This window comes from Somniosus microcephalus, chromosome 27, assembly GCF_052327205.1.
Source record: "Somniosus microcephalus isolate GS21.2 chromosome 27, FLI_Smic_1.0, whole genome shotgun sequence".
Lineage (NCBI taxonomy): Eukaryota > Metazoa > Chordata > Chondrichthyes > Squaliformes > Somniosidae > Somniosus > Somniosus microcephalus.
In genome coordinates, this window is record NC_141013.1 from 4807237 (window position 1) to 5084019 (window position 276783).

The following is a 276783-nucleotide window of genomic DNA, read 5'->3' on the forward strand; positions in this document are numbered from 1 at the left end:
CTTTACCAGGTTCAGTCTCTCACAGGCTTTTAAACCTAGTATGGCTTGCACATCCTTTGGCACCACGATCCATGCTAGCGTGTGCTCTCTGTCCTTGTGTGTTACTTTGACAATGCATCTTTCTTTCACTGGTATATCAGTACCTGAGTATCCTGTCACTTTCACTTTTATTCCATGTATCTTTGGTCTGGGTCTAATTTTCTTAAAATCAGTCTCTGATATCACATTAACTTGTGCTCCAGTATCCAATTTAAATGGAATGTGTATGTCATTCACTTTTAGTGTCAACATCCAGTCTCTTTCTTCTTTTTTGTTTTCAGACACAACATCTACATTGAACTTCTCTATCTCGCTTTCATCTACTGCATGGACCTGGCTTTGTTGCGCTTGGTTCTTGCAGCAACGGGCATAATGGTTGTTTTTGTTGCAACTATTGAATGTTTTACCATATGCTGGACACTTTTTTGGTGTATGCTGTGTACCGCATCGACTACATGACTTTCGATTGTCCCTTTCATTTTCGTTCGCTGGCCACGCCTCTTTTTTCACATTGGCGCTCTTTTTGTTAAACGGTTTGTGTCCGTTCTTACTCACTGCATCCACGTTGCAGCTACTGTCACTGAACAGCTCCTTTGCCTGCAACTTCACAGTCTCTGTAGCCCTACACAGTGCTATGGCTTTTCCCAGGTCTAGATCTTGCTCTCTTAGCAGTCTTTCCCTTAGACCATTATCTGGAATACCACACACCGGTCTGTCTTTTATCAGCGAGTCTGTCAGGCCCCCAAATTCACACGATTTGCTTCTGTTTCTCAGTTCAGTCACATACTGATCAATAGTCTCACCCGTTTTCTGTACACATGTGAAAAATCTGTGCCTCTCAAACGTCACGTTACGTTTAGGTATGCAGTAGGCCTCAAACTGTTCCATTATTTTATCTAGCTTCATTTTGTCTCCATTAGCAGCGAATGTGAAGTTATTATACACCTCCAGCGCTTCATCACCCATGACATGTAAGAACAGTGACGCTTTTATTTTATCACCTTTCTCGTCAGCTCCGATTGCTGATAAATACAACTCTAAACGTTGTTTGAATCTCCTCCAATTTTCAGCCACATTACCTGTCATCTGAAGCATCGCCGGTGGGTGTAAACCTTCCATTTTTTCACTTCGTTAGCTATTCTCCAATGGTAAGCAACGATGTTCTCTTTTGGCTTGCTAATTTGTGGAGAGCTGATTTAACTTCAGATATTTTCTCTTCATCTCTTTCAATCACTTCTGACACCATGTATTGATTTCTTTGTGGGTTCAATGACGAGACATTTATGAAAGAGAATGTCTTTTAATCTAAAGTCTGTTCAACTCTTTATACAGCATTCAGGAGACACCATTATGCTTGTGATGCATCTAGAACGAAACTGAAACCAAACTCAACTGCCTTGCTTGTCTCGGTCACATGACCTCTGCTGGTCAGGCACAAGCAATCAATACCTGCAATCATGCTGCTAAGGCATCATAATCAAACAGGCAAATACCATCTCTATTTGCTGATATCATTACAACGTCTACCCTATCGAACCCGCTCATAAACTTAAAGATCTCTCTCAGGTCACCCCTCAGTCTTCTCTTTTCAAGAAGAATACCAGCAGGCTATTCTCCTGTAAAGGGGCATCACAATAGAGTCATAGAGTTATACAGCACAGAAAGAGGCCCTTCGGCCCATCGTGTCCACGCTGGCCATCAAGCCCTGTCTATTCTAATCCCATTTTCCAGCACTTGGTCCGTAGCCTTGTATGCTATGGCGTTTCAAGTGCTCATCTAAATGCTTCTTGAATGTTGTGAGGGTTCCTGCCTCTACCACCCTTTCAGGCAGTGAGTTCCAGATTCCAACCACCCTCTGGGTGAAAAAGTTTTTCCTCAAATCCCCTCTAAACTTCATGCACCTTACCTTGAAGCTATGCCCCCTGGTTATTGACCCCTCTACTAAGGGGAAAAGTTCCTTTCTATCTACCCTATCTATGCCCCATATAATTTTGTACACCTCAATCAGATCCCCCCTCAGCCTTCTCTGCTCTAAGGAAAACAACCCCAGCCTGTCCAGTCGCTCTTCATAGCTGAAACGCTCCAGCCCAGGTAACATCCTGGTGAATCTCATCTGCACCCTCTCAAATGCAATCACATCCTTCCTATAGTGTGTCCTTCCAACTGAGCATTCTCTCATCCTCATGCAATATCCATGCACACAAACACTGTCAGTTGATGTGATCAGGAACCGGAGCCCTGGTTGTTTTTTTTTACTTCGCTCAGGGGCTCCGATGTTCACAGTATTGGTCCCAGCACCACCTGGACTGAGATCAGCTAACACCGCACAGGCACGGGATCAAACCTGGATCTTCCAGCTCTGTATGGCTTAGTGTCACTACAGGCCGTGCCTTCCCCCACTGTGAAGGAAATAAAGACTTACATTTCTATAGCGCCTGTCACGACCTCAGGACATCCCAAAGCGCTTTACAGCCAATGAAGTACTTTTATTTTGAAGTGTAATCGCTGTTGTAATGTGAGAAACGCGGCAGCCAATTTACGCACAGCAAGCTCCCACAAACAGCAATGTGATAATGACCAGATCATCTGTTTTAGTGATGTTGATTGAGGGATAAATATTGGCCCCAGGACACCGGGGAGAATTCCCCTGCTCTTCTTCGAAATAGTGCCATGGGATCTTTTACATCCACCTGAGAGAGCAGATGGGGCCTCGGTTTAATGTCTCTTCTGAAAGACGGCACCTCCAACAGTGCAGCGCTCCCTCAGCACTGCCCTGGAGTCTCGGCCTGGATTATGTGCTCAACTTTCTGGAGTGGGATTGTGAACTCACAGCCTTCTGACTCAGAGGCAAGAGTGTTACCCACTGAGCCACGGCTGACACACTGAACCAGCGGAGAGAATAAGTTCTGTGTCCTCGTGTTGGAAATTAGCAAAAGAAAAAGAAAAAGTAAATTTTGTCAGACTTTTTTATAAGAACGCAAAAGTTATAAAACTGCTAACAAAAATAAAATCTGTCAGGCTTGGGTGTTGCTGACTCCTGCAATGTGTTAAACAGAAGACTGGATAATACTAAATGATGAAATATTATTCCAAATGAAAGACTGAGATTGATAGATTTTTGTTGGGTAAAGGTATCGAGGGACGTGGGGCAAAGGCAGGTAGATGGAGTTGGGGTACAGATCGGCCAATATCTAACTGAATACAGAACAGGCTCGAGGGGCTGAATGGCCTCCTGCTGTTCCCATGTTCCTATACAGGAGGAATTGGAAGGACTCTGCGAACAGGCCATAAATCCGTCCTTTCGGCAACTGAGAGATCAAATGAACAGAAGGACACTCCCTCCCACCCACTGATAATTGTGGGAGGCATAAGACCAGAGTCAACTGTGGATCAATTTCAGGAAAGAAAACTCTGTAAAAATATCTGGCTGACTCCGTAAAACAATCAGCCAAACTCCAGGAGGGTCATGATTCAACGCGATGCATCGGCGGGCAAATTTCACTACCCACCAGACCCTGTTAAAGCAGGAGATTGGACCTCAAGAGATTTATACCACTTGAACCTGGAGATGGGATCATTCCTCACTTACTGACGGCTGCCTGGTATTATTCACAGGTGGAGCCTGTGATCTGCTGTTGCTCAAGTGCTCTCAGTGCTTTGGGGTATTCACTGCACCGAAGGAATTTTTTTGATGTAAAAGCATATTATCCAGGCAGCAGACCTCTCCACACCTGGCCAGAGTGGAAACTGTCGGGAACTGTCTGGCAATGCGGCCCTGAGTCAGATCCCGTGCCCTAGTTACATTCACTGCCCTTGTGTGGCCTGATAGAAGCCTTTACAATTATGAAGGGGTTTGATAGGGTAGACGGTGGGAAGATGTTTCCACTTGTGGGGAGTCGAAAACTAGGGGCGATAAATATAAGATCGTCACTAATAAATCGAATCAGGAATTCAGGAGAAACTTCTTTACCCGGAGAGTGGTGAGAATGTGGAACTCGCTACCACAGGGAGTGGTTGAGGCGAATAGTATCGATACATTTAAGGGGAAGCTGGATAAACACAGGAGGGAGAAAGGAATAGAAGGATATGCTGATAGGATGAGATGAAGAGGGGTGGGAGGAGGCTCGTGTGGAGCATGAACACCGGCACGGACCAGTTGAGCCGAATGGCCTGTTTCTCTGCTGTAGACTCGATGTAATTAATTATTTTTAGTGTAAAATTGTGAGCAGTTTTATTTTCTATCTCCTCCGTTTCTTTTGCTGATTTTTGATCTTAGGAAGACAACAGCAGTCACCGCTCTCTCCCTGTCCTCACCACTCTCTCCCTGTCCTCACCGCTCTCTCCCTGCCCTCACTGCTCTCTCCCTGTCCTCACCGCTCTCTACCTGTCCTCACCGCTCTCTCCCTGCCCTCACCGCTCTCTCCCTGTCCTCACCGCTCTCTCCCTGTCCTCACCGCTCTCTCCCTGTCCTCACCGCTCTCTCCCTGTCCTCACCGCTCTCTCCCTGTCCTCACCGCTCTCTCCCTGTCCTCACCGCACTCTCCCTGTCCTCACCGCTCTCTCACCGCTCTCACCGCTCTCTCCCTGTCCTCGCCGCTCTCTCCCTGTCCTCGCCGCTCTCTCCCTGTCCTCGCCGCTCTCTCCCTGTCCTCGCCGCTCTCTCCCTGTCCTCGCCGCTCTCTCCCTGTCCTCGCCGCTCTCTCCCTGACCTCGCCGCTCTCTCCCTGCCCTCGCCGCTCTCTCCCTGTCCTCGCCGCTCTCTCCCTGTCCTCCCCCCTCTCTCCGTCCTCGCCGCTCTCTCCCTGTCCTCGCCGCTCTCTCCCTGCCCTCGCCGCTCTCTCCCTGTCCTCGCCGCTCTCTCCCTGCCCTCGCCGCTCTCTCCCTGTCCTCCCCGTTCTCTCCCTGTCCTCCCCCCTCTCTCCCTGTCCTCACCGCTCTCTCCCTGTCCTCACCGCACTCTCCCTGTCCTCACCGCTCTCTCCCTGTCCTCACCGCTCTCTCCCTGTCCTCGCCGCTCTCTCCCTGTCCTCCCCCCTCTCTCCCTGTCCTCGCCGCTCTCTCCCTGTCCTCGCCGCTCTCTCCCTGCCCTCGCCGCTCTCTCCCTGTCCTCGCCGCTCTCTCCCTGCCCTCGCTGCTCTCTCCCTGTCCTCCCCGTTCTCTCCCTGTCCTCCCCCCTCTCTCCCTGTCCTCACCGCTCTCTCCCTGTCCTCACCGCACTCTCCCTGTCCTCGCCGCTCTCTCCCTGTCCTCGCCGCTCTCTCCCTGTCCTCGCCGCTCTCTCCCTGTCCTCGCCGCTCTCTCCCTGTCCTCGCCGCTCTCTCCCTGTCCTCACCGCTCTCTCCCTATCCTCGCCGCTCTCTCCCTGTCCTCACCGCTCTCTCCCTGTCCTCGCCGCTCTCTCCCTGTCCTCGCCGCTCTCTCCCTGTCCTCGCCGCTCTCTCCCTGTCCTCGCCGCTCTCTCCCTGTCCTCGCCGCTCTCTCCCTGTCCTCGCCGCTCTCTCCCTGTCCTCGCCGCTCTCTCCCTGTCCTCGCTGCTCTCTCCCTGTCCTCGCCGCTCTCTCCCTGTCCTCGCCGCTCTCTCCCTGTCCTCGCCGCTCTCTCCCTGCCCTCTCCGCTCTCTCCCTGTCCTCGCCGCTCTCTCCCTGCCCTCGCCGCTCTCTCCCTGCCCTCGCCGCTCTCTCCCTGTCCTCGCCGCTCTCTCCCTGCCCTCGTCGCTCTCTCCGTCCTCCCGCTCTCTCCCTGTCCTCACCGCTCTCTCCCTGTCCTCACCGCACTCTCCCTGTCCTCACCGCTCTCTCCCTGTCCTCACCGCTCTCTCCCTGTCCTCACCGCTCTCTCCCTGTCCTCACCGCTCTCTCCCTGTCCTCACCGCTCTCTCCCTGTCCTCACCGCTCTCTCCCTGTCCTCACCGCTCTCTCCCTGTCCTCACCGCTCTCTCCCTGTCCTCACCGCTCTCTCCCTGTCCTCACCGCTCTCTCCCTGTCCTCACCGCTCTCTCCCTGCCCTCGTCGCTCTCACCGCTCTCACCGCTCTCTCCCTGCCCTCGTCGCTCTCTCCCTGTCCCTGTCGCTCTCACCGCTCTCTCACCGCTCTCTCCCTGCCCTCACCGCTCTCTCACCGCTCTCTCCCTGCCCTCACCACTCTCTCCCTGTCCTCACCGCTCTCTCCCTGTCCTCACCGCTCTCTCCCTGTCCTCACCGCTCTCTCCCTGTCCTCACCGCTCTCTCCCTGCCCTCACCGCTCTCTCACCGCTCTCTCCCTGTCCTCACCGCTCTCTCCCTGTCCTCACCGCTCTCTCCCTGCCCTCACCGCTCTCTCCCTGCCCTCACCACTCTCTCCTTGTCCTCACCGCTCTCTCCCTGCCCTGACCGCTCTCTCCCTGCCCTCGTCGCTCTCACCGCTCTCACCGCTCTCTCCCTGCCCTCGTCGCTCTCTCCCTGTCCCTGTCGCTCTCACCGCTCTCACCGCTCTCTCCCTGTCCTCACCGCTCTCTCCCTGCCCTCACCGCTCTCTCCCTGCCCTCGTCGCTCTCACCGCTCTCACCGCTCTCTCCCTGCCCTCGTCGCTCTCTCCCTGTCCCTGTCGCTCTCACCGCTCTCACCGCTCTCTCCCTGTCCTCACCGCTCTCTCCCTGTCCTCACCGCTCTCTCCCTGTCCTCACCGCTCTCTCCCTGTGATGAAATATTCCATTCATCACTGCCTGTGACTGTGGTCGGTTTCAGTGTCATTTCCCTTCCCCCAGTCCTCATTGTATTGTTTATTGGAATGTGCTGGAATGTGCTGTGTGTGTAGGGCTCCGCCCCTACCTGGCCCCTTTAGTAAGCTAGCTCAGTCTGGCCTCAGTCTCCAGAAGGAAGATACCTCTCTCTCTTACGTGTTACTTTCTAAGTTAATAAAAGCCTTGTTTTGTTTCGCTAACATCGAGTCTCGGAATTATTGAGGCACATCAATTTTATTAACTTATTTTTCAACACTATGGATCAACTCCTGAAACCCGAACGTTTGGATTTGGATCAACATGCTCCGGACGCATCAGCACGCTTCGGACACTGGTTTGAGTGTATGGAATTCTTCCTGGACAATTCCGCAGCCGTCAAAGACGCTACGGACGCTGCGAGGATGAGACTCGGAATTCTGCGGAATTGGGTAAGCCACCGGGTTTACCCCCTCATCCAAGACGCCAATACGTACCTGGCCGCCTGCGACATCTTAAAGGCGCATTACCAGCAGCCTACGAATGAGGTGTATGCTAGGCATCTGCTCGCTACTCGCGCACAGCGACCTGGGGAATCGGTGGAGGAGTTCCTAAGCACCCTGAAAATGCTTGGCAAAGACTGCAAGTGCCGAGATGTAAAAGCCGCAGTGTACACTGACGAGCTTGTTCGCGATGCCTTTATCACAGGCCTCAGCTCCACTTACATCCGGCAAAGACTGCTGGAAAAAACGGGGTTGGACCTGAAACAGGCTGCGGACACCGCGCGATCCCTGGATGTGGCCCAGAGAAACTCGGACGCCTACTCTTCAGCCCGCGCCGTCCACGCCGCCACGTGTGCACCAAGGGCGCCGCCATCTTGGAAGGCATCTTCCCCGCCCGGCAGCCCGACACCGTCGGGGCCCCGCTCTCCCCCCAGAAGCCCTACGACAGCCGCGACACGTCGGGGACCCAACTGCTACTTCTGCGGGCAGCCAAAGCACACCAGAAACCTGTGCCCGGCGAAAGGCACCACCTGCTTTAAGTGCGGTAAGAAGGGGCACTTCGGGAAGGTGTGCAGAGGGAACCCCGCCGGAAAACCAACCGCCGGAAAACCCGCCACCGCCGCGTGTGCGCCGTGGGAGCGGCCATCTTGGACACCATCTTGCCCGACCTCGTGGGGTCCGCCATCTTATGAGCAGACAGCGTGGACGCCATCTTGTATCGATCAGGGCCCTACAGTGGCATCGGTCACAGTGGACCAGACCAGGCCGCACCCGCTATCCAAATCAATGGTGGACATCGAGGTAAACGGGTGCCGGGTTAAATGTTTAATTGACAGTGGAAGCACGGAGAGTTTTATCCACCCTGAACTGGCACAGCAACTCTCCCTAAAGGTGGTCCCTGCTCAGGGTACCATCTCTATGGCTGATAAAACCCAGGCATCGACCATTCTGGGTTACTGCACGGTACAATTGGGCGTTAACGGAACTGTATACGATAACTTTAAAGTATTAATCATGAAGAACCTATGTGCGAGCGTGATCTTGGGCCTGGATTTCCAGTGCAACCACCAAAGCATCACGCTCAAGTACGGTGGGTCCCAGCCGCCCCTCACAGTGTGCGGTCTGGCTACCCTGAAGGTAAAGCCACCTTCGCTATTCGCGAACCTTACCCCTAACTGCCGGCCAATAGCGACCAAAAGCAGGAGGTACAGCTGGGAGGACAGGCGGTTTATCGCGACCGAGGTAGACAGGCTCCTGAAAGAGCGCATTATTAAACGCAGCAACAGCCCGTGGCGCGCCCAAGTGGTAGTGGTAAGGGGTAGCGAGAAGAAACGGATGGTGATCGACTATAGTCAAACGATCAACAGGTACACCCAACTAGACGCCTACCCGCTACCCCGCATATCAGAAATGGTGAACCAAATCGCCCAATACCGGGTGTTCTCCACCATTGACCTCAAGTCAGCGTTCCACCAGCTCCCTATCAGACCAGAGGACCGCCCGTACACCGCCTTCGAGGCGAACGGACGCCTCTACCAATTCCTCAGAGTCCCCTTTGGGGTGACGAATGGGGTCTCGGTCTTCCAGAGGGAGATGGACCGCATGGTCGATGACCACCACTTGCAGGCAACCTTCCCCTACCTCGACAACGTCACCATCTGCGGCCACAATCAGCAGGATCACGACTCGAACCTCGAGAGGTTCCTGGAAACCGCACAAAAACTCAACCTCACCTACAACGAGGACAAGTGCGTTTTCAACACCACGCGCCTCTGCATACTAGGCAGCGTGGTGGAGAATGGGGAAATCGGACCAGACCCCGACCGATTGCGCCCCCTACGGGAGCTGCCCCTGCCCAACACTCCCAAAGCCCTGAAAAGGTGCCTGGGGTTATTTTCTTATTATTCCCAATGGGTCCCCAACTACTCCGACAAAGCCCGCCCCCTCTTGAAAGCATCCTCTTTTCCGCTCTCTGCTGAGGCCCACGCCGCCTTCAAAAGCATTAAGCAGGATATTGAGCGGGCCACGCTACAGGCAGTGGACGAGAACACTCCATTTCAAGTGGAAAGTGATGCGTCTGATTTCGCCTTGGCAGCCACCCTCAACCAGGCGGGGCGGCCCGTAGCTTTCTTCTCGAGGACCCTCCAAGGGCCCGAGATCAGACACTCCTCCATGGAAAAGGAGGCCCAAGCCATCGTGGAGGCAGTGCGCCACTGGCGCCACTACCTAGCCGGCAAACGCTTCACCCTACTTACCGACCAGCGGTCGGTAGCGTTTATGTTCAATAATAAACAGAGGGGGAAGATTAAAAATGATAAGATTCTTAGGTGGCGGATCGAGCTCTCCACCTTTGAGTACGACATCATTTACCGGCCAGGGGCCCTTAACGAATCCCCTGACGCCCTCTCACGAGGGATGTGTGCCAGCGCCACCGGGGATCGGCTACAGACCCTCCACAACAACCTCTGCCACCCAGGGGTCACGCGGCTGTTCCACTTCATAAAGTCCCGTAACTTACCCTACTCGATTGAGGAAGTTCGGTCTCTGACCAGGAACTGCCGCACTTGCACTGAGTGCAAGCCTCGGTTCTACCGCCCAGATAGAGCCCACTTAATCAAAGCTACACGGCCCCTTGAGCGGCTCAGCTTAGATTTCAAGGGCCCCCTCCCGTCCGTCGACCGCAATGTTTACTTCCTGAACATTGTGGACGAATACTCCTGGTTCCCATTCGCCTTCCCCTGCCCAGACATGACCAGCGCCACGGTCATTAAATGCCTCAACAGCCTGTTCGGTATGCCGAGCTACATCCATACGGATAGGGGGGCGTCCTTCATGAGTGAAGAGCTACGCCAGTACATGCTGTCCAAGGGGATCGCCACGAGCCGTACCACCAGCTACAACCCCCGGGGTAACGGCCAAGTGGAGCGAGAGAATGGGACAGTATGGAAAGCAGTCACTCTAGCTCTAAGGACCAAGGGCCTCCCTATCCCCCGCTGGCAGGAAGTCCTCTCGGATGTGCTCCATTCGATACGGTCGCTATTGTGTACGGCCACTAATGCCACGCCTCATGAACGAATGTTTGTCTTTCCCCGGAAATCCACCTCAGGCGTATCCATGCCGTCATGGCTCTCCACCCCAGGTCCGGTACTCGTGCGAAGGCATGTGAGGGGCCACAAGACGGACCCTCTCGTGGAGCCAGTACACCTACTCCACACCAACCCCCAATACGCATATGTCCGGCACGCCGACGGAAGGGAGGACACCGTGTCCATAAAAGACGTCGCCCCAGCCGGCATCGACAACAACCACGGCAATAGCAGCAACAACGATCACAGCAACTCTTACCCACCCACTACTCTTTCATCACCCCCGGAAGAACATCGACCAACGGCACCCCCACCAACTACCCCTTCAACAACCCTGGCGGCACCCCCGGCAGAGACCCAGGAGACTACCGGGGACACCCAGCCGACACCCGCGGCACCACAACAGCCACGTCGGTCGCAGAGGACTATCAAACCCCCGAACAGACTAAATCTATAGAAGGGGTGAATGTGATGAAATATTCCATTCATCACTGCCTGTGACTGTGGTCGGTTTCAGTGTCATTTCCCTTCCCCCAGTCCTCATTGTATTGTTTATTGGAATGTGCTGGAATGTGCTGTGTGTGTAGGGCTCCGCCCATACCTGGCCCCTTTTGTAAGCTAGCTCAGTCTGGCCTCAGTCTCCAGAAGGAAGATACCTCTCTCTCTTACGTGTTACTTTCTAAGTTAATAAAAGCCTTGTTTTGTTTCGCTAACATCGAGTCTCGGAATTATTGAGGCACATCACTCCCCGTCCTCACCGCTCTCTCCCTGTCCTCACCGCTCTCTCCCCGTCCTCATCGCTCTCTCCCCGTCCTCACCGCTCTCTCCCCGTCCTCACCGCTCTCTCCCCGTCCTCACCGCTCTCTCCCCGTCCTCACCGCTCTCTCCCCGTCCTCACCGCTCTCTCCCCGTCCTCACCGCTCTCTCACTGTCCTCACCGCTCTCTCCCTGTTCTCGCCGCTCTCTCCCTGTCCTCGCCGCTCTCTCCCTGCTCTCGCCGCTCTCTCCCTGTCCTCGCCGCTCTCTCCCTGTCCTCGCCGCTCTCTCCCTGCCCTCGTCGCTCTCTCCCTGTCCTCACCGCTCTCTCCCTGTCCCTGTCGCTCTCTCCCTGTCCTCACCGCTCTCTCCCTGTCCTCACCGCTCTCTCCCTGTCCTCACCGCTCTCTCCCTGTCCTCACCGCTCTCCCCCTGCCCTCGCCGCTCTCTCCCTGTCCTCACCGCTCTCTCCCTGTCCTCACCGCTCTCTCCCTGTCCTCACCGCTCTCTCCCTGTCCTCACCGCTCTCTCCCTGCCCTCGCCGCTCCCTCCCTGTCCTCACCGCTCTCTCCCTGTCCTCGTCGCTCTCTCCCTGTCCCTGTCGCTCTCTCCCTGCCCTCGCCGCTCCCTCCCTGTCCTCACCGCTCTCTCCCTGCCCTCGTCGCTCTCTCCCTGTCCTCACCGCTCTCTCCCTGTCCTCACCGCTCTCTCCCTGTCCTCACCGCTCTCTCCCTGTCCTCACCGCTCTCTCCCTGCCCTCACCGCTCTCTCCCTGTCCTCACCGCTCTCTCCCTGTCCTTGTCGCTCTCTCCCTGTCCTCACTGCTCTCTCCCTGTCCTCGTCGCTCTCTCCCTGTCCTCACCGCTCTCTCCCTGTCCCTGTCGCTCTCTCCCTGCCCTCACCGCTCTCTCCCTGTCCTCACTGCTCTCTCCCTGTCCTCACCGCTCTCTCCCTGTCCTTGTCGCTCTCTCCCTGTCCTCACCGCTCTCTCCCTGTCCCTGTCGCTCTCTCCCTGTCCTCACCGCTCTCTCCCTCTCCTCACCGCTCTCCCTGCCCTCGCCGCTCTCTCCCTGTCCTCACCGCTCTCTCCCTGTCCTCACCGCTCTCTCCCTCTCCTCACCGCTCCCTCCCTGTCCTCACCGCTCTCTCCCTGTCCTCACTGCTCTCTCCCTGCCCTCACCGCTCTCTCCCTGTCCTCACCGCTCTCTCCCTGCCCTCACCGTTCTCTCCCTGTCCTCACCGCTCTCTCCCTGTCCTCACCGCTCTCTCCCTGCCCTCGTCGCTCTCACTGCTCTCACCGCTCTCTCCCTGCCCTCACCGCTCTCTCCCTGTCCCTGTCGCTCTCTCCCTGTCCCTGTCGCTCTCTCCCTGCTCTCGCCGCTCTCTCCCTGTCCCTGTCGCTCTCTCCCTGCGGGGGGGCGGGGCATGGAAGAGCCGAGGGAACCACATGGGATGAAACAGTAACGGTGAATGTGCAGGATGTAGGAAGCGTTTACTCATACATTATTTCAGCAACTATTTATTCCAGTTATAACAAAGTGCACTTTATGTGTATGTCTTAATTGGTGGAATAAACCCTTTTGTGGGGTAAGACTGGGGCTACAGTTTGGGTTGGGAACACAGAGGGAATGTGAGGTCCTTAATTAAGAGGCTGGGGTAATTGGGTGGGCTTCTCTGGCCATCCTTTCACTCACAGTTAAGCCTAAACATCCCCTTGGAGTTCACAAAACACCAATTAACCAATTCTCTGTCGCTGCTTTAGATAATTGGGAGCCCGTTCAGCGCTGAGCAATGCCGTCCGGCATCTTTTATTATTAAAGTCCTTCTGTTGTGTGTAGTGATGAATGAAGGTCTGAATTTTAAAAGGGCATCACTGGGGCTGTTGAGAGTTTGGGCCTGTCTATAACCTGTAGCTCAAACTCACAGCACACTCCCATTCGCCGGTCGCACAAGCAAGACCCTTGTCTAAGAAGGATCCCAGTTGCTCCATTGCCTGGGCTGTAATTGGAAGAGTTTTCCAATAGATACAACATTTTACGAACATACGAACAATGGCGGGCAGGTAAAGACCATCTGGTCCATGCAGCCTGTCCCACACTATGGCGATGCCCTGTCTATAACAATATATACACTCCCCACCCCATTGGAGTTTAGAATTTAGAAGAGGCGATCTGATTGAAACATGTAAGATTCTGAGGGGGCTTGACAGGGTAGATGTGGAGAGGATGTTTCCCCTCGTGGGGGAATCTAGAACTCGGGGGCATAGTTTCAGGATAAGGGGGTCACCCATTTAAGACGGAGATGAGGAGGAATTTCTTCTCTCAGAGGGTCGTGAATCTTTGGAATTCTCTTCCCCAGAGAGCTGTGGAGGCTGGGCCATTGAATATATTCAAGGCTGAGATAGACAGGTTTTTGAAAAAACAGGGGAGTCGAGGGTTATGGGGAGCGGGCGGGAAAGTGGCATTGAGGCCAAGATCAGATCAGCCATGATCTCATTAAATGGCGGAGCAGGCTCGAGGGGCCGAATGGCCTCTTCCTGCTCTTAGTTCTTATGTTCTTATGAAACCATGTGATCTCCTGGGAGAGGCCATCTAGGCGATGGAAACTAGTCCAGGAGCTCAGACTGGCCCTGAATTTCCTGCAGTCCCTACCCTTCTGTAAGAGGCGATCTCCGCCCCAGCCAGAAACAGGTCCATCTCTCGCTTGAAGGAACTCAGCGAATCATGAGCCGGCAGACTGTTGCCGAGGAATTTTAGTAAAGTTCCGATCGGCTGCTGGAGTTGGGCTTACTGACGGCCGGGCTGCTGTGCTCGCTGCTCCTCGCACGGGGCTGGGTTCTGCCCCTTTGTTGTGCAGTGGGACCGATGACCGTTCACCGCCGGGCTGCTCGCGTCGGGTGGCTGCACCCGGAGCGTCCCTTTGTTTCATGTGAAGTGTCAGGCCTCTTTCTTTTGTTTGTTGCTCAGCAGGTCCGTTGAGGACTCAAGGGTTTTCTCGTCTTTCAAGCTGCTCACAACTTCTCCCTCAAATTACATTTTGCAAAGAAAGATTTTACAAAGATTTTTAAAATCCTGGTCCTTGTGTTCAAATCCCGCCACGGCCTCTCCCCCTCCCCCCCTCTCCCCTCCCCCCTCTCGCCCCCTCCTTCTCGCACCCTCCCCCCCTCTCGCCCCCCCCTCGCCCCCTCTCCCCTCTCGTCCCCTCCCCCCCTCTCTCGCCCTCCTCCGGCCCCTGCAATCCCCCGAGGTCGATTGCTTATTGTAATAATCCTAAACAACTACTGATTATTGATTGACTTGTCTCTATCTACCTGTTTGGAATAAAATCTCCAGTTTGTGGTGAGCATTGGGCGTTCCATTTTGTGTGTTTTTGACAAACACAAAGGCTGGTGGGAAATGTTGTTCCCTTCACTCTTTCAGCGAAAGATTCTCTGGTAAATTCTGCTACTCACTTTCAACAACAACAAATTGCATTTATCCAGTGCCTTTAACCTAGTAAAACGTCCCAAGGTGCTTCACAGGAGAGTAATCAGACTAAATTTGACGCCGAGCCACATAAGGAGATATTAGGACAGGTGACCAAAAGCTTGGTCAAAGAGGTAGGTTTTAAGGAGCGTCTTAAAGGAGGAGAGAGAGGCGGAGAGGTTTAGGGAGGGAATTCCAGAGCTCAGGGCCCAGGCAGCTGAAGGCACGGCCGCCGATGATAGGGCGAAGGCAGTGGGGGATGCACAACAGGTCCAGAATTGGAGGAGTGCAGAGATCTCGGGTGATTGTAGGGGCTGGAGGAGGTTACAGAGATAGGGAGGGGCCGAGGCCATGAAGTGATTTGAACACAAGGATGCGAATTTTAAAATCCGATAGCCGATCATCCCACCCTCCCACCTCGTCTCCCTCCGAATGAACCAAACTGGCTACAAGATGGACTCTGGTCAGGCCAGAGGGGTACACAGAGGAACTGTTTCACAACTTGAGGCGAATAGCAGAGATGCATTTAAGGTGAACATAAGAACATAAGAAATAGGAGCAGGAGTAGGCCAATCGGCCCCTCGAGCCTGCTCCACCATTCAATAAGATCATGGCTGATCTGATCCTAACCTCAAATCTTCTATCACTCTGCATCCACCCGAACCCATGTGATCTCCCGGGAGAGGCGAAAAACCAGATAAAGACCCAATGGCCAATTTGGGAGAAAAAAATCTGGGAAATTCCTCTCCGACCCATCTAGGCGATCGAAATTCTTCCAGGAGATCACTCTGTCCCTATATTTTCTACAGTACTTACCTTCTGTAAAGGCGATCTCCACCCCAGGCAGGAACAGGAATAAAACCATCTCCTGAAATCTAACAGAATTAGAACACAGTAGGAGCAGAACAAGGCTACACGGCCCCTGGGCCCGCTCCACTACCCACAGGGCCATGACCATTCCGAACCCAGACTCATGTCCAATTTCCTGCCCGCTCCCCGTAACCCTTTATTCCCTTTACTTCTAGGAAACTATCTATTTCTGTTTTAAATTTATTTAATGATGTAGCTTCCACAGCTTTCTGGGGCAGCAAATTCCACAAACCTACCACCCTCTGAGTGAAGAAGTTTCTCCTCATCTCAGTTTTGAATGAGCAGCCCCTTATTTTAAGATTATGCCCCCTAGTTCTAGTTTCACCCATCATTGGGAACATCCTCACCGCATCCACCCGATCAAGCCCCTTCACAATCTTATATGTTTCAATAAGATCGCCTCTCATTCTTCTGAACTCCAATGAGTAGAGTCCCAATCTACTCAACCTCTCCTCATATGACCACCCCCTCATCCCCGGGATTAACCGAGTGAACCTTCTTTGTACTGACTCGAGAGCAAGTATGTCTTTTCTTAAGTATGGACACCAAAACTGTATGCAGTATTCCAGGTGCGGCCTCACCAATACCTTGTACAACTGCAGCAATACCTCCCTGTTTTTATATTCCAACCCCCTAGCAATAAAAGCCAACATTCCATTGGCCTTCTTGATCACTTGCTGCACCTGCATACTAACTTTTTGAGTTTCGTGCACCAGGACCCCCAGATCCCTTTGTACTACAGTACTTTCCAGTTTCTTGCCATTAAGATAATAACTTGCTCTATGATTTTTCCTGCCAAAGTGCATAACTTCACACTTTCCAGTATTGTATTCCATCTGCCAAATCTCTGCCCACTTACTTAGCCTGTCTATGTCCCTTTGCAGGTTTTTTATGTCCTCCTCACTCACTACTTTCCGTCCCATCTTTGTATCATCTGCAAACTTTGATATGTTACACTCGGTCCCCTCCTCCAAATCGTTAATATAGATTGTAAAGAGTTGGGGACCCAGCACTGACCCCTGCGGAACACCACTAGTTACTGGTTGCCAATCTGAGAACGAACCATTTATCCCAACTCTCTGCCTTCTGTTAGATAGCCAATCCTCCACCCATGCCAGAATATTACCCCCAATCCCGTGATTTTTTATCTTGAGCAATAATCTTTTGTGTGGCACTTGTCGCAGATGTAATCACCGTTAGCCTCAATGGATAAACACACGAGGGAGAAAGGAATAGAGGGATATGTTGATAGGGTGGGATGAAGAGGGGTGGGAGGAGGCTCGTGTGGAGCATAAACACTGGCACGGACCAGTTGGGCTGAATGGCCAGTTTCTGTGCTGTATACACTTTGTAATTCTATGTAAGTGCTGCCCAGGCTGTCCATTTACTGAAAGAACCTGAAACGTTGCCCAAGTGCCGTCAGGAAAGCAGCTTGGCCGCCTAATAAAAGGACCCAGTTAAGGTGGCAGTGGGCACGGGGCAGGGTGGACACAGGGTGGGGTGGGCATGGGGTGGGGTGGGCAGGAGTGGAGTGGGCACAGGGTGGGGTGGGAACTTATCGGAAGTGATTTTAACTGCACGACTGCCCTGTTCCCCCCGGGGGGGACTGGGTTAAAATTGCCCCCCATAGCTGGCAAATGTAAATAAGAGAAGCAAAAAAAAACACGACATAAGGTGCGTCAACAAGCAAGAGACAAGCATCAGATACAATGAAATAAAGGAATGGAAATCAGTTACTCCAGCGTCGCAGTGTAGAACAGGGTACACACTGTCTCCAGGAGATTCGGGACCTCTGCCCGGCACACAATCCTGAGAATAGTGACCCCTCGCTCCACACACACACACGTATATACACACACACACACTCACTCACACACACACTCACTCACACACAATCACTCACTCACATTCATACTCACACACAATCATCCACTCACACTCACACACAATCACTCACTCACACTCACAATCACTCACTCACTCACTCTCACACACTCACTCACACGCACTCACACACACACACAATCACTCACTCACACACACACACTCACAATCATCCACTCACACACAATCACTCACTCACACTCACACACACTCACACACATCCACTCACACACACACACTCACACACACACACACTCACACTCACACACACACTCACACTCTCTCACTCACACACACACACTCACACACACACAAAAAACCACACAGACATAATCAGCCGAATACTGGCATCTACTCCACATACAATCCTCAGAGCAGTGACCCCTCCCTATCAGAATGGAGACCATCGCGCTACAGACACAGTAGAGAGATCTTCACTTCTCCACACACACACATGCACAAACACACACCCATGTGCACAAACACACAAATGAATTACAATGTGAATGTGGCATCTCACTTGCTAATCTTATTTTCAGTTAGCTTAACTGGACACCTGCACCAGTTGAAGGTTCTAATAGAGAACGATTTAAGATTGTTCTCATGTCTAGACAGCTGCAATGACACAATCCGGTGTTGAGGCAGCTGCTCTGTGAGCTTTTATATTGCTGCAAAATGAATTATGACTTCCATATCTTTTAAAATATTTTTTTTTAATGTTTGTATTTTTCACGAATATCTCTTTTTCTGTTCTTTTTCTTTCTTGATCACAGCCCTGATTGTGATAGGAAACATTTAATTATATACATTTATTTATATTTATATCTATTTTATTCCCTCGTTAAAATACTTAAACAAATGCCAAGCTTTCAAGAAACGTCACCTGATGTCCTGCCAGAATCACTTGGAAGCTTTTCCCGAAGTGTCCTCGCTGCTTCCGTACAGACTGCTCAAGGAGAAAAAGAGGTGAAATGTGTTGAAGAGGATTGCGTTACCATGGCTAGTGTACAGTCAAGTTACAAATGCAAAGAAAGAACTTTGAAAATGGTCCCTTAAGAGCTGTTGCTGTCTGAGGACATGATCAGTTTTCCAGGAGTGGATGTGGAACGACTTTGCGACGCTACACTCTTTCCTGGATACTGCAGGAGGTTTACTGCTCGCTGACCGACACTGGCAATGCCTCGAATTTAAAATTTGCATCCTTCCATTCAAATCCCCCCCTGGCCTCCTCGCCCCTCCCTATCTCTGTAAATCTCCTCCAGCCCCACAACCCTCCGAGATCTCTGCGCTCCTCCAATTCTGGCCTCTTGCACATCTCCCGATTTCCATTGCTCCACCATTGGCGGCCGTGCCTTCAGCCACCTGGGCCCTAAGCTCTGGAATTCCTTCGCTAATCCTCTCCGCCTCTCTCTCCCCCTTTAAAACACACCTTAAAACCTACCTCTTTGACCAAGCTTTTCGTAACCTGTCCTAATATCTCCTTATGTGGCTCGGTGTTACATTTTGTCTGATAATCGCTCCTGTGAAGTGCCTTGAGACATTTTACTATTTTAAAGGCGCTGTATAAATGCAAGTTGTTGTTGTTGTTTTAAAAGAATAACAATGGGCTTACCAGAAGTAGAGGGGTTGAGTGGGGAGGCAGTAAAGAAGGAAGAAAGAACTTGAATTTATATAGCCAATGGTGGAACGATTAAAATCGGGGGATGCGCAAGAGGCCAGAATTGGAGGAGCGCAGAGATCTCGGAGGGTTGTTGGGCTGGAGGAAGTCACAGTGATAGATTCATTACAAATGCCAATCAAAATGCTTGACTGACCTTTGCTGAACCTTCGACCTCTGGCTTCACATCAAGGTGGTACAGACTCAAGCTTGTTACACCCAACGTTTTCAACGTGGCTCATTGTGAAGGCTGAGACTTCCCTTCACTGCCGGGCGGTGAACTTTTCTCACTGTGGGAGAAAGCAAATCGAGGACAGGTGAATAAGGTGCTTGGCTGGAGATAGTCACACTTCCGATCTGATGCAGTTCCCCTTGGGTCACAATGAACACCAGGCCGCTCGGTTGGTTGAATCATGGACAGGGGGAGGCGGGAAGGTCGGCTACTCTGGTTGGACACTTTCCTCTCGCCTCCAAACGCCCCGCCCCCACACCCCCCACAATTGGTCGCCCAACACATCCATCCTCGCGGCGCCTCGCCTTCCCACACTGATTGGACAGTGAACAGACTCTTGGTGATCCGATTGGATGATTCTCCAATGTCCGCCAAACAGCCTTTTTCCCCCCCAATCTCCAATATTTTTTTATCACTAATAAACGAAAGTGGTCAAAAGAAAATTAGAATAATACACAATTTTTTTTCTCTCCCGGGGAAATTTTTGTTCGCCGCAGTGTCCAGGAGATTAATCTTTAATTCTTGGAGACTCCAGGGCAATCCTGGATGTTTGGCTACCTTAGGATCTGTAATACCTTAAGGGAGAGAACTACTTTTTACAGCTCCTGTATACTGTAGTACCGGCAGTGACCACACCTGTATATAAACCCTGAGTAGTGATCTGTATAGTTCGTTCTAGAGTAACCCTCATTCAGCAAACACCTGTTGATCGTTCCCTGCAGTCTGATTATTGAAGGACACAACATTAAGATACACAGATATAACAGGATCCAGCGAGGTTTGTGTCAAAATCCTGTCAGGGAATGTTCAACCTTCTGTTTCCAGGATGAATGTTGGAGAACAGAAGGCTGCATGGGTATAGGAGGAGTAGACCATTCAGCCCCTTGAGCCTGCTCTGCCATTCAATTAGATCACGGCTGGTCCGCACCTCAGCTCCATCTGCCTGCCTTGGCCCCACCGTGCGCAGCAGAACTACATCCCAGCAAGGTGTGGGACATCTTCAAGAGAAGAAAAGGAACAACCAGAATATAAATAAAACCCCTTTTATAAAATCCTCAGACACCAGATCGTCTGAATAAGATAATGAAGTCAGAGTGTTTGATAAATACAAGTTTAATAAAAGTACCGTAAACATATAAAAGTTGCCTGAACACTGAACCTTTCAGCTGGACCTAACAGTGAAATTATACAGACAAGTCTTCTGCATTATTTTGAGAGCAATAACACAGTAACACAATGAGAGTTCATTCCTACACAGAACTCAAATGGAATACCAACAGAAGCAACAGAGAGGTGTTACATATTAATTCTGGGGATGGGGGTGTGGGGTATTCATATTTGTTCTCATTAAATGAGGGTATCAGTGCTGGCGAAAAGAACTTCGGCCCATTTCATTTTGCAATCAGCGTCAGCATCAAGCGCTTCCAGATCAGATGTAGCACAGGTCGATGCAGAGTAAAGTTTCCTCTCCTCTTCTCAACCAGCGTGCCTTATAGCCCCAAACCTCGGAGGAACGCTCTCTGATTTCACGCACTGGCCAACCTTGTGGTCTCTCTGACCCAGACTGCCCATCCAGGGCCAATTGGTGTTCACTTAGGGGCAGTTCTGCACCCATTGGAACTGGGTTGGGACTCTTTCCAAGCTTATTTCACTTGGGAAGTTTGCAGCAGAGAAAGACAGAAACAAAGAGAGAGAGAAAAACAAGAGAGAGAGAGAGAAGGAGAGCGTGTGTTTCACCCCATTACAGATGAACTTGAAACCAGGTCCCGCAGGTGAAAGGATCGAGTTCAAACCTACTGTTCCACACAACCTGCAGGAAAGAGGTTTATTTTGATCACATCTACAGATTTTGCAACATGCTTGACAACCCCTCATCATTCAGTCTTTAACCTGTCCACGTTTAAAACCCTACCCCTTGTGTTAACGCTGTGATTTAATAGGACACAAGCAACACGTAAAGTAGGGGTGATTACTGATGCGACGCTTCCCACTGGGAGTGTGGAATCACCTCACCGAGAGTAACAGCTGCCTGGGATTCTACTAGTTGCACCAACCAGGAGAATTATAAGTTATGACTTAATTCAACATTGTTTCATACCCTAGAACATATTCCCAGCCACTACATGCTTGCTAAAAAAAACTGTCCCCTTTCTGCATACAGTTTGAATTATTCCATGTCTTGGATAGTACAGAGTGACGTATTCTGTTAACATTATCCAGAGTGACCGCTAGGTTTCAATCTCCTCTCTGTCGTGAGATAAGCAGTTACCAAGCAATTTCCTTGTCAGAGATACCATTTGGTGTCATAGGGATTCTTAGAATCTGCAGTGCAGAATTTGAATTTCATCGAAGTCAAAGTATTACACAGATCTGGGACTGTGTTCCACAGGGAATTGGGAGTGTGTTCCACACAGGATTGGGAGTGTGTTTCACACAGGACTGGGAGTGTGTTCCACAGGGAATTGGGAGTGTGTTCCACAGGGAATTGGGACACAGGATTGGGACTGTGTTCCACAGGGAATTGGGACACAGGATTGGGACTGTGTTCCACAGGGAATTGGGACACAGGATTGGGACTGTGTTCCACAGGGAATTGGGAGTGTGTTCCACAGGGAATTGGGAGTGTGTTCCACACAGGATTGGGAGTGTGTTCCACAGGGAATTGGGAGCGAATTCCATATAGGATTGGGACTGTGTTCCACAGGGAATTGGGAGTGTGTTCCACAGGGAATTGGGAGTGTGTTCCACAGGGAATTGGGACTGTGTTCCACAGGGAATTGGGAGTGTGTTCCACACAGGATAGGGAGTGTGTTCCACAGAGAATTGGGAGTGTGTTCCACACAGGATTGGGATGAGTGTTCCACACAAAGCTGGGACTGTGATTGTTGTCACCCTAGAATCAGTGGGTTAGTGACCGCTGGACAAGCAGTGGGAAGTTTACCAGTGTTGGTCGGCTAGTGCGGTTTTAGCTGGTTAAATTCCCACTATACTCCTATGTACACTAGGGGAACCCCAAGCCCGTGCTCTGCCAACCTGCACCTGGGCTCGCTGGACTTAGATAAAGTGGGCTGTGTTCTTATGGGGCGCGAGCATGCACTCCATCGCAGGCAGGCGCTACCCGTGTGCATCTCTTAGTAGCTTGGTTGCGACCTTTGGACACGACGACGGGTTTCTGTGTGAGTCAGATTCTTGAGGGACCAAACAACAAAGAGGTAGGAGTGTGTTACTCATGGGACAACAGGTAGCCAGGACTGTGGGACAAGGCTGAGCAGCTTAAACACATTACCTGAATCTTTTGTTAGTATTAGTGCCGAGAAATATGCTCCAGTGTGTGAAACCCAGGTGAAGGGCCAAAACTGTCCCCACCATAACACCACCAGACATGGAAAGAGTAGGAGAGAAGCAGAGATAAATCAGGAAGCAGTAATTAGGTGACGTCAAGTTTAGTTTTAAAAGCCTGTAGATTATCGGAGGGAGTTAAATCTGAGGAAGATAAGGTTGTTTTAAGGCCCTTGGAAAAAATGGTTTAGAGTAAGGGATGGTGTGATGAAGCTCGAGATGCTAATCCCGTGCTCTTGGTGCGGGCGAAGGTGCACTTTGAAGGAGTGGGTCTCGGAGACAGGGCTGCAGCACCTTAGCCCCGATTCTGTGTCCTGTGCCACAGCGAGGCGCAGGGAGGAGACAACTGGTCAGGCGGCAAGTTCGGAGATTAGCGGAAAAAACAAGTTCAGACTGTGGCGACATCAAACAGGAAGACAAGAAGGGTGCAACAGAGAGAGACTTTGAAGCCTAGAGGTGTGAGATGGTAATTTGACGTAATATATACAGAAAAATTCCATTTTGTACTGTCCTGGGAAAGAATGTGGTGGAGACTTAAATGCCGCCGATAGTTGTTCCACATGACCCACACTGCACTGGTAGAGAGTTTGTTTCACTGAATATTGCCATAGTAACCAAACATACACATTATATATCATTCGGTACAAACAACAGCACAGGCTTGCTTAGGTATCCCCTTGCAATTTGCGGTACAGCTGTTTTTTAAGTATTATTAGCACCATGACTCCAGCTCCTGCATATTGTACATCAATCAGAACGACAGTCACTCACCGAAACTTTACTTTTGAAAGCTGAAAATAAAAAAAAAGGAATTTAAAAAAAAAGTTCAAGTATATAAAAGTTCTGTGCTGCCCAGCAACACCCGGGAAAAGTTAAAGGATGCTGGTCGGACACAGCAGCACCATGTGACATCTTTATTCCTGCCTCTTCGGCTCTTCAAGTTATGTGCCGCTAAACTCGTCTTTTACAATTTAAAAGAAAAAAAACCCCACAAAAAAGTGGCCCTTTCCGAACCACTTTCGGCAGACACACGTGGTCGTGTTATTAACGGGCAATGGTGTTATTCTTGAACCTTAGGAGCACCACTTACTTGAAAGGACGGTGTGTAACTATAGCAACCGCTAGGCCTCAGGCCTTGTCTAGCAATCCCAACATTGTTAAGTCTTATTCAGGCTTCAATCAACAGTTAGGATTGTTGTCCTGTCAAAATGGTTGCATAAACAACAATACTGAAAGAAAGTCTCTTTCTTTTATATATACATATATATATATAACAAAATGTCCACGTTTCAGTGTCTTCTTACAAATCTCTCTTTTTCCTGAATTGCTTTTGTGCCTTTCAGTCCCTGTAGTCTCTTTTTTTCCTGCATTATTATTTTTTTTTTAAAGTTTTTTTTTGTTGGTTGCGTCCGCATTGGCTTCTCATCTCCTCGACACGCGCTCGTTGCCACGGTCTCGCGTTCCGTGCGGTCGACATGTTTGACAGCACTGCGCCCGGACGGTTTGAAGGTAGCACCGACCCAATATCTTAAGTGTCTGGCAGAAGGTGAACGTCAGCCGATCTCGCTCACACACGTAATCTAGGGGTTAAAAAAAAATACATATATAGAGATATGCCTGTTAGTGTGAAGTAATCGGCTTTCATTTTTTTTCTCTCTCTCTGACTCTCCTTCCCTTGGTTTTTTTTTAATTTGTTCGTGGGATGTGGGCATCGCTGGCCAGGCCAGCATTTATTGCCCATCCCTAATTGCCCTTGAGAAGGGTGGTGGTGACCCATCTTGTTGGGCTTGCTCGGCCATTTCAGAGGGCAGTTAAGAGTCAACCACATTGCTGTGAAACTACCTGGGAATCCCCGCCCCTTCAACCACCGTCTGCCCCACCTGTGACAGAGACTGTAGGTCCCGCATTGGACTCATCAGTCGCCTGAGAACTCATTTTTAATGTGGAAGCAAGTCATCCTCGGCTCCGAGGGACTGCCTAAGAGAGAGAGAGAGTGGGTCTGGAGTCACATATAGGCCAGACCGGGTAAGGACGGCAGATTTCCTTCCCTAAAGGACATTAGTGAACCAGATGGGTTTGTACGACAATCCGGTAGTTTCATGGTCACCATTACCGATACTAGCTTTTTATTCCAGATTTATTTAATTAAATTAAAATTCCCCAGCTGCCGTGGTGGGATTTGAACGCTTGGCCCCAGATCATTAGTTGAGGCCTGCTGGATTACTAGTCCGGTAACATAACTACTTTGCTACCGTTCCCTTGGTACGGCTCCACGGGTGGTGCCCACCAGCTGGTAGCCCACCCTAGTGGCCATCATGTGTCATGAGAGCTGCTGAACATGGAGCACATGAGGGGTTTTGATCGAGTAAATAAGGAGAAACTGTTTCCACTGGCAGGAGGGTTGGTAACCAGAGGACACAGAGTTAAAGTAATTGGCAAAAGAGTCAGAGGGGAGATGAGGAGAATTTTTTTGGCGCAGCGAGTTGTTATGATCTGGAACGTGCTGCCTGAAAGGGCGGTGGAAGCAGATTCAATAGTAACTTTCAAAAGGGAATTGGATAAATACTGGGAGGGGAAAAATTTGCAGGGCTCTGGGGAAAGAGCAGAGGAGAGTTGGACTAATTGGAGAGCTCGTTCAAAGAGCCGGCATAGGCACGATGGGCCGAATGGCCTCCTTCTGTGCTGTAAGATTCTATAAAATCCTAGCACTATCCTAAAGAAAAAAAACAAAGACTTGCATTTCTATAGCGCCTTTCACAACCTCAGGACATCTCAAAGCGCTTTACAGCCAATGAAGTACTTTTGGAACTGTAGTCACTGTTGTAATGTGGGAAACACAGCAGCCAATTTGCACACAGCAAGCTCCCACAAACAGCAATGTGATAATGACCAGATAATCTGTTTTAGTAATGTTTGTTGAGGAATAAATATTAGCCAGGACACCGGGTATAACTCCCCTGCTCTTCTTCAAAATAGTGTCATGGGATCTTTTACATCCGCCTGAGAGCAGGTGGGGCTTCGGTTTAACATCTCATCTGAAAGACGGCACCTCCGACAGTGCAGCACTCCCTCAGTACTGGACTGGAGTGTCAGCCTGGATTTGGTGCTCAAGTCTCTAATCTATCCTTACCCGACACACATGTACTGTCCAGCGCGACTTACTGGATGGCCATCAGGAGTGGGGATTTCTGGCCAATTTTCCTCTTCCTCTGCCCTGGGGAGCCGAGGCCAATTTTAACCCTCCTGATGAGACTTAAGTTACCTACCCCCCGCCGCCCCCCCCACCCACTCAGCCCATATCCTAACTCGCACCAAGTTCTGTTCACCCATCACCCCCTGTGCTCACTGACCTACATTGGCTCCCGGTCCAACATTGCCTCGATTTTAAAATTCTCATCCTTGTTTTCAAATCGCTCCATGGCCCTCGCCCCTCCCTATCTCTGTAGTAAAACGTCCCAAGGCGCTTCACAGGAGCGATTATCACACAAAATTTGACACTGAACCACATAGAGATATTAGGGCAGGGGATCCCTTGTCACAGACACAAAGTGATTGCTTTAAACATACAGCTTGCTGAACACAATTATCCTGTCTATCTAAAGTCATATAAAAAGATAATACAGAAATCTTCCAAATGCTTCTAGGCATCACCTAATTGCTATTTGTTGAGATTTATCTTATCTCTGTTCCTATTCTTTTCAACCTTGCTGCACTATGAACCTTGGCCTTTGAACTGTCAATAATTTAGAAAAAACACGCAATTATCAGGCTGAATAGGTGCCGACTCCAAGGTTTGATTCTGTCACAATGCGATCTGTTTGCCATAAACACTTACTGTGAAAACTACTTAAACTGACACTCGTCACGGATTTCAATGGCTGGAGATTTTTTCTTTATCGAAAGACATTTCACCAAACATGACACTTTCAGATATAATATGGCCTTTGCATTTTCCTTTTCTTTATTTAATCACAAAAAGGGGCGCTATCTATCATCGTGGAGATAATGACAGCCAACTTATCCAACAACTCGTTCATTCAGTTATAATAAAACTGGATTTTTTTTTGCAAGCGGTTGCAATCAGATAATTACACTGTGGAGTCTCAGTGGACAGGCTCACTCAACACAGCTCTCCCGGACAATGTGCTAATACTTAATCTATTCGGCTGCTCTTTCAGACCATCTCGTGCCCCATTTTACACAACAAAAATAACAACTTCTATTTATATAGAACTGTTAATATATAAGCATCCCAAAGTGCTTCAGGGATTAGGGAGAGAGTTTCAGGGATTAGGGAGAGAGTTTCAGGGATTAGGGAGAGAGTTTCAGGGATTAGGGAGAGAGTTTCAGGGATTAGGGACGGAGTTTCAGGGATTAGGGACGGAGTTTCAGGGATTAGGGAGAGTTTCAGGGATTAGGGAGAGAGTTTCAGGGATTAGGGAGAGAGTTTCAGGGATTAGGGACGGAGTTTCAGGGATTAGGGAGAGAGTTTCAGGGATTAGGGAGAGAGTTTCAGGGATTAGGGAGAGAGTTTCAGGGATTAGGGAGAGTTTCAGGGATTAGGGACGGAGTTTCAGGGATTAGGGACGGAGTTTCAGGGATTAGGGACGGAGTTTCAGGGATTAGGGAGAGAGTTTCAGGGATTAGGGAGAGAGTTTCAGGGATTAGGGACGGAGTTTCAGGGATTAGGGACGGAGTTTCAGGGATTAGGGACGGAGTTTCAGGGATTAGGGAGAGAGTTTCAGGGATTAGGGATGGAGTTTCAGGGATTAGGGATGGAGTTTCAGGGATTAGGGAGAGAGTTTCAGGGATTAGGGAGAGAGTTCCTCAGGGATTAGGGACGGAGTTTCAGGGATTAGGAAGAGAGTTTCAGGGATTAGGGAGAGAGTTTCAGGGATTAGGGAGAGAGTTTCAGGGATTAGGGAGAGAGTTTCAGGGATTAGGGACGGAGTTCCTCAGGGATTAGGGAGAGAGTTTCAGGGATTAGGGACGGAGTTTCAGGGATTAGGGACAGAGTTTCAGGGATTAGGGAGAGAGTTTCAGGGATTAGGGAGAGAGTTTCAGGGATTAGGGACGGAGTTTCAGGGATTAGGGAGAGAGTTTCAGGGATTAGGGACGGAGTTTCAGGGATTAGGGAGAGAGTTTCAGGGATTAGGGAGAGAGTTTCAGGGATTAGGGAGAGAGTTTCAGGGATTAGGGACGGAGTTTCAGGGATTAGGGACGGAGTTTCAGGGATTAGGGAGAGAGTTTCAGGGATTAGGGAGAGAGTTTCAGGGATTAGGGACGGAGTTTCAGGGATTAGGGACGGAGTTTCAGGGATTAGGGAGAGAGTTTCAGGGATTAGGGACGGAGTTTCAGGGATTAGGGAGAGAGTTTCAGGGATTAGGGAGAGAGTTTCAGGGATTAGGGAGAGAGTTTCAGGGATTAGGGACGGAGTTTCAGGGATTAGGGACGGAGTTTCAGGGATTAGGGAGAGAGTTTCAGGGATAAGGGAGAGAGTTCCTCAGGGCAGCGTCCTAGGCCCAACTATCCTCAGCTGCTTCATCAATTACCTTCCCTCCATCTTAAGGTTGGATGTGGGGATGTTCGCCGATGACTGCACAGGGTTCAGTTCCTCAGATAATGAAGCAGTCCATGCCCGCATGCAGCAAGACCTGAACAACATTCAGGCTTGAGCTGATATGGGCCAAGTAAGCTGACCTCAGATGGGGCAGATGTTGGGGTGCTACAACTGGTCTGGGGGTGGGGGTGGGGGTGCGAGCCACTCGTCACAGAATACCCATGTTTTGACCTGCTGTAGTAGCCACGGCATTTATGTGGCTGGCCCAGTTCAGTTTCTGGTCAATGGTGACTCCAAGGATGTTGATGGTGATGATTCAATGATGGTAATGTCATTGAATGTCAAGGGGAGGTGATTAAACTTTCTCTTGTTGGAGATTACCAGTCTTGAAATTTTCCCAGCAAGGGTCAGGAAAGGAGAAATTTGCAAGAAATAATCTTCAGCAGAAACACGGGACTGAGATCATAGATACATGAAATGGCCTCCCCTTTTAAACAAAGAAATAAAAAAAGCCTTTTTTTTTATTGATAAACCTAGGTGAAGGGCCAAGAGCTGTAAGATTAGACACCAGCAGAGCAGCGGGAAGTATCAGAGACGAGAAGGTAAATCGCGGATTAGAAAGGGACGAGTTTTCATACCGAATGCAGCACATACTCCGATACTTCTCATTCACACAAAGGCTCAATCCCACGCCAACAGCTCATTTCTTACTCCAGTGAATTACACTGGGAATTGTAGACTGGGCCGCGGGAGTGCAACTTTGGTTCTTGGAGGAAGAGACGGTGAATTAACAAATCAGGTCAAGGTTCAGCTGTTAATAAATCCAAGCAGTGCCTCCCACTGTGTTTATGATGCAATGCTGTTTCTGGTTAACTGCAGCAATTGGAGCGAGAACTGATATTAACATGCCAGGACACACTGAGGTATAATGGGAGCTGCGTGTTGCAGAGCAATACGTGCCGTGATTAATCTGAATGAGCCCAGCAACCCTTTAGATTCCTTTCTTTCATCCCCCAACCCCAACCCCCACAACTCTTCAATCTTCTCTCCCCTCCTGATTCATGCTGGGCTCTGGTTCTAGCTATTCTCCACTGCCTTGCCTCATTGTCCATGCATCATGTGTTAGCCTAGACAGTAAATGGTGGTGGATTATTCCAAGTTTTGGTCTCCTTATCTGAGAAAGGATATACTTGCCTTGGAGGCGGTGCAACGAAGGTTCACTAGATTGATTCCTGGGATGAGAGGGCTGTCCTATGATGAGAGATTGAGTAGAGTGGGCCGATACTCTCTGGAGTTTAGAAGAATGAGAGGTGATCTCATTGAAACATAAGATTCTGAGGGGGATTGACAGGGTAGATGCTGAGAGGTTGTTTTCCCCTGGCTGGAGTGTCTAGAACTAGGGGGGTCACAGTCTCAGGATAAGGGGTCGGCCATTTAGGACTGAGATGAGGAGAAATTTCTTCACTCAGAGGGTTGTGAATCTTTGGAATTCTCTGCCCCCGAGGACTGTGAATGCTGAGTCTTTGAGTATATTCAAGACAGAGATCGATAGATTTTTGGACTTTAGGGGAATCAAGGGATATGGAGTGGGAAAGTGGAGTTGAGGTCAATGATCAGCCATGATCTTATTGAATGACGCAGCAGGCTCGAGGGACCGTATGGCCGGCTCCTGCTCCTAATTCTTACGTTCTTCTGTAAAGGCGAGGGGCCGTATGGCCGGCTCCTGCTCCTAATTCTTACGTTCTTCTGTAAAGGGCGGGGAAGAGGAACTTAATTCCATCCTCATCTGACATCCACACCACAGCACATCAATGGACAACACATGTTTGTGCAGCTACAGTTATCCTGACAGCATCGCGATTATACGCCTGTTCCCTTATCCTGGCCCAATGATACCGCCATCCGGATAAGAAATGGTTTCCAATTTATTCATAAATACCTTGCGGCAACCATTTGGCTCTGCATTGCAGAGAAATCCAGCTGGTAAGTTGGGCTTCTGTTCCTCTTTGTGCAATGTACACTTCGAAAGGTGCCAGCAAACCTTGCCACAAGCTGCCGTGCATTCAGCAGTTGAACTACTACACTCAGAGAGTTGAACAAAACTTTTGTGGAAAGTTTTGCAATATGGGGCTACGGATTCCCACAGCACCATTGCTTTGTTGTAAAGGTACAAGACACAGCCTGGTTACGCTTACGCCATGCAGACTGCACTGCAGGGACGATGAAACAATGGGCCGGGTCTCGCTGCAAAAATAACGGCACCTTAACGCATGGCGCTCTTAGATTGGCTGGAGAGTCTAGAATTAGGGGGTATGGTCTCATAGGATAAGGTGGTCAGGATGTGAAATTCGGTTACATCCTGTTTGGGGGGCGGTAACCGAATTAGCGCCGGATATTTAGTGGCAAGCGCGGAAGTACTGCCCTGGCTGCTAAATTCGGCGTACCGCCCTGGAGAGGAAATGGGGCGCTATCTCGGGCGCTCCACTTCCTCTCGGGGCGGCGTGGTGCCGTGGCCGCAGTGCCGGGCTGCGCGATGGCCGCCACGGACCACGCCAAGGGCCACCACGGAGCACCGACCTGGAGGTCAGCTAAAGGAAAAAAATGGCGGCGCGGGTCGCAGCTGCACCTCCTCTTTAAATACCGCTCCGCGAGCGGAGGTTGGCCCGGCTCGTGACCCACGAGGCTGGTGCTGACATCGCCCGTGGCAGCCTCGCAGGGCGCAGCCAAATTTCTGCTGCGGGGCGGTAAGAGGCCACAGCACACGGCGATGACGTCAGCGCCGGTGGCACAGCGGCCTGGGCGCTACCGGTGGAGGAACGGCGCTATTGGGTAGCACCTCAGCAACGACCAACCGAATTTCGCGGGAGGTGCTTTTTCCGCCCCCCCCCCACTGGGCGATAACCCCTATGTGTTCCATTAGCGCCCCTTGGAGGTGCAAACGGCAGGCGCAAAGGAGCCGAATTTCACCCCCTCAGCCTTTTAAGACTGAGATGAGGAGGAATTTCTTCACTCAGAGGGTTGTGAATCTCTGGAATTCTCTGCCCCAGAGGGCCGTGGAGACTCAGTCATTGAATATATTCAAGACAGAGATCGATAGATTTTTGAACTCTAGGGGAATTGAGGGATATGGGGATAGGGCAGGAAAGTGGTGTTGAGGTAGAAGATCAGCCATGATCTTATTGAATGGCGGAGCAGGCTCGAGGGGCCGAATGGGCTACTCCTGCTCCTATTTCCTATGTTCTTATGTCAATCCTTCCATTTGCCTCTTGTTTATTCTAAGCTCCAAACTTGCTCTTGGTCCTCCCTAGATCATCACTGTGCTTTGTCAACATGGAGCAGCAGATGTGATGAATGGAGATTGTTTCCTTCTGTTCCCTGCCCCCCCTCCCCCCGTTAGAAATATTCCTCTCGAGTTTGTGGAGATATTTTCTTAAGGTATTGTTATCTAAAATAAGTCTAAAAAATGGAATTTCTCCAAATAAATTCCAATTATCCCAGTTCAGTTTGTTTTGCAGTTTCAGTTGCAGCTTAGCTCCAAGTTCATTTACATGTCATGTCGCTAAGATCGATTGCAGGCTGTCTTCTCAAAGAGCCTGTGGGAGAATTGCTTCCTGCTCTTGACCTCACTTATTATTTACAGCCCACTGTAGACCTCAGCTCTTTACCAGCTGACTTGAGAGAAATGGTGAATGAACCAAGGTGTATTTCCACCTCTAACATCGCCCGCCTCCGCCCCGCCTCAGCTCATCCGCTGCTGAAACCCTCATCCGGGCCTTTGTTACCTCTAGACTTCACTATTTCAACGCACTCCTGGCCGGACCCCCATCTTCCACCCTCCGTAAACTTAAGCTCATCCAAAACTCGGCTGCCTGTATCCTAACTCGCACCAAGTCCTGTTCACCCATCACCCCTGTGCTTGCTGACCTACATTGGCTCCCGGTCCCCCAACAACTTGATTTTAAAATTTGCATCCTTGTTTCCAAATCCCTCCATGGTCTCGCCCCTCGCTATCTCTGTAACCTCCTCCAGCCCCACAACCCTCCAAGATCTCTGCGCTCCTCCAATTCTGGCGCCTTATGCATCACTGATTTCCATCGCTCCACCACTGACAGCCGTGCCTTCAGTTGCCTGGGCCCTATGTAAAGTCTGTGTGTTCTAGTTGTAATTAATAACACACAGACTACAAGATTAAAGTTCAACAGGTCTTTACTGGTTGGAGGTCAGGACTATATGAAATACAATCTTACTACACAGTGCTTATATACCAGTGGTCACCACCGGTATTACGTATACAGCAGCCAGAGAAAGTAGTACATCTCTTAAGGTGGAACAGGCTTAAGTTCTCTTAAGGTGGAACAGGTTACATACACCACAATCCTCCCTTTTTAGCTTAATAGTCATATCCCCATTTAACATAACATCATAACATATATACATATATAACTTCAGGTATAAACAGTTCAAAGGTTCAGTCTCTCAGGAGGCCTTCTGATTCGGTCTGGATAACGCCTTTCAGTGGTCTCTGATTCTTGTTGCTGAGGTGACTCTTCTTGTTGGTTTCCTATGTATTGGACGTCATCATCAGGTACAGTCCCTGCCGAGGTAGATGCTTCAGGTTCATTAACGTCTTCCACAGTTGTCTCTGTCGCAACCATGGGTTCGACCCTTGCTCTTGATTCTACCAGTTGATCCGCATGACGCCTTATCACATTGTTACCAATATCTACTGTGTACATCAGAGGTCCTTGTCTGGCCCGAATTGTTCCGGACTGCCATTTTTCGTTTCCATAGCCCCTTGCCAACACTGGTTGTCCTACTTCGAAACTTCGAGTGGACTTGTTATTAATATGCCGGAACTGTTTGTTTTCCACTTCCCTCCGCACATTTGGTTTTAACAAGTCCAACCTGGACCGCAACCTCCTGTTATAAAACATCATGGCAGGACTTTGGTTAGTCACTGCATGAGCGGCGTTTCGATACGCCATTAGGAAATTGTCCACCTTGTGCTGTAGCGGAATCTAGTCATCGTTCATGGCCTTTATTGCCTTTTTGAATGTTTGGACAAATCTCTCGGCCAACCCGTTTGTCGCCGGATGATATGGGGCAGAGGTATAATGTTTCACCCCATTCTTCTTTAAGAATTTTTGGAATTCTTCCGACACGAACTGTGGTCCGTTGATCTGTTCTGGCAATCCGTTCCTTGCGAATATTGTTCTTAACACCGCAATTGTCTTTTCTGAAGTAGTGGTATTCATCTTGATCACTTCTGGCCATTTGGAATGTGCGTCCACCGCAATTAGGAACATGGAGTCCATGAATGGACCAGCAAAGTCAATATGTACGCGTTGCCATGGGGCTGAAGGCCATTCCCATGGGTGTAGTGGTGCGATCGGAGGTGCATTTTGCACTTTTTGGCACCCAGCGCAGCTTTTCGTCAACTCCTCTATCTGTTGGTCAATACCCGGCCACCATACATAAGCCCTAGCAAGACTTTTCATCTTAACTCCCCCCAGATGACCTTCATGCAGTTCTTTTAGAACTCTTTCCCTTAACTTGGGAGGAATAATCACTCTTGTCCCGTACATCAAAGTACCATGGCAGACGGACAGCTGGTCTCGCCTTGCCGAGAATGCCGGTAACAGAGGATCACCACGTGTTGGCCATCCTTTCACTGTCACCTCGTAGACTCTGGACAGTGTCGGGTCATTCCTGGTTTCTCTTTCAATACTTGCATTGGTGACTGGTAAACACTCGATGATGGTCGAATGAAATAACTCAACAGGGTCAACTTTCGTCGTTTCTTCTTCTTCAGGTAGTGGCAGGCGCGACAGCCCATCAGCATTGCCATGCTGCTTCGTACCTTTGAATTCTATTTGATATTGATGTGCCCCTAGGAAAAGGGACCATCTCTGGAGACGCTGTGTTGTCATCACTGAAACACCCTTCTTAGGGTTAAAAATGGATACCAACGGCTGATGGTCTGTCAGAAGTGTGAATTTTTGGCCCTGCAGGTAATGATTAAACTTCTTCACTCCCCATACAAGGCTGAGAGACTCCCTATCGATCTGCGCATAGTTGCGCTCAGCGGAGGTCAATGATCTGGATGCAAACGCGACTGGCCTTTCCGTGCCATTTGGCAACTTGTGTGAGAGTACTGCCCCAATACCATTTGGAGAAGCATCACAAGCCAACCGAATAGGCAGTGTCGGGTTGAAGTGAGCCAACACTTCCTCTGAGGTGATCAATTCTTTGCTTTTGCGAAATGCCTTCTTACAGTTTTCGCTCCATTCCCATGGTACCCCCTTCTGTAAAAGAGCGTTTAGCGGGTGCAGTACCGTGGATAGATTTGGTAGAAATTTATGGTAATAGTTAATCAATCCTAGAAACGACCTCAACTGAGAGACATTATCCGGAGCGGGAGCCTTTACAACTGCCTCTATCTTGTCAGGAGACTTATGAAGCCCCTCCCGGTCAATGACATGACCACAGTACGAGATCCGCTTCTGGAAGAACTCACATTTCTGCCGATTAACTCTAAGTCCATACTCTTTCAGTCTGTTGAGCACCAGTTCCAAGTTTGCGAGGTGTTCTTCATCACCATCACCTGTAATCAGAATATCGTCCAGGTAACATTGTGTGCCTGGAATTCCCTGTAATACCTGCTCCATGGCCCTCTGCCAAATTGCTGGAGCCGATGCCACTCCAAAAACCAGCCTATTGTACCGGTACAAACCTCGATGCGTGTTGATCGTGAGGTATTGGCGTGACTCTTCTTCAACCTCCATCTGCAAGTACGCCTGCGCCAGGTCTATCTTGGTGAAGTGTTTCCCGCCAGACAACGAAGCAAAAATATCCTCAATCCGCGGAAGCGGATACTGCACCGTGTGAAGCACCGGATTAACGGTGATTTTGAAATCTCCACAGATGCGAACCTTCCCTGGTTCTCCTGGCTTGTTGCTCGAAGGACGTTTCATAACGGGAACAATGGGCGTAGCCCACTCACTCCAATCTACCTTAGACAGTACACCTGAACGTTCTAGCGCTTCCAGTTCCGCTTCTACAGTAGGTCGTATTGCATAGGGTACCGGTCTGGCTTTAAAATTTTTTAGTTGTGCATGTTCATCAATCTTGATGTTTGCCGTAATTCCTCTCAGTGTTCCCAGTCCCTGCTGGAACACCTCTTTAGCATCATCCAATATTTTGGACAATCGTTTAGGTTTGACATCTGTTTCCCCGGAATCTACCGTTAGTGCCTTCAAGGAGTGCCAGTCCATATTCATTTTCCTAATCCACTCCCGTCCCAGTAGTGGTGGACCTCCTTCAGGTAGCACATATAAGTCCATTACCTGGCTTTCTTCGCCCTTGTGGACCACTTTTACCTCTATCTTTCCGATGGGGTACACTCTTTGCCCCGTGTATGTTTTCAATATAATCTCCGTATCCCGTAGGGGAATATGTTGGAATAACCTTTTGTAATCTTTCTTATTCATGACCGTCAATGCCGATCCAGTGTCCAATTCCATCTTTACTTGGACTCCTGCTATCTGAAGGGTGACCCAAATTGTCTGGAGATCTGCATCCTTACCAACGTTGTGTACTCTTAAGCTACCCAGTTCATTACTGCTAGCGTCTGAATCTGACTTCTGTTCGGTCGAACTGTTCTTTGTCACCTTGTGTACCTTTATGTATTTTCCTTGCGGTGACTTTTTGTTGCTGGTCTTCTTTCCTGACCGGCATACTTTAGCTATGTGGCCAAGCCTGCCACACGTTCTGCATTCTTGGTTTTTAAACCAACACTGGTTCTGATCATGCGTTGTCTTTCCGCAACGATAACATTTTACAGTACTCAAACCCAATTTATTTGTACTGAGTTCCGGTGACCGTAGCTGCATTACTGCCGTGCCTCTCGCTGCGGCTTCGTGTGCTGCTGCCATAGTGACCGCTTTCTCAAGCGTCAGCTCATTCTCCTCGAGCAATCGCTTTTGTGTATCTTCTTTTAATAAACCACACACAAATTTATCTCGTAGCGCCTCTGTCAATCTCGTTCCGAATTGACAGTACTTTGCTAGCTTACGCAATTCCATTAAATATTCAGCATTGCTTTCATCCTTCAGCTGCCTTCTGCTGTAAAATTTAAATCGTTCCGCTAGCATCAGCGGCGTGGGGTTTAGGTGATTTTTCAGGACAGTAACAATCTCCTCGAACGTCTTATCCGCCGGTTCATCTGGTGATAAAAGGTGTTTCAATTGCCCGTATGTCTTCGCACCCATTAATTTTAATAATGTTAGTGCTTTCTCTTCATCTGGGATTTTATTTGCTTTACAATAATTTTGTATGCGTTCTACATACATAGCCCAATCTTCGATGTCGCTATCAAAGGTATTAATGTTCCCATGTTTAGGCATCGTTGCAATTTAATTTCTTTTTATTTTTATCCAAGATGGCGGCTTCCACGCTCTTGTCTTCGTCCTCCGCCTACAAAATGGCAGTTTTCCTGCGCTTGGCGGTCTTCACCCTTCCCCCGACGCTGTCTCCGCTTCACCGCGGCTCTTGCGCCTTCAGTTGCCCCCAGACGCTGCGCCTTTTTAGCCCGAATGCGGCCCGGCCCTTATCACCAGCCGCGATCGATGTCCCCGCGCTGCGCCTTTCGGCCCGAATGCGGCCCGGCCCTTATCTCCGGTCGCGATCGATCTCACCGCCCTTATTCCTCCGTCTTCCCTCCCCGTCTATACAGCCAACGCGGCCGATTTTCTGGTCGCGTCGCTGCCCGGCTTACCCACTACCGAGGTAGAAAGAAGATAGCTGACAGCCGCTGATGGAGGCTTCGAGTTCAGGATGTCTTCTGCACTCTGGTTTCTCGATGTCTGCCGCGCGACGTGTCTTCCAGCAGGGTGATGAGGGTGGAAGCCTCTCTTCGACGTCCGTTCTGTGGACGAAGCCGCCGTGGATATAACTGCCGCAGGGTAAGAATCTGACTTGTCGCCACTGTAAAGTCTGTGTGTTCTAGTTGTAATTAATAACACACAGACTACAAGATTAAAGTTCAACAGGTCTTTACTGGTTGGAGGTCAGGACTATACGAAATACAATCTTACTACACAGTGCTTATATACCGGTGGTCACCACCGGTATTACATATACAGCAGCCAGAGAAAGTAGTACATCTCTTAAGGTGGAACAGGCTTAAGTTCTCTTAAGGTGGAACAGGTTACATACATCACACCCTAAGCTCTGGAATTCCCTCCCTAAACCTCTCTACCTCGCTCTCCTCCTTTAAGTCGGTGGCATAGTGGTTAGCACTGTTGCCTCACAGCGCCAGGGACCCGGGTTCAAATCCGGCCTCGGGTGACTGTCTGTGTGGAGTTTGCACATTCTCCCCGTGTTTGCGTGGGTTTCCTCCGGGTGCTCCGGTTTCCTCCCACAGTCCAAAGATGTGCGGGTTAGGTTGATTGGCCATGATAAAAAAATTGACCCTTAGTGTTAGGGGGGATTAAATACGTGGGGTTACGGGGATAGGGCTTGGGTGGGATGGCTGTCGGTGTAGGGACCGGGTGCTAGGGTTTGGATGATCAGCCATGATCTCATTGAATGGCGGAGCAGGCTCGAAGGGCCGAATGGCCTACTCCTGCTCCTATCTTCTATGTTTCTATGTAAGTCGCTCCTTAAAATCCACCTCTTTGACCAAGCTTTTGGTCACCTGTCCTAATATCTCCTTCTGTGGCTTGGTGCTAAATTTTGTTTAATAATCGCTCCTGCGAAGCGCCTTGGGACATTTTTCTATGTTACAGGTTGCAAGTTGTTGTGTATACTGTGACATGTTCCTCTGTGAGCCAGCCTCTGACCTGCCTACTCCCAATAAACCAGACAAAACATTTCACAAAACAAAAAATACTCAACATACTGGTCTCCAGGGATGGTTGACCCAAGTTTAACTCTGCACTTCTGTTTTTTTCCTGAAGATAGGAACAGGAGGAGGCCTTTCAGCCCTTCGAGCCTGTTCCACCATTGAATGAGATCACGGCTGATCTGTATCCTAACTCCATCCACCCGCCTTGGTTCCTTTTCTACCCTTGGCTAGCAAAAATCAATCAATCTCAGATTTAAAATTATTAATTGAGCCCCGGCATCCACTGCTTATTGTGGGAGAGAGTTCCACACTTCTACCACCCTTTGTGTGAAGAAGTGTTTCTTAACTTCTCTCCTGAATGGCCTGGCTCTGATTTTAAGGTTATGTCCCCTTGTCCTAGACTCCCCCACCAGCGGAAAATGTTTCTCTCTCTCTACCTTATCAATTCCTTTCAAAATCCTAAAAACCTCAATCAAGTCACCCCTTAACCTTCTATATTGCAGGGAATACAAGCCTAGTTTATGTAATCGCTCCTCATAATTTAACCCTATGAGCCCTGGTAATATTCTGGTGAATCTGCGCTGCACTCCTGCCAAGGCCAATATATCCTTCCTAAGGAGCGGTGCCCAGAACTGCACACTGTGCTCCAGGTGTGGTCTGACCACGGCTTTGTATCGCTGTGGCAAAAAACTTTCTCTCCTTTTGCATTCCCCTTTAAGATGACCGCTGTCCTGGAAAGGAGAGTGGTGACCTTGGAAGAAAGTCTATCGTTGACCAGAGCCAAAAACTTTTACTCCAACACTTGAACTACAATGACCTTTACATGGAAGCAAAAGGTCACGAGTGTGCACAACCTCTCGGTACTAAGTTGTGGCCCTTGTATTCTCAAGGTTTCTAGTGGAATTTGACTCTTAATGGATTTTTCTACACTATATGAAGTAGTTCATGTGAAAATGACCACATGTGGGGTCCAGAGGTTTCTCCTATTACCACAAGAGGCAGTTTGGGTTACACAAACCGAGCTACTCGATCACTCAGTAACCCACAGACAAAAAAAAGCACTAACTCTCCAGGCTGGATGTGCCTCCCCCACATTTACTTAACCTCTTCCCAGGTCACAGCAATTATGCAAAACAACTTATTAATATGCAAACACTGGGTGTGGGCAGGGGTAGGGTTTCCCTTCCTGACTACGAACCAGTGACCCCCTTACTGATAACCAGAATGAGAACCCGGACTTCAAGGGTTAAGTTACGAGGAGAGATTACACAAATTAGGGTTGTATCCCCTGGAATTTAGAAGGTTAAGGGGTGATCTGATCGAAGTTTTCTAGATATTAAGGGGAACAGATAGGGTCGATAGAGAGAAACTATTTCCGCTGGTTGGGGATTCTAGGACTGGGGGCAGAGTCTAAAAATTAGAGCCAGACCTTTCAGAAGTGAAATTAGGAAACACTTCTACACACAAAGGGTGGTAGAAGTTTGGAACTCTCTTCCCCAAACAGCAATTGATGCTAGATCAATTGTTAATTTTAAATATGAGATTGATATGAGCCCTAAGCTCCGGAATTCCCTGCCTAAACCTCTCCGCCCTACCTCTCTTTCCTTCTTTAAGACGCTCCTTAAAACCTACCTCTTTGACCAAGTTTTTGGTCACCTGCCCTAATTTATCCTTATGTGGATCGGTGTCAAATTTTTTGTCTTAAAATACTCCTGTGCAGCGCCTTGGGATGTTTTACTATGTTAAAGGCGCTATAGAAATACAAGTTGTTGTTGATAGCTTTTTGTTAACCAAAGGTATTAAGGGATACGTGGCAAAGGCGGGCAGATGGAGTTAGGTCACAGATCAGCCATGATTTCATTGAATGACGGAACAGGCTGGAAGGGCTGAATGGCCTCCTCCTGCTCCTATTGGAAAGGGTCAAAGGGTTGGCTTTGGATGAGCATTCTCAGGCGGTGGCTTCCATAGTTGGATAGCTCACTGAGTGCCTGAGCTCAAGACAAGCAGAGCAGGGACTTGAGTAAGGTATTGTTGGACAGCGGGTGGGATTGTGGAACGAAGACCCCAGCATGGGTGGGCGACTTTAGAAAAGAAGGGAGAGGAATGGAAAATAAGAAATTATTATTTAATAATTCTTCTGTGTGTCGCTGCACAGTTTAAGTCTTGGCTTCTGTGCTGTTTTGGGGAGGTGGGGGGTGTGATTGCATTAACAGTTCGGAGTCTGATTTAATGATTCAGAATTACAGTGGAAGCGTTTTTTGCTTTTCCGTAGTCTCTCGGGGGTGGGTGGGGACTGAGCGACTCCTGTGTATTTCTAATACAGTACTTGGTTTTCTGATTGAAGGAATCCCATGGAGGAATCTATCTCCAGCTCCTGGCAGGGAAAGTGCAATTCCTCTTTGATTCTGTAAGTGTAAAAACCTCCCTGACAGCTTCAATAATCTGAGCACACAGTGACTCTGTAGCAGAGCCAGCAGCTGTGTTTTGCATTGTCACCTTGGTGATGGGGAGAAAGAGGACCCAGTCTGTCCAACTTGCATTACTGTAAGGAAATATAGATTTAATATGGTATTTAGAGGGATTGGCATTAGAGGGCACCCTCGCCTCTGAGTCAGAAGGTTGTGGGTTGAAGTCCCACTCCAGAAACTTGAACACAAAAATCTAGACTGACACTTCAGCGCAGTACTGAGGGAGCGCTGCACTGTCAGAGGTGCCGTCTTTCAGATGAGATGTTAAACTGAGGCCCGTCTGCTCTCTCAGATGGACGTAAAAGATCCCATGGCACTATTTTGAAGAAGAGCAGGGCAGTTATCCCCGCTGTCCTGGCCAATATTTATCCCTCAATCAACATCACTGAAACAGATTATCTGGTCATTATCACATTGCTGTTTGTGGGAGCTTGCTGTGTGCAAATTGGCTGCCGTGTTTCCTACATTACAACAGTGACTACACTTTAAAAAGTACTTCATTGGCTGTAAAGCACTTTGTAACATCTAATGGTCGTGAAAGGCGCTATAGAAATGTAAGTCTTCTTTCTTTTTTTAAATGACTCAGGCTTTGGTTGGGACTGCTGTCCGGTGAGATTAATTGCTTTTTGACCAAATGCTGCAGGGACAGGATAGCCAATGGCCGGAGTGGTATTTAGGTTGTCGAAGTCTTCACATAGATGTCCAGGGAACAAAGAGGACAGTTGGTGATTGGTGGAAAATTGCTGTAGAATTGCAGAGAGAGAGAAGGGAAAAGGAAGGGTATGCAAGGGAGTGAATGAGAAGAGAATCCTGTAGAAGACTAAAAAGACGGCACCAGGGAAGGTGAACGAGAATGAACGGGGAACGGTGTACACCTTCTACCCAGAGAACAACGGGGTAGCATAACACTCAGCTGCCCTCTGTACACTACTGCTTAAATACTGTAATGTATTCGTTCTTACTTGTGTCAAATAAAGTCATAACTAAAGTCATAACTATCACCAATATGGTGTCAGCGTCAAACAATTGAACAGAGTCAGAATTGACTACATTCCGTCACTCTCTGTTAATTCCATATCGGAAAGACGGATTCCACAGTGTGTTTAAAGTGTTTAAAGAAGTTATACTTACCTTTACAGCCTTCTTTCCTTCAGGTCTCGGGAGTCCCTCATCTCACTGGCACAGAAAGCAGAATGGCCGCGAGCTGTCAAAAATTGCAGCATTCAGCTTTCTGTTCTGGGGAGATCTCTAAATCATCCTGAGAGGAAGGAATTAACTTAGAGTACAGACTGTCAGTATTTGACAGCTTCAAACAGCTGTGAAACGCTGATATTTCATCTGTCAAAAGGTCTTGACAGATGCAATATCAATCTGTGATGTCACCTGTTGCCGGGTGGCCCTTAATTAGCCTGCTGAGCCCGCTGGGCGGGTTCAACAAGGTCAATCAAGTCAAAATCGCGTGGGTTGGCTACAACTCGATGGAGGCGGGACTACAACCCCAAAAGTTGTAGTCCCGCCTCTTACCCGCCTCCTCAATGAAAATCCAGCCCATACTGTCACGGTGCACCCATTGTGGTACTGGGCTAGTAACCCAGGAGTTTCTGAGTTCCCAATCCCACCACGCATAATTACAAGTATTTACAGCACAGAAACAGGCCATTCGGCCCAACTGGTCCGTGCCGGTGTTTATGCTCCACACGAGCCTCCTCCCACCCCTACTTCATCTCACCCTATCAGCATATCCTTCTCAATGTTCTTTGATGGGGACCATCAAACCACTCAGCTGTACAACAATCACTTACCCAGAAGGTGGTCCTTGAAGAGTATATACTGGACTTTGTAGAGGTACCATGGTTGAACCTCTGAATAGAAACTAGAGCCCTGATTTTACCTTGGAGAGGGAATCGGGCGGGCAGAGATCAAAGTAAGCACCAAAGGGAGGCTCGGGGACTAAGGTGGTGAAAAGGGGGGTTACAGGAGGGACTCGCGGGAATGAAGTTGGGGGGAAGCCAGGGCAGGAGGAGTGGGACTGGTGCTGGATTGCTCGAGCAAAGGGCCGGCACAGACAGGGGAGGGGGTTTGCTGGCTAATTGAAAGCATTGCTGGAGGTGCGAGTCTACACAAAGGCCACCGTCAGGACTTCAAAGGTCAGCAGATGAAACGAGCTGCCATTGTACGTCATTCCTTGCACACAATGTGGGTCAATCATTTCACGACAATAAAGAGGCACGGTTTTAAGGAGCCGGGAGGCATTGCCAGTCTGGCTTCAGAATACAAGGCCAGCTTATTTTTGCTTTCTCTCCTCCCGCCAATTACCATAAATAAACGATGTCATCTGTGTTGAAAGGTCACAGTGGCCAAACAATAAACGAAGCAGGCTAAACTAAAGCCATTTTCTAATAACTTGCTTTGGCAGTTCCCCAACTTTCCTTCCACCATACAGTTTCCAACTCAATTACTCAATGATAAAAGTAATTGAAAGCATTTCACCCCGAACCCCCCCACCACCCTCCCACCCCAAGTGAGCTCTGCTGGAATGATCTTGTTTTGAAGGCTTCGGGTGACACAATGTGATGCCTGTTCTCACAGTATCTCAAAGACGCTTATCTCCATTCTAGTTCCAAAAGGCACCATGCCCACTCACACGGCCAGCAATGGATTTAATTCTGATTTACTCACACTGTTCCAGGCATCAGAAACAATTAGTTCCCCCTCCCCACCCCCGCCGCCATCTAATGAAAACTCCTGGCTGGAGCTTTGATATTATTAACTTCATAATTCACTTCTTTCCCTGTGACCAATAACGTTTCGCACCATCATTTTTGGGGTCTTTAAACTTGCCAGTGAACCGCCTTCTTGAACCGCTGCAGTCCGTGCGGTGAAGGTGCTCCCACAGTGCTGTTAGGGAGGGAGTTCCAGGATTTTGACCCCGCGACGATGAAGGGTTAATCGGGTCTGGAGCAACGTTCCTGCTTAGCTGTGCGGCCGCACAGCTGTCTGGAGGTCTCAAGCAGGCCGCTCGCTGGCTTCTCAATGGGAGATTTCGCGCATTTTGAATGGACCGCGCAGCTCGTTAAAGGGACCACGTGCCCCCCCCCCCCCAAAAATGAGGGTGAACATTGGTCTGGTGGTAGCAAAGGCTGAGGGTTTCAGCAGCAGATGAGCTGAAGCAGCAGAAAGCATCAGCCTCTTTTACAACCTTTCACGGGAGTCGTTCATCTCGCCACGCCCGGGCGGTAAGTCGTTAGCGCCCCATTATCGACCCCCAGGGGCGCTAACGGGAGGCGCTAACCCACCAAATTTCTCCCTCTTTAAATTTCAATTATGATACTGAATCGTCTAAAATTACAGGACAGCTGGAACAATACACTGCTCAGCCTCCCCTTTGGGTAACACTCTCGCTGATTAAAGCTCACTGAAAATGCCAGGGGCTGCCTGGGTGGGACAACAGTTACTGTTGTGCAGATACAGTATCTGATAACTAGCCTCAGTAAGGACTACAGAAAGGGGAACTGTCTCTGAACTAAAGAAGTAAATGTTACTGGTAACTAATGGCTCAAAGGCTCACTGACGCTTATCGCTTCTTGGCTGGCTATCTGTAAACGAAAGCGAGGATAAAATCAGTGACTGTGTTGGGGGCTTTAGCAGCGAGTTAATGAGCTGACTATCTCTTTAGCTCATTTATGCAGGAGTCTTTCTGGAGGGAATCCATCCTGTTTATCTCATTCTGCTTTAGATAGTACCGTGCTTGCAGAGTGTTGACACCAGGAGGCCAGGGGACCATTACAGGACAGCAGGAATGAAGCAAGGCCTCCCAGTGCTCCCTAATGTAGGCCCAGTTTCATAAGAACATAAGAAATAGGAGCGGGAGTCGGCCATTTGGCCCCTCGAGCCTGCTCCACCATTCAATAAGATCACACCCGATCTTCGACTTCAACTCCACTTTCCCGCCCGATCCCCATATCCCTCGATTCCCCGAGAGTCCAAAAATCTATCGATCTCAGCCTTGAATAAACTCAACGACAGCCTCCACAGCTTCTTCTGCCTTAGCACAAGCCTATCTTTCTACTTCCTGCTGAATCAGAAACCTGTCCATTTCTATTGTTGAATGTTTTGAACAAGGCCACATTCACTGCTCTATATTTACTCCTCACTTCATTTTCAGCAACAGTTTTCTAAGCATTTAATTATTTTGCTTTCCAAGTTCCTTAGGGCAAAAAATTTGGTGGCAGCCCCCTTTGGGGCACTAGCTTCGCCGGGTTAGCGCCCCTGAAAAAGTTAGCACCCCCGCGCTGTAAGTTCAGTGGTCACGCCCCAAGCAGGAGGCGGGACGCTACTAGAAGCGCTCCCCCTCCTTCCTGGGGCGTTAGTGCCCCCTCCGGGGGTGCTAACGGGAGGCACAAAGCAACCCAATTTTCCCCCCCTTAGTCTTTTAAGGATCACGGATTGAACAGCGTGTCGCATCCTTGTGAGCAAAACCATTCCAATCTTTTCTAAATAACTAAAATTGGACATTATTCTTCAAGAGCTTTAATGGGTGTTTGTATTAACCTTTAGACGTTAAACCGAGGCCCAGCCTGCCGTAAAAGATCCCATGGGCACTATTATTCCGAAGAAGTGCAGGGGAGTTCTCCCTGGTGTCCTGGGCCCAATATTTATCCCTCAATCAACATCACTAAAAATCAGATGATCTGGTTATTATCACATTGCTGTTTGTGGGATCTTGCTGTGCACAAATTGGCTGCCGCGTTTCCTACATTACAACAGTGACTACTCTTCAAAAAGTACTTCAGTGGCTGTAAAGTGCTTTGGGATGTCCTGAGGTTGTGAAAGGCGCTATAGAAATGCAAGTTCTTTATAATTGTTTTTATTAATAAAAAAACCCAGCTTAGAGAGTCAAAGCCTCTAACTCAAATCCCTGACTCAGTGGGGTCAGGACTCTGGGTTTCCGTCTGTCTGTTGTCGACATGTGTGTAGTGGTGCTTCAGACTGTGAGAATGACCAGTCTCGCCTCCCTCAGCTCACTTACTTTAAAATAAAGGGCTCTCCGAGCTGATAAGAGTCTGCTAGGACCTTCTGTAGCCTTCATAACACGTTATCTGCAGCCTCTTCAAACTGCAGGTTGTCTCTAATCAAAGAACCACTTAAGGAGGCTCCTTCATAATCCATCTAAGCAGCGACTCCATTCTCATGGCCCCTTCGAGGGGTAGAAGGAGTAAAGTCCTCTGAAGGTGACCCAGTAGGATTTTACAATCAGTCGTTGCAAACTCTGAATGTTGAATGTTGTCACTACAGCAGCCGAGGTCAAGGAATCGTCCGATATTCAGATCTCCGATTTAAAGTTACTTTTCCCCATCCCTCATTTTAAAGTGTTCCAATTTGCTATTCTCTATAATATACACAGGGGCTGCTATTCCCTATACTATACACAGGGGCTGCTATTCTCTATAATATACACAGGGGCTGCTATTCTCTATAATATACACAGGGGCTGCTATTCTCTATAATATACACAGGGGCTGCTATTCTCTATAATATACACAGGGGCTGTTATTCTCTATAATATACACAGGGGCTGCTATTCTCTATAATATACACAGGGGCTGCTATTCCCTATACTATACACAGGGGCTGCTATTCCCTATACTATACACAGGAGCTGCCATTCCCTATAATATACACAGGGGCTGCTATTCTCTATAATATACACAGGGGCTGCTATTCTCTATAATATACACAGGGGCTGCTATTCTCTATAATATACACAGGGGCTGCTATTCTCTATAATATACACAGGGGCTGCTATTCTCTATAATATACACAGGGGCTGCTGTTCCCTATACTATACACAGGGGCTGCTATTCTCTATAATATACACAGGGGCTGCTATTCTCTATAATATACACAGGGGCTGCTATTCTCTATAATATACACAGGGGCTGCTATTCTCTATAATATACACAGGGGCTGCTATTCCCTATAATATACACAGGGGCTGCTATTCTCTATAATATACACAGGGGCTGCTATTCTCTATAATATACACAGGGGCTGCTATTCTCTATAATATACACAGGGGCTGCTATTCTCTATAATATACACAGGGGCTGCTATTCCCTATAATATACACAGGGGCTGCTATTCCCTATAATATACACAGGGGCTGCCATTCCCTATAATATACACAGGAGCTGCTATTCCCTATAATATACACAGGGGCTGCTATTCCCTATAATATACACAGGGGCTGCTATTCTCTGTAATATACACAGTGACTGCTATTCTCTATAATATACACAGGGGCTGCTATTCTCTATAATATACACAGGGGCTGCTATTCTCTATAATATACATGGGCTGCTATTCTCTATAATATACACAGGGGCTGCTATTCTCTATAATATACACAGCGCTGCTATTCCCTATACTATACACAGGGGCTGCTATTCTCTATAATATACACAGGGGCTGCTATTCTCTATAATATACACAGGGGCTGCTATTCCCTATACTATACAGAGGGGCTGCTATTCTCTATAATATACACAGGGGCTGCCATTCCCTATAATATACACAGGAGCTGCTATTCCCTATAATATACACAGGGGCTGCTAATCCCTATAATATACACAGGGGCTGCTATTCTCTATAATATACACAGGGGCTGCTATTCTCTATAATATACACAGGGGCTGCTATTCTCTATAATATACACAGTGACTGCTATTCCCTATAATATACACAGGGGCTGCTATTCTCTATAATATACACAGGGGCTGCTATTCTCTATAATATACACAGGGGCTGCTATTCCCTATAATATACACAGGGGTTGCTATTCTCTATAATATACACAGGGGCTGCTATTCCCTATAATATACACAGGGGCTGCTATTCTGTATAATATACACAGGAGCTGCTATTCTCTATAATATACACAGGGGCTGCTATTCTCTATAATATACACAGGAGCTGCTATTCTCTATAATATACACAGGGGCTGCTATTCCCTACAACAAACACAGGGGCTGCTATTCTCTATAATATACACAGGGGCTGCTATTCTCTATAATATACACAGGGGCTGCTATTCTCTATAATATACACAGGGGCTGCTATTCCCTATAATATACACAGGGGCTGCTATTCTCTATAATATACACAGGGGCTGCTATTCTCTATAATATACGCAGGGGCTGCCATTCCCTATAATATACACAGGGGCTGCCATTCCCTATAATATACACAGGAGCTGCTATTCCCTATAATATACACAGGGGCTGCTATTCCCTACAATATACACAGGGGCTGCTATTCTCTATAATATACACAGGGGCTGCTATTCTCTATTATACACAGGGGCTGCTATTCTCTATAATATACACAGGGGCTGCTATTCTCTATAATATACACAGGGGCTGCTATTCTCTGTAATATACACAGTGACTGCTATTCTCTATAATATACACAGGAGCTGCTATTCTCTATAATATACACAGGGGCTGCTATTCTCTATAATATACACAGGGGCTGCTATTCTCTATAATATACACGGGCTGCTATTCTCTATAATATACACAGGGGCTGCTATTCTCTATAATATACACAGCGCTGCTATTCCCTATACTATACACAGGGGCTGCTATTCTCTATAATATACACAGGGGCTGATATTCTCTATAATATACACAGGAGGCTGCTATTCTCTATAGTATACACAGGGGCTGCTATTCTCTATAATATACACAGGGGCTGCTATTCTCTATAATATACACAGGGGCTGCTATTCTGTATAATATACACAGGGGCTGCTATTCCCTATACTATACAGAGGGGCTGCTATTCTCTATAATATACACAGGGGCTGCCATTCCCTTTAATATACACAGGAGCTGCTATTCCCTATAATATACACAGGGGCTGCTAATCCCTATAATATACACAGGGGCTGCTATTCTCTATAATATACACAGGGGCTGCTATTCTCTATAATATACACAGTGACTGCTATTCCCTATAATATACACAGGGGCTGCTATTCTCTATAATATACACAGGGGCTGCTATTCTCTATAATATACACAGGGGCTGCTATTCCCTATAATATACACAGGGGCTGCTATTCTCTATAATATACACAGGGGCTGCTATTCTCTATAATATACACGGGCTGCTATTCTCTATAATATACACAGGGGCTGCTATTCTCTATAATATACACAGCGCTGCTATTTCCTATACTATACACAGGGGCTGCTATTCTCTATAATATACACAGGGGCTGCTATTCTCTATAATATACACAGGGGGCTGCTATTCTCTATAATATATACAGGGGCTGCTATTCTCTATAATATACACAGGGGCTGCTATTCTCTATAATATTCACAGGGGCTGCTATTCCCTATAATATACACAGGGGCTGCTATTCTCTATAATATACACAGGGGCTGCTATTCCCTATAATATACACAGGGGCTGCTATTCTGTATAATATACACAGGAGCTGCTATTCTCTGTAATATACACAGGGGCTGCTATTCTCTATAATATACACAGGAGCTGCTATTCTCTATAATATACACAGGGGCTGCTATTCCCTACAACATACACAGGGGCTGCTATTCTCTATAATATACACAGGGGCTGCTATTCTCTATTATACACAGGGGCTGCTATTCTCTATAATATACACAGTGACTGCTATTCCCTATAATATACACAGGGGCTGCTATTCTCTATAATATACACAGGGGCTGCTATTCTCTATAATATACACAGGGGCTGCTATTCTCTATAATATACACAGGGGCTGCTATTCCCTATAATATACACAGGGGCTGCTATTCTCTATAATATACACAGGGGCTGCTATTCTCTATAATATACACAGGGGCTGCCATTCCCTATAATATACACAGGGGCTGCCATTCCCTATAATATACACAGGAGCTGCTATTCCCTATAATATACACAGGGGCTGCTATTCCCTACAATATACACAGGGGCTGCTATTCTCTATAATATACACAGGGGCTGCTATTCTCTATTATACACAGGGGCTGCTATTCTCTATAATATACACAGTGACTGCTATTCCCTATAATATACACAGGGGCTGCTATTCTCTATAATATACACAGGGGCTGCTATTCTCTATAATATACACAGGGGCTGCTATTCCCTATAATATACACAGGGGCTGCTATTCCCTATAATATACACATAGGCTGCTATTCTCTATAATATACACAGGGGCTGCTATTCTCTATAATATAGAGTGGGTTCTGCTATTCTCCAATGCAGTGTGATATTTTCTGCAACGCACACAGACTCTACTGTACAATCCATGTGGTTATTTGATTCCTCTCTACGATGCAGAATGAAAAAACTCGAGAGCTCTGCATTTTAGACACAGGAAGCAATAATCCTCCACTTCAAATAACTCGAAGAATCTCAAGAACCTGCCGTTAATCACCCTCTGCATTTTCTCAGCAAAATAAAAGCAAAGCTTTCCAAAAACTGGGATCTGCCTGGTCCCTAAACACTGCACGGGCTGAGAGCACAGCCAATCCCACGGCAGGGAGAGTCGTTTCAAAGGCTTGACACTTTTGGGGGTTAGGGTGACATTTATAACTGGTTGGCGTGTTTCTGCCTTGCATCACGCTGCAGCCAGCACACTCTCCTATTTATAAATCTCATCCAGCTTGTAATCTTATTATTAAAGGAGAATTACATGAATCCAAACTGTCACATAAATATGAATCTGATCCATGTGTTCTTCTCTCTGGTGACTCAGGCCTCCTTTATCCTCACTGGCCTGAGGTAGCAGGAAAGCAGACTTTGTTTCTATTGAATTCCCCACCTAACCTTTCCCCCCGCACACACAGTGACGTTATGAAGTCCCACTCTCCAGTCACATGGGGCATGGGCAACACTTACACGAGGTGGGGTGGGGGGAGCTGGGAGTGAGAGGGGGGGAGCTGGGAGTGAGGGGGGGAGCTGGGAGTGAAGGGGGGGCTGGGAGTGAGGGGGGGAGCTGGGAGTGAGGGGGGTGGCTGGGAGTGAGGGGGGTGGCTGGGAGTGAGGGGGGCCTGGGAGTGAGGGGGGCCTGGGAGTGAGTGGGGGGGGGGAGCTGGGAGTGAGGGGGGGAGCTGGGAGCGAGGGGGGAAGCTGGGAGTGAGGAGGGGCTGGGAGCGAGGGGGGGGCTGGGAGTGAGGGGGGGCTGGGAGTGAGGGGGGCTGGGAGTGAGGGTGGGGAGCTGGGAGTGAGTGGGGGGGGGGGGAGGTGGGAGTGAGGCGGGGGCTGGGAGTGAGGGGGGTGGGGTGGGGGGATTACCAGCCCAGTTTTGGTGGTGGTCGCCCGGTAATTGTAATAACTGAAAACCAGCCATCAGATGTCCAGCTTTCCGACAGCTGTATGTAAACCAGTTGGGGACTAGGGCACTCTTATTATCTGTTCATTATCACATTGCTGCTTGTGGGAGCTTGCTGTGCGCGAATTACATTACAACAGTGACCACACTTCAAAAGTACTTCACTGGCTGTAAAGCGCTTTGGGACGCCCTGAGGTGGTGAAAGGCGCTATATCATAGAACCACACAATAGTACAGCACAGAAGGAGGCCATTCGGCCCATCGAGTCTGCATCGGCTCTTTCGAAGAGCAACCCAGTCAGTCCCACTCCCCCGCTCTTTCCCCATATCCCTGCAATTTTTTCTCCTTCAAGTATTTATCCAATTCCCTTTTGAAGTCTACTATTGAATCTGTATCCACCGCCCTATCAGGCAGCGCATTCCAAATCCTAACCACTCGCTGCGTAAAAAAGTTTTTCCTCATCTCCCCTCTGGTTCTTTTGCCAATCACCTTAAATCTGTGTCCTCTGGTTACCGACCCTTCAGCCATTGGAAACAGTTTCTCTTTATTTACTCTATCTAAACCCTTCATGATTTTAAACACCTCGATCAAATCTCCTCTTAGCCTTCTCTGCTCTATAGGAGTGCAAGTTCTTTCTTTTATTTAACAGAAGGCCTGATGTTACTGAGCGATCCCACCCGCCCCCTTCCATTTTACTGCTGTCATTCCAAGGTTACAGCTGCTGCATGCCTTCATTCCGAATGTACAAAGTTTGTTGACCTGTCGCGGTGACCTGTGGTTCTCTTCTGTTTCTTGTTGTTCCTTCAACGGGTAAATTAAAACCATTTGTTCGCAGCGTGAGGACCGGACAGTGAGGTGCCCGCCAATGTTTCCTTCCGCTGCCTGGCTGCGCAGCTCTCCGGACCTCCCGCACAGCCGGCTTTCCAAGGCGAGAAACCGCGCATGTGCGGTATTTTGAATGGGCCGTGCACCCAAAAAAAAAATTACGGGAACATTGGTGCCCGGACTCTGGTAATTTTTTGCAGTGGCTTCGTCTGCCTTGTTTACACAAATACCCGGTGCGTGAGGTGACAGAGCTACCTTCCTGTCTGCTATGGGGCCGCGCTCGTTCAATTCTTCTCGCAAATACTCCTCAGCCTGGTTTATACCCGACAGTACATGACCCAGAGTGTCTCCTGCAATTAGATATGGGCGTTATGGGATGGACAACAGCTTATTTATTTAATTCCCATTTAAATGACGATTTACTAACCACAAGCAATGTCTTGACCACTCTGACCTCTTGTACTAAGAAATAGTAGAGGACGTCTGTGTGTGGAACTGTCTGTAATATTTATAGCTTATTTTGTAATGTTTCTGTCCACTGTTAAACTAAAGCCAGGCACCAACATGATGAACTTGCCTAGATTAATGACACTCAGTTGATTTCACAGTCCTATTTGCACAATTCTCCAGAAGACTTCAAGTTAAATTTGCTACTAATTAAAATCTCTGTACACATGGCCGATAATGCTTCCTAATGACTTTGTCTAAACTAGTGGGAACAGACTGGATGTTGGGTAGATCAGGAGCAAGGATGTCTTGCTGCAGTTGTACAGGGCCTTGGTGAGGCCACACCTTGAGTACTGTGTGCAGTTTTGGTCGCCTTATCTGAGGAAGGATGTTCTTGCCATGGAGACAGTGGCAGCGAAGATTCACCAGACTGATACCTGGGATGGCAGGAATGACGTATGAAGAAAGATTGGGTCAATTAGGCTTATATTCGCTAGAGTTTGGAAGAATGAGAGGGGATCTCATTGAAACTTATAAAATTCTAACAGGACTAGACAGACTAGATGCAGGAAGGATGTTCCCAATGGCGGGGAGTCCAGAACCAGGGGTCACAGTCTAAAGATAAGGGGTAAGCCATTTAGAACTGAGATGAGGAGGAATTTCTTCACCCAGAGAGTGGTGAACCTGTGGAATTCTCTACCACAGAAGGCAGTTGAGGCCAATTCATTAAATATATTCAAGGAGTTAGATATATTTCTTAAGGCTAAAGGGATCAAGGGATATGGGGAGAAAGCAGGGACAGGGCGCTGAATTTGGATGATCTCATTAAATGGCGGAGCAGGCTCGAGGGGCCAAATGGTCTACTCCTGCTCCTATCTTCTATGTTTCCCCAGAGAGGAGTGAGCCTCTGGGATGTGTTGCCTGGTGCGGTGGGTGCGGACTCTCTACCTGCAAGATGGAGCAGGATCGGTTCCTGACTGGGGCACCATATAGAAGGTAAAGCGCCTTGGGACATTTTACAACGTTAAATGCGCTATATAAATACAAGTTGTTGTTGTTGTAAGTGTCTTTCTAGATATCGCCAGGTCCGTCTGATTCCCTGGACTGGTTTCCACCGCTTGAGGGGGTCGGAGCGGAATTCTCCAGAGTACTTTTTCCCTTATTTTCCCTGAGTGTTTTTGCCTCTTCCAGCAGATTACATGGCTGCGGAGTAGTGGGGTGGGGGCTGCGATGTGTCTGGTCACGATGCTCCAGCCATCATGGTGTGACGGTGTGGGGCAGGCTTGATGCAGCAGCTAGTCTTTTCCTGCCCGTCAGTTTCGTCTGCTTGTCACTGTCCACTGTCACCTTGGCTCGAAAGGTTACGGGTTTTACTCGAGATACTTGAGCGCAAAATCCAGAGTGACAATTCAGTGCAGTACTGAGGGAGCGCCGCACTGTCGGAGGGGCAGTACTGAGGGACTGCTGCACTGTCGGAGGGGCAGTACTGAGGGAGTGCTGCACTGTCGGAGGGGCAGTACTGAGGGAGTGCCGCACTGTCGAAGGGGCAGTACTGAGGGAGTGCCGCACTGTCGGAGGGGCAGTACTGAGGGAGTACTGCACTGTCGGAGGGGCAGTACTGAGGGAGTGCCGCACTGTCGGAGGGGCAGTACTGAGGGAACGCTGCACTGTCGGAGGGGCAGTACTGAGGGAGTGCTGCACTGTTGGAGGGGCAGTACTGAGGGAGCGCTGCACTGTCGAAGGGGCAGTACTGAGGGAGGGGGCAGTATTGAGGGAGCGCTGCACTGTCGGAGGGGCAGTACTGAGGGAGTGCTGCACTGTCGAAGGGGCAGTACTGAGTGAGCGCTGCACTGTCGAAGGGGCAGTACTGAGGGAGTGCCACACTGTCGGAGGGGCAGTATTGAGGGAGCGCTGCACTGTCAGAGGGGCAGTACTGAGGGAGTGCCGCACTGTCGGAGTGGCAGTACTGAGGGAGTGCCGCACTGTCGGAGGGGCAGTACTAAGTGAGTGCTGCACTGTCGGAGGGGCAGTGCTGCGGGAGCGCCGCAATGTCGGAGGGGCAGTACTGAGGGAGTGCTGCACTGTCGGAAGGGCAGTACTGAGGGAACGCCGCACTGTCGGAGGGTCAGTACTGAGGGAGTGCTGTACTGTCAGAGGGGCAGTACTGAGGGAGTGCCGCACTGTCAGAGGGGCAGTACTGAGGGAGCGCCGCACTGTCGGAGGGTCAGTACTGAGGGAGTGCCGCACTGTCGGAGGGGCAGTACTGAGGGAGTGCCGCACTGTCGGAGGTGGCGTCTTTGAGATGAGACATTAAGCTGAGGCCCTGTGTGCCTGTTCAGGTGAACAAGATCCCATAAAGAAGTGCCTGGGGTTCTCCTGGTGCCCTAGCCATCATTTCTCCCTCTACTAACTCTACCAGAAAAAAAACATATTAACTAATCATTTCTCGCACTGCTGTTTGTGGGATCTTGCTGTGCGCAAATTGGCTGCCGTGTTGCTGACCTATTTCCCTTAGCAGAGAGGTCAATAACCAGGGGGCAGAGATTTAAAGTAATTGGTGGAAGGATTAGAGGGGAGTTGAGGAGAACTTTTTTCACCCAGAGGGCGGTGGGGGTCTGGAACTCACTGCCTGAAAGGGTGGTAGAGGCAGAAACCCTCATCGCATTTAAAAAGTACTCGGATATGCTCTTGAAGCTCCTTCTGTGCGGTAAATTTCTATGATTCTATTCTGTAACAACAGTGACTACACTTCTAAAGTACTTCATTGGCTGTGAAGCGCTTTGGGACGTCCTGTAGACACGAAAGGCGCTGTCGAAATGCAACTTCTTTATTTCTTTTCCGTGAGCCCTGTGTGAGGTACAGGTGTAGGGACATCAGGTGAGGACCAGGTCGGGCTCAGTTCTGATGCTATACATGGTCAAAGAGCCCACGTCCACTGTCTGGAGTCATACCCGAAGAACAGCTGCTTGGGCGAGATGCAATGCGACCTACCATTGCATAAAAATGACCACAGGGAAACAGTTGGTGTTCATCCTCCACATGAGCAGCCATCCTAATCCAGGTTCCTACCCTGTTCCCATATCCCTCCATCGCTCCCTCCCTCCCTCTCTCTCCTCCCCCCCTCCTCTCCCTCTTCCTCCCTTCTTTTCTTCCACATACCTAGCCTATTCTTAAATGTTGACATGGCCTCTGTCTCAATCACTAACTCTGGTGGCACAGCCTCACAACCCTCTGGCCGGAATTTTGCCGGTGCTCAGGGGGCGGGTTTGGAGACGGGGCATCTGGAAAAATCACAAAGATTGACAGCGGGTCAGAAACCTGCCTCCAAACAATCTTCCCGGGTGTCAGGTCCCCGATTTGCTCATGGACCCGACACCTAGTGGCGGGAAGAGGATTATAGCCACTGAACTGCCTGTTAACAGGCTTTTTACAATTTTGACACTTCTACTGCGGGCTTCCCGATGTCCGGACACCACGTGAGGTTAAGTGTGGCGTATGTGAGTCTGCTCTAATGTTTATGCATTGATGACAGCTGCAGAAGTGGTGTGAAGGATCCAATGGTGCACTGGTGAGTCTCAGAGGTAAGAAAATGTTGGGAAAATCATTTTTAATGCATTTTGACTTTTCTGTAGGTAACAAGTTTTGATTTGTATGTGTAGTCCCACCTCATTGGGAGAACCTCTCTCACCAGTGACAGATCCCTTCTGTAACCTCACCTGCAGCTGCCATCTGTTCTAGCCTAAGGAGGGAGTCACTGGAGAGCCTGGGTGCAAGAGCTCACCTGTGCACAGTGATGTCAGTGTTTGCCGCACCTCAATGCTGTCAAACATTGAAAAATCAGCTGTCAAAAAAAATTGTGCATGGTCCCTTTAAGAAAACCGGCTTTTGACGCGTCATCAAATGACATCATCTGATACCGGCTTCCTCTTAATTGGCCGGCAAGTCCGCGGGGCGAGGCTTAACAAGGCCAATTGACGTAAAATCACGTCTGTGGGCCGGATGTATGTGGGGGGCGGGACTGGAACCTGGAAGACAGCTGACCCGCTCCCAAGCCGCCTCGAAGCACAATATCGCGGCCTCTATGTCAAAAATGGTTTCTCCTGCTCTCTGTTCTATAACACAACACATGAAAAGTCACAGAGGCCACTCGGCCCATCTCAAGTACAGGATGGCAATCGGTGCTTGTGGAACTGAACTCCCCCCCAAGAGTCAGCGCCTTCAGGAGAGAAGGGGAGAAAGCTATAGAAAGTCTTAAACATTAACGGATAACAGTCAGGTCCACACCTTAATACAGGTAAACTATCCCTTATCCGAAAGCCTTGGGACCAGCTGAGTTTCAGTTTTCGGAATTTTTCGGATTTCAGAAGGTATTATTATAAGACTGGGAAGTTTGTCGGGGGTGGGGGTCGGCGGGGGGTCGGGGTCGGCGGGGGGGGTCGGGGGTCGGGGGTAGAAAAGAATATCGGACGGGCCGCGGTTCAGGTCGGGGAGGGGTCGGGTCGGGTGGGAGGAGGGAGAAAAGAATATCGGACGGGTCGGGTCGGGTGGGGGGTGGAGAAAAGAATATCGGACGGGTCGGGGGTCGGGTCGGGTGGGAGGGGGAGAAAAGAATATCGGACGGATCGGGGGTCGGGGGGAGAAAAGAATATCGGACGGGTCGGGTCGGGTGGGGGGTGGAGAAAAGAATATCGGACGGGTCGGGGGTCGGGTCGGGTGGCGGGGGGTGGAGAAAAGAATATCGGACGGGTCGGGGGTCGGGTCGGGTTGAGAAAAGAATATCGGACGGGTCGGGGGTCGGGTGGGGGTGGAGAAAAGAATATCGGACGGGTCGGGGGTCGGGTCGGGTGGAGAAAAGAATATCGGACGGGTCGGGGGTCGGGTGGGGGTGGAGAAAAGAATATCGGACGGGTCGGGGGTCGGGTTGGGTGGGGGGGTGGAGAAAAGAATATCGGACGGGCCGCTGCAGCTATCGGACGGGCCGCTGTATTGTTGGGTTCACTCTCCCGGTATCTCCTTCACACTGCCCGGCTCGGCCTGCAATCTCCTACCCAGGAGGGAACTCTGTGACCCTCTGCCCTGCTCAGCGTAAGTCGTGCGCCACTCTGGTCATGTCGTGCGCACGACTTACGCTGAACGAAAAAACTTTTGGTTTTTATAGGTTTTCGGAAGTTCGGATAAAGGATAGTCTACCTGTAACTAGTATAGCTGGTGTCTTACTCCTTCAGTCTGTGACTAACTGTGCTAATTATCAATTAGTGATAAGTGTATTGCAAAAGTAGGGTAAAATAGTAAAAGGACCATGAAGATCAGATGGTAGCATGTTGACAGAGACGATGGTGCCTCATCCTTGCTACTAAAGTAGGTACATGAGTTCAAATCCCACCAAGGCAGCTGGGGAATTTCAATTCAGTTAAACAAATCTGGAATAAAAAGCTCGTGTCAGTAATGGTGACCATGAAACTGCTGGATAGTCGTAAAAACCCATCTGGTTCACTAATGTCCTTTAGGAAAGAAAATCTGCTGTCCTTACCCGGTCTGGCCTATATGTGACTCCAGACCCACAGCAATGTGGTTGACTCTTAACTGCCCTCTGAAATGGTCCAGCGAGACACTGAAGGGCAATTAGGGATGGGTAATAAATGCTGGCCCAAAACGACGCCTACATCCTGTGAATTAATTTTTTTTAAAGGCTAGGACGGTGTAACTCATTTCACAGCAGCTCACAGTCCCAAAGGATATCCTGCAAAAATAATAGGAGCAGGAGTCGGCCACACGGCCCCTCGAGCCTGCTCCGCCATTCAATAAGATCATGGCTGATCATCGACCTCAACTCCACTTTCCCGCCCGATCTCCATATCCCTTGATTCCCTTAGAGCCCACAAATCTATCGCTGTCTTGAATATACTCAACGACTGAGCCTCTACAGCCCTCTGGCGTAGAGAATTCCAAAGATTCACCACCCTCTGAGTGAAGAAATTTCTCCTCATCTCAGTCCTAAATGGCCAACCCCTTATCCTGAGACTGTGACCCCTGGTCCTAGATTCTCCAGCCAGGGGAAACAACCTCCCAAACCTGTCAAGCCCTGTGAGAATTTTATACTTCAATGAGATCACCGCTCATTCTTCTAAATTCTAGGGAATATAGGCCTAATGTATCCTGCCATAATGTATTAAACATGAGCACTCCAGCGAAAACCTACACTTAAAAAGAGCTCAAATTGAAGCACACAGCTTCTCCAATGGGATGACCCCCTTCTCCTTTTGATTTTAGCAAATCCTGTAAATCGAACAGATGTAAAAGAACCACAAAACATTCTTGCTGCTAACTTCACGATCTGTATTCAGTCGAGTAATGTGATGCTTTACCTCCCGACAGGCCAGAACTCAGTAGCTCTACATGACTGCTTCAGTGCGCAGAGGCTGAAGTTCCCCTGTCATCTGTACTCACATCACTCGAGGTGACAAGGCCAGCAGAATTGTATGGCGGCAGATCACAGGCGCCTAACCAGACCTTTGCTGTCAGATTTTAAATCATGAAAATTAATCAGCAGCCAGACCTAGTTCGGAACCCATGCGGTGAATGGGACACCCAAATGCCATCTCCTTTCGCCTCGCACCATCATCCCTTTTGTCTCTGAATCTCTCCTGCCTTCCATCCTATCACAGACCTTCCCTTTTGTTCTTTCCTCCCCTCCCCCCTCTCCCAGCCCCTACACTTGCTTAAAAACCTGTTCCATCTCCAACTTTTTCCAGTTCTGATGAAGTTCTGACCTGCTGAGTGTTTCCAGCATTTTCTATTTGTATTTCAGATTTCCAACATCCGCAGTATTTTGCTTTTGTACCTGGAATAGTCTTGCATATCCTGAAGTCGCATTCACTGGGCGCTGTACACATGAAATAATCTGTGCCATAAAAATATTCTAATTAAACATCTTTCGGATGAGATGTTAAAACGAGGCCCTGTCTGCTCTCTCAGATGGACGTAAAAGATCCCATGGCACTATTTTGAAGAAGAGTAGGGGGGAATTCTCCCCGGTGTCCTGGGACCAATATTGATCCCTCAATCAATATAACAAAAACAGATGATCTGGTCATTATCACATTGCTGTTTGTGGGAGCTTGCTGTGCACAAATTGGCTGCCGTGTTTCCTACATTACAACAGTGACTACACTTCGAATAGTACTTCATTGGCTGTAAAACGCTTTGGGGCGTCCGGTGGTCGTGAAAGGCGCTGTAGAAATGCAAGTCTTTCTTTTCTTTTAATTCTCAATAATTAATAAAACATTTGTACATTAGTGTGCGTTGCACAGGGGAAGCGATGGTCACGTGTAATCTCCAGGTGGAGTGGGGTTCAAGGCTGGCGTATAATTGGGCCAGTGCATGCAGATCTAATTCTGTCCCCATTTTAAAGCCAGACATTCTCTCCTTATGTTATATCTCCATTATAAATTCCCGTGCCCGCATTTATAACGGTAACTGGCCACGCTGTAATGACACCCTCCTGCCAGTGCTGGCGCTGAAGTGCTTCCAGGTTTTGGGGGATGGGCGGGGGTGACAAGTTTATACACTATTATAAATGTTGACATAGGAGTTTATAATGAAAAAAGTTGAGAGGATGTGCAGGCCTGGAAGAAGCAGAAATTGTGAAGAACTGGAAGTGCTGTACGAGTGGATTGGTGCAGCAGTGGTTTGGCCGTGTCCTTTCACTCCAGCACCTGAATTTGGAGGTGTGCCTTTTCTCTCTGACGGCTCCCACACAATGTTCCCTCTGATTTGCTTTTGATCCTTTTATCGGGCTGGGCGGGCCATTCAAAATTCCACGCAGGAGCAGTGTTTCTATTTGAAAGCTGGCTCGCCTTCTGCGCGGGACCTCGAGAGCGCTTAGAGGGAACACTGGTCCCACATGAGGTGAGGTTTGAGGCAGCCTCAACCCAGCTGACCCGGGCCCACAATACAATGCTGCCTCCAATTTTGCTTGTGTAGGTCTCAGTGTCACCCCTTGTACATACAGTGCACAGTAAGTACCAGGGAATGATTATCTCTGTCATACGCTTTCTTTGCTCAGAGGTGCTATTCCAATGCCTGGTTTGATACATAGAAACATAGAAGATAGGAGCAGGAGTAGGCCATTCGGCCCCTCGAGCCTGTTCCGCAATTTAATGAGATCATGGCTGATCATCCAAATTCAATACCCTGTCCCTGCTTTCTCCTCATATCGCTTGATCCCTTTAGCCTTAAGAAATATATCTAACTCCTTCTTGAATATATTTAATAAGTTGGCCTCAACTGCCTTCTGTGGCAGAGAATTCCACAGGTTCACCACTCTCTGGGTGAAGAAATTCCTCCTCATCTCAGTCCTAAATGGCTTACCCCTTATCCTTAGCCTGTGACCCCTGGTTCTGGACTCCCCCGCCATCGGGAACATCCTTCCTGCATCTAGTCTGTCTAGTCCTGTTAGAATTTTATAAGTTTCAATGAGATCCCCTTGCATTCTTCTAAACTCTAGCAAATATAAGCCTAATCAACTCAATCTTGATAAAGATAGGTTAGGTTCACTGAGCCCTGAGGGAGTTGCCATCATTGACTTCGGTAATTTTTCAACTTACAATTCCTTCATCCAGAGGTTTGAGCATGAAATCCAGGCTGACACTTCCAGGGCAGTGTTGAGGGAGTGCCGCACTGTCGGAGGTGCCGTCTTTTGGATGAGACGTTAAACTGAAGCTGCGTCTGCTCTCTCAGGTGGATGTAAAAGATCCCACAGCAGCATTCAAAGAAGAGCAGGGGAGTTCTCCTCGGTGTCCTGGGGCCAATATTTATCCCTCAACCAACATCACTAAAGCAGATTATCTGGTCATTATCACATTGCTGTTTGTGGGAGCTTGCTGTGCGCAAATTGGCTGCCGCGTTTCCCACATTACAACAGTGACTACACTTCAAAAAAGTACTTCATTGGCTGTGAAGCGCTTTGGGACGTCCTGAGGATGTGAAAGGCGCTATAGAAATGCAAGTCTTTTCTTTATATAAACACTCACTCTGCTCGCTGGCGTCACACTCCTGCAGGTTGCATTTCTGCGTGTTCTCGGGCCAGGGCTCGTGGTCACACCGGTTGCTGTCCTCCTCCGCCTGACCTGTCACCATGTTTATGCACTTCACCAGACGTCGCTGTATTCCTCCCCCACAGGGGGCAGTGCACTGTTGTGAGACAGCGACATCAGAAGGTAAAGCTCAGTTTGGCCACACTTCCATTAAGCAGATGAATTAAAAGTTGTTCCTCTTTCCTGCACCCCAACTTTATTCCATTCTTAAAGGCATGGGCTCTTGCTTGAGAATGGGTCCACTGGCATCAGGCACTCTCCAGGACCTCGCTTCAGTAGCCAGTCTTTGTGTGTGGGGGTCCCCAGGAACGTGTCAGTATTTACAGGGGGTCCCCGGAGTGTGTCAGTATTTACAGGGGGTCCCCGGGAACGTGTCAGTATTTACAGGGGGTCCCCGGGAGTGTGTCAGTATTTACATGGGGTCCCCAGGAGTGTGTCAGTATTTACAGGAGGTCTCCGGGAGTGTGTCAGTATTTACAGGGAGTGCTGGGAGTGTGTCAGTATTTACAGGAGGTCCCCGGGAGTGTGTCAGTATTTACAGGGGGTCCCCAGGAGTCTGTCAGTATTTACAGGGAGTCCCGGGAGTGTGTCAGTATTTACAGGGAGTCCCTGGGAGTGTGTCAGTATTTACAGGGGGTCCCCGGGAGTGTGTCAGTATTTACAGGGGGTCCCAGGAGTGTGTCAGTATTTACAGGGAGTCCCCGGGAGTGTGTCAGTATTTACAGGGAGTCCCCGGGAGTGTGTCAGTATTTACAGGGGGTCCCCGGGAGTGTGTCAGTATTTACAGGGGGTCCCTGGGAGTGTGTCAGTATTTACAGGGGGTCCCTGGGAGTGTGTCAGTATTTACAGGGGGTCTCCGGGAGTGTGTCAGTATTTACAGGGGGTCCCGGGAGTGTGTCAGTATTTACAGGGGGTCCCCAGGAGTGTGTCAGTAGTTAAGTGAGTCCTTGGGAGTGTGTCAGTACCTGCACAGAAAAGCAGGACTCCCCTCAGCCCGTGTGGGTTCCTGGACTCACCTGTCCCCATGAGCCCTTCATCCACTTGGTACAGGGCTGGACGTTGCACATCCTGGTGCTGTTTATTCGTAGCCTTTCATCGCAGTGCCCGAATTCTGGGCACATGACCAGCCTCTCTTGCTCTCCTCCATCACAGGCTTCGGAGCACTACATGAAACAGATGGAGCAAAACTCAAATACGTGATAACAAACAGGCGAGCAAATGGCCAAGTAATGACGTTCCCACTTCTACATTGCCCGCAACTCTGACGTCAGCAGAATCTCTCCTACTGCGCCTCAATGACACTTCCACTCCCCATATCGCAATCTCTCCGACGCTGCCATTTTAATGACAAATTACAAATCGTTCTTTTCTTGCACCTCCTGGGAAACAGGAACAGGAGGAGGCCATTCAGCCCCTCGGGCCTGTTCTGCCATTCAATGAGATCATGGCCGATCAGCACCTCAACTCCATCCACCCGCCTCAGCGCCACATCCCTTGATTGCCTTGTCTAATAGGAGTGTGGGTTTGGGGAAATACAAAGCAAATATAAAAGGAGCTGCCAACTCTGGTGGGACATATTCCGGGAGGATTCATCAGACGACCAGCTGCCTCCAGCCGCCCCGCCCCCGCACTGCCGCCATTGGTCGCCCGACAGGGCCATCCTCGCGGGGCCCCGCCTTCCCAACCAGTTGGAAAGCGAATAGACTCCTCATTATCTGATTGGATGATTCTTCACCGTCAGTCGACAACCTTTCTCCTCCATGTCCGTAAAAATACAAAAGTGATCAAAGAGAATTTTTATTAAAAACTCAATTTTGTTATTGCCCTGATGATTTTTCACCCGGGTTTTCGCTCCCGGCTGTGTTCTGGAGATTAATCTTCAATTCCTGGAGACTCCAGGGCCAATCCTGGTGGGTTGGCAACCCTAAAATACAATGGAATTTATTTTTCTTAGATTCCGAGCTTTTTGTTTGTCAGTTTGCTTCTTTCTTTGTCTGGTTTTGAAGCGACTCCTGAACAAGAACGGCAGAACTCGCTAGATTCGGGTGTCTGAACGTGACCTTTTAATCCTGTCCTACGGCTGATAGGAGTCAACCGTGGCTCAGTGGGCAGCACGCTCGCCTCTTGAGTCCGAAGGTTGTGGGTTTAAGTCCCGCTCCAGAGACTTGAGCACAAAAATCTAGGCTGACGCTCCCGAGGGAGTGCTGCATTGTCTGAGGCGCCGTCTTTCAGATGAGATGTTAAACCGAGGGCTCTGTTTTCCCTCTCAGGTGGACATAAAATATCCCAAGAGCAGGGGGAGTTCTCCCCAGAGTCCTGACCAATATTTATCCCTCAACCAACATCACTAAAAAAAACGATGATCTGGTCATTATCACATTGCTGTTTGTGGGAGCTTGCTGTGCGCAATTTGGCTGCCGCGTTCCCCACGTTACAACAGTGACTACACCTCAAAAAAAGTACTTCATTGGCTGTGAAGTGCTTTAAGACGTCTGGTGGTTGTGAAAGGCGCTATAGAAATGCAAGTTCTTTCTGACTTACTTCTCCCCATGATGACATGTACCAGTCCATGCAAGGCTTGGAGTTGCAGGCGAGGCTGGTGGGGGGCTTGTGGAGGACAGGCTGGCAGTGGAAAGGTCGCAGGGGTCGCCTGTCCCGGATGTCAATGCACTGGGCGTCGCGGATGGTCACTCCACCCCCACAGTTCCTGGAGCACTGCGGGAGATAATCAATAGTCTTATCAACATGGGCATCACAAAAGGACCTGTCAAACGTTACAGTCAATACTATGTTAGGAGTGAGAAGGGTTTGGAGCAGACTGATGGTGCAGTGTGTCGGCGTATTAGAATCATACAGCACAGAAGGAGGCCATTCGGCCCATTGTGCCTGCGCCGGCTCTTTCAAAGAGCTCTCCAATTAATTCCACTCGCCCCAGCTCTTTACCCCAGAGCCCTGAAAATGTCTCCTTTTCAAGTATTTAGCCAATTTCCTTTTGAAAATTACTACTGAATCTGCTTCCACCGCCCTTTCAGGCAGCGCATTCCAGATCACAACAGCTCGCGGAGTAAAATAATTTCTCCTCATCTCCCCCTCTGCTCTTTTGCAAATCACCTTAAATCCGTGTCCTCTGGTTATACTGACCCACCCGCCAGTGGAAACAGTTTCTCCTTATTTGCTCCAACAAAACCCCATATAATTTTTTTATAGCTCTATTAAATCTCTCCTTAACCTTTGCTGCTCCAAGGAGAACAACACCAGCTTCTCCAGTCTCTTCACGTAACTGAAGTCCCTCAGCCCCTGGAACCATTCTAGTAAATCTCCTCCGCACCCTCGCCAAGACCTTGACATCCTACCTAATGTGTGGTGCCCAGAATTGGACACAATACTCCGGCTGAAACCTAACCAGTGATCCATCAAGGTTTAACATTACTTACATAGAAACATAGAAGATAGGAGCAGGAGTAGGCCATTCAGCCCCTCGAGCCTGCTCCGCCATTCAATGCGATCATGGCTGATCATCCAAATTCAGTACCCGGTCCCTGCTTTCTCCCCATATCCCTTGATCCCTTTAGCCTTAAGAAATATATCCAACTCCTTCTTGAATATATTTAATGAATTGGCCTCTACTGCCTTCTGTGGTAGAGAATTCCACAGGTTCACCACTCTCTGGGTGAATAAATTCCTCCTCATCTCTGTCCTAAATGGCTTACCCCTTATCCTTAGACTGTGACCCCTGGTTCTGGACTCCCCCGCCATCGGGAACATCCTTCCTGCATCTAGTCTGTCCAGTCCTGTCAGAATTTTATAAGTTTCAATGAGATCCCCTCTCATTCTTCTAAACTCCTGCGAGTATAAGCCCAATCGTCCCAATCTCTCCTCATACGTCATTCCTGCCATCCCAGGTATCAGCCTGGTGAATCTTCGCTGAACTCCTTCCATGGCAAGAACGTCCTTCCTCAGGTAAGGTGACCAAAACTGCACACAATACACAAGGTGTGGTCTCACCAAGGCCCTTCCGTGTTTAGGGAATGGTACACAGTGGGAAAATGACTAAAATTGATGGGCAAATGTGTAAAGCAATTTAAATAATCAGAACAATATAAAGTAGGGTTTTCTACAGAAGAAAGCTTTGAACAGTGACTGCACTTTACAGCAATTCTCCGTAACTAACACTGAGCTCAAGCTTTGTAAGATTTAAATCCAAACAGATACATAACTAATTTGCTGGGAAATATTCCTCTTGGATCGGTATCTGTGTAACTGCGGATAGGAGCAGCCAATTTTCACATCTTTGCCCCACATCCATTCAGTCATTAATCTGGCCTTTGATTTGAAATTAAATAGCAAGACTTTATAAAGAGTATTTTATGCAAGCCTGATTAGAGTTGGCATAAGTTGTCAAAATTTACTGCACCGAGTGTTTTTTGCTAATATTTAGGGAATAGTTTATGCTAGAAGGATAATGATTTGTATTTAAATGTTTTATATAAATGGTTAGGTCAGGAATTCAATACAAGTGAATGGGAATATAAGAACATAAGGAATAGGAGCAGGAGTCGGCCATTCAGCCCCTCGAGACTGCTCCGCCATTCAATGAGATCATGGCTGATCTTCGGCCTCATCTCCACTCTCCTGCACTATCCCCATATTCCCTGATTCCCTTAATATTCAAATATCTATCGATCTCAGCCTTGAATATACTCAATGACTGAGCCTCCACAGCCCTCTGGGGTAGAGAATTCCAAAGATTCCCCACCCTCTGCGTGAAGAAATTTCTCCTCATCTCAGTCCTAAATGGGGAAGGGTTTGGGTCCATTGAAATTCTGTACAATGAGAGTGAATGGGAAAGGGTTTGATCCATTGGGATTCTGTACAATGGGAGTGAACAGGAAGGGTTTGGGTCCATTGGGATTCTACACAATGGGAGTGAATGGGAAAGGGTTTGGGTCCATTGGGATTCTACACAATGAGAGTGAATGGGAAGGGGCTTGATCCATTGGGAGTCTGTACAATGGGAGTGAATGGGAAAGGGTTTGGGTCCATTGGGATTCTACGCAATGGGAGTGAACAGGAAGGGGTTTGGGTCCATTGGGATTCTGTACAATGGGAGTGAATGGGAAAGGGTTTGGGTCCATTGGGATTCTACGCAATGAGAGTGAATGGGAAGGGGCTTGATCCATTGGGATTCTGTACAATGGGAGTGAACAGGAAGGGTTTGGGTCCATTGGGATTCTACACAATGGGAGTGAATGGGAAAGGGTTTGGGTCCATTGGGATTCTACACAATGAGAGTGAATGGGAAGGGGCTTGATCCATTGGGATTCTACACAATGGGAGTGAATGGGAAAGGGTTTGGGTCCATTGGGATTCTACACAATGAGAGTGAATGGGAAGGGGCTTGATCCATTGGGATTCTGTACAATGGGAGTGAATGGGAAAGGGTTTGGGTCCATTGGGATTCTACGCAATGGGAGTGAACAGGAAGGGGTTTGGGTCCATTGGGATTCTGTACAATGGGAGTGAATGGGAAAGGGTTTGGGTCCATTGGGATTCTACGCAATGGGAGTGAACAGGAAGGGTTTGGGCCAGCTGGGTTGTGCTAAGCATTAATGCTCTCATAATTAGATGAACAGAGGTTTGAGTTCTGCACTGCTCAGTCAAACAGGGAGGAGCCAAACAAAGGATTAGGCGCGACCCCAGGTTACCGTAGGAAAGCCGGGAGAGGAGAGTAACTCCCGCACGGTCCCTGGTGTTGCCTGGTGGGATTATTAGAGAACTAGGAAGAGGCTATTCTCCTGTCTGACATCTGCAGAGGTGTCAAGCCAAGCAGAGAACAAAAGGGAATAAAACATGAGTAAAAAACGGGGAAACCATAACTAAAATACCCCATTCATGATAATAAAAAGTGAAACAGCAAACAGTAATTCAGCTTTTATTTCACAGTGAAACACATGCAGGACAGGAGTTACTGGGTCAGGATTCTCTGTGACTGGATGCCATGTCGGGTCAATTACTGAAATGACAAGCACCATTAATATTTCAAAAGCATTAAATTAACCGGGACTTCATTTAACCACCCCTACTCCATTGCCGCTTATTTTTGCTATTGCTGTAGACACATAAGAGGGAAAAGAGAGTTTGTGAAAGGGCAGTGCCACCTGACCGATATTGTTCTCTGCCCATCATCAAATCATCGGCGGTATGAGAATGGCCGTATTACACATGTGCTCAGCAATGTTCCTGCTCATTTTTTTTTGGGTGCACGACTCATTAAACCTCTCGCGCATGTGCGGTTATTTAGAAACATAGAAAAATAGGAGTAGGCCATTCGGCCCTTCGAGCCTGCTCTGCCATTCAATATGATCATGGCTGATCCTCTATCTCAATACCATATTCCCACTCTCTCCCCATACCACTTGATGCCTTTTGTGTCTAGAAATCTATCTATCTCCTTCTTAAATATATTCAGTGACTTGGCCTCCACAGCCTTCTGTGGTAGAGAATTCCACAGGTTCACCATCCTCTGAGTGATGAAATTTCTCATCTCAGTCCTAAATGTCCTATCCCGTAATTTCAATTGCAAAGCCGTTGAGCGGCCTGCGCGAGACCTCCAGATCGCTGCGATAACGGGAGCTTCGGTGCTCAGTGACCCTCCTCGTGAACTCAGCCTACACCGTGACAGCGGCAAGCGTGCTTCCAACTGCAGAGCGAGCTCAGCACGCCTGGGTCAATTAGGAAAAAAAAACAATCCATCGGACTCCCAGCTCATCATCGCTTTCCAATAATTACATTGGTGTGGGCATCCTGGGGCTGGAGCTTGATGCCCCACCCACGGGCGAATGGACACTGAAGACTCGAAGATGAGGAATAGCTACTTGAGTGAGGTTCTGGAAGGCTTCCTGCACCCGTGGAGCTGAACCTCAGCAAGTGTCAGGAGATGGAGGGGAAAATAAAAACTATAGACTTTTTGAAACTCAAAAAATAGTGATATGAATCAGTCATTCATGAAAGAAAGACTTCTGAAATAATACTGAGTGGCCTACAGGTGGCGCTGTCCAGGGAGAGTATAAATACTCGGGCACAGGCCCAGCTTGCGCAGGACATTCTTAACAGGAACTAGTGAAGGACACAACTGGGCCTCCATGTTGTAAAACAGTTGATTAAAGCTTTGTTTAACGCTTAGATCAAGTGCCTAGTAGTTTTCTTACGTCAAATAGCATTACCAAAAATAAGAAAGGTACGGATTAAAAGATTTAAGGAACTGGATTCATAATGAGGATAAAATGGATCAGCCCAAGGGAATCAATAACGGCTTTCGTGTGTGAGAATTTAAGGGAGCTCCTTGGGGAGGATGAGGAGACGAAGCTGCCAAACCCGACAGCTAATTAACCTCGGAGTTTGCATCATCGCATCAGTAAACCATGCCAGAGAGAGCCGCTGTCTGCTCAGTTTAAAGTCTGAAGTGAACAAGCGGAGATTTGCTAGGAATTATCTGTGGAGCCGCACGATACCGTTGGGAGAGTGAGGTGGAGAGTGTTAGAGTGATAGTGTGCTGTGGAGCCCCTCGAGCCTGTTCTGCCATTCAATTAGATCATTGCTGATCTGTATCTTAACTCCCTCTACCCACATTGGTGCCACATACCTTAATGCACTTATTGATCTCAGTTTTGAAATTTTCAATTGATCCTCAGCCTCAACAACCTTTTGGGGGAGAGAGTTCCAGATTTTCACTCCCCTTTGTGAAAAGTGCTTCCTGACATCACCCCAGAACGGCCTAGCTCTAATTTTAAGGTTGTGCCCCCCTGTTCTGGACTCCCCCCCCCCCCCCCGCCCCCCCCCACCAGAGGAAATAGTTTCTCTCTCTCTACCCAATCAAATCCTTTAAGCATCTTAAACACCTCAATAAGATCACCCCTTAATCTTCTATAGTTGAGGGAATACTAGTGTTAGAATGTGATAGTGAGTTGTGGTGTGGTAGTGTGCGATGGAGGCTGTTACAGTGTGGCGGAGGGTGCTACAGTGCAGCAGAGGGTGTTACAGTGCAGCGGAGGGTGTTACAGTGCAGCGGAGGATGTTACAGTGCAGCGGAGGGTGTTACAGTGCAGCGGAGGGTGTTACAGTGCAGCGGAGGGTGTTACAGTGCAGCGGAGGGTGTTACGGTGCAGCGGAGGGTGTTACAGTGCAGCGGAGCATGTTACAGTGCAGCGGAGGGTGTTACAGTGCAGCGGAGGATGTTACAGTGCAGTGGAGGATGTTACAGTGCAGCGGAGCGTGTTACAGTGCAGCGGAGCGTGTTACAGTGCAGCGGAGGGTGTTACGGTGCAGCGGAGGGTGTTACGGTGCAGCGGAGGGTGTTACAGTGCAGCGGAGCGTGTTACAGTGCGGCGGAGGATGTTACAGTGCAGCGGAGGGTGTTACAGTGCAGTGGAGGGTGCTACAGTGCAGCGGAGGGTGTTACAGTGCAGCGGAGGGTGTTACGGTGCAGCGGAGGGTGTTACAGTGCAGCGGAGCGTGTTACAGTGCGGCGGAGGATGTTACAGTGCAGCGGAGGATGTTACAGTGCAGCGGAGGGTGTTACAGTGCAGCGGAGGGTGTTACGGTGCAGCGGAGGGTGTTACGGTGCAGCGGAGGGTGTTACGGTGCAGCGGAGGGTGTTACAGTGCAGCGGAGCATGTTACAGTGCAGTGGAGGATGTTACAGTGCAGCGGAGGCTGTTACAGTGCAGCAGAGGGTGTTACAGTGCAGCGGAGGGTGTTACAGTGCAGCGGAGGGTGTTACAGTGCAGCGGAGCGTGTTACAGTGCAGCGGAGCGTGTTACAGTGCAGCGGAGCGTGTTACAGTGCGGCGGAGGATGTTACAGTGTGGCGGAGGGTGTTGCAGTGCAGCGGAGGCTGTTACAGTGCGGCGGAGGGTGTTACAGTGCAGCGGAGGGTGTTACAGTGCAGCGGAGGGTGTTACAGTGCGGCGGAGGGAGTTGCAGTGCGGCGGAGGATGTTACAGTGCAGTGGAGGAATGAGATAACATCAAAAGTAGCAAAATATAATCAAAATCTAGAGTCCTTCACTGTCTTTAAAACCAGCAGCTCAAATAAACAAATCAAACTGTTTGCCCTCAAGGTACAGGAAACTTTGTGATATCCGGCACCGACGGGACCGAGCTGTTGCCGTCCCATCAAAACTGCCGGACAAACCAGCGCTAATGTTGAAACATACGGAGATCTTGAGCTCCGTATCTGGCAACAAACCCTACAGCTTCTAAACGGTCGGCCGTACCTTGCAAGTGTCTCTGTAGCTTAGCAACAGCTTCAGCGAGACCTTGCAGAGCCTGACTGGTGAAAAAAAAGCAACGAAAAGAAAAAAAACCTAACGAAACGGCTCCTGATTTTTGCCGGTGGCTCGAGCGTTCCGGACAGTTAACCTCCGGATAAACCAAAGTTTCCTGTATTGTGATGCTGGATTATTTCAGTGGGGACCAATCTGTCTATTGCATGAAATATCTCACATTCCACGTTGCATTAAGCTGGAGGTGCTGATGGGAGATAAGGGACTTACTTTACTCCAGTTGCCCACACGCCATGCTGAGCAGGGTCGGATGTAGCATCGGCGAGCCGGGACCGGCCTCTTGGTCCTGTCGCAGTGGTTGTCGGAAGCTGTGCTGCAATGCACTGTTCTCCATATCGCCCCCATTCCACATGTGGTGGAGCACTGCACGGCACATTGAAACAATTATTGGACGCCATTCAAACCGATTACACCCCCCTCGACACGGGTTTAAACTGACCCGCCCGGTGGGAAACTGATAGGATTGGATCGCGAGCCCGTTTTACACCCCCCGCATTGAGGTCAGCGCACAGCGGAATCGGCCGGGATGCAACCTGGACCGCCAACTTAATCCCGTCAGCATTCCGGTGAGCGGATTAGGTTAAAATGATCCTCCGTTATATGTACAATCTCACATATGTTGAAAAATACTTGAAGGAAAATGAATTGCAGGGATGTGGGGAAAGTGCAGGAGGAGTGGGACTCACTGGATTGCTCTCCCCACGAGCCAGCGCAGACTCGATGGGCCGAATAGATTTAGATGCAAGTTGTTGTTGTTGCTGTCCTCAGGGCAAGGACGGGATGGGCAATAAATGCCGACCTTACCAGCGACGCCCACTGACATGAATCTTGTCATTCGTGCGGAAATGACTTATGAAATAATACTGGGCGGTCTGCTGGTGGCGCTGTCCAGGGAGAGTATAAATACTCGGGCATAGGCCCAGCTTGTGCAGGACATTCTTTAACAGGAACTAGTGAAGGACACAACTAGATCTCCATGTTGAAAACCAGTTGATTAAAGCCTTGTTTAATACTCAGACCAAGTGCCTCGTAGTTTTCTTACATCACCCACATCCCGAGAATGAATTATAAAATGACAGGGGCAGAGAAAGACAGGGATAGTGAATGTGGGGCGGAGACAGGAGCCTAGAAATGAGTCCGCGCACTGCCCGTTCGATGGGAACTGCTCGGACTGCCAAGGCCCCAATATGGAAGCGTTCGCACATAACCGGCCGGAAGTGCACCGCCCGCCATATTGGGTACGGACGAACAGCAGGCGTCCTTTACCCATGCCTTCGGCCCTTTGTATATGCAAATAAGGGGCCTGACGTCTGCTTCAGGCTCCCCTTCTGCAAGATCGGTTTGTCCGGAGGCAGCCAGCGGAACTGAAAGGCCAGCGACCTGAAACGTTAACTCTGTTTCCCTCTCTACAGGCGCTGCCTGACCTGCTGAGTATTTCCAGCCGTTTCTGCTTTTAATTCGGATTTGCATCCTCCGCAGCATTCTACTCAGGTTTGTTACTTCACCTGAAAAATGCTGAAAGCAAAAATTATCCAAAAACTTGAGAAATGAGGAATACGTCTAAACCCTTCCCTCTGAAGTAATACTGCTGCTCAACATCTGGATTAGAGGGCAGGGGTGAGCTTGTAACATTATGATGAGGGTGGGGTGGAGACTGAGTCATAGGGCTGGATTTTGTCAATGGGGAGCTTATGGAGGCAGGACTCCCACTTTTTGGGTTGTAGTCCCGCCTCTATCGACTTGTGGCCAACCCACTCTATTTTTCCTTGATTGACCTTGTTAAGCCCGCCCAGCGGGCTCAGCAGCCAATTAAGGGACACCTGGTTACTGGTGACGTCAGTGAGTGACATTTCATCTGTCAAGAGCTTTTGACAGATGAAAAATCAGTGTTTGACGGCTCTGTGAAGCTATCAAACGCTGACAATCTGTCTTCTAACTTGAGTCCGTCTACTCAGACTCAGTTAGAGATCTCTCCAGACCAGAAAGCAGAGGCTGCAGCTTTTGACAGTTCTGCGGCCATTCTGCTTTCTGTGCCGGTGAGCTGAGGGACAATTAATGTATTTGTAGAGGAAATGAAGACATACTGTGACATGGGGTACATGAGATTACATAAATTAGGCGAGTATTCCCTGGAATTCTGTTGCCCAGGCCCTAAGCTCTGGAATTCCCCCCCTAAACCTCTCCGTCTCTCTCTCCTTCTTTACAAACGACCTCTTTGACCAAATGTTTGGTCACCTGTCCTAATTTCTCGTTATGTGGCTCGGTGTCAAATTTTTTTATCTTATAACACGCCTGCAAAGTGCCTTCGGGTGTTTTACTACGTTAAAGGCGCTATATAAATACAAGTTGTTGCTGTTGTTAAGGGGTGATTTGATTAAGTTCTTTTAGGATTTTGAAAGGAATTGATGAGGCAGAGAGAGAGAAACTTTTTCCGCTGGTGGGGGAGTCTAGGACAAGGGGACATAACCTTAAAATCAGAGCCAGGCCATTCAGGAGAGAAGTTTAGGAAACACTTCTTCATGCAAAGAGTGATAGAAGTGTGGAACTCTCTCCCACAAAGAGCAGTAGATGCCGACTCAATTCATCATTTTAACTCTGAGATCAATAGATTTTTTTTGCTAGACAAGGGTATAAAAGAATATGAAGCCAAGGCAGGGGGATGGAGTTAAGATACAGATCAGCCACGGTGGCATAGTGGTTAGCACTGTTGCCTCACAGCGCCAGGGACCCGGGTTCAAATCCGGCCTCGGGTGACTGGCTGTGTGGAGTTTGCACATTCTCCTTCTGTTTGCGTGGGTTTCCTCCGGGTGCTCTGGTTTCCTCCCACAGTCCAAAGATGTGCGGGTTAGGTTGATTGGCCATGATAAAAATTGACCCTTAGTGTTAGGGGGGATTAAATACGTGGGGTTACGGGTATAGGGCTTGGGTGGGATGGCTGTCGGTGTAGGGACTGGGTGCTAGGGTTTGGATGATCAGCCATGATCTCGTTGAATGGCGGAGCAGGCTCGAATGGCCTACTCCTGCTCCTATCTTCTATGTTTCTATGATCTCAGTGAATGGTGGAACAGGCTTGAGGGGCTGAATGGCCTCCTTCTGTTCCTATGTTCATTCCTTGATGAAAACAACATTTTGAAGGTTGCTGCTTGTTGGGTTAAACTCCGATACTTACCTCACTCCAGTTTCCGACCACCCAGTAGGCATTGGATTCCGCGTTTACCCCAGAGAGTGGGCTCGTGGCTGCTTCCTCCATTGAGCTGGTTGGAGTAGCATGAACTGCCGGCCCTGGCTTGGGAAAAGGGGTGTGCCTGGAGGCAGCAGGGAGACGCATTTCAGGGGCTGTCTCTGGCCAGTTGCTCATGGTAGCTCTCAGGGAGCCATTCCTGTCATCTGCATCAGTATCTCCCGGATCAGTTTTACCAACTTCCGCAGTGCGCTCGCCAGTTTCGTGCCCAGTATTCGACCTCATTAAAGCAGCTGTTGTCATTTCATTTGAGTCTACCGTGGAACGAACTGTTGTTGAGATCCAGTCTGGTGGCACCAGGATAGCATTCCAAGGAGGAGTGCCCACAGGGAGAGCAGCGGCTGAGTGTTGAGTGCTCTTTGCTAATATCAGCGATGTACTTAAATACGAGGTAGGTCTTACTGAGGAAGCCGCTGGCAGGTTAGGACCAGAGACACCTTTGGCAGAAGAGGTAGTAGTTCTGGCGGGGCTCCCTTCTACAGATTTTGGTGATGGGACCTCCACCAACCTTGTCCTCTCTTGACGTGGATGTGCTGACATCAGTGATCTTTTGGTTGAGAGGCTGAAGTGTGGAGGCAGCGTGCGAGCAAATAAATGGCCAGAGTGGGTTGCCTTAATTGACCGCAAACTGTTTGTCTGGATTCCCTCAGTTGTACTCCATGTTTGTAGTGGAGAGTCCGGATCCGGCAGAAATGCAAGGGTTACTGGAGATGTTGATACTCTTGGTGGCTGGCTTGCCTCTGGTAGCACCAGTGGCAGTGACGTGGCTGAAACTGGTGTCCAAAACAGGGAGCTTTGCGTCGAGGGAGAATTACGGTGAGAGTACACATTTGCTCGGTCATTATAATAGTCAGACTCTCCTGTTAGGATCACATTTCCTGGGGAGGCTTCAACCTTTCCTGGTAATCTCAAAGAATCACTTAAACTGCGCCAGTCTGGCGTGCTTGGCGTGGTTCGTCCTTGGTTCTGCAACCAATGTATCCTTTCCGAAACAGGAATGTCATTCGGATCAATGAAGACCAAAGGTGTTGGAGTTACAGTGCCAATGATAGAGGCGAGATTGCCAAGGTTTCCCCAATAGTTAAGGTTTTTCTTAACAGTAACATCTGCATTTTTAGCATTAGTGTCATGATGTGGATATTGATTGTTATCAGCATGGACCAAATCACTTAGTTTATGACTATTGCTGAATGTGACACTTGGGACGTGGGCTTCCTCACTTATAATCTCATGCTCATCCTTCTCGACTCTTTCCTCTTCTTCCAATGGATTTGCCTGCACATCATCCATATTCTCCCTTGATTCTAGATTCCTTTCTTCTTCTCCACTGTCTGAAGGTTGTGCAAAACCTTCAGCATCTTCATTAGATTGACTGTCCTGCTCACCATTGCTTGCACCATGAGCACTAGTGCCGTGGTCTTCAATGTTCTGTTTGGCTACAGGATGTTCCGCCTTCCAGGTGGGGTTGCTTGCTTCTGAAGTACTGGGAATGTTTACATTGTTATATGGTGATGAGGTAGTGGTTAGTATTGATGGGGAGCTGTGGTAATGAGGACTGTGGGTCCTGATCATGTTATGAATGATGCTCTGATCATCACTCGGTGAAGAACCTGGATATTTAATTTCCTTTTCGGTGTGTGTTGTTATATTTCGAACGGGCAGCAACTCATCTTCCTTGTACAGTTCTTCTTTACCATCTTCACTGTCAGTGTCATACAATCTACTTGGAGTAGCCTCTGTCACTCTGTGATACTCAGTAGGATGTTCTTCGCTAAGCTGAATATCCATTGAGTTTGCTTTTGAGGTAGTATTTGTGATTTGATTTTTTTTTGTCTCTATTTCCTCCTGACTGTAGGGTTTTTCACTGGCTGTGGGCCCTGAATAAGTGTTCTCTGACTCACCTGGTCCTGGCCTATCATCTAAAGTGCTATCCTTTCTCTGGTCAGGTATCTTCTCCCAAACATTGTTTGAAATATTATTTGTTTCCAAATGTCCTTCTTCATGTTTAATGTTGACACCTGTCTTCTCTTCCTCTTCAACATCTAGCCTGTCTTCTGGATCATAGTCAAGGTCTTCATGGAAGTTTATGAAGTTATAATCATAGTAGAAATCATCTACAAACACATTTGTTTTTGAGGAGTCCTCGTCCTTGCTGCTCTCGACAGTGAAATCATCTTCAACGATATAGTTATTTATCTTGTTATCTTCAGATGGATGTGGCCGTGGAGCCTCTGGATTGAGACTGGGTGGATGGGGGTTGGGGACATGAGCAATTTGGTTTGAGTTGTCTTCTTGGACTGTCCTGCTGTGGCCAAAGTTCAGATTGAAACCCACTTCATTGTACAGCTCCTTGCTGGAACCTCCACTTCCCGACCAGTCGTGCAGCGTGAAACCTGGCCGACGCAGGGGGCAAGGCTTCAGGTGGCACTGGCTTTTCGTGGCTGGCTTCACCTCAAAGCTGCACGTCATGTTGGTGTTGTTCAGACACAGAATGTTACGTCTCCTCACACCTTCCCCACAGGTCACAGAGCACTGCGGAAGACAAATGTTAAAATCAAGCCTTAACAATAATTATGATTTTCCAGTCATATTCACAAAAGAAAAACCTCATGAACAGAAAATTCTGGAGAAACAAATCTTATTTCAAACAATTCACTGGGAATTCATGCATGGCAATATTTTTATTGGCCTTTTGCGCCTATTGCATTCAAAACCTCCTGTAAACTAGATCACCAAAGACGAACCTGAAGGAATGGAAAATGACAGTCTCAGTAACTCCTGGGTCTGACACATAGAAACATAGAAGATAGGAGCAGGAGTAGGCCATTCGGCCCCTCGAGCCTGCTCCGCCATTCAATGAGATCATGGCTGATCATCCAAATTCAGTACCCTGTCCCTGCTTTCTCCCCAAATCCCTTGTTCCCTTTAGCCTTAAGAAATATATCTTACTCCTTCTTGAATATATTTAATGAATTGGCCTCAACTGTCTTCTGTGGTAGAGAATTCCACAGGTTCACCGCTCTCTGGGTGAAGAAATTCCTCCTCATCTCTGTCCTAAATGGCTTACCCCTTATCCTTAGACTGTGACCCCTGGTTCTGGACTCCCCCACCATCAGAAACAGCCTTCCTGCATCTAGTCTGTCTAGTCCTGTTAGAATTTTATAAGTTTCAATGAGATCCCCTCTCATTCTTCTAAACTCTAGCGAATATAAGCCTAATCGACCCAACCTCTCTTCATACGTCATTCCTGCCATCCCAGGTATCAGTCTGGTGAATCTTCGCTGCACTCCCTCCATGGCAAGAACATCCTTCCTCAGATAAGGCGACACAGCAAAGTTATACAAAGAGTAAAGTTACCTACACTCTGTTCAACTAATTGGAGAGCTCTTTCAAAGAGCTGGCATGGCACAATGGACCGAATGGCCTCCTTCTGTGCTGTAAAATTCTATGATTTTATTTCCCTCAGCCCCAAACCCGACACCAGTGTGCTTCCCTTTCCTCAATGTGAGTGAGATTTGCAAAGTTAGTGCCACTTAATACCTCCAGGGCACATCCAATAATAATCAGCGATGCAAGCTACAAAGCCATTGGTCAGTGCCATCGCCCTAGTTACTAGAGTGTAGTTGATGCTGTAAATGTAGCCCCTCCCCCACCAACCCCCTCCCCCATCATCCCACCAGCAGCTGGACTCAGGCTGCCCAAATCCATCTGCGATAAGGACCATTCCACTCAATAGGCAAAGGACCCAGATTGCAGAGATAAACGGACAGTGTCCAACCAACTGCGCCATCCCATCCCCCTGAGTAAAAACAAAATGACAAAAAGGGATGAAAATGAATGAAAGATCCATAGATAATATTTTAAAGGTCAAATAAGTTCTTTGAGCACCGTTGCTGAGTCAACCAGCCTCGCTGACCCACAAACTACTCTCAGTGATGTAGATGCACAATAAAGAGTTCAGGAGTAACTTCTTTACCCAGAGAGTGGTTAGAATTTAAAAAAAAAGTTTTTTATTCGTTCATGGGATGTGGGCGTCGCTGGCAAGGCCGGCATTTATCGCCCATCCCTAATTACCCTCGAGAAGGTGGTGGTGAGCCGCCTTCTTGAACCGCTGCAGTCTGTGTGGTGAAGGTGCTCCCACAGTGCTGTTAGGGAAGGAGTTCTGGGATTTTGACCCAGTGATGATGAAGGAACGACGATATATTTCTAACTCAGGATGGTGTGTGACTTGGAGGGGAACTTGGAGGTGGTGGTGTTCCCATGCGCCTGCTGCCCTTGTCCTTCTAGGTGGAAGAGATCGCGGGTTTGGGAGGTGCTGCTGAACGAGCCTTGGCGAGTTGCTGCAGTGCATCTTGTAGATGGTACACACTGCAGCCACGGTACACCGGTGGTGGAGGGAGTGAATGTTTAAGGTGGTGAATGGGGTGCCAATCAAGCGGGCTGCTTTGTCCTGGATGGTGTCGAGCTTCGTGAGTGTTGTTGGAGCTGCACTCATCCAGGCAAGTGGAGAGTATTCCATCACACTCCTGACTTGTGCCTTGTAGATGGTGGAAAGGCTTTGGGGAGGCAGGAGGTGAGACACTTGCTGCAGAATACCCAGCCTCTGACCTGCTCTTGTTGCCACAGTATTTATGTGGCTGGTCCAGTTAAGTTTCTGGTCAATGGCGACCCCCAGGATGTTGATGGTGGGGGATTCGGCGATGGTAATGCTGTTGAATGTCAAGGGGAGGTGGTTAGACTCTCGCTTGTTGGAGATAGTCATTGCCTGGCACTTGTGTGGAACTCACTACCACAAGGAGTGGTTGAGGCGAATAGCACAGATGCATTTAAGGGGAACCTAGATAAACACATGAGGGAGAAAGGAATCGCAGGCTATGTTGATAGGGTGAGATGAAAAGGGGTGGGAGGAGGCTCATGTGGAGCACAAACACCGGCACGGACCAGCTGGGCTGAATGGCCTGTTTCTGTGCTGTAAATTCTATGTAGTGCGGGCATTTTAAAATGATTTAGTAACAGTACAGCTATAAGACAAAAATACACTGTAAAGTCAAGTGATTATTAAGAACTGGCTCATCATTAGCTCTGTCAAACCTTAGTCAAAATATAAAACACGCAGGGTAATTGGAAGTTGCTCTGTGGCTTGTCATGGAGTCTGCACCTACGTAATAGCATGAAGTCCATTATTGCCCCTGTTCAGTATCACTCTGTCTCATAACAAGGCCCATTAATTCTTGACAGATCCAATAATAAGTCACTGATGCAAGCTATAAAGTCATTGGCCTATGTCCTTCACTCACTAGTCTTGCTAACAGGAGGTGATGATGTAAATGTTGCCCCCACCAACAGTCAGGCAATAACTAATGTGCTGTTAATCAGAGCGGAGGCGTCTATGATTAAGGAAGCTGTCTGTTGGCGTCAACACAGGGAATGCGCGAGTGAAAGTCAAACTCTGAAGTGATTCTGTTAAACTGAGTCAATCCGTAGGGTGGATCTGCAATTATAAAGCAAGAAAGAACTTGCATTTCTATAGCGCCTTTCATTTCCTCAGGACGTCCCAAAGTGGTTTACAACCAATGAAGTATTTTTTGAAGTGCAGTCACTGTTGGAATGTAGGAAACGCACAGCAAGGTCCCACAAACAGCAATGTGCTAATGACCAGATAATCTGCCGCACTCGGTGCTGCATTCCCTGGCGCTGCTCCTGGCCCACTGGTTTAATGCCTCTGAAGACGCCATCGCCGGCAGCGCAGCAGATCGGGGGCGCTACTGGCAGGGGTGCACCGCTATCGGCTAGCGCCTCAGTAGCGCCCCGCCGAATTTCTCGGCATGCGCTATTAGTGCCCCCGCCTGGGCGACAAGCCCTTTGCGCTCTGTTAGCGCCCGGGCCAGAGGCACTAACGGGGTGCAAAGGAGGCGAATTTCCCCCCTGAAGTTTCCGTTTGTGAAGGAATCCAAAACTAGAGGTTATAAATATCAGAGAGTCACTAATAAATCCAATGGGGAATTCGGGAGAAACTTCTTCACCCAGAGAATGGTGAGAATGTGAAACTCGCTACCACAGGGAGTGGTTGAGGAGATTAGCAGAGATGCATTTAAAGGGAAGCTGGATAAACACATGAGGGAGGAAGGAATAGAAGGATATGCTGATAGGGTTTGGTGAAGAGGGGTGGGAGGAGGCTCGTGTGGAGCATAAACACCGGCACGGACCAGGTGGGCTGAATGGCCTGTTTCTGTGCTGTACATTCTGTTTGATTCTATGTCATTGGGGCTGAATTTCCTCAGGGCTTTTCCCACTCCAGCACTGTAACTTCGACGGAAACCCTGTTTAAGCGCGTAAGCGGGGATAGGAGCACAGGAAGAGGAGTAGGCTATTCAGCCCCTCGAGCCAAAGTTAGTGCAGCGGAGCAAGGGAAATTCACCTGCGAGGAAATTCATCCCCGAGGAAATTCACCCGCGAGGAAATTCACCCCCGACGCATCAATAGTGTTAAGAGCTGCCCAGTGAAAACTGTCAGCTTGAAGCTCCGACCGCTCAGCGACGATGGCGTTAGGTCGTGTGTCTCCGTATTCCCAATCGGCACTTTAAGAAAAAATCAGCCTTCACACCTTATTGGTTTACGGAGAGCTCAGGATAGCAGTGTTTTACTCGAAACCAGGAGCAGCAAAGTGAAAGCACCTCCACTGGTATTCTTAATGGGGTTCGGTAGCGGAGCGGTTATATTACTGGTCCTAGTAGTCCAGAGAACGCGGGTTCAAATCCCACCGTTGGCAGTTTGAGCATTTGAATTCTGTTTTAAAAATCTAGAAATGTAAAGCCGCTCTCAGTAACAGTGACCACGAAGCGGTCGGATTGTCGGAAAAACCCATCTTGTTCACCTTTAGGGAAGGAAACCTGCCGTCCTTACCCGGTCTGGGCCTACACGTGACTCCAGTCCCACAGCCACGTGACTGAGTCGTAACTGCCCTCCGAAGCAGCCACTCAGTTGTATCCGAACCACTACAGCACCGTGGGAGCACCTTCGCCGCGCGGACTGCAGCGGTTCAAGAAGGCGGCGGCTCACGTCACCTTGTCAGGGGAAACTAGGGACGGGCGGTGAATGCCGGTCTTGCCAGCGACGCCCACATCCCGAGAACCAATTAATAAAAATCGGGCCGACAAAATAAACGACAGTATGTTAAAGCGACTTTTTTTTTTGTTATTGTCCGATGATTCCTTTTACATGCCAGTGAGACTGTCCCTTTAAGAAAGAGCAACAAGAGCTTCTAAGGTTACACAAGCACAACAATTATCAGGCTGCTACAAGACAGAGCTTAAAGGGTCAGGTCAGCAAGACAGAGCTAACTGAAACCAGATTTGAGTAGCTCGAGACAGACATTTCCTTGTTGACCTAATTGGTTGTCAATCATTACCTGTGTCTTTTTTTTAAACAAAGCCTCCTGCCTTAGGATGACTGCCCTGACATTTAACCTTGGACCCGCTCACCTCCGACCAGCTGCCCGGGCTCCAGTCCGAGGGGCAGGGGATCTCCCTGTTGCACAGGCCGGTGGCTTCGGGCTTGGGCATATGTTGACAGTCGGAGGCGTGCAGGGCCCGCTGCTCGTCCAGCCCCACGCTCTGGATGCAGAGGGCTGTCCTCTTCATGGTTCCCGCTTCCCCGCAGGACGAGGAGCACGCCTGCCACTCTCCGACCCACCACCTGAGAAAACAAGGACAGGCCTCAGGGCCAAAACCAGGCTGCAGCGCGCTAGCTAGGAAACAAACGACACCCGCTTCTTATTTTTTGGAGGCTTAAAGTTGGAATGAAGGTTCATTTTCCTACTTCCCTCTCCTAGTGGGGAAGTTTTACCCTCAGGGAGCGCATACCCAAAATTCTGCCCACACTTTTCATCAATAGCACCAACTTCGCCCAGCGGGAGCACTCTCGCCCGAGTCAGAAGGCCGTAGGTGCAAGTCCCATTCCAAAAAGTTGAGCGCAGATTCTAGGCTGACGTTTCAGTGAAGTATGGAAGGGGGCGGGCGGGGGGGGGGGGGGTTGATTTTGGGTGCCCTCGTCTGGCGTGAACGGGCTCCAAATGAGGTCGGTCGCCGGAGCGCCCCGTTAACACTGGCGGTGCGATCGCCGCCGTTTTTTGAACGCGGCCTCCCGCCGGGTGATCGCAGCACCCGCCTGTTTCAGGCAATGGGCCCCCGGTTAAGATGGAAAGTGGGGGCCTTGTGGCGTAAGTAGGACCCCGCTTGCCATTGCAGGTAGGAAATGGTCGGAGCCTGCGCAGTGCTCAACCTGACCAGCTCCTCGGGCGATGGAAGGGAAGAGACCGGCTAAAGGGTTGTGTTCAATTATTGTTGTGCCCTGGAGGGACTGATCGGACAGCTCTTTCAGAGAGCTGGCACAAGCTCGATGGGCCGAAGGGCCTCCTTTTGTGCTGTATCATTCTATGAGTGATTCTAAGATAGCGAATAGAGTGTGTAGACAACAACAGCTTGCATTTATGTAGCACCTTTAACATTATAAAACATTCCCAGGCACTTAATAGGAGCGATTATCAAACAAAATTTGACACGCGCGACAGAAGGAGTTATTCGGGACAGGTGACCAAAAGCTTGGTCAAAGAGGTAGGTTTTAAGGAGCGTCTTAAAGGAGGAGAGAGAGACGGAGAGGTTTAGGGAGGGAATTCCCGAGCTTAGGGCCCAGGCAGCTGAAGGCACGGCCACCAATGGTGGAGCGATTAAAATCTGGGATGCTCAAGAGGGCAGAATTGGAGGAGCGCAGAGATCTCGGGGGGTTGTGGGGCTGAAGGAGGTTACAGAGATAGGGAGGGGGACGAGGAGGCCATGGAGGGATTTGAAAACAAGGATGAGAATTTTAAAATTGAGCCTTGGCTGGACCGGGAGCCGATGTAGGTCAGCGAGAGCATAGCAGACTAAAGTTGAGATTGAAATAAATCTTCTGACCAATCTTTGATGAACCCTTGCTCTCTGTGAGTGGGTACTGACCGGGCTGGACACGGCTCTGGGTGGCAGCTCCTCTGCTTGTCGTCGGGCCGAGTTATGAGGTCGCAGTATTCCTCTTCGACAATTCCTGCAATCTTCTCCAAACAGTGCACGATCTGTCTCTGAACTCCTGGGAGCATCACAACAAACAAGAGGTCATTCCAGAGATGATGATCTTTGGAGAAATGCGTCTCAGCATGTTAGACATCGAGCATTTGGAAACTATTGTGCACGCAAACAAATCTCTCGGAGGGACACCTGCAATTAGCCACCTGGCATATTGTTCGCCGTACAGCAGAACATCAGCTAACAGCAGTAATGGGGGCAATCACCTCTCCCCCCCAAGGGGTTAGAGAAATTGTTGGATAATTGACAGTGCTCCAATACTTAGTCTGACCCAGCGAGATTTCTGCTTTTGATTGGTGTCGTACTCACCCCAGTTCTGAGCATGTGCAGATAGTTCCCATCATTTTTCAGTTTAAAAATGAGATAAACCCTTGAACAAAATGTCCACAGCCTAATTCCTGCTGGTCTCCCAGACCCTGTGGTCCTGACCCCTGCTGGTCTCCCAGACCCTGTGGTCCTGACTCGTGCTGGTCTCCCAGACCCCGAGGTCCTGACCCCTGCTGGTCTCCCAGACCCTGAGGTGCTGACTCCTGCTGGTCTCCCAGACCCTGTGGTCCTGACTCCTGCTGGTCTCCCAGACCCTGTAGTCCTGACTCGTGCTGGTCTCCCAGACCCCGAGGTCCTGACCCCTGCTGGTCTCCCAGACCCTGAGGTGCTGACTCCTGCTGGTCTCCCAGACCCTGTGGTCCTGACTCCTGCTGGTCTCCCAGACCCTGTAGTCCTGACCCATGCTGGTCTCCCAGACCCTGAGGTGCTGACTCCTGCTGGTCTCCCAGACCCTGAGGTCCTGACTCCTGCTGGTCTCCCAGACCCTGTGGTCCTGACTCGTGCTGGTCTCCCAGATCCTGAGGTCCTGACCCCTACTGGTCTCCCTGACCCCGAGGTCCTGACTCCTGCTGGTCTCCCAGACCCTGTAGTCCTGACCCCTGCTGGTCTCCCTGACCCCGAGGTCCTGACTCCTGCTGGTCTCCCAGACCCTGTAGTCCTGACTCCTGCTGGTCTCCCAGACCCTGTAGTCCTGACCCCTGCTGGTCTCCCAGACCCTGAGGTCCTGACCCCTGCTGGTCCTCAGCTGAAGCTAAATATCAGACCAGTATGGCTAAGTACTGAGCACCCAGTTAAAGATTACTTCTGCTGTTGGATCAGAAGCCAGAGTCTGTGAAAAATCAATTAAAATCATTCAACTCTATTTCAACTGGTCTATCCAAAACTAAACCCAATTTTTGCAGCATTTCTGCGGATAATCAAGGCGCAGTCAGGCTCCCCAGGTACGGACGATGGGAGTGTAGCTAATCGAGGCTCCGCTCGATCTACAGTCTATATCCATTGGTCTATTACATTCTAAAAACTATGGAGCCTAAAAGCTGTGGCTCTTCCATCACACTCGCACCGACACCCGGGCAGGAGTGAGCTGGAAGGGCGACAGATTAGACCAGCAGACCCGGTTATGCATCGGTGAGGTCAGGGCGGGGGATTCTGGGCTGGGATGTGCCCTCGGGTTGCCAACTCTGGTTGGGCCTATTCCTGGAGGATTCATCACATGACCTCCCATCACCAAGCGCCCCGCCCCCACGCTCCCGCCATTGGTCAATCCTTCGGGCGCAATACCTTCCCGCGACTAATTGGAAAGGGAACAAATGCTTTGTTACCCCATTGGATTAACCTTGACCATCAGTGAAACAGCTTTCCCCCATCACCAATATTTTTACAACTAATAAATTAAATCTATTGAAGAAAATTTAAAAAAAATCTTTGTTTAATGTGCCCTATAATTTTTTGCCCAGGTTTTCGCTCCCGGCCGTGTCCTGGGGATTAATCTTCAATTCCTGGAGACTCCAGGGCCAATCCTGGAGGGGTGGCGACACTAGATGTGCCCTTCTATATACACGTGTGCACTTCCTGTCTGCCAGACTTCAGATGTCACGTACTGTCGAATGCAAATTTCTGTGTCACATCTGAATACCATAAAGAAACAAAGGAAGTCATTTGGGAAGCACAGTCCGTTGTATTTTGGACACTCTCTCTCTCTCTCTGGATACTTTGGGGGAGAAATTGGGTGAGTAGCGCCACCTGTTAGCGCCTAAAGAGGCAGTCAGTGGCTGTAGCGCCACTGGCTGCGCCTCCCGCGATATTGAGTTGGGGCGATAATGGTGGCGTTAGCCTTTTGCGCTGCGCCGCCACCGATGACGTAATCGGTGTGCACAGTGCCCCATTCGCGCCCCGTTCGGGATATTTGGTAGCGAACGGCGCAGTTGCCCGGTTCACGGAGCCTTACTGTGCCGGCAGCGACGCAAGTTAAGATGGAGGTGCGGGGCGGCCGCCTGCCAGCACCTCCGTCCCCGGCCTCCTGGACCCCCCTCCCCCGCAGCATTGCCGGCTGTTTCCCGAGAGCCCGGCACTTCTCCTTGGTGCCGGGCTCATTTGCCGGCACTCGCGAGCGGGGATCGCGCTGTTGCAGGCCCCTCCCCCTTAACAGTGGGAGGAAGGCCTGCAGTACCGCAGCGTGCCATGCCGCTGCGGCACATTGCGCTGCGATATTCAGTTTCAGCGCCCTAAGAGGGACGGGGAGTGCCTCGAGCCTCGCCCCGTGTCCCTCGAGGGGCAATGAAACTGAATATCTGACGATCGCTGAAGCCTCGAACGCTGCGCTAAATCCTGCGCTCAGACGACTTTTGCGCCACTTTGGCGCCCCAACCCAATTTCTAGGCCTTTATCTTTTGCCCTGCATCAAAACACCAGTTCCAAAGTCAAGCTCACACTTCCTGTGATCTGCAGCGTGACCTTATACATGAAACGACTCTGGGAACCTGGGTGAACAAGAAACCTGTTTACCGTACAGCTGTACACTGGAACCAGCAGCTCCCGACCTCCCCAACGGACGGACTGATAACAGTCTGACAGGGCAAGAGGTCTCAGGTAACCCACGACAACGTAGCATTAAACAGGAGCAAGAGCAAACACAGCAGTTTCCTTGTAACTCAGGAAATGTGTCTGCGAGTAGAATCTTAGATGTGGAATTGGATACTCGTGGAGTGTTTCCACTTGCCGCAGCTCATTCAATTTACAAAGAACCTTGATAATATTTATAGGAAAAGGTGGAGGCCATTCAGTCCCTCCAGCCTGTTCCGTCATTCTGTTATATCATAGCTAGGGTTGCCAAGCCTCCCGCAATGTCCGGGGGTCTCCTGGAACGGGGCATGAATCTCCCGGGCACTGCTGCTAGCAACCCATGTGTGACTTGGGAGGGGATATTGGAGGTGGTGGTCCTCTTTTTGTTGAACCAATTAACTGTAAATTAACAGAACTTTAAATAAAACTTATCAAATCAAATTAAAATTTAATTGGCTGGGGTGATGATGCACTCCAGTCCCCGCGGCGCCCACCGGTCGCGGAAGGCCTCGAGCGTGCTGGCGGACACCGCGTGCTCCATCTCCAGGGCCACCTGGCCGCGAACATAGCCGCGGAAGAGAGGCAGGCAATCGGGCCGAACGACCCCCTCGACTGCCCGCTGCCTGGACCTATTAATGGCCACTTTGGCCAGGCCCAGGAGCAGTCCCACGAGGAGGTCCTCCGACCTGCCCGCTCCCCTCCACACTGGGTGACCGAAGATCAGGAGCGTGGGACTGAAGTGCAACCAAAAAATCGAGGAGCAGCCCCTTTAAGTAATGGAACAGGGGCTGCAACCTCTCACACTGAATATAAACATGAAACACGGACTCCTCTAGGCCGCAAAAAAGGCAGGCGGCCTGGGAGTCCGTAAACCTATTTAACATTTTATTGCACGGGACTGCTCCGTGCAACACCCTCCAGGCTAAGTCCCCAATAGAAAAGGGGAGGACTCCTGCGTAGAGAGCCCTCCATTGGGGACCTCCGCCTCCGCCGGACAGCAAGATGGCATGCCAAGGCGTGTCCGGACGGCAGGCGAAGATGACAAAGTGGAGAGTGTGCAGGAGCAGCCCGTACAGGAAACCCCTCCGCACAGAATCGGAGGTGGCAGTGTTCCCAAGCACCTGCTGCCCTTGTCCTTCTAGGTGGTGGAAGTCACGGGTTTGGGAGGCGTTTGCATCGCATTCTGTAGATAGGATGCACACTGCTGCCACGGTACGCCGGCGGTGGATGTTTAGTCTGCGTGGCGGTTGTCCACGACTTCCGCTGCTTTTTTGCTCAAGTGATGACAGGTGAGCGTAAAAAACCTGCAGATTATAGGACGACAGATCGAGAGAGGCGAGGAGCTCCACAGTGATAAGGTCCAGGGGTAAGAATGTAGTAAAGTAGGAGGGGCTGCTAATGAGTCTTGATTTCCGGCCGATGAGAATGTGGGGAGGAGGCCGAGTGAGTGAGATGGTGTACGGCCCTCACCACTGCGCTTAGCACAGGTAGTCACCTATAACCGGGCAAATGGCGCCTACTGTTTGTCATCACCATAGGTGCCAATTACAAAGCAGCTGCTTGGTGACAGCTGTGGCCTAGTGGGTAGCACTCTCGCCTTGTAAGAGTCAGAAGGTCGTGGGTTCAAGCCCCACTCCACAGACTAGCAGCACAAAAAATCCAGGCTGACACTCCCAGTGCAGTGCTGAGGGAGTGCTGTACTGTCGGAGGTGCCGTCTTTCAAATGAGACGTTAAACTGAGGCCCTGTCTGCTCTCTCAGGTGGATGTAAAAGATCCTCTCGCACTAGTTCGAAGAAGAGCAGGGGAGTTATTCCCCGGTGTCCTGGCCAATATTTACCCTCAATTTACATAATATGGTCCTTATCACATCGCTTTTGGTGGGAGCTTGCTCTGCACAAATTGTCTGCCGTGTTTCCTACATTACAGCAGTAACTCCACTTCAAAAGTACTTCATTGGCTGTAAAGCGCTTTGGGACATCTGGAGGTCGTGAAAGGCGCTACATAAATGCAAGTCTTTCTTCTTTCTTTTAAAACATATTAAGGGCAATGACTGTTTTGAGCAGTTTTAGTACTTACTGAATTAAGGACTTATTTCAGGCAAAGTCAGGTTTTTAGGGAGCTTCAATCAGCTGTTCCCACCGTTAACAACGGGAGTTATTTTATTGCGACAACCTATTATGGTTTTACCGTCCACCGCGTATCGCGGGCATATTGCGTTAGCACGAACACGCCCGCTATAGGCGGTGGGGAGCGTATCTGGAGTTTAGGAGAAATGAGACAGGAAATCTCAAATAATCCATGTATCAATAAAAGAGAGAGATAACAAAGGATGCCATGGAGAGATAACAGAGGAAAAAAGCAAATTAAGTCAAATTGAACGCTTTAGTGTACAATTCCAGGTGGCCTGTCTCAATTCCTGCCCTTGAGGTCTCAACACACTTTAGTCTATTGTGCAAACATTAACATTCCTGCAAAGCAACAATCAGCAATCACCTGAATCGCCAATTACCTGACTGGCTTTTCACCCACCTCATGTGTGAGATACTGTATATTGTCTGGCAGTATTTTATTCCACGAGACTGTCTCTCAGAGGATTGTAAAACCACCAGGGCACAAGGGGAGATATTCAGGCCCTGGAGGTGGTTCAGAGGGCAGCCACGAGACTGACGCCTAATGTCAAAAGGCTGAATTACAGAGAAACACCGAAGAAACTGGTGCTTTATTCAGCTGGAGAATTGTGGACAATTCTGGGCACCGCACTTTAGGCAGGAGGCCGTGGAGAGGGTGCAGAGGAGATTTACCAGAATGGTACCAGGGATGAAGAACTTCAGTTACGTGGCAAGACTAGAGAAGCTGGGATTGTTCTCCTTAGAGCAGAGAAGGTTAAGGGGAAATTTAATAGAGGTGTTCAAAAGCATGAGGGGTTTTGATGGAGTAAATAAGGAGAAACTGTTTCCACTGGCAGGAGGGTCGGTAACCAGAGGACACAGATTTAAAATAATTTGCAAAAGAGTCAGGGGAGATGAAGAGAATTTTTTTTATGCAGTTGTTGTGATCTGGAATGCGCTGCCTGAAAGGGTGGTGGGAGCAGGTTCAATAGTAACTTTCAAAAAGGAATTGGCTAAATACAGGAAACTCTTTTTTATCCGGCACCGACGGGACCGTCGTGGTGCCAGTTGATCAAAAAGTCCGGATTACAGAGAGGTATACTTACCAAGGTACGAGAGCCCCGTACATGGCCACAGGTGCAGGAGCCCCGGTTACACGGCACTTGTGCAGGAGTCCCGGTTACACGGCCACAGATCCAGGAGTCCCTGTTGCACGGCCACAGGTGCAGGAACCCCGGTTACACGGCCACCGATCCAGGAACCCCAGTTACATGGCCACTAATATATAGTAAAACTTACCTGAACCTACTCCTGAATTTTGCCGGTTAAAAGAGAGTTTCCTGTACTTGAAGGGGAATATTTGCAGGGCTCTGGGGAAAGAGCAGGGGAGTGGGGTGAATTGGAGAGCTCTTTCAAAGAGCCGGCACAGGCACGATGGGCCGAATGGCCTCTTACTGTGCTGTAAGATTCCATGATGTATCGTGCTCAGTGTTGGTGGCAGCACTTTAGTTTAAGGGAGATATAAAGCACTCTTCTATAAAGCTTGTAAAAAAAAATTGTCGCATACAGCTGGGCAGAGTCGCTGCTTTCTGCCAACACTGAGTCTACCCTGCCCGGAGACATCAAGCTCGCTGCTCAAACTGTTTACGATGGAGGCAGACTAATGGGCATGTTGATCTTGGAGAACATGATGGAACAATATTTTTGAAGACCACCGGGTAGGTGGTCCACTAGATTGATTCCTGGGGTGAGAAGGTCGTTCTATGAGGAGAGATTGAGTAGATTGGGCCTATACTGTCTGGAGTTTAGAAGAATGAGAGGTGATCTCATTGAAACATATAAAATTCTTAGAGGGCTTGACAGGGTTTTTAAAAAAATTTGATTATGGGATGTGGGTGTCGCTGGCAAGGCCAGCATTTATTGCCCATCCCTAATTGCCCTTGAGAAGGTGGTGGTGAGCCACCTTCTTGAACCGCTGCAGTCTGTGTGGTGAAGGTGCTCTCACAGTGTTGTTAGGGTGGGAGTTTCAGGATTTTGACCCAGCGACGATGAAGGATCGGCGATCTACTTCCAAGTCAGGATGGAGGGGAACTTGGAGGTGGTGGTGTTCCCATGTGCCTGCTGCCCTTGTCCTTCTAGGTAGAAGAGGTTGCAGGTTAGGGAGGTGCTGCCGAAGAAGCCTTGGCGAGTTGCTGCAGTGCATCTCGTAGATGGTACACACTGCAGACACGGTACGCCGGTGGTGGAGGGAGTGAATGTTTAAAGCGGTGGATGGGTCGCCAATCAAGCAGGCTGCTTTGTCCTTAATGGTATCGAGCTTCTTGAGTGTTGTTGGAGCTGCACTCATCCAGGCAAGTGGAGAGTATTCCATCACACTCCTTACTTGTGCCTTGTAGATGGTGGAAAGGCTTTGGGGAGTCAGGAGGTGAGACACTCGCTGCAGAATACCCAGCCTCTGACCTGCTCTTGTTACCACAGTATTTATGTGGCTGGTCCAGTTAAGTTTCTGGTCAGTGGTGACCCCCCAGGATGTTGATGGTGGGGGATTCGGCGATGGTAATGCCATTGAATGTCAAGGGGAGGTGGTTAGACTCTCGCTTGTTGGAGATAGTCATTGCCTGGCACTTGTGTGGTGCAAATGTTACCTGCCACTTACCAGCTATTCAGGTCTTGTTGCATGCGGGCATGGACTACTTCATTATCTGAGGAGTTGTGAATGGTGCTGAGAAGCTGTTTCCCCTGGCTGGAGAGTCTAGAACTAGGGGGCATAGTCTCAGGATAAGGGGTCGGCCATTTAGAACTGAGATGAGGAGAAATTTCTTCACTCAGAGGGTTGTGAATTTTTGGAATTCTCTACCCCAGAGGGCTGTGGAGGCTCAGTCGTTGAGTATATTCAAGACAGAGATCGATAGATTTTTGGACATGCATGGAATCAAGGGATATGGGGATCGGGTGGGAAAGTGGAGTTGAGGTCGATGATCAGCCATGATCTTATTGAATGGTGGAGCAGGCTCGAGGGGTGGAATGGCCGACTCCTGCTCCTATTTCTTATGTTCTTATGCAGTGCAGTTGACTGCAGGTGTGTGGATCTTCTTCTGTTGGGAACATTGGGCTGTGGCTCTGGTGATGGGTTGCAGAGCTGTCTTTGAATGAAGTCAAGGGGCGGGGGTGGGAGAGGAGCTTGTCTTGGATGCTTGCTGTATTGTACAGCGGAGCCCTGAGCTTGGGAGGAGACCAGGTCCCAATGCGGAATGCGGAAGAGGGGCAGCAGCGCTCGGAGCTCGCTGCCCCTAAACAGGAACAAAGCAACCGATGAGGGTAAAAGTGCCTTACTTAGACGCCAATCGCCTTTGAGCTCCCTCAGTTAAAAGGACCAGATGCTGAATTGCAATTGCACCAATACAGTCACTCCCTGTTGCCCGAACAATGCAGGGATTGTGTGTGAAAATAAAAGGAATGCCACAGGCTCCTTTCTCCCAGATCCTGGTTTGTTAACAGTCTCGAAGATCTGCGGCTATCACATGATGTCATCCTTTCAGGCTCTGTCTTGAACTGTAAAGGTCAAAGGTTGAGGCATACAAGGCCCAGGTACTGTCAGAGGTCGTGTGTCGACAAGTCATATTCGACCTGGGCAAATTAGAGCTGTACGAGCTTGATAAACCCTCTGTGATTATAATTTAAATTGGTAATCTGTAAATTGAAGAGATTCCATCGCTTGCGACCTCTGACCCATTTTAAACTCGCTAATGAAAGTGCCCGGAGCTGAAGAGTTTGGAGATTTGTTGATATATTTGGAAAAGGAATGTCGAAGTAAATATCAAAGATGTCAGGGGAAAAAAAACAGCCTTTCTGCAGTCTGCGTATCAGAAGCAAAACCCAAGAGTACAAGTCGAGGAGGTCAGAAGATCGTAAGACAATTCCATTCGGCCCATTTAATTCTAATCCTAACACCTCACGCCCCCGCGATATTGTAGCGTCCAATTGTTCCATAAATAATTCCAGGGTTTTTGCCGCCACTGCTCGATCTGCAAGTTTATTCCACACGCTGATCACTCGCTGTGTTAAGAAGAATTTCCTGATCTCAGTCCTAAAATGACCCATCTCTAGTTTGAACCTGTTTCCCCCCAGTTCTACCCCGGCAGTTTAACTTAAAGTAATATTCAGGGTTATCTGTTTCTGTACCTGGTCATTGTCTCATTGTTGTTTGTGGGAGCTTGCTGTGCGCAAATTGGCTGCCACGTTTCCCACATTACAACAGTGACCACACTTCACAAAGTACTTCATTGGCTGTAAAGCGCTTTGAGACGTGCTGAGGTCGTGAAAGGCGCTGGAGAAATGCAAGTTTCTTTGAAGCAATCAGCTGGTTAACATTTTAAATTGTAGATTGTTGGAAAAAGGGGAGAAATTTCATGGTTTGAAGCTTTGAGTATTGACCAAAAATAAATAACACTGTTTTACAGTCGTCCAGTATTTATTAAAGGGTAAATTATAATGCTGAGCGTACCTGGTGCAGAACTTCAGGTGACAGAGGTCAAGGGCCCGATTTTCTGGATCGTGCGGGAAATTTTCGGGTTCCCCGAATGTCGGGTTCCGACCCAAAAAAAAATGGGTCAGCCAGCTGCACGCAATTTTCCCTCAAGTGGCCAATTAAGTTCCAGCGTGTGGGAACCCTTGCTAATTGACTACTTTCAGTCAGAAAGCCCCACAGTATGATGTCATCATTCGTGGTGCTTTCAAGGTCCACAGCAAGCATTGCTTCCTCTGTTTGCTTCCAAACGAACCATACAGGATGGCAGAGGAGCCTGCAGCAGCTGTGGCCAGTGCCAGACCCCAAGCTGCCTCCAAATTCGACAAAGCTTCACTGCAGGCATTATTGGATGGGGTTAGGGCCCACAGGGAGGTCCTCTTCCCTAGGTCAGGCAGGAAGAGGCCTCCCACTGAAACCAAGGCTGCATGGATGCAGGTGTCAGCAGATGTCAACTCGCTGGGAGTCACCAGAAGAACCTGGATACAGTGTCGGAAATGATTCCATGACCTTCACCGTACAGGAAAAGTAAGAATGAAGTTTCCAACACCCTCAGCCTGATCCCCATTGCCTTTCCCCACCAGCACTCAGCTTTAGCACTCTCTTCCTCCACATCCCACTTCACAGTCACATCCATGCTCCCTTACCCATTCCCTCTCTCTATGCTCACATTCACATAACTATTCCACCATGCAGCCCTCACAGTCCCTCTCACTCTGATGCTTTGAACAAAGCTGACAACACACAGGGAGGGCCCTTGGTCTTGCAGCCTCACACCATCTTTGTCTCCCTCTAAGTATCTATGCTATGCAATCTCTACACTCACTCCTTCCTTCTCACTCAAACTCCACTTGTCTCCCTCATTGCAGGAAAAGAGAACTCACAACAACAGAGAGCGAGCCAGGACTGGAGGAGGCCCACCCTCAGTAGCCCACCTGACCCCCTGGGAGGAAGGAGTGCTGGAAATTGTTGGGGCTGATGTGGCCGCGGAAGTTGGGGAAGGAGAGATGGGGGCAGTCCCGCAAGCTGGTGACAGAATAGTTTGCCATCTCTCTCATTGACATAGCATGAGTCGCTGTTATGATTCTGAAGCTACATCATTTGGACTTATGAACATCTGCCAACTCCAATGTGCATGTAACCTTGGCATCACATCTCTAACTCCTTCCTCTACTCCCCCACAGGACCATCCAGAGCCCCCGTCCCCACTGTGGGGGAGGAAGAGGCTGTGCAGCCAGACTCCTCAGAGGAAGCTCCAACCTCTGAGGGCGCAGCGTCAGCAGAAGTAAGCGCACCCAGCACCAGCGCAGACACTCATACCTCGGGGGGACCTTCGGGACATAGAGTAGTGTTGTCACCTGGTGTTTCACAGCTCACAAGTGAGCCTCAGCAGATTCTGGAGACAGGGACAGCAGTGGAGAGTCCTCGTCGGAGGGCGCAGGACTCTGCCAGCTCAGCTCAGCTGCGCTGCATGTCGACCCTCTGCCTTTGGGTCCATCCGCAAGAGAAGAGGTGATGGATCTCCATGCACAGATGCAGGAGTCTCTGGCAGGTTTTGTCTCCAGGGTCGCTGCGAGTGTGGAGCGAATGGAGGAGTCCATAGCAACCATGAGCAGAGCCTTTGTGGAGTCATTGGCGCATGAACGCATCACCATGGAAAGGTTGGCAACCTCCATGGAGGAGAGAAGTCGCCAGGGTATGGAAAACATGGTGAGTGCTCATAAGAGAATGACATCTCTTGAGGAGCGATGGCCATCTATTGAACAGAGAAACCAGACCTTCATGGAAGTCCTTCTGAGTAGGACTGCCAGTGCAGATACGGGTCCCCATGGCCCCCTAATGCGCAGCAAGGTGCTCTCAAGCCACTTCCAAGCGCTGGCCCCTTCTGGCCTGTGCAGCTTCAGGTGATTGAGCAGCAGCCTGGTGCTCCTGTTGCTGATCCTGCTGTTCCTGGTTCTGCTGCTGCCGCCTCCGCTGCTGGAGATCCTCTAATGGCAAGAAGGGAAGGAAAAAAAGGCGTCCCATGCTTCTGGTAGATGCCTCCGCTGAGGAAGCGCTTAGTGAGGGTGGCGAGAGGGGCTTCCCAGGAGCTCACATTGGAGAAGTGTGTGAGGCTCCAACCTTCCACAGCTGTGCCTAAGCCTTGAACAAGTAGCCCTAAGCCTGCAACAACAAGGTCCTTCAACATACAAATGCTCTCCGATTAAATCTCAGCTTTCCCGAATGACCTGCAGCTGACAGCAAGCAAGCCGGGATGCTTCACGCCAGGTTTCATCAGCGGGGTTCCCCGCAGTCGTGTTTAGTGTGGGAAACCCTTGAAAATAGCAAGGGCCCCTTAAAATGGCATTAAACATGCCAATAATTGCTGATTAGGGTCCCGACGGCCAGTCCCGCTAGCGGCGGGCGGGACTGATTCGGGTCGGAGAGAAACGGCGGTCCGAAAGTCGGACGGGGCAGGGAATCAGGCGGGGGCGGGGGGGGGTCGCGGCCCCCTGTTTTTGCTATTTTCCCCGCCCACACACCTGAAATCCCGCCCGACGGCTGGGAGAAAATCGGGGCCCAAGTGTCTGGAATTCAGTAGTTGCGATCATTAATGGATAGAAGATCGACCGGGCCACCAATGGGGCGGGAGGACCTCCATGTCAGAATTCCCGATCCAGTAACAACAACAACAACAACTTGTATTTATACAGCGCCTTTAGTAAAACGTCCCGAGGTGCTTCACAGGAGCATTACCAAACAAAACTTGACACTGAGCCACATAAGGAGATATTAGGACAGGTGACCAGGGTTTTAAAGGCAGTAGGTGAGCACATTGCAGATGCCCGAACTATAATCTTCCACAGTTCTCTAGATTCAGGAAGCGTCCCTTTAGATTGGAAAATTGCGCATGTCACTCTGCTTTGTAAGAATGGCGAGAGATGGAAACCAGGGAATTATAGACCAGTTAGCCTAACATCTGTCGGGAAATTGCTAGAGTCTATAATTAAGGATAGGGTGACTGAACACATTGAAAATTTTCAGTTGATCAGAGGAAGCCAGCATGGATTTGTGAAAGGCAGGTCATGCCTGACGAACCGGATTGAATTCTTTGAAGAGGTGACTAAAGTAGTGGCCAGGGGAATGTCTATGGATGTTATTGATATGGACTTCCAGAAGGCATTTGATAAAGTCCCACAAAAGAGACTGTTATCTAAGGTAGAAGCCCATGGAATTGAAGGCATTGGCTCCCAGTTAAGCAGCACCTCGATTTCAAAATTCTCATCCTTGCTTTCAAATCCCTCCATGGCCTCGCCCCTCTCTATCTCTGTAATCTCCTTCAGCCCCACAAACTCTCCCCTCAAGATATCTGCGCTCCTCTAATTCTGCCCTCTTCAGCATCCCTGATTATAATCGCTCAACCTTTGGTGGCCATGCCTTCAGCTGCCTGGGCCCTAAGCTCTGGAATTCCCTCCCTAAACCTCTCCGCCTCGCTACCTCGCTTTCCTCCTTTAAGACACTCCTTAAAACCTACCTCTTTGACCAAGCTTTTGGTCACCTGACCTAATTTATCCTTATGTGGCTCGGTGTCAAATTTTTTGTCTTGGGACGTTTTACTACGTTAAAGGCATTATATAAATACAAGTTGTTGTTGTTAGTGTGTGTGTGAGTGGATGAACGGCAGATTAAGTGCAGTTGAGAGTTGGCAAGAGGTTGAATGAGGTGATGGCAGAACTTAGCGTGGAAAACCAGCAGAGAGCAGCCCCTGAGAACTACAATGGACCTGTCAACTGGAGGGAGTCTGGAGTTTATGAGATGGAATTACTTGGCACGCCTGACTATCAGCTGAGAATATTGCTCTTTGAATATACAGAGTGAACTGCCCTTTGCTCAGAAAAATTAGTCCCGGTTCGCCCTGTTTTGGAAAGGGGAACGTTTAACCGCTCAGCTCAGGCCTTAGCACTGAATTACATTTTAACTCACGGTAAAAGATTCCTAACAATGACTTCTATCAACCTGAGCTCATTCCAAAACTCCATGCCCGTATCCTAACTCGCACTAAGTCCATTTAACCCATTACCCCTGTGCTCGCTGACCTACATTGGCTCCCAGTCCGGCAACGCCTCGATTTTAAAATTCTCATCCTGGTGTTCAAATCCCTTCATGGTCTCGCCCCTCCCTCTCTCTGTAATCTCCTCCAGCCCTACAACCCTCCGAGATCTCTGCGCTCCTCCAATTCTGGCCTCTTGCGCATCCCTAATTTTAATCGCTCCACCATTGGCGGCCGTGCCTTCGGCTGCCTGGGCCCTAAGTTCTGGAATTCCCTCCCTAAACCTCTCAGACTCTTTACTTCTCTCCTTTCAGACTCTTAAAACTTGACACCGAGCCACATAAGGAGATATTAGGACAGGCGACCAAAAGCTTAGTCAAAGGGGTAGGTTTTAAGGAGCGTCTTAAGGGAGGAGAGTGAGGTAGAGAGGCAGAGAGGGTTTAGGGAGGGAATTCCAGAGTTTAGGGCCCAGGCAGCTGAAGGCACGGACGCCAATGGTGGAGCGATTAAAATTAGGGACGCGCAAGAGGCCAGAATTGGAGGAGCGCAGAGATCTCGGAGGGTTGTAGGGCTGGAGGAGATTTATTAGCGATAGGGAGGGGCGAGCCCATGGAGGGTTTTGAAAGACGCACAGATGCAAAATGATGTCTTAAAAGTGGTTTGTTTCTTCTAATCTCCTCGAATATGACTTTCAACAGAAAACCATTTCAGTTGCCTCAGGGTCAACAGCAAGGAAATGCTACAAATCTTTTTTTTAAGCATTACTGATAATAATTAATTCCTACTAAAGCAATGAAATCACTAAAGCTGGAAAATCGTTCTCTGCTCCAGCAATCAAGAGGGAGAGTGGAGCCAGATTGGGATATAAATCGTACACGGGTCAGTAGTGCGTCAAACGATTATGAATCAATCAATAATATACCTTAAAGCTTCTGTCTCAACCTCAGAGGAGTGCCCCGACTGCCCCAACTGCCGTATTCTTCTATTTTCTGCCCATCTTGGGGCTGTGGGGCCTCTGCTCAGCAAGAACTAAACCGAGACCAGCCAAACTCGTCTGCCCTCTCTGGAGGGCGTAAAAAAAGTCCCATGGCACTGTTCGAAGAGGAAGAGCAGGGGTTCCCCAAAGGTCCTGACCAATATTTATCCCTCAACCAACACCATCTAGTCATTTATCTCAGTGCTGTTTGTGGAATCTTGCTGTGCGCAATGAGGCTGCCGCGCTTCCTCCATTACAACAGTGGCTGCACTTCAAAAAAGCACTTCATTGGCTGTAAAGCGCTTTGGGATGTCCGGTGGTCGTGAAAGGCGCTATAGAAATGCAAGTCTGTCTGTTTCTTTCTCTCTTTCGTTCTGCTCGCTATCCGCTATTTTAATGCAGGTGTTGGCCAGTTTATATCAAAGTAAAGTCTCTGCTAAACAACCGGAGAGAGGAACATCATCTGACCACATTGAGCATTTGCCCGAGAATATCTCCAACTGTAATTTCTAGGCTTATATGTCCAGTTCAAAAGACATCGCTAAGGTGCGGGAAGGAGTGATGTCGATGGACACACCTGTTGGGGAAGGGGTGGTGTTTGAAATGAGCAGGTGGTCCTATTAGGACAGGAAGACGAGGGAACTGGCCTCATCCATCATAGACATTACAGCACCTTAAATAAATGGAAATGAGGGTCGTGTTTTAACAGGTATTCAGTGAAGGCTGAAATTGGTCTGAGATTACATCCACCTGATGCCACTCCAGTGCGTCTGTGCTTTCAGATGGATGAACAATGGCTCAATAAACCTAAATTCCTTGGGATTTATGCAGCGCAAGCACTCTGCATTCCTTGTACATGTTCCTATGCTGAAGAATTCCTTTTAGAACTATGTCTTTATAGAATATTTCTATTCCAACTGTGGTTCCTTCAATTCATAGAATTACATAGAATTCACAGCGCAGAAACTGGCCCTTTGGCCCAACTGGTCCATGCTGATGATTATGCTCCACACAAACCTCCTCCCACCCCTCGTCATCAAACCCTATTCCTTTCTCCCTCATGTGTTTATCTAGTTTCCCCTTAAATGCATCTCTGCTCTTCACCTCAACCACTCCCTGTGGTAGCAAGTTCCACATTCTCACCACTCTCTGGGTAAAGAAGTTCGGAACATTTTCTTTCCCCGGGTGTTTGATTACTGCAAAGGCTGGATGCTTCACAGCCAGAATCTTCACTGTGTCAATCGAGACTGGAGTCGGCTAATCACATTCCTGCTTCCTGTTCTCGCAGCCTGCTCTATCATTTCCTGCCTCTTCCAACTAGACAATTGCGAGGCTTTGCCCGTGGGATAGAAATGAGCTCTCTTTTTTTCTTGCATCTTGACATACCGTGGTAGGGGGGAGGGGCTGGAGGAAGCTACACAGTAGGTAAGGGAGCTCTGGAAATTCTGCTCTTCAAAGGGGTCAGGAAGAGATGGATGAGAAGGGACCATGTTGAGTCGCCCTCTCACTCTACCTCCTTCCTGAAGGGGAAGCGACTGCCGTGGTCACGATCTCACTGTGTGAGGACCGCTTTAGAGGTCATTCCCTCCACTTCATGTCAGTATAATCAGTTCAGCGTCAGCCGTGGATCAGTTCTTGTGGGTTCAGCGTCCAACTCCAGAGACTTGAGCACTAAATCTAGACTGACCCTCCCAGTGCAGTGCTGAGGGAGAGCTGCACTGTCGGAAGTGCCGTCTTTCAGATGAGACATTAAACTGAGGCCCCGTCTGCTCCCTCAGGTGGATGTAAAAGATCCCATGGCACGATTTCAAGGAAGAGCAGGGGGGACTTCTCCCCGGTGTCCTGGGCCCAATGTTTATCCCTCAATCAACATCACTAAAAAATAAACAGACTATCTGGTCATTATCACATTGTTTGTGGGAGCTTGCTGTGCGCAAATTGGCTGCCGCGTTTCCCACATTACAACAGTGACTCCACTTCAAAAAGTACTTCATTGGCTGTAAAGCGCTTTGGGATGTCCGGTGGTCGTGAAAGGCGCTATATAAATGCAAGTCTTTCTTTTTTCTACAAGCATCTGCACCATGAAATGCAGAATTCATTAACAAATATATATTGATTTTGGATTATTTGTGGTGGAGGGAGCGAAGTGGGTGAATATTTTTGTTCATTAAAGTGCTGGGAATTGGATCAAACTCTTTCAGGTCAAGAGATTTCCATCTAGTGTGAAAACCACCTCCTACTGCACCAGTATAAAATGAACACTTCCCACAGCAGCCATCTCTGTAGCTTCTATGACACAAATGATCAACTTCAAGGCAAACTGTGCCAAGTTATGGGCAGCTCTGTACTATGGATTCCCATCCACTAAGAAGAAGGAACGACTTGCATTTCTATAGCGCCTTTCACAACCACAGGACGTCCCAAAGCGCTTTACAGCCAATGGAGTACTTTTGAAATGTAGTCACTGTTTTAACGTAGGAAATTTGCGCACAGCAGGATCCCACATACAGCAACGTGCTAATGACCAGATCATCTGTTTTAGTGATATTGGCTGAGGGATAAATATTGGCCCAGGACACCGGGGCGAACTCCCCTGCTCTTCTTCGGATAGTAGCCGTGGGATCTTTTACGTCCACCTGAGAGGGCATGAGGCAACTGCAGTTTAATAAAGTGACATAACCACATCTAAACAATGGGCTAAGGGTGCAAACGAGCTAAGGTTTAACAAATGGGCTGAGGCATGATGCTACTACTCCCTAACCATGGGCTATGGTTTGATGGGAGCTACAGCTCATTCAAGTTTTGGGGCATGAGGTGACAACAGTTCAACAATTGGCTGGGGAAGGGGTAATGCTGCTAATAGAAAAAGACAAAGACTCCTGTTGGCTTTAAGCAGATGCACTTGCTGCTACGTGACTCTGAAAGAACGACCCCTACCTTCCCACAATTTCTCTCTCCTTTACTTGCTGTTAATCAATTCCTGGCTCGTCGAACATCCTAATTTGTGTGAGGCCCAACAAAAGTATGGACTTGGTGCCAGAGGCAGAACAAAGTTTGAGATAATGCACAGCTACTGGAGGTCAGAGGGGGGCTTCGAATTGTACGTCACGATGGTCCCGACCTGAGTACGGGTCTTGTCACTGAGCTCCAAAGACAGGCACAACACGTCTTATACACACTGGAACTAAGAGCTGTTTGAGCTGGGAGTCACTGTAAGTACATTTGGCAGCGCTCGGTCTCCAAACCATTTACAATTAATCATTACGAAAAGCCAAAAGCCGGGGGGGAAAGGAAAGTTGGAGAACAGCTGATTGGCTCTCCCGCTGACTTCTAGCCGCTCTTATTACTTTGTCAACTCAACTAGTTTGTGCTGAGTCAAGGAAAAGGCAGGTGACTCGGGAGCCAGAAAAACAAAGAACGTTACATTGAGGATAGAGCTCCCACTGAGATTAACAGCGGCTCACCTCCAGCTCTTTACAACTGCTGTTTATCAGCTCACACTTTGGATGTGTGAGACTGCACAGTGACGGCCTCACCCCTCTCCCTATCTCTCTAACCTCCTCCAGCCCTTACAACCCTCCGCGCTCCTCCAATTCTGACCTCTTGCGCATCCTCCAGTTCCTTCACTCCACCACTGGCAGCCGTGCCTTCAGCTGCCGAGGCCCTAAACTCTGGAATTCCCCCCACTAAACCTCTCCACCAATGTTCCCTTTAAGCTGCGCGGCCGCGTGGCGCACTGGAGCTCCCGCGCAGCCGGTTCATTGGCTTTTAAATGGGAAAAAACCACGCATGTGCGCGATTATGAATGGGCCGCGCAGCCCCTTAAAGGGGCCATGTGCCCAACAAAAAATTGAAGGGAACATTGCTCTCCACCTCACTCTCCTCCTTTAAGACCCTCCTTTAATCCTACCTCTTTGACTAAGTTTTTGATCACCTGTCCTAATATCTGGCTTTCTGGCTCGGTGTTAAATTTTGTTTGATAATACTCCTGTGAAGCACCTTGGGACGTTTTACTACATTAAAGGCGCTATATAAATGCAAGTTGTTATTATTGAATGGAGTGGAAAATTGATCCCCTCCATTTTAACTCCTGCTGTGTCTGGTGGAGGAGTTAAAATTCCCCCTATAGAAAGGACCATCACCTTGTGAGGCTGTTGAACTACTTATAAATGGGGGAACTATTTCTAAAGTAAAATTCCTTCACTACATCTCTCTTGGGAGTTGTACAGTATCATTACCAGCCTAAGCCAACCCATTTCTGCATTGTATTAAGTGGAAGGTATTCCCTTACACCGCTCGCCAACCTTGATGAGAAGAGGTGATAGACGCTACACAGCTGACCACCCACAGCCGTAATAAATGAGCCATTATGCCAACAATCCTCGTGGAACCTGAGCTTTTCGGTCCTTTGCTAAATAAAGCTTCAATGTACACAGGATCAAGCTTGAAATCTCAGGCCTAACGATCGGGAAACCAAACCAGCAGCTGGAGGGACTGAATGCAAGAAGGATCTAAAAACGCATTTGATCATTGCTGAAACTGCAATAATACTGGGGTAGGTGTGTGGGCATCCTGAATGTTTCCTCCCCTCAAAGCTTCTTGGTTGTGCTGTTGGTGCAATGAGTTGCTATTTTTTAAATTTTAATTCCGGTTTTCTGATTTACTTTGGCTAATTTTGTTTAAAAAAAAGTTAAAACAGGAAAGTGTGACTAAATCTTGCAGTCAGGAAGTTCTGATTGATCAACACATGGAATGGATGTTTAGGTAAAATATTGAGGGAAACAAACCCGTCAGTTCAGAGGAAAGAGTCTGTCCGTGATTTGATGCGTAGGATTTAGTTTCAAGCCAGGGGAGGCAACCAGTCTGTAATGTCGGGTATAAAGTTAGACAGATGTTCTGGAGTTTTTCTCGCTTTGCCTTTGGCGAGGACAAGGAGGAACTTTGCAGAACCTTCACTCAGAATGGGTTGGGTAGAGTCCAAGATGAAGCAGATTGACGCAGATTGAAGGAACTGGCTCGGTGGGACTCCTGACCTTTATCCATCCCCCGCTAATACAGCGATAGGGACACTTTCAGCAACAACTAAACATAAGAACATAAGAAATACGAGCAGGAGTCGGCCATTTGGCCCCTCGAGCCTGCTCTGCCATTCAATAAGATCATGGCTGATCTTCTACCTCATTCCCACTTTCCTGCACTATCCCCATATCCCTTGATTCCCTTAATGTTCAAAAATCTATCGATCCCTGTCTTGAATATGCTCAACGATTGAGCCTCCACAGCCCTCTGGGGTAGAGAATTCCAAAGATTCACCACCCTCTGAGTGAAGAAATTTCTCCTCATCTCAGTCCTAAATGGTCAACCCTTTATTCTTCATTCTTATCTATCTCATGATGGTATAAAAAAATACCATGGTGTGACTTTATTGGGACTGATCTGTCAGTAAGTGTCTTAGCAATCAGCTTAGCCATGTGATGAAACACTTGCTAGCATGGTTAAAGTAAAACTGTCCGCACTCACTGATGTTCATTATAGACTAATTCTCACTAGACCAGCATCAAACAGATTATCTGGTCATTATCAAATTGCTGTTTGTGGGAGCTTGCTCTGGGCAAATTGGCTGTTGCGTTTCCTACATTACAACAGTGACCACACTTCAAAAAAGTAATTAATTGGCTGTAAAACGCCTTGGGACGTCCTGAGGTGGTGAAAGGCGCTATAGAAATACAAGTTCTTCCCTTTTTTTTTGCCAGGCGACTGAGTGAAGAAATAGCATGGGTTTATTTGGGGGAAATGCTGAGGTCCTTACCGCCCCCACAGGTCGCGGTGCACTCCGTCCACAGGCCGTAACGCCAGAAAAACTCTGGCGGCTGAATTTCATTCTCGTGGTCCAGGTCCCGTCGGATGGTGTATTCAAACCGCACCCCGGGGTTCGTCTCCTGAAACAGCAGCTGTTAAAAAATTAACACCCAAAAAAAAACCCGTAAATATTTCCAACCGTAAACTTTGTGTTTGTTCTTCTTAAACGTAAATGGATAAACTGGTGGGGACAGGGAAAACTGGTGACTTTGGCTGTAAGTGTTGTCTTTAATGGTGCATCAGTTGGAAGATAAGCATTTCTAGACATGCTCAGTTAATAGCCTGCATTCAAGACAGGGCTCTAAATCCAATACCATTGTAGTGCAATGATTAGGTATAACATTACAGTGAATATATTACGTTTACGTTTAGTGATATTTTAAGTTACAAACCATATCACATGCGTCACACAGAAGACACGCAGATCAACCAACACCTCCGAACACGGAAAGTATTTTGTTATTTGACAAGATATCCAATACCCCACCTCCTCAGAGAGGAGTCATTGTACTTCTACCCCATAGTTGAATGGCAAACAATTAGTGGGGAATCCTTAGAACCCCTATAAATGTGCCCATGTGTCAGCCGTGGCTCAGTGGGCAGCACACTCGCGTCCGAGTCAGAAGGTTGTGGGTTCAAGTCCCCACTCCAGGGACTTGAGCACATAAATCTAGGCTGACACTCCCAGTGCAGTACTGAGGGAGTGCTGCACTGTCGGAGGTGCCGTCTTTCGGATGAGACGTTAAACCGAGGTCCCGTCTGCTCTCTCAGGTGGATGTAAAAGATCCCATGGCCACTATTTCGAAGAAGAGCAGGGGGGTTCTACCCAATGTCCTGACTGCCATAGTAATCATTACATAATGTGGTCATTATCACATTGTTGTTTGTGGGAGCTTGCTGTGCGCAAATTGGCTGCCGCGTTTCCTACATTACAACAGTGACAACACTTCAAAGAAGTACTTCATTGGCTATAAAGCGCTTTGGGACGTCCTGAGGTCGTGAAAGACGCTCTAGAAATGCAAGTCTCTCTTTCCTTCAGACTGGACAAGTAAGTCAGTCTGCAAGATAGAAATTGGAAGTTGCTGTATGTAGTTGTTTTCAACCATTAAAAAGAAAGACTTGCATTTATATAGCGCCTTTCATGACCACCGGACGTCCCAAAGCGCTTTACAGCCAATGAAGGGTTGTCACTGTTGTAATGTGGGAAACGCGGCAGCCAATTTGCGCACAGCAAGCTCCCACAAACAGCAGCGTGATAATGACCAGATAATCTGTTTTTGTTATGTTGGTTGAGGGATAAATATTGGCCTCAGGACACCGGAGATAACCCCCCTGCTCTTCTTCGATATAGTGCCGTGGGATCTTTTACATCCACCTGAGAGAGCAGATGGGGCCTTGGTTTAATGTCTCATCCGAAAGACGGCACCTCCGACAGTGCAGCACTCCCTCAGCACTGCACCGGGAGTATCAGCCTAGCTTTATGTGCTCAAGTCTCTGGAGTGGGAACTTGAACCCACAACCTTCTGGCTCAGAGGTGAGGGTGCTGCCCACTGAGCCACGGCTGACACATTAAAAACATATTTGCCAAATGATTGATTGCCTGTCGTCTATTTCTGTCCGCCCATAGCTGTGGGGATGTAGACAAGCGCAGAGAGAGGCGACAAACTACTCTAACCGCTCAGCACATAACGATCATTCGCAAAACTGATCATTCTTTCGAGTCTTTTCACACAGAAACACTCTCCAATGCTCCATGGAATAAATTAACTGCAGACTTCGGAGATATAGAGAAATAAAAATTCTTTAAAATGGGTTCCACGAGTTTAGCAGTGGGAGCAAAGCCTGCGCACACTGGGCACAAGTCATCCCACTGCGAAGTCGGAATGCTCTGCGCCTGTTTTATCTTCTATATTTCTTTTAAATTCAGGTTGACGTTCTAGGGTAGACTCAACTATCCCATGTTCCCAGTTGGGAGCTACATTAGAACGGGGGTTTGGGGGCGGGGGTCAGAGAATTTACACGGTGGTGTCATAGCTCGACCTCCCATGCTCCCTTCGAGTGCAGCTGCCCATAACCTAACTCACACCCAGTCCCGTTCACCCATCACCCGCCATGCTCGCTGACCTACACTGGCTCCCGGTCCAGCAACGCCTCGATTTTAAAATTCTCATCCTCGTTTTCAAATCCCTCCATGGTCTCACCCTCCTCCCTATCTCTGTAGCCTCCTCCAGCCCTGGAACCCTCTGAGATATCTGCGCTCCTCTAATTCTGGGAGCTTGAGCATCCCTGACTATAATCGCTCCACCATTGGCGGCCGTGCCTTCAGCTATCTAGGCGCTAAGCTCTGGAACTCCCTCCCTAAACCTCTCCGCCTCTCTTTCCTCCTTTAAGACGCTCCTTTAAACCGACCTCTTTGACCAAGCTTTTGGTCGTCTGTCCTAATGTCTCCTTACGTGGCTCGGTGTCAAATTTTGTTTGATAATCGCTCCTTGGGACGCCTTGGGAGGTTTTACTACATTAAAGGCGCTACATAAATGCAAGTTGTTGTTGTTGCTGCCTGATGGTGGCTGTGAATTGATAAATTTACCCTTCACCCCCTCGTTCAGACTGTGCTGATTTGGAACTTGTGGATGATCGATCGTGTTCTTCAAAGTCCAGTAAAGAGACTTGAAGGTCTCTTGATTCATTTCCTGGCTTGTGCTGGGGTAGATGACCTCAGCTGGACAGCGGTTGGGGAGATACAATTTCCCTCCCCGTCTTTTGGCTAAGAGAGAAAAAAACGTAAAAAATTCCCCTCTGCAGATTGATATCCAGTGACTCAGGCCCGTGTGTTGGACTTTGCTTGAGAACAGGATTGGGCTGCCAGTGATGCTTTCTGTAGTTGAATAGCCTCTTTGTCTTGGTGGGAGGAGGGGGGCGGTGGGGGCTGCGGTCTCACATGAAAACTTTCCCCTCGAGTTAGGAGGGCTGCTACCGCCTGTGGAACTCATACCCTGGCACAAATCAGTGCCTTCAGGAGAGAGAGAAAGTTGGGCCAAAACACATAAAGCTCTTTAATATGCTCAAACATCACATCGGACAACAATTTACAAACACCAGTGGGAACAGGCAGACCAACAATAAATCAGCCACAGAAAAAAGCCAGCAGTGTGTGTTTCGATAACACTTGGCAATATCTGAAGTACACATGCTGTTCCTCGCTCCCACTCCCATTAAAAGGCAAGGGGCCATGTTCCACACGGGCAGATCTCCCTACAGTTACCAAAGTGGCAGAATATGCATTTATACACTGGACGTAACATAAGAATTAGGAGCAGGAGTCGGCCATTCAGCCCCTCCGCCATTCAATAAGATCATGGCCGATCTTCTACCTCAACTCCACCTTCCTGTCCTATCCCCATATCCCTTGATTCCATTAGTGTCCAAAAACCCCCAACCTATTTCAGAGAGCCCTAACGAATCACTGAGCCTATTGAAACGGATAGTCAGTCTTTTGTTCATCGACATAATCTGCCCTTGACTCCTTACACTTCATTTAACCCTTAACTTATGATGACAAGTTGCACAGACTGGGCTTGTATTCCACTGAGTATAGAAGATTGAGGGGCGATCGTATTGAGATGTTTAAGATGATTAAAGGATTTGATAGGATAGATAGAGAGAAACTATTTCCTCTGGTGGGGGGGAGTCCAGAACAAGGGGGCAGAGCCTTAAAATTAGAGCCAGGCCGTTCAGGGGTGATGTCAGGAAGCACTTCTTCACACAAAGGGTTAGTGGAAATCTGGAACACTCTCCCCCAAAAAGCTGTTGAGGCTGGGGGGTCAACTGAAAATGTCAAAACTAAGATTGATAGATTTTTTTTGTTTGGCAAGGGTATTAAGGGATATGGAGCAAAAGCGGGATAATAAGAAACAGATCAGCCATGATCTAATTGAATGGCAAAACAGGCTCGAGGGGCAGAATGGCCTCCTCGTGTTCCTGTGTTCCTTAGACAGCTAGCCAGATCCAGGAAAATAACCTGGGAGAGCTGATTTTGTAACTTTTTAGTTGGTGCACTGTGGTATTGAGAGAAATAGCAATATCTATCAATAATATATTAAAACATTTACTTCTGTGGGCACTTTCCGTTAACTGTTTCCACTATACATTTCTGTGCCCACATTTACAATACAAACTTCCTATGTAAACCGGTCACACTGTAATTACACCCTCCCACCAGGGGGTGGTGCTGCAGCATCACCATCGGCAGGAGACTGCGACAAGCTGACATAATATATTAAATGTGTGTCATGCACTCCTTATTAGGGCATCACCATTCTGTGACACACAGTCACGCCTGCAGCTACACACTTCTACTATTAGATGGAGCATCATGAGATCCCGAAGCTGCTGATCCCCCTGCCTATACCCACAGCAGCACTGATGCAGGCTCAGGGAATTTGCTTTGTCCTGACTTTCCATGACCGATACCACAGGAAATCCACAAACCTACACTAATAAAGTTACTCAAAAATCAGAAGCAGCTCAGTTACTGTAATATTAACTGTAACGACAACATCATCCGTTTTTAATCAAATCCAGTTTTGAAAGTTTAATTCTGCTCAGCAGATTGTCATCCGATGGCCTTTAGGCGGAAGTGCATGTGTTTCGACACCAGATGAAAACAGGGTCAAGCTTGGCTGTGATGCCCCCCACAGTAGAATAGCGCACAGTATATGCTCACACGTGAAGCAGGGAGACATGGACGGGCAGTCAGAGACTGCCTGGCAGCCTTTGGAATCGTACCCAAGCAAGGGCTCATCACCTTCAGGAGAGCAGCTCTGTGTTTTTAGCTATAAAGATGTTTATAAACTATTACTGACTTAATTAAAACATCGCATTCTGATGTTCTCAGGGGTTCTTGAGGTCTTAGCTTTGAAAAGGACCATCGCGCACGCAACGGTGCTGTATCTGCAAGCCTACACCACAAGGTCTCCCCGCCTACACTCCGGCTTCTTCACTATCAACAATTTCTTGCTCCTGTTTTATCTCTATGCTTCGGACTCGCTGTTCTCAACATAATGCCAAGTCCCCCCCCCCCGGCTCCCCGCGCACCCCCGCAGTCAACACAAACCTCAAGGTTTATGTCCAGGACAAGACTCTCCATTGCCAGAACAAAAGAAAAACAAAACTTGGGTTTACATATCTCACAGGAACATCTCAAAGAGCTTCACACACACATTGAATTAGCCTGTAGAGCAATGACTGTTATGGAGGGGAAGGCAGCAGCTGTTTAGCACACAGCAAGATCCCAGTCCAGCCAATGAAACGAATGTTTTCTCTCTCTCTGCTGTCGATGCCGGATCCCAAATGCAATACAGCATATGGGATCGAGGCATAATAGAGTACAAAAGCCAGGAGGTTATGCTAAACCTTTATCAAACAGTAGTTTGGCCTCCGCTGGAGTATTGTGTCCAATTCTGGGCACTGCACTTTAGGAAGGGCGTGAAGGCTTTGGAGAGGGTGCAGAGGAGATTTACTAGAACGGATCTAGGGATGAGGGATTACAGTTACATGGATAGCTTGGAGAAGCTGGGGTTGTTCTCCTTAGAGCAGAGAAGGCTAAGAGGCGATTTGATCGAGGTGTTTAAAATCATGAGGGGTTTAGATAGAGTAAATAAAGAGAAACTGTTTCCAATGGCTGAAAGGTCGATAACCAGAGGGCACAGATTTAAGGTGATTGGCAAAAGAACCAGAGGCCACATGAGGGAAAACCTTTTTACGCAGTGAGTGGTTAGGATTTGGAATGCGCTGCCTGATAGGGCGGTGGAGACAGACTCAATAGTAGCCTTCAAAAGGGAATTGGATAAATACTTGAAGGAGAAAAAATTACAGGGATATGGGGAAAGATCGAGGGGAGTGGGACTAACTGGATTGCTCTTCGAAAGAGCCAGCACAGACTCGATGGGCCGAATGGCCTCCTTCTGTGCTGTACTATTCTATGATTTGATGATATTGGGTTATCTCCACTGCATTTGTAGCAAGTCACAACGGAAAACTCCTAATTTGTTACTGATTAGTTAATCTTGTTTAGAGGTCACAGGGATGCTGGTGTGGGAAGTCAGAATGATTGCACTGTTTCAGCCGAGATATTCTGCTAGGCTTAAATTACACAGAATTACATCGAATGTGCAGCACAGAAACAGGCCATTCGGCCCAACTGGTCCGTGCCGGTGTTTATGCTCCACACGAGCCTCCTCCCACCTCTCCATCTCACCCTATCAGCTTATCATTCTATTCCTTTCTCCCTCGTGTGTTTATCTAGCCTCCTCTTAAAGCCATCATTGAGGGATGTTATTGGAACAATGTTAAAGGATTTTACCTGGCATCTAACCCATGCTCTACCTGAACTGGGAGAGCTTCACACTGACAGCGGGAAGAGTTCCATTTCTCTTGTGCTGACATCTTTCATTTTGAAAGTCCATGGAATTCACTCCCGAGAGGTTGTGCTGAGCGGGGAGCAATGCGGGCCGTGAGCAACCACTTGCTCAGCAATGGCAAGTTAATTGCCAAAAATGGGAGTGGTGCCTCATGTGCTCAGATCTTCATTAATTTACTCTGGGATTACACAGGATATACAGCACAGAAAGTGTTGTGTATGTACCTTTAAGAGAATAACTGGTCTCAGACTGCAGTACCGGCAGTGACCACCCCTGTATAAAAGGCGCTAGTGAGCTTCTGTTGTTCCAGTTTCACTATTGACTTTCATCAGTAAAGACTTATTTTGTTCCACTCCTGCTGTCCGTGTCTCAATCATTCACGGACGTAATACTGGCGACGAGCAGATACGAACCTACCTACAGTCAGCACCACCTCCTGGGATCCATTCCTACAGCAAAGTGAGCAGAGGTCGAGGCCAGAAAGAAAAGAAAGTAAGAGGCAGTAGAAACGGGCGTCGACCGTGGGCATCCGCCCTGTGTTGCAGAGTTGAAGATTGCTGGAGGAGCTGTCGGATGCAGGGCCTGGTTCCTGTCGACGGTGCTTCAGCTAATCGGGCTGGTGGCAGGTAGTGCACTGATCCTTCCTGGGCTGCGGCGGTCGCGAACTCGAGCGGGTGGTTTGCAACGGGGCCGAGCAGCGTTGTCGGGAAGAAGAGAGAGAGAGGGTGGAGCACACAGGGCGCGGCCGGTGCTACGAAGCCGGGCTGCGTATAGACCCGCGAAGAGGGAGGCAAGAGTCCCACAGGGTTGTTCCACGACGGGAAAATAATAAAAAAAAAAAAAAAAATTAAACGCGCAAGAAACCGTGGAAAGCAGCGCTAACAACAGAGGGGAAGAAGGCAAAGCGCGGGAGGCGCCATCTTAATCAGCGGGGAAGACAGCAAAGCGCAGGAGGCGCCATTTTGTTAAATCGGGGAAGAAGGCAAAGCGCGGGAGGCGCCATTTTAGATTTGCAAGATGCCGAAGACTGGCTGTATCATTGCTTTTGATAATACAATAGAGGACTGGACCACGTATGTGGAAAGAGTCGAGGTATATTTCGAGGCAAACGAAATAGCGGAGGAGAAAAAGGCATCGATATTGCTAAACTTAATGGGCGCTAGAACGTACGGCCTATTGCGGGACCTGATTACTCCAGCCAAACCGAAGGCGAAGAGTTTTAACAAAATTGTTGCTGTCCTACAGGAACACCTAAACCCTGCACCGCTGTTGATAGCAGAAAGATTTAAATTCCACAGGAGAACTCAGCATAAAGATGAGAGCAATGCTGAGTACCTTACGGAACTACGCAAGCTATCAAAGCACTGCCAGTTCGGAGCAGGACTGGCAGATACCCTACGGGACAAATTTGTCTGTGGGCTCCTGAGTGAAGGAACACAGAAGAAGTTACTCTCAGAGAAAGAGCTGACGCTAGATAAGGCTTTCAGCGTGGCAGTATCGTATGAAGCAGCAGCCAGGGGAGCTGCAGAAATTCAACAAAAACCACAGGAATACGGCACCCATGAAATGACACGGGGATTTGCAAAATGTTATCGCTGCGGCAGAACTAACCATGACCAGAAGGACTGCTGGTCCAAAGACAAAATATGCAGGCAATGCGGGAAGATGGGACACATTGCACGAGTTTGCAGGTCTGGGAAGAAGACCAGCGACAACAAAAAGGCTACTAAGGAACCGTGCAAGAAAGTACAAAAGATGACGGACAGTAGTTCCGAAGACCAGATGAGCGATAGTGAATCCGGGAACAGGAGACTAAGCTGTCTCAAACTTCACAATGTAATCGCAAAAGAGGATCACCGAACCATTTGGGTCACCCTCACGATAGCAGGGTCCCAAGTTAAAATGGAATTGGATACAGGATCAGCGCTAACCGTCATGAATCGACGAGACTACGAGCGGCTATTTTCACACATACCCTTGAGAGAGACATCCATCGTCTTGACGACGTATACGGGGCAAAAAGTATACCCCAGAGGAAAAATAAGGGTGCCTGTCGAATACAACGGCAAGAAAATACGGAAATTGTATCTCTACATACTGCAAAATGGTGGACCACCGTTATTGGGACGGGAATGGATCAGGAAGATAAACTTAGATTGGCACTCCATTCATGCAATGACGGTGGACGGTAAAAAAGATGAAGACGTCACTCCTGGACGATTGTCAACAATCTTAGCTAACGCCAAAGAGGTATTTCAACAAGAACTGGGCACGCTTAAAGGCGTAACCGCCTCGATAAAAATAGAAGAGAATGCAGTTCCCAAGTTTTTCAAAGCAAGACCGGTACCATATGCAATTCGCCCAGCCGTCGAGGCAGAGCTGGAGAATCTGGAGAAGGCGGGCGTGTTGTCTAAGGTCGACTGGAGCGAGTGGGCGACACCCAACGTTCCTGTCATGAAGAAAACGTTAAGCAATAAGTCCGGGGAGCCAAGGAAGATTCGCATCTGTGGGGATTTCAAGGTGACAGTGAACCCAGTCCTTCACACAGTACAATATCCTCTTCCAAGGATAGAAGACATCTTCGCCTCACTGTCTGGAGGGAAGCGTTTTACAAAAATTGACCTAGCACAAGCATATTTGCAGATGGAGGTTGAAGAGTCCTCTAGGAAGTATCTCACGATAAACACTCACAAAGGTCTTTGCCAGTATCATCGATTGGTATTCGGAGTAGCATCGGCTCCGGCGATATGGCAAAGAGCGATGGAACAAGTCCTGCAAGGGATTCCGGGGACTCAGTGTTACTTGGACGACATCCTTGTGACAGGTGAAGATGACAGTGAACACCTTAACAACCTAGAACAGGTGCTCACTAGACTACGGGAACATGGGCTGTGAGCCAACCGCCCCAAGTGCGAATTTTTTAAGAAACAGATATCGTATTGTGGCCACGTGATTGATGAAGAGGGGTTACATAAGTCCCCTGACAAAATTGAAGCGGTTGTTAAGGCCCCAGCGCCTGAAAATGTGTCGCAACTGAGGTCATTCCTCGGATTGGTGAATTACTATCATAAGTTTTTGCCGAATTTGTCGACAATTCTGCACCCACTGAACGCCCTGCTACGAATGGGGGTAGCATGGAAATAGAGCGATGATTGTAAGCGTGCTTTTCAGAAGAGTAAGGACTTAATCACTTCCAGGGAAGTATTGGCTCACTACAACCCAGCGCTGCCGATCAGACTGGCGTGTGATGCGTCTCCCTATGGCATTGGGGCGGTACGGTCACATAAATTCCTTGATGGATTTGGTTAAGCCAAACGTCCGAAGAGATGTGGAGAACAGGCAGTTTCAGAATATGAATGAAAGGCCGACCAGGAGTTTTAAGATAGGTCAACCAGTTTTGGCCCGGGGCTACCGCACTGAGAAATGGCAGCCAGGAACGATTTGTACATGACAAGGACCTCTCATGTATACCGTGGACGTTGGGGAGAGCATTGTAAGATGCCATGCTGACCAGATTCTAGAGTCACTGGAAAGTGTCAACTCCACACCACGATCTGATACACCTGGTAATGAAATCGACGTTCCAATTGCAGCTACCGCAGAACCGGTAATATTGGAAGCAGATGAACCAAACAACGACATTGATCCCGATTCAACATTGCCAGAAGAACCTGATACCCCAAAGAGGCGTTATCCAGACAGAATCAGGAAGCCTCCTCAAAGACTGAACTTATAATTGCTTAAACTTAACCAATGTATCTAGCAACAGTAATTGTGATTGTAATTAGTTATCATTTAGTTGTTAAATGAATGTTATGTACTGTTTATCTAAAAGGGGAGGAATTGTTGTGTATGTACCTTTAAGAGAATAACTGGTCTCAGACTGCAGTACCGGCAGTGACCACCCCTGTATGAAAGGCGCTAGTGAGCCTCTGTTGTTTCAGTTTCACTATTGACTTCCATCAGTAAAGACTTATTTTGTTCCACTCCTGCTGTCCGTGTCTCAATCATTCACGGACGTAATAGAAAGGAACAGGCCATTTGGCCCAACCAGTCCATGCCGGCGTTTATGCTCCATTCGAGACTCCTCCCGTCTTTCCTCATCTAACTCTACCAGCATAACCCTCTATTCCCTTCTCCCTCATGCGCTCATCGAACCGCCCCGTAAATGCATCTATACTATTCGCTTCAACCACTCCCTGTGATAGCGAGTTCTATATTCTCACCACTCTCTTGGTAAAGAAGTTTCTTCTGAATTCCCTATTTGATTTCTTGGTGACTATCTTATATTGATGGCCTCTAGTTATGCTCTTCCCCACAAGTGGAAACACTCTCTCTGTATCCACTCTATCAAAACCTTACATTTTAAAGGCCTCTATTAGGTCACCCCTCAGCCTTCTCTTTTCAAGAGCAAAGAGGCCCAGCCTGTTCATCCTTTCCTGATAGGTATAACCTCACTGTTCTGGTATCATCCTTGTAAATCTTCTCTGCACCCTCTCCAGTGTCTCGATACCTTTTTTATAATATGGCGACCAGAACTGCACACAGTGTCGTCCAACCAAGGTTCGATACAAGTTCAGCATAACTTCTCTACTTTTCAATTCTATCCCTCCAGAAATAAGCCCCAGTGCTTGGTTTGCTTTTGTTATGGCCTTATTGGCCAGCGTCACAACTTTTAATGATTGACTGCACGACCGATAAAATTGGAGGGAAATGCAGAATCACCTGAATCCACACTGGTTCCTTGGTCGGACCTGGTGATGTGAGGTTCTCCAGGTTTCCATTTCTTTCATAGGTGAAGGTTGTCCCAGCCACCTTGTAGTCCCCATTCCACTGAATTATCCAGCCGCCATTTAAGAAATACTTCTCGGGATCATCGCTCCGCAAGGCCAGGAAGTTTCCTGCTTCTGCAACCTCCTCGATTCGAATCTCACGGGCACCTTCGGGAATCAGCCCGATGTCTACATAACCTGCAGATAAGAATATGGATGAGTCCAGGTGCAGGGTTGATCTGCCCGTCCATCCAGGGTTGCCAACTCTGGTTGCCAATTACCTGCCTGTTAACAGGTAGTTAACAGGCAGTTTTTAGCCTAATCCCTATTTTCATTCTTGAAATGTGGGATTCCCGACGGCTCCAAACCACGCCAAGTTAGCAAGGTGGGCCGTCGGGATGAAGGGCTTGGAGGGTTCGAGATGTCCAGTGTTCAGGTGAGTGATGGGTGCATGAGTGCAGAGGTAAGTGTGTTTGGTCTGTGTAAAGTGTTTAAAGAAGTTCTACTAACCTTTACAGCCTTCCTTCCTTCAGGTCTCGGGAGTTCCTCATCTCACCAGCACAGAAAGCAGAATGGCCGCGAGCTGTCAAAATCTGCAGCCTCTGCTTTCTGTTCCGGGGAGATCTCTAAATCATCCTGAGAGGAAGGAATTAACCTGGAGTGCAGGTTGTCCGTGTTTGACAGCTTCAAACAGCTGTGAAGCGCTGATATCTCATCTGTCAAAAGGTCTTGACAGATGAAATTTCAATATGTGACGTCACCTGTTGCCAGGTGGCCCTTAATTGGCCTGCTGAGCCCGCTGGGCGGGCTCAACAAGGTCAATCAAGTCTAAATCGTGTGGGTTGGCTAGAACTCGATGGAGGCGGGACTACAACCCCAAAAGTTGGAGTCCCGCCTCCTCAATGAAAATCCAGCTCAAAATATTTGTTTAATTTCTCTGCCATTTCCTTATTCCCCATTATCATTTTACCTGCCTCAGCCTGTAAGGAACCAATGTTTACTTTCGCTAATCTTTTCCTTTTTACAGGAAACTTTCTGGTATCCGGCACCGACGGGACCGAGTTGGTGCCGTCCCATCAAAACTGCTGTATAAACCAGCGCTAATGTTAAAACATACGGAGCTTCTCAGCTCCGTATGAAACAACAAACCCTGTTGCTTAGCTTCAAAACAGTCTGCCGCAGCTTAAAAGCATCTCTGTAGCTAAGCAACAGCTTCAGCCAGACGCCTGGGAGCCACGACTGGAAAAAAAAAGCAACGAGAAGTAAAAAACCTTATAGGAAACGGCTCCTGAATTTTGCCAGTAGATAGAGCTTTCCGGACATTTAACCTCAACGAAAGTTTCCTGTACTTACCTATACAAGCTTATACAGTCCGTTTTTATGTCTGTCGCTAGTTTACTCTCATTCTATTTTATGTTTCTTTATCAATTTCATGGTCCTCCTTTGCTGAATTCTAAAATCCTCCCAATCCTCAGGCTTACTACTCTTTTTGGCAACATTATAAGCCTCTTCCTTTAATCTAATACTATCTTTAATTTCTCTTGTTGGCCACGGGTGGACCATTTTTCCTGTGGGGTTTTTATTTCTTAAGGGAATGTATATTCGTTGCGAATTATGAATTATTTCTTTAAATGTTTGCCATTGCTTTTCTACTGTCATATCTTTTAATCTAGTTTCCCAACCTACCTTAGCGAACTCACCTCTCATGCCTATGTAGTTTTCTTTGTTCAGATTTAGGGCCCTAATTTCGGTCTTAACTAAATCACTCTCAAACTCAACATGAAATTCTATCATATTATGATCACTGCTCCCCAGAGGCTCCTTTACTACAAGGTTATTAATGAATTAACCTTGTCTCATTGCACAATACTAGATCTAAAATAGCCAATTTCCCAGTAGGTTCCTCGACATACTGACCTAGAAAACTATCTTGAATGCATTCCATGAACTCTTCCTCTGCACTATTACTGCAAATCTGCCCAGTCTAGATGAAAGTTAAAGTGCCCCATGATTACTGTATTACCCCTGTTACATGCATCTTTAATTTCCTGATTTATACTCTGCCTGACACTACAACTACTGTTCAGGGGCCTATAAACTACTCCCACTAGTGTTTTCTGCCCCTTGTAGTTTCTTAGCTCCACCCAAACTGATTCTACATTTTGTTTTTCTGAGCCAAGATCCTTTCTCTCTACTGTCCTTATCCCCCCCTTTATGATCAGGTACTCCCTATGGGGAAGTAGTCTAAACAGGAACTTGAGAAGGGTAATGGTCATGTGCCAGACCCAAGGCCTTTATATAGATGGATGGATGGATGTCATTGAGATGCAACACAATACTGAGACTGGATTCTGTCACATGGTTTGGGAAAACAAACATCCAAAACTCTGCTGCCCGTATCCTTACTCGCACCAAGTCCTGTTCACCCTTCACCCGCTGTGCTCGCTGACCTACACTGACTCCCAGTCCCTGAATGCTTCAATTAAAAAATTCTCATCCTGGTGTTCAAATCTCTCGATGGCCTCGCCTCCTCCCTATCTCTGTAACCTCCTCCAGCCCTGCAACCTTCCAAGATCTCTGCGCTCCTCCAAATCTGGCCTCTTGCGCATCCCTCACTTCCTTCACCCCACCATTGGTGGCCGTGCCTTCAGCTGCCTGGGCCCTAAGCTCTGGAATTCCCTCCCTAAACCTCTCCACCTCTCTTTCCTACTTTAAGACGCTCCTTAAAACCTACCTCTTTGACCAAGCTTTTGGTCACTCACCCTAATTCCTTAGATGGCTCGGTGTCAAATTTTTGTCTTATAACACTCCTGTGAAACGCCTTGGGACATTTTACCAGGTGAAAGGCACTATATAAATGCAGGATATTGTTGTCGAAAGCACAGAACAGTCTTACCCAGTCCTTCACTTCTATCGAATGTCTTCTTCACTGTCTCACAGGTGGATCCGTTCCCCTGACAGACTCCACAGCGATCTTCCAGAGCATTGGAGTCAATTTCATAATCGCAGCCTACATTCTGAAACAGAAAATCCGAGTCAGCGCTTTTCCTGGGGGTCCTCGGTCTCTGGAGTTTTATACCGGCAAGTTAAAAACTACTCACCTTCTCGCTGTTGCTGTTATGATCAAATTTAATTAACTTGGGCCAAAACTATTTGTTCTTATAACAAACCTTACACCGTCTTGTCATTTACATTTAATTCATTTAAATTTTAATGCTTTTATCCATTAAAAATAAATTTCTACCCACTTAAAAGTGAGGTGTAGATTTTACTCTTCTCACCAGTCAGATTAAGTGAGATACTGTAACAAGTTTCCGCCACTCACTGATTATAATCTGAATCGAACAGTTCTTGGTGAAGTATCCTATTTTAATTAAATTCTAAAGGGATAGAATCAACTGAGTGATTGACTCCCCGAGTTCACACTACTAAACACACCATCCTGACTTGGAAATATATCGGCCGTTCCTTCATCGTCACCGGGTCAAAATCCTGGAACTCCCTCCCTAACAGCACTGTGGGAGTACCTTCACCACACGGACTGCAGCGGTTCAAGAAGGCGGCTCACCACTACCTTCTCAAGGGCAACTAGGGATGGGCAATAAATACCGGCCTTGCCAGCGACGCCCACATCCCATAAGCGAATAAATAAAAAACAAACCCGGCTCCCTTATCTTGGCGGCAGAATCGTTGGCCCATGGGAAAAGCAATCGAGGTTGGGGCTATCTCCCCCTCCTTAACCCACCCGGTTAATTCCACTTAGGTTAAGCCTAGGGACCGCAATGTTGCTCCAGCTGAGGTTAATGAAGTCAGCTCCGACTAGGTACCGAGGCTGATACATTCACGGTCTGTATGGGTCATCCACTCACTCACTTCCTTAACCAGTTAGCTCACTGGCAAAGCCAAACAACACTAGCAAATTTCCTATGGTCACAAAAGCAAAATACTGCGGATGCTGGAAATCTGAAATAAAAACAGAAAATGCTGGAAATACTCAGCAGGTCAGGCAGCATCCGTGGAGAGAGAAACAGAGTTAACGTTTCGGGTCGATGACCCTCCGTCAGAACTGGAAAAAGTTGGAGATGTAAGGTTTTTAAGCAAGTGTAGGGGCAGGGAGAGGGGGGAGGGGAGGAAAGAACAAAAGGGAAGGTCTGTGATAGGATGGAAGGCAGGAGAGATTCAGAGACAAAAGGGATGATGGTGCGAGGCAAAAGGAAATGGTAATGGGACAAGTTAAGAAACAAAAGATGACTCTAGATGAAGTGTAAATGGCGACAGCAGGATGATCAACAGCTGCCATGTGAGAGAGAAAAAAAATGATAGGGGCAGAGGTTATGGTCTGAAATTGTTGAACTCGATGTTGAGTCCAGGAGGCTGTAAAGTGCCTAATCGAAAGATGAAGGGCTGTTCCTCGAGCTTCATTGGAACAATGTAAGAGGTCGAGGATGGAGAGGTCAGAGTGGGAGTGGAGCGGAGAATTAAAGTGACAGGTGATCGGAAGCTCAGGGTTTCGCTTGCGGACTGAACAGAGGTGTTCCGCAAAGAGGTCACCCAATCTGCATTTGGTCTCCCCAATGTAGAGGAGACCGCATCGTGAGCAGCGAATACAGTCTACTGTCCTACGGTGCTGCTCACTGGTGATCTTGGGTTACCGAGCACGCTTGTGTTGTGCAGCTGTTAACCAGGCCTGTACCTTTAAGACTACTTGCACTTCTAGGTAACCATGGAACTGCTGGGGTCAATCAGCAGGGCAGATGTAACTGCTTGTAAAATTCAATGTCTGTCTTGATTTAAAAAAAAAAATCATGAAGGGTTTTGATGGAGTAAATAAGGAGAAACTGTTTCCAATGGCAGGAGGGTCGGTAACCAGAGGGCACAGATTTATGATGATTGGCAAAAGAACCAGAGGCGAGATGAGGAAAAGCTTTTTTACGCAGCGAGTGGTTAGGATTTGGAATGCGCTGCCTGATAGGGCGGTGGATACAGATTCAATGGTAGTCTTCAAAAGGGAGTTGGATAACAAAAACATTTATTTATTCATTTGATCACGAAATGTGGGCGTCGCTGGCAAGGTCAGCATTTATTGCCCATCCCTAATTGCCCTCGAGACGGTGGTGAGCCGCCGCCTTGAACCGCTGGTAGTGGGTTTGGTACAACTGAGTGTCTTGTTCGGCCATTTCAGAGTCCACCACATTGCTGTGGGTCTGGAGTCACATAGAGGGCAGACCGGGTAAGGACAGCAGATTTCCTTCCACTAAAGGGCATTAGTGAACCAGCTGGGTTTTTTCATGACGGTCCAGTAGTTTCATGGTGACCATTACTGATGCTAGCTTTTTATTCCAGATTTATTTAATTGACTGAATTTAAATTCCCCAGCTGCCGTGGTGGGATTGTGAACTCGTTTCTCTGGCTTAGTCTAAGCCTCTAGATTACTAGTCCAGTAACATAACCGCAATGCTACCGTTCCCAATGGGAATACTTGAAGGAGGAAAAAATTGCAGGGATATGAGGAAAGAGTGGGGGAGTGGGACTGACTGGATTGCTCTTCGAAAGAGCCGGCACCGGCACGATGGGCCGAATGGCCCCCTCCTGTGCTGTCCTATTCCATGATTCTATTGTTTCATATCTGGCACAAAGTGTGACATCCAGAGTGTGACGAACACACACCAGATACAGGACAGATATTACACACACCAGATACAGGACAGATATTACACACACCAGATACAGGACAGATATTACACACACCAGATACAGGACAGATATTACACACACCAGGTACAGGACAGATATTACACACACACCAGGTACAGGACAGATATTACACACACACACACCAGATACAGGACAGATATTACACACACCAGATACAGGACAGATATTACACACACCAGATACAGGACAGATATTACACACACCAGGTACAGGACAGATATTACACACACACCAGATACAGGACAGATATTACACACACCAGGTACAGGACAGATATTACACACACACCAGATACAGGACAGATATTACACACACCAGACACAGGACAGATATTACACATGCACCAGATACAGGACAGATATTACACACACCAGATACAGGACAGATATTACACACACCAGATACAGGACAGATATTACACACACACACCAGATACAGGACAGATATTACACACACCAGATACAGGACAGATATTACACACACACACACCAGGTACAGGACAGATATTACACACGCACCAGATACAGGACAGATATTACACACACCAGACACAGGACAGATATTACACACACCAGATACAGGACAGATATTACACACACCAGACACAGGACAGATATTACACACACCAGATACAGGACAGATATTACACACACCAGATACAGGACAGATATTACACACACCAGATACAGGACAGATATTACACACACCAGATACAGGACAGATATTACACACACCAGATACAGGACAGATATTACACACACCAGATACAGGACAGATATTACACACACACCAGATACAGGACAGATATTACACACACACCAGATACAGGACAGATATTACGCACACACACCAGATACAGGACAGATATTACACACACCAGATACAGGACAGATATTACACACAAACACCAGATACAGGACAGATATTACACACACACACCAGATACAGGACAGATATTACACACACCAGGTACAGGACAGATATTACACACACACCAGGTACAGGACAGATATTACACACACACCAGATACAGGACAGATATTACACACACCAGACACAGGACAGGTATTACACACGCACCAGATACAGGACAGATATTACACACACCAGATACAGGACAGATATTACACACACCAGATACAGAACAGATATTACACACACCAGATACAGGACAGATATTACACACACACACCAGATACAGGACAGATATTACACACACCAGATACAGGACAGATATTACACACACACACCAGATACAGGACAGATATTACACACACACCAGATACAGGACAGATATTACACACACCAGACACAGGACAGATATTACACACACCAGGTACAGGACAGATATTACACACACCAGACACAGGACAGATATTACACACACCAGATACAGGACAGATATTACACACACCAGATACAGGACAGATATTACACACACCAGATACAGGACAGATATTACACACACCAGATACAGGACAGGTGTTACACACACCAGATACAGGAAAGATATTAAACACACACACCAGATACAGGACAGATATTACACACACACCAGATACAGGACAGATATTAAACACACACACCAGATACAGGACAGATATTACACATACCAGATACAGGACAGACACACACCAGATACAGGACAGATATTAAACATACACACCAGACACAGGACAGGTATTACACATGCACCAGATACAGGACAGGTATTACACACACCAGATACAGGACAGATATTACACACACCAGATACAGGACAGATATTACACACACACACCAGATACAGGACAGATATTACACACACCAGATACAGGACAGATATTACACACACACACACCAGATACAGGACAGATATTACACACGCACCAGATACAGGACAGATATTACACACACCAGACACAGGACAGATATTACACACACCAGATACAGGACAGATATTACACACACCAGACACAGGACAGATATTACACACACCAGATACAGGACAGATATTACACACACCAGATACAGGACAGATATTACACACACCAGATACAGGACAGATATTACACACACCAGATACAGGACAGATATTACACACACCAGATGCAGGACAGATATTACACACACCAGATACAGGACCGATATTACACACACACCAGATACAGGACAGATATTACACACACCAGATACAGGACAGATATTACACACACACACCAGATACAGGACAGATATTACACACACCAGATACAGGACAGATATTACACACACTAGATACAGGACAGATATTACACACAAACACCAGATACAGGACAGATATTACACACACCAGGTACAGGACAGATATTACACACACACCAGGTACAGGACAGATATTACACACACACCAGATACAGGACAGATATTACACACACCAGACACAGGACAGATATTACACACGCACCAGATACAGGACAGATATTACACACACCAGCTCCAGGACAGATATTACACACACCAGATACAGGACAGATATTACACACACCAGATACAGGACAGATATTACACACACCAGATACAGGACAGATATTACACACACCAGATACAGGACAGATATTACACACACCAGATACAGGACAGATATTACACACACACCAGATACAGGACAGATATTACACACACCAGATACAGGACAGATATTACGCACACACACCAGATACAGGACAGATATTACACACACCAGATACAGGACAGATATTACACACAAACACCAGATACAGGACAGATATTACACACACACACCAGATACAGGACAGATATTACACACACCAGGTACAGGACAGATATTACACACACACCAGATACAGGACAGATATTACACACACCAGACACAGGACAGGTATTACACACGCACCAGATACAGGACAGATATTACACACACCAGATACAGGACAGATATTACACACACCAGATACAGAACAGATATTACACACACCAGATACAGGACAGATATTACACACACACACCAGATACAGGACAGATATTACACACACCAGATACAGGACAGATATTACACACACACACCAGATACAGGACAGATATTACACACACACCAGATACAGGACAGATATTACACACACCAGACACAGGACAGATATTACACACACCAGGTACAGGACAGATATTACACACACCAGACACAGGACAGATATTACACACACCAGATACAGGACAGATATTACACACACCAGATACAGGACAGATATTACACACACCAGATACAGGACAGATATTACACACACCAGATACAGGACAGGTGTTACACACACCAGATACAGGAAAGATATTAAACACACACACCAGATACAGGACAGATATTACACACACACCAGATACAGGACAGATATTAAACACACACACCAGATACAGGACAGATATTACACATACCAGATACAGGACAGACACACACCAGATACAGGACAGATATTAAACATACACACCAGACACAGGACAGGTATTACACATGCACCAGATACAGGACAGGTATTACACACACCAGATACAGGACAGATATTACACACACCAGATACAGGACAGATATTACACACACACACCAGATACAGGACAGATATTACACACACCAGATACAGGACAGATATTACACACACACACACCAGATACAGGACAGATATTACACACGCACCAGATACAGGACAGATATTACACACACCAGACACAGGACAGATATTACACACACCAGATACAGGACAGATATTACACACACCAGACACAGGACAGATATTACACACACCAGATACAGGACAGATATTACACACACCAGATACAGGACAGATATTACACACACCAGATACAGGACAGATATTACACACACCAGATACAGGACAGATATTACACACACCAGATGCAGGACAGATATTACACACACCAGATACAGGACAGATATTACACACACCAGATGCAGGACAGATATTACACACACCAGATACAGGACAGATATTACACACACACCAGATACAGGACAGATATTACACACACCAGATACAGGACAGATATTACACACACACACCAGATACAGGACAGATATTACACACACCAGATACAGGACAGATATTACACACAAACACCAGATACAGGACAGATATTACACACACCAGGTACAGGACAGATATTACACACACACCAGGTACAGGACAGATATTACACACACACCAGATACAGGACAGATATTACACACACCAGACACAGGACAGATATTACACACGCACCAGATACAGGACAGATATTACACACACCAGATACAGGACAGATATTACACACACCAGATACAGAACAGATATTACACACACCAGATACAGGACAGATATTACACACACACACCAGATACAGGACAGATATTACACACACCAGATACAGGACAGATATTACACACACACACCAGATACAGGACAGATATTACACACACACCAGATACAGGACAGATATTACACACACCAGACACAGGACAGATATTACACACGCACCAGATACAGGACAGATATTACACACACCAGATACAGGACGGATATTACACACACCAGATACAGGACAGATGTTACACACACCAGATACAGGAAAGATATTAAACACACACACCAGATACAGGACAGATATTACACACACACCAGATACAGGACAGATATTAAACACACACACCAGATACAGGACAGATATTACACATACCAGATACAGGACAGACACACACCAGATACAGGACAGATATTAAACATACACACCAGATACAGGACAGATATTACACACACACCAGATACAGGACAGATATTACACACACACCAGATACAGGACAGATATTAAACGCACACACCAGATACAGGACAGATATTAAACACACACACCAGATACAGGACAGATATTACACACACCAGATACAGGACAGATGTTACACACACCAGATACAGGACAGATATTAAACACCCACCAGATACGGGACAGATATTACACACACCAGATACAGGACAGATATTACACACACGCACCAGATACAGGACAGATATTACACACACCAGATACAGGACAGATATTACACACACCAGATACAGGACAGATGTTACACACACCAGATAGAGGACAGATATTAAACACACACCAGATACAGGACAGATATTACACACACCAGATACAGGACAGATATTAAACACGCCAGATACAGGACAGATATTACACACTAGATACAGGACAGATATTACACACACCAGATACAGGACAGATATTAAACACACACACCAGATACAGGACAGATATTAAACACACCAGATACAGGACAGATATTACACACACACACCAGTTGGCATTTCTCATGGCTAGGCTGGTGACCAATGTTCCCTTTAATGGGAACGGAGCCCGCGCGGGCTGCTCACCGGCTTTAACACTGCAAACACCGCACACGCACAGAAATTTTAAGGGACCGCGCGTTAACAGAAACAGGCCGGGCCAGGACAAAGCGCAGCTTACAGGTGACACCAGCATGGCTGTGACTTCCGGCTGCTAAGCTGACCAGTCCCTTTAAACCAACTCGTTCAAGTACTCCCATGGGAAAATGGTCCAAATTAACAAGTGCCGCTAATTGAAGAAATGCCTGTAAACTGGCAGGGTCATGTAGAGGGCAGCTGTTAGCTGCTTGCAAACTTTAAGTTCCAGGTCAATGATTGCCTTAATTTTCCCTTAAGACACTCCGAACAGTAATTTCTGGGGTGTCACGGATATTCGCTAAACACAAGAGTTTTAATTATATAGGAAAGATACACAAATACCTGCAATGTAAGCCAGATTATTTTACTTAAAAGGTATCTTTGCCTAGATAATTGTCTGAAGGGATATCATCAAATTAGTTTAGGGGTGACTGCAATACATTTGAATCCTCACAAACACATCAATCATTCATGAAGAAGCCTTCAGCTCAGATCAAGATTTGTAGAGCGTCTAAAAACCAAGACACTGAAATCTTCGATCCTGGGTCAGCTTAAGCAGTCAGCAATTGAGCAAATCATATTCAGTGGAAAGTGCAAAAACAAACAGATCTTTTACAAAAAAAAGTGATCAGACGCCTTAACTTAGGCAATAGTGAGCGGCAAGGTGTGTGTAAGAATGCACAGAAGATCATTACAGTGAGGATATACTGGGTATCGCGTTACCATAGGAATGAGCATACGGCCATTTGTCCGACTGAAAAGACCGTCATAACAAGGCAGTGCTGAGCTTTCCAGTCCAGCTACTCCAGCCATCCTCTGTTTTGATTTCCTTTGTGCTATTGATATGATCCACTTTGTAAATCTCTGCTGCAATTATTGCAAAGTATCGCTTAATTTGCTGTAAGGACAGCATGAAAGGGCCTTCTCACCCAAATGAGCTGGAGACGACAGAGAGTAACGGTTAGCTGTCTGGATTCTAGATTGTACATCTGACCCGTAAACGTCTGAGTGGCAAGTGTCAATGAAGTAACTGGAGAATGGACCCAATCTTCAGTTTAACAACGGCTATTAAATGGGTTTCTAACAAGAGCTCTTTGTCATAGAATTGCTGGTGTTATCTCTTCCGCACATTTCTAAAAAAAATCAAAGGATGTTTCAACCTCTTAAGCACAGAGTCCCTGGGAATTACAATTCTACTATCCCCATATTCACTACTAGAGCTGTTCACCTCTCTAATCGAAAAGCATTAAACCCCAAATAGCTTCAGCAACTCAAAGATTGGACTTCAACTCAGGGACCTGCTAGTTCTAGTAGGACCCCAGATTATGATTCAGCTGGTCTGGTGTTTCTGCCCGCAGATGGAGGGCTCCCTGTCAGAGGGGCTTGTAGTCTTGGAGACAGAACTTTCGACGTCCATTCATAAGGCCAAATAGCTCTAGTAGTAGAATGCTGGACCCATCAGAGGTGGTTCTGTCAGCCGTGACTCAGTGGGTAGCACACTCGCCTCTGAGTCAGAATGTTGTGGGTTCAAGTCCCACTCCAGGGGTTGGAGCACAAAAATCTAACTTGACACTCCAGTGCAGTGCTGAGGGAGTGCTGCACTGTCAGAGGTGCCATCTTTTGGATGAGACATTAAACCGAGGCCCTATCTGCTCTCTCAGGTGGATGCGAAAGATCCCATGGCACTATTTTGAAGGAGAGCAGGGGGAGTTCTCCCCGGTGTCCTGGCCAATATTTATCCCTCAACCAACCTCACTTATAAACAGATGAGAACCTGTCATTCAAGCATTGGCATCAGCTGGAACAATGTCCCTGGTCTGCAGAAGATCAAAGGGCGAGCATCACCTGATTATGGAGCACATAAAGGTGTTGCGATTTCCATTCGATGCCTTTGCATAAATTGTGGGGCCTTCTGTGCTCCTAGCAACCATTAGGGTCAATATCGCGAGACCGGCACTCACGCTACTGGGACCTCCGACTGCATGTTATTATTTTCGCAGCTAAATGTACTGTTGTTTTAAATCACTCTGTACCTTGCAGATTCCATTGATGCACATGTCCCGGCTGGTGTTTCCCTCAAAACATGACGTCCCGTCAAACGTGGCGTCCAACATCTTCTCCGAAAAGTAACCGTCTACAGGCCGGCAGTGTAGCTCACAGGGATTAACTGAGGGCACAGACACACCATGGGGAAAATTAAACCAACAGAATCCCAGCGTTAATCCAGATTCCACTTGCAAGCTGCAGTGTCGTTGAACCACATTGGATCTGGCTTTGGTAACCTGGAGACAGAAAGCCCGAATTTTGAAACTAAGGTTTTGTTAAACTTGTATAGAACCTTGGTTAGACCACACTGTGCACGGTTCGGGTCTCCATATTATAAAAAGGACATAGAGGCACAGGGAGCAGGTGCAAAAAAGATTTACACGGATGAAGAGAAAAGAGAAGGTTGAGGGGTGCCCTAATAGAGGTCTTTAAAATTCTGATGGGGTTTGATAGGGTAGATGTAGAGAGGATGTTTACACTCATGGGGAGTTCAAAACTAGGGGTCTTAAATATAAGATAGTCACTAATAAATCCAATAGGGAATTCAGGAGAAACTTCTTTACCCAGAGCGTGGTGAGAATGTGGAACTCGCTGCCACAGGGAGTGGGTGAGGCAAATAGTATAGATTCATTTAAGGGGAAGCTAGATAAACACATGAGGGAGAAAGGAGTAGAAGGATATGCTGATAGGGTGAGATGAAGAGGGGTGGGAGGAGGCTCGTGTGGAGCATAAACAGCACGGACCAGTTGGGTCAAATGGCCTGTTTCTGTGCTGTACGCTTGTCCCTTGACCCTTGTACTTGGCAAAAGGAGGATATCGGGTGAGCTGAATCTCAGAATCATTAAAGCACAGAAGGAGGCCATTCGGCCCGTCGTGACTGTGCCAGCTCTTTGAAAGAGCGGTCCAATTTAGAATCAATTAGCAAATGACATAACACCTGGAAAAACATTAAGTGCAGCTTTAAATATTACCAACAAACAATGGACTTACTTCTGTTGAGTACAGGAATCCACTTATACAGTTTCCCTTTGTAAGGCATTGTGTCAAACTGACTGCATTGTATCTGACGAAAGGAAGGCAAATCTGAGACACACGCTTTGATGTTGCATATCCTGAATCTCTTCCTCTCTCCAATACAGTAGGAACCGCCATACTTAGGCCTGCAAATGAGAGATGGGGCATGTCACTGAACACTCCATGAGTTCCCACGTCAGAGACTTGAGCACTAAATCTAGGCTGACACTCCCAGTGCAGTGCTGAGGGAGTGCTGCACTGTCGGAGGTGCCGTCTTTCGGATGAGACGCTAAACCGAGGCCCCGTCTGCTCTCTCAGGTGGACGTAAAAGATCCCACGGCACTATTTCGAAGAAGAGCAGGGGGAGTTCTCCCCGGTGTCCTGGGGCCAATATTTATCCCTCAACCAACATCACTCAAAACAGATTATCTGCTCATTATCACATTGCTGTTTGTGGGAGCTTGCTGTGCACAAATTGGCTGCCGCGTTTCCTACATTACAATAGTGACTGCACTTAAAAGTACTTTATTGGCTGTAAAGCGTTTTGGGATGTCCTGAAGTCGTGAAGGGCGTTATATAAATGAAAGTCTTTCTTTTACTGTTCCATTAAATAACAACTCATGTGGCCGGGTATTGGAGCTTCAGCGTGCTGCCGTGTGGGCTAATGCATCAGTGAACAGGAAGGCCAACACACAATATTATCCTCATACAAGCACGGTGGAGGCACCGACTGGAGGAGGCCCCTTTCCCAATGGGAAAGGGAGGGGAAATTGGAGGGAGAATGATTCCAGGGCTAAAGGGGTTAAATTTCTAGGACTGGTTGCACAGACTGGGCTTGTATTCCCTCGAGCATGGAAGATTAAAGGGCGATCTAATTGAGGTGTTGAAGATGGTTAAAGGATTTGATAGGGTGAGAGAGAGAAGCTGTTTCCTCTGGTGGGGGGAGTCCAGAACAAGGGGGCAGCACCTTAAAATTACAGCCGGGCCGTTCAGGGGTGATGTCAGGAAGCACTTCTTCACACAAAGGGTGGTGGAAATCTGGAACTCTCTCCCCCAAAAAGCTGTTGAGGCTGGGGGGTCAACTGAAAAATTTTAAAATTGAGATTGATAGATTTTTGTTAGGCAAGGGTATTAACGGTTACAGAACCAAGGTGGATGGATGAAGTTAAGATACAGACCAGCCATGATCTCATTGAATGGCGGAACAGGCTCGAGGGGCTGAATGGCCTTCTCCTGTTCCTACCTTCCTACGTTAATTGAGGGGGCTGCTCGACCCTGGCGTACTCCCCGGCATTGAGGATGGTCTTCGTGGCCAAGGTGAGCGCACTTGCCGACGCAGGGGGTAAAGACTATCTCTCAAGATGCCACGCCATACCACCCGAGGCATCGGCGCCACAATCTGCCATGAACGATGTCATGAATCTTATCATGACTCATGAAGTAACACTGGGCGGCCAGCTGGTGGCGCCGTCCAAGGAGTATAAATACTCGGGCGGGGGCCCAGCTTGCTCAGGATGTTTCTGTAACCAGGAACTAGTGATGTAACTAGAGCTCATGGTTTTGAAACAGTTGATTAAAGCCTTGTTTTATACACAAACCAAGCGCTCAGTCGTCTTTTTACATCAAACAGCTCCCGTATCGTGCCGCCAATTCCTGACAGGTGGGTCTCAGGCACCTGATGTAAGGCTGTGGTGATTATTCTTGTTTTATAAGAAGCATTGTAATTGGTTGCCTGTTTTCCTGCCTAAAGATATATGCTGTAAACTTATTGGTTAGTTGATTCCATGTGGCCTGTGGTGGCCATCTTAAATTCAGTTTTCTACAGTTTGGTTGAGACTGGGTGCTCAACATGTACTTGCTGGTTTTTTAAGGTTAATAAAGCCTAGCTTTTGAAAGGCAATCTACTCTTTATTTCAATTTATTAACCTTTTGCTATAATGGAACGATATTTTCGACCGGAACGATTTAATGCTGACCCTAATTCTGCAGGAGTGGATGATCAATGGAAACATTGGTATCGTACATTTAAAAACTTTTTGGGTGTGTTGGATCAGCAATCTCTAAATAAGTTGGATATACTAATCAACTACATTGCTCCGGATGTGTATAAGTATATTTTGGACTGTGAAACTTATGAATTGGCTATTGCTACGTTGGAATTTTTTTTTGTTAAACCCAAAAATGAGGTATTTGCACGTCACCTTTTATCTGCCCGTAGGCAGCAGGCGGGAGAATCCTTGGATGCTTATTTACAAGCACTCCGGCGCCTTGGTGCTAACTGTAATTATAAGGCCGTGTCTGCAGAAGAACATAGGGAAGAGTCGGTACGGGATGCATTTATTAATGGATTACTGTCTAGATCAATTCGTCAGCGGTTATTAGAAAATAAGATCTTGGATCTTAAGAGTGCTTTTGAGCAAGCCTCTACATTGGATTTGGCTCAGAGAAGTTCGGATTCTTATGCTCTTTTTGATCGGCCTGCGACCGTGGTTTCGGCAGTTCCAGATGAAAGGGAGTTACGTGGATTTAATAGGAGTGGTTTACCAGATTCCGAAACAGTTTCTACTTCGGCAGCTGTTGCCTCTAGGATTCAGAAGTGTTATTTTTGCGGGAACGCCCAGCACCCCCGTCTGAAGTGCCCTGCCCGGGAGGCTGTGTGTAGTAAATGCGGCAAGGGAGGTCATTACGCACGTGTTTGCAAATCGGTTGCCTCCTCTGCGACCATTCAGCCTTTAGATAGGGCGTTTATTGCATCAGTTTCTGCCGCCTTTTCCCATGGCCTAAACAAAGCTATAGTTATGGCCCAAGTTAATGGGTTAGAAGTGAAGGCCCTTATAGATACGGGCAGTACTGAGAGCTTTATAAGTCTTCAGTTTGTGAGGGAGAAGCGTTTGAAAATTTCGCCTGTTTCCTATCAGGTGTGTATGGCTCAGACGACTCTCACCTCACAGTGTTGTTGCCTTGTGAAATTAATTCTCCTAGGTAATACATATACTGATATACGCCTATCCGTTCTGCCTAATCTCTGTGCGGACATTTTGATTGGTCATGATGTGCTTCAATTACATGAGTCCCTCAGTCTTTCTTTTGGAGGAACCAAGCCACCTTTGTCTATTTGTGGATTAACTTCTTTATTCATTTCTCCATTATCACTTTTTTCCAATTTGATGCCGGACTGTAAGCCAATTGCTACCAAGTCAAGAAGGTATAGCAGTCAGGATAAAGAATTTATTAATTCTGAAGTTCAACGTCTTTTATCGGAAGGAATCATTGAACCTAGTTTTTCGCCCTGGCGGGCACAGGTAGTTGTCACCACTAATGAGAGACATAAGAAGCGAATGCTGATAGACTACTCTCAAACTATTAACAGGTATACTCAATTAGATGCGTACCCCCTGCCTAAGATTGATGAGCTTATCAATAAAGTATCTCAATATAAGGTTTTTAGCACTATTGACCTAAAGAGTGCTTATCATCAGATTCCTATCGCTAAGAGGGACAAACCATATACGGCCTTTGAAGCTGGCGGAAAGCTGTACCAGTTTTGCCGAGTACCATTCGGTGTTACTAACGGTGTCGCCTGTTTTCAACGGGCAATGGATGCTTTTATAAGTGATAACTCTCTCTCTGACACCTTCTCATATTTAGATGACATCACGGTGTGTGGCAAATCAAGGGTGGAGCACGATTTTAATCTAGAAAGATTCCTTCAAGTTGCGGAAAAAGTTGGCTTAACTTTCAATAAAGAGAAGTGTATCTTTTCAACCACCGAGGTAAATTTACTGGGGTATATTATCTCGGGAAACAAGATTAAACCAGATCCAGAACGGCTGCGACCACTGATTGATTTACCTTGCCCTACTAATTCTAAGGCCTTGCAACGAGTTGTTGGACTGTTTTCTTATTATTCTAATTGGATTGCAAACTTCTCGCAGAAGATCCGGCCCCTTATTCGGGTTACGACATATCCTCTATCATGGGAGGCCAGGATGTGTTTTGATAATCTTAAAAAGGATATCCTTGGAGCAGTTGTGCATTCTATTGATGAGCAGGTTCCCTTTGTGATTGAGACGGACGCTTCCGATTTTGCAATTGGGGCTACCCTGAACCAAAATGGAAGACCTGTGGCCTTTTTCTCACGTACTCTGAGCAATAGTGAGCAGAGACATTCATCAATAGAGAAAGAGGCGTACGCAATAGTAGAAGCACTGCGTAAATGGAGACATTATTTATCTGGGCGATATTTTACGTTAGTAACTGACCAAAAATCTGTGTCCTTCATGTTTGATGTCAAACATTTTGGAAAGATTAAGAATGATAAAATAATGAGGTGGAGGATCGAGTTGGCATGCTACCATTTCGATATAGTCTATCGTCCGGGGAAGGATAATGTTGCCGCTGATGCGCTGTCGAGGGCTTATTGTTCTGTGCTTCACGGAGATACACTTATTAATCTTCATAATGCTTTGTGCCATCCTGGTGTTACGAGGATGATACACTTCGTACGCAGTAAGAATTTGCCCTTTTCAGTTGAAGACGTCAAGCGGATGACTTCGTCATGCTCTGTCTGCGCCCGGTGTAAACCAAATTTCTTTAAGCCTCAATGAGCTCATCTTATAAAGGCTACTTCTCCCTAGGAACGCCTGAGCGTTGATTTTAAGGGGCCTCTTTCTTCAACGACTCAGAATCGATATATATTTACTGTTGTGGATGAGTTTTCAAGGTTCCCTTTTGCTTTTCCTTGTGCAGATGTATCAGCTGCTACAGTTATTAAATGTCTGACTCAACTTTTTGTCATCTTTGGGATGCCTGCGTATATCCATTCGGATCAGGGAAGTTCTTTTATGTCTTCCCAGTTGAAGGAATACCTCCAGAGTCGGGGGATTTCTACCAGCAGAACTACCCCGTATAATCCCCAGGGTAATGGACAGTGCGAACGATACAATGGGGTGATCTGGAAGGCAGTTATGTTGGCTTTGACATCCCGGAACCTTAAGAATACACAGTGGGAAATGGTACTGCCTGATGCCCTGCATTCCATTAGATCATTGCTTTCAACGGCTACTAATGTGACCCCCCATGAAAGGCTCTTCAACTATCCGCGGAGATCCACTACGGGATATTCGGTACCTTCATGGCTTACTATGCAGGGACCTGTGCTGCTCCGACGCCATGTTAGACTGTCAAAGTATGATCCTTTAGTGGAGGAGGTGGAGCTATTGGAGGCAAATTCCCAATATGCTCACATTCGATTCCAAGATGGGAAAGAAAGTACGGTTTCAGTTAAAGACTTAGCTCCTTGTGGTGGCCAGCCCTCTCCTGAGGACATTAACAATAGCCATAATTCAGATAATGTTGATGTCGTCACAGATACTACGAACATTTCCAATCCTATTGCAGACACTTACAATTCTCTTAGTCTGCCCCTGATGGATGTTCATGACCCTCCCAGTCTACCTTCTAATGGGACTTCCAATCCGGAAACCATTGATAATCGGGATATTGATAGCCTCCCTGCAGAAGATATTTCTGTGTCTCCTGGTGTGGGAGGGCAAGGAACTCCACCAAGGCTAAGAAGGTCGACAAGAACAAGATATCCGGTCGACCGATTAAAAATGGACTTTTAAAATAATTAATAATTTAATAGTAAAATTTTAAAATTGTTGAAGGCATTATACATGTATTGCTCTAGTCATAAATAACTAATTGTAAACTGTAAAGGCTACCTAGGTTGAAGTATATTTTAAAAGGAGGGGTGAATGTGGTGATTATTCTTGTTTTATAAGAAGCATTGTAATTGGTTGCCTGTTTTCCTGCCTTGAGATATATGCTGTAAACTTATTGGTTAGTTGATTCCATGTGACCTGTGGTGGCCATCTTAAATTCAGTTTTCTACAGTTTGGTTGAGACTGGGTGCTCAACATGTACTTGCTGGTTTTTTAAGGTTAATAAAACCTAGCTTTTGAAAGGCAATCTACTCTTTATTTCAAAGGCCCAACGTAAACTAGCCCGAGTCACCGGAACCAGCAACCAGAGAAACTTGGCTTAAAAAACCCCACCTCGGGCTGTGTCCCTGCACACTGCACTTAACAACAACAACAACTTGCATTTATATAGCGCCTTTAATGTAGAACGTCCCAAGGCGCTTCACAGGAGCGATTAGCAAACAGAATTTGACACCGAGCCACATAAGGAGATATTAGGACAGGTGACCAAAAGTTTGGTCAAAGAGGTAGGTTTTAATGAGCCTCTTAAAGGAGGAGAGAGAGGCGGAGAGGTTTAGGGAGGGAATTACAAAGCTTGGGGCCCAGGCGGCTGAAGGCACGGCCGCCAGCGGTGGAGCGAGAAAATTGGGGATGTGCGAGAGGCCAGAATTGGAGCAGCGCAGAGATCTCGGAGGGTTGTAGGGCTGGAGGAGGTTACAGAGATAGGGAGGGGGAGGCCATGGAGGGAATTGAAAACAAGGATGAAATGGAGCCAATGTAGGTCAGCGAGCACAGGGGTGATGGCACAAGCCTTTTATTGCTTTTTTGTTTATGTTTACTGTGAATAGAATGTCTAACTCTGCATATACACGATACGCAATAAACATCTCTTTGCAAAGTTTGCTCTTACAGGGAATCTCCAGTCACGTCATTGCTGCATCATATCTGATGGATCACCACTCACAGACCCAAAGGAAGAAGGAACTCGCATTTCTATAGCGCCTTTCACGACCTCAGGACTTCCCAAAGTGCTTTACAGCCAATGAAATACTTATTGAAGTGTAGTCACTGTTGTAATGTAGGAAATGCAGCAGACAATTTAAGCACAGCAAGCTCCCACAAACAGCAATGTGATAATGACCAGATCATCTGTTTTATTGACGTGAATTGAGAGTAAATATTGGCCAGGACACCGGGGAGAAATCTCCTGCTCTTCTTCAAAATAGTGCCGTGGGATCTTTTACATCCGCCTGAGAGAGCAGACAGGGCCTCGGTTTAACGTCTCATCCAAAAGATGGCGGCCTAGAAATTCGGTGGGCTGCGCCACCAGTTAGCACCTAAAGAGGGCACTCAGTGGCTTTAGCGCCACTGGCCATGCCTCCCGCGATATTTGGCTGGGGCGCTAATGGTGGCGTTAACCTGTTGCGCTGCGCTGCCTCAGATGACGTCATCGGTGTGCGCAGCGCCCCGCTACCGCCCAGATCGTGATATTTGGCAGCGATCGCCTCTGTAGCGCTGTTCGCAAATGGCGCCCGGTTCACGGGGCCTTCCTGTGGCGGCAGTGGCGCAAATTAAGGTGGAGGTGCGGGGCGGCCGTTTTTTCCGGCGGCCGCCTGCCAGCAGCTCCGTCCCCGGCCTCCTGATCGCCCCCCACAGCATTGCCGGCTGTTTTCCGAGAGCCCGGCACTTCTCCTCGGTGCCGGGCTCCTTTGGCGGCACTCGTGATCTCTGATCGCGCTGGTGCAGGCCCCTCCCCCTTAAGAATGGGAGGAAGGCCTGCAGTACCGCAGCGCGCCGTGCCGCAGCGTGTGGCGCTGCGGCACGTTGCGCTGCGATATTCCGTTTCAGCGCCCTAAGAGGGACGCGGAGCGCCTCGAGCCTCGCCCCGTGTCCCTCTTGGGGCGCTCAAGCTGAATTTCCGGCGGTCGCTACTGCTCCAAACGCTGCGCTAAATCCGGCGCCCAGGCAAGCTTGGTGCCCCGTTTGCGGCTCCACCCAATTTCTCCCCCGGCATCTCCGACAGTGCAGCACTCCCTCAGTACTGGCCCTTCGACAGTGCCGCTCCCTCAGTACTGCCCCTCCGGCAGTGCGGCGCTCCCTCAGTACTGCCCCTCGGACAGTACAGCGTTCCCTCAGTACTGCCCCTCGGACAGTGCGGCGTTCCCTCAGTACTGCCCCTCCGACAGTGCAGCGCTCCCTCAGCACTGCCCCTCCGACAGTGCGGCGTTCCCTCAGTACTGCCCCTCCGACAGTGCGGCGCTCCCTCAGTACTGCCCCTCCAACAGTGCGGCGCTCCCTCAGTACTGCCCCTCCAACAGTGCGGCGCTCCCTCAGTACTGCCCCTGCGACAGTGCGGCGCTCCCTCAGTACTGCCCCTCCGACAGTGCGGCGCTCCCTCAGTACTGCCCCTCCGACAGTGCGGCGCTCCCTCAGTACTGCACTGGAGTGTCAGCCTAGCTTTTGTGCTCAATCTCTGGAGTGGGGACTTGAACCCACGACCTTCTTGACAGAGGTGAGAGTGCTGCCCACTGAGCTACGGCTGACACCTACCATCGCACTGGCCCCAGAATAACCCCTTTTCCCTTCAAATTTAAAACAATGAAGGCTATTAGCAGGGGAAGGAGGGGGGGGAGTACGTTTCCTTTGGGTGTCTAGAACTTGTAGCTGGCTGCTGCTGAGCATGCGGGTCAGGTGAACAGACTTTCCCTTTGATGCAGGGAGTGCCGTCACTGGTTAATTGATTAAAACTATAGTCCAACAGGTGTATTTTTGGCAATCAGATGCTACATCCTCCTAAATGCTCACTATCTCAAAGTCAGTTTACTGGTGTGAGACAGTCAGCTGACCCAGGGGCTGTTCTGCACGGTCCTGAACCAAGGAGCTCAGAAAAGGTAATGCTTCACTGGCTCAAGTCTCAATTCAGATTTGAACGAACGGCGCCCGGTCTTATGTTGCTCTAGATTTCAGTTTGTACCACTTTGTACAATAAAACTCTCTGTTTTACAGAAGTCATACAGCACAGAAAGAGGCCCTTCGGCCCATCGTGTCCGCGCCGGCCATCAAGCCCTGTCTATTCTAATCCCATTTTCCAGCACTTGGTCCGTAGCCTTGTATGCTATGGTGTTTCAAGTGCTCATCTAAATGCTTCTTGAATGTTGTGAGGGTTCCTGCCTCTACCACCCTTTCAGGCAGTGAGTTCCAGATTCCAACCACCCTCTGGGTGAAAAAGTTTTCCCTCAAATCCCCTCTAAACTTCCTGCCCCTTACCTTGAATCTATGCCCCCTGATTATTGACCCCTCTACTAAGGGGAAAAGTTCCTTTCTATCTACCCAACTGTGTCCCTCATAATTTTGTACACCTCAATCAGGTCCCCCCTCAGCCTTCTCTGCTCTAAGGAAAACAACCCCAGCCTGTCCAGTGTACACTGATGTCCATACTATCTATAACATATTACAAGTTTCACCTATCGTGTGCACTCGATGTGTCACTCTTATCTCACTTCACACTTGAGATGTCGCACCTGAGTATATCCTGACTCACTATGAGCAACACCGCTGGAGATCTGCCTGAACGTCTTACAGCTGAGAGACTAAGATATTTGTCTATTTCAAGACTAAAGTGCAAGGAGTTTAGCCAGCATGAAGGTTAATCATAAATCCAGTTATAGACTGCTCCCTACTTCTGCTAAAGTTAAGTGTTAGTATTCATCTTTACTGGGGCTTTTCCTGTGACATTGCACTCAACAAATTGCAGAACACGGGCTCTGTCTCTCTCACTTGTGTCTATTGTCGTGTTGCCCCTATTGTCTGTTCTTCTGCTCCTCTCTGCTTCTCTCTCTCTGACCTCTTCTACTTCTCTCTCTGTCTTTTTAAAATTCCTTTTGGGTGGGGAAGTGAACTGCCGAGCGTGTCCAGTTGCATTTTCTGGTGTAGGTTGCAGGGAAATGGTGGCCAACAACGATAGGTGGTTCCCTTCCCCTCCCTCTGTCACTCCTCTTTTCCCCACCCTTCATCTTCTACCTATCTCTCCCTCTCTCATCACCCCTCGCTCCCAGCACTGCCTCTATCTCTTTGCCTTCAAAGTATCCATTCCACTCCTGTGTCCTCCCCTCCTCCGTCACTCACCTCACCTACCTTCACTCCCAACAGTGGGTGGTGAGAGGTCAGAGGCCCCTCTCACTAGGCCCCCCCTCACTCTCGCCTGTTGCCCTCTAATCAATTTCCATCAAAGAGGCTTTGTTTGCGGAAACAAGGCGGTGGTGCCCCGAGGATGGTGGGGTACGACTTACTGCCCTGTCTGATATGCAACTTAGGGTCCTACAACGTACGTTGGACCCGGATTGACATTTAAGGATTCAATTGGGCGGAACGCGCACCGTGCACACTCCACACAGGTTTAGCTAGCCTTATCTGCACCCCTCTCTTATCTGCACCCCTCTCTACCTGCGTTTCTCTCTATCTGCGCCCCTCCCTTTTCCGTGTCTCACTATCAGCGTTTTTCTCAGTCTCACAGATGTTAATAATTGGATGTTTGCATTTTTTGACTTCAACATAACACAGGTGATAGAGACCTTCTGTCATCATCAAAATCAAATTTGTGTTTACTTGTGTGATTGAGGTAAATAGTTTAGATGCTTTCAAAAGGAAACTAGACGAGTACACGAGAGAAAGGTGATAGAAAGATAAGCTGAAAGGCTGAGATGAGGCAGGTGGAATGGGAGGGAGACTCGTGTGGAGCATAAACACCAGCAGAGATTGGTTGGGCTGAATGGCCTGTGTCTGTGCCGTATATTCTAAGTGATTCCATGATTTGTACAGTGCGTTGTATTTAAGGATCGAGCTATTGAGGATGGTGCTGACGTGGGGGGCGGAGCTGGTGGTTCTGGATAATGGGATCCTTGTGTTAAAAATATCAATGCTTTTAACTTGAGCATGGTAGGCAAGGCCTTCAAAGAGTTTTCGAACTCTATCTGGGCATTGGAGTTACAAAGTGAGCAGATTGTATCTAAAATAGATCGGATCATTAAGTGTGCCTCCACCACAGCAACCGTGCTCAAGACAGACATCTGAATATTATTAAGATATAGCAGAAAGAAATCAGTTTCTAAAGAGACAACCACAGTGTCCCTGCTGTGACTAATTGCCCAGAGTAAATGTGTTGCTTAGAAGTCATGCTGTATCATACCAACGCATTGAACCTGCCTACTGTTTCCATGATTCAGCGGAGGTGATACAAGACTCCGCAGAGTAACAACGATTAACAAAATAATGCGTCGGTAGGAAGAAAATAATCGACACACATTTACATCAAAGTGCGCTCAGCGGTGCGCCCTCCCTCCTCTTTAACCTGAGGCGACTCCATTTGAATTCACAACCCAATCTGAGTTCAGAATTCGATTTAACTGAAATCTCCCACTCACCGTTAATGTGCCAGCCAGTTCAGGGGCTGCCGATATCTCTAGAAAATATTTCAGCTGAAGGCCAGCACTGGAACCTCCAGCCTCCAGACGTGATGGGCTGGATCCGTTCACCAAGCAGATAATGGGAATTGGCAGATAATGTCCAAGGTTTGTGTGGTTCAGTAAGGACGGCACTGCAGCGGTACAACCTATTAATATATTAAAAATGTTGGCCCAGATTTTGTTGGAGAAATAACAGCGCCTCAACGCCGCGGGCCGTTATTAACGCGGAAATCAGCCAGCAACTTGAGGCGAGGAAGAGACACCCCGTGAATTGCGAGTCGCCACAAGTTGTTGGATGATTTGCGCCCCTCCGCCATTAGTTTTAGTCACCGCCCCAATATCTCCTTATGTGGCTCGGCGTCAAATTTTGTCTGATAATCGCTCCTGTGAAGCGCCTTGGGACGTTTTACTACGTTAAAGGTGGTGTATAAATGAAAGTTGTCGTTGTATAAGAGAAGCAGCAGTGTAGTGGGAGATGTCTCACACACGGAGAAACGTCTGGTGAATAATCAGGATGACAGGAGTGTGGATAATGATGGTTTTAAAAAAATTCATTCTCAGGATGTGGGCGTCGCTGGCAAGGCCGGCATTTATTGCCCGTCCCTAGTTTCCCCTCGAGAAGGTGGTGGTGAGCCGCCCTCTCCTTGAACCGCTGCAGTCCGTGTGGTGAAGGTGCTCCCACCGTGCCGTTAGGAAGGGAGTTCCACTGTACGGCCGATACAGAACTGAAAGGAATGCTTTTTGGAAGGGGGCAAAGGACATGCAATAACTGCACACGCACTCCACGCGATACTTTACCGAAAGACTCCAGATGGAAAAGTGCACTCTTGGTTGCCAGGTGTGCAACTAAGATGGCTGGTCGAGTCAAATCTGTTAATTCTGGGGCAATTGAAAGGATTTATACTAAACAAAGCGAGCGGCTGGGAGAGACGCTCAATCGCAGTCTCTAGTAACATAACTACTACCTTCAGGGCAGCTTAAAACAGACATTGTACTGCACATTGCCAAGACACATAAATATTTTTTTTTTGCAGGTTTGTATCAGGCTACATCATCTTGTCTTCCGGTATATTCTACTGACCACCCAAATGTTTTGCATCTGTGTTTAATTTTAGCGTTCTAGTATCAATGACGAGAACAGATGTGTTTAACCCATTATGTACCCATTTATTGTCAGCTTGGCTCAGTTGATTGCCTCTCAGAAGGCTGTGGATGAAGCTCCACTCTAGGATTTGACTCTCCAGGGAGTGCTGCATTGTCACAGGTGCCATGATTTGGATGAGACGTTAAACCGAGGACCCGTCTGCCTGTTCCAGTGGTTCCGAGAGATGTTAAGGATTGCGTAGCACTTTTGAGGAAAAGCAGGGCACTCCCCCAGGGTACTGGCAAGATTCCTCCCTCAAGCAAAGCCATTAACAACTGATTAACTCGTCATTCATCTCATTGCTCTTTGTGGGATCTCGCTGTTTCACATTTACGCACATAACTAAAGGTAACTCTTCAAGTTAATTCAATATATGCTTGAGATGTTTCTGAGATAATATGGTCTTTCTTTTTGTTTTTACATGATCTCAGAATTTTTCTGTTATGTCAGGCTATTAGCCATACATCTACCCTAATCCTTTGAGAGTTACCTAAACTATAGGAGCAATATTTAACCCATTGAGTTGCCAATGTTAACAGGTGGACCGGGAATGATTTCAAGGGCGGTCTAATAAAGAGATTCCAGTGGCATAAAAATAGGAAACTACATAGGCTGCAACAGATTACAAAGCAACAACACATTGACAGGTTGAGATGACATCGTAAACCTTTAAAGTGAAGCTTAAGAAGTGTATTATTGTTACCATCTGATCCCCTGAGATGACATTATCTGCAATCTCGATATTGCATGTCTACCCAGGCATCATTATCTGACCTATGGAGTTGCCGATGCTTATGGATTGAATAATGGATACCTGGGAATGACAATCAGGTCGAAAACTAACCATAGAGTTTAATTACATAATAAACCAGGCTTGAGGGCTTGATAACAATATCGCAGGATAGACAATGATGAGAAAGACCAGTTGGCCAACCTCGAAAAGCCTACAGTCCCCTTATACAGGATCTAACTGCCTCTTAATGACTCCAAGTTTTGGCCACCATTACTCTAAGAAAGAAAGAAAGACTTGCATTTCTATAGCGCCTTTCACAACCTCAGGACGTCCCAAAGCCCTTTACAGCCAATGAAGTACTTTTTGAAATGTAGTCACTGCTGTAATGTAGGAAACGCGGCAGCCAATTTGCGCACAGCAAGCTCCCTCAAACAGCAATGTGATAGTGATGAGGTAATCTGTTTTTTAGTGATGTTGATTGAGGGATAAATATTGGCCCCGGGACACGTAAACCTCCAGCATATTACAGCCTTGTAACGCATCCTCCTCCACCGTCTCCCCTCTTTATTTTTTTTGTAAGTTTACTAGAATTACCTTTAACTGGAAAAAAATCACTTAATTGCTTTCCTTCTGTCACCATAGCAACCAGGCCAGTGGCAAATGGGCAACTGCTGCTGCCGTACTCCAGAAACACAGCTGCTAACTCTGCTAACATGAGACTCTGACAAGCATCGTAAGCAGAACCATACAGTCAGACAAATTGAACAGTGAGTGAACTGCTGCTTATAGTTTATAGACAGCAGGAATGAAGGGGGTCGCACTCCACAATCCAGTGATTCTTAGATGACAAGGGAACAACACTGTTAAATTCAGTCAAATGTAATAATTAATTATCCATGCAGTGTTATGGTTGAACAAGGATGATGTTTGGATCAGTCATTTTATAAACTCCAGATAAAAACATCCAATCTTGATCTCACAGCCCATTTAATCAAACGCTGAGTCACTCAGTCTAAACAAAAACAGTGGTCGGATATAAAACGGGGAGGGGAGTTCATAGAATCATAGAATCTTACAGCTCAGAAGGAGGCCGTTCAGCCCATCGTGCCTGTGCCGGCTCTTTGAAAGAGCTCTCCAATTAGTCCCACTCCCCCCTGCTCTTTCCCCAGAGCCCTGCAAATTTTCTCCCCTTCCAGTGTTTATCCAATTCTCTTTTGAAAGTTACTATTGAATCTGCTTCCACCGCCCTTTCAGGCAGCGCATTCCAGATCACAACAACTCGCTGAGTTAAAATAATTCTCCTCATCTCCCTCCTGGTTCTTTTGCCAATCACCTTAAATCTGTGTCCTCTGGTTACTGACCCTTCTGCCACTGGAAACAGTTTCTCCTTATTTACTCTATCGAAACCCTTCATGATTTTGAACACCTCTATTAAATCTCCCCTTAATCTTCTCTGCTTTAAAGAGAACAATCCCAGCTTCTCCAATCTTTCCACTGAAGTCCCTCATCCCTGGAACCATTCTAGTAAATCTCCTCTGCACCCTCTCTAAGGCCTCGACATCCTTCCTAAAGCGCGGGGCCCAGAATTGGACACAATACTCCAGTTGAGGTCTAACCAGTGATTTATAAAGAGTTATTATAACAGAGTGAGCAGCAAGTGAGATGTGATAGATACAAGATGGACTCTGTCAGGGTAATTCACTGGGTGCAGTGCAATAAATATCCTGCTATTTTCCACCCTGACAGCATGATTCGTTATCCAAATGCTATGAATTTGCATAAAAAATGTAAATGCCATTCTTTGAACAAACCGAGAAATAACATAGAAAAAAGACTTGCATTTCTACAGCACCTTTCATGACCTCAGGACGTCCCAAGCGCTTCACAGCCGATGAAATACTTTCTTTAAGTGTAGTCACTGTTGTAATGTAGGAAACGCGGCAGCCAATTTGCACACAGCAAGCTCCCACAAACAGCAATATGATAATGAGCAGTTAATCAGTTTTTAGTGATGTTGGTTGAGGGATAAATATTGTCCAGGACACCGGGGAGAACTCCCCTGATCTTCTTCCAATAATGCCATAGAATTGTTTACATTCACCTCAGAGGGCAGACAGGATCGCGGTTTAACGTCTCATCCAAAAGACAGCGCCTCTGACAGCGCCTCTGACAGCGCCTCTCTCCCTCACTGGGAGTGTCAGCCTAGATTTGTTTTTTGTGCTCAAGTCTCTGGAGCGGGACTTAAACCCACAACCTTCTGACTCAAGGGTGCTACCCACTGCGCCACGGCGGACAAGTGATACATACCGACCAGGAAGAGCTGCTCGGCCCATCTACTTCTGGATGGAACCCACAGTCCTCTTATCACAGCACCCAACTGCTTCGCAAATGATTCCAGAGTTATTGCCTCCGCTCCGCTCAATCCAAGTCTTGATTACTCTGTGTGTGAAGAATTTCCTGACACCCGTCCTAAAATTGTCTTTTATTAGTCTGAACCTGTGCCCACTAGTCCTACTCTCGTGGTTGAAGCAATGCTCCACATCTACCTTTCCAATACCATTTGCTATCTTATTTACTTCTATAAGATCAACTCTCAGTTGCCTCGTTTCAAGGCTGCAAAACCCTGAGCTTCTCTCCAGTTTCCCCTCACATCTCAGTCCTCTGATGTTAAGGAAATAATTCTCGCCTGCCCTCCCTCTAGGGTCTGAATGCAGACGAGTTTCGGACACTATTGACTGATCAGTACCAGCTAACTGCAGCCAGCCAAGGCATCTAGGAGAAATTGTAAAGGCTTACGTTGGATTGTTGCAGTGTCTCTCTGCGCTCTGTATTCCCGCGCTGCAGGTTCGGGTACATGTGGACCAAGAACTCCAGGCTCCCCAATTTCCGTTTGTACTCTCGGGTCGGTGGACTGTGGATATGCAATCTCCATCGAAGCACCACTGGAAGAGGATGTTGTGAGTTACTACCGGATGATAAATTTACTTTTGTGGAGTCATCAAAGTAGGAATTGTTAGAACTAGAAATGGAACAATGTTGTCACCATTGTTGACATTGCAGACTCCCAGTTCAGGTACAACTTGCATTTATATAGCACCTTTAACATGGAGCGTGATCAGACAAAATTTGACACCGAGCCACATTAAGGAGACATTAGGCCAGATGATCAAAAGCTTAGTCAACGAGCATCTTAAAGGAGAGAGTGAAAGGTATAGAGAGGCAGAGAGGTTTAGGGAGGGAATTCCAGGGCCCAGGCAGCTGAAGGCACGGCCGCCAATGGTGGAGCAATGAAAATTGGGGGGTGCGTGAAGCTAGAATTGGAGGAGAGCGGAGATACTCTGACCCAACTTTAGGGTAAAAGTTCTGTTGTGCCAATCCTTGGAATTGTTGGGAGTGCATATCGCAAAACTGCACATTCCCAGCACGTGATTTACCCACACACTGCAACCTTTACCCCAATGTACCTTCACCCCAATCACAGAAAAGCAACCCCTACTGGTCTAGTCTGACATTCGCCTTTACAATGTTTCAGAATGTTGGCGACCATTTTATGCTACTCAGTCCAGAATGATGGACAGGTTTGTTCTGTTGCCGTCTGTTTTCCTGAATGAACGTCGATGTAATTCACTAGCAGTGAAACGCTTTCGAGATGTATCTGTGAAAGACTAGAAGGGGGCACACAAATGGAAGCCTCCCTTTTTTTTGCCAATCTGGCATTGCTCGTTTTACTAAATGGGGGAACACTTGTGTTGAGATACTGGAAGCCGAGCTAGCTGCCACCATGCACTCCTGCCACGTGGTCCTAGTCCCCTAAAATAACTGGAGTGAAGTACACTTCATCACTGCAGTTAAAGCATTTCAACTTCAACTACATTTCAACTAACAAAGTTAACATGCAGGTACACCAAGCAATTAGGAAGGCAAATGGTGTGTTGGCCTTTATTGCAAGGGGTTTTGGAGTACAAGAGTAAGGAAGTCTTGCTACAATTGTACAGAGCTTTGGTGAGACCACACCTGGAGTACGGTGCACAGTTCTGGTCTCCTTATTTAAGGAAGGATATACTTGCCTTAGAGGTGGTGCAACGAAGGTTCACTAGATTGGTTCCTGGGATGAGAGGGCTGTCCTATGAGGAGAGATTGAGGAGAGTGGGCCAATACTCTCTGGAGTTTAGAAGAATGAAAGGTGATCTCATTGAAACATATAAAATTCTTAGACAGAGTAGATGCTGAGAGGCTGTTTCCCCTGGCTGGAGAGTCTAGAATCAGGGGTCACAATCTCAGGATAAGGGGTCGGCCATTTAGGACCAAGATGAGGAGGAATTTCTTCACTCAGAGGGTGGTGAACCTGTGGAATTCTCTACCCCAGAGGGCTGTGGATGCTCAGCCATTGAGTATATTCAACACAGAGATCGATAGATTTTTGAACATTAAGGGAATCGAGGGATATGGGGATCGGGCGGGAAAGTGGAGTTGAGGTCGATGATCAGCCATGATCTTATTGAATGGCGGAGCAGGCTCGAGGGGCCGTATGGCCGACTCCTGCTCCTATTTCTTATATTCTTAACTTCCCTCGCCAACCCTCCATGGAAAAAGGTGGACAGGTCAACTTTGGCCATAGTTTATATCACCTCTGGCCAGTCCAACTCGAGGGCAACATTAAGGACAGCCAGTCAGCAGGTCATTCATTCATTCTTCATCCTCTTGCTTGGGCTGAAAGGTGCAAATCAATGAGACACCTAAGCTTAGTTGCAAACATTACCTTGTTCTCTCCGCATTTTGTACCATCTACAGCAGCATCCAGCTTGGAGTGACAAGTGTTTCCTACGGTGCACCACAGCGTATTACAGACGCTCTGTCAGGGAGAGACAGGGAATTATTACACTCAAAGCAACAATTCTCAATTCAAGGTCATTCTATGAGAGTGCAGGAAAATACGCACTTCTGAGTCGAGAGTGGTATAGGATTGAAGTGACTTCATAAATATGAGGATGAAACTCAAGGGATTTATGGGCATCACTCGATCCCTGAGCTTTGTACTCTGCCCTCCTGTCTCACACTCTATCTTCCATGACAGAGACTTTAACTATCCGAGCCGTGTACTCTGTTACTCTCTCCCCAAACCTCTCTGCCTTGCTAACTATCTTCTTATTTTCAAGCCTCTTCGACCATACCTTCTACAGGAAACTCTTTTTTATCCGGCACTAACGGGACCGGCGTGGTGCCGGTTTATCAAAAAGTCCGGATTACAGAGAGGTAAAGTAAAAGGTACGAGAGCTCCGTACACAGCAACAAATCCAGGCTTCCCTGTTGCTTAGCAACAGGTGCAGGAACTCCGGCCACAAGATCCAAGCATCCCTGTTGCTTAGCAACAAGTGCAGGAACCGGCCACAAGATTCAAGCGTCCCTGTTGCTTAGCAACAGGTGCAGGAACCCGGCCACAAGATCCAGGAATGGCCACTAATATGAATTAAAACTTACCTGAACCTACTCCTGAATTTTGCCGGTTAACAGAGGTTTCTGGTTATTTAGGTGCCGGTAAATCGAGAGTTTCCTGTACCATCTATAATAGTTTTAATAGAGTTTCTACAGCCTCAGTTAGATACTAAACAGCAGTAAACTACTCCACCTTGTCCAACACTGCTGTCCATATCCTAGCTTGTACTAAGTGCCAAATAATCACCCCTCCGACTTTCTATTAGTTACCCATCCACAAGCTATTGAATTCCAGATCCTTGTCCAGGTTTATAGAGCCCATGTGTAAGCGGTTTTCTTAAAAATCCTTTTTCTTCTGAGCAGTCCGGTGCTTAATCAGTGATGGGTCATCATCGGACCCATGTGTATTGGATTAATGGCTCTAAGTCTGGGACATATCTTTCGGTCTTTATGTTGGGAAAAAAACTGCCTCCCTTTCGGCTGGCTGAGGCCAGTGGGTTCATTGTTCTGCTTCTCTTCTGAGATGGAGGTTAGAAGTGCTTTGCATATTAGAGTGGCCTTTTAATCAAGTTCAATGGCCCCCTTCCTTTTTCAAGGACTGTCGGGCGAACCCATACATTCTGGATGACTGACAGTTCTTTTGTCACAGCCAACTGCCATGCGTTCTCTGGAGTTTTAACAAACCAGTCCCCCATGCATCTGCACAGGCCGATCCCACCACAGGGAAAACACCCTCAGCCCATAAAGTCCACAAAAGATATTCTCGACCGAGTCCATTCTTCAAACAGAGACTTTGCGATCTCTTCACATGCCTCAGCTGAATTATCTCTTGTCCTCTAATCCCACTTCACCTGAAGACAACATTTGGTTTTGATTCCCGGGGGGTTGGCAGGGGGCTTATGGGGGCAGGGGGAATGTATAACGGACAGCCGATCCGCTTTCACCCACTTTGCCCCCCTGCTGAACTTGAATTTCACTCCCCTGTGTGCAGCGGTACAGAAAATCCTCTGGTTTCAAGAAATATGGGATACTTGGGAATGGTTTGAAGGCAGCGATCTCAGTTTAACACTCAGCGAATGCTTATAAACCACTTAAACTTTGTCCCATGATTTACACCATTTGAGATCCTGACTGAGAGCTCCGTTATCCAATCATTCCCCAATACCCAGTACCTTTATATAGTTTTTTTTAACCTTTAAAGGCACAGGTTTTCCCCAATGGCTCAGTAAGACTCTAAGGGGGAAAAGTTCAGTTGCGAGGGCGCTAATGGGGCGCAAAGCAACTAGCGCCTGGGCGATGCGCCGCCAACGCCTCCCGCGAAATTCAGTGGGAGGTTAGCGGCGGCAGTAACCGTTAGCGCCTGTGACGCTGCGCAGCCGGCGATGACGTCATCGCCGTGCGCAGCGCCCCGCTCGCGATCTTCGGTAGCGCCCCGACTTACTGCCGGACGTGATATTCCCTCGCAGCACCCCAAGGGGGAGGCGGGGTACTTCCAGTAGCGTCCCGCTTCCCTCTTGGGGCGCTACCACTCAATCTTGGCCGCGGTGGCGCTAATTTTTTCGGGCCGCTAAAAGTAGCGCCCCGGCGAAGTTAGCACCCCAAAGGGGGCGCGACTCAATTTTTCCTCCTAGGTTTGAGTGCCTGGGTTGTGCTGAGTTGGCAGATCTCAGGCAGGGAAAGAAAGAAAGTAAGACTTGCATTTCTATAGCGCCTTTCACGACCACTGGACATCCTAAAGCGCTTTACAGCCAATGAAGTACTTTTTGAAGTGTAGTCACTGTTGTAATGTTGGAAACGTGGCAGCCAATTTGCACATAGCAAGATCCCACAAACAGCAATGTGATAATGACCGTTTTCTTTTTAGTGATGTTGGATGAGGGATAAATATTGGCCCAGGACATCGGGGAGAACTCCCCTGCTTTTCTTCGAAATAGTGCCATGAGATCTTTTCCATCAACCTGAGAGAGCAGACGGGGCCTCGGTTTAACATCTCATCCAAAAGACGGCACCTCTGACAGTGCAGCAGTCCCTCAGCACTGCACTGGAGTGTCGGCCTAGATTTTTGTGCTCAAGTCTCTGGAGTGGGACTGGAACCCACAACCTTCTGACCCAAAAGTGAGAGTGCTACCCACTGAGCCACAGCTGAGGGAATTGGGGCGTGATAACGCGATGGATATGGAACTGCACTAGTAACCCAGCGGTTGTAAATTCAAATCCCGCCATGGTACATCATGAATCCAATAAAGCTGGCAATTTACATAGACTACCTGGTTCACTTTTAATGATATTAAAAGCTGCCAGATTGATGTAAAAACCCAACTCAGCCTGGCTTACACATGACTCCCGTCCCGTCCCGTCCCATCCCGCCCTTACACAGTTGACTCTTGATGTCCTCTGATGTGACCTAGGAAACCACTCAGTTGTTACAAAGGATGTAGAAAGCCCATCGCCTTCTCACCGGGGAGGGACAACAAAGGTCTCCACAGCCTAAGAACAAATGGAAGAAATCGAGGGATTTGAGACACGACAACAAAACATAATCGAACTCTGGCTGATGTTTCCTCTCCCGAGCCCAGAGGCACTAAGGGCAATCGTGACACGCTCGGCTGAGATCAGATAATTCAAGAGAGACTGAGGATGGAATGTGGGGCCTAGGGACATAGGAAGAGGAGGAGGCCATTCGGCCCCTCGAGCCTGCTCCGCCATTCAATGAGATCGTGGCTGATCTGTACCTCGACTCCATCTCCCCGCCTTTGCTCCATATCCCTCGATACCCTTACCCAACAAAAACCTATCGATGTCAGTCTTGAAAGCTTCAACTGACCCCCAGCACCCGCAGATTTCTGCGGGAAGAGAGTTCCAGATTTCAACCGTTCTTTGTGTGGCTTCTGGTGCATAGTGTCAGTCGTGGCTCAGTGGGTAGCACACTCGCCCCTGAGCCCTACTCCAGGGACTTGAGCACCAAAATCTAGGCTGACACTGCAGTGCAGTACTGAGGGAGTGCTGCACTGTCAGAGGTGCTGTCTTGCGGATGAGACGTTAAACCGAGGCCCCGTCTGCTCTCGCAGGTGGATGGAAAAGATCCCATGACGCTATTTCGAAGAAGAGCAGGGGAGTTCTCCCTGGTGTCCTGGTCAATATTTATCACTCAACCAAAATCACTAAAACAGATGATCTTATCTACAATACAACAGTGACTACACTTCAAAGGTACTTCATTGGCTGTCAAGCGCTTTGGGACTACACGTGCAAGGCCTGCTTTCTTTCTCGGAACCACACTGGGCACTGCACCCCTTTGACTGAAACCAGCTACCTGATCCCGAAGACACGCTATGAAAGTGCGAGGACTATCTGCCTTACGTCCATGTTGTCGCAGAAGATCGATCTGGCTCCGTACTGCAGTCGACACTGGTGATTGACATCGTACAACACCCCCGGTGCTGCCGAGGGCAATTCGATCGCTTCCTTGGCCGGCAGATCGTCCAGACAGAGACCCCATCCGCGGCTGGAAACGGCAATCAGACAAAGTAAAAAAAACCCGTGTCAATAAAACAAAACCAGGAACCGGGGAGAGGCAGAGTGATAACTGGGGCTTGAGAAAAAAATACAACCCAAATCAAACCTTCATCTTTACTATTGTAAGATTAGGATCACAGGCTCACACACAGATTACCCAACAGGGCTTTAGAAGTTGTAAGGCTTTTATTAAAGAGCTACAGTTTTAAAGCATAATCAGATATATTACATATGGTTTAAGCCGAGTATAATAGACATACAGCCCGTGACAGTAGGAGTGATCTACGACTCCCGAATCGGAATGCCACGACCGGACGGACGGGGAGGCAGTACGGTGGTCTCGGATTGGGTGGATTCCTGCAGTCTGCTGCAGCGGTCACTTCCGTTGGGTCATCTCTCAAGCTGCTGGAGGTGTTAGGCCGTCAGCCACCTCAGAGGCTAAACTTGACCAAGGTGTTAGGCCGTAGTCACCTTGGGGAAGCCTTTGCCCCTGACTGCCTGATTTCCTCTCTCGGTCGTCTATAGTTATAGTTATTTCGGTGGGCTGGTAATCACCTGGTGTCACTCATTTGATCCCCCATCCTATTGTCCAATTGTGAAGTGGGAAGGCAGCCCTCGCCGTCCCTTTCTGCATGACTGACAAAGTCTCCCTCTTATCTTACTGAGGAATGTTTTGTCAAGTTTCTTCAAGGGCATTTTATGGCTTCGTGGCTCCTTATTATCTAGCAGGTGCTATCATCCCTGTTTCCTTGCATTTTACCATTCCCTTATCACTTCTATTTGTCTTTTGATGCTTGATATTCGACCTTGCTGGCATTTCTGCTCTCTGTTCCCGGCTGCATGTTGTCAATCTCTGTTCTAAGAATTAAAACCCATCTTTGAATCAAACAGCTATTTCTTACACTATTTCAAAAGAGAAAAGAATTGTGTCCAATTTTCTCCCCATCTCTGCTGAAGTCGCTGGTGTTCCCTGGGGGCAGGAGACCGTCTGGGCCGTTGGCCCGCCAGTACCTATCCAAGTGCCATTCTTCATGTGCGAGACTACAGTGTGATTGTCAGCAGGCTATCCGACTATGGTGAGCATCAGAAATGAGCCTGATCTCCCCCAAAGTCCACACAGCCTCCAGTAGCAAACACCAGAAAGGGACCAGGAGTAGGAACCCTAAATGAGTTTCCATGAACGAGGAGGCCACTTATTGTAGCAATCTACTTCCCCCCCCCAGCCCCCCCCACACCCCAACCCCCCTCGATGGAGATCAGCTGACTCATTACGGACCAGTGATCGAACCTGAGGCCGTCCTGGTGTGTCCAGCACCCAACAGGCTGTGGGGGGGCTGGTGGAGGGGTGGTGGCTAAGGGTTGATCTCGCATTCCCACCTGTATAGTTCACTGGGTGAGGGTAACCCCATGACTAAAGAGAGATCACAGAATGTCCAAGAGGACATGAAGGCACAGTTTCAAATAACTCTGGGAGATTGTGGAAAAGCACCAAGCCTGAGCTTCTCCATCTCAGTTCCCAAACAGCACCAACAATGAGCGAATCCTTCACCAATACCCACCAAAATAGATGACCCAAAGTGAGAGGCACTTACTCGAGAAAGCGGGTGATGTATTCCCTGCTGCAGCGTGACCAGGTTAGAGGGCTGGTGTCGTACAGGAGCTGTGGAGACATGATGAAAGGTCTTTTCCCAATGGGCTCACAGTCATTGCCGGTCCCATCATGTTGTATCCCAAAGCTGCAGCGTAAGAGCACAAGTCCCACAAAAACAAAAAGGGATGGTGAGTCGGCCCTGAAAGTAGTACCAGAACTAGACAGTGCAGACTGAGGAGGCCTTGCTTCAAAACCCCTGGACCTTCCGACCCTCACTCACAATATGGTGTGTTTGGAAACATGTCTGTTGGTGTTGTCGGCACCTTGGCAGGTTATAAATGGAAAGCATCCGAGATCGTGAAAGAAAGAAAGACTTGCATTTCTACAGCGCCTTTCACGACCACTGGACGTCTCAAAATGCTTTACAGCCAATGAAGTACTTTTTGAAGTGTTGTCACTGTTGTAATGTAGGAAACGCAGCAGCCAATTTGCGCACAGCAAGCTCCCACAAACAGTAATGTGATAATGACCAGATCATCTGTTTTAGTGATGTTGGTTGAGGGATAAATATTGGCCCCAGGACACCGGGGAGAATCCCCCGCTCTTCTTCAAAATAGTGCCATAGGATCTTTTAAGTCCACCTGAGAGGGCAGACGGGGCCTCGGTTTAACGTCTCATCCAAAAGACGGCACCTCCGACAGTGCGGCTCTCCCTCAGTACTGCGCTATATAATTGCAAATCTTTCTTTCTTTCTTCTTAAAGCTGTCGTGAGTCAGATCCACCGTGCTTACAACCATCGTAACAGGGTGTTGACAAGCGCAGCTAACAAATGGATTTGGGCTGTCCTTAAATCTTCTAGTGCAGTTGATGGCTACGGGTTTTAATCAAATCAAATTTTCTCATTATAATCTTAGCAACGTTGCAATGTTTTGGATCGGAGAAGACCATTGGTCCATCCAACCTACCCTGCCAAATGTTTCATCAATTTCCTTATCCTGTGTTATAAATCTCATCATTTATCAAGAAACTACACGTGAAATAATGCTGGACGGCCAGCTGGTGGCGCTGTCCAAGGAGTATAAATACTCGGGCGTGGGCCCAGTTTTTCCAGGGACATTTTGTAAGACAGGAACTAGTGAAGTACAACTAGACCTCCATGTTCTGAAACAAGTTGATTAAAGCCTTGCTTTATACTCAAACCAAGTGCGTAGTGAGTTTTATTACGTCACCCTGTCTGGAACTAATAGATCTGTATTCCCTTTTTCAAAACAACAACAACTTGCATTTAAATAGCGCCTTTAACATAGTAAAACATCCCAAGGCACTTCACAGGAGCGATTATCAAACAAAATTTGACACCGAGCAACAAAAGGAGATATTAGGACAGGTCAAAGAGGTCGGTTTTAAGGTGCGTCTTAAAGGAGGAGAGAGAGGCGGAGAGGTTTAGGGAGGGAATTCCAGAGCTTAGGGCCCAGGCGGCTGAAGGCACGGCCGCCAATAGTGGAGCGATGGAAATCGGGGATGCGCAAGAGGCCGGAGTCGGAGGAGCGCAGAGATCTCGGGGGGGGGGGGCGTTTTTGGGCTGAAGGAGGTTACAGAGATAGGGAGGGGGGTGAGGCCTTGGAGCAATTTGAAAACAAGAATGAGAATTTTAAAATCACGGGATTATTCTCGTCATGGTTCTCTGTTCCGCCACTCCCGCTGGTAATCCATTCCACAATTCTATCATTCTTCACTAAAAATGTTGCCTAAATGTCCTGTATTCTTTTACCGCTGTAAAGTCTGTGGGTTGTACAGTTAATAACGACACAGACTTCAGGAATAACAAACAAACAGGTCTTTACTATTCGAAGGTCAGGGCGAATCTGCCCAAGGAATCATGCCACAACACTTATATACCGGTGTGGTCACCGTCGGTATTACAGTATACAGAAGCCAAACAAGTAGTGCCACACCTAAAGTAGTTCTCTTAAAGGTGAACGGTTACATACAATAGTTCTCTTAAAGGTAGACGGGTACATACACTACAACCCTCCCTTTTTAGCTTATTACATACAGAGTCCCCATTAAACATAACATATCTTCAACTTCATATAAAACAATTTACAGACATAGTCTCGGTAGGAAACAGTTCCCAGATTCAGTCTCTGATCTTGACTCGGTCCGAACAACATCTCTTTGGTGTAGATGGTTCACATTGCTAGCGTGACTCCTCCATATCCTTTTCTTGACGTAACAGCTTGAACTTTCGTCCTGCTAACCAGCAGTGCTGACTTTTACAACAACTGGGTTGCCTTGATATTTTCCTACTTCCCAACTGATTTAACTCCTTTCGTAGGGTCCACGCATGATCTGGTAGAAGTGATAATATTTGCGATAGTTATCATCTTCTGCTTCTTCTTTTTCTTTTCTGCTTTTTGGAGACTCTCGGGGCTCCCTTATCAGCTGCCAGCAGTAGCGCCACCAACTCTCTATGTTCCTTCGACTTTAAGTGCTTCATCCTGATTTCGGCACTTTGGGAGTTTTCATCACAAACTGGGCAGACCACATCCTCGTAATATTCAGTGTCACTCAACAGGTCATGGTAATATTCCGGTTCGTCCTGAGTTAGGCCAGCGAGAGGGCCTTCTACTTCCTCCTTACCCATCTGGACGTTAGCTGACTGTGGTTCCTTCCCTAGACATCTTTCTTGAAAAGACTTCTTCATGCATTCATCTTCATCCCGCTCTTCCTGGGTTTCCTGCAAATCCTTCACTAATGACCTCATTTGTGATTTCAACACTTCCCCTTCCCTCGGGGATTGATTGATCGGGCTATTCAATCCTTCTACTGGAGCAGCTGTTTCAACATTCTGTTGTTCACATAGATGTGATTCAGCGTACTTTTGGCATCCCAGTAAAGTCTGTTTTGCAACATCAGCTATTTCCCAAACTTTTGAGAGCTCCGAACTCCTTCCCGTTGAAGATTGAAGCTCGTGTTCAGATTGTTCCCATTGCAGAGTCTTTTCCCTCAGCATATGAAGGAGTTGGCTGACCGTTAACTCTTCCACGGGAACACTGTGGATCAGAGTCTTCTCCATTTCATCCACCTTTTCCTCCAATGCTTCCACCTTCTGTTCCTCTTGTACTTTGGCTTTCAGCGCTCGGAAAAGTTGCGCCCTGATGCTCTCTAGCTCATGTTCAGGGACCATTCTTACAGTCTTTGTGTTTCTTACAGTTTCCTTTTCTTCCACTGAAAGGATTCCCAGTTGAATCTGTTCTTCAAGTTGTTGAACCTCGGTCATTGCCGCCTCATATTTGTCTTGGGTTTCCTTCAATATTTTTATGAGTTCTTGGACATCTTGTCTTTCATGTTCTGCCATGTCTTTCACCTCTAATTTCTCATCTATGGATGGAACTTCTACCGATGAGTCTGTCTTGGCCTTGAGCTCATCAAGAATTTCCTGCAGCCTTTGGACTTCTTGCTCATGTTCAACCTTTAGTTGTTCATATGCTTCTACTGAAACTAGCTTTTCGGAGGTTGCCAAGTTAACCCCCTCCAGAATTGTAGCCTGGGCCTGTTCATACTGTTCTTTCAACTTCTCACACTCTGCTTGTAAGGAGTCGTAGAGAAGAACTGGAATAACATCCTGGCTTCCTGAAGATTCCTCTTCATTTGCTTCTTTCGCAATTTCCTGTTGGAGTTCAGCCAAGGCTGCTATGCTATCTGCCTCTCGAAGTCTCACTGCCATCAAATCTTCTTTATTCTTGCAGTCTATCTCAGCCATTTTCCGTTTACTTTCATTTAACTGAGTGAGTAGTCCCTTATTCTGGGCTGAGAGATATTGCACCTTCTCATGTAGACCATAGCACTCCTTCTCTGCTCGACATAGCTGGTTACTGCTGATTTGGTTCTGTGTTTCAAGTTCCAACATCCTTTGCTTAGCTTCTTTCAGTTTCGCCCCTATAAGCTCCTCTTGCAACATGGCCACATTATTCACATCCGGTAAAGAAGCGTTTCTCTTTTCCATGTCCAAAATTTTTTTCTGCATATCTTTAAGTGCACACTGCGATTCAGCTTCTCTTAACCTTGCCTGCACTAGCTCCGTCTCCAATTGCAGAACAAAATCCTCAGTGTAGCGTGGTTTGCCTTTATGCTGTATCTCTAGATCATGCAAATATTCTAACTCCTGAACATCATAAGGGAGATGTGATCGGTACTTGGTCACGATGGCTCTATGGTCGCTCTTTGCTTGAGCTAGCTGCCTCTGCTGTCTTTCCAGGTTCTCCCATTCGGTATCCCAGAACTTTTCCATTGTTTTCATCTCTTGTACGAGACGGTAACTCAACTGTTCTAATTGTTGTCGTACTTTGAAATAAGTTTGAGTCCGAGTTCGGTGTTCTTCCGTCGTGGATAAGTCCTTAACTTGAACAGGCTCAGAATTCTCTGTCAAACTGGAGTTCTGCTCTGAAGCTTTATTCTTCTCGGTAGCATAAGCCTTTATGCATGTCTTCGTTTTCTCCACCATAGTCGGCAAGTTCATTTTAGCCTTGTCTTCCATATTTGAGTTGGTCTTATCGTCATCCGTTTCAGAATCTGAGCTGATAGCTTGCACCGAGTCCTCACTCATTATGGCTTTTAGATAGTGCCATTCCATGTCTATTTTCTTGATCCACTCTCGTCCTAGAAGTGGTGGTCCTCCCTCAGATAATACGTACAAGTTCATTCTTGGGTGTTCTTTACCCCTATCTCTCACCTTGACTCTTATCTTCCCCATGGGGTATACCTTATGCCCCGTGTATGTCTGCAATACGAACTTGGTATTTCTTAAGGGTATGTGAGAGAATAGCCGGTGGTAGTCCCTTCGATTTATGACTGATAGAGCTGATCCAGTGTCCAACTCCATTCTTACTTGGACTCCAGCTATTTTTAGTATGACCCAGATAGTTTGTAGGTCAGCTTCCTTACTCACATTGTGAATTCTCAGACTACCCAGCTCCTGGCTGTTTGGGTCTGAGTCTGAATTCTGTTCGTCTGAACTCTTCTCAGCCACCTTGTGTACCTTGTTGTACTTTTCTTGTGGTGGCTTCCTTTGGCTGTTGGTCTTCTTCCCTGACCGGCATACCTTAGCGATGTGACCCAGTTTGCCACATTTCCTACATTCTTGGTTCTTAAACCAGCATTGATTCTGGTCGTGTGTTGTCTTCCCACAACGATAGCATTTTGTTGTACTTGAGGTAATTTGGTCCACCCCGAGTGCCGCCGCCTTTAGCTGCATTTCCGCCGTTCCTTTCGCTGCGGCTTCGTGCGATGCGGCTATAAGGACAGCCCTGTCAAGTATGAGGTCGTTCTCTTCGAGTAGTCGCTTTTGCGTCCCTTCCTTGGACAATCCACATACGAACTTGTCTCGCAGTGCCTCTGTCAGATTCCCTCCGAACTGGCAGCATTTCGCTAGCCTACGCAGTTCGACCAAATATTCCGCGTTGCTTTCGTCTTTCCGTTGCGTTCTTGCATAGAATTTGAATCATTCAGCCAACATCAACGGTGTGGGGTTCAAGTGGTCCTTCAGAACAGCCACAATCTCTTCGAAAGTCTGATCCGCCGGTTTAGCTGGTGCTAGTAGATGCTTCAAGAGCCCGTATGTCTTTGCGCCCATCGAGTTTAGCAATGTTATCACTTTGTCGTCTTCCTCTATTTTGTTGGCTTCACAATAGATCTCGATGCGTTCCACGTACGTGGCCCAGTCTTCTATCTCAGAATTAAAATCGTTAATATTCCCTCGCTTAGGCATCTTCCTTCCTTGGGAGCAGCACAAGTATTTCTTTAAATTCTTATTTATTATTTATTTATTTCTAAGATGGCGGTTTTTCCCGCGAAAATGGCGGTTTCCCGCTCTTTCCTTCTCTCCCCGCCCCTTCAATGGCGGTTTCCCGCGTCTGTCGTCTTCTCCGCCTAATGGCGGCTTCCCGCGTTTCTTCCCCGGTGGGAGGGGTACGCTTTCCCCACAGCGGACAGGTTCAGCCTCTGGGCTGGCTTCCGCACAGCTCCCCTTACTCGGCTCTGTCTTTCTCTCCCGCTCGCACGGCTCTACCGGCGCTGGGTACCCCGTTCACGGAGAACAGATCAGCCGCTGGACTGGCTCTCGCGCAGTCTCTCTCCCCTTGCTCGGCTCTGTCTCTCTCTCCCCCACGTTCGGCTCTACCGGCGCTGGGTACCCCGTTGGTGGAGGACAGTTCAGCCGCTGGACTGGCTCTCGCGCAGTCTCTCTTGGTCGGCTCTGCCTCTCCCACACGCTCTGTTCCCGTTCGCCTCCCAGCCCTCACGCAGTCCGGTGCTTCCCTCCCCGGCTGCGGCTGAGTTTCTCTCTTCCCGCGCCAGCTCCCGGTCTCAGCGCTTCGTGGCTTCGGTCGCTGCCTGGCTTTTCCCGCCGATCGCGGTCCGGCTGTCTCACGACGCCGTTGGACCCGACTTTCTGACCGGCTCCGCTCCCCCTCGACCGTGGTCGAGTGCACAGCCCTTATCCTCCGGATATTCTTTACACTTTCCCCTACTCACAGTCTCCGCAGCCGCCTTGTTTCCTGCTGATCGGCTCACTCCGCACCGTGGTAGAAGGGTAGTCAGTGCCTGTTGCTGATGGAAGCTTTTGTTGCTAAAGTCTTCCTCCTTTCTATTGCTGCAGCCTCGTGTTTTCTCCCAGCAGAACGACGAGGGCGGTTGCCTCTCTTTGACGCTCTTTAGTTGCTTTGGTAGTCTTGCCGCAGGGTACGATCGGACTCGTCGCCACTGTAAAGTCTGTGGGTTGTACAGTTAATAACGACACAGACTTCAGGAATAACAAACAAACAGGTCTTTACTATTCGAAGGTCAGGGCGAATCTGCCCCAGCAATCCTGCCACAACACTTATATACCGGTGTGGTCACCGTCGGTATTACAGTATACAGAAGCCAAACAAGTAGTGCCACACCTAAAGTAGTTCTCTTAAAGGTGAACGGTTACATACAATAGTTCTCTTAAAGGTAGACGGGTACATACACTACAACCGCCCTTAACCCAATGTCCCACAGTCATTATTTACTTGCAACGAAAGTCATAGGGCTAAAAATTGAGTATCGCCCCTCTTGGGGCGCTAACTTTGCGCCAGAAATTGAGTGGTTGCGCCCCAAGAGGGAAGCGGGTTGCTACTGGAAGCGCCCGCATCCCGCTTGGGGCGCTGCGAGGGAATATCGCGGCGCTATGTGCAGCAGCGCACATCGCGCCGCGGTATTGCAGGCTTTCCTCCCCTTCTTATCAGGGAGGGGCCTTGTGCAGCACGGCCAGGGCCCGGCTGGGCTACCAGGGATCGGGAGTGCTGGCAAAAGAGCCCGACACTCAAGAGAAGTGCCGGGCTCTTGGAGCGCAGTCGGCACTCCGCGGTGGGGGGGGGGGGGGGCGGGTCAGGAGGCCGGGGACGGGAGCGCAGGCAGGTGCTGGCAGGCAGCCAGCAACAAAAATGGCCGCCCGGCACCTCGCCTTTAAATAGCGCCTCCCCGGCAGCAGGTAGGCCCCCCTTGACCCCGTTGGACATAGCGTCCGGCGGTAAGTCAGGGGGCACTCCTGAAGATCGCGGCCGGGGCGCGAGCGGGGCGCTGCGCATGGCGATGGCGTAATCGCCGGTGGCGCAGCGCCACGGGGCACTACCAGTTAGCACCACCGCTAACCTCCTGCTGAATTTCACGGCAGGCGTGGGCCGCGCCCGGGCGCTAGTTGCTTTGTGTAAAGCAACCAAATTTTTACCTCATAGAATCTTACAGCACAGAAAGAGGCCTATGCCAGCTTTTTGAAAGTGCTCTCCAATTAGTCCCACTCCCCCCCCGTCCTTTCCCCAGAGCTCCACCAATTATTTCCCACTTCAAATATTTATCCAATTCCCCTTTGAAAGTTACCATTGAATCTGCTTCCAGGTGTCGGGCCTGCTCCACTCACGATTCTAAAGCAGATCCCAAGGCTGCCAACGAAAGTTAAGTTCCATTTCTCATTAAAAGTAGGAGCCAGGAGGAACAGGAGTGCCCCCCCCACTGTAGCCCGCTCCAACTCCCGCCATTCCCCACCCCGGGACTCACCCGAGGGTCACTGCTACTGAGGCAGGCGGCCGGACGTGGATCGCCTCACTTGGGAGAGCCTGTGGAGGCGTGACCAGCCCCGAGTATACGCATGAGGGCGAGGACGCAATACCGTCAATCCTGGGGCCTCTCTCGGTTCAGGCGCTGACTGACTGCACAGCGCCGAGTCCAGGCCCGGAAATAACCCCGCATACATTTTCAAAGCTGAGGTTGTTTTTTCCGGCACTCCAAGGGTTAATTCGCATACATCTCACTGAAGGGGAAGGAGGGGGAGGGGGGGGTGAATCACAGTTACTGAGGACAACGGGAAAGCTGCCAAAAAAAGCTGAACGTTCTCATGCCTGAGCATGCTCGCTGTCCACAGGTCAGAGGTTAACACAGACACGTTATCACCACGGCAGCAGAGAGCCGAGCATTGAAAGAGTTCCAGGGACAATATCCCTTTGCACTCCTCGCCTGCTGGGGCAGCAACTCAACGCCAGTGAGCAGCAGGCCTTCCCGTCCATGGCTGCATTAACTGCTCGAAGACTGACAGTCTTTCAATTCGCAGTGAAGGGCCAGTTTTCCAACTGCTGAATCCCTCATCGTGCCTTCGTCCCCTCCAGACTTCACTATTCCAACACTCTTCTGACCGGCCTCCCATCTTGCACCCTCCGTAAACCTGAGCTCATCCAAAACTATGGCACATTGAGTTCAATGCGGGCAAGTGTGAGGTCATCCACAATGGACCCAAGAAAGATAAATCGGAGTCTTTTCTAAATGGTGAGAAACTAGGAACTGTAGAGGAGCAACGCGGTTTGAGAGTCCAAATACACAAATCATTAAAAGCCAGTAGACCGGTACAAACAACAATTAAAAAGGCTCCTGGAATGTTGGCCTTTATCTCAAGGGGACTGGAATACAAAAGTGAGGAACTGATGCTTCAGTTGTTTAGGGCCTTGGTGAACCCCCATCTGGAGCACTGCGTTCAGTTTTGGGCACCGGACCCCTGGAAGGAGACACTGGCCTTGGAGGGGGTGCAGCGCAGATGCACCAGAATGATACCGGGGCTTGGAGAATCATAGAATCATAGAATGGTTACAGCACAGTAGGAGGCTGTAATGATCAATAACATGTCATTCTATAGTGGACACTAGGTGGAGCCGTAGAGCTGTGTAGAGCTGTATGTAGCTGTATGTATATAAGACTACACTACCCAGCTGTATGTATATTAAGACTACATTACCCATGAGGCACTAGGCTACCCACAAGGCAGCAGTCAAGATGGATGCCTCTACAGATACTGTACCTAGTCCTTTGTATGCTCAGTCAAATGGTAAGGCAGAGAAAGGTGTTCAAGTTCTCAAGCAGCTACTGAAGAAAGCGACAGAAAGCAAGTCTGATCCTTATCTCGCCCTGCTGAGCTACCGAGCCTCACCTTTAGACTGTGGTTCTTCACCTGCTGAACTACTAATGGGTCGCAAGTTGCGCACCACGCTACCCTGCTGTGCAAAAGAACAGCAAAGTGAGGAACTGAGACAGAGACTTCAACTGTTAAAGCTGAAACAGAAATCATACTATGACAAGTCATCCAAAACTCTAAAACCATTGACAAGGGATGATGTTGTCAGGATTGAGGATCCAGATGCATGGAACAGGAAAGCTACAGTTCTTGAGGAAGTAGGACCAAGGTCATACACTGTTAGAACTGAGGAAGGACAGATTCTCAGGAGGAACCGCCGTTCCCTCCTAAAAACACAAGAGACTATTCAAGACCAGATTGATGACAATGCCGCAACTGCATCTTGTCATTCGCCACCAGAACAATCTCATGAAGACACATCAGACTTACCCGTGTTGAGAAGATCCACATGTGAAGTAAAAAAGCCTGATAGACTTAATCTTTGAGTACAATGTAAAGCTTTGAAAATGTGTTGACTGTTTTGAAAATGTTTATGTTTATAGAGCACTAACAAAAGTGTTACTGATATTGTCTTTATTGTTTTCTTGAAAGTTGATTGATATTGATTTTGTTAAACCTCAAAGGGGGATGTAATGATCAATAACGTCATTCTATAGTGGACACTAGGTGGAGCCGTAGAGCTGTGTAGAGCTGTATGTAGCTGTATGTATATAAGACTACACTACCCAGCTGTATGTATATTAAGACTACATTACCCATGAGGCACTAGGCTACCCACAAGGCAGCAGTCAAGATGGATGCCCCTACAGATACTGTACCTAGTCCACATGTGCTCAATAAAAGTGTCTAGCAAAAGCTAGCTGTGTTCATAATAAGAATGTCTATTTATTAATGAACATAAGAGAGGCCATTCGGCCCGTCGATCCCGTGCCGGCTCTCTCTGCAAGAGCACTTCAGCTAGACCCACTCCCCCGCCCTTTCCCTGTAGCCCTGCAAATGTTTTTCCCTTCAGCTACTTATCCAACTCCCTTTTGAAAGCCACGATTGAATCTGCCTCCACCACCCTCTCAGGCAGTGCATTCCAGATCCTAACCATTCGCTGTGTAAAAAAGTTTTTCCTCATGTTGCCTTTGGTTCTTTTGCCAATCACCTTGAATCTGTGTCCTCTGGTTCTCGACCCTTCCGCCAATGGGAACAGTTTCTCTCTATCTACTCGGTCTAGACCCCTCATGATTTTGAACACCTCTATTAAATCTCCCTTTAGCCTTCTCTGCTCTGAGAAGAACAACCCCAGCTTCTCCAGTCTATCCACATAACTGAAGTCCCTCATTCCTGGAATCATTCTCATAAATCTTTTCTGCACCCTCTCTAAGGCCTTCACATAGATGCAGGAAGGATGTTCCCAATGGCGGGGGAGTCCAGAACCAGGGGTCACAGTCTAAGGATAAGGGGTAAGCCATTTAGGACAGAGATGAGGAGGAATTTCTTCACCCAGAGAGTGGTAAACCTGTGGAATTCTCTACCACAGAAGGCAGTTGAGTCCAATTCATTAAATATATTCAAGAAGGAGTTAGATATATTTCTTAAGGCTAAAGGGATCAAGGGATATGGGGAGAAAGCAGGGACAGGGTACTGAATTTGGATGATCAGCCATGATCTCATTAAATGGCGGAGCAGGCTCGAGGGGCCGAATGGCCTACTCCTGCTCCTATCTTCTATGTTTCTATCCTTCCTAAAGTGAAGAGGGTTAAATTACAAGGACAGCTTGCATAGACTCAACTTGCATTCCCTTGAGTATAGAAGATTAAGGGGTGATCTGATTGAGGTGTTTAAAATGTTAAAAGTATTCGATAGGGTAAATATAGAGAAACTATTTCCTCTGGTGGGGAAATCAAGAATAAGGGGGCGTAATCTTAAAATTAGAGCCAGGCCGTTCAGGGGTGATGTCAGGAAGCACTTTTTCACACAAAGGGTAGTGGAAATCTGGAACTCTCTCCCCCCAAGGGATATGGATGCTGGGGGTGAATTGAAATTTTGAAGACCGAGATCAGTAGATTGTTGTTGGGTGAGGGTATCAAGAGATATGGAGCAAAGGCGGGTGGATGGAGTTGAGGTACAGATCAGCCATGATCTCACTGAATGGTGGAACAGGTTCGAGGGGCTGAATGGCCTCCTCCTGTTCCTAATGTTCCCACGGTCACCATCAGTTAAATTTTATCATTGACAAAAGAGCCGGTGAGAAATTTGACTCTTTATCAACATGAAAAAGATTTTTAAAGATGAATTTGAAAATGTTCCCAGGTCATTCCTACTTGGTCCTTTTGAATGCCACTGGCCCAGAGGAGCTGGGAGCTGGAGCAGAGCCAGGTGCATCGCAGAGGTAACCTCACACCACTTAACCTAAATTAGATTTGGGGAAACTTTGCATGGAACTTGTACCACGGATGTTACATTGATCGTAGAATGATACAGCACAGAAGAAGGAGGCCGTTCGGCCCATCGTGCCTGTGCCGGCTCTTTGGTCAAGCTCTCCACTCAGTCCCGCCCACCTGCTCTTTCCCCGTGGCCAACGTTCCCTTTAAGCTGCCTGTTCCCTGACGTAAGAAAACTACGAGGCACTTGGTCTAAGCATTAAACAAAGCTTTAATCAACTGTTTTTCAACATGGAGATCTAGTTGTGTCCTTCACTAGTTCCTGTTAAGGAATGTCCTGAGCAAGCTGGGCCCATGCCCGAGTATTTATACTCTCCCTGGACAGCGCCACCAGCAGGCCGCCCAGCATTACTTCATAAGTCATTTCCACATGAATGACAAGATTCATGTCACCCTGTTTCTTTTAATGCGCGGTCCCGTTAAATTGCAGTGGAGCCGACAGGAATTCTCCTGCTCCTCCCGGCTCCACATTCAGGTAAGTATTTTTTTTTAATAAACGTACCTTTGTGGCGGTGACCAGCAGCAGGTCCCTTTAAGGAGCAGCCCAATTTTGCAAAAGGGGGGCCTCAGAAAGGGGCCTTTATATTTGCTTTTACAAAAGGCCTGTTTCAGGCGCCAGCCCCGGACGCCTCTTCTTCTGCCCTTACCAATATGGCGGACGCCGCACCCTGGGGCGCACAACGAGCACTCGCGCCCAGCCCGCCATCTTGGATGGTTAGGCGCCCGTTCTTGCGCAGAGCCATCGGATTTCTAGGCAGCTGTCTCTTTTTTCAACATACAGTAGCTAGCTCAATAAGCAGCAAAGGCAAAATACTGCGGATGCTGTAATCTGAAATCTGAACAGAGAATGCTGGAAGTATTTAGCAGGTCAGGCAGCATCCGCTTACAGTTCCAGCTCTGTAGACCTACAGAGCAGCAGTGATACCCGCCCTGCTGTGTGCTTCAGAGACATGGACCATGTACAGCAGGCACCTCAAAGCATGGAGAGGTATAAAAAAAAAAAAAATGGCGGCGCGCATGGACGCAGCGGCTTTGTCTCTCCCGAGACTGAGCGTTTTCACCCTCTTTCTGAGTCTCTTCTGGACTCTGCTGATAAATGTCTTAATCTAAATGTACACTCTCGGGAGCCGCAAGCCTACATTTCGTTGTGCTGCACTTGTGCACTAACAATGACAATAAAGTTGATTATTATTATTATGCTGCCTCCGCAAAATCCTGCAAATTCATTGGCAGGATAGGCACACCAACGTCAGTGTTCTCGCTCAGGCCAACATCCCCAGCATCAAAGCTCTGACCACACTCGATCAGCTCCGATGGACGGGCCACATCGTCCGCATGCCCGATACGAGTCTCCCAAAACAAGCGCTCTACTTGGAGCTCCGGCACGGCAAGAGAGCCCCAGGTGGGCAGAGGAAACGCTTCAAGGACACCCTCAAAGCCTCCTTGAAAAAGTGTAACATCCCCACCGACACCTGGGAATCCCTGGCCCAAGACCGCACAAAGTGGAGGAGAAGCATCCGGGAAGGCACCGGGAGCAAGTGGAAGCCAAGTGCAAACTGCGGAAGGAGCGCACGTCAACCCAAGCACCCCACCCACCCGCCCCTTCAACCACCATCTGCCCCACCTGTGACAGAGACTGTAGGTCCCGCATTGGACTCATCAGTCACCTGCAAACTCATTTTTAGTGTGGAAGCAAGTCATCCTCGGTTCCGAGAGACTGCCTTGGAAGAAGACAATTCCAGCAGTTCTGACGAAAGGTCATCGACCCGAAACGTTGACTCTGTTTCTCTCTCCACGGACGCTGCCTGACCTGCTGAGTGTTGCCAGCATTTTCTGTTTCTAGTTCAATAACCAGCAGTTTTGTTTTTGTAACTGAGAACTGCCCAGTCCGATGAAGTGCGCAGGAAACGTGAGTGGCTGCATCGGATTTTTTTTTTCAGAAAGGGGCAGCAGAGAATAAGTTGCCCCAAACGGCAGCACATTGTTTCGAAAAACGGGGGCACCGCAGACGCTGGGTTTGGAATGCTGGGCTGGCCGCAGAGGTTTTGAAGAACGAGATTAAAGTTTAATGAACAAAAGTGACTTCCTGATCCTGTGCCAATCTGTCAGACTCCGATGTCTCAGCATTAAAGCCACTTTGGAAGCATTATAGCTCATTAAATGCACATCTGTAATTTAAAGAAATGTTCTACCTCTCAAAATATCTTGATTATATGTCTTGCTTTTAAAGCACTGCAACTTTTTTTTTAAAAGAAAATAATTGGTATCTCGGCGTGATTGCAAGGTAACAAACAAATCTAGGAATTCAGATTATTAAAGTTACTAATATAGAAATCTAAAAGTAATTACAGGTTGCAATCTAATTGAGAGGTTCAAACAATTTCTATGTAGAATAATGATTCGATTTCAGTTGTAACTCTGGGAGTTACAGTTCACTATCAGCTCACTCACTATCACCATACTGTGTACACTTATCCTGCACACTATTAATCTAACAGTGTGATTAGATGACAATGTATTGTAACCAAAGAACGATTGCAATATATAGAAATTCATAAAAAATAATCTGATAATGTGTAAAAAAAATCCATATTTACTTTGGACAGCTTTTACTAAATGAGCTCAGAGTTGTTGTAATCGATGAGCGACAGGCTAGAATCTAATCGAGGGATTTCTACGTAAGATGGATGTTTATTTATTATTTAGTGCCTTTCACATCCACGGGATGTCCCAACCCGCTTAACAACTGACTTTAGAAGTGCAGTCGCTGTTGTTTTGCGGGTACAGGAAACTGTGCGCTATCCGGCACCGACGGGACCGAGCTGCTGCCGTTCCCTCAAAACTGCCGGACACTCCAGAGCTAATGTTGAAACATACGGAGCTTTTCATCTCCGTATGAATCAACAAACCCTGTCGCTTAGCAACAGCCTATAAACAGTCGGCAAGTGTCTCTGTAGCGTCTCTAGCTGAAGCTGTTGCTTAGCTACAGACCTTTCAGAGCTTGGCTGTTCAAAAAAAGCAAAGAAAAGAAACGAAAAGAATAAAAAACGGCTCCTGATTTTTGCCGGTGGCTCGAGCTTGCCAGACGGTTCGCCTCCGGATAACTCAAAGTTTTCTGTAAATAAAAGATCCCACGGCACTATTTCGCTGAACTGCACTGGCTTCCGGCTAAGCAAAGCCTCGATTAAGCTGCACGGGCCCTAAGCTCTGAAATTCCCTCCCTAAATCTCTCCACCTCGCTACCTCTCTTTCCTCCTTTAAGATGCTCCTTAAAACCTACATCTTTGACCAAGCTTTTGGTCACCTGCCCTAATATCTCCTCATGTGGCTCAACGTCAAATTTTGTCTGATAATCACTCCTGTGAAGCACCTTGGGACATTTTACTACATTAAAGGCACTGTATAAATGCAAGTTGTTGTTGTCATGTCCTGGCAAATATTTATCCCTCAACAGCTCCTATAACACTGGAGGCAAGGCAGAGAGAGACATTGCATTCCTGGGGCCGCAATTTAAGTTGAGTTTGACAGCAGTATTAATGAGTTCAAGTGCTGTATTAATGAAATCACTAAAAAGCAGATGATCTGGTCGTCAGCACATTGCTGTTTGTGGGCTCTTGCTGTGTGCAAATTGGCTGCCGCGTTTCCTACATTACAACAGTGACTACACTTCAAAAAGTACTTCATTGGCTGTAAAGCACTTTGGGACATCCTGAGGTTGTGAAAGGCGCTATAGAAATGCAAGTTCTTTCCTTAAATGGGAGTAACGAGCCGGAATCTGACTGAAGGGCTCACGTTGTTTATATACAGAATAAACTGGACACTTGAGAGGGGTTACAGGCTGGAATCTAACTGAGGGACTTAGATAAGCTAACGACAGAACATTGGACATCTGGGAATGAAATAATCGCAGCACGGGGTTTCGATTACACTGTAAACTGTGGGAGCAGATGGAGCATTTTGGAACTTAATCTAATCTAAACTTTTCTTGAAACGATTTCAAGCTGTCAAATTATTATTTTTATATATAAGATATATGTAGATTTATTTGAAATTTTACGTAGGAGCTTCATTCTGGTTTTTGGCAGATGCCAGCTCCCAGTGTGTTCAACATCACCATAGTTTTATACTGAGGCTGGGTAAGTGTGCTTTGGTGCTCAGCTGTCACACAGTGCAAGTCCCAGGTTCAATCCCTGGGCTGTCCCAAGATGGTGCTAGATAGGTTACAATAGAAAGAAAGAAAGACTTGCATTTTTACAGCGCCTTTCACGACCTCAGGACGTCCCGAAGCATTTTACAGCCAATGAAGTTCTTTTGAAGTGTAGTCACTGTTGTAATGTAGGAAACGCGGCAGCCAATTTGTGCACAGCAAGCTCCCACAAACTGCAGTGAGATGAACAATCTGCTTTTGTGCTGTTGGTTGAGAGATATACATTGGCCAGAACTCCCCTGCTCTTCTTCGAAATAGTGCCTGCGGGATCTTTTACTTCCAGAGAGAGCAGACGGGGCCTCGGTTTAACGTCTCATGTGAAAGACGGCACCTCCGACAGTGCGGCGCTTCCTCAGTACTGCCCCTCCGACAGTGAGGCGCTCTCTCAGTACTGCCCCTCCGACAGTGCGGCGCTCCCTCAGTACTGCCCCTCCAACAGTGTGGCGCTCCCTCAGTACTGCCCCTCCGACAGTGCGGCGCTCCCTCAGTACGGCCCCTCCGACAGTGCAGCGCTCCCTCAGTACTGCCCCTCTGACAGTGCGGCGCTCCCTCAGTACTGCCCCTCCGACAGTGCGGCGCTCCCTCAGTACGGCCCCTCCGACAGTGCGGCACTCCCTCAGTACTGCCCCTCCGACAGTGTAGCGCTCCCTCAGTACTGCCTCTCCGACAGTGCGGCGCTCCCTCAGTACTGCCCCTCCGAAAGTGTGTCGCTCCCTCAGTACTGCCCCTCTGACAGTGCAGCGCTCCCTCAGTACTGTCCCTCCGACAGTACAGCACTCCCTCAGTACTGCCCCTCCGACAGTGCGGCGCTCCCTCAGTACTGCCCCTCCAACAGTGCGGCGCTCCCTCAGTACCACTCCTCCGACAGTGCAACGCTTCCTCAGTACTGCCCCTCTGCAGTGTGGCACTCCCTCAGTACTGCCCCTCCGACAGTGCAGCGCTCCCTCAGTACTGCCCCTCTGACAGTGCGGCGCTCCCTCAGTACTGCCCCTCCGACAGTGCGGCGCTCCCTCAGTACTGCCCCTCCGACAGTGCAGCACTCCCTCAGTACTGCCCCTCCGACAATGCGGCGCTCCCTCAGTACTGCCCCTCCGACAGTGCGGCGCTCCCTCAGTACTGCCCCTCCGACAGTGCAGCACTCCCTCAGTACTGCCCCTCCGACAATGCGGCGCTCCCTCAGTACTGCCCCTCCGACAATGTGGCGCTCCCTCAGTACTGCACTGGGAGCGTCCGCCTGGATTTTGTGCTCAAGTCTCTGGACTGGGGACTTGAACCCAGGACCTTCTGACTCGAGACGAGAGTGCTGCCTACTGAGCCTAAATTGACCTCCAAGTACCCGGCCTCCCGATTGCCAGCCGCTGTAAATGGTGAGACAATAGCCATGGGAGGGTGTTGCCGGACTTACTTGTGCCCGAGCTCGTGTGCCACGGTGAACGCCAGAGGAAGGCCCGAGTCCTCGTTGATGCTGCAGCTCCTGTGGGGCTGACACATTCCGGAAACATGCGACAACCCCAGAGTCTCACACGGGCGGTTCATTCCAGCACAGATGTCCTTCCTGGTTCGCACAAGAAAAACAACATTTAGAATAGAATCATAGAATCATCGAATGGTTACAGCACAGAAGGAGGCCATTCAGCCGTCGAGCCCGTGCCGGCTCTCTGCAAGATCACTTCAGCTAGTCCCACTCCCCCGCCCTTTCCCCGTAGCCCTGCAAGTTTTTTCCTTCAGATACTTATCCAATTCCCTTTTGAAAGCCACGATTGAATCTGCTTCCACCACCCTCTCAGGCAGTGCATTCCAGATCCTAACCACTCGCTGCGTAAAAGTTTTTCCTCATATCGCCTTTGATTCTTCTGCCAATCACCTTAAATCTGTGTCCTCTGGTTCTCGACCCTTCCGCCAATGGGAACAGTTTCTCTCTCTACTCTGTCCAGATCCCTCATGATTTTGAACACCTCTATCAAATCTCCTCTCAACCTTCTCTGCTCTAAGGAGAACAACCCCAGCTTCTTCAATCTATCCACGCAAGTGAAGTCCCTCATCCCTGGAATCATTCTCGAAAATCTTATCTGCACCCTCTCTAAGGTCTTCACATCCTTCCTATAGTGTGGTGCCCAGAATTGGACACAATACTCCAGTTGAGGCTGAACCAGTGTTTTATAAAGGTTCATCATAACTTCCTTACTTTTGTCAATGCCTCTATTTATGAAGCTCAGGTTCCCGGCTTTTTTAACCGCTTTCTCAACCTGCCCTGCCACCTTCAATGAATTGTGCACATTTACCCCCAGGTCTCTCTGTTCATGCACCTCCTTTAGGATTGTACCCTTTAGTTTATATTGCCTCTCCTCGTTCTTCCTACCAAAATGTATCACTTTGCATTTTTCTGCCACGTGTCCGCCCATTCCACCAGCCTGTCTATATCTTCTTGAAGTCTATCACTATCCTCCTCACTGTTCACTATACTTCCAAGTTTTGTGTCATCTGCAAATTTTGAAATTGTGCCCTGTACACCCACGTCCAAGTTATTAATATATATCAAGAAAAGCAGTGGTCCTAGTACCGACCCCTGGGGAACACCACTGTATACCTTTTAAACTGTGTCTTCAGTTCCCACCTCTTTAATATTTCCTCTTTCAGGCTCTCCCCTTTGTAAAGTGCTCCACGGTATTTTTCTACATAAGGGGTGCTTTATAAGTTTGATAGCAAAATACTGCGGATGCTGGAAGTCCGAAATAACAACAGAAAATGCTGGAAAAACTCAGCAGGCCAGGCAACATCCGTGGAGAGAGAAATAGAGTCAACGTTTCAGGTCGAAACTCTTCGCCAGTCCTGACAAAGGGTTTCGACCTGAAACGTTAACTCTGTTTCTCTCTCCACGGATGCTGCCTGGCCTGCTGAGTTTTTCCAGCATTTTCTGGTGCTTTATAAGTTGTTGTTGTCTATACTGTCCCGCTTTATAACTGGCACACAGGCATAACAAAAGTAATAAATCCTTTCAAAACCATGCTAATTTTCTGCACACTCCAATAATTTTAATTTGCTTTAGGAATTCATTCATAGTCGTTTATTCCAATGGATCAAACTCTTTCCCATTCGCTCCCATTGTATAGGATTCCAATGGATCAAACTCTTTCCCATTCGATCCCATTGTATAGGATTCCAATGGATCAAACTCTTTCCCATTCGATCCCATTGTATAGACTTTCACTGATAACTCCTATTATGATAGAATTCTATTGGAATGAACCAGTTCCTATTCACTCCTCTTGCATAGGATTCCTAATCCATGCATTTTTGTTTTTTAATTCTGAACAGATGATATATAATGCATATTCTGTCAAGAATAGCCTGGAGACAGCAGTATGATTTATAAGCCTAATTAAATTTTGTACGTAATGCTTTGGTTTATGCTTTGGTTCCGAATTTCCTGTTAGGATTGGATTGTTGAATAAATGATTTAATGGATTGTGGGTTGAAGAATTGCTATCTGCCTGGTTTTAATCGGTGGTTTCCAGAAACCCTGAATGTTTCTTGGCAAATTGATGCTGTGTTTGTTGGGGAGTACAGTACTGGAAATAACATGGAACATTGCCTCCTCCCTCACAAGATGCTAACGACCTGTATATTGACATGTCTCACTGCGCAAAGCTAGTCGAGCCCGACAGCGAAGCGAATTGGAATCCTGTACAATGGGAGTGAATGGGAAAGATCGTTAGCTTGAGTTGGGGGCCATCAGCTAATGGTCCAATTGCTACATCAGTATTCCTTGAATTTCCCGTCATAGACCAGCTCCTATTAAAGGAGAAGTAAGCATTTATCCTGAGATGGATTTCTCGCATTCTTCCAGAAATCCATTTATCCCTGCCAATTTCTCCTTTTCACAAAGGTGCAGCGCTATGCTGGAGCATGGGTCCATGGACACCAAGGACTGGATTTTCATTGAGGAGCTGAGTAGGAGGCGGGACTACACTTTTGGGGTTGTAGTCCCACCTCCATCGAGTTCTAGCCAACCCACGCAATTTAGACTTGATTGACCTTCTTGAGCCCGCCCAGCGGGCTCAGCAGGCCAATTAAGGGCCACCCGGCAACAGGTGATGTCACAGATTGAAATTTCATCTGTCAAGACCTTTTGACAGATGAAATATCGGCATTTCACAGCTGTTTGAAGCTGTCAAACACTGACAATTTGTACTCCAGGTTAATTCCTTCCTCTCAGGATGATTTAGAGATCTCCCCGGAACAGAAAGCTGAATGCTGCAATTTTTGACAGCTCACAACCATTCTGCTTCCTGTGCTGGTGAGATGAGGGACTCCCGAGACCTGAAGGAAGGAAGGCTGTAAAGGTAAGTAAAGGTACGTAAAACTTCTTTAAACACTTTACACACACCAAACACGCTTACCTTTGCACTCATGCACCCATCTCTCACCTGAACACCGGACATCTCGACCCCTGCAAGCCCTTCAGCCCGACGGTCCGCCTCGCTAACTTGGCGTGGTTTGGAGCCGTCGGGCATCCCACACTTCAGGGCTAAAAATAGGGATTAGGCTAAAAACTGCCTGTTAACTACCTGTTAACAGGCAGTTAATTGGCACTAATCCCCTTCCCGCCTCGGGGAGGTGGGTCCCAGTGCGGGGCGGGTACCCGCCTCCTTTGAAACTGGCATGGAGGCGGGTTGGGGGTGGGATGGGTTCCGGACCCCTGATTTCAGAATTTTAACCCCCCACACGCCTCCAATCCTGCCTCCACGGCCCAATGAAAATCCTGCTCCAACTGTCTTCTGGTGGGTTAACCCTTCCTGATTGCACTATGTTCGCAGTAACATGCTTAGCGACACATTTACATAGTGCCTTTAACGTAGGGAAACATCCCAAGGAGCTTTGCAGGAGCGTAATCAAACAAAATTTGACACTGAGCCAAAGAAGGAGGCTTGGAGGAGCGTCTTGAAGAGGCAGAGAGAGGTGGAGAGGAGGGAATTCCAGAGCTTAGGCACGGCCGCCTATGGTGGAACGCAGAGTTTACGGAGTGTTGTGGGGGGGGGGGGGGGGCGGGGGAGGACATTACAGAGATAGGGAGGGGCGAGGCCATGGAGGGATTGGAATATGAGGATGAGGGGGTGGGGTGGGGTGGGAGGCAACCACATCCATCGGACCCACGGACCCCTGCTGGACATCAATCCAGTATTCCGAGCTGGTGTTGTGGTCTCCACGCGCCGGGGCTGTCGGGAGTGCGGCTCAGACCCAACCCTCCTGACTCAGAGGCAGGAATAGTATCCATGAGCCAGTGGCCACTCGATATCAACAGCGTCATCAACAGTTGACTTATCCTTCGGGAACACTTTCCATTGCGCTCCTGTTTGCACAGATTGCGTTTTTTAGATCTCATTTTGAAACCCATTTATTCTAATTGCTATTTATGTTATTTGACATACTTCTATAGGTAATTATCACTTGGGGGGGGGGAAATTTAAGGCATAATTAAGATTTTTTGTTTTCAAAATTCAGAACTGGAGGAAGAAAACAAAATCCGCGACGACTGGAGATTTGAGAAAAATATTGACTGCGCGGCAAGTTCTAGACAAAAAACTATCAACATGTAAAATAACAGGGGAGGTACGTTCACAGAGGGCGCGGCCGGTTCTGATAGAAGAAGCAGATAAACAAGGGAATTGAATCTAATTATCTCCTGCTGCTGGTTGCAAACCGCGCTTCGTGTCTCCGATCCCCATCTTACCGTGTGAGCAGGAGAGCCACGTCGTGGTGTGTGGGGTGACCGTCCCCCTTTACGTTGATTTTTTTTTGCCACTTGCAGAAGCTTGTCAGTGATTTGTCAGCGTGATGCGTTATCTTCAGGTCCTCCTGACACAAAGAGAGAAGAGCGTTAGTGTCCGAACGTGACTAGGCCACTGGGACTGCAACCCAACAGATCCCAGGGTCAAGAGTGCGTTAGTGTCCAAACATGACTCTATGTCGAGAGGCTAGAGAAGCTGGGATTGTTGTTAGAGCAGAAAAGGTTAAGGGGAGATTTAATAGAGGTGTTCAAAATCATGAGGGGGTTTTGACAGAGTAAATAAGGAGAAACTGTTTCCACTGGCAGGAGGGTCGATAACCAGAGGACACAGTTTTAATTTAATTGGCAGGGTGTCCCCGGGGGTGCATCAGTGTTTACAGGGGATCCCCGGGAATGTGTCAGTATTTACAGGGGGTCCTGGTAGTGTGTCAGTATTTACAGGGAGTCCCCGGGAGTGTGTCAGTATTTACAGGGGGTTCCCAGGAGTGTGTCAGTATTTACAGGGCGTCCCTGGGAGTGTGTCAGTATTTACAGGGGGTCCCCGGGATTGTGTCAGTATTTACAGGGGGTCCTGGTAGTGTGTCAGTATTTACAGGGGGGTCCCCAGGAGTGTGTCAGTATTTACAGGGGGTCCCCAGGAGTGCATCAGTATTTACAGAGGGTTCCCAGGAGTGTGTCAGTATTTACAGGGGGTTCCCAGGAGTGTGTCAGTATTTATAGGGAGTCCCCGGGAGTGTGTCAGTATTTACAGGGGGTCCTGGTAGTGTGTCAGTATTTACAGGGGGTCCCCAGGAGTGTGTCAGTATTTACAGGGGGTCCCCAGGAGTGTGTCAGTATTTACAGGGCGTCCCTGGGAGTGTGTCAGTATTTACAGGGGGTCCCCGGGAGTGTGTCAGTATTTGTCCCATCTGGTGCACCCTAGCTGAGTGTTTCTGCTCACTCACTCAGTGTTAGCTGTGCTACCTCCCCCAAGCCCCGATAATAATCTCAAATACTCAACAATGAATCCACTAAAGCCACTATGTTCCTTACAGTGTCCCCGAGATGGAATTCACAGAAACTCTCAGAGAATGGGAATCGAGTAAAAAAGGGGCCGAGCCCATCACTTTGAAGTGATGGTCACGCAACTCTCTCGACGAGCTTTAGAAACTGCCGACCTTTGCCTCCTCCTTGCAGACATGTTACTTTTATCCTCGATTCCCAAGCCCTTTCATATTTATCGTGGAGGAGAGCAAAGCTGAAACAATGGCCTTTTCTGAAAGTCCAGCTGATCTACTGAAATACTCGACAAAGTTTAAAAATCTAAATATCTACATGTGGAAGTTCGCCGTGTAGTGAAGCATAACAAAGTTCGTATAATATTCGAGACAACCATAAACAAAGGAACATCAACAACAGCAACTTGTATTTATATAGCGCCTTTAACGTAGTAAAACGTCCCAAGGCGCTTCACAGGAGCGATTATCAAAAAGGAGATTTTAAAAAAAAATTAGTTTATGGGATGTGGGCGTCGCTGGCAAGGCCGGCATTTATTGCCCATCCCTAATTGCCCTTGAGAAGGTGGTGGTGAGCTGCCTTCATGAACCGCTGCAGTCCGTGTGGTGAAGGTGCTCCCACAGTGCTGTTAGGGAGGGAGTTCCAGGATTTTGACCCAGCGACGATGAAGGATCGGCGATATATTTCTAAGTCAGGATGGTGTGTGACTTGGAGGGGAACTTGGAGGTGGTGGTGTTCCCATGCACCTGCTGCGCTTGTCCTTCTAGGTGGAAGAGGTCGCGGGTTTGGGAGGTGCTGCCGAAGAAGCCTTGGCGAGTTGCTGCAGTGCATCTTGTAGATGGTCCACACTGCAGCCACCGTGCGCCGGTGGTGGAGGGAGTGAATGTTTAAGGTGGTAGATGGGGTGCCAATCAAGCGGGCTGCTTTGTCCTGGATGGCGTCGAGCTTCTTGAGTGTTGTTGGAGCTGCACTCATCCAGGCAAGTGGAGAGTATTCCAGCACACTTTCAGGGCAGGTGACCAAAAGCTTGGTCAAAGAGGTAGGTTTTAAGGAGCATCTTAAAGGAGGAAAGAGCAGTAGAGAGGCGGAGAGGTTTAGGGAGGGAAATCCAGAGCTTAGGGCCCAGGCAACAGAAGGCACGGCCACCAATGGTGGAGCGATTATAATCAGGGATGCTCACGAAAAAGAACGAAAGACTTGCATTTCTATAGCGCCTTTCACGACCACCAGACGTCCCAAAGCGCTTTACAGCCAATGAAGTACTTTTTGAAGTGTAGTCACTGTTGTAATGTAGGAAACGCAGAAGCCAATTTGTGCACAGCAAGATCCCACAAACAGCAAAGTGATAGTGACCAGATCATCTGTTTTAGTGATGTTGATTGAGGGATAAATACTGGCACCAGGGAGAACTCCCCTGCTCTTCTTCAAAATAGTGCCATGGGATCTTTTACGTCCACTTGAGAGAGCAGATGGGGCCTCAGTTTAACATCTCATCCGAAAGATGGCACCTCCGACAGTGCAGCACTCCCTCAGCACTGCACTGGAGCGTCAGCCTAGATTTTTGTGCTCAAGTCCCTGGAGTGGGATTTGAACCCACAACCTTCTGACTCAGAGGCAAATGTGCGACCCACTGAGCCACGACTGACACTCAGGGCTGAGGTGAGAATTGGAGGAGCGCAGAGATCTCATAGGGTTGTGGGCTGGAGAAGGTTACAGAGATAGCGAGGGGGCGAGGCCACGGAGGGAACTGAACACGAGGATGAGAATTTTTAAATCGAGGCGTTGCTCAACCGGGAGCCGATGTAGGTCAGGGAGCACAGGCTCAACAGGTCAGACAGCATCTGCGGAGAGAGAAACGAAGGCGGTAATTTTAAACAACCCACCTGTCGGGGAACTGACAGGACCGGGAGCAACGTTTGTTTTGCACCCAGCAGGTTGAATAGACGAGGGTTTTTATATCAAGTATAGAAGATTAAGGGGTGATCTAATTGAGGTGTTTAAGATGATTAAAGGTATTGATAGGGTAGATAGAGATCTTACTCTCCATTGAGGTCAATATTGGGCGGGGTGTAAAACCGGAATCCCACCCGACCCAGTGGGTTTCCCACCTGACCAGTTAGGTTAAAATTCCACCCCCCCGTAGGGTTAACATTTGTGATCGCTGACCTTTCATCAGAACGAGTTCATTGGCCTGAATCGTTAGCCCTCCATCTCAGGATACGGGGTAAGACATTTTAGGACTGAGATGAAGAGGAATTTCTTCACTCAGAGGGTGGTGAACCTGTGGTATTCTCTACCACAGAAGGCTGTGGAGGCCAAGTCACTGAATATATTTAAGAAGGAGATAGATAGATTTATAGACACAAAAGGCATCAAGGGGTATGGGGGAGAGAGCGGGAATATGGTATTGAGATAGAGGATCAGCCATGATCATATTGAATGGCGGAGCAGGCTCGAAGGGCCGAATGGCCGACTCCTGCTCCTATCTTTCTATCTTCCTATGTTTCTACATTCCTCTCCGCAGATGCTGCCTGGCCTGCCGAGTGCTTCCAGCAATTTCTTTCTTTCATTTCAGATTTTCCCGCGTCCCCGGTATTTTGCTTTTAGTTTGAGCACTTTGTCAGCTGTGACCGTGCAACATATTTTCAAACGTAGAAGCCGCTCTCCTGAGCTTGCGGGTTAAGGGGGAGTAGAAACTGCTTTATTCTGCCTTTCTGAGCAGCAGTTTGCAGTTGTCTGTATGCCAAAGGTGGAAATCTCCAGTAACGCTTCCCTTAATGAGCACATAGCTCGTGGCAAACAAAATTAGATCCTGTCATTTTTTAAAAAATTAACAGGAACAGACAGGACGCTCGCCCCCGCTCCTAAATCACCCGGCTCTAATTTTAAGGTTCTGCCCCCTTGTTCTGGATTCCCCTCGCCAGAGGAAATAGTTTCTCTCTAGCTACCCAATCAAATCCTTTAATCCTCTTAAACACCTCAATTAGATCACCCCTTAATCTTCTACCCTTGAGGGAATGAAAACCCTAGTCTATTCACCCTGCCTCATAATTTAATCCTTTTAAGCCTCGGTAAATCTTCATTATAATACAGTGAAGCTACACAGAGGAGGAAGACTGTCTGCTTTGAATGGTCAATCCCTTACTTCCACACAAAAAAATGGATAAAGAAAGACTGGTGTGTGATACAAACTTTGCCTGATGTTTTAGGGCATTGCTGGCGCCCGCCTTCATATGAGGGATAGAAAGAGGTTTTATTCTGAGCAAGTGGGATGATCTGAGCAGGGTCGTGGTAGAGGTATAATGAGCATGAAGTCCTCTGGGCTCGACAGGGGAAAAACATCATCAGTCTTCTGGTCCTGATCACTGCTTACACATCACGATAAGGAGAGAGCAACGTGTGTGACGGTGGACTGTGTGTGGGTGTCAAGAACAGACAGATTAGGATCAGTCACAATGCTCTTATGACTGAACAATCTGTTGACACTCAACTGTCTCACCTCGCCCACGGAGAAGCCCCGTGGTGCGAGGGACTGGGAATCTGGGAGGAACTCTATCCCAGCGTCAATCACTGACTTCAAGAGAGGACAGGAGATTCATAGAATCATACAACACAGAGGGAGGCCATTCGGCCCATCGTGCCTGTGCTTCGAACGAGCTCTCCAATTAATCCCACTCCCCCTGCTCTTTCCCCACAGCCCTGCAAATTTTTCCTTTTCAAGTATTTATCCAATTCCCTTTTGAAAGTTACTATTGAATCTGCTTCCACCGTCCTTTCAGGCAGCGAGTTCCAGATCACAACAACTCGCTGCGTAAAAAAAATTCTCCTCATCTCCCCCTCTGGTTCTTTTGCCAATTACCTTCAATCTGTGTCCTCTGGTTGCCGACCCTCCCGTCAGTGGAAACAGTTTCTCCCTATTCATCGGAAAGCCTCTCATTATTGGGGGACACAAGCGGGAAAATAAAGGAAGGCTGCAAACGGGAGTCCCAACAGCACCAAAGCGAGACAAGAGAGCAATCCGAGAGAACCGTGCATGCGTTTAATTTTTCATATGATAAAGAAGAAATGGCATCTGCTGTAAATCTCCGACAGAGGGGGAAAGAAATCTGCTCACATGAAGTATGGAAACCAGGCAGATATAAAAGTAATTGCGTGCGACATCGTCCGAATTTTACCCGTGGTGAGCAAAGCTTCAACAAGGCATGCGGCACAAGACAACACCTTCCTACGATCTTACAGCACAGAAGGAGGCCATTCGGCTCATCGTGCCTGTACCGGCTCTTTGGTAGAGCGATCCAATTAATCCCACTCCCCCCTGTTCTGTCCCCATAGCCCTGTCATTTTTTTCCCCTTCAATTATTTATCCAATTCTCTTTCGAATGTTGCTCTTGAATCTGCTTCGCTCAGCTGCATCGAATGGGGGGGACCCGATGTAAGGCAAGCTCAGGTCACAATGAGCGCAGTGAGCTGACTGCAGGAGCACGCGGTTGACTGTGCTCAGGCCAGTGTTCTTATAAGACCTTTTCCCTGCCACATTACACGTAATGCCAAGCCCGTGTAGAACCGCCCCTCTGGTCCAATCACAACGCCCGCATTTCTTTCTCACCTCATCTTCCTCCAGCAACACAAGACGGACTATGATGATGTTCACGGAATTGCCGATACTTGCATCACGGAACAACCCTGCAACCTGCAGAAAGAGGTGGGAAGAGCTGGTGAGAGAGGCACGCCCCACAGGTCGCAATACAGCAACAGCAACGTGCATTTATACAGCGCCTTTAACGTACTAACATAGAAACATAGAAGATAGGAGCAGGAGTAAGCCATTCGGCCCCTCGAGCATGCTCCGCCATTCAATGCGATCATGGCTGATCATCCAAATTCAGTACCCTGTCCCTGCTTTCTCCCCATACCCCTTGATCCCTTTAGCCTTAAGAAATATATCTAACTCCTTCTTGAATATATTTAATGAATTGGCCTCAACAGCCTTCTGTGGTAGAGAATTCCACAGGTTCACCACTCTCTGGGTGAAGAAATTCCTCCTCATCTCAGTCCTAAATGGCTTACCCCTTATCCTTAGACTGTGACCCCTGGTTCTGGACTCCCCTGCCATCGGGAACATCCTTCCTGCATCTAGTCTGTCTAGTCCTGTTAGAATGTTATAAGTTTCAATGAGATCCCCTCTCATTCTTCTAAACTCTAGCGAATATAAGCCTAATCGACCCAATCTCTCTTCATACGTCATTCCTGCCATCCCAGGTATCAGCCTGGTGAATCTTCGCTGCACTCCCTCCGTGGCAAGAACATCCTTCCTCAGATAAGGCGACCAAAACTGCACACAATACTCAAGGTGTGGTCTCACCAAGGCCCTGTACAACTGCAGCAAGACATCCTTGCTCCTGTACTCGAATCCCCTCTCTATGAAGGCCAACATACCATTTGCCTTCTTAAAATGTCCCAAGGCGCTTCACAGGAGCGTAATCAGGCAAAATTTGACACTGAGCCACATAAGGAAATAGTAGGACTGGTGACCAAAAGCTTGGTCAAAGAGGTAGGGCTGGATTTTCTCAATGGGGGTGTGTTGGGGGCAGGACTGCTGGTTGTCGGGTTTCAGTCCTGCCCCCCCAACGACGTCTGGCCAACCCACGCTATTTTCCCTTGATTGACCTTGTTAAACCCGCCCTGGGCAACTAGGGTTGGGCAATAAATGCCGGCTAGCACCCACATCTCGAGAATGAGTTTTGTAACAAAAAAAGCCCAGAGTGATCCCAGGTCAATCCCTGATCTCCGCTGAGATGGCTGACCTCACCTGCACTCCGCTCCAATCTCCTCAGGTGTTGGGAGCTGGGGCAGCCAATCGGCAGCTCTGAGCGGGTCCAAGGGAAAGGACCCCTACCCAACGGTAACAGCTATTTTTATATTACCTGCTGCCTTTTCACGATCGTATGTGACACCTTAAGTGGATAATACTTAGTATCATTGCCTGGGTAAGATGTAAGGGGCCCCCGAACCAAACCTTAGCTCAGGACCCCTTGCGCAACAAACGCCGCACCTCCATCGCCCGAGGGAACGTGCGGCAAGATTTCTCTGACCCTCAAAAAATGGCCGTGTAAAACTGCCGAGTATCCATCCACAATCCCATCTCCGTATCCCAACTTGGACTGTTGCTTTTTCCGCTCCCAGGACGACAGGAAACATCTGGTTTCCTGGAATATTTGATCGCCTCTGTCTTTATTTATCGCTATAGCTTTCCAAACCATTCCTTCACCGATATTTATCCAGCTTTGCGTCAGAGATAGACGACTCAGCATTAACTGGTTTTTGCTGGGAATCGGTCCCGTACGAGATCCCGCTGCTCAGAATTCAGCCCTAAATTGGCACCTGGCAGCTCTGATTCTTGGCCTTGGAGAGAGTGCGGAGGAGATTTCCCACAATGGTCCCAGGGATGAGGGACTTCAGTTATCTAGAGAGAGACGAGAGAAGCTGGGGTCGTTCTCTTTAGAGCAGTGAAGGTTAAGGGGAGATTTGATAGAGGTTTTCAAAAATCATGAGGGGTTTTGACAGAGTAAATAAGGAGAAACTGTTTCCACTAGCGGGAGGGTCGATAACCAGAGGACACAGATTTAAGGTAATTGGCAAAAGAACCAGTGGGGAGATGAGGAGAATTTTTTTACGCAGCGAGTTGTTGTGATCTGGAACGCGCTGCCTGAAAGGGCGGTGGAAGCAGATTCAATAGTAACTTTCAAAAGGGAATTAGATAAATACTGGAAAAGGAAACATTTGCAGGGCTCTGGGGAAAGAGCAGGAGGAGTGGGACTAATTGGAGAGCCCTTTCTAAGAGCCGGCACAATGGGCCGAATGGCCTCCTTGAGTGCTGTAAGATTTTATGACAGTGCAATAGTTGATAAATACCGAGTTTGCGATTCTCACCCAGGGCAGTGATAGGGGCACACTAATAGGTCTCTGGGAATAACCGGGCTCCTGCTTGCTTTCCTGCGACCCCGGCTGGAAGCTGCACGTGTGCAGGATGCCAGAGGAGGGCGGGACCAGGCTGGGCTGAGCTGTGATGTCACTCATGGCCGAATGTCCTGCTGGCAGGCACCGTCAAGGCTCACGCATGAAGGATGGGCACATGGGCAAGGAATGGTGATCAATGTCTATGGAACCAGGATAGGAGGGGTGATCACTGTTCAACGGAGACGTCACACTGATGCAGTAGTTAACGCTCTTCCCAGGCATATAGATGAGCCCTATTGTTGGGGACAGGGTTTAGAGGAAGCTTTACTCTGTGCCTCACCTGGGAGTGCTTCATTCTAACACTGGATAAAAAAAAACTTGCATTTCTTTAGCACCTTTCACGACCTCAGGATGTGCCAAAACGCTTCGCAGCCAATTAAGCACTGTTTGGAGTGTAGTCACTGTTGTAATGTAGGAAACGCGGCAGCCAATTTGCGCACAGCAAGCTCCCACAGACAGCAATGTGATAATGACCAGACTATCTGGCAGCACTTGAACACAAAACTCCCCCATCAAAAAAGAGTGTCACCCCATGGCTCAGTGGGCAGCACTCTCTCTCGCCTGTGAGTCAGAAGGTTGTGGGTTCGAAGTCCCCACTCCAGGGGCTTGAGCACAAAAATCCAGGCTGACACTCCCAGTACAGTGCTGCGGGAGTGCTGCACTGTCGGAGGTGCCGTCTTTCAGCTGGGACGTTAAACCGAGGGCCCCGTCTGCTCTCTCAGGTGGAAGCAAATGATGCCATGGCACTGTGTCGAAGAAGAGCAGGGGAGTTTTCCTCAGTGTCCTATTCTAGTTGCTTTAGATGCCTCTTGACTGAAATAACTTCTGTTAGAAAGCTGATACTTTAGCAATAAGCTAAAAAACTTGTGTGGGCCGTAAATCACAAAATGACCAGTTGATGTTTTGAAATTGCTTTTGTTGCAGATATCTCCTGAATTATTATACGCTGCCACAGAAGCACTCAACTGTCCAAAACTGTGGGATGGAGTTTATGAGTTAGAATGTCTCCTAATAAATTTATGACAGCTAATAATAGGGCTTTGATTTCCAAATTATGAAGAAAAGCCAAATGTTATTCGGTTTCCATTTCTCAGAATGGAAATTCAGCGTGTCAGCCATGGCTCAGTGGGCAGCGCTCTCGTTTCTGAGTCACAATGTTGTGGGTTCAAGCGGCACTCCAGAATTCACAGCACGTAATCTAGGCTGACACTCCAGGGAATGCTGCACGGTCGGAGGGGCCGCCTTTCGGATGAGATGTCAACCCGAAGCCACGACTGCCCTCTCAGGTGGACGTAAAAGATCCTGTGGCGGAACAGGGCGGTCCTGGGGCCAATATTTAACCCTCAATCTACATCACTAAAACAGATGATCTGGACATTTATCACAGTGCTGTTTGTGGGAGCTTGCTGTGCGCAAATTGGCTGCCAGGTTTCCTACATTACAACAGTGACTACATTTCAAAAGTATTTCATTGGCTGTAAAGCACTTTGGGACGTCCTGAGGTCATGAAAGGCGCTATAGAAATGCAAGTCTTTCTTTTCTAATTTCCAGTCCACTAAGCTTTACTGGGATTCATAATGAAAATACTACCCGCCGTAGTTTGGACATGATCCATTAAAAAAAGTCACTTAAAAACTCATGACAGTTTAGCAGTACTGCTCAAAGCTGAACCTCCATCGAACCCAGCTTGATAATTGCATCACCCAGCAACAACTGAGGCAGACAAGCCAGAAAGGCCCCATGTTCAAACCCGAGCCGGCCTCCCATCTCCCACCCTCCGTAACCTTGAGCTCATCTGAATCTCTGCTGCCCCCGTGTCCTAACCCATTCCGTTCACCCATCACCCCCTGGTGCTCGCTGACCTACATTGGCTCCCGGTCCGACGCCTCGATTTTAAAATTCTCATCCTTGTATTTAAATCCTTCCGTGGCCTCCTCGCCCCCCCTCCCTATCTCTCTAAACCCCCCACCAGCCTGACAACCCGCCGAGATCTCTGCACTCCTCCAATTCTGGCCTCTTCAGCACATTCCCCGATTTTAATCGCTCCTCCATTGGCGGCCGTGCCAATGAGAGAGAAGACTTTCCAATTCCCACTGCTAACGCCCGTGACCCTGAAGAACACAAAACTCCCCAAAAAATTAACTTTCTAAAGTAATTTAAAGTGCCCCATTAAAATGTCACTCACCATGTTCATAACGGTGAGTACGTATGCTTCAATGTTTTCACTTCCGTGATGCTCCACCATTTTAGAATCAGCCACAACCAGAGTCTCCACCCACTTCTCCTGGCTGATCGAGCGTTGTTTGATCCGTCTCCTTCGCTGTTGCTTCTTTTCCCAATTTTCCCGTTTCTTTTCCAAATGCTCCAGGTTCTTCAGGGAATCTAAACGTTTTGCGAGAAGGAACGGATGAAGGAATTTTAATGCGGCATTCCTCAGCATCAATGGGATTAATCAAAGAACGAAGGAGGAGGCCATTCAGCCCCTCGAGCCTGTTTCGTCATTCAATGAGATCACGGCTGGTCTGTATCTAGATTCCATCTACCCGCCTTGGCTCCGTATGCCTTAATACCCTTACCCAACAAAATCTATCGAGCTCAGCTTAAAATTATTCATTGAGCCGGCATCTACTGCTTCTTGTGGGAGAGAGTCCCACTATTCTACCACACTTTGCATGAAGAAATGTTTCCTAAACTTCTCTCCTGAATGGCCCGGCTCTGATTTTAAGACTATGTCCCCTTAGCCTAGACACCCAACACCCCCCCGGCCCTCCCCCCCGCCACCAGCAGAAAAAGTTTCTATCTACCCCATCAATTCCTTCCAAAATCCTAAAAACCTCAATCAAATCACCGCTTAACCTTCTATATCCAGGGAATACAAACCTAGTTTACATAACAAGACTGAAGTAAGGAAGGCTGAGTCACTTCACCTTTACAATGGAAATGCCTATGCAAAAATTGTCACATTGTAAGTACCCCATGGAGGCGCTGCAGCGCCACTATTGGTAGGAGGATGTAATTACAGTGTGACAAGTTTACATAGACAGTTCTCATTATAAATGTGGACACTGGAATTTATAATGGAGATATAACAATAGGATGGAATGTATGACAGGATAGAATTTCTCTCTCAAGGGAGAGACCACAGATCTGGTAGCCAAAAGTGGGAGAAATTTATAATATTATTTGTCAGATACCTAACGCTGCAGAATTCCAGTCAGGTACATTGACAGCACACGGATCTCACACCAACACTGCACGCCCTCAACTCGTCTGCAAAAACCCTTCTCAGGGCTGATTCTCGTTAGTACAGTTCACAGGTCAGCCGTGGCTCAGCACTCTCGTCGCTGGGTCAGAAGGTCGTGGGTTCAAGTTCCACTCCAGAGACATGAGCGCAAAAATCCAGGCTGACGCTCCCAGTGCAGTGCTGAGGGAGTGCTGCACTGTCGGAGGTGCCGTCTTTCAGATGAGACGTTAAACCGAGGCCCCGTCTGCTCTCTCAGGTGGATGTAAAAGATCCCATGGCCACTATTTGGAAGAAGAGCAGGGGAGTTCTCCCCGGTGTCCTGGGGCCAATATTATCCCTCAACCAAGATTCACTAAAAAAACAGATGATCTGGTCATTATCACGTTGCTGTTTGTGGGAGCTTGCTGTGTGCAAATTGACTGCTGCATTTCCCACATTATAACAGTGACCACACTTCAAAAAATACTTCATTCGCTGTAAAGCGCTTTGGGACGTCCGGAGGTCGTGAAAGGCGCTATAGGAATGCAAGTCTTTTTTTTCAGGTACACATTTTACAGGTGGAGAAAGTGGGATTCTCAAAAACATCGGAAGGCTGTTTAACTATAAAAGTCTCGGAACCAGGGAACAAACCCTGCTAGTGTGTGCCTTCAAAACTGTGTGTGAAGAGAGAGCGAGAAAGAGAGAGAGAGAGTCCATATGAAAGAGAGAGAGAGAGTGAGAGCAATTCAGGACGACAGAAAGAGAGCAAGCGAGACGAGCAAGAGAGAAAGACACGAGGCAGAAAGAGACAATAGGTCTGAACAGAGAGAGAGAGAAAGCAAGTATGTACAGCGTAGAATGAGGATGGTAAATCGGTTCCAGTGCAATTCAAATACTTCCCAATTCTCAAAGGGTTAATCCCCAGGCCCATTTGATGAGGTGCTTTTGTTAATTACTTTTTTTACTTATTGGCATTAATAATTAACTCTCCAGGTCACTTGGTTCATTCAACATTTCCAATGCAGAATTTGCCGGCAGCTTTAGTGCTCTGTCTCCATAAACATCAGGGGCTTTGAGCCAAGGACTTGGGCTTTGACACGAGGCAGTGGGGTACCAGGCTTTGTCCGAAATTCCTCTTCCATGGCCATTTATTTTCATTTGGGTTAACTCCTCCCCCGAGGATAGCCCAGAGAGGCATTTCAGACGTTCCACACGACTCCCCCCACTGTGTAATGTCAAAGCCTTGCTGCTTTCACAGAACACAAGGAGGGGGATTCAATGTCAGAACCTTTCTACATGGGAACAGTTTGTAAAGGATTGCCGTTAACTTGATGTCCTTTCAGGATTTTTTTTACATTTCTGTTGGCACACAGACCTTTTTTTTTAAAAACCTTGACCTCTTCCTCTGCTAGTCTCCTCTCCTGTTATGCTAAACCTGTATAAAACACTGGTTAGTCTGCAGCTAGAGTATCGTGTCCAATTCAGGGCACCACAATTTGGGAAGGATGTCAAGGCCTTGGAGAGAGTGCAGAGGAGATTTAAAAGAAAGAAAGACTTGCATTTATATAGCGCCTTTCACGACCACCGGATGTCTCAAAGTGCTTTACAGCCAATGAAGTACTTTTGAAGTGGAGTCACTGTTGTGATGTGGGAAACGCGGCAGCCAATTTGCACACAGCAAGTTCCCACAAACAGCAATGTGATAATGACCAGATAATCTATTTCTGTTAAGTTGATTGAGGGAGAAATATTAGCCAGGACACTGGGGATAACTCCCCAGCTCATCTTCGAAATAGTGGCCGTGGGATCTTTTACGTCCACCTGAGAGAGCAGACGGGGCCTCGGTTTAACGTCTCATCTGAAAAACGGCACCTCTGACAGTGCATCACATTTACTGGAATGGTACCAGGGATGAGGGACTTCAGTTATGTGGAGAGACTGGAGAAGCTGGGGTTGTTCTCCTTAGAGCAGAGGTGGTTAAGGGGAGATTTAATAGAGGTGTTCAAAATCGGTTTTGACAGAGTAAATAAGGAGAAACTATTTCTGTTGGTAAACAGATTTAAGGTGATTGGCAAAAGAACCGCGGGTGACATGAGGGGAAAAAAATTTACGTAGCGAGTTGTTGATCTGGAATGCGCTGCCTGAAAGGGCGGTGGGAGCAGATTCAATAGTAACTTTCAAAAGGGAATTGGATAAATACTTGAAGGGGAAGAAATTTGCAGGAATATGGGGAAAGAGCAGGGGGAGTGGGATTAATTGGAGAGCTCTTTCAAAGAGCCGGCACAGGCACGATGGGCCGAACGGCCTCCTTCTGTGCGGTATCGTTCTATGATTCCTAAAGGCCTGAACTCATGCAGAAGCACAGTTCCACGGGCAACAGCTGTCCTCTAGTGCTTCTCCCAATTGGCCCAATCTTCTAAACTGAGTGCCGGCAGACTGTTCGACAATGTAGGGGAGAGACCGGGAGAGTCATTACAGCTGTGCTCGACTTTCGAGCTGGGGTCACGGAATAACGTCGAGTATCAGGAACCCCGGCTGACATTTCCCCTTCCTTGGCCATGGACACCGAGGCTAGTTTGCAGTGACTCCTGCCACTTCAGCTGATCATTTTCTTTGTGCCAATATTATTGGGGAGACCGGCGTGAAGGAGTCACTCTGCCGAACCGTGTGACCGAGTCTAATTCGCATCAATAGAGACACAATAGGGTAAACCCCAGGATACAGCAGTCCCGGGGCGGTGGGGTGGGGGAGGGGATGGGGGGAAGCTGCTCTCGAAGGGGACGTGGCCCAGAGAATCAGGATTGCAAATCCTATCTCCCTTCACGCACGATATCCCACCGGGATTGCAGGATCACTGAATTTACCTTCACTACATTAGCTCAGGAATAAATTTTGGTAGATTGATTGTGCGACTATTCAGCTCTTTCACACCTGCAGCTCTGTGTTGCCACCAATAACATTAAAAAACGAATTGAAAATATTTAAATTAATAATTTAAATATCAACAGAAATAGAGAGAGAAAAATGCATGATAAAACTCATGATAATTCTTGGTCACCGTTTATTTTTTTTAAAAGGTGCACGATTGTGTTTTTTTGTGTGTGAGAGAGTCTGTGTGAGTGACTGTGTGTGTGAAGTGTGCATCAGCATCAGTGCATATCTGCAAGGATATGTGTGTTACTCTGTCTGCATTGAGTGTGTGTGAGTGTGTTTGAATGTGTGAGTGTTTAAATGTGTGTGAGTGTGCTTGTGTATGTGTGTGCATTGAGTGTGAGTATATTTGAGTGTGTGTGCATTGAGTGTGAGTGTATTTGAGTGTGTGTGCATTGAGTGTGAGTGTATTTGAGTGTGTGTGCATTGAATGTGTGTGAGTGTATTTGTGTATGTGTCTATACATGGTGCATGTGTCCCTCTGAGGAATGTGTGTCTATATGAGAGAGAAAACAGAATGTGTCTTTAAGGGAATGCATGCGAGAGAGTGGATGTACGAGGGAATGTGAGAGAGTGTGAGTGTGTGTGCGAGGGAATGTGAGAGTGTGTGTGTTTGAGGGAGTTTGAGAGAGTGTGCATGCAAAGAAATTTCAGAGAGAATGTGCGAGTGCATGAGAGGGAATGTAAGGGAGAATAAAGAGAATTTGGAAATAAAAATGGGGGGATGTAAACCGGGCTCCCGACTCGCTATCATCCATTTTACAACACTGAACAAAGTCAAGAGCTACCCCAGTGTGATGAAGAAAGAGAATATGAGTGTGTACGTGTGTGTGAGAACACGAGTCAGTGGTCTATTTGGGAGTGTGTGTTCTAAGTTACTTGACTACTATATTCATAATAAAGTCTAACTTATGTTACTGCTTTTTAATAAATGTGTTACATACATCTGTACAAAAAAACTTGGACCAGGGTGGAAAGATCAATGGCTTGAAGTGCAGCCTTTAATTATTAACTGAAAGGTTCCCTCCTGGTACAAGCTGGGTCCTGTTTAAATAAAACTGCAGACCAGATAAGAAAGCCGGGATAAACTGTCCCCGGGAGCCTACACCAAGGGCTTGAACCTGACTCTCCCAGGACACCACTCAGGTCAGTCACCGTTAGTATAAAGTTAGCAGGTTAATGAGGTCTTGAGAACCCTCTTTTATTTGGTGTTCTCACTCCAGCAAGCACTGTACTTCATTCCTGAATGGATTCGAAATGGAATTTCTGGGTTGGATCCCAGTCTGTTAACAGGGAGCTATTCAAATCTGCTCAAATAATATTTCTTATGAAGCCTGGCATTGATCTCTGACCTTTTTTTTGTTTTCCAGCACTGATTACAGTAAAAAAAAATACACACTGCTTGGATTCGACAAGCATAAACCTGGGATAGGGCAGCTGGACCTGGGTATGTGTGTACAATCAGGGCAGTGCTGAGGGAGCGCTGCACTGCCGGAGGTGCCGTCTTTCGGATGAGACGTTAAACCTCTCTCAGGTGGACGTGCAAATTGGCTGCCGCGTTTCCTACATTACAACAGTGACTACACTTCAAAATTGTGCCCTGTACACCCAAGTCTAAGTCATTAATATATATCAAGAAAAGCCGTGGTCCTAGTACCGACCCCTGGGGAACACCACTGTATACCTTCCTTCAGTCCGAAAAACAACCGTTCACCACTACTCTCTGTTTCCTGTCACTTAGCCAATTTCGTATCCATGCTGCCACTGTCCCTTTTATTTCATGAACTTCAACTTTGCTGACAAGCCTATTATGTGGCACTTTATCAAACGCCTTTTGGAAGTCCATGTACACTATGTCAACCACATTGCCCTCATCAACCCTCTCTGTTACCTCATCAAAATATGATTTGCCTTTAACAAATCTGTGCTGGATTTCCTTAATTAATCCACACTTGTCCAAATGACTGTTAACTTTGTCCCTGATTATCGTTTCTAAAAGCTTCCCCACAACCGAGGTTAAACTGACTGGCCTGTAGTTGCTGGGTTTATCCTTACACCCTTTTTTGAACAAGGGTGTAACATTTGCAATTCTCCAGTCCTCTGGCACCGCCCCCGTACCCAAGGAGGATTGGAAGATTATGGCGAGTACCTCCGCGATTTCCTCTTTAACCTCCCTCAGCATCCTAGTATGCATCCCATCTGGTCCTGGTAACTTATCAACTTTAAGTTAAGACAGCCTTTCTAGTACCTCCAATTTATCAATTTTTACCCCATCCAGTATCTCCACTACCCCCTCTTTCACTATGACTTTGGCAGCATCATCTTCCTTGGTGAAGATAGATGCAAAGTACTCATTTAGTACCTCAGCCATGCCCTCTGCCTCCATGTGTAGGTCTCCTTTTTAGTCCCTACTCGGCCCCACCCCTCCTCTTACTACCCATTTACTATTTATATGTCTACAGAAGACTTTTGAATTCCCTTTTATGTTAGCTGCCAATCTATTCTCATACTCTCTCTTTGCCCCTCTTATTTTCTTTTTCACTTCCCCTCTTCATTTTCTATATTCAGCCTGATTCTCACCTGTATTCTCAACCTAACATCTGTCATACGCGCTTTTTTTCTGTTTCATCTTACTCTCTATCTCTTTCGTCATCTAGGGAGCTCTGACTTTAGTTGCCCTACCTTTCCCCCTCGTGGGAATGTACCTCGACTCTACCTGAACCATCTCCTTTTTAAAGGCAGCCCATTGTTCGATTACAGTTTTGTCCGCCAATCTTTGATTCCAATTTACCCAGGCCAGATCCGTTCTCAACCCATTGAAATTTGCTTTCCTCCAATTAAGTATTTTTACTCTAGATTGCTCCCTGTCCTTTTCCATAGTTAATCTAAACCTTATGATCACTGTTCCCTAAATGTTCCCTTACTGACACTTGATCCACTTGACTCACCTCATTCCCCAGAACCAGATCCAGAAATGCCTCCTTCCTCGTTAGGCCGGAAACGAACTGATCAACAAAGTTCTCCTGAACACCTTATATCCAGGAATATTTAAAACTCAATCCTGCCCTTTTTTGAGCCAGGTCTCCGTTATTGCCACGACATCACATTCCCATGTGGCTATTTGTGCCTGCAGCTCACCAACCTTATTTACCGCGCTTTGTCCATTTACACACATGCACTGTAAACCTGTCTTAGACCTTCTCGTATTCACTCAATCTTACTCCACCTAATAACTTACTATTTCTTACTCTAGTGCTATCTGTCTCTCCCTTTGTGCACTTTGTTTCTCCTTTCTACTGCTAAATCCTGGTTCCCATCCCCCTGTCAAATTAATTTAAACCCTCCCCAACAGTGTAATGATATCAGCAAATAGAAATGGTATTTGCCTGTTCGATTATGATGCCTTAACAGCATGTTTGCATGTATTGATTGCTTGTGCCTGACCAGCAGAGGGCATGTGACAGAGACAAGCAAGGCAGTTCAGTTTAGTTTCAGTTTCATTCTAGATGCATCACAAGCATCGTGTCTCCTGAAAAGCTGTATAAAGAGTTGAACAGGCTTTAGATTAAAAGTCATTCTCTTTCATAAATGTCTCGTCATTGAACCCACAAAGAAATCAATATATGGTGTCAGAAGTGATTGAAAGAGATGAAGAGGAAAAATCTGAAGTTAAATCAGCTCTCCACAGATTAGCAAGCCAAAAGAGAACATCGTTACTTACCATTAGAGAATAGCTAACGAAGTGAAAAATGGAAGGTTTACTCCCACCGGCGACACTTCAGTTGACAGGTAATGTGGCTGAAAATTGGAGAAGGTTCAAACAACGTGTGGGGTTGTATTTATCAGCAATCGGAGCTGACGAGAAAAGTAATAAAAGGAAATCGTCACTGTTCTTACATGTCGTGGGTGATGAAGCGCTGGAGGTGTATAATAACTTCACATTCGATGCTGATGGAGACAAAATGAAGCTAGATAAAATAATAGAACAGTTTGAGGCCTACTGCATACCTAAACGTTACGTGACGTTTGAGAGGCACAGATTTTTCACATGTGTTCAGAAAACGGGTGAGACTATTGATCAGTATGTGACTGAACTTAGAAACAGAAGCAAATCGTGTGAATTTGGGGGACTGACAGACTCGCTGATAAAAGACAGACTGGTGTGTGGTATTCCGAATAATGGTCTAAGGGAAAGACTGCTAAGAGAGCAAGATCTAGACCTGGGAAAAGCCATAGCACTGTGTAGGGCTACAGAGACTGTGAAGTTGCAGGCAAAGGAGCTGTTCAGTGACAATAGCTGCAACGTGGATGCAGTGAGAATGAACGGATACAAACCGTTTAACAAAAAGAGCGCCAATGTGAAAAAAGAGGCGTGGCCAGCGAACGAAAATGAAAGGGACAATCGAAAGACATGTAGTCGATGCGGTACACAGCATCCACCAAAAAAGTGTCCAGCATATGGTAAAACATGCAATAGTTGCAACAAAAACAACCATTATGCCTGCTGCTGCAAGAACCAAGTGCAACAAAGCAAGGTCCATGCAGTAGATGAAAGCGACATAGAGGAGGTCTATGTAGATGTTGTGTCTGAAAACAAAAAAGAACAAAGAGACTGGATGTTGACACTAAAAGTGAATGACATACACATTCCATTTAAATTGGATACTGGAGCACAAGTTAATGTGATATCAGAGACCGATTTTAAGAAAATTAGACCCAGACCAAAGATACATGGAATAAAAGTGAAAGTGACAGGATACTCAGGTACTGAAATACCAGTGAAAGGAAGATGCATTGTCAAAGTGACACACAAGAACAGAGAGCACACGTTAGCATTAATCGTGGTGCCAAAGGAGGTGCAAGCCATACTAGGTTTAAAAGCCTGTGAGAGACTGAACCTGGTAAAGAGAGTCCTCATTGTGGAAAGCGAAGGAGAGACAGTCTATGATGAACTCATGAAAGAGTACAACGACCTATTTAAGGGTCTAGGCTGCATTCCAGGAGAACACACGATCAGGGTAGATAAAAGTATGACACCGGTCATACATCCATGCAGAAAAGTTCCGTTTGCTCTTCAAAAGCAACTGAAGGCAGAGTTGGACAGGATGGAAAGCCTGAACGTGATTCAGAAGATAGATGAGCCAACTGAGTGGGTAAGTTCCCTCGTCGTAGTGGACAAAAAGAATGGAAAGCTCAGAATTTGCCTGGATCCAAGAGATCTAAACAGAGCAATAAAGAGAGAGCACTTCAAGCTTCCTACACGTGAGGAAATCATGGCACAGTTTGCAAATGCAAAGTATTTCAGCAAGTTAGATGCATCATCAGGATTTTGGCAGATGAAATTGGACGAAGCAAGTTCAAGACTGTGCACGTTCAACAGTCCATTTGGCAGATACAGATTCCTAAGGTTACCATTTGGCATTGCCTCAGCTCCTGAAGTGTATCACAAAACAATTCATATGATCTATGAGCACCTGGAGGGAGTTGATACATCAATGGATGACATCATAGTATGGGGAACCACGAGAACTGAGCATGACGAGAGACTGAAAAAAGTGCTGGAAGCAACAAGGAAAACAAACCTGAAGCTGAATAGAGAGAAATGCCAGCTCGGGGTGACAGAACTGACATTCGTGGGAGATATCCTTAGCAGTGAGGGCATCAGACCAGATCCCAGAAAGGTGTCCGCCATTGAGAATATGCCAAAGCCACAATGCAAAAAGGACGTGCAGAGGTTTAATGGAATGATCAACTACATGGGGAAATTCATATCCAACCTCTCAGAAAAGCTGGCGCCACTGAGAAGACTAACTGAAAAGAACATAGAATGGGAATGGAATCATGAGCATGAGAAGTCATGGAGCGATCTAAAGAAACTGCTCACAGAGGAACCAGTTCTGAGGTTTTATGACTCGGCGAGACCCATCAAGATATCATCAGATGCATCACAGAGTGGGCTCGGTGCCGTTCTTCTGCAAAAATATGACTACTGGCAACCTATTGCATATGCATCGCGCTCAATGACAGACGCGGAGACGCGATATGCTCAAATAGAAAAGGAGCTGCTCAGCATCACATACGCCTGTGAAAGATTTCACCAGTTTGTGGCAGGACAAGCAATCAGTGTAGAGACTGACCATAAGCCCTTGATTGCATTGTTCCAAAAGCCACTAAATAGCTGTCCGCTTAGAATACAAAGAATGATGATCAGGCTGCAACGCTATACACTGAATGTTGCGTACACACCGGGTAAGCTGATGTATACAGCAGACACGTTGTCCAGAGCTGTTGACCCAAGTGAGCCTGCAAACACCACAATGGATGAAAAAGTGAACGCCTACGTGGACATGATCACAAGTGCACTGCCCATAGCAGATGCAAAAATGGAGCTCATAAAGACTGAGACAAACAAAGATGAAACAATGAGACGACTGAGGAAAAGCATCTTGGATGGATGGCCCAACATGAAGCAAGACTGCTCACCTGACATGGCAGAGTACTGGAACTGCAGGGCGGAACTATCAGTGGTCGAAGACATCATCTACAAAGGAAGTAAAATAGTTATCCCAAAGAGTCTGAGAAAAGAGATGTTAAAAAAGATCCATGGAGGACATCTGGGAATCGAAAAGTGTAAGAAAAGAGCATGAGAGGTGATGTACTGGCCACGAATCAACCAAGATGTGACAAATGAGGTGTCAAACTGCACAATATGCCTGAAATATCGAGCAAGCAATCCGGTAGAACCACTAAAGCCACACCCAGCACCAGACAGACCTTACCAGAAGGTAGGCGCTGACCTATTCGTATGTCAAGGGAAGGACTATCTTGTAGTCACAGACTATTACTCCCTGTATCCAGAGGTTTGTAGACTGCACACCACCACTGCAGATGCTGTGATAACATGTATGAAAGCCATATTCTCCAGACATGGCGTGGCAAGTGAGGTCTTCACAGACAACGGACCCCAGTTTTACAATGCAAGTTTCCGACACTTTGCCAAAGAGTGGGACTTTGTCCACACAACGTCAAGTCCTCACTATCCACAGTCCAATGGACTAGTGGAAAAATCGGTCCAGACAGTGAAAAGACTGATGTACAAGGCAAAAGACAGTGGAACTGACTTCTACCAAAGCATGCTTGTATACCGCACAACGCCGCTCGAGTGTGGTAAGTCACCAGCCCAACTCCTGATGGGACGTCGGCTAAGGTCAAACCTACCCATCCCGGAGAACCTCCTGAAAACAAAACAGGGGGAGAAAGTGAGGAAGTTCAAAGAACAACAGAAAGAAAAGCAAAAGTACTATTATGACAGAGGAACACAAAACCTACCTGAACTCCACACTGGTGACCAAGTAAGGTTCAAAGACAAAACAAACACATGGACTCAGAAGGGAACTGTCCTGAGTGAAGTTCAACCAAGATCATACACCATTCAGACAGATGAGGGTGCTGTTCTGAGAAGAAATCATCGAGATCTTCTCATGGGACCAGCCACAGCAGGTCAAGAGACTGATACTGTTGAACAACCTGATCACACAGCTGAGAACCAATCATCTGAGGCAACAACTCAGATTCAAGGACAATCAATCAGAAAATCCTCAAGACATGTGAATCCTCCTGAGAGACTCATTGAGCAAATTTAAGGACTATTGTTATAGAAGGGAGTAATGTTATCTTATTCTTTCTTCAAGTTCTAGTGTATTGACATATTTCATGTGAACACACAAAGCAATGTTAAAAAACCTTGATCATGATAATGATAATGTAAGTTCATTAAGTGTTACAGTTAAAATGCAGATTAATACAAAGAAAACATGTTGTTAGTTAAAAGTAAAATACTTTTGTTTTAAGAAAAGGAGATGTAATGATATCAGCAAATAGAGATGGTATTTGCCTGTTCGATTATGATGCCTTAACAGCATGTTTGCATGTATTGATTGCTTGTGCCTGACCAGCAGAGGGCATGTGACAGAGACAAGCAAGGCAGTTCAGTTTAGTTTCAGTTTCGTTCTAGATGCATCACAAGCATCGTGTCTCCTGTAAAGCTGTATAAAGAGTTGAACAGACTTTAGATTAAAAGACATTCTCTTTCATAAATGTCTCATCATTGAACCCACAAAGAAATCAATACAAACAGCACTAGTAAACCCCCCTGGCGAGGACATTGGTTCCGGCCCTGTTGAGGTGAAACCCGTCCGGCCTGTACAGGTCCCACCTCGCTCAGAACCGGTCCCAATGTCCCAGGAATCTGAAGCCCTCCCTCCTGCACCATCTCTCCAGCCACGCATTCATCTGCTCTCTCCTCCTATTTCTATACTCACTCGCACGTGGCACAGGGAGTAATCCAGAGATTACTACCTTTTCTTGTGTCCGTGTATAATAAGACACAGACTGCAGGAGAACGGTACAACAGGTGTTTACTAAACGTGGCTCACACTGGAACTGATCTGTACAGATTACTACTCAGTGCTATATACAGGTGTGGTCACTGCCGGTACTGCAGTATACATGAGCTGTAAAAGATAGTTCCCCCCTTAAAGGTATATACATTACAATTCCTCCCCTTTTAGATTAACAGTACCATAACACTCATTTAACAATTAAATATCAAACTAATTACAATTAACACTTTTAACATGCAACATTAGCTGAAAATAGTCTATTTATATATTCAGTCTTTGGGGAGGCTTCCTGATCCTTTCTGGATAGCGCCTTTCCCAAGTGTCTTGCTCTTGGTGCGGAGGCGATTCTGGCCCCCTGTCGTCGGTTGGTTCATCAGCTTCCGATGCTACTGTTTCTGGGGTAGATGCGACCTGTACGTCGGGTTCATCACCAGGTACGTATGGGCGAGGCATGGGGTTGACTTGTTCCTGTGACTCTAGGATCTGGTCAGCATGGCGTCTCACGATGCTCTCCCCAACGTCCACTGTGTACATTAGTGGGCCCTGCCGTGTGCATATCGTTCCTGGCTGCCATTTTTCTGTTCGGTAGTCGCGGGCCAAGACTGGTTGCCCTATATTGAAGCTCCTTGTTGGCTTCTCATGGATGTGCTGGAATTGCTTACTCTCAACATCTCTTCGTACGTTTGGTCTGAGCAAATCCAGGTGAGATCTTAACCTTCGGTTAAAGAACATCATGGCTGGGGCCTGGTTGGTGACTGCATGTGTCGCATTCCGGTAGGCGAACAGGAAATTGTCCACCTTGTGCTGCAGTGGAATGTTGTCATTGTACATAGCCTTTATTGCCTTCTTAAAGGTTTGTACAAACCTCTCAGCCAATCCATTTGTGGCTGGATGATACGGGGCGGATGTGTAATACCTTACCCCATTCTTTTTCAAGAACCTCCGGAACTCTTCGGACACAAACTGTGGTCCGTTGTCGGAGCAAATCTGTTCTGGCAAGCCATTCCTGGCAAAAATGGTCCATAGGACTGCAATAGTTTTCTCCGTGGTGGTGGAGGACATTTTGATGACCTCAGGCCATTTCGAGTGCGCATCCACGGCTATTAAAAACATTGAGTCCATGAATGGGCCAGCAAAATCAATATGCACCCCATGGGTGTAGAGGGGCCTGTGGTGGTGCATTTTGGACTTTCTGGCATCCTGAGCAGCTCTTGGTCAGGTCCTCGATTTGTTTATCGATTCCCGGCCACCACACATAAGCCCTGGCTAGGCTTTTCATTTTTACCCCTCCCAGATGACCCTCATGAAGCTCATTGAGCACTCTATCCCTTAACTTGGGTGGAATTACCACTCGGGATCCACACATCAAGGTCCCCCGGCACACTGACAGCTGTTCTCTCCTTGTCGAGAATGCTGGCAACAGTGAGTCGCCATGTGCTGGCCATCCCTTCACCGTCAAATCATATACCCGAGACAGTATCGGGTCATTTCGGGTTTCCTTTTCGATACAAGCGTTAGTTACCGGTAGGTATTCAACTATAGTCGAATGGAATATTTCGACAGGATCCACTGCTGGTGCTTCCCCCGCAGTAGGCAGTGGCAGGCGTGATAGCCCATCAGCATTTCCATGCTGTTTCGTGCCCTTATATTCAATCTCATAGTGGTGCGCCCCTAGAAAAAGTGACTATCTTTGTAGTCGTTGCGCAGTCATCACCGGAACGCCCTTCTTCGGATTAAAAATGGAGACAAGAGGCTGGTGATCAGTCAGCAAGGTGAATTTCTGCCCGTGCAGATAGTGATTGAACTTTTTCACTCCCCACACTAGGCTGAGGGCCTCCCTGTCAATCTGGGCGTAGTTACGCTCGGCTGAGGTTAGTGATTGTGACGCAAAGGCTATTGGCCTCTCTGAGCCATCCGAGAATTTGTGCGACAGCACCGCTCCAATGCCGTAGGGTGACGTATCACATGCCAACCGAATTGGTAATGCTGGGTTGTAATGGGCCAATACCTCTTTCGATGTGATTAGTGTTTTGCTCTTCTGGAAAGCTCGTCTACATTCGTCACTCCACTTCCATGGCACCCCAGTTTGCAGTAGGGTGTTCAGTGGGTGTAGTATTGTAGACAAATTTGGCAAGAACTTATGGTAGTAGTTTACCAGCCCGAGGAACGACCTCAGTTGTGACACATTTTCCGGTGCTGGAGCCTTGACTACTGCCTCAATCTTCTCTGGGGACTTTATCGATAACATGGCCACAATACGAGATCTGTTTTCTAAAAAACTCGCATTTGGGGCGGTTAGCTCGGAGCCCATATTCCTGCAGTCTAGTGAGCACCTGCTCCAGTTTGGCAAGGTGATCACTGTCATTTTCGCCCGTGACCAGGATGTCGTCCAAATAACACTGGGTCCCTGGGATCCCTTGCAGGACTTGTTCCATTGCCCTCTGCCAAATAGCCGGAGCTGATGCTACCCCGAATACCAGCCGGTTGTATTGGTAGAGACCTTTATGGGTGTTGATTGTGAGGTATTTTTTTGATGCTTCTTCTACCTCCATTTGCAGATACGCCTGGGCCAGATCAATCTTAGTGAAGCGTTTCCCTCCAGATAGCGAGACGAAAATATCTTCAATCCGCGGAAGTGGATATTGTACGGTGTGAAGGACCGGGTTCGCTGTTACCTTAAAGGCCCCACAGATGCGAACCTTCCTTGGTTCCCCAAGCGTGCTGCTCAACGACTTATTCATCACAGGGACGATGGGTGTAGCCCACTCGCTCCAGTCTACCTTGGACAGTACACCTGAACGTTCCAGACTCTCCAGCTCTGCTTCGACGGCTGGGCGGATCGCATAAGGTATCGGTCTGGCCTTAAAAAATTTGGGGCTTGCGTTTTCTTCAATTTTAATCGTCGCTGTCATGCCTTTTAGTGTTCCGAGTCCTTGCTGGAACACTTCTTTCGCGTCAGTTAGGATCTTTGACAGTCGCCCAGGTGTGACGTCGTCATCCTTTTTGTCAGCCACAGTCAGTGCCTGTATGGAATGCCAATCCAGTTGTATTTTCCGGATCCATTCACGTCCCAGTAATGGTGGTCCTCCATCTTGCATTACATACTTAAAAAAGAAATTAGGAGGGAGAGGAGGGGCCATGAAATAACACTGGCGAGCAAAATAAAGGAAAATCCTAAGATGTTTTATAAGTATATTAAGGGCAAGAGAATAACCAGGGAAAGGGTAGGGCCCATTAGGGACCAAAGTGGCAATCTGTGTGTAGAGCCAGATGATGTAGGCGGGGTTTTAAATGAATTTTTTGCATCTGTGTTCACTATGGAGAGAGACGATGCAGACATAGAAATCAGGCAAGGGGACTGTGACATACTTGAACATATTAGCATCGAGAGGGAGGAGGTGCTAGCGGTTTTAGCAGGCCAAAAAATGGATAAATCCCCAGGCCCGGACGAGATGTATCCCAGGCTGCTGTGGGAGGCAAAGGAGGAGATTGCAGGGGCTCTGACACAAATTTTCAGAACCTCTCTGGCCACAGGGGATGTACCAGAGGACTGGAGAACAGCTAATGTAGTACCATTATACAAGAAGGGTAGCAGGGATAAACCAGGGAATTACAGGCCAGTGAGCCTAACATCTGTGGTAGGGAAATTATTGAAAAAAATTCTGAGGGACAAAATTAGTCTCCACTTGGAGAGGCAAGGATTAATCGGGGATAGTCAGCATGGCTTTGTCAAGGGTAAATCATGTCTGACAAATCTGATTGAATTTTTCGAGGGGGTGACTAGGGGGGTGGATGAGGGAAATGCTGTGGATGTGGTTTACATGGACTTCAGTAAAGCTTTTGACAAAGTCCCGCATAGGAGACTGGTCAAGAAGGTAAGAGCCCATGGGATCCAGGGTGCCTTGGCGCGTTGGATCCTAAACTGGCTGAGTGGCAGGAGGCAGAGGGTGATGGTCGAAGGTTGCTTTTGTGACTGGAAGCCTGTGTCCAGTGGGGTACCTCAGGGATCGGTGCTGGGTCCCTTGTTGTTTGTGATCTACATAAATGATTTGGAGAGAATGTAAAAGGTATGATCAGTAAGTTCGCAGATGACACGAAAATTGGTGGGGTGGTAAATTGCGAGGAGGAAAGCCTCAGGCTACAGGACGATATAAACGGGTTGGTCAGATGGGCGGAAAAGTGGCAAATGGAATTTAACCCTGAAAAGTGCGAGGTGGTGCATTTTGGACGGACAAATAAGGCAAGGGAATACACAATGAGTGGTAGGACCCTAGGAAGTACAGAGGGTCAGAGGGACCTTGGTGTACATGTACATAGATCCCTGAAGGCAGCGGAACAGGTAGATAAGGTGGTTAAAAAGGCATATGGGATACTTGCCTTCATTAGCTGAGGCATAGAATATAAGAGCAGGGAGGTTATGATGGAGCTGTACAAAACGCTGGTGAGGCCACAGCTGGAGTACTGTGTGCAGTTCTGGTCGCCTCACTATAGGAAGGATGTGATTGTTTTGGAGAGGGTGCAGAGAAGATTCACCAGGATGTTACCTGGGATGGAGCGCCTCAGCTATGAAGAAAGACTAAACAGGCTGGGGTTGTTTTCCTTGGAGCAAAGAAGGCTGAGGGGGGACCTGATTGAGGTGTACAAAATGATGAGGGGCATAGATAGGGTAGATAAAGAGGAACTTTTCCCCTTAGTAGGGGGGTCAATAACAAGGGGGCATAGATTCAGGGTAAGGGGCAGGAGATTTAGAGGGGATTTGAGGAGGAATTTTTTCACCCAGAGGGTGGTTGGAATCTGGAACTCACTGCCTGAAAGGGTGGTAGAGGCAGGAACCCTCACAACATTCAAGAAGCATTTGGATGAGCACTTGAAATGCCATTGCATACAAGGCTATGGACCAAATGCTGGAAAATGGGATTAGACTGGACAGGGATGGATGGGCGGCGCAGACACGATGGGCCGAAGGGCCTCTTTCTGTGCTGTAAAACTCTATGACTCTATGACATACAGGTCTAGTTTTGGTGTTTCCTTACTGTTATATATAACGGTCACCCTTATTTTTCCTTTGGGGTAGACTTTTTGCCCCGTGTACGTCTTCAAAATAATTTTTGTGTCTCTCAAGGGTATGTGTGAGAATAGCCGCTCGTAGTCCCGTCGGTTTATGACTGTTAGGGCTGATCCTGTGTCCAATTCCATCTTTACCTGGACTCCTGCTATCTTGAGAGTGACCCAAATGGTTCGGTGATCCTCCATTGTGATCACATTATGTAGTTTCAGACAACTCAGTTCCCTGCTTTCGGAGTCGTTATCACTCTTTTGTTCGTCTGAACTATTCTCCGTCATCTTATGTACCTTCTTGTACTTTCCTTTGGTAGGTTTCTTATTGCTGGTTTTCTTTCCCGACCTGCAGACTCGTGCTATGTGTCCTACTTTTCCACACTGTCTGCACACTTTGTCTTTGAACCAGCAATCATTCTGGTCGTGTGTTGTTCTGCTGCAGCGATAGCACTTCTCTGTTCCATATGACATTTCGTTTGTGCCATATTCTTGCGGTCTCTGTTGTATCTCTGCAGCGCCCCGTGCTGCTGCTTCATATGATACCGCAATGCTGAAAGCCTTTTCCAGCGTAAGGTCCTTTTCAGATAAAAGCCTTTTCTGGGTTCCTTCACTTTGAAGCCCACACACAAACTTGTCCCTTAAGGTATCTGCCAATCCCGCTCCAAACTGGCAGTGTTTCGATAGTTTGCGCAGTTCTGTTAAATAATCAGCATTGCTTTCATCCTTATGCTGGTTCAGTTTGTGAAACTTGAATCTTTCTGCTATCAGCAGCGGTGTGGGGTTTAAATGTTCCTGTAGTATCGTTACTATGTCTTCAAAACTCTTTTCCATTGGCTTCGTTGGGGTTACAAGATTTCGTAATAAACCATACGTCTTTGCACCCATTAAATTTAACAATACCGACGCTTTCTTGTCATCTGACACCTCATTTGCCTTGCAGTATACCTCTATTCGTTCGACATATGTAGTCCAATCTTCGACTTCATTGTCAAATGCGGTGATACTGCCACTCTTCGGCATTTTGGGTGTGGTTTAAAATGGCGTCTCCCAATGACTTAAAATGGCGTCTCCCGCGCTTTCCTTCCTCCCCCGCTGCTGCCAATGCCGCACCCGGCGGTTCTCGTGGCAATGGTAGGTTTCACGCGCTTCTCCTGCGCTGCTGCCAACGCCGCTCTCGGCGGTCCTCGTGGCAATGGCGGCGCCTCGTGGGTTCCTGTGCGTCTCTCTCTCCCTCTCTCCGACGCTGCTTGGCCCCTGAACACTGGCTGCGCCCTGTGCGCTCTGCCCTCTCTCTCTCTCCCCCGTTGACGCTGCTCGGCCCTTTGCTGTGCCGCTCAGTCGGGCTCTAGACCGCCGCTGTCCGGGAACGGTCTGCGCACTACCTGTTGCCAGCCCATTTCGCTGGACCACCTCGACTGGAAAGCCAAGCCTGGCTCTCGACAGCCTCCCCCGCAATTCTCGAGTCTCTGCTGGATGACTGAGCGGTTGCCCGTGGTCGACGTCCGAGTCTCTGGCCTTGACCTCCAATCCACTGATCTCCAGGAACGAATCCCCGGGAGGTGATGCAGAGTTGCAGGTAGGTTCGAACTTGCCTTGTCGCCAATGTTGTGTCTGTGTATAATAAGACACAGACTGCAGGAGAACGGTATAACAGGTGTTTACTCAACGTGGCTCACACTGGAACTGATCTGCACAGATTACTACTCAGTGCTATATACAGGTGTGGTCACTGCGGGTACTGCAGTATACATGAGCTGTAAAAGATAGTTCCCCCCTTAAAGGTATATACATTACACCTTTGAGGTCCTGCTTTTTAATCTCTTTCCTAGCTCCCTGAAACCTGCCTGCAGGACCTCATCCCTTTTTCTACCTATGTCGTTGGTACCGATATGGACCACGACCTCTGGCTGTTCACCCTCCTCCCTCAGAATGTTCTGCAGCCGCTCAGTGACACCTTTGACCCTGGCACCAGGGAGGCAACATACCATCCTGGAGTCACGTCTGCGGCTGCAGGAACGCCTGTCTGCTCCCCTAACTATTGAATCCCCAACCACTATTGCCTTCCTGATCTACCTTGCTTGTTTCGGTCATCTCAGTTTGGGGAGCTGTGGATTTTCCTGTTTTCCCTCTTGACGCCAAGCGTACCCCCTCTCCACATGCCTGTATTTGCCGGTTGAGGTCATTATCTTAACCCCCAACCTGCCCCCCTTGGAGGGGAGGGTGCGGGGAGTACACCCACTGTTCAAAGCCCTTCCCCCTAACCTCGTTTCCATGCCTACCCTTGCCTGCACCTGTTGGAGGTGCTGGCATTCCATCCCCACTTCAGGGGAAACCCTGGAAGTCCCACGGCAATGTAAAGGGGCCCGAGACTTTGGGGTCACAGATCCACCCCCCCCGTCCCTCTCCTTTCTCCCTGGGAACCAAGAGTTCCTCAAATGCACCAGAGGGGAAAATCAAACCCTCTAGAGCGTGGGGTAGGTGATATAGTTCAGGGGGGTGGATGGAGAGGAAGAAATTAATTCCGAAAACATCTTTTCCCCCCTCCTCTCCCGACTCCGGCTGGGGAAACAGGTCCACGAGTTTTAGGTAACCCCCCCACTCCCCCCCCCCCCCCACTTTTATAAATTAAAAACTACAAATAAAACAAATTCCCTAATGGTAGAATTTGCTTCTGAAAGCCGACCCCACAATGTTCAGTCTGAGGCTGTGTTAAGAGGTTAAAAGGCTGGCTTCAACTAAATGGAAAAACCAGAGCTGGTGAAATTCAATCTGGCCCCAGGCCCCTCTCAGTGTGCAGCTCCCCAGAGCCGTTACTGTAACCGCCTTCGAGTAAAGCTACAGGGCTGGCTGAAAGTCACCATCGCTGTTAAAGAACTACGAAGGGTGTGTAGGAGGAGAGAGAGAGCATCATTTGTGCCTGCATACGTTTTATTTAAGGACGATTGTGCTACTGTTAAATCTAGGATTCTAAATCCATTCGGACCCCCATATACAATTTTTACAGTCCGGTATTTTTCCACTCGTGGGTCAGCTTGCACTGTTCTCATTAAAACTTATAAAATTCTAACAGGACTAGACAGACTAGATGCAGGAAGGATGTTCCCGATGGCGGGGGAGTCCAGAACCAGGGGTCACAGTCTAAGGATAAGGGGTAAGCCATTTAGGACAGAGATGAGGAGGAATTTCTTCACCCAGAGAGTGGTGAACCTGTGGAATTCTCTACCACAGAAGGCAGTAGAGGCCAATTCATTAAATATATTCAAGAAGGAGTTAGATATATTTCTTAAGGCTAAAGGGATCAAAGGATATGGGGAGAAGGCAGGGACAGGGTACTGAATTTGGATGATCAGCCATGATCTCATTAAATGGCGGAGCAGACTCGAGGGGCCGAATGGCCTACTCCTGCTCCTATCTTCTATGTTTCTATAGCAACGCCATCAGGATGTGATGTGCCTAAATGTGGTCAGACCCAGTAAGGGGGTCGTTTTAAACTGAACCTGCCCTGTGAGAGACGAACAGGATCGGGGTGATCGCTGATTTTTAAAAAGCGGGGTGCGGTCCGATCCCCTCGCTTTCCCACCGGGCAGCTTGGGTTGAAATTACTCCCTCGATGTGGTGCTGACATCTAGTGACAGGCATCAGTACTGCAGCGGTCTGTATTCTGTCACAATAACTGACTGCCCCAAAAAAGACTTGCATTTCTATAGCACCTTTCAAGACCTCAGTGTGTCCCAAAGCGCTTTACAGCCAATGAAGTACTTTTGAAGCGTAGTAATTTTTTTATTCGTTTGAAGAAGAGCAGGGTTGTTATCCCCGGTGTCCCATTTATTCATTCGTGGCGTTTATTGCCCACCCCTGTTGTAATGTAGGAAACGCAGCAGCCAATTTGCAAACAGCAAGCTCCCACAAACAGCAGCATGATAATGACCAGGCAATCTGTCTTTAGTGATGTTGATTGAGGGGTAACTATTGGCCCCAGGGAGAACTCTGCTGCTCTTCTTCGAAATAATGCCATGGGATCTTTTACTTCCACCTGAGAGAGCAGACTAATGTCTAACGTCTCATCTGAAAAGCAGCACCTCCGACAGTGCAGCACTCCCTCAGTACTGTACTGGGAGTGTCAGCCTGGATTTTTTTGTTCAAGTCTCTGGAGTGGGACTTGAACCCACAACCTTTTGACACAGATGCGAGGGTGCTGCCCACTGAGCCACGGCTCACACTCCATAATTAACACCTTTGACCCTTTGGGCTGGATTTTCATTGGGCTGTGGAGGCGGGATTGGAGGCGTGTGGGGGTTTAAAATCCCGAAATCGTGGGTCCCGAACCCATCCCGCCCCCAACCCGCCTCCATGCCAGTTTCCATGCATGAGTGCAGAGGTAAGTGTGTTTGGTCTGTGTAAAGTGTTTAAAGAAGTTCTACTGACCTTTACTTACCTTTACAGCCTTCCTTCCTTCAGGTCTCGGGAGTCCCTCATCTCACCAGCACAGAAAGCAGAATGGCCGCGAGCTGTCGAAATCTGCAGCCTCTGCTTTCTGTTGCGGGGAGACCTCTCAATCATCCTGAGAGGAAGGAATTAACCTGGAGTACAGATTCAGTGTTTGACAGCTTCAAACAGTTGTCGAACGCTGATATTTCATCTGTCAAAAGGTCTTGGCAGCTGAAATTTCAATCTGTGACATCACCTGTTGCCGGGTGGCCTTTAATTGGCCTGCTGAGCCCGCTGGGCGGGCTCAACAAGGTCAATCAAATCTAAATCGCGTGGGTTGGCCACAACTCGATGGAGGCGGGACTACAACCCCGAAAGTTGTAGTCCCGCCTCCTACATGAAAATCCAGCCCTTTCTGTGCTGTTCATTGGACACATGGCGAGGGTGGGTGGGGGGGGGGGGTGAAATTGGACTGGGGGGGACAGAATCGCATTTTCTCCCCCTTATACAACACGCCTGATATCCATTTTTATTGAAGTTAACAGAACTGAATATCGAGTAGGGTGTGTATCAGGCGACCATTCAATCCCGCCTGTTGTACATCCCCTGCGCATTTCCAATTTCACCCCATGTCCAATTTCACCCCCAACGTTCTATCTGTATCATTCTGGTGAATCTGTGCTGCACCCCCTCCAAGGCCAATATATCTTTCCTGAAATTTGGGGCCCAGAACTGTGCTCCGTCCTCCAGAGGGGATCTGAGCATGGCTCTGCACAGCTGAAGGATAGATTGGGAAGGAGAGTTCAGTGCACTAGAGAGGGAAAGTAATTGACAGTCCATGACCTCAATGTGAGAGCGTTGGGAAATGTAAGATAAGAGTTGAACAAGAGGCCCAGAGATGCAGACTTGAGTCTTGGAAAGCTCCAGGCAGAAGTCCCACGCAATGCTATGGCAATGATGAATGAATGCGGACGTGTTATCTGATTTGGCGTCTGTCCACGTGAGGTTGTGTTGAAAGATTTCTGTTCTCGCAGCTCGTGTCTCCCCTCGGAGGATGACTGCACCAGTCGCAGCATGGGCACACGGGGAATGTGCACAAACACAGGCCCCATGCTCATCCTGCAGCTCAGCAACTATTCCTTAACCCTATGAATACTCAGTTCCACACATTAGGAAAGTCCCAGGTTCAGGTCTCGGCCCGTGCGGAGTTAGTTGCTCACAGTTGTGTTGTGGTACCGGTGCTCGCCTCAGTGCTGCTATGTTAGAGAGGGTGGGGTCCAAAATCAGCCAGGGCCCACGGTCCTGATCGCTTTATAAATAGAGGCATTGAGTACAAACGGCAGGAAGTTATGCTAAACCTTTATAAAACACTGGTTTGGCCCCAGCTGGAGTATTGTGTCCAATTCCAGGCACCACACTTTAGGGAAGGCGTGAACACTTTGGAGAGGGTGCAGAGGAGATTTACTAGAATGGATCCAGGAATGAGGGACTTCAATTATGTGGATAGCTTGGAGAAGCTGGGGTTGTTCTCCCCAGAGCAGAGAAGGCTAAGAGGCGATTTGATAGAGGTGTTCAAAATCATGAGGGGTTTAGATAGACTAAATAAAGAGAAACTGTTTCCAATGGCTGAAGGGTCGATAACCAGAGGACGCAGATTTAAGGCGATTGGCAAAAGAACCAGAAGCGACAGGAGGAATAACTTTTTTACGCAATGAGTGGTTAGGATTTGGAATGCGCTGCCTGATAGGGCGGTGGATACAGATTCAATAGTAGCCTTCAAAAGGGAATTGGATACATACTTGGAGAAAAAATTGCAGGGATCTGGGGAAAGAGCGGGGGAGTGGGACTGACTGGATTGCTCTTCGAAAGAGCCGGCGCAGACTCGATGGGCCGAATGGCCTCCTTCTGTGCTGCATCATTCTATGTAGTGTCTCCCCACCTCCCCCAGTGAAAAGCACATGTGTGGATGCCAAGCAAAGGGCAGGATCAAGCTCGATAGCGATGCCCCCTGTTGTCAAAGAGCCGACCAACACACACAGTTTAAATTCACACACAAGCGATGGCTGCTTACATGAGGTATTACAGGGCAACTGGCCCCCTTAACCATGCCCACAGCAAGAGCCAGCCCTTTCAGGAGAGGACGGAGAATGCTATGCAAGACAACAGCACAACACTCGAAACATGAGATACAATTAAACCTTCACAGGAGGTCACCGCACAGCAGCAGCTCTCCTTCCCTCTGCGGATGCGTGACTCCACACTCCTACTACTTATCAACAAGAACTGGGTTTCATGACCAGAAGCAACTTAATTAATGAGTCACAAAGAGTGGGTCGTGCCAACCCGGATTATAATGTCAGCGTCCGGGCTTACCGGTTATTAAAACCATGTATTGTGAAATGTTGGGGAAAGTTTGATGGAAGACAGTGCCTGTGGAACATCCATACATGGCTATGGTTTCTGGTGGAGCTGCTGTGGTTTATTAACCACTCGGTATTTAGAGGAAGAGGAGAAGGCCATTCGGCCCCTTGAGCCTGTTCTCTCCATTCATTTAGATCATGGTTGATCCGTATTTATATCAGAGATCAGACTGCACGGGGCTGAGGAAGGCCACAGATCCAACAACACTCAAAATCCAAGGATGCTTTAGTTGGCTGCCAACTAAAGGTCAATTTCAAAAAATGATCCCAAAAAAAATCACCTTCATGTGTGTTAGATCCGTGGTTCAGTGGATAAATAATTACACGGATGCTGTACATAAACAAACAACAGGTCTTTACTGGAGGAGGGTCATCTCTAGACTGGGGTACAGAGGCATGCGCACAGCTTATATACCGGTGTGGTTACTGCCGGTACTACAGTATACAGGAGCTGTAAAAAGTAGTTCTGACTTAAAGCACATACACTACAATGTGGAGCGAGGAGGACTAAGAGCGCTCCGCCCGACTCCGCAGTTGGTGCGATCCCATAGCCATTCCCGTGGCCCTGGCTCAGTGGGTAACACACCAGGTCAGAAGGCCATGGGTTCAAGTCCCACTCCAGAGACTTCAGCACAAAATCTAAGCCGACACTCCCAGTGCAATACTGAGGGAGCGCTGCACTGTCGGAGGGGCAGTACTGAGGGAGTGCTGCACTGTCGGAGGGGTAGTACTGAGGGAGTGCTGCACTGTCGGAGGGTCGGTACTGAGAGAGCGCTGCACTGTCGGAGGGTCAGTACTGAGGGAGTGCCGCACTGTCGGAGGGGCGGTACTGAGAGAGTGCTGCACTGTCGGAGGGTCAGTACTGAGGGAGTGCTGCACTGTCGGAGGGTCAGTACTGAGAGAGCGCTGCACTGTCGGAGGGTCAGTACTGAGGGAGTGCCGCACTGTCGGAGGGGCGGTACTGAGAGAGTGCTGCACTGTCGGAGGGTCAATACTGAGGGAGCGCCGCACTGTTGGAGGGTCAATACTGAGGGAGCGCCGCACTGTCGGAGGGGCAATACTGAGGGAGCGCCGCACTGTCGGAGGGGCAATACTGAGGGAGCGCCGCACTGTCAGAGGGGCAGTACTGAGGGAGTGCTGCACTCTCTGAGGTGCCGTCTTTCAGATGAGACGTTAAACCGAGGCACTATTTACAAAGGTGTCCTGGTCAATATTTATCCCTCAACAAAGATCGGGGGGGAAAAAATGATCTGGTGATTTAGTTCAATGCTGTTTGTGGGAGCTTGCTGTGCGCAGATTGATGGCCACGTTTCCTACATTACAACAGGGACTACACTTCAAAAAATAAGTACTTAATTGGCTGTAAGGCGCTTTGGGACTGTATAAATGCAAGTCTTTCTTTCCTTTTTCTTTCTTGATGTTATGTAACCAACGCAGCTCCAGCCAGCTTAATAACCGGCCTCAAGGCATTGTTAGCATAAGTGAGGCAGGTCACTGACATCATGCCTGAAATATGCTCCAATGGGAAGGCAGCAAGTGTTGGCATCCTTACGATGACAATTGTGCTCAAATGTTCCACTCGGGTGCCCAACCCCTTGGACTTGATGATATTCATTACAAGAGCATCTAGCAAGCTGGCTTTCAAATTTATTTTGTAACCTGATCGAGGAGGGAACCACCCAGATGCAAGTTGAAGGAGCTCTACAGCCAGCATTGGCGCTGAATTCATTCGCCGGTCGTTGCTGTGTTCAGTCCCTTTCTCCACGCTCCAATTGTGGATCAATGGAACAGGAGGAGGCCATTCAGCCCCTCGAGCCTGTTCCTACCATTCAATGAGATCATGGCTGATCTGTCTCTTAACTCCACCTACCCGCCTTGGTTCCGTAACCTTTAATACCCTCGCCGAACAAAAATCTTTCAAGCTCAGTTATAACATTTTCAGTTGACTTCCAGCCTCAACAGCTTTTTGGGGGAGAGTGTTCCAGATTTCCACCACCCTTTGTGTGAAGAAGTGCTTCCTGACATCACCCCTGAACGGCCTGGCTCTAATTTTAAGGTTCTGCCCCCTTGTTCTGGACTCCCCCCCACCAGAGAAAATAGTTTCTCTCTCTCCACCCGATCAAATTATCTTAACCATCTCAACTATATCACCCATTTCATCTTTTAAACTCAAGGGAATATAAGCCTAGTCTATGCAATCTGTCCTCATAATTTAACTCTTTTTGCCCCCTGGTATCATTCAAGTGAAAGTCTTGTGTAGATGTAAGAATCCAAATAAACCCTCGAGGTGGGTGTGGTTCAGAAGCTTCTTTTTCGAACAGTAAAAATAAATATCTTGTTTTCCACCTCCCCCCCCCGCCCCCCCACCCCTCGCAATGCCCTCCCCATCTCTCGTGAGGGCACGGACTCTCGCCAGTCTACCTGCTGCTAGCCAGCGAGGCACTGAGCGGGTTAATACGCATCTGCCACCTGTCCTGGTCAGACTGAAAATCTCCCACCCAAGGAACGCCGGCCAGCTCTCCTGGCCAAATCACGGGGACGAGCCTTACTTCAGTATATAAATCGGGGCCCTAGGACCATGTACCAGTGGCCAGAGGGACTGAGGAGGCCACTCCTAGAAACATAGAAGATAGGAGTAGGAGGAGGCCATTCGGCCCCTCGAGCTCACGCCGCCATTTAATGAGATCATGGCTGATCATCCAAACTCAGTACCCTGTCCCTGCTTTCTCCCCATATCCCTTGATCCCTTTAGCCTCAAGAAATATATCTAACTCCTTCTTGAATATATTTAATGAATTGGCCTCAACTGCCCTGTGTGGCAGAGAATTCCACAGGTTCATCACTCTCTGGTTGAAGAAATTCCTCCTCATCTCAGTCCTAAATGGCTTACCCCTTATCCTTAGACTGTGACCCCTGAAGCAGCAAACAGCGGCCCCGACAGCGGGGAGCGTGCGGGGGAGCTCGGTAGCAGGCGAAGAACCCAGGCAAGGCCGGGGACATGGAGGCGGCAACAGAAATTTAGCCGGCTGGTCCATGGCCTGAATTGGTGCCGCAAATATTAATTGCACTGCATGGGACCACCACCACCTCCAAGCTTCCCTCCAAGTCACACACCATCCTGACTTGGAAATATATCGGCCGTTCCTTCATCGACACTGGGTCAAAATCCTGGAACTCCCTCCCCAACAGCACTGTGGGAGTACCTTCACCACACGGACTGCAGCGGTTCAAGAAGGCAGCTCCCCACCACCTTCTTGAGGGGCAACTAGGGATGGGCAATAAATGCCGGCCTTGCCAGCGACGTCCACATCCCATGAATGAATAAATTCAAAAACAATTAAGAGCTCGTCATTAGGCCAAGGAAAGGTTACAATGGAGCACAAAGGCTCGGATACAGGAGAACAGAGACACGGTGAAGGACTGGAAACTGGCGATCGGACACTACTTTGTTTTCTCAGCTTACTGAAGCGATGAAGTAAATCCTTCCCTCCTTGGGCTTGTTGCCCAATGGGATTTTCCAGCTCTGACGCCTGGAAGCTGACGTTTAGGCAGAAAGGTTGTGAGCAATAAAGACGGGCATTTTCCACTGAGCTTCACTGACTTTGAGCAGGGCAGGTTGTCGCATGAAAGGAGGGGATGAAAATTAGATCTGATGAGAAGGGTGGGCAGCTAGGGTTGCCAACTCTGGTTGGATGTATTCCTGGAGGCTTCATGATATGACGTCCCGCCCCCCACACTCCCGCCACTGGTCCATCCTCGTGGCACATCATCTTCCCACGGCCAATTGGAAAGCGAACAGACTCTTCATGAACCAATTGGATGATTCTTGACTGTCAACAACATTTTTTCCCCCAACTCCTGTATTTTTATAACCAGTAAACCAAAGTGTTCAAAGAAAATGAAAAACAAGAGTTATTTTTAACGCCCCTGTGATTTTTCTCCTGGTTTTTGCTCGTGGCCGTGTCCTGGAGATTAACCTTCAATTCCTGGAGGATTGGCAGCACGAAATACATCGGAAGTATTTTTGGTTTGTTTCACTTCCTTCAATTCTTGCTTTGGGTCATTCCCCAAACAAGATGGAATCAGAGAATGGTTACAGCACAGAAGGAGGCCATTCGGCCCGTCGAGCCCGTGCCGGCCCTCTGCAAGAGCACTTCAGCTAGTCCCACTCCCCCGCCCTTCCCCCTGCAAATCTTTTTCATTCAGGTTCCATAAATGAAAGAGGAATACGGATATTTAATGGATCAAGAGTTAAAATTAACACCAAGGATACATCAACAAGTCTAGTTTCTCTGGTCAAATATAGAGACATTAAACTGAGGCCCCGTCTGCTCTCTCAGGTGGATGTAAAAGATCCCACTGCGCTATTTTGAAGAAGAGCAGAGGGGAGTTCTCCCCGGTGTTAATATTTATCCCTCAACCAACATCACTAAAAAACAGATTATCTGGTCAGTATAACATTGCTGTTTGTGGGAGCTTGCTGTGCACAAATTGGCTGCCGCGTTTCCTACATTACAACAGTGACTACACTCCAAAAAGTACTTCATTGGCTGTAAAGCGCTTTGGGCCGTCCGGTGGTCGTGAAAGGCGCTATAGAAATGCAAGTTCTTTCTTTTTGTGTTAAACCCTACGCCAGATGTTGCAGAAACCACTAAACTACCCCGATCCTTCTGAGGTGCAATGTTCCACATGACGGTAATTGGGCAGTAAACTGATGGACAATCTGAGTCACTGCCTCAAGTAGTTTCTCGACCTTTCGGAGATATTCTCCTGGGAGCTTTGTCACATCCCGCAGCAGGAAGAGGATGTTCTACAACAATGCAGAGCTCGGCCTTGCTGCGCTCGCGCGGGCAATAGCGTCAGCTAACAGGAAGAAAGTGCTTCATTCAGAAACAGTGTGCTCTGTTTGACGCCTCTGCCTCGGCACATCTGCTGCTGGAACCAGTCATCCGGGCCTTTGTTACATGCAGACTTGTTTATTCCGACGCTCTCCTGGCCGGCCTCTCACCTTTCAACTTCCGTAAACTTGAGCTCATCCGAAACTCTGCTGCCCGTGTCCTAACTCGCACCGAGTCCCATTCACCCATCACCCCCTCTGCTCGCTGACCTGCATTGACTTCCGGTCCGGCAACGCCTCAATTTTTAAATTCCTTGTTTTCAAATCCCGCCATGGCCCTCGCCGCCTCCCTATCTCTGTAACCTCCTCCAGCCCCCACAGCCCTCCGTGATCTCTGCGCTCCTTCAATTCCGGCCTCTTGCGCATCCCCCAATTTTCATCGCTCTACCATTGGCGGCCGTGCCTTCAGCTGCCTGGACCCTAAGCTCTGGAATTCCCTCCCTAAACCCTCTCCACCTCTCTCTCCTCCTTTAAGACACTGCTTAAAACCGACCTCTTTGATCTAGCATCTGTTCTAATATCTCCTTATGTGGCTCGGTGTCAAATTCTGTCTGATTACGCTCCTGTGAAGCACCCTGGGACGTTTTACTATGTTAAAGGCACTATCTAAATGCAAGTTGTTGCTGTTGCTGTCAGTATGCAGGAGAGTCCTTCCACCCTGGTGGAAAATGGAAATTGTCAGATAACGAGGATCCCAGAAAATGTGGTGTTACGTGTAAGATGATAAAAGAGCACGGCAATGTCCTTGTCCCGCAAAACGTCCGGCTGATAATCGAGAATTACATCGAATTTACAGCACAGAAGCAGGCCATTCGGCTCACCTGGTCCACGTTGGTGTTTGTGCTCCATACACGAGCCTCCTCCCACCCCTACTTCATCTCCCCCTATCAGAGAAGGCGGGTAGTCACACTGCGTGCTCGAGCTCCATTACCCTCGGCATTAGCAGAGTTAAGCAATGATGCGGGATCTGGAGATCTATTCTGGGTGTAGCCCAGTCCATGGAAAACTGGAACAGCTGCTACATGGCTGAGCTCATTCCAACTTTTGTCTTTATATCTCCTGTAAGGATAACGCACGACTTGGAGCAAAGTATCAGAAACCCAAATCGCCATTCAACGCACAGATTGCTGCACTGTTGTCTCCCAGAGACTGACATTTTTTATTTAAAGAAAAGCATTTATATTTTACAAAGGCTCCACTGTTTACACCCCCCCCCCCCCATGTGCTTGCACTGTTAAAGATGTTTGAGCAAACTAGTCTCCACCTCCTGAAGTTGCCAAGTTTTGCATCCATTGTAGGGGAGTGAAATTTATTCCTCCAAGTGACTTTTTTGCTAAAATTACTGAATGAAAGGAAGGTCTCGAAGGGCTGGACAGCGTCCCTATTGAGAGATTATTCCAGTTTAACAGCTTGGGAAGGACCAGGGGGACAGGGGTTTAAACTCCCCAAGAGTGGGAACAGGCTGATGTCGGGCGGTTCTTCTTTCCCCAGAGAGGAGTGAGCCTCTGGGATGTGTTGCCTGGTGTGGTGGGTGCTGACTCTCTCTATACCTGCAAAAGGGAGCTGGACCGGTTCCTGACTGGGGCAGAGATCTCATCATAGAGAAGGTCAGTGTCGTTATAGGGAACACTGGGTCCGTGTGATCTCCCGGACTGGTTTCCATCGCCTGCGGGGGTCGGAGAGGAATTCTCCAGAGTATATTTTCCCTGATTGGCCCTGGGATTGGGATTTATTGCCTCTACTAGGAGATTACACGGCTGGGGGTGGGGAGAATGTGTTTAGTCATGATGCTCCAGCCTTTCATGACCTCAAGACATCCCAAAGCGCTTTACAGCCAATGAGGTACTTTTGAAGTGTAGTCACTGTTGTAATGTAGGAAACGTGGCAGCCAATTGCGCACAGCAAGCTCCCACAAACAGCAATGTGATAATGACCAGATAATTGGTTTTAATGATGTTGGTTGAGGGATAAATATTGGCTCCAGGACACCGGGGAGAACTTCCCTGCCCTTCTTCGATGTAAGCCATGGGATCTTTTACACCCACCTGAGAGAGCAGTCGAGGCCTCAGTTTTAACATCTCACCCGAAAGTCGGCACCTCCGACAGTGCAGCGCTCCCTCAGTACTGGCACTGGGAGTGTCAGCCTGGATTATGTGCTGAAGTCTCTGAAGTGGGGCTCGAAAACCCATGAGCTTCTGACTCAGAGGCGAGAGCTCTGCCCACTGAGCCATGGCTGATACCGCCCCTCAATTCCCCTGCCCAGTGGAAGGATGATTGTTGAGCTAATTTACTCTCTCTCTCGCTCACAACTCCAAGCAGTGGGTATATGAGCTGGAGGGGATTACAATCAGGCGAGTTGAGCTCTCAAGCTCATTATTTAACTTCACCTCATGCCAAAATAATCAAAATTCATTCTAATCCGATTTATCAACAGCTCTGTGAAGAACTGTTTTGAGTTTTTAACTTCCCTTCCAATCTAGATGGCAGCACGCAGGGTCAGAACACAGCTGGTTGTACCTCCATGTACACTACAGGGTGAACCGTATTTACTGGGCGCGCATGCCACAGATTCTTGATTTTACATAAGCTTTGTGTTTGTCGTTTGCTCTCCCAGTGAGTGTAGGAGGGAGGAGGTGGCATATTTACATACAAATTCATCTGGAAAAATTAGAAACACATTCTCTAATCCAAAATATCTGCCGTAATCCAGCAGAAAACGGAGGCATCCCAGCATTTAACCTAATGTTTACTCTGCTGCCCCGTGTCCTAACTCGCACCCAGTCCCGTTCACCCATCACCCCCTGAGCTCGCTGCCCCGTGTCCTAACTCACACCCAGTCCCATTCACCCATCACCCCCTGAGCTCGCTGCCCCGTGTCCTAACTCGCACCAGGTCCCGTTCACCCATCACCCCCTGTGCTCACTGCCCCGTGTCCTAACTCGCACCGAGTCCCGTTCATCCATCACCCCGTGCTCACTGCCCCGTGTCCTAACTCACACCCAGTCCCGTTCACCCATCACCCCCTGAGCTCGCTGCCCCGTGTCCTAACTCGCACCAGGTCCCGTTCACCCATCACCCCTGTGCTCACTGCCCCATGTCCTAACTTGCACCGAGTCCCGTTCATCCATCACTCCGTGCTCACTGCCCCGTGTCCTAACTCGCACCCAGTCCTGTTCAGCCATCGCCCCCTGTGCTCGCTGCCCCGTGTCCTAACTCGCACCCAGTCCCGTTCACCCATCGCCCCCTGAGCTCGCTGCCCCATGTCCTAACTCGCACCAAGTCCCATTCATCCATCGCCCCTGTGCTTGCTGACCTGTCCAGACACGCCTCGAATTTAAGATTCTCATCCTTGTTTTCAAATCCCTCCATGGCCGCGACCCTCCCTATCTCTGTAACCTCCTCTAGCCCTACAACCCGCCCGAGATCTCTGCGCTCCTCCAAATTATGGCCTCTTGCACATCCCCAACTTTCTTTGTCCCACCATTGGCGGCCGTGCCTACAGCTGTCTAGGCCCTAAGCTCTGGAATTTCCTCCCTAAACCTCTCCGCCTCTCTACCTCTCTCTCCTCCTTAAAACATACCTCTCTGACCAAGCTTTTGGTCACCTGTCCTAATGACTCCTTCTTTGGCTCGGTGTCAATTTTCTGTCTGATAATCGCTCCTGTGAAGCGCCTTGGGAGGTTTTACTACGTTGAAGGCGCTATATAAATGCAAGTTGTGGTTGTCATAGTCTCAGCAAGGTTATATCGGAATACATTTCTTTCTTCTCCAATTTCCTTCTCTCCCATCTAGAAAGTGTGGAGTTCCCTCACCAGGGTACAGTTTCCAAAGTACCAGCTGTGCCACGATACTTAAACCAAGTGTTCAATAGACAAATATGAGCCTGTCCTCCATAAAGGTCACTATGCAGCAACCTGGTGCTGGGAGCTTAGTAGACTGAAGTGGGGAAAGAGTTAAAATAACATTGCTGGCAGCTCACAGAATGGTGTAAGAGAGACAATTGTTAACATGAAAGACCACATCCATAAGGTGTGGTCAAGATAACCGACCATTAAGACTAAAAACACAGTTGAGACATGGGGCTGGATTTTGTCAATGGGGACGTGATGGAGGCGGGACTCCCACTTTTTGAGTTGTAGTCCCGCCTCCATCGATTTGTGGCCAACCCACGCGATTTTCCCTTGATTGACCTTGTTGAGCCCGCCTAGCGGGCTCAGCAGGCCAATTAAGGGACACCCGGTTACAGGTGACGTCAGGGATTGACATTTCATCTGTCAAGAGCTTTTGACAGGTGAAATATCAGCGTTTGACAGCTCTGTGAAGCTGCCAAACACTGACAATCTGACTTCTAACTTGAGTCCTTCTCCACAGACTCAGTTAGAAATCTCTCCAGAACAGAAAGCAGAATGCCGCAACTTTTGACAGCTGGCGGCCATTCTGCTTTCTGTGCTGCTGAGATGAGGGACTCCCGAGACCTGAAGGAAGGAAGCCTGCATTAGTAAGTAAAACTTTATTTAAACACTTTACACACACCAAACACACTTACCTCTGCACTCATGCACCCATCATTCACCTGAACACCGGACATCTCGAACCCTCCAAGCCCTTCAGCCCGACGGTCCACCTCGCTAACTTGGCGTGGTTTGGAGCCGTTGGGCAGCCCACACTTCAGGGCTAAAAATAGGGATTAGGCCAAAAACTGCCTGTTAACTACCTGTTAACAACTGGTTCACCAAATGTCCTCTAGGGCAGGAAACCTGCCGTCCTTACCCGGTCTGGGCCTATACGTGACTCCAGTCCCACACCAACATGGTTGACTTTTAACTGCTCTCTGAAGTGGCCCAGCAAATCACTCAGTTGTTCAGGGCAACTAGGGATGTGAAATAAATGCCGGCCTCGAGTTAAATTGAATAAATATTTCAAGCAGATGATGATACAGAGCTATGGGGTGAGAACATAGAATTACATCGAATTTACAGCACAGAAATAACCCATTCGGCCCAACAGGTCCGTGCCGGTGTTTATGCTCCACGCGAGCCTCCTCCTGCCCTACTTCAACTAACTCTATCAGAATATCCTTCTATTCCTTTCTCCCTCATGTGTTTATCCAGCTTCCCCTTAAATGCATCGCTGCTATTCGCCTCAACCGCTCCCTGTGGTAGCGAGTTCCACATTCTCACCACTCTCTGGGTGAAGAAGTTTCTCCTGAATTCCCTATTAGATTTATTAGTGACTATCTTATATTTATGGCCCCTAGTTTTGGACTCCGCCGCCCACAAGCAGAAACATCTTCTCTAGGTATACGTCTACAGGGCAGTAGGCTTAGGTTTGGATTGCACTAGCAGAGAGCCAGCACAGACACGATGGGCCGAATGGCCTCCTTCTGTGCTGGAACCCTCCCAGGTTCTATTAAAACACGATGGCCAGAGGTTTTGTTTGCACGCAGCAGCATATTGGCCGCAGAAACCTACCTCGTGAAGTGGTCCTTCGTGCCTCAGGGACACTTGGCACAGTCTCATTTAGTGTTACAGCAAGGCAGGCTTATATCAGTGCAACAGGAGGCAGCAACATCTGAGGGAAGTCGAGGTAGCATCCCCGAAACAATGGTAAAATATGGTGACTGCAACTGCTCACCTTCTTTCAGCTCTTTAAATGACATTGCTACAACTTTTACTGGAGTAACTGCCTTCAGTTCTGGGCACCGCACCTCAGGAATTATATATTGGCCTTGGAGAGGGTGCAGCCCAGATTCACCAGAATGAGACTGGGGTTACATTAGGAGGACAGGTTGCACAGACTAGGCTTGTATTCCCTCGAGTTTAGAAGATTGAGGGGTGATCTAATTGAAGGGTTTAAGATGATGAAAGGATTTGATATGGCAGAGAGAGAGAAACTATTTCCTCTGGTGGGGGGTGTCCAGAACAAGGCAGCAGAACCTTAAAATTAGAGCCAGGCCGTTCAGGGGTGATGTCAGGAAGCACTTCTTCACACAAAGGGGAGTGGAAATCTGGAACTGTATCCCTCAAAAAGCTGTTGAGGCTGGGGGTCAATTGAAAATTTCAAAACAGAGATTGATAGATTTTTGTTAGGCAAGGGTTACGGAACCAAGGCGGGTCGATGGAGTTAACATATAGTTCAGCCATGATCTAATTGAATGGCGGAACAATCTCGTGGGGCTGAATGGCCTCCTCCTGTTCCTATGAACCTAACCCAATTACAAAAAGATAGGTATGACTTATATACGGGAGGAAATTGTACACCTGTTTTTACGGTAAGTAATAGTTTTATTAGATTGAAATGAGACTTGCTGCCTCATTCACTAAACCTTGGCTCGATCTTACTAAATATTTAATATTAGTGCAAAGTTTACTTGGATCTCAGTGAAAGAATGTAGGGAATTAAACAAAGAGCGAGTGCAGGCATGTAAGGAGAAGGGATATAAAGCACAAGAGGGTTACAGAAAGAAAATGCAATTTTCACATCCTGACATGTAGGGCGTAGTTGAGAGTTAGCGAATCAGGAGCAGGCAGTCGGAGTGAGCGGGTCAGAGGGAGAGGGTCAGAGGGAGAGGGTCGGAGGGAGAGGGTCGGAGGGAGAGGGTCGGAGGGAGAGGGTCGGAGGGAGAGGGTCGGAGGGAGAGGGTCGGAGGGAGAGGAACAGAGGGAGAGGAACAGAGGGAGAAGGTCAAATGGACAGGGTCGGAGGGAGAGGGTCAGAGGGAGAGGGTCGGAGGGAGAGGACCTGAGGGTCAGGGTCAGAGGGTTAGAGGAACAGGGTCAGAGGGACAGGGTCGACAGTGAGAAGTTTATGCTGTGCTCCCCCAGGATATACATTACATTCTAATAATCCACCCATTTGTTCAGATCTAATTGGATAGCTCTTTCAAAGAGCCAGCACCGGCACGATGGGCCAAATGGCCTCCTTCTGTGCAGTAACATTCTATGATTATATGACATAACCGTGCCGATGTGCTGAACTTGCCGGGTGCATTTAGCAGGTCATCGCGGGCAGCTGTCCTGATGGCACATTGAGCAACCCATGGCAAGGTGGCTCTTCACTGCTGTTGGAATATATGATTTATATTTAAGCGTGCAGCCGAGAGCAGGAATCAGTGTGCTTGCTGTCAGCCGCAGCCTTGTAACATAGAAGCACCTAATGGGAACCGACAACCGCTACATTCTCAATGTCCAACCTTCACGCTGGATTTTTTTTTTGCCTCAAGTTTTGCCAGAGACATGAGTAACTCCATCTGCTGCGAGAACCCGAATGGCTCAAACCGTGTAAGTGGGCTTACCCGACACACCACACGCTCCATTCTCTTCAGGGCTCTTGTTCTTCGTCCAGTGGGGGTCCTGCATTCCCTCCGCGTCGGGAGCGTGCCGTTTGTAAATCACATGGGGCTGCACCGTGGCTTCCTCCCAGGGGGGTCCCTCTAAAGGTTCAATGAAGTAATCTTCATCTGACAATCGGAATACACCTTTCTGAAAGCACAAAGGAAGAGCTTCAGATAACGTCTTCTCTTTATGTAGCACCTTCTCACAGAGCTGGGCAATATAAGGAATGACTTACTGTAAAGTGCAGTGACTGTTGTTATGCAGATAAGACACACAGCAAGATCCCACAAATAGCAACGGCCATTTAATCTATTTTTGGTGTTGGTCGAGGAAGGGAGGGATGGTGGGTGGGGACACCAAGAGATCTTAGTGTTCTTCTTCAAAGAGTGCGATGGGATTTTTAACTTCCACCTACACTACCAAAACATACAGCTTAATGTCTCATATGAAATACAGCACCTCTGGGAATGCAGCACTCCCTCAGTATTGGGCTGAGTGTAGTTATCCTGATATCTCCGACAAGGAGGGTCCAGGTAAAAGAGAAAAAAAACAACTTTCATTTATATAGCACACACATCACTCAGTGCCTCACATACAGTAAACTCTTGTTTAAACAGCACTTAATCATCCGGAATTCTTTAATAACCGGCAAAATAGATAACCGGTAACCTTGCCGAATCCATTCATTTTTCGTATTTCCGAGTCCGAGTTTCCCGCGGTGACCGAGTTAGTCAGTGGTTTTTATTTTTTTGTGTTACAAATGGCCGACCTCTCTGTTATCCGGAATTTTCCATCAACCAGCACCATCCCCGTAGGTGCCGGATACGAAAGAGTTTACCGTACATTGAAATCCAGTGACTCACGCAGCTACTTTGCACACAGCAAGATCCAAGAAACGACAATGAGACAAAAGACCATTCAATCCATTCTTCGTGGTCATTGTTAAAGGAGGAATGTTGACCAAAGCACCAGGAGGACTTTCCTCAAATGGAGCCATGGGATCTTTCAACTTGCACTAGAACAGGCAGACAGGTCTGGGCTCAACATCTCATCTAAAGGACAACACTTCTGACAATGCCGTGCTCCCCTTGAGTGCCAGCCTTGAATAGAAGTTCAAGGTCTGAAGTGGGGCTGGAGCCCCATAACCTTCTGACTTAAAGGCGAAGAGAACTTCCAACTGAGTGAGCCAAGCTGACACACACGGCAGAAATGTGATTTGGCTGCTATGCTACCTTGATACTTGCACCAAGCCCCGTTCACCCATCACCCCCTGTGCTCGCTGCCCGTGTCCTAACTCGCACTGAGCCCCGTTCACCCATCACCCCCTGTGCTCGCTGACCTACACTGGCTCCCAATCTGGCAACGCCTTGATATTAAAATTCTCATCCTTGTTTTCAAATCCCGCCATGGCCTCGCCCCTCCTCCCTGTCTCTGTAACCTCCTCCAGCCCTACAAACCCTCCGAGATCTCTGTGCTCCTCCAATTCTGGCCTCTTGAGCATCCCCGATTTCCATCGCCCCACCATTGGTGGCCGTGCCTTCAGCTGCCGAGGCCCTAAGCTCTGGAATTCCCTTCCTAAACCTCTCCGCCTCTCTTTCCTCCTATAAGGCGCCTCTAAAACCAACTCTTTGACCCTGTCCTAATGTCTCCTTATGTGGCTCGGTGTTGAGATTTTTTTTGGATTCTTTGTTGCTAACATACACAGGGTTAAGATCAGTCTTTGCTAGCTATTTTTCTGCAAGCTGGAAGGAATTTATGTTTCCTGGCTAATATTCGCACCTCAGGGCAAGGCAGTGGCACTTGCTGCTCTGGAATTCCTTGACATGCATTGCCTGATTGTTGCCATTGTACATGTGGGGGAACCCGGACAGGTTGCCTGAATGGGCATCGATGAGGGAATGTTTGTGTATGATTGAGTCTCTGACTCGTTTCTGTTGAAACACAAGCTGGTTTTAACCTGCTAATAATGTCGGTTGAATGCGGAGGAATTGTGTTCTGCCTGTTCTGAGCTATCTTTGATGACTAGACAGGTGAAGCATTAAGTTTGAAAGACCAGAATTTTTTTTCCACGAGTGGAAAACATCCTATACAACTAAATGAACAATGGATTACCACCCAACACAATTAAGGGAAATGTAGTTTCATTTGCGAATGAGCCTCGTTACAGTACACCTTCAAAGGATTTGGAATGATCCTTCTGTGGCTGAGCTTAGCTGAGAAGTCTGTCTACGGGCAGCAGAGGGTCTGGGCTCGTCTGACCCCATGGCTCTGTTTCACCATGTGAGAAGTGAACATATTATGAAAATAATAGAGGCACTGGAGAAGATGCAAAAAAAATTACAAGGATGTTACCAGAACTGAGAGGTTATAACAATCAGGAAAAATTGAACAGGCTGGGGCTGTTTTCTCTAGAAAAGAGAAGGCTGAGGGGTGACCTGATAGAGGTCTTTAAGATTATGAAAGGGTTTGAACGGTAGATGTGAGAGAAGATGTTTCCACTTGTGGCAGAGTCCAAAACTAGGGGCCATTAATATAAGATTGTCACTAATAAATCCAATAGGGAATTCAGGAGAAACTTCTTTACCCAGAGAGTGGTGAGAATGTGGAACTCACTGCCACAGGGAGTGGTTGAGGTGAAGAGCAGAGATACATTTAAGGGGAAGCTGGATAAACACATGAGGGAGAAAGGAATAGAAGGTTTTGCCGATAGGCTGAGATGAAGTAGGGTGGGAGCAGGCTCGTGTGGAGCATAAACACCGGTATAGACTAGTTGGGCTGAATGGTCTGTCTTTCTGCTGTACATTCTATATAATATGGTATGGGGGAAAAATTCAGTTGGTTTGCGCCTCCCGTTAGCGCCGCTCGCGAAATTGACCAGACATTTTACGGCGGCGCTAAACACTACCGACACGATCTCCTGCGCCCGCAGATCGTGACGTCAGTCAATCGTGCAACACCCCAGTAGTGTCCCGGACTGGATATTAGGTGGCACCCCCTGCCTTACCGCCTGCTGCTAGCAACGACAGGTTGAGGGGAGCATTTTGCAGTCAGGGAGGGACTGGGGGAGCGTTACTTAAAGGCGACCGCTTCCTGCCTTTTTTTGTTGGCGACATTTTTGCACCACGCATTCTGAGAGAGAGAGACTTCTGGAGAGATTCAATGCTGTGTGAAGGAGTTTTGGGTACTGAGCAACACTTTGCAGGTTCATTTTGATTTGACCTTCCTTGCATCGATTTAGAAGAGACTGTGGGGGCTGCACTCTGAGCTCTTTTCCTGGGCCTCTCCATTATTCTTTCCAGCAGATTTGATGTGCAGGTCTCTCCAGGCCGAGATTCAAGGCTGCAATGAGCAGGGTGTGGATGGAGAGCAAGATCGACCCTCCCCTTTAAGAACTGACCGGTGCCAGTGTGTCTGTGTTCCATTGCTGACTGACATCACATGAACTTCGCCAGCACTCTGAGGTAGCGCCTCGCTCCTCGGCATTAGCATCTTAAGAGAGGTGTGTAGCGCCTGATTTAGCGCTCAAATCACCTCCAGGGGCAATAGAAGCCAAGTTTGCAGTCAGAGGCGATAATTAGTGCCAGGCACTAAACTTTGCGCCTGGCCGATAATTGCGCCCCAAATGGGGCGATACCGAATTTCTCCCCCTATATGTTTTCAAGTTACAATATATATTGAGAGCTCAAGGAGAGGCACCTTTACTGCTTTGAAAATATATTATAAAGTGTAGTCAAGTTTATAAATTAAAGAAATGCATTGTCTTATGCTGTTCATTTTCCCATTCTATGTTATAACCTAATTCATGCCTTTATTACCGCCAGACTCGACTATTCCAATTTCAATTCACCGCTCCATTCCCACTCAGACCTCACCATCCTCGGCCTCTTGCATTGTTCCACGGAAGCTCAGCGTACGCTCGAGGAACAGCACCTCATCTTCCGATTAGGCACTTTACAGTCTTCCGGACTCAATATCAAGTTCAGCAATTTCAGATCATAACCTCGGCCCCTATTATATTTTATATATTTTTTATCCACACTTTCGGTTTGTGCCTTTTCCTTTTTTTTCTCTCTCCCACATGGCAGCTGTCTCTCACTCTGCCAGTGCATTTCACACTTCTTCTAGAGCCATCCTTTGTTTCTCTACCTGCCCTATTACCATCTCGTCTCGCCTTGAATATCTCTTAGTGTCTCTTCACCTCACACAGACTTTCCCCTTTGTTCTTTCATCCCCTCCCCCATTTCCCAGCCCCCAAACTTGCGTTTTAATCTGTTTCATTTCCTGCTTTTTTTCTCAGTTCTGATGAAGGGTTTCGACCTGAAACGTTGACTCTGTTTCTCTCTCCACGGATGTTGCCTGGCCTGCTGAGTTTTTCCAGCGTTTTCTGTTGTTATTTCGGATTTCCAGCATCTGCAGTATTTTGCTATCGACTATTCCAATGCTCTCCTGCACCCCACCCCCCCACCCCCGCCACACACACCTTGCACCCTCCGTAAACTTAAGCTCACCCAAAACGCTGCTGCCAGTGTCCGAACTCGCACCCGTTCAACCAACATCACTAAAACAGATCATCTGGTCATTGTCTCATTGCTGTTTGTGGGAGCTTGCTGGGCGCAAATTGGCTGCCGCGTTTCCTACATTACAACAGTGGCTACACTTCAAAAAGTACTTCATTGGCTGTAAAACGATTTGAGACGTCCGGTGGTCGTGAAAGGCGCTGTAGAAATGCAGGTTCTTTCTTTTCTTTTTAATCTGGTAAATGACTTAATGGCCAGTGTCACTTTAACTGATTCTCAGTACCACACAGCGATTGGCTATTTGTACTGTGAATCAAGTCACATCCAATTACTGCTGGTTGGACTCATAAGGAAGGGGGCAGGTGTCAGCCTGATTTAAAATCTAAACACAAGGCGAGCTTTATTGGCTCCAGAGACACATTTCGCTGAGCTGGATCCAGTTCAACAATGCTCCAAGATTTCTGTTGGGAGCCATAATTGGTTCAGTGGCTGCAGTCTGTGGAAGAGTCAGACTGGAGTAAGTTCCGAACAGCGTGCTGTGCATGTTAAAGTAATACTGGGCAAGTTAATCTTCATTCCTCACGATTAGTACAAGGAAGAAATCAGCAACTGTTTCAATCATAAATACATAAAAGGAAGTAAAACAAAGTTGCACATTTGAAATAAAAATGGAAAGGTCGATAGGTTACAATTGAAAGAAAGAAACACTTGTATTTCTACAGCGCCTCTAACCGCCTCCGGACGTCCCAAAGCACTTTACAGCCAATGAAGTGCTTTTCAAGTAACAACAAAAAATGCTGGAAACACTCAGCAGGCCAGGCAGCATCCGTGGAGAGAGAAACAGAGTCAATGTTTCAGGTGCAGTCACTGTTGTAATGCAGGAAATGCGGCAATTTGTGCACAGCAAGGTCCCCTCAAACAGCAAATAGCATTTTAAAATCTCTTATTATGTGCGCGATCATGAAGGGTTTTGATCGAGTAAATAAGGAGAAACTGTTTCCAGTGGCGGAAGGAACAGTCACAGAGTTAAGCTGATTGGCAAAAGAGCCAGAGGCGACATTTTTTTTACGCAGCGAGTTGTTGTGATCTGGAACGCGCTGCCTGAAAGGGCGGTGGAAGCAGATTCAATAGTGACATTCAAAAGAGAATTGATAAATACTTGAAAGGAAAATATTTACAGGGTTATGGAGAAAGAGCAGGAGAGTGGGACTGATTGGAGAGCTCTACCAAAAAGCTGGAACAGGCACGATGGGCCGAATGGCCGCCCTCTGTGTTCAAGTCCCACTCCAGGGACTTGAGCACATAAATCTAGGCTGACAATCCAGTGCAGTGCTGAGGGAGTGCCGCACTGTTGGAGGTGCCGTCTTTCAGATGAGACGTTAAACCGAGGCCCCGTCTGCTCTCTCAGGTGGACGTAAAAGATCCCATGGCACTATTTCGAAGAAGAGCAGGGGGAGTTCTCCCCAGTGTCCTGGGCAATATTCATCCCTCAACCAACATAACAAAAACAGATGATCTGGTCATTATCACATTGCTGTTTGTGGGAGCTTGCTGTGCACAAATTGGCTGCGTTTCCTACATTACAACAGTGACTACACTTCAAAAGTACTTCATTGGCTGTAAAGCGCTTTGAGACATCCAGTGGTCGTGAAAGGCGCTATATAAATGCAAGTCTTTCTTTTCTTTTTTATCATTCTATGATTCTTTGAGCCCCAGCCTGTTCAGCCTTTCCTGATAATTAAAACCTCTCAGTCCTGATATTATGAATCCATCTCTTTCAGGTTTCAGCAATCCTGCTGTGTTTTACCCATATCTTCCATTTATCAATGTCTCACCTATGTTTAGTACATGCTCCAGTGTGAATTCACACCCACAGTCCCTCAGCTGTAAGAAATGGCCTGATTTGAAAGCTACCTGGTAAATATAGACCTCTGGTAACACTGGGCTATTTTTTGTTACATTTCTCTCAGCTATGACGTTTACATCTGCAAGCGCTCAAAATAAATTACAATTGAAATTAAGCCGTTTCTAAATTGAGAATATATGTTTCAACTCCATGAAAGCACTTTAATCCCTTAAATGAAACAGATTAAATCACTTGTTGAATCATGTTGCTGTTTGTAATAAATTTAGCATTTAAGCGCAGGAAATACAACTCAAGGCTGTGCTGTGTTTATTTGTGGGTGTAATTATCTAAACAGTAGTTAACTCTTTGTGTGTCGAGTACGCAGTGAGTTCCAGTGCCTTAATATGGTTTTGGAAATTCAATCTGCGATGTTAAATTGAGTAGAGCTTCCTTTCTGCATTACTGGCTCTCAGCCTCATGTTCTCGACAGGCACATTTATTAAAGGTGCTGCAATTTGCTGACATGATAATGTTGTGACATCATTGGAAATTAATGTATTCCCGTGACACTGGCAAATCCCCTTAGAAAGAAAAGAAAGGGCTTGCATTTATAAAGCGTCTTTCATGACCTCAGGTCGCCCCAAGGTGCTTTTACAGTCAATGAAGCACTTTTTGAAGTGTTGTCACTGTTGTAATGTAGGAAACACATTTGGGCAGATTAATTTCCCATTGTTGTTCCACTATGCTGGTTATCTTTAATGATTTCTTCCCTTTCTCTCCCCCCTGTCCTCAAGGTGCTGACTCATGCCGCGGGGCCAGCGCAGTCCAAGTGGCCACTCTTTGCGTGTGAGCCCACAGTGACTGTCGACCGTGTAGGGCATCACAGCAGAACCTGATCTGGTCCCCACTCCGTGTCCAAACACACAGACTCACTCGCACACTTACATACACACACTCTCACTCTCACACTCTCACACACTCACTCGCTCACACTCACACACTCGCTCACACTCACACTCGCTCACACTCACACTCGCTCACACTCACTCACACACACTCACTCACACGCACACTCACATGCACACACACACTCACTCACACACACATTCACACGCACACACATTCACACGCACGCGCACACTCACACATATTCGCGCACTCACACACTCTCACACATGCACACTCACACGCACACATTCACACATACACACATTCACACACACGCACGCGCTCTCACGCACGCGCTCTCACACACGCACACTCACGCACGCGCTCTCACTCGCGCGCTCTCACTCGCGCTCTCATTCACGCGCTCTCACTCACGCGCTCTCACTCACGCGCTCTCACTCACGCGCTCTCACTCACGCGCACACAAACACACACAAACACACTCACACAGGAAGAGGCTGAGGGAACATCCAAGATTGTTGTACAAGTCACGAGAGTGGATTTAACCTCCTGTCCTCCCAGAAAGCTATTGTAAAAATGAAAATTGGGAATAAACTATATTTAGCTATCCCAGTTTTCAGTTTAAACCGATAAATTGCCAACAAATGCAAGATTTCAAAATTGGTATTTGTATTGATAACACAGATCAAACATCAAAAGTTATGGTGAAATGAACAAATCCTCATCAGGAGCCCCTGTAAATCCATCAGTCTGATTTTAAAAACCCCGTCTGCAGGATTGCGCAAGGAAATCTGTGACCAAAGGGTATATTTTGCTCATGTTCCTTTTCTGGGTCCATCTCTGGCATCAATTTTATGCTGATTTTGACTTTATTTTAATAAACGAAGGAAAAATATTAAAAAATTGAATTTGGTAAAAAAACTAAAATCATCTTAAAAAACACAAAACTGAACGATAAACAGTGAAAAGCAGGAAGCCAAATCTAGCTATATATAAGTTTTCAGTTCATTACACTTCAGGTGTCATATATCAGTGTCATAGGTAAGAAAGCCAGTCATTTCCTGCTGGTATTTCTGACCTTGATGACCTCTTTCCAAGAGATTTACAAGTAGCTGCCAACCTACAGAAACTTCCCTCCCAATTAGCCTCGATTAATCTCAGGATGGAATAGACCACTTTCCCACAGGGAATGGCCTTAAAGGGAAAGGCCAGTTTAAGCACTGCTCCATTTGAGCAACTGGGGCTTTCCTGACTAACTACCAGGAGAGATCTGCCGGTTACATGTAAATATATGTTGAGCACATCAACTTATTCTTTATACAACCGGTTTGCTAAAAAACATATAGGCCAGACCGGGTAAGGACAGCAGATTTCCTTCTCTAAAGGGCATTAGTGAACCAGTTGTGTTTTTTTTTTACAATTTTTGCTGATACTAATTTTTTTTAAACTACCATGGTAGGAGTTGAACTCATGTTCTCTGGATTACTAGTCTAGTAACATAAACCACTACACTACCATACCCATATATATCACAAATAGGCCTTACATAGTGCCTTTAACTTAGAAAAACATCCCAGAGGAGTACAGAGAAATGGATGCTGAGCCGGCACGGACTTGATGGGCCGAATGGCCTCCTTCTGTGGCGCTATGACTCTATGACTTAGGACTCTAAGAAGGAACGGTTAGCAAGGGTGACCAAAAGCTTGGTCCAAGAGGTGAGTTTAAGGAGCTGGGGAAGCGGAAAGATTCAGTGAGGGATTTCCAGATTGTGCGGCCTAGTCGGCTGAAAGCGCGGCCATCAATGGTGGGGTGAAGGGAGAGGGAGGGAATTAACGAGAAGACAGAGGAACAGAGAGTTTGTGAGGGAGGGTGTTGTTGTAGGGCTGGAGGAGGTTTCAAGATAGAGAGGGGTGAGGCCACGGACGAATTTAAAGACAAGAATTTGAATTTTACATTAGAGGCTTTTTGGGTCTGGGTGACAATGTGGGTCAGCAATGACAAGGTGGTGGGTGAGTGGGACTTGGTGCAAGATACTGTACAGGGAGCAACATTTTAGACGAGCTGATGGTTACAGAGGGTGGAGGATGGTAGGCCAGCCAGGAAGCATTGGGTTAATTCAGTCTGGAGGTTCCAAAGGCATGAAATGAGCAGGAGGTGGGCTGGCATTGGGAATGAGGCAGGTGATGTAACAGAGGTGAAAGTAGGCAGACATTGTGGTAAAAGAGTATATGGGGTCGCAAATTCAGCTCAGAGGTGTACAGGGTGCTGAGATTGCAAACAGTTGGTTCGGGCTGAGACAGCGGCCAGGGAGGGGCATGGTGTTTATGGCATGGTCTGAAGACAATCCAATTCCTGTCTTCAACTAAGGATGGGCAATAAATGCCAGCCTGACCAGTAATGCCCACATCCTGAGATTGATTAAAGAAAAAACAAATGCAAGTTATTATGAGCAATGTCTAGAGGAATGGTATGGAAATACAATGCAATTTGGTCTCCTTTTCTAAGGAAGGATATATTTGCCTTAGAGGGGGTGCATTGAAGGTTCACCAGACTGATTCCTGGGATGAGAGGGTTGTCCTATGAGGAGAGATTGAGTAGATTGGAACTCTATTCTCCAGAGTTTAGAAGAGAGAGGTGATGTCATTGAAATGTATAGAACTCTTAGAGGGCTTGACAGGGTAGATGCAGGGAGGATGTTTCCCCCTGGCTGGGGAGTCTAGAACCAGGGGTCACAGTCTCAGAATAAAGGGTCGGCCATTTAGGACTGAGATGAGGAGGAATTTCTTCACTCAGAGGGTGGTGAATCTTTGGAATTCTCTACCCCAGAGGGCTGTGGAGGCTCAGTCATTGAGTATATTCAAGGCTGAGATCGATAGATTTTTGGACTCTAGGGGAATCGAGGGATATGGGGACCGGGTGGGAAAGTGGAGTTGAGGTAGAAGATCAGCCATGATCTTATTGAATGGCGGAGCAGGCTCGAGGGGCCGAATGGCCGACTCCTGCTCCTAATTCTTATATAAATGCCAGCCTTACCAGTAGTGCCCACATCTTGAGATTGATAAAAGAAAAAAATTAATGTAGGTTGTTATGAAAATGTTGACTATTACGGGCAATGTCTAGGGGAATGGCGTGGGACTGCAATGCAACTCAACTCTTAGAATTATTACGCAGGGTTAACAGATGTGCTTACCATGCCATGACAGGTGCTGATGGCAGCCAACCCACTCTCCGTTCCTTGGCCCGTGACTCTCCCTATGAAGTGACATCTATTCAGCTTGAGGCGGCTGATGGCGGCGCCCCTCATGCCTCCATAGCGCCTCTCGGCCACGAAGCCGGGCGCAAGGAGGGCCCGGTTGACGGTCAGGTTAAAATGCAGCTGGCGTCCCCGGTGAGAGAGCTTGTAGTAGACGGCCGGGCCGGGCGCTCGCACCGCCAGCTCCCGGCGCTGCAGCCGCCTCACCTGGTGGGACACCTCGTGAGACAGGAAGCGGCCGAGATGGTCAACTTTGGCCGGGTGGACCAGCTCGGCTTCGGGCAGAGCTGGAAGGCGGTGCTCTGGGAAGGAAACAAGAAACGTGCGTCAAAAAAAAATAAAAAATTCAAGGCATTAAAAAAAATACACTGATAAATATATGGGGAAATAAAATTCTCATTGATTGCCAATCGTGCACATTTCTGCAAAGAGGCAACTGCAGAGCTGCAACCTCGAAATGCAGCTGTTAAGCAAAAAAATTACGCATGCAACATCAAAAAATATATTTATCGATGGTCGAAAAGTTGTCCCCACTTGAGAAAGTCGTAATGACAAGTTTTCCCGAGGGGGGAGACAAACTAAAGCTGCCTGTCAATCCTAACTAAAGACTGTGTTGTGTTGGGAGTCTCTGCGAGGCTGTGATTTTTGCGAAGGATTTGGTCTCGCGTCTGAGCTCAGCTGTGGACACCTCAAGAAAAATGCTTAAAACAAAACGAATGCCACTTTTTTTGGCGGATGATGAGGAGGCTGCGCCGTGGGCATTTGCTCCGTCTCCCAAATATGTTTTGCAATGTGTAAAAGTTCGTGCGTGCGGCTTTTCTGTTCATTAACAAGAGGCAGAATCCCTACCTTCCACACTGAACCCCTTCTGCTCCTTGTCCGGCACATCAGCCAGTCCTTCACTCAACACAAAGGCAATAAAAGTTGTCAGAGTCTGGAGAATGTTGCCAGTGTTCCCGCTCCATGGACTCTGCATGTTTCCGCCTTCGCTGTTTTGGAGGCGAAACTTTCTTTCTAAACTTTAGCACGGTGGATCCTGGAACATGTCACAACTCTCCAAACAAAGTCCCTGGTGCTTTCTCGGTGCAGGGGAGGCGAACACTGAGCAATCCGGCCAGAGACACTTCTCCCTGTCAGTGATCTGTGCTGAATGGGGGGGCGGGGGGGTCGAGGGACGGCCCCTGAACTGACAACACAGCGCGGTCAGGGAGCTGAGACTCAAACACAGAGCTCGGCTCCATCAGCTGGCTCCCGCTCCAGCTATTGGCATATAGCTCCTGCCCCCCCCCCCCCCCCACACTCACAGACACACACACTCACACTCACAGACACTCACACACACTCACACACACACTCACACACCCACTCACACACGCGCACTCACACACATTCACACACACACACTCTCTCACACTCATTTACACACACACACTCACTCACACACACGCGCACTCACACTCATTCACACACACACACACTCACTCACACACACTCTATCTCACACACACACACACACACACACACTCTCACACTCACACACACACTCACTCACACACAATCTCACTCACACTCACACACACACTCACTCACACACACACTCTCACCCTCACACACTCACTCACACACACTCACTCACACACACACACTCACTCACACACACACACACACACACACTCACTCACACACACTCACTCACTCACACTCACACACACTCACACACACTCGCTCTCACACTCACACACACATTCACTCACACTCGCTCACACACTCACTCACACACACACACACTCTCACACACACACTCACACACACTCACTCACTCACACACACACTTACACACATACACACACTCACACACACTCTCACTCACACACACACTTACACACATACACACACTCACACACTCTCTCTCACACACACTCACTCACACACTCTCTCTCACACTCACACACTCACTCACACACACACACACTCTCACACACTCACTCACACACACACTCACTCACACACATACACACACTCACACTCACTCACTCTCTCACACTCACACACTCACACTCTCTCTCACACACACACACACACACTCTCTCACACTCACACACACATGCACTCTCTCTCACTCACTCACACACACTCACAGAGCTGAGATATCATTCAAGCACCCACACAATTAACTTGCTTTGTTGGTGTAACGTTCTCCCCGAGCTGTCATCAAACTCTTTCTTCCCCAGCAGTTAATGAACTTTCCCCTCTCTGGACACGGGGCCCCGGCCCTCCCTCAGTAAACGGGCACAGTCCCAGCAACCCGTAACTTAACCAGGCGCCCTGATCGAGAGGGGAGAGTCTGTGTTGGGACCCCAGTGTCCCAGCTCCATTCCTTCACTCCCTGTGTGTCTACACTCTTTAACCCACCTTCAATGTAAAAGGGACCATAAAATCAAATGGATCTAAAATGTCATTTCGTGGTTGCTGCAAAGTGGCCTTTTTAAAACATTGTTGTTCTCAAGACGTTCTCCCGAGACTCGTGGACAAGGTCGAAGTGGGTCCGAGAGCCTCAGTGGCAGGGACAGGAGTCCTGTTGTTCAATGATGGGTCTTATCGGCTTGTGTTTGGGGGCCACACAGTGGCAAATGGGAGAACAGCAGACAACGAGTCAGTGGCTGCGGGTTAATGATGAGTAAATAGCAGCTCCGCTGTGGCCAGTCAGATAACAGAATGTAGTCCACATCATTTGAGGAACTGGATGCCTTCAAGACACATTGCTTTGTGCCATTCTACCAGGCTCGAGCAGATAAAAGTCCTTAATTATGGCAACGATCATCCCTGCTACTAAAAATTGCATAACTTTATTAAGAAAGTCTTGCATTTCTATAGCGCCTTTCACGACCACCGGACGTCCCAAAGCGCTTTACAGCCACTGAAGTACTTTTTGAAGTGTAGTCACTGTTGTAATGTGGGAAACACAGCAGCCAATTTGTGCACAGCAAGCTCCCACAAACAGCAGCAATGTGATAATGTCCAGATAATCTGTTTTTTTTAGTGATGTTGGTTGAGGGATAAATATTGGCCCCAGGACACCGGGGATAACTCCCTGCTCTTCTTTGAAATAGTGCCATGGGATCTTTTACATCCACCTGAGGGAGCAGACGGGGCCTGGGTTTAACGTCTCATCCACAAGGCAGCACCTCCGACAGTGCCGCACTCCCTCAACACTGCACTGGGAGTGTCAGCCTGGATTATGCGCTCCAGCCTCTGGAGCAGGACTATGAACCCACAACCTTCTGACTCAGAGACGAGAGTGCTACCCAATGAGCCACAGGCAGGCACCTATCATTAAAGTGTATCTAAAAAAGGACAAATCGTGTGAAATCTCCGGGTAAAAAGAAAAAAGAAAGACTTGCATTTATATAGCGCCTTTCATGACCTCAGGATGTCTCAAAGTGCTTTACAGCCAATGAAGTACTTTTGAAGTGCAGTCACTAATGCAGGAAACCAAAAGGTGTTAAATTATGAGGGCTGGTTGCATAAACTTGGCTTGTATTCCCTGGAATAGGGGAGCTCTGATCAAGGAGTTTAAGTTGATTAAAGGGTCTGATTGGGTAGATAGAGAGAAACTATTTCCCCTAGTGGAGAAAGTCGAGAACAAATGGGCATAATCTTAAAATTAGAGCCAGGCCGTTTAGGAGTGGAATTAGGTGTTAAATATATTACTCGGTTGTGGGTTCATTATCCCCCTCTCCAGAGACTGGAGTGCAAAAATCTAGGCTGACACTCCTGGTGCAGTACTGAGGGAGTGCTGCACTGTCAGAGGAGCCATCTCTCGGCTGAAACGTTAAACCGAGGCCCCGTCTGCTCTCCCAAGTGGACGTAAAAGATTGCATGGCATACATCGAAGAAGAGCAGGGGAGTTCTCCCCGGTGTCCTGGGGCCAATATTTATCCCTCAACCAACATCACTAAAAAAAACAGATTATCTGGTCATTATCACATTGCTGTTTGTGGGAACTTGTGCACAAATTGGCTGCCGTGTTTCCTACATTACAACAGTGACCACCCTTCAAAAAGTACTTCATTGGTTGTAAAGCGCTTTGGGACATCCTGTTGTCGTGAAAGGCGCTATAGAAATGCAAGTCTTTCTTTCTCTACTTGAGCCTCCTCCCACCCTACTTCATCTCACCCCATCAGCATATCCTTCTATTCCTTTCTCCCTCATGTGTTTATCCAGCTTCCCCTTAAATGCATCGATACTATTCGCCTCAACCGCTCCCTGTGGTAGCGAGTTCCCCATTCTCACCACTCTCCGGGTAAAGAAGTTTCTCCTGAATTACCTATTGGATTTATTAGTGACCCTCTTATATTTATGACCACTAGTTTTGGACTCCATCACAAGTGGAAACATCTTCTCTACGTCTACCCTATCCAACCCTGTCACCCCACAGCCTTTTCTTTTCCAGAGAAAAGTGACCTGGCCTGGTTTGTTTTCTCCCTCCTTTTCGGCCTTCTCCCAGCCCCCCGCCCCCCAACAACTGACAATTCCCCACCTGACAAGCCATGGCGGGAGATTTCCTCCCAGGACACTGCGAACACGGGTCTGTGATTCTGCCCCCAGGCTGTGTACAGCAGTGCCCTCGTTGTCTCCGCTCCCAAGTTCTCCTGCTGGAGGAAGCACCTGAACATAACTGAAGTCGTCCCCCCCGGAGGCCCTGGCTACAATGAAAACATCCTGTAATGATCCAGTTTTCAGTGCTCTGTGCGCTGGATATGTTGAAACTGCAGTCGGACTTTAGCAAGAGGCACTTTGCCTCTTTCTAGAAAATATACGTTTCTTGGCCAATACTTTCTGTCTCTTTTATTTAAGCCGAGTTGCTGACTGAACAATTAATTGGACTGGGGCTTGGATACAAAGATTCCAAATGGTTATAATCTCAGGTAGACCCAAGCAGAACGATTCTTGGCAAGCTAGTTACGAGTTTATATGCACTGTAATCATGAGTGTGAAAAATTGTTGGTGCAAAGGTTATTTGGGGGAATAAAATACTGTTTGAGGCGGGAACATTTTATTTTGCTGTCACATAAGGAAAAGATCAATGGCATTGGTTCTGCAGGTCAGGTGAGATGATCGTAAGTGTGTAGGAACATAGGAACAGGAGGAGGCCATTCAGCCCCTCGAGCCTGTTCTGCCATTCAATGAGATCATGGCTGATCTGCAGATTAACTCCATCGACCCGCCTTGGTTCTGTAACCCTTAATACCCTCGCCTAACAAAAATCTATCAATCTCAGATTTGAAATTTTCCATTGACCCCCAGCCTTGACAGCTTTCTGGGGAGAGAGCTCCAGATTTCCACCACCCTTTGTGTGAAGAAGTGCTTCCTGACATCACCCCTGAACAGCCCAGCTCTCATTTTAAGGTGATGCCCCCCTTGTTCTGGACTCCCCTCAATTGACCCTATCAACTTTAGAGCATCTTTTACTTAAAGCATCTCAGGACACTTTACAAGGAGGTAGAAGGACACCAAACTGTAAGTGGGAGAAAAGTTAGGGGAGGTGACCAACATGAGGTTGAGCAGGTAAGTTCTAAGGTAAGTTTATGGAGGTGGAGAGAGAGGTAACAAAGCAGGGAGCTTTAGAAAAAGAAAGCAGGTTGGCCAAAGGATGTGTCATTGACAGTAGAGTAGAAGGCAGAAGGGGTACACCAGGGAGCGAGCATGGTGTGTTGAGGCTCCCATATGCTGTGGCAGGGAGTGGTAGGCTGCAGGTTTGCTCTCATAATTCCACCTCACAGGTGAGCCATTGCTGGCAAACAGAGGACCTCAACAACTTGTAACTCGCCATCAAGCCCAAATCCACCCCAGACTTAAATACCGCTTTTGTGCATTTTTTCCTAGTATTTCTCTTAAAGTCCTGGACAGGGACACAAGAAGATGCATGTCATCTGATAGGCAATCCTTTTCACCTTTAGCCTTCAGCCCCTCTCTTTATGGTTCTGCACCCTACCACAATTTTTTTTATCTTATATATATCATAGTCAGTGCTTATCTGAATATTTCTCTCTTCACCTGAGAACTCATTTTTAATGTGGAAGTCATCCTTGGTTCCGAGGGACTGCCTAAGAAGAAGAAAAGATTTCTCTCTTGTCCTGCCTAAGCTTCAAATATAGCTACGTCCACGCTCTTCCTCCTCTCTGCATCCTCGCTGTGTTGAAATTAAGACTCATTGCAGCATCTTCTACTCTAACTTAAGGACTTTATAATGATAGAATTCCTTACCTCCCTAAGTCATCCCTTTTCCCTACTGTGTACAGACTTTCAAAACCCAATCTTTTATTCGTATTGTCACTAATTTACTTCAGTCTCTCTTTTTCTCTTTCCAACCTTGCTGGTGTTTTGCACTGTGGACCTTAGCCCTTCACCTGGGTTTTTCCAATGAAAGAAAAATGCTTCAATGCCTACGCTGGTGGAAGGGTATCATTACAGTGTGACATGTTTACATTGAGAGTTTCCATTATAAATGTGGACATAGGAATTTATCATGGCAATATTGAGAGGTTATAGGTGCAGACATTAGAATTTTAAATATTATATATATGTTAATAAATGTTCCAAAAATGGTGCTTGGTAACTGAAACCAAAGGATGTTCCAGTTAATTATACTCCCAAATTCTGTTATTCCATGTCGCCCAGTGAGCGACTTGTGTTGATATAGTTGTTTATGGATCCATACAGGACTTGTGATTGTAACAGCAACTAAATATGGGATGTATAATCAGTCTGCTATGGTCAGCCTTTTGGGCTACCAGCGAGATTTCCTGGGAACGGTTTAGGATATAATTACTATGGTACCGAACTGACCTATTGGTGCAAAATTTACTTGGCCAGGAAATTCCTTAGAGTTGCTCCTGCTCTATGTGTGTTTTGGAAATTTGGGTTTGCGCTGTACTTTTGGCGAAGTAATGCCGGCAGCGTGGAAGCAGCTCCGAGCAATTTCTCGGCAAATGTGTTTTATTTTCTGGACAGGGACGTGCTGGGTGTGAGGCGCTGAAGCTTGGATTTTTGTTCCTCCCTTAAAGACCATCTGATTATAACTGGATGAGCAAGTATGTTGAGATAGTGCTCGGCTGAATTTTAACAGGAACAAATTAAACGCTAAATCCCCTCAATCTGATCTTCCAGGTCACTGCAGACTTTCCCAGGATTACAATTCTTGTCACTATAGACGTCTGCTTTTCCAGCAGCCAGACGGGTAAAGAAGTAACAATGAGTCATTCATTCAATCCATTGCATGCACTACATGTGGCTAATTGTTTACTGTTCACTTGTGCATCTGCAGTTAAAAGACAGACAAGATGTCCAGAAAATGTGCCCACATCACATGCTATGATGGCTGTTCTATATTTAAATTGTTCTCATGTATGAAGTCAACTCCATTAAAAACATCTTTTTAGTTGAATCAGACTGAATTAAAACTATTTATAATTTTCAACACTGAGTATCATATTACATATCACAGAATCTTACAGCACAGTAGGAGGCCTTTCGGCCCATCGTGCCTGTGCCAGCTCTTTCCCAGAGCTCTCCAATTATCCCACTCCCCCCCCCCCCCCCACCCCCGGCTCTTTCCCAGAGCTCTCCAATTGTCCCACTCCCCCTGCTCTTTCCCAGAGCTCTCCAATTGTCCCACTCCCCCTGCTCTTTCCCAGAGCTCTCCAATTGTCCCACTCCCCCCCCCCTCTTTCCCAGAGCTCTCCAATTGTCCCACTCCCCCCCTGCTCTTTCCCAGAGCTCTCCAATTGTCCCACTCCCCCCCCCTGGCTCTTTCCCAGAGCTCTCCAATTGTCCCACTCCCCCCTGCTCTTTCCCAGAACTATCCAATTGTCCCACTCCCCTTGCTCTTTCCCAGAGCTCTCCAATTGTCTCCCCCCCCCCGCTCTTTCCCAGAGCTCTCCAATTGTGCCACACCAACCACCACCCCCCCTGCCCCGCTCTTTCCCAGAGCTCTCCAATTGTCCCACTACCAATTGGCACAAGTAAGATGTTAGCATCACTCGGGAGGGCTAGTGGATTTTCCTTCCATTACTGCCCAAATTTTCCAGCGATTTAAAAAAAAATTGTTCATGGATGTGGGCGTCGCTGGCAAGGCCGGCATTTATTGCCCATCCCTAGCTGTCCTTGAGAAGGTGGTGGTGAGCTGCCTTCTTGAACCGCTGCAGTCCGTGTGAGTGAAGGGAAGGTACTCCCAACAGCGATTGTTTTTCGTAGCAGTTTTTTGCCATTTCACAGGGCAGTTAAGAGTCAACCACATTGCTGTGGGTTTGGAGTCACATATAGACCAGACCAGGTAAGGACGGCAGATTTCCTTCCCTGAAGGGCATTAGTGAACCAGATGAGTTTTTACGACAATCCGATAGTTTCATGGTCACTGGCTTTTTAGTCCAGATTTATTTAATTAACTGAATTTAAATGGGGTGAAGTCTCGCCCTTGAGCCCCTCGAGTAATGCATCTGGTTAGCAACAAGTGGGCATTTCATTTCAATATTAGTTTGGGAGTGTCAGGCTAGCACATTAATTTCTGCAGTGATTGAGTAAGGGATCGCTGTTGTAAATGAGCACCCAGGGTTGCTAGGTGATGGTAAATAATCAGAAGGTCATGGAAAGGGCACAGCAATATAAGGGTAAGTATGTTTTTGTAGTTCTTAATTATTTTTTTTAAAACTTTTTTTTGTTTTGTTTTCCTATTGATTCCCATATGTTCACATGATCCTTTGTTTGTTTCTTTTCTAACCAGCTCCACTACGGCACCAATGGGCTTCCCAATGGGAATCCCCCTAACTCACGTGGCTAGAATAAGAGGAGGATCAATAGAGGAGTGTCAGGCACCTCGGGCTGCACTAGAGATGCTAAGTGCTGAGTGATGTAAGAAAACTACTAGGCACTTGGTCTAAGCGTTAAATAAAGCTTTAATCAACTGTTTTACAACATGGAGGTCTAGTTGTGTCCTTCACTAGTTCCTGTTAAGAATGTCCTGCGCAAGCTGGGCCCGTGCCCGAGTATTTATACTCTCCCTGGACAGCGCCACCCGTAGGCCGCTCAGTATTATTTCATAAGTCTTTCTTTCATGAATGACTGATTCATGTCACTGAGTCTGAATGCCCTGAATGCCCACATTCACAGACAGAGAGGAAACAGCCTCGCTTTGGCAGATAGCAGCGCTGGTGGAGGCTCTTACAACAACAACTTGCATTTATACAGCGCCTTTAGCATAGTAAAACGTCCCATGGCATTACAAAAGGAAGATACGTTAGCATACTCCCAATATCGTTACTAAGAGATGTGAATGCCTGACTAACTGTACTGCAGGATACAAAAAGCAAAACACTGCGGATGCTGGAAATCTGAAATAGAAACAGAAAACGCTGGAAATACATCAGCAGGTCAGGCAGCAACTGTGGAGAGAGAGAAACGGAGTTAATGTTTCAGGTCGATGAACTTTCATCAGAACTGGGAAAAGTTAGACGGTTGTTGGATGCACACCAGTTGTAGTATGTAATGCTTTCAGCAACACTGATGAGACTGATGGTCATCGACGTCTGCTGTGGGATTGTCGGAAAAGCCCAGCTGGTTCACTAATGTCCTTTAGGGAAGGAAACCTGCCGTCCTTACCTGGTCTGGGCCTACGTGTGACTCCAGTCCCCACACCAGCGTGATTTGACTCTAAATTGCCCTCTGAAGCAGCCTTGCAAGCCACTCAGTTTGTATTAAACCACCTTTTCAGGGCAACTGAGGGATGGGCAATAAATGTCAGCCTCGCCAGCGACGCCCACACCTCAAGAATTAGGGCTAGAAATTGGGCTCCTTTGCGTCTCCTGTTAACGCCTCGGGGGGGGGGCGGGGCGCTAACGGGCCGCAAATGGGTTTTCCACCTGGCACGGCAATATCAACGCCTCCTGCTAATTTTGGCGGGAGTTTTGCGGTGGCGGTAAGATGTTGCACCCCGATCTCCTGCGCCCGGAGATCGTGATGTCATTGCCATGCGCAGCGCCCCGGTAGCGCCCCGGATGAAAAATTCCCTCTGGACCCCGGCTTGTGGGCCTGCTGTTAACAACGACAGATAGAGGAGGCGGCTTTCAGTCGGATGGCCCCTGGAGGAGGCGGCGCTATTTAAAGGCCTCCACATCCGGTTTAGTTTTCGGCGGCCAACAATGCTGCGTTGTTAGTTTCACATTAGCAAAGAGGCCTTTTGACCGATTTGAGCGTTTTGCATTTTAACGAGTGTTCTGGCACATAAAGATTCTTCAGTTTCATTGAGGGGAGATTTGAAAGGGCAATATTTGTATCCTTTCATGGGGACCGTACTGGCACTGGACCTCGTCCTCCAGCATCAACGTCGGAGGCAACTGAGGCACAAAGAGTGCAAAATGTGACCAGAGGTAGGAGGGCCAACAGGGCTGTCAACAGGAGGCCTTACCCACCCAGGGTATTCCGGCAGCAGTCCTCCTACATCAATCTCACTGAGGACCAGTGTGTTAGAAGGCTCTGCTTCAGCAAGGACATGGTCACAGAGCTCCGCCACCTCCTGCAGCCAGACCTCGAGCCTCAGATCAGGACCACCACGGTTCTCTCAGTGGCGGTTAAGGTCACCATCGCCCTCAATTTCTACGCCAGTGGATCATTCCAGTGAACGACAGGCGACATCTCCAACATCTCCCAGTTTGCCGTCCATTGCTCCATCTGCCAGGTCACAGATGCTCTGTACAGAAGGAGAAGGGTCTACATTTCCTTCCCCATGACCAGAGAGAAGCAGCACGAGCATGCATGTGACTTTGCCAGGATCGCGGGCTTCCCCATGATGCAGGGTGCCATTGACTGCACCTACGTCACTTTGCGGACACCTCATAACAATCCTGAGGAATTCCGTAACCGCAAAGGCTACCACTCACTTAATGTGCAGTTGGTGTGCGACCACACACAGCGAATCCTGACTGTCAATGCCCGCTATCCTGGCAGCAGCCACGATGCCTTCATCCTACGCCAGACCGGTGTGCCAGATCTATTCCAGCCACCACATCAAGCTTGCGGCTGGCTGCTGGGAGACAAGGGCTATCCGCTCTCCACTTGGCTCATGACTCTGCAACCCCAACACTCATATAATGAGAGCCATGCTGCCACCAGGAACATCACTGAGCAGACCAACGGTTCAGCTGCCTGAACTGCTCGGGAGGAGCCCTCCAGTACTCAGCTGAGCGGGTGTCACTTTTTGTCATCATCTGCTGCATGCTCCACAACTTGGCCATCATGAGGGCACAGCCATTGCCACCAGGCATAGCCGCACCTCCTCCGGAAGGGAGCAAGGAATGCAGGCATTCTCAGAAGGTGGAAAGTGAGAAAGGCTTGTGGTGTGAGGATGATGTGGGATGAGAGAAGGAGAGGTGCTGAAGATACCGTCTTTGCCCCCAACAGAGTCGACGTCACCGACGGCCACAGCACCCACCACCTGCTGCCCAATGAGTCGCAGCACTCGCTCCTCAAGGCCAGAGAGCTGCTGGAGCTGCGCATCACCCCCGCCTGTTCTCTGCTGCTCCCTCCTATTGTGGGCAATCTTGGCCTGCAAGAGAAACAAATGTGTTTGAGTCAGAGTCCAGCTATGTGTTTGGGAGATACGCCTGCCGTCATTGAATAGCTGTGATTGTAGGCAAGGCGTGAGATGTGGATGTGAGTTTGAGTAGGTGGAGATGTTTGGTGGGTGAGTGGTGGTGGTGTGGTTCTTTGCACAGTGTGCACAGACTGAGGTTCAGATGCTGGTATGTAGGAGCTGTTGAAGCACGTACTCACCTTGACCACCCGAGTGAGGTCATTGAATTTCTTGCGGCACTGTGTCAGGCTGCGTTCCACCACACTACAGGCCAAGACCTCCTGGACCACTTCCCTCCACATTGCCCTGAACACCTGGGGCAATGGCCTCCTTCCAGTGTCCGGGAACAGCATCGCCCTCCTTCGCTCCACTCCAGCCACCAATGCCTCCGATGCCTCATCTGTGAACCGACGAGCTCTCTCCCTGGGAGTAGGAACAGCTACAGCCATCAGGGGATTCACTCGCTCGCAGGTCACCTCAACGCCAGTAATGCTGAAAATGAGCATCAGCACAATGATGCAACCTCCCCACTAAGAGCTGGAAGGAACCAGTGTGAAGGATCATTGCTGAATGCATTGCACCTGAAATTCATTAGCGCTCTGCTGGTAGCGCCCCTGTAGCGCCCCACCGAGGTCATTAGCGCTTGATTTAATGCCCCACTTCCTTCCTGGGGCGCTAACACCCGTTCAGAATCCTTAGCGTCTGGCACTAAATTTTAAAAATTTCAAAAGTTAACTCCCCAAACGGGGCAATACCCAATTTCACCCCCTTAATATTTTAAAAACTCCGAATGTGGCTTCCGCTCTGCTGATTCAATACTTGCTAAAAGTGTTCTAAATCTGTCCTCCCCGTCCTTCCCTGCCACTAACATCGCCAGCTTTCATGACCAGAAAAATACACTGTAAAAAAAATGATCCGCTCTATATTAACAGCTGTGTGGAGTGAGTTATGTTGTGACACAGCCAAGGAGTTCAGATTGTGTTCACACAGGAACACAATCTGACGCAGTTTATGAGGTAATTTGAAGCCACCTGATTATATTAGAAACTTGTAACTTTGCAATACAGCTGTTATTTTATGTTCTACATTGTGGCTGCACCAACTTATTTTAATATTTTATTATGTGTGTGCTTCCTCTCTCTCTCTCTCTCTCTCTCTCACACATCCGTCGCCCTCCCCATGCAAACTCAAAGATGATGCCGTGTGTAAAGATCTAAAGAAAAGTGTCAGGGCCCTTTTGTCCCTCACATTATTCAGATGTGAACATAGACAGAGTGTTGGTAGGGCATTTGACTGAGCTCGAGTCCACACACAAACACCTTCCAGCAGGAAGACAATGGTCTGGAGCGGTAACTCTGGTCTACTCTTGCCCTTCTCTGTCCCAGGTGTTCAGAGGTAGCCCATCAGAGGACAATAATAACTTGCATTTATATAGCGCCTTTAACATAGGAAAATGACCCAAGGTGCTTCACAGGAATGATTATCAAACAACATTTTGACACCGAGCCACATAAAGAGATATTAGGACAGGTGACCAAAACCTGGTCAAAGGAGCGACTTATAGGAGGAGAGAGCGGTAGAGAAGAGGAAGGGAATTCCAGAGCTTAGGGGTCAAGACAGCAGAAGGCACGGCCGCCAATGATGGAGTAAAGGAAATCGGGGATCTGCAAGAGGCCAGAATTAGAGGGGCGCAGAGATCTCGGAGGGTTGTGGGGCGGAAGGAGGTTCCAGAGGTCGGGAGGGACGAGGCCATGGAGGGAGTTGAACACAAGGATGAGAATTTTAAAAACGAGGCATTGCCAGAGCGGGAGCCAGGGTAGGTCAGCCAGCACACAGGTGACGGGTGAACAGGACTAGGATACGGGCAGCATAGTTCTGGATGAGCTCAAGTTCATAGTGGGTAGTCAGTGGAAGGCCGGCCAGGAGAGTATTGGAATAGTCTGGAGGAAACAAATGGGAAGGGCTGAGGCAGTGGTGGAGATGGGCAATATTATGGCGGTGGAAGTAGCCAGTCTTGGTGATGGAGAGGATATGGGGTTGGAAACTCAGCTCAGGGTCTAATAGGACGTTGAGGTTGCGAGCAGGAACTGAACGAGAGCCTTGCTGGTCTGTATAACTTAGCATTCTGCCAGGTAGTCCTTTTACTCACTCGGTCATGGGGGGAGGGTTGGGAAAGTACTTTTAAAAAAGATGTCTGCCCTTCAATACAAATGATAGGATCAGGGACATTCAGGTAAATACACCTGTCTCACATTCCCAGCATTGTACTGCGTTCAAAAGGAGCGTGGGTCAGAAATAGAATGTAAACATACGAAAAATGACAGAGGAAAAGACCTACTGGTCCATGCAGCCTGTCCCATACAGTTACGATGTCTTGTGCCTTCCAATACAGACACTCCCCAACCCGCCATGTGATCTCCTGGGAGAGGTGACAAACCAGATATAAACACAGGCCAATTAGGGAGGAAAAGATCTGGAGCATTCCTCTCTGAGCCCCTTAGGCGATCAAACTAGTCCAGGAGACCACTCTGGCTCTGATTAACGTTACTGGATATCTACCTCTTGTACGGGGCGATCTTCGCCTCAGGAAGAAAAGAAAGACTTGCCTTTCTCCAGTGCCTTTCACGACCTCAGGACATCCCAAAGCTCTTTACAGCCAATGAAGTACTTTTTGAAGTGTAGTCACTGTTGTAATGTAGGAATCGCGGCAGCCAATTTGCGCACAGCAAGCTCCCACAAACAGCAATGTGATAATGACCAGATCATCTCTTTTAGTGATGTTGGTTGAGGGATAAATATTGGCCAGGACACCAGGGATAACTCCCCTGCTCCTCTTCGAAACAGTGGCCGTGGAATCTTTTATGTCGACCCGAGAGGGCAGACGGGGCCTCAGTTTAACATCTCATCCAAAAGACGGCACCTCCAACAGTGCAATGCTCCCTTAGCACTGCACTGGAGCATCAGCCTAGATTTTTGTGCTCAAGTCTCTGGTCCAGAAACAGGTCCAGCTCTCACTTGAAAGAATTCAGCGAATCGTCATCCACCACAGGAGCAGGCAAGCCTGTTGCAGAGGTCCAGTATTCCCTAGGAAAAGAACCACCTCCCGACACCCAACCTAGTTCTGCCTTTACATAAGAGTGACCCCTGACCCTCTGTAACCTATTCAGTTGAAACAATTCGTCTACACGATCTAGTCCCTTCTAAGACCCTGTGGGGGGAATATGGGAGTTGTCCTGATGAGTGTGAGATAAGAGAGACTGGCTATTGCAGGTGGTGCATCTCTGAAGGGAGAAATAAAGAAAGAACTTGCATTGATATATTGCATTTCACAGCCTCAGGACATCCCAAAGCCAATGATGTAGTTTTGAAGTGTAGCCATGGTTGTTGTAGAGAGCCCAAGGAGGAACGATATGGACCCTGTCATAACAGAGACGTCATCCAAAATTCCATAGATTCTAGAACAGTTCCCGCGGATTGGAAGGTGACGTAATAAAACTCACTACGCACTTGGTTTGAGTATAAAGCAAGGCTTTAATCAACTTGTTTCAGAACATGGAGGTCTAGTTGTACTTCACCAGTTCCTTGTCTTACAAAATGTCCCTGGCAAGCTGGGGTCCACACCCGAGTATTTATACTCCTTGGACGGCGTCACCAGCTGGCTGTCCAGCGTTATTTCATAAGTAGTTTCTTGATGATGAGATTTGTAACAGAAGGTAGCAAATGTAACCCCGATATTTAAGAAAGGAGGGAGAGAGAAAACGGGGAACTACAGACCAGATAACCTGACGTCAGTAGTAGGGAAAATGCTAGAATCTATTATTAAGGCCGTGGTAACAGGGCACTTAGAAACTAATAATAGGATCGGGCAGAGTCAACACAGATTTATGAAAGGGAAATCGGTGTTTGACAAATCTGTTAGTGTTTTTTAAGGTTGTAACTAGCAGAATAGATAAGGGGGAACCAGTGGATGTGGTGTATTTGGATTTTCAGAAGGCATTCGATAAGGTGCCACACAAGAGGTTATTAAACAAAATTAGGGCTCATGGGATTGGGGGTAATATACTAGCATGGATTGAGGATTGGTTAATGGACAGAAAACAGAGAGTAGCAATAAACAGGTCATTTTTGGGTTGGCAGGCTGTAACTAATGGGGTACCGCAAGGATCAGTACTTGGGCCTCAGCTATTCACAATCTACATCAATGATTTGGATGAGGGGACCACATGTAATATATCCAAGTTTGCTGATGATACAAAGCTGGGTGGGAATGTAAGTTGTGAGGAGGATGCAAGGAGGCTTCAAGGAGATATAGACAGGCTAAGTGAGTGGGCAAGAACATGGCAAATGGAATATAATGTGGAGAAATGTGAAATTATCCACTTTGGTAGGAAAAATAGAAAAGCAGAGTATTTTTTTAAATGGTGAGAGATTGGGAAATGTTGGTGTTCAGAGGGACCTGGGTGTCCTTGTACACGAATCACTGAAAGTTAACATGCAGGTACAGCAAGCAATTAGGAAAGGAAATGGTATGTTGGCCTTTATTACAAGAGGATTTAAGTATAAGAGTAAAGATGTCTTACTGCAATTATATAGGGCCCTGGTCATACCACACCTGGAGTATTGTGTACAGCTTTGGTCTCCTTACCTAAGGAAGGATATACTTGCCATAGAGGGAGTGCAATGAAGGTTCACCAGACTGATTCCTGGGATGGGGGGATTGTCATATGAAGACAGATTGAGTAGACTAGGGCCTATATTCTCTAGAGTTTAGAAGAATGAGAGGTGATCTCAATGAAACATACAAAATTCTTACAGGGCTTGATGCCCTTTTCTCAGGCTGGGATTAGGTACATTTCACGGCACAATAAAGTGAGCTTTACTCTGAATCTACAACAACAACAACTTACATTTATATAGTGCCTTTAATGTAGTAAAACATCCCAAGGTGCTTCACAGAAGCGATTATCAAACAAAATTTGACACCGAGCCACATAAGGAGATATTAGGGCAGATGACCAAAAACTTGGTCAAAGAGGTAGGTTTTAAGGAGTGTCTTAAAGGAGGAAAGAGAGGTAGAGAGGCGGAGAGGTTTAGGGAGGGAATTCCAGAGCTTAGGGCCTCGGCAGCTGAAGGCACGGCCACCAATGGTGGAGCGATTAAAATTGGGGATGCTCAAGAGAGCAGAATTGAAGGAATGCAGAGATCTCGTGGGGTTGTGGGGCTGGAGGAGGTTGCAGAGATAGGGAGCGGTGAGGCCATGGAGGGATTTGAAAACAAGGATGAAAAGTTTAAAATTGAGGCATTGCTTAACCGGGAGCCAATGTAGATCAGCGAGCACAGGGCTGATGGGTGAATGGGGCTTGGTGCAATATAACGTGGCTAAAATATTCTACTTCCCTACAGTACTGCTTGCATCCTTAACTTTGATGAACTTAAAATTCATCTTTTTTTCTTTTCTTTCAATTTTCCTCTTCCCTCTCATGCTGGGTCAGAGTTCAACGGAAGAGCTAGGCTCGGATCAGGGTAACAGAAGGCACCCCGGAATCACAGCCCAACAAGGAGTGGAAGTGACGAACTTTGGAGAGTGATTATTATAGAAAATAACAGATGTTCGACAGGCAATCGTTGAATCTCAAGAGTCTAATATCTTTGGTAAACAACGGAACTATTGCCATAGGTTATGATGTTATCAGATACTCTTGGCCTTCTAACTTTCGCCCGTTCTTCTATATAGATAATACCCAACAGATATCAACAGAGATCCATAATCATTGAACTCATTTCCCAGTTCTCACTGGAATAACACAAACTCACACTTGTAGCAGAGGCTGCTAACCTTAATCTTCCTTCAGGTTTCTTAACCTTAAACCTAGGCACAGAACTAGTGGTCTACAAATTAACTAGAGTTTAGAAGAAATATTTTTCCCACAGAAAGTGGATATGTGGAACAGACTTGCATCAAAAGCAATTAAGGCTGAGTTGACCAATTCCTTAAAAAAGATGCTGGATAAATATCTGGTTGAAAAAAAGGAATGGTGTAGTATTCAATGGGATTGGTATGGTATTAAATGTGACCAGATTACTACCTTGTAATTGCTCCCAGTTATCCATTATTACATGTAAACCATCTGAATCCCTTGATTAAATTATGGTGTCGAATCACTCCCAAGTGTTCAGTCCAAATCTTGAGTATGTGCTCCGAATGACTTATGCCTCTGTTGGGAAATCTGCAGTTCTACATGTGTCTTATGTCAGGCAGAACATTTTGCTTTTATAGCAGTCAGCTGTCAAGGTGGGAATGGGGTCTGAGCCAACAGCAGTTTATTTTACAAGTCTCTTGGGTTTAAGGGAAGGTAACACTCCTGTAGAATGCACATAAAGGGGAATTTCCTTTCTGTATTCCCTGAAAAGAATCTGATGCCTCCTGTAAGAGGAAAGATACTTGTGCTTTGCCCAGGTGGAATTGGGTCAGGCAATCGATCTGTGCCAAAACAGATGTCACTTGAAACAGTGATAATTCCCAGATATCCATTATTCTGTAGGATAAATTCACCGATCCTGCAATTGGGACTGTATATCAAAGATATTGACACAGCATTGCAGAAACAATTCTCTGACTCATGTTCCCTTCCAGCATGACTTCCTGCTGGGAGAGTGAGATCAGTGAATTTCCCTTTACATATTAATTAAATTACAGCTTGTAATCACCCCAAACTATTGCCATACTTCATGTTGTTGTTCTTGTATCTTTACACTCTTCACTGCAATCACAGTGGGGAAGTTGCACTCAAAGGGACCGTTTTTCAGGTGTTAAAATCATGAAGGGTTTTGATAGAGTAAATAAGGAGAAACTGTGTCACCCGTGTAACCAGAGGACAAAGATTTAAGGTAATTGGCAAAAGAACCAGATGAGGAGATTTTTTTTTTAATGCAGCGTGTTGCTGTGATCTGGAATGCGCTGCCTGAAAGGGCGGTGGAAGCAGATTCAATAGTAACTTTCAAAAGGGAAATTGGATAAATACTTGAAAAGGAAAAATTTGCAGGGCTATGGGGAAAGAGCAGGGGGAGTGGGATTAATTGGAGAGCTCTTTCAAAGAGCTGGCACAGGCACGATGGGCCGAATGGCCTCCTTCTGTGCTGTTTCATTCTATGATTCTAACGGTGTGAAACAATGGAAGGAGTTGCAGGCTGACAGGCCATGACATGAACACTCCATCCATCTTTACACCAGTCGAAAGGGTGCTTAGTCCTAGACAGCAGGAAGGTTTTATGGAACCCAACAACCCATACAATGAGGAGCGGGGGTGGGAAGGGTGGTTGGTCACCCACACCCACCGGACACACGTATCCTGCTGGATGTCAACCGAGAATTCCAAGCCGGAGCTCCAGTTTCCACTCACCGGGACGGTCTGGTGGGGGGTTTGCAGCCTGCACCTTCTGACTCAGAGGCAGGAATGTTGCTATTGAGCTGAAGCCTCACTCGCTGCCATACCTCATGATGTTATTAGATCCACTCGGCCTTCTAACTCTCTTCCCATTCTTCGATATTTAATTTTAATGGATGGCCAACACATACTGACAGAATTATATAAATACACTTTCCCATGATCTCAAACCCTACTATGTAATCTTCTTTCAGGCTTCTTAATCTGCTAACAGTACATATCTATTATTCTGAATATGAACCATTGCAAGCTCTCAATTACTTTATATTGGTTTATATGCGGTAAGAAGGTAAGTATGATTTATATAAAAATAATGAAAACCCCAAGAGTGGTACTTGGCAGTAATAGATTCACGGTATTCCACTGGTTTAAATATCAGGACATTAATGCAGTCCCACTGGAACTGAGTTTTATGAGGCCCTGTCTTGTTTGAACAACAGTAACAACTTGCATTTATATAGCGCCTTTAATGTAGTAAAAGTTCACAAGCTGCTTCACAAGAGTGTTATCAGGCAAAAATTGACACCGAGCCACTTAAAGAGACATTAGGGCAGGTGACCAAAAGCTTGGTCAAAGGGGTAGGTTTTAAGGAGCGTCTTAAAGGAGGAGAGAGAGGTAGAGAGGTTTAGGGAGGGAATTCCCAGGCTTAGGGCCCAGGCAGCTGAAGGCACGGCCGCCAGTGGTGGAGCGATGAACATCGGGGATGTGCAAGAGGGCAGAACTGGAAGAGCTCCGAGCTCTCGGAGGGTTGTGGGGCTGGAGGAGGTTACAGAGACAGAAGTTACTGAAATAGGGAGGGGTGAGGCCATGGAGAGATTTGAAAACAAGGATGAGACAAGCAGGAGCAAAACTGAGGGGAAAGAGAGAGAGAGAAGTTTCTTATGCTCTTGAAAGAGAAAGAAAAAGTGATCACCAAGTAGGTTAAGGAAGGAGAGACTCTCTAGCTGCTTTTTTCTTAAGTAAATCAAATCATTTTTGAAACACTTTTTTCTATTTTTACCCCTTCTCGTTTTCTTAAGTCTGCCCCTGGCATCCTAAGCCAAGACGAAAAGCAGAGACCAACTACCAGGCTTCCACTGTCCAATCAGCCACTGGATGGTTAATTCACCTCCTTCCCTGGCCTGCACTCTGTGTCTTCCTCCTGATGGACACATTTCCTGACAGAAACCAGGAAGTCCCTCATGTGGAGAGAAATAGGTACGAATCCTATTGCCCAACTCTCCAGCCTCACCGAGGGACAGCCATCCATCTCTTTGTCAGCTCCACCGCTGGTCGGTGTTTTCCGTCAAATATGTTTTTAAAACAAACAATGAAATTACATAGAAACATAGAAACATAGAAGATAGGAGCGGGAGGAGGCCACTCGGCCCCTCGAGCCTGCTCCGCCATTCAATGAGATCATGGCTGATCATCCAAATTCAGTACCCTGTCCCTGCCTTCTCCCCATATCCCTTGATCCCTTTAGCCTTAAGAAATGTATCCAACTCCTTCTTGAATATATTTAATGGATTGGCCTCAACTGCCTTCTGTGGTAGAGAATTCCACAGGTTCACCACTCCCTGGGTGAAGAAATTCCTCCTCATCTCTGTCCTAAATGGCTTACCCCTTATCCTTAGACTGTGACCCCTGGCTCTGGACTCCCCCGGCCATCGGGAACATCCTTCAAGCTTTTGGTCACCTGTCCTAATATCTCTTTAAGTGGCTCAGTATCAAATTTTGCCTGATAACACTCTTGTGAAGCGGCTTGTGAACTTTTACTACATTAAAGGCGCTATATAAATTCAAGTTGTTACTGTTGTTCAAAAAAGACAGGGCCTCATAAAATTCCTTCCATTCTTAAAGTATCCAATGTTTCTTATCTTCACTGTCACCCAAAATGAAAAATAAACTCCTGAAAGTATTTATCTTAAAATGACATTTCTCAACCAGAGCTTGCGGTAATGGAGCCTGATGAATTATTTCATGCTTTGTCTGTGTAAGTGACAATGCTCCTGAATTTTATATTGATTTTTGGGTAGCTGCAAGATCTAAGTTCTCATACACATGGCCTAACCTGACTATAACACATGCCTCTAAAGTAAAAGGTCATAGAAAGCAACAAATTCATTATTCCATTTCTTATTAATGTGTGCTTTTTTTAACCTTATGTTTTTTCTTTAAAATTTCTTCCCAAACATTGCAGCTTGTCAATTATGGAGATGTGACAGTCTATGAAGCTTGTTCCAGGATCCCTGCTTTCTGAGGGCGTATGACAGACACGGTGTGAGATACCTTTCAACTGTGCCTGTCTGACAGTGCTTACATTTCTTGCTCTCCCCTCTTTATTTTCTCATTTGACTCTACATCTTTATATCTACCACCCTCCTCTGTGTCTTCATTCTCACCTCTCAGACTATGACAGGTTCAGCTCTTCACATTTCATACTGACTATGGAATTTTCCAACTACCTTTTTCCACTTTTACTTCTTTCTCCACTTCCTTTCAGCTCTCCCATGTAACAGAAAGAAATACTTTAATTTCTATAGCGCCTTTCATGACCTCAGGAGGTCCCAAAGTGCTTTACAGCCAATGAAGTACTTTTTGAAGTGTTGTCACTGTTGTAATGTAGGAAACGCAGCATCCAATTTGCGCACAGCAAGCTCTCATAAACAGCAATGTGATAATCACCAGATAAACTGTTTTAGTGGTGTCGGTTAAAGGATAAATATTGGCCAGGACACCGGGGATAACTCCCCTGCTCTTCTTCAATATAGTGCCATGGGATCTTTTACGTCCACCTGAGAGAGCAGACGAGGCCTCAGTTTAACGTCTCATCCAAAAGACGGTGCAGTACTGTACTGGAGTGTCAGCCTTTATTTTGTGCTCAAGTCTCTGGAGTGGGACTATGAACCCACAACCTTCTGACCCAGAGGCGAGAGTGCTACCCATTGAGTTATGGCTGACACCTCAATTCAATGTACAATTTAAAGGTAGAGAAGTCAGCAATCCTTTTGCCAATGTCACACGGGAGTTCTCCCCCATGTGCAAGATTGTTGCTGTGACTTCCAGAATTACTGGTGGTGCAGAACAGGTGACTGGGGAGCTCTGTACTGGAATAGGGACGAGAGGAGATGGCTAAAGGGAAAGTCGCCACTCGTCTGTTTCCAACATGGTGCCCATTAAAGTTGTATTGTTATGTTTGTTTTTGTGAACTGGTACAATTAATTAATTGAAGCATTGGATGTCCCTAGTAAACTTTTTAAATCAAAGAGCTAAGAAGAGACACTGAGACCATTCTCACTAGAAGTAGAAGATAAGAAGTAGGGCTATGAACCAAATATTTTTACATCATGAAACAAATTAGTGGGGTGAGTTGGAGAAAAGTTATGTGATGGACCTTAAGAGAAATGTTGGATTTAATTATACACCAGGAAGATCATAAGTTAAAGGTGATGTATTGACTCAGAATCATAGAGCATGAACAGGCCATTGGGGCCATTAGGTTTTACTCCAATTGACCCAACTAGTCTTTTATTATTAGCATTCTTCAGGATCTGGGCATCGCTGGCAAGACCAGCATTTATTGCCCTTGAGAAGGTGACGGTGGGACGTCTTCTTGAACTGTTGCAGTCCGTGTGGTGAAGATACTCCCACAGTGATGTTAGGTAGGAAGCTCCAGGAGTTTTACCCAACGACAATGTAGGGACGGCAATATACATCCAAATAAAGATCTATGTCTAATTCCACTCCCCTTCTCAATGCTATGTACTTTATAAGTCCTTTTTTCAAGTAAATACCTAACTACCTTTCAAAGTACTTATGGACTCTGTTTCAACAAATAATTTGTGCCAGCAACTTCCACCTTCTAACAATACTTTCTGTAAATAATTTTTTGTAACCTACCCTTTAATGTTTTTGTTGTGCTTCTCTTAAAATTGATGTAAAGAACGTGGCCTCTTTCTCAACCCTAAGCTTAGCTTTCTCCCTACATCTGATCTGTTATGAAGGCCTCTTTCTTTCATGTCCATAATATTACCCACCTCCACCATACCTCTCCCCATCTGTTGTCAAAACCATTACTCTATATTGAGGCTGGACTTCTCCGACTCTCTGCTTATTGGCATCCCTGCTGGCATTCATCTCGTGTCCCAGAGAATTGACTTTAAGATTCTCAAATCCACCTTCAAATTCCTCCATGCTTCACCTCTCTCTACTTCTGTGATCTCCTCCAGCTGCCTGTCCCTAAAACACACCCTCTGCTCCTCCAACAATGGCCTACTTCTCGATCTCTAGTCCCACTGCCCCACCATTGGTGGGCAATCCTGCAGCCACTCTGGACCTCCTTCCTTTAGCTTTTCCATGATGTCATCTCCACAGCTCCCTTCAAAATCCTCCTAAGGACTATTCTTGTCAACTGCACTTTCTACTCCAGCTCTCCAGTCTCACAGTCTTCCCCGTCTCCTTAGTGCTCCATGTTTACTTCCTATTCCTGTAATATGCTCTGAGACATGGGAATACAGGGACATGGGGACATAGGAATTGCTGGACGATAAAAGACCAAGGTCCCTCTAGTTCGCCTTCTACCCTCCTGGGAGTCCCATGATACGATAATGGGGTTGTTGACCAATCACAGCGATCGATCTCTATCAATGAGTCTACAACAGGCCCAGACACGAGGCGAGGGAGACCCCCCGTGGGTCCACCAGGAGAATCTGTACTCTAGGCAGTACCGGAGGGGAGTCGTTCTGGGGGATTAATTGCTTTTAAGATTTATAAGAAGGTTAGGTCCAAAGTTACCTGTTCCTCCCACGCCTGCTGGTCACCACATGTCATGCCTCAAATTACTCATATAATGCATCTCTGTGTGTGTGAGGAGCTGTAGGCATGTCAGTTATTTTTGATATTCAAACTTTTGTTTTAAAGTTTTGGGACTTTATTTTTTTTTACAATGTCAGAAGTTGTGGAAACTTTCTCCAAACCCCACAGTGAACATGTCAACCTCTCTTTCTCCAAACCATTCATCAGCCCACACGAGGCACTGGAAAGTCGAAATTTGAATTGTGATTAAATAGAAAATGATTCCCCGTGGGTAGGAACACGCCAACAATGCCGACATTGCAATCCTCCGCTGTTCCCGGAGGATGTTCAAACACACAGGTTTCTAACTTTTGGTTCACCGGCCGCTTGCTGTTTCACTGACCATCCCTTCATACCTGCTTTTTCACTCAGTGCTGCGGGTGGCGTCAGCACAATAACACAACTCGTTTTATATACAATAATAATAATAGTCCTTGATGGAATCATCTACTCTTCCATCAGGGAAACCTCATCTCCTAACCCCAGGGTACGAAAGAAAATGTAATATAGTTTTGTTCACATCTTCATGATGTTTACTGCAGAACTAAAAGGAATACAATGACAACTTAAGGTCAACCAGTTTTAATCGTCACTCTTACCACCCAAATATTAATATGATTTGTCGCGGTATATCTGTGCCCCGCAGTGTTTATATATCTTTTTCAGTTTGACCGATCTCCTGTCACGTCAGTTTCCCGTTAATTTTGCTGAAATACCCGATACAAACAGACACTCAGTTACGGGGATTCCTTAAGCTGAAACTGCAGCCTTTCACCGCGGGGGAAACTCAGAAGTTAAATCCACATTTGGCAACATATATATAATCATCTCCATCCCGTCGGTGTTCATATAAGGAATTATATACAAGAGTAACTCCGTTGTGACTTTTATTTCAAACAGGTAAAACGTAATTCATTTCGTTTTAAAAAAGGGCATTTCCTCCTTAAAACTTGCATCCCAGACAGGTTAGTTATTTTGTGACACTGGGCAGTGTGTGGGTGTGATGTGGCTGTGGTGTGGCAGAGGTGAATGCCCTCAGTGAGTGTCTGACGAGTGTGTGACACTATCTGTAGCCACACACTGCAGCAGGGGGCTAACATCAAGCGGTTCCATGCCCAAGCACATGAATCCCCGTCTCATGCACTCACTCACCTCCGGCACCAGCCCTGATGCACTTCATTATTTATTAACCAGCTTGCAAAACTAAAAGGCTGCTACTTACTACCAGCCAATCTATCGTGCAATTCAGCCTGGAAATAAAAAATGCATTAAAAAAAATTGTGTTTAAAAAAAAATTTTCTTCTGGATTTGTGTGAAATGGAAAATAAACCAAGTGACCGAAGGCACCTTGTGTTTTAGCACCTTGGACAGCGGCTGTGCGCACGCGTGAATGGGCCAAGCGGCCCGCCCTCCCTGGTTTGATTGACATGTCCAGGGACCATTTGTTGCACAGAAGCGACCGAGGTACAGCCAATGGGAGAGCGGGAGAGGCGGGGCGCCCAGGTTGGGTTGCTTCAAAGCGACGATCCTCGCTTGTCTCCAAAGCACTAAACTGGGAGCCGGCGTCCAGGTGGGATTGGACTCTGGCACATCCTTGAGTGCAAAGCTGCACATTGAAGGCTCGCCTTCAGCCGCAACAACAAAAAGGGCTATCGTATGTCTAGCGAATCTTTAAAGCAATATCTATAGGTGGGGTGGGTGGGTTAAGTTGGTGAACTTTTCCACCGGTGCTATGATCTCAGAAGTAAGTCCGGTGCCAGTGGATGTACCCGAGAGCAGCAAGTTACCCGAGGAGATGGAGGATTTCGTGTTGAATGCCACTGCAAGGACTTATAACTCAACCTCAATGGTGGGACCGCACAACTACAATCTGTACGACATTGACATCCCCGGTGATGGTTCCCCGGCTTTGAGAATCATCATCTCCATCACCTACTCCCTAGTCTGCGCGACTGGCCTGGTTGGCAATTTGCTGGTCTTCTTCCTGATGAAGCTGAAGCAAGGGCGCAAGAGATCCACCATCAACTTCTTCATCCTCAACTTAGCGGTGACCGACTTCCAGTTCGTCCTCACCTTGCCCTTCTGGGCGGTGGACACAGCTCTGGATTTCAGCTGGCCCTTCGGGGACGCCATGTGCAAAATCATTCTGTCCGCCACCGTGTTGAACATGTACGCCAGTGTCTTCTTCTTGACCGCAATGGGCATCGCCCGTTACTGGTCGGTGGCGTCGGCTCTGAAGACCAGAAGAAGCCGAGTGTCCTGCTCGGCCAGGTGGGTCAGTTTCCTTCTCTGGGTGGTGGCTAGTCTCGCAACGCTGCCCACCGCCGTCTTCTCCACCGCCAGCACATTTGCAGGCGAGAAGCTATGCCTGCTGAAATTCCCGGACGATGGTCAGTATTGGCTTGCCCTCTACCACATCCAGAAGATCGTGCTAGCTTTCGTTTTGCCCACGATCATCCTTTCAACCTGTTATCTACTCCTTGTCAGATTTCTTGGACAGCAACACAGCAACACCAACAACCCCAAGCGCAAGTCCAGAGTCACCAGGTCCATCACGATCGTCATGCTATCTTTCTTTCTCTGCTGGCTCCCTAATCACCTTATAACGCTTTGGGGCGTTCTGGTCAAACTTAATGCCGTGCCTTGGGACAAAACCTACTACACTTTGCACGCTTATGTTTTCCCAGTCACTGTGTGCTTGGCCCACACTAACAGTTGCCTGAATCCAGTGCTGTACTGCTTAATGAGGAGAGAGTTCAGGAAATCTATGAAGGAAATCTTCTGGAAGCTTTCTTCGCCAGCCACGTGTGCAATTCGACCCTTCTCTGGCACTTTAAAACAGGAGCCCGGGGACACCCCGGTCGGAATCCCTCTGAACATTATAGAGAGCGAGCACTGCACTGTGTACAACAGTAGGTGTGAAAATACAACCTCCAATTGCACTACACAGCAAAAACCTAACTAAACTATTGTGTGTTATATGTGCCCTCTCATCCTGCTTAGTGTTATCTGTGGCTCAGTGGGCAGCACCCTCGCCTCTGAGTCAGAAAGTTGTCAGTTCTAAGCCCCACTCCAGAGACTTGAGCACATAATCCAGGCTGACACTCCCAGTGCAGTACCGAGGGAGCGCTGCACTGTCGGAGGTGTCATCTTTTGGATGAGACGTTAAACCGAGGCCTCTCCTATGGCACTATTTCGAAGAAGAGCCAGAGAGTTCTCCCCGTGTCCTGGGGCCAATATTTATTCCTCAATCAGCATCACTAAAACAGATAATCTGGTCATTATCACATTGCTGTGTGTGGGAGCTTGCTGTGGCCGAATTGTCTGCCGCATTTCCCACATTACAACAGTGACTACACTTCAAAAGTACTTCATTGGCTGTAAAGCGCTTTGGGACGTTCTGAGGTCGTGAAAGGCGCTATAGAAATGCAAGTCTTTTTGATCATTAGTTTTGGGGGGGGGGGGGTGTTAATAAAGCAGTATTGGCCAAAACGAGTAAAGAATAACCGTGTTCTCGAATACTGTTGGGTTCAATGCTGTGATGTCTCATAGTCCAATACTTCAATTATTAATTTCAGATCAGCGCACAATCCCCGAATGGGTTCACACTGATGTCGCTCTCTGTCTGAACACGGATCCTGCTTCTTTGCATAATTCAACACCAATCGTTTGTAGTTTCCTTGGAATGATTTAGAGATTAGATCTTTTTATAAAAATGTATTTTTTTTAGACAAATGCGCGTTCGTCCAATTCATCAACCCCGGGGCGGGGGTGACTAACCGGGTCCTGTATTTCTCGATTCCCGGGCTGGAGAGGGAGAGACTGAATCGCATGAACTTTGCTGCAGTCGCTGCCAGCTGTTTATTGCCAATTTACAGCCTGTGAATTTAATTCGGATATAAGCGACTCCGCGGCTGCGAGCGCTTCTCTGTATGAACTTCATCGATTGTTTCCCCCATTCCTCGTCCACCTTTGGTATTTCCTACGATAAACAATCGACACAGCAACAATGTTTTAAAGTGCCATGGCAGCAACCGTTAGAAGAAGAATAGACCGAGACATTCCCACTGCAATTCGGCTGCACAATTTTATTTGAAATGATGGACTATTTAAGGAATTGTCGCTTATGTCGCTAAACCCTTGTTCATTTCAGTTGATTTGCATTCAACAATTGTTCTGTGTGTGTTTTTAAACTGCGAGTTACAATAAATGTACATCATCAATTAATGACTGACCTTTCATCGAAAATACGCCAAAGGGAGCTATTGTGGCAAATGCCTTTAAATATTTGGTAAGAGAATAAAATGTACCAACCGATTGCCTCCTTCTGTGCTGTACTCGTCCATGATTCTATGAACTGAAATTTCTGGGGAGAGGAGAACCCATTGAAGGAACAGTTAACACTCCCGGCGACTTCACTTTGCTGTGAAGATTGAGTCAGTAAAATCAAAAGAAACCAAGGTTTCAGTGACCCTTTCCAAAAAAAGTCACAATACTTTAATAGATTTTTTTCTATAAACCTTTACATGATGTTTGCAGAGAAATTATTATATATAATATTGGCAGTTCTGTGTCCGAAGTAAATGATTTTCTCTAAGTCTGAACTGCAATTCTGGGTGGTTTGTGAATCCAGCAGTCGGGAGCCCCCTGACGGCGGAACAACTGATGGTTCCCGTTCCATCTCCAGGACAACCCTTAAAGCTCCTTCATCCGGAGTGACTTCCTCATTCCAATGTTTAAAATGTGCATTATGTTAACGTATTTCACTCGGAAGAGTAAAAGTAAAACACCCCATATCTTTAGCGTCAGCCTTGGCTCAGTGGGCAGCACTCTCGCCTCTGAGTCAGATGATTGTGGGTTTAAGTCCCCACTCCAGGAGACTTGAGCAGATAAAATCCAGGCTGACACTCCCAGTGCAGTGCTGAGGGAGTGCTGCACTGTCGGAGGCGCCGCCTTTCAGGTGAGACGTTAAACCGAGGCCCCGTCTGCTCTCTCAGAACCCACGGCCACTATTTCGAAGAAGAGCAGCGGGAGCTCTCCCCGTGTCCTGGTCAATATTTATCCCTCAAACAACAGAACAAAAACAGATGATCTGGTCATTATCACATTTCTGTTTGTGGGAGCTTGCTGTGCGCAAATTGGCTGCCGCGTTTCCCACATTACAACAGTGACTACACTCCAAAAAATACTTCATTGGCTGTAAAGCGCCTTGGGACAGCCTGTGGTTGTGAAAGGTGCTATAGAAATGCAATTTTTTATTTTTAAATGAGTTTGCAAGAGGTCTCGTTCTTTTTGACAATGTGCATAGATCTAACTCCACACACTTGGAGTAGTGTGAACAGTTCTGGTCTCTTAATTATAAAAAGGATGCAGAGGCACTGGAGAAGGTGCAAAAAAGATTTACAAGGATTTACCAGAACTGAGAGGTTATAACCATCAGGAAAGATTGAACAGGCTGGGGCTCTTTTCTCTAGAGGGGTGACCTGATGGAGGTCTTTAAGATTATGAAAGGGTTCGATAGGGTAGACGTAGAAAGGATGTTTTCACTTGTGGGGGAGACTAGAACTAGGGGCCATAAATCTAAGAGAGTCACTAATAAATCCAATCGGGAATTCAGGAGAAACTTCTTTTCCCAGAGAGTGGTGAGAATGTGGAACTCGCTACCACAGGGAGTGGTTGAGGTGAATAGTATCGATGTATTTAAGAGGAAGCGAGATAAACACATGAGGGAGAAAGGAATAGAAGGATATGCCGAGAGGGTGAGATGAAGAAGGGTGGGAGGAGGTTAGTGTGGAGCATAAACACCGGCATGGACCAGTTGGGCTGAATGACCCGTTTCTGTAAAAGCAACAGTAAATGCTGGAAATACTCAGCAGGTCAGGCAGCATCTGTGGAGAGAGAAACAGAATTAACGCTTCAGATCAGTGACCTTTCATCCGAACTGAAATAATTTAGAGATGTAACAGGTTTTAAGCAAGTACAGAGGCAAGGAAAGGGGGAGGGGAGGACAGAACAAAAGGGAAGGTCTGTGATAGATTGATAGGCTGGAGAGATTAAATGACGAAAAGGATGATGGTGTGAGGCAAAAGGGGATGGTAATGGGACAAGAAAAGAAACAAATGTAATTCTATGTAATTTCCCCAATGTTGACATCTTTAGCCCAAATTATACAGATGTAAACGATATGGAGGGGGGAGCTCATGATCACCTCCCCAAAATATTTCTGAAGCATTTTAATTCAATTAAGATTAACTGAGCCCCTCCCCCAACATTTATAACTACTAGTTAATTCTTGGAGCTCTTAACAATAAACCTTACCACACTACTCACAGCTTTTTTGAAAGACGGGCAGAGAGTCCTGGCCAACAAGCCATCAATACAAATGAACCGGTCATGCACATCACTTCTGTTTGTGGGATCCTGCTGTGCACTAAATGCCCCCATAGCAACCGTCAATATCCACAGCATGTGAAGGGCTTTGAGATGTTCCATAAATAAATGCAAACATTTCATCCTCGTCGTTATACAGTGTGCGGAATGAAAACTGGACTAAACTCCACTTAAACCTTTGAATGTGTCAGCCCGGGGCTTAATTGGTAGCACCAACCCCAAGGTTCAAGTCCCACTCCAGACACTTGAGTACAAAATCTAGGCTGACACTCCAGTGCAGTACTCTAGTCCCTAGTGAGGGAGCGCTGCACTGTCGGAGATGCCGTCTTTAGGAGATGCCGTCTTTAAGATATGACATTAAACCGAGGCCCCGTCTGCCCCCAGGTGGACGTAAAAAATTCCACGACACTATTTCCAAGAGCAGGGGGGTTCTCCCCGGTGTCCTGGGCCAATATTTATCCCTCAACCAACATCACTAAAAAACAGATTATCTGGTCATTTTCACATTGCTGTTTGTGGGAGCTTGCTGTGTGCAAATTGGCTGCTGCGTTTCCTACATTACAACAGTGACTCCACTTCAAAAGTACTTCATTGGCTGTAAAGCACTTTGGGACGTCCGGTAGTCATGAAAGGCGCTGGAGAAATGCAAGTCTTTCTTTCTTTAAACATTTAACTTTTTTTTTAAAGAGTGGAATGTGTTCAAATGATGCTGAGGTTTCACGGATGCGCCAGCAACTTGCCGATTGCAGGGGACTGTCAGTGTCTATCTCGTGTGTGGTCCACTCACCGGCTGGGCAGTGAAATTCCTATCAAGTTATCTTATCTGAGTGAGTCTTGCTGCAGTCGTAAAGGGCCTTGGTGAGACCGCACCTTGAGTATTGCGTGCAGTTTTGGTCGCCTTATCTGAGGAAGGATGCTCTTGCCATGGAGGGAGTGCAGCGAAGATTCACCAGACTGATACCTGGGATGGCAGGAATGACGTATGAGGAGAGGTTGGGTCGATTAGGCTTATATTTGCTGGAGTTTAGAAGAATGAGAGGGGATCGCATTGAAACTTATAAAATTCTAACAGGACTAGACAGACTAGATGAAGGAAGGATGTTCCTGATGGCGGGGGAGTCCAGAACCAGGGGTCACAGGCTAAAGATAAGGGGTAAGCCATTTAGGACTGAGATGAGGAGGAATTTCTTCACCCAGAGAGTGGTAAACCTGTGGAATTCTCTACCAAAAAAGGCAGTTGAGGCCAATTCATTAAATATATTCAAGAAGGAGTTAGATATATTTCTTAAGGCTAAAGGGATATGGGGAGAAAGCAGGGACAGGGTACTGAGTTTGGATGCTCAGCCATGATCTCATTAAATGGCGGAGCAGGCTCGAGGGGCCGAATGGCCTACTCCTGCTCCTATCTTCTATGTTTCTATGTTTCTATGAGTCTTTCATGTATCAGAAACCACAAACGACAACTGAAATCTGCTCTCCTCCTAAAGTTATTATTTTTCACCACTGTGAATCTGTGGTTTGAAAATTACTTTGCAAGAGGTGCTAAGCAACAACTATTCACTTTGATGGAGGTGTGAACAGGCTACTCACCATGGAGGCTTTGTTGGCAGGTCCCATCTTGGTATTATTTGACATTTATACGCCTGGGATGTTAGAGGCAATTCACAGAATCACAGAATCTACAGTGCAGATAGAGGCCATTTCGGTCCACCGAGCCTGCACCGACACATATCCCACCCTATCCCCGTAACCCCATGTATTTAATCCCCTAACACTAAGGGTCAATTTATCATAGCCAAATCAACCTAACCTGCACATCTTTGGACTGTGGGAGGAAACCGGAGCACCCGGAGGAAACCCACGCAGACACAGGGAGAATGTGCAAACTCCACACAGACAGTCGCCCGAGGCCAGATTTGAACCCGGGTCCCTGGCGCTGTGAGGCAACAGTGCTAACCACTATGCCGCCGTAGTGCAGCAACTGAATTTGGGACCTGTCTGCTCTTTATGGCTCAGCTACACACTGGATAAACCTGTGATATGGTGGAAATCAGGACTGACAACTCTACAGGACTCAAGCAAAGGATTCCCTTTCAATTGCGTTTAAAGTGAATGAAGAAAAATGGTTCCTTGCATTGTGTGAACAAACATATATTGTTTTGTATTATGAATGTAAAACAATTTTCGTGACACTGAGATTGAAGTATTAAATGTATGAATGCCAGTATTGATTATTAATAAACAAATCTTCATAATAATAATGTGTATATGTGTATATTTATTTTTATCCTATTCAATCTCTCATGGTGTTACATACAGGGAGTCAAGAGCAAAAGCAGTCTTTGGGTGAAATTAATTTACAAGATAGTGGATAATTGGACCAGAGCATGCCAACGTAATTTAGTCCCTACTTTAAAGTCATACATTCCATCCTTATTACATAGAATTTACAGCACAGAAACAGGCCCTTCAGCCCAACTGGTCCGTGCCGGTGTTTATGTTCCACACGAGCCTCCTCCCACCCCTCTTCATCTCACCCCATCATCATATCCTTCTATTCCTTTCTCCCTCATGTGTTTATCTAGCTTCCCCTTAAATGTATCTCTGCTATTCGCCTCAACCACTCCCTGTGGTAGCGAGTTCCACATTCTCACCACTCTCTGGGTAAAGAAGCTTCTCCTGAATTCCCTATTGGATTTATTAGTGACTATCTTATATTTAAGACCCCTAGTTCTGGTTTCCTTCACAAGTGGAAACATCTTCTCTGCGTCTACCCTACCAAACCCCTTCATAATTTTAAAGGCCTTTACTAGGTCACCCTCAGCCTTCTCTTTTCACGAGAAAAGAGCCCCAGCTCTTTATGTTTTTTTAATTCATTGCTGGGATGTGGGCGTCGCTGGCTAGGCCTGCATTTAGTGCCCATCCCTAATTGCCCTTGAGAAGATGGTGGTGAGCTGCCTTCTTGAACCGCTGCAGTCCATATGGTGTAGGTACACCCACAATGCTGTTAGGAAGGGAGTTCCAGGATTTTGGCCCAGCGACAGTGAAGGAACGGTGATACAGGTCCAAGTCAGGATGGTGTGTGGCTTGGAGGGGAACTTGTAGGTGGTGATGTTCCCATGCGTCTGCTGCCCTTGTCCTTCTAAGTGGTAGAGGTCGCGGGTTTGGAAGGTGCTGTTGAGGGAGCTTTGGCGAGTTGCTGCAGTGCATCTTGTAGATGGTACACACTGCAGCCACAGTGCACCGGTGGTGGAGGGAGGGAATGTTGAACGTGGTGGATGGGTGCCAATCAAGCGGGCTGCTTTATCCTGAATGGTTTCGAGCTTCTTGAGTGTTGTTGGAGCTGCACTCATCCAGGCAAGTGGAGAGTATTCCATCACACTCCTGACTTGTGCCTTGTAGATGGTGGAAAGGCTTTGGGGAGTCAGGAGGTGAGACACTCGCCGCAGAATTCCCAGCCTCTGGCCTGCTCTTGTAGCCACAGTATTTATATGGCTGGTCCAGTTCAGTTTCTGATCAATGGTAACCCCCAGGATGTTGATAAGTGGGGGATTCAGCGATGGTAATGCCATTGAATGTCAAGGGGAGATGGTTAGAGTCTCGCTTGTTGGAGATGGTCATTGCCTGGCACTTGTGTGGTGCGAATGTTACTTGCCAAGTCTGAATGTTGTCCAGGTCTTGCTGCATATGGACACGGACTGCGTCAGTATCTGACGAGACTCGAATGGTGCTGAACAGTGTGCAATCATCAGCGAACATCCCCACTTCTGACCTTATAATTCTTTTATTTGATATGATTATTTGTAGTTAAATAGCAAAACTTACTGCAATTTGGGAAGCAGTAAGGTGGTCAGTTGAAGCCTGGGGGTACAGGAGGAGGAGGAGGAGGAGGAAAAGCTAAATTGAGGCATTACAGCATCACCTCTGGTGCCAGAGTGTAATTACAGCATGACAAGTTTAGAATCACAGAATGATGCGGCTCAGAAGGAGGCCGTTCGACCCATCGTGTCTGTGCCGCGCTTTGGTAGAGCTATCCAATTAATCCCACTGCCCTGCTCTTTCTCCATAGCTCTGTAATTTTTTCCCCTTGCAGTATCTATCCAATTCTCCTTTGAAAGTTACTATTGAATCTGCTTCCACCACCCTTTCAGGCAGCACATTCCAGATCACAACAACTCACTGTGTAAAAAAATGTTTCCTAATGTCGCCTAATGGTTCTTTTGCCAATTAACTTAAATCTATGTCCCCTGGTGAGTGACCCTTCTACCACTGGAAACAGTTTCTCCTTAGTTACTCTATCAAAACCATTCCTGATTTTGAACACCTCTACTAACTCTCCTTGAACTGTCTCTGCTCTAAGGAGAACAACCCCAGCTTCTCTAGTCTCTCTACATAATTGAAGTCCCTCATCCCTGGTACCATAAAAGAAAGACTTGCTATATAGTGCTTTTCATGACCACAGGACTTTCCAGCCAAGTGCTTTACAGCCAATGATTACTTTTGAAGTGTCGTCACTGTTGTAATGTAGGAAACGTGGCAGCCAAATTGTGCACAGCAAGCTCCCAGAAACAGAAATAAAGACTTGCATTTGTATAGCGCCTTTTATGACCACTGGACATCTTAAAGCGCTTTACAGCCAATGAAGTACTTTTGGAAGTGTAGTCACTGTTGTAATGTGGGAAACGCAACAGCCAAATTGCGCACAGCAAGCTCCCACATACAGCAATGTGATAATGAGCAGATAATCTGTTTTTTTTGGGGATGTTGGTTGAGGGAGAAATATTGGCCCCAGGACACCGGGGAGAACTCCCCTGCTCTTCTTCAAAATAGCACCGTGGGATCTTTTATGGCCACCTTAGAGAGCAGACGGGGCCTCGGTTTAATGTCTCATCCGAAAGACGACACCTCAGTACTGTACTGGAGTGTCAGCCTGGATTTTTGTGCTTAAGTCTCTGGAGTGGGGCTGTGAATCCACAACCTTCTGACTCAGAGGCGAGAATGCTACCCACTGCGCCATATATACATATGTGTATATATAGAGCAGGGGAGTTATCCCCCGGTGTCCTGGCCAATACTTATCCCTCAACCAACATAACAAAAACAGATTATCTGGTCATTATCACATTGCTGCTTGTGGGAGCTTGCTGTGCGCAAATTGGCTGCCGTGTTTCCCACATTACAACAGTGACTACACTTCAAAAATACTTCATTGGCTGTAAAGCGTTTTGAGACGTCCGGAGGTCGTGAAAGGCGCAATATAAATGCAAGTCTTTCTTTCTATCTATTTTTATAAATATGGCTCATATCTTATCTATATATACAGATTATCATATCTATATGTAGATTATCAGCTGTAGCAGGAATGGGCCAACACAAGCAGATGCAAAAAGGAAGTGAATTTGGGCCGAGGCTGGAGTCAGCAGGGAACGAGTATAGGTGTTTGCCCCCTTCTGGCACTGGGGCGATTGCTAGACTCAGGACCACGAGTGCTGGACTGGAAGAATGTCATTGATGCTGCAGTCCCAGCGCCTGCGCGCGCAGCCTGCCGATCCCCGGGATTGTTACACCGAACTGTTACATCCCGAGTCACGTGAGCCGCTCGCCGTGCCGCACCCGGAAGCGCCTTGAAACTCTTCAACTTAACGCGAAATTAACCAGCTGAACTTGGCTGTCTTTTTACTTCCCGGCAGCAAGTGAAAGAAAAAAGTTCACGAGAAACAAACCCAAAAAACATGTGCAATCCAACTGGACAGACAGACTTAAGAATTATTTATACCAGTAGCCCGGCTAGCTCAGTCGGTAGAGCATGGGACTCTTAATCCCAGGGTCGTGGGTTCGAGCCCCACGTTGGGCGTTGTCTTTTCTTACCTGTTTTATTTTGTATTTACATACATTTGTTAACGTATAAATAATGACAAAAATAATTCCTTGACTTGCACCTTTACCCCTTCCTTCATTAAAGTTTAGCATTTTCTTGAACAGTCACGAGAGTGATTTTTTAAAAACTTCTGCCAAATCTCGTGCAGAGTTGTGACCATTTGTACCTGAAATGTTAGCTTGTCTTTTCACAGATGCTTTGTATTTCCAGCACTTTTCGTTTCTGTTTTATTTCTGGCATTTGTAGTTTTTTATTTTTAATTCTCACGCACTGGCTGTTGTTTTCTAACGATTGGCTGCAGATCATCAATTTAATAGTAATTTTTTTTGTTAATTTATGCTTAGTAAATCAGAATATTACCTTAAATTAAAACTGCGAGAGTAGGTTCAAACCAGTAAAAGGTAATTTTAGAACTGATATCAAGAAATTCTTCTTCATACAAAGAGTGATCAATAAGGGGTGATTTGATTGAGGTTTTTAGGATTTTGAAAGGAATTGATAAGGTAGATAGAGAGTCTAGGACAAGGGAGCATAAACTTAAAATCAGAGGAGGGCCATTCAGGAGCGAAGCGAGAAAACACTTCTTCACGCAAAGGGTGGTAGAAGTGTTGAACTCTCTCCCACAAAAAGCAGTAGATGCCGACTCAATTAATAATTAAAAATCTGAGATCGATGGATTTTGCTAGACATGGGTATGTAAACATATGGCACCAAGGCAGGTGGATTGAGTGAAGATACAGATCAGCCATGATTTTATTGAATGGCGGAACAGGCTCGAGCGGCTGAATGACCTCCTCCTGCTCCTATCAATGTTCCCGTTAAGCGTGGTCGCGCAGTCATCTGCACGAACCCGCGCAGGCCGCTCACTGGCTTTTACATTGTAGGTACCGCGCATGTGCAAAAATTTGAATGGGCTGCGCATTGGGGGAGGGAGGCCGCGCAGGAGGCAGTGCAGCTTACGGGGGACATTGGTTCCTATGTTACTAATATGTGGAATAAATTTCCAGATGGAGTAGTAGAGGTGACAACCCTGGAATCATTTAAGAAAAAAATACAATGGTGCAATGGGGAACTTTAGGGATTGTGCTGGCTGGATGAATTAAGATGGGCTGAATGGTCTTCCTTATCCTTAATTATCATAGACTTATACAGCACAAAAAGAGGCAATTCGGTCCATCCTGCCTGTGCTGGCTCTTTGAAAGAACTATTCAATTAGTCCCACTCCCCTGCTCTTTCCCCATAGCCACTACAATATTTTGCCCTTCAAGTATTTATCCAACTCCCTTTTGAAAGTTACTATTGAATCTGCTTCCACCACCCTGTCAGGCAGCGCACTTCAATTATCTTGTGATCCTATCAAGAGGAGAGACGTTAGTTCTGGGGAATAGAACATGTTCTGTACCAGTTTCAGCACCAAGCATTATCCCAGTTTAAGGTGTAGCCGATTAGATGCGGTGTAAAGGGTTGATATTATGAATACATGCTGCTGGCAGGCAGGGTGTCTGCTGATACTATAGATTCATAAAAGTGGCCCTTAAATCTCTCTGAAGCAAGATTAACTGTCCTATAATTTCCTATCTTATCCTGGTTGTGTGTTACACATCGGAATCAGATCGGGCTTGGATGTGGCGGTCCACAAGTTTGAATAACTAACAAGCATGGCCACCAGTAAAATTTGACATTTTTCTGCACTCTCCCTGCATGGTAGTTTACTACCGATAGCAAATTCATCCATTTAATGCAATGTAAACATAACAACACAAATTAAATAGCTTCTGGGTGGCAGCTGTAGCTCAGTATCCTTCTCACCTCAGAGTCAGAAGGCTGTGGGTTCAAGCTGCACTCCAGGACTGTGGTAAACCACTTTTATCGTTCACTATCGTTACACTATGGTTATCACTGTTTATAACGTTACACTATGGTTATCACTGTTTACACTGTTGTATCACTACACAAGGTCACCTCTTGTCACGCTGTTATACCTGGGCTGACCACAGCTGACTCCGCCCATGGCTCCGCCTGCTTGCCCAGGTATAAAGATGGTCGACTGGCTGGTATTCCTCCTTGTTGGATCCGATCACCCACGAGGGTGGGCTCTGTTATTTAGCCAATAAAAACCTATAGTTACTAACTTAACTCGTCGCTTTTCATGAACTGAATTGATAGGTATATCAATTTTATTGGCTAAATTTTGAAATGTCTACAACGGAGCAGCCAAACGACCAGTCAGACGTACAGCCTCAGCCAAACGGCCATCTACAACAGCCCCAGCAGCTGGCCTGGCTACGAGCCCTCCGGCCGCCGTACCTGGATCTAAACCCACAGGCTGCGAATTCAGCCCTCGACTTCGAACACTGGCTGAGCTGCTTCGAAGCCTACCTGGGAGAATCCGGCGTGCCTCCGGCATCCAAACTAAGAGTTCTGACCGCTCAGGTGAGCCCTAAAGTATTTGCGCTCATCCGGGACATTGCCACATACAAGGACGCCCTCAACCTGCTAAAAGAACAGTATCGGAGCCCTGTAAACTCAATGTACGCCAGGCATCTCCTAAGATCCCGCTCGCAACAGCCAGGAGAGCCGGTTGATGATTTCTTACGGGCGCTACAAATACTCGGCAGGGACTGTGACTTTAAAGCCGTAACAGCTGCAGAACATACAGATGGAAACATCCGAGATGCCTTCGTGAAAGGCCTTCGGTCAGACTACTCACGGCAAAGACTGCTGGAATCAAAGGACCTCGACCTGAAAACAGCTGCTACCCTCGCTCGCTCCTTGGAAGTGGCCCATCGGGACCTCGAGGCGTACTCCAGGTACTGTGCTGCGCGACCCTGGGACTCGGGCCCAACCCCGGCCGCAATACCCCTCGCACCGCCGCCTCTGGGACCTACCACAGCGTCGGTGTCCCGGAACCGATCGGGACCGCCACCCCTGGTACCGGCTGCGACATCGGAGCCCCGCGATCGGGCCGCCGGCTGCTTCTTCTGTGGCCAGGCGAAACACCCGAGGGCGCGCTGCCCTGCAAGAAACGCGACCTGCTCTGACTGCCACAAGAAAGGCCACTTCGCGAAGGCCTGCAGGGAGAAAGCCACAGACGCCAGCAGTGCCTCATGCGAGTTGTGGGGGCGGCCATCTTTCATCAAGGCCACAGATGCCAGTATCCCCTCATGTGAGTCGTGGGGGGTGGCCATCTTTGATCAAGGCCACTGACGCCGGCAGTGCCTCATGTGAGTTGTGGGGGCAGCCATCTTCTCCGCCATCTTATTCAACGTCGTGGGCGCCGCCATTTTGTTCACCACACTCGACCGCCACCTTGTCTCCAGACCCGACCACCGCCTCACCCGCAGACTATAGCAGCTCGCTCAGCCATACACTAGCCTCCGTCACACTTGACCAAGCTCGCCCGCATCACCTGTCCAAGTCCATGATGGACATCAAAGTAAACGGCCACGCCACGACCTGCCTGTTCGACAGCGGAAGCACGGAGAGTTTCATCCATCCAGACACGGTGAGCCACTACTCCCTCAATGTCCGGCCAACACGCAACCGGATCTCGATGGCGTCGAGGTCCCATTCTACAGACATCAGCGGCTACTGTGTTGTGACCCTGTCGGTTAGGGGCACGGAGTATAAAAATTTTAAACTTCTCGTCCTGCCCCAGCTCTGCGCTGCCGTCCTACTAGGGCTGGATTTCCAATGCCACCTCCAAAGTGTCACTTTGGCATACGGTGGACCCCTCCCCCCACTCACAGTCTACAACCAGCAGCTTTCAAACCGCCCACCGCGTACCACCTGCGGCCTATCCACCCTCAAGGTCCCGCCCCCCTCCCTGTTCGCTAACCTCACCCGCGACTGTAAACCCGTCACTACCAAGAGCAGGCGGTACAGCGCCGGGGACAGAGCTTTTATTAGCTCTGAGGTGCAGCGTCTCCTGAAGGAGGGCATCATCGAGGGGAGCACCAGCCCCTGGCGTGCCCAGGTCGTAGTCGTTAACATAGAAACATAGAGATAGGAACAGGAGTAGGCCATTCGGCCCTTCGAGCAATAAAAACCGCCTGGTCATCGACTACAGCCAAACCATAAACCGGTACACCCAGCTGGACGCATACCCTCTTCCCCGCATATCTGATATGGTCAATCAGATTGCACAGTACCGGGTATTCTCTACCATTGACCTTAAGTCGGCCTATCACCAACTCCCTATCCGCCCTGAGGACTGCCAGTATACCGCCTTCGAGGCGAATGGCCGCCTCTACCACTTCCTTAGGGTTCCCTTCGGCGTCACCAACGGGGTTTCGGTCTTCCAAAGGGAGATGGACCGGATGGTTGACCAGAACGGGCTGCATGCCACGTTCCCTTATCTAGATAACGTCACCATCTGCGGCCGCGACCGGCAGGACCATGATGTTAATCTGGAGAGATTCCTCCGTACGGCCGAACGGCTGAACCTCACCTACAATAAGGAGAAATGTGTGTTTAACACCTCGCGTCTTGCCATCCTCGGCTGCGTAGTAGAGAACGGAGTCATTGGCCCCGACCCCGAAAGAATGCGCCCCCTCATGGAGCTTCCCCTCCCCCACTGTCCAAAGGCGCTGAAGAGAACCCTGGGGCTCTTCGCCTACTATGCCCAATGGGTGCCCAATTATGCGGACAAAGCCAGACCCCTCATGAAGTCCACCTCCTTCCCCCTGATGGCAGAAGCATGCGCAGCCTTCTCCCTCATAAAGGGAGACATTGCTAAGGCCACAATGCACGCGGTGGATGAGTCTATCCCTTTCCAAGTCGAGAGCGATGCATCCGACTTCGCCCTAGCTGCAACCCTTAACCAGGCGGGGAGACCTGTGGCCTTCTTCTCAAGGACCCTCCAGGGCCCTGAGATCCGACACTCTTCGGTCGAGAAGGAGGCCCAGGCGATCGTGGAGGCAGTACGACGCTGGAGGCATTGCCTGGCAGGCAAATGATTTACCCTCCTCACCGACCAGCGTTCGGTCACTTTTATGTTTAATAACAAGCTGAGGGGCAAAATCAAGAACGACAAGATCTTGAGGTGGAGAATCGAGCTCTCCACCTACGATTATGATATCTTGTATCGGCCTGGTAAACTGAACGAACCCCCAGATGCTCTATCATGAAGTACATGCGCCAACGCGCAAATTGATAGACTGCAGACCCTCCACAACGACCTCTGCCACCCCGGGGTCACCAGACTTTACCACTTCATTAAGGCCCGCAACCTGCCCTACTCCATCGAGGAGCTCAGGACCATGACCAATGAGGAAATCTACATGATATAAGGGGTTAATTTCAAGTGCTTGCTGGGTAAAAGTTTTCAGACTTGACACTGGGCAAGTGTCGATGTGTAACTAGAGCTATTGCACGTACTCGAACTACAGCCAAGAACAGATGCCTGCCCACCTAATGAGAATGTAGAAGTGGAATAATGAGTTTCTTTGATGTACCAATGACCTGATAACTTGTGACCGAAAGCAAAGCTTGCCTCCCTTATATATGATTAAAGAGGACCTCCGGTTACACGATTCATGCCCTGTTATAGATTAACGGTTGACTTATGTGTCCAGGATCCTTCTGTCTACCTGATGATTAATCTAAAATGTATCCTGATAGAGGAACAAAGGGATTTCAATCAAACTTGTTTGTTACACTGTATAAATATAGAACGTTTACACTGTATCATGGGAATAGTAGCCTCACCCCTTGAGTGGAGGTGCTGATTCCCCTTGCAAGAGAAGTAAAATAAAAGGCCTGTCCGTCTGACGAATCCAAGTGTGTATTGAGTCATTACCCAGAGCTAAGAAGTAAGGCACTTCTACAATTTGGAGGTTCCACCGAGATGGCTTGCTGTACCAATTGGTGAGTTAACAGACGCCGAGTACGTTGCTCGGTTGGGAAAATCCCATCGGCCGAAGGTGGTGTTTTGCCACATTTTTGGGACTTTCCCTGCCAGAAGCATAGCTGCGCACAGTCTGTTTATTCCATTGGACAGTACTGCCATCGGGTAATTGACTCACAAGGTTCGGGGGTTAAACTGCCGTTGTGACTGCTTCCCTTTCAGAAACGGAACAGAGGACCAGCCATGAGGCGCTGACGCCCCGCGAACAGGATCGTGCAGAAAAGGACTGTAGGAAGCGCTGAAATAAAGGTACCAGAGAGAGAAGGTTAAGTCAGGAATTTGATTAACTAAGGAGCTAGCGATTTATTGGAAATTGAACTAGCAAGGTTCCAGCTTGCTGAGAGAGAAGGTTAAGTCAGGAATTTGATTAACTAAGGAGCTAGCGATTTACTGGAAATTGAACTAGCAAGGTTCCAGCTTGAAGTTAGCTGGGACAAATTGAAGGCCCTTTTTGCTAAAGATTTGGCTAAAGGGAGTAGGGTAGAAGGAGAGAAGAGCTTGAAGTTAGCTGGGACAAATTGAAGGCCCTTTTTGCTAAAGATTTGGCTAAAGGGAATAGGGTAAAAAAAAGAGAGAAGAGTGGGCGGATGTCTGAAACACAGTGTCAATGTTTAATGTTTATGAGAGTGAGTATTTAACTACTTGTTATTATCAATCAACTTTGCAGCTTTGTCCAGTAAGGCTGCATAGGTTGGGGATTTAGTAACACTTTGGTTGTTGTTTAACAAGTGTATTGTTTATTGTTTATTGTTATATGTATTAATGTTTAGTCATGTCTGATCTGTAGAGGCGTCCCACGCAGATCATAGAGTGTTACGGAATTGTTGTATGTTTTAACTAAAAAATTTAAGCTGAAAAAAAAACTGCAGAAGGGGTTGGAAAAGACCCAAGCCGGGGAAGTGAGTCCCGCGGCGGAATGTATGGTTGAGAAAATAGTGATGTCTTTTACATGATCCACTAAGCTATTGTGGATTCAGTATTTTCCCCAGTTAGAAATACCTTCCACGAGGGTTGAGAACCCTCGAGTTTTATACGTATGTATAGTTTATTAATCTGATCTGTAGGGGCGTACAACGCAGATCATGGATTGTCACGGGAGTTTAGATTGTTTTATGTGAACCATTTAAGCTGCTAAAATGAGTGCTAGCGCCAGTAAGCCACCCGAGAAAGGCACGCCAGCAGCCTTTATGTTAAAGAACTGGTCAATCATCCATTGATCACCTACCAAATTGGTCCAAATGGACTGTAAATAAGACTAGACCCTTTCCCGCAGATGGTTCATTTAACATAGAAAGAATTACTTGCCTCAAGGAATGTTTAACGGACAAGAGAGAAATAGAGAACAGCCAGATAAAAAGACTGCCTCTATGTTTGTTGAGTCAGAAAAAAAAAAATTACCCCGAAGAAACACCTTTCTCCTCTATTATGGTAGGATAACAAGGTAACTATAGAAGGATGAATAGAGGGGAATATAGAGGAAGACGTGGTAGAATAAGAGGGTATGGACGATCTGGTAATTGTTACAATTGCGGACAACCCGGACATTGGGCAAACTAATGCCCTGCGAAAAATTGTCAGAACCAAACCTCCAATAATGGACCTCCGTTAGAGAATAAAGGTCCTAATTTCACTGTCCATAACCCTTTTTCGGACCAGTCAGGAGGTTACCCTACAAACGGACAGGGATTTAGGAGAAATAGAGATTAGAATTACTGACTGACACCAGCAGCCCCAGGCGCCACAGACCACCAAATGCCGGTTGTTTCTTTAAATTCATGCAGCGAACCTGAAGTTAAAATGCAAATAGCTGGGAGACCTATGTCATTTTAGTAGATACAGGAGCAACCTTTTCAGTGTTAGGGAAAGGATATTCTGAAGGATTGCCTATTAATGGGAAAAAGACCCCGATAGCTGGATTGGCTGGAATACTACAACGCTTGAATCAATCGACTCCCCTCACAGTAAAAGTAGAAGAATTTGAGGAAGAACACTCCTTTCTGTTATCAGGAGATGTCTCTATGAATTTATGTGGAAGAGACTTGCTGTGCAAAATGAATGCTACAATCATTTGCTCCCCATCAGGAGTAACGGTAGAAATCCAAGTAGATAAGGCATATGCGTACCCAGTAACAGAAATAAAATACCCTGTTCTTTACGCATGGGAAATTGCCGACCCAAGTTTGAGTCCCAAACTTGTCAGTCTGTTAGGAGCGTGGGGATTCGTTACAAGCTCCATTAAACAATACCAGGAATCCCTGAAACTAGGGAAATGGCATTCAAAATTGCACTGCACAGCCTGCAATGACAAAACAGGACAAGATTTAAAATACCTCCTAACTATTAGACTGCACAGCCCTATAAAGTTACAATTAATCCAGCTGCACAGTATCCATTGTCAGAGAAAGCAGAAAAAGGAATTGAGCCAGTGATGGAATCATTGTTAAAACAGGGAGTTAACGCCGGATAGAATAAAGGTTGTTTGCAACACATCGTTGCCAAAAACTAAAAGAGAAATGAAGCATTTTCTAGGAATGACTGGTTATTGTAGACAATGAAGACATGAGCATGACAAATTTGGAAAATTCGCGGTTACCTGACTTCCTCGGGAACCCAGATTAAAAATGCACAAGAAGTGCAAAATCTTTTACTAGCTATTCAGAGACGTAAACAGATTGCAATTATTAAGTGCCAAGCGCACACGGGGCATTTGGACAAGGTTGCGCTTGGAAACGCTGCTGCAGATAGCGCTGCTAAGTCAGTAGCTATATCAAGTACTGAACGACAAGTTTCAGCCTTCCCTGTTAGTGAAAAGCCAGAGATACCGCAGCCCCCGTCCTTAGATGATGTGCTGACCCATCAAGATAGGGCCAGTTCTGATGAAGTAAAGGAATGGGTTGTTAATCATTGTTTTAAAAACACTGACGGCTTATGGGTTCATCATGACGGCCGCATGGTGGCACCCAAATCATTACTATCACCAATTGCCCGATGTGTTCATAAATTCACCCATGCGGGCAAAGGGGGGATGGCGGACTATATCCTCAAGACCTGGTATGCACCAGGAATCTCAAAGTTGGCAAAACAAATATATGAAAATTGTACTATCTGCCAGACCATAAATGCAGGGAAAATAAAGAAGGTACAGCCCGCATCCCACCCAAACCCCATGGGCCCTTTTGTACACTTACAAATGGATTTTATTGAATTACCTGTATGTATGAGCTTTAAATATATATTAGTTATTATTGATATGTTTTCAAGATGGATTGAAGCGTTTCCTTGTAGAAAGAATGACGCTACTACTGTTGCTAAATGTTTATTGAAGGACATTGTACCTC

General features: G+C 47.6%; 2 protein-coding genes and 1 non-coding gene across 4 annotated transcripts; 2 read left to right on the forward strand and 1 right to left on the reverse strand.

Annotated features, from left to right (window-relative positions):
- Positions 1 to 20280: 20280 nt before the first annotated feature.
- Positions 20281 to 232638, reverse strand: LOC147099906 (A disintegrin and metalloproteinase with thrombospondin motifs 7-like). Of its 2 annotated transcripts, none has more exons than XM_085968401.1 (24): positions 232212 to 232632; positions 231300 to 231664; positions 220798 to 220984; positions 184331 to 184527; positions 179735 to 179818; positions 174076 to 174200; positions 169750 to 169899; positions 152226 to 152369; positions 150478 to 150622; positions 146444 to 146536; positions 144481 to 144626; positions 128617 to 128786; positions 127614 to 127747; positions 117315 to 117435; positions 114372 to 114616; positions 103178 to 103319; positions 82717 to 82843; positions 81205 to 81418; positions 73652 to 76255; positions 70693 to 70845; positions 63683 to 63856; positions 62158 to 62304; positions 61079 to 61238; positions 20281 to 24104 (listed from the first exon to the last, which is right to left on the reverse strand). In XM_085968401.1, exons 1-24 carry the CDS (start codon positions 232336 to 232338, stop codon positions 23947 to 23949), a joined length of 6312 nt encoding a protein of 2103 aa, XP_085824527.1. In that variant the 5' UTR covers positions 232339 to 232632; the 3' UTR covers positions 20281 to 23946. The 2 variants fall into 2 exon arrangements, with proteins under 2 accessions (XP_085824527.1, XP_085824526.1); XM_085968400.1 differs by lacking the exon at positions 20281 to 24104 and adding an exon at positions 36721 to 37010 and having other exon boundaries at positions 232212 to 232638.
- A 24363-nt stretch (positions 232639 to 257001) lies between these two features.
- Positions 257002 to 258234, forward strand: rxfp3.3a3 (relaxin family peptide receptor 3.3a3). The gene has a single exon (XM_085968959.1). The coding sequence runs from the start codon at positions 257002 to 257004 to the stop codon at positions 258232 to 258234; it is 1233 nt and encodes a 410-aa protein (XP_085825085.1).
- Positions 258235 to 267440: 9206 nt separating this feature from the next.
- On the forward strand, positions 267441 to 267513 carry trnak-cuu (transfer RNA lysine (anticodon CUU)). Its single transcript has one exon. It is a non-coding gene; the product is annotated as a tRNA-Lys (tRNA).
- The last annotated feature ends 9270 nt before the right edge of the window (positions 267514 to 276783 follow it).

Bases quoted from the DNA above. Each gene is read 5' to 3' on its own strand.
- LOC147099906 (XM_085968400.1), bottom strand. From the start codon at position 232,338: ATGCAGAGTCCATGGAGCGGGAACACTGGCAACATTCTCCAGACTCTG. The intron at 127,748-128,616 runs GTAAGTCCATTG...CTGTGCCCTCAG, and splicing joins GATTCCTGTACTCAACAGAA to TTAATCCCTGTGAGCTACAC. The intron at 37,011-61,078 runs GTGAGTGTTTAT...CTTCGTCCACAG, and splicing joins GTGTGACGCCAGCGAGCAGA to AACGGACGTCGAAGAGAGGC.
- rxfp3.3a3 (XM_085968959.1), top strand. From the start codon at position 257,002: ATGATCTCAGAAGTAAGTCCGGTGCCAGTGGATGTACCCGAGAGCAGC.